At 41.3% G+C, this 262,884-nt stretch overlaps 11 protein-coding genes and 2 long non-coding RNA genes across 21 annotated transcripts; 7 read left to right on the top strand and 6 right to left on the bottom strand.

The window, feature by feature from the left end:
- Positions 1-17,577: 17,577 nt before the first annotated feature.
- Positions 17,578-40,337, bottom strand: DDX25 (DEAD-box helicase 25). Its single transcript, XM_026718082.2, has 12 exons — positions 40,141-40,337; positions 37,315-37,375; positions 35,962-36,024; positions 33,645-33,780; positions 32,609-32,701; positions 31,254-31,356; positions 29,379-29,493; positions 27,069-27,246; positions 24,700-24,937; positions 23,168-23,330; positions 19,437-19,625; positions 17,578-17,712 (listed from the first exon to the last, which is right to left on the bottom strand). The coding sequence occupies exons 1-12, from the start codon at positions 40,228-40,230 to the stop codon at positions 17,651-17,653; spliced, it is 1,491 nt and encodes a 496-aa protein (XP_026573867.2). The 5' UTR covers positions 40,231-40,337; the 3' UTR covers positions 17,578-17,650.
- An 88-nt stretch (positions 40,338-40,425) lies between these two features.
- Positions 40,426-47,602, top strand: PUS3 (pseudouridine synthase 3). 3 transcript variants are annotated; one of them, XM_026718086.2, is made up of 5 exons: positions 40,426-40,730; positions 44,412-44,802; positions 45,885-46,438; positions 46,619-46,809; positions 47,141-47,602. In XM_026718086.2, the coding sequence occupies exons 2-5, from the start codon at positions 44,422-44,424 to the stop codon at positions 47,458-47,460; spliced, it is 1,446 nt and encodes a 481-aa protein (XP_026573871.1). In that variant the 5' UTR covers positions 40,426-40,730; positions 44,412-44,421; the 3' UTR covers positions 47,461-47,602. The 3 variants fall into 3 exon arrangements, with proteins under 3 accessions (XP_026573871.1, XP_087795138.1, XP_087795139.1); XM_087939012.1 differs by having other exon boundaries at positions 40,478-40,631; XM_087939013.1 differs by having other exon boundaries at positions 40,568-40,730; positions 44,394-44,802.
- Positions 41,749-50,798, bottom strand: HYLS1 (HYLS1 centriolar and ciliogenesis associated). Of its 3 annotated transcripts, none has more exons than XM_026718089.2 (4): positions 50,666-50,798; positions 49,802-49,852; positions 44,120-44,201; positions 41,749-43,063 (listed from the first exon to the last, which is right to left on the bottom strand). In XM_026718089.2, exon 4 carries the CDS (start codon positions 43,031-43,033, stop codon positions 42,131-42,133), a length of 903 nt encoding a protein of 300 aa, XP_026573874.1. In that variant the 5' UTR covers positions 43,034-43,063; positions 44,120-44,201; positions 49,802-49,852; positions 50,666-50,798; the 3' UTR covers positions 41,749-42,130. The 3 variants fall into 3 exon arrangements, with proteins under 3 accessions (XP_026573874.1, XP_087795141.1, XP_087795142.1); XM_087939015.1 differs by having other exon boundaries at positions 50,771-50,795; XM_087939016.1 differs by having other exon boundaries at positions 50,254-50,731.
- A 220-nt stretch (positions 50,799-51,018) lies between these two features.
- Positions 51,019-60,150, top strand: RPUSD4 (RNA pseudouridine synthase D4). Its single transcript, XM_026718088.2, has 7 exons — positions 51,019-51,199; positions 52,467-52,632; positions 53,867-54,068; positions 54,274-54,367; positions 55,480-55,630; positions 58,249-58,346; positions 58,533-60,150. Exons 1-7 carry the CDS (start codon positions 51,056-51,058, stop codon positions 58,755-58,757), a joined length of 1,080 nt encoding a protein of 359 aa, XP_026573873.1. The 5' UTR covers positions 51,019-51,055; the 3' UTR covers positions 58,758-60,150.
- Positions 60,151-61,597: 1,447 nt separating this feature from the next.
- PANX3 (pannexin 3) lies at positions 61,598-66,321 on the top strand. The gene is made up of 5 exons (XM_026718087.2): positions 61,598-62,056; positions 63,519-63,661; positions 63,897-64,111; positions 64,434-65,083; positions 66,071-66,321. The coding sequence occupies exons 1-5, from the start codon at positions 61,876-61,878 to the stop codon at positions 66,103-66,105; spliced, it is 1,224 nt and encodes a 407-aa protein (XP_026573872.1). The 5' UTR covers positions 61,598-61,875; the 3' UTR covers positions 66,106-66,321.
- A 2,158-nt stretch (positions 66,322-68,479) lies between these two features.
- SIAE (sialic acid acetylesterase) lies at positions 68,480-84,789 on the bottom strand. Of its 2 annotated transcripts, none has more exons than XM_026718027.2 (11): positions 84,672-84,789; positions 82,513-82,698; positions 80,284-80,442; positions 78,447-78,622; positions 77,244-77,382; positions 76,746-76,929; positions 75,503-75,612; positions 75,291-75,424; positions 74,051-74,205; positions 72,795-72,990; positions 68,480-72,006 (listed from the first exon to the last, which is right to left on the bottom strand). In XM_026718027.2, the coding sequence occupies exons 2-11, from the start codon at positions 82,574-82,576 to the stop codon at positions 71,770-71,772; spliced, it is 1,554 nt and encodes a 517-aa protein (XP_026573812.1). In that variant the 5' UTR covers positions 82,577-82,698; positions 84,672-84,789; the 3' UTR covers positions 68,480-71,769. The 2 variants fall into 2 exon arrangements, with proteins under 2 accessions (XP_026573812.1, XP_087795137.1); XM_087939011.1 differs by lacking the exon at positions 84,672-84,789 and adding an exon at positions 84,453-84,559.
- Positions 84,584-90,595, top strand: SPA17 (sperm autoantigenic protein 17). 4 transcript variants are annotated; one of them, XM_026718029.2, is made up of 5 exons: positions 84,584-84,761; positions 86,599-86,778; positions 87,592-87,662; positions 88,290-88,352; positions 90,206-90,595. In XM_026718029.2, exons 2-5 carry the CDS (start codon positions 86,625-86,627, stop codon positions 90,416-90,418), a joined length of 501 nt encoding a protein of 166 aa, XP_026573814.1. In that variant the 5' UTR covers positions 84,584-84,761; positions 86,599-86,624; the 3' UTR covers positions 90,419-90,595. The 4 variants fall into 4 exon arrangements, with proteins under 4 accessions (XP_026573814.1, XP_026573816.1, XP_026573815.1 ...); XM_026718031.2 differs by lacking the exon at positions 84,584-84,761 and adding an exon at positions 84,989-85,120; XM_026718030.2 differs by lacking the exon at positions 84,584-84,761 and adding an exon at positions 85,165-85,302.
- Positions 90,596-107,518: 16,923 nt separating this feature from the next.
- On the top strand, positions 107,519-136,073 carry NRGN (neurogranin). The gene is made up of 3 exons (XM_087939010.1): positions 107,519-107,757; positions 122,779-122,993; positions 133,955-136,073. Exons 1-2 carry the CDS (start codon positions 107,743-107,745, stop codon positions 122,983-122,985), a joined length of 222 nt encoding a protein of 73 aa, XP_087795136.1. The 5' UTR covers positions 107,519-107,742; the 3' UTR covers positions 122,986-122,993; positions 133,955-136,073.
- VSIG2 (V-set and immunoglobulin domain containing 2) lies at positions 135,922-160,973 on the bottom strand. Its single transcript, XM_026718067.2, has 7 exons — positions 160,919-160,973; positions 159,451-159,614; positions 156,658-156,865; positions 151,192-151,350; positions 149,985-150,104; positions 139,206-139,359; positions 135,922-137,609 (listed from the first exon to the last, which is right to left on the bottom strand). Exons 1-7 carry the CDS (start codon positions 160,971-160,973, stop codon positions 137,468-137,470), a joined length of 1,002 nt encoding a protein of 333 aa, XP_026573852.2. The 3' UTR covers positions 135,922-137,467.
- A 4,884-nt stretch (positions 160,974-165,857) lies between these two features.
- ESAM (endothelial cell adhesion molecule) lies at positions 165,858-233,466 on the bottom strand. The gene is made up of 7 exons (XM_026718026.2): positions 233,310-233,466; positions 180,765-180,919; positions 174,636-174,849; positions 172,513-172,668; positions 171,738-171,860; positions 169,876-170,014; positions 165,858-169,142 (listed from the first exon to the last, which is right to left on the bottom strand). The coding sequence occupies exons 1-7, from the start codon at positions 233,350-233,352 to the stop codon at positions 168,671-168,673; spliced, it is 1,302 nt and encodes a 433-aa protein (XP_026573811.1). The 5' UTR covers positions 233,353-233,466; the 3' UTR covers positions 165,858-168,670.
- On the top strand, positions 203,875-207,687 carry LOC148125043 (uncharacterized). The gene is made up of 3 exons (XR_015744627.1): positions 203,875-204,084; positions 204,317-204,395; positions 207,393-207,687. It is a non-coding gene; the product is annotated as an uncharacterized LOC148125043 (long non-coding RNA).
- On the top strand, positions 219,567-233,367 carry LOC148125042 (uncharacterized). Its single transcript, XR_015744666.1, has 4 exons — positions 219,567-219,624; positions 227,194-227,276; positions 230,561-230,633; positions 233,232-233,367. It is a non-coding gene; the product is annotated as an uncharacterized LOC148125042 (long non-coding RNA).
- An 8,888-nt stretch (positions 233,467-242,354) lies between the features above and the next one.
- On the bottom strand, positions 242,355-256,817 carry MSANTD2 (Myb/SANT DNA binding domain containing 2). Its single transcript, XM_026718055.2, has 4 exons — positions 256,279-256,817; positions 248,453-248,711; positions 245,724-245,784; positions 242,355-244,142 (listed from the first exon to the last, which is right to left on the bottom strand). The coding sequence occupies exons 1-4, from the start codon at positions 256,786-256,788 to the stop codon at positions 243,290-243,292; spliced, it is 1,683 nt and encodes a 560-aa protein (XP_026573840.1). The 5' UTR covers positions 256,789-256,817; the 3' UTR covers positions 242,355-243,289.
- Between the last annotated feature and the right edge of the window lie 6,067 nt (positions 256,818-262,884).

Below are 262,884 nucleotides of genomic sequence, written 5' to 3'. Positions count from 1 at the left end.
TCAAGCAGGAGACCCTATACCATGCCAGACAAGTGGCTGTCCAGTCTCTTCTTAAAAACCTCCAGTGATGAAGCTCCTACAACTTCTGAAAGCCAGCCATTCCACTGATTAATTGTTCTCATTGTTAAGAAATTTCTCCCTAATTCTTGGTTGCTTCTCTCCTTGATTAGTTTCCATCCTTTGTTTCTTGTCTTGCCGTCTGTTGCTTTGAAAAATAAGTTGACACCCCCCCCCCCCCACTTTATAGCAGCCCCTTGAATACTGGGATACTGCTATCATGTTACCCCTCGCCCTTTTGTTTCTTTAGATTAGCAAACCTAAATCCTGCAACCGTTCTTCCTATGTTTTAGTCTCCGGGCCTTTCATCAGTTCTTCTTTTCATTTTCTTTGCCTCTATACATGTTTCCATTTGTCTTAGGTGCCTGTATGATACTCTCTGGGTAGTCATGGACTTTTGATATTCCTGCGACCCCTTGATATTCCTGCGACCCCTTGCACAATGTCAGGTCCTTTCCTTGAGATCCTGCAAGGCTTAATCCCTAAAAGTTTTCTCATTCAAGGGCTTAAAAGTAGCTCTTGCAGGGTTTCCACAGATCCTGTCAAACCAGATTGGTTTGTGATTTCCGCTGGCATCCCCAGACATCGTTCTATGGGATAATGGAATTGAGTTAGTTACTCCTCCATCCTTGGGGATCATTTCATAACAAGCCAGACCTTGGAAATATCTCCCAAATCCCCCTCGCCTTCCATCCTCATCCTCTTGTGTGCATGTAAATATATGTTCCTGTCCTTAGTTGCTATGTCAGTTTTAAGAGCCTCTGACCCTTTACCAATCAAATGTTTCCTGTGTTATCTGCACAGATCCTAATTTATGGTCTGCTTCTCCAGAAAGGCAATCTCTGGTTTCAACAAATTGCTGCTAGCCCTGTCAAGGGAGCATGTGCGAAAGTCATTCCCCCATAATATTGCTTCCCTGATGTCTGTTGGCCTTTCAGCAATGTAGTTCTCCTTTATCCTGGACTTGGGCTTTCTGAAGGTTATGTATTTTGTGCCTTTGAGTCAGGGTTGATTCCTGGTGATTGTTTGAACAAGTCCATGCTGTTTTCTTGTGACCAGAATTCAGAAGTGGTTTGCTATTGCTTCCCTCCTAAGGCCAAGAGAGAATGACCGGCCCAAGGTCATTCAGTTTTGTACTTAAGGTGGGTTTAACGTAGAATCCTCCAAATGCCTCAGACTTCAATCTCCCAAATCCCCCACGAGATGAGAATGCTAGGAGCTGAAGTTCACATGGTTGCAGGGTGATTAAGTTGGAAGGTGAATACAAATCCACTCCCAGCAGGAACACCACATAACATATATAGATGAGCCAGGTTGGAAGAAGGATGCTTCAGTCTACAAAGGCATATTCTAAAAATATCAGTAAATTTGCGATTCTCCAGCAATAGTTATAACTATGAGCAATAGGTCTGTCCATATTTAAAGAAACTGAGAGCAATAGGCAGAACCAGCCTGGTTAAAAAAAAAAAAAAACTAAATTAGGATAGAGGGTTTGCAGTAGTTTTCAAATATATTCAAGACCTACAATTTAAGGCAAAGATCTTAAAACTTGGCAACTGTAAGACTTGTGGACTTCAAAACTCCCAGAATTCTCCAGCCAGTATTGAATTCTGGGAGAATTCTGGGAGTTTTGAAGTTCACAAGTCTTAAAGTTGCCAAGTTTGGGGACCCCTGGTTTAAGGCATCTTTTTTTCTCCCCAATGTGGCAAGTAAGGGTTGTCAATTTGTGTCACTTGTATGCTCTTGTTTGTAATGCTGGTTGCTATCCTCAGAGAAGGCGTGATGCTACCAGGGTGGAGAAGACATGAAGTCACTTAGTGTAGAGTGTGCCAGAACTGGAGGAGCAGTTGAGAAAAACAAAATGCTGGATTTTGTGAGTCAGGAAAGGTCCTCCTCAGCCCTTGTCAACAGATTGGAGAAAAATGTTGGGAAGAAGGGGAGGCTTAGAGGATTTTCTTAGGAGACTTCAAGGAAGGCAAAAGCTACTCAGGGCGGAATCTCCTCCCACTCTCCAGATGTATGGCAGCAGGGCATTCCGTAGCACCTAACAAGGGTTACTAAACTAAGCAGTTAGAAACAATATTCCTTGAATGCTTAAGGCCGAAGCAAGGGGGGGTCACTGTTCACCCAACCAACAGTTGGAAAAGAAGGATACTTATCAGCATGAAAGAATAATGGATGACGTTCAGAGTTTTTCTGATGCCTTCAAATCAGTGTTGAACCCTGGTGACTGCATGGTCAAGTCCTTGCAGTTGTTATTAGAACTATATAATTTGGTAAACACTGCAAATATGATTATTAATATATAATTGGTAGTAAAAGGAGTCAGGTTAAGAATATAGAGATTGACACCAAAATAACATATTGTAATATTGAATAATCAAGATTGATAAATTTAACAAAATATATGTATTAATGTCAAATTTTAGAGGATTGTCAACTGTATTGAACAAGAGGAATATTGTCATATTTGTATCAAAATGTAAGACACTGTGGAACCACGCTGTTCACACAATGATATTTTTGTTAACAAAAAATAAAAAAAATATTGCAAAAAAAAAAGTCCTTGCAATTTTCTTGGCAAGATTTTGGAAGTGACTTACCATTGCCTCCTTCTCAGGGCTGATAGAGAGGGGCTGGCTGAAGGTCACGCAGCTAGCTTCATGACTAAGGCAGGACTAGAACTCCCAATCTCCTGGCTTCTAGCAGTGTGCCTGAACCGCTGCTACAAACTGCAGCATGAAGAAAGATTGAGATATAAGAAAATGATCCATTTTGACACCTGCTAAATGTAGTTGGGGTCAGTGGTGGGATTCAAAATTTTTTACTACCAGTGCTGTGGGCATGGCTTGGAGGGCATGGTGTGGTTTGGTGGGTGTGGCTTGGTGGGCATGGCAGGGCAAAGTTAATGTAAAATCTCCATTCCCTCCCCACTTTATGGGAAGGTTACTGCAAAATCCCATTTCCTCCCCACTCCACTCCACCTGCTTTCCAGCTCCATTCTCCTGTGCAGGACAACCAAAGAAGACCCAGCAGATCAGCTGGGACTCAGTGGGAGGCAGAGAATAGATGGGGGTGGGGCCAGTCAGAGGTGGGATTTGCCGGTTCTCCAAACTACTCAAAATTTCCACTACCGGTTTTCCAGAACTGGTCAGAACCTGCTGAATGCTACCTCTGGTTGGGGTGATGTTTTGATTGCCACTGTAGCAGAAGGTAAAATGGTGTCTTTTATATACTTTATTTTTTTAAAGTAAAATCGAAAGCTTTACTGCTACTAAAACAAGCAGATATTAATTATAACTCTCAGGGATTCTTTTCCATTTAGAAGAGTGCTTTTCTAAAAGCTGTCATTTCCCTTTGAAAAAGAAAAAGGAAAGAAAAATACGTCACCAGCACATCGTGGAGACTATCACACATTGTCACTTGGTTTGGAAGGTTTTTGATTGTCTGTCGTCTTAGAAACAATGTTTTGTCCACAAGCTCTGAACAGAAAAAATTAACTTCAAGACTGCAACTATTTTAGACCTGGTTGTGTAAATCCAGAAATAGAGTGGGAATGTTTTCTAATTCACGAACAATATATTTTGGATTGAAGCAAAAAATCTATATTATTACTGTGTCGTAATAATATATTCACTACCTTGAAATGAAGACAAAGACACTCTCCTATTTGTCTCTTTAGGAATTCATAAAGCTATGTCATTGTCACTGATAAATTATATTTCTATTAAAATTGTCTCTTTCCACCAATTGCAGCCAATCAGCACATTAGGGGTGATATGATAGCAGTCTTGCAGAACACGAGGGGCTGCCACAGAGGAGAAGGGTCAACTTATTCTCCAAAGCACCCAAAGGCAGGACAAAAAGCAACAGGTGGAAGATCGTTAAAGAGAGATTCAAACTAGAAAGGATACGGTGAGAACAATTAACCAGTGGAATGGCTTGCCTTCAGAAGTTGTAGGTGGTCTACATGAGACGGGCACTCTTGACGGTGTGGAACAAAATTAAGCATCAGAATTACATGGAAACTCCTGTCTGACTCTCTTCCTTAGAAGCGCTAATATACCCAAATTTGATAAATATGGGGAAAGTTGTGGTATATAAAGATATATTAAATGAGAAAGGAGAATTGAAAACCACAGTAGAATTTATAGCATCAGGAGTAGAACTGGAGTGGTGGTCATATTTACAAATACAGTTGAGATATGCACAGGATGTGAAAATAAATGGGGCATTAATAGAGAGTTAACAACAGTAGACAAACTGTTGATAGGGACTGATGATAAATTGAGCCAAGTTGTTATATAGATACTTATTATACTATAAACTGAAGGAAGAGCACGTTAAAGAGACAATGGTGTCATGGGCCAAAAATTTCAGACATAACATTGAATTGGCTAGATGGCAAAATCTGGGGGGGGGGGGGTAGAAATAGGAAATTAACATTGGCTACATTGTACAAGGAAAATTTATACAAAATATTCTGCAGGTGGCATCTTCCTCCAGCAAGGCTGGCTCAAATGTTTAGAAACTTATTACCAAAATGCTGGAAGTGTAAGAATTTACCAGGTACCTACTGCCACATGTGGTGGGCATGTAATCAAGCAAGGAAATATTGGCAACAGATTCAGACATGAATAGAGCAAATGGTGAGAGAACGTATCCAACTTAAGCCAGAACTGTCCCTCTTAGGAATAATCACAGGGGGTCACAGCAAAGGCATAACGTATTTAATAATACACGTACTATTAGCAATGAGAACGGTCTATGTACAATATCGGAAGACGGAAAATACACCACCAGAAAGAGAGATAATAAGAAAAACACTGGTTTATGCAGAACTGGATAGACTAACTCTAGAAAAATAAGGGGGAATCAGAATATTATGATACTTGGGATAAGTTTTATCAATGGTTGCAGAAGAGAGGGGAAGGTCGAAACAAAAATAGTTGGGACAAATAGACCTAGATTGTGAATATTGTACTAATAATGTGAATGTTAATGGCTTAGTAATATCTTTGTATCAATGGCAGAATGATGCCAGAACAGTCGCACAGTGTTTGATATTTATAGTTGTAAACAATAAAAATATTTTTTTTAAAAAGAAGTCGTAGGTGCTCCCTCACTGGAAGTTTTCAAGAAGAAATTGAACGGCCATTGTTTGGAAGGCAGAGGTCTTCTGCTCAAGCAGGGAGTTGGATCAGAAGTCCTCTGAGATCCTTCCAGCCCTATAATTCTAGGTCCTAAATAGATGGCTGTTTTCATAAGCACCACCCAGGGAACCCACCAGTATTTTATACAGCATCAGAAGAGTATCCTCTCTCTTTAAGCTTCTGGCTAACAATAAGGACATCCATCCAAAAGTTACTGGGGAGGATTAACGGAGGGGGCTTTAATGCCAGGGGTCTGCTTTATGTTTCTTTCAGTCCTAACTCCTCCCAGAAGAAGACGCAACTGCTTTTAGTTCTGACTAATTTGCTTAGTGACAGTCCCATCTCTCCATTCTGTGTGCCTAATCTACATGGTCACGGTGCATGTTATTAGTTTCCCTAACCAGAACAAATATGTGGAAGAAATTTTCATTTGAGGGAGAAGCACTTGCACGCCTGCAGAAAAAAAAAAAAACTTTGATCAATCAACTCTACCAATGCCTTTTCCAGCCTATACTGGTCCATTGTGCATCTTGCCCCACTTTTTAAAAAGCACGACAGCAAAAGTATGTTTTGCAACACGGAAGAGCTGGCAAATCAGTTAGATTAGCCATTCTCATAATCAGAGGCTACATTTGGCTTCAGAACAGCAGGACTTGTGGTCCCATTCGTCTGAAGGGTACCAGCTTGAGGAAAGTTGGTTAAGCCATATCCTAAAATGAGTATCCCATCTGCAATTAAAGTAGGGCAGATTTATGTTCCCCTTTTGCCTGCCTGGAGGGCTATTTTTAATCCCCTTCCTGGCGTTTGTAATTCCTCAGTTCCATCAAGAAGAAGGGTGAGCTCTCAAGGAGCGAAGCCTGGACAGCCTCCCACTACAACATGCCTCAGGTTTCCTTGGCAAGCGGAGAGGGAAAGAATTACTCTCTCAAAGCTCCCTTGTTTGAGCTTGTTGGGGAGATCTGGCAGCCTGAAACCCTCCACTGTTCCCATAGTAACAACAACTAAATAAAGACAATTAGCTGTACTCTCACAGGGAGCAGAGGCCAAAGCAAACAATACAAAATTACCTGCAAATTCTTCATCTCCAGCATTTACACATCAGCCCCCCTTCCAAACAACCAATAATTTAATTAAAATTAATTGCTTATTGCCTTAACACTCCCCCCACCCCAATTAAATAATAATCCTGAGGAATACACAGCAAAGCGTGAATCTACCTCTCAAGGATCTTATCCGGGTGAAGCAAAAGCTAAGGTAGACAGTAACTCCAGTGTCTGACAGGAGGTTCCCTCTGGCTTTTGCTTTCTCATGCCACAGCTGGAAAAACAGCTGGGAGCAGCCATTGCTTCTCCCGTGAGTCTGGCAAGACAGCTTGGACAAAAAGGAGAGTCAACCTCCAGCTTAGTTTAGTTAGCTTGATCATCTAATCAACAGGATTTGCTCCACATTGGGACAACTGTGATGAAATTGTCTTTTCTCCACCCAAGATAATCCATAGTGCCCCAGATGGCAGAAGGTCCTTGTCAAGGTCATCCTTTGCTGGTGGTCTGTCCCCAATCTGATGACCTCTGGATGGGTCAGACTACATCTTACATCATGCCTAGCAAGAATACAGCCATGTGAACATATCTGGAAGGAAGCCACTTGGGGAATCTGATATCAACCACAGACAAGCTCTTGGTCAAATTGGAACCAGAGTGGAATGAACACATCTGTAATGTCCTGGAACAAATCTTCAAACTTTGCATATTGGGCTTTACACAGAATAACCTCCAAATGTCCTAAGAGTTACACCCCAGCTTTAAAACTCTATGGTGCTTGATTCCACAAAGCAGGAAAGGCAGCAAGGTAACTCTTCACCGAGAATTTCAGAGTCAAGAGATGCTCAGATACAAGAGCTGAGATGAACCCCCTGAGGAAAAACCAAAGCTACCCAAAGATGTAGCATGAGGTGCAGACATTCTGTCTGTCAGGAGCCACATGTTCTGTGGCACATTTCATCCACACTCCAATAGGGCCAAAGCCCATTTCTTGTGGTAAATTCAGGACTTGCAGGGGGTAAAACCTTGGCTTAAGAAAACATAGACTTGGGTTAATTTGAATAAGTTATTCTGTTTAAGATTGCCAAATGTTTTCGAACTAAACCACAATGACCTTACTGGTTTATAACCAAAGCTGCCTTAGTATTTATTCCTTTTTTTTTCTTTCAATTACACAAAATAGCTATCAAGAATTCATTCAATATAGGAATTACATTTTAGGCTGGGAATTCCAGCTTAAGAAACACAGATACACACATTATAAATCTTCTGTTGGTTTGCTGACAGCAGAACTCACTCAGAAGAGAACAATGGGCACCTTTAGTGTCACAGAAGTTGACACAGCTACACACACACACACACACACACAAGTTAAGCACATCAAGGAGTCTACTCTGCTGTAGCAATGTAGATATAGATCAGGGGTGTCAAACTCGATTTCATTTGAGGGCCGCATCAGGGTTGTGTTTGACCTCGGGGCGCTAGTGTAGGCGTGGCCAGTGTGGGCGTGGCCAGCTTGACATCACTTATGTTGGGGGCGCTTGTGGTGGCCCGAGCATTCTGCCAGCAAAAATGGGCTCCTGGGTGCCATTTTTGGCTATGACAGCCTCCTGCAACCCCCTGACAGCAAAAATGGAGCTCCGTTTTCACTGGCAGAGGCACCATGGGCTGGTCCTTTGCTGTTTCTAGGGCAGCCCTGTGGGCCAGATCTAAGCACCCCATGGACCAGATCTGGCCCCCAGGCCTTGAGTTTGACACCCCTGATATAGATTTTAACTGCCCTGTAGGACATAGCCAAGAATCCCATAGCAATATCAATCAGGCCAGATATGTAACTGTGATGACCCAAAGGGGTGTGGCACAAAAGCCACAAAGTCACAAAAGTAGGTAAAGTCCCTTTAATACCTCCAACTTGGCCCCCAATGTCCAGTTATCATCAGCTGGAGAAAAAACTGTCCCAAGAACAGTTTTTAAAGGAAAGAAATTCAGTCCGAACCCAAAGTACATATAAATTATAAATAAAAACCAACACAAACCACATGCAGCAATTAACAAGACAGGGCAGGATAAGGAATTGCAAACTTTAAAAGATAATGAAACACACACAGTTGGGAGGATGCCAGAACCCAGATAAGACTTGACAAACCAAAATAATTCATGCTTTGCTTCCAGCAAGGAGCTGTGCGCAAACACCCTCTTTATCCTGTTTTCTCAGCTGCAGCCAGTTAAGGGAATCAAGGCCCTTTTCTCCCCCGTAACCCATGTAACTCATGTTGCTCCCTTCTCGGTTCCTCCCTGCATGCCCTAGGATGAAGAGAGGGTGGCCCTGGGTCTTCCTCTGAATGCCCAGCCAGCCTGTGCCCTTCCCCAGTTTTTTCCACAGCCACAGGAGCCACACTCCCACTCCTTGTCAGCTGCTCGACCTCCCCCTCGGAATCAGATCCCAACAGGGGCATGACAATAACAAGGACTTTCTTTGTACCCCCAAACTGTTCCTTAGAAATGAAGACTACCTGGGTGTTTGTGGTTTCTGGAGGAGGCTGAAATTGCAAGGCTGGTACTTTTATAAAATGCTCATCACAGTATTTCCAAATGAACACGTAGGTGATTATATTGCCCAACAAGGGAAACTATCTTTGTGCAGGATACAATACAAGGATTCAGCATTCTTCTTTCTCTTTGGAAAAAAACACAACAATCTGTGATTTTTAATTATTACTAATAACTTCTGTTTGAAATTCATAGGGAGAGAAATTCCTGCTGAGTTCTGTCACCACCTTGCCACACACCAGACTGTAATCGAGCCTGTCGAAGCATTCTTCCTCTGCTTCCCAAATCAACAGTTGTTAATTATATCTGTTTAACTGGAATGAATCCAAAGGCAGAAGAGGCTCATAACTAGCAGAATTAATTGGCAAAAAAAGAGGAGATAATTTGCCTTTCTGTCAATCGAGATGGTAGAGTTTCTGGTTGGGCTTGCAAGCACCGTCAATGTCTCCGAGAAATAATGACAGCAGTTCTCAGCTGATCGATAGGCAGGGAATTAATTAAGTTAAAGAAGGCAAGACAAGCCAGCTGTACCGCAGCCGTTGGTTCCCCTAAAGGTACGTCTGTCAGTGTGTCTGGAGACTAATGGTTGTCTTGTCTTCAGAGGGAACTTCAGTGCGATTGAACAGATAGAAAGTCTGCGGTAAGAGCAGAGCCACGCCAAGGCAGATTTGCAGTGATGACGTGCCTTCTTTCTTCACTCTTTTGGGTAAATAATACCTAGGAATTTGGAACCCAGCTTTTTTTTCCTAACAGCTCGTTCTCCTCTCCTTTTTGACTGTCTTAATCTGCTTGCTTAGAATGCAATAGAAAGCAAAGCCTCCATCCAATATATTAAAAAGTTAAAATATCATTTGCAGAGCACGGGTGTTATTTAGGTACTTGGAGTCAATAGAAGACCAGGACTGACACAAGAGCTCAGTGTGAAAACAGATTAGAGGGAAATCCACCCCCTGGATTGAAATCACAAGGGGCATTTAAAAGCACGGGGAGCTTCCTTGCCATCCACTGAAGCCTTAAAGGTTTCTCAGAAGATGAAAGGACAAAATATCATGAAGTCCAGGGACATCAATTAAAAGGCAGACATAAAAAGGAGATCACCCTCCGGGATCAAATCATCCAGACGTTGAAATAGGAGTTGGGTCTCAAATGTTCTCCTACAGATGAGAATGGGGAGGGAGAGGTAACCTGGATATTTTGCTCTGCCTGAGTTAATTTGCATGAACTGTCATTCACAAAGCATCTCTCTCTCTCTCTCCCTCCTCTCTCTCCTCCCTTCATCTCTCTCCCTCTCTCTCCTCCCTTTCTCTCCCTCCTCCCTCCCTCTCCCCACCCCCCTCCCTTTCCCCCTCCCTCCCTCTCTCTCTCTCCCCCTCCCTTCATCTTCTCTCTTCCTCTCTCTCCTCCCCTTCATCTCTTCTCTCCCTCTCTCTCTCTCTCTCTCCTTCTCTCTCTCTCTCTCCTCCCTCCCTCTCCCCACACCCCCCTCCCTCTTCCCCTCCCCCTCCCTCCTCCTCTCTCTCTCTGCTGGTGGCCAATCAGGTCATTATCCCTGTACATTATTTTTGCTTCTTTATTTGTCTTCTTGAGCTCCCTTATCTTTAATTCTTAATTCTTTATTGGCCAAGTGTGATTGGACAGACGAGGAATTTCTCTTGGCTGCATAAGCTTTCAGTGTACATTAAAAAAAAAACATTCATCAAGAATCATAAGATACAATACTTAGTAATAGTCATAGGATACGGAATAAGCAATCAAAACTATACTAGGAAACTAAATAAAACAATAGAAATCATAAAGATACAAGCAACAAGGTGATAGTAATAACAGACATTCGTCTTAATAACTGTTTTAATACTTAAGGTGCCATGCTATGCTTTGATGTTCCTTAGAAAGAATATATTCCCTTTTTATGCAGATCGTAGGTGGAGAACTGGTAGTGGAAATTTTGAGTAGTTTGGAGAACCGGCAAATACCACCTCTCTGGCCCCACGAACCCCACCTATTCTCTGCCTCCCAAGCCTCAGCTGATTGGCTGGGTCTTCTTTGGTTGCCCTGCACAGGAGAACAGAGCTGGAAAGCAGGTTAGTGGGATGGGGATTTTTCAATAACCTTCCCCCAGGAGTGGAGAGGGAATGGGGATTTTACTCATACCATGCCATACCACCAAGCCATGCCCACTATGCCACACCACGCCCACCAAGCCATGCAACACCCACCAAGCTACGCCCACGGAACTGGTAGTAAACATTTTTGAATCCTGATGCAGATGGTTTTGGGAAGGTGAGATAGGCCTTACCTGGAGCTACTTTGTCAGGTTATAGCAGCAAGATCTGTATCTGATACTTCCTCACGTATTAATAAGTCTCTTGGCTGTCCTGCTGCTCATTCCATCATCCAAAGCAAATGCGCATCCGGGACAAGCTTAGCAATATCTTGTCCATTCCAGCCGGAATTGCAGACTTGACCCTACAGCTGGTTCCAATGTTCTCCACTCACTTTATTGATTTTTTTTTTAAAAAAACACAATTTATTGTTCCTGCTCTGCCGCAGGCCTGCTGATTAGCTACATATGACACGGGCCAGTTGTGGAAATGATACTGGCAATATAAAGGCAGGAATTGTTCAAGTAATATAGCAGGGGATGGGGGGGGGTGGGAGGAAAGGAAGGAAGGGGGACGCAGGAAGAGCTTAAGCAGGACTTAAAGAGGGTGAGTTTTTGAGCATCTCTTTGCAGTATCTTTTAAGCAGTATTTAAAACTGGGCCCACTGCTTGATTTCAGGGGAGAGATGAACGAATGGAATGGAAAATAGTATAGTATAGTATAGTATAGTATAGTATAGTATAGTATAGTATAGTATAGTATAGTATAGTATAGTATAGTATAGCATCATATCGAATAGAATCAAATCAAATAGAATAGAATAGAATAGAATAACAGAGTTGGAAGGGAACTTGGAGGTCTTCTAGTCCAACCTCTTGCTTAGGCAGGAAACCCTACACCACTTCAGACAAATGGTTGTGCAATCTCTTCTTAAAAACTTTCAGTGTTGGAGCATTCACAACATCTGGAGGAATTTTGTTCCACTGATTGATTGTTCTAAATGTCAGGAAATTTCTCTTTAGTTCTAAGTTGATTCTCTCCTTGATTAGTTTCCACCCATTGCTTCTTGTCCTGCCCTCTAGTACTTTGGAGAATAGCTTGACTCCCTCTTCTTTGTGGCAGCCCCTCAGATATTGGAACACTGCTATCATGTCTCCCCTGGTCCTCCTTTTCATTAAACTAGATGTACTTCTGGATATTGTGCTTAGCTACAGAAAGCAACACTATTTGGGGACAAATAGATTCACCCAAAGTGCCTAAGCCTTAATGTTGCTGGTGAACCGTTTTAGCGAGTGTTATGTCAACCCATCTAACTGTGGTTTATTCAATCAAATATGGCTAAGCCAGCTGTGTTTAGCACAAAGGGTGCACAACTTGTGTACAACAGGCAAACTCAAAATATTTGCCATGCAGAGCGAGGAGACCTCTGAGCTGTTAGCTCCCTAGCAGCTGTTCGTTCAAGGTCAATATTCTGGTTTCATTCCAGCTGGGAAGAAACTGGTCATGTCCAGCTGGTCATATCCCTAAAAGTCTCAGCTTGCTTCCTGCCATGCTGTGTGAGACAAACCTCGTTGGATCTATGACAATTCGCCAGGGCCATCTCACCACAGCCAACTCGTTGCAGGAGAAGAGTTACACTAATATTAAATAGTGGAATAGAATCATTTAAGAAAGGATGCAAAGAGAGGGTCAGAATGAAATGTGAATGCCAAAAGTTAAAATAATTTATTTTACATAATTAAATAGAATTGTTAAATTGTCCCACAGCGAGTTGGCCGTGGTGAGTTGGCCCATTCCACCCCCAGTTAGCTCTGCTATCCCAGTGACATCACGCCCTTCTAAAGCTGGGATTGACTGGGTGCTCAGTTCTGCAAGATGCGTTGAGCGTCCTTTGTGGCTGATTAGCAAGATGAAAAGGCTTTATTTAAACAAATAAATGCAAATATTAAATAGATGATCACCACCATCAGGTCATGTTCAAGGGCTGCTTGTTTGTTTATGAAAGATTTCTATGGCCGCTCAACTTACTTTCAGAGATTCTGGGTGGCTTACAAAGAAAGCAGCTGCTAGCAGTGGAATCGCAACATCTACCGGCTCAGAAACAACCAATTTTGCCTTCACGATATTTAACTCTTTTTTCTTTATTTTGGGCACCCAGCCCCTCTTCCATTCAAACCATACCCTTAACCAGGTCACTTGCATGCATATGGTGTGCTCTGCTTGGATAGTAATAAACCCAGGTTTCTCATTGCTTACATGTGCAGCTGGGACCACGCATCTGCAAGGAAGGGGTGTTTGTCCAAAAAAACTCATTGCATTGGCCACCACTCTGCAATCAAAACTCCGCCCTTTTTACATGTGTCACAATGCACAATCAAGGGTGGAGGATTGCTTGTGTGGTGATTGCCACCATGTTAACTGTTTTGACCACTTTGTGGACACTTCGCAATGCAGGCAAGAAAGATTGGGCCTTTCAACGCATGGCCATGTTGACTATTTTACTTCCTCTCGAGACACTTGACAAATCCAGTTGTTTTATGATTCTGAAAGGGTTAAGCATGTATAGAACATGAATCAAGGTCCCACCTAATGGTAGAACTAGTTGTGAAGTTTGTTTCTTAACAGCGTTCTTCTGGCTCAGCGCTGAAGAGTAAGATGGGAGAAGGCAGATCATGAATGGTCCAAATCAGGGGTCGCCAACCTTTTGGACCTCAGGGACCACCAAACTCATAATTTTAAATCCCACAGGCCACTAATATGAATTTTGACTGACAGTGGCTTGCTGACAGCTTGCAGAAAGCAGCAGAGACCCTGGGAAAACCCCAAAAGAAGTCTGCAGGAAAAATCCCCACCCCAGTTTCCTACCATTCTTTGAGATTTCAGGAAACTGTCTCCAGCGCCATTTTCGGGGAGGAGAGACTTTGGCTTCATGCAAGGAAAGCAGCAGAAGCAGCAGAAGTCTTTCTCTCTCTCTCTCCCAAATTCTGCCAGAAATTAGTCTTTGCTGGCACAGCCTCTTGGAGCAGGATGCCTTGCAGGGTCCCAAAGACTCATTTCTGGCAGAGTTTGGGGGAGAGAAAGGAAGACTTTTGCTGCTTTCCTTACATGCAGCCAAAAGCAGAAGAAGAAAGAAGCAGAAAGAAGCAGCCTGGTGGCCAGGCCAGGCACGTGGGGCAAGTTCCCCCACTCCATCCTCTACTCCCTCACTACCTCATGTTGTTCACAATGCAAGCAACACAAGCTTTGTGTTCTCGCAGGCCATGTGGGCAGCGCAGCCTTGTGTTCCCGCATAGCCTGGATTGTTTTGGGGGTGACATTTCTCTGCGGATCACTAGTGGTACCCAGCCCACTGGTTGGCAACCACTGGTCTGAATTGTCTCCTTGACTGGTCTCAATTTCCCGCAGCTTTCCCAAACTTGGGCAGTTGAAATGGCTGCAGTGAGTTGGTGCCCAACTACACCCATTTGAACTGTCCAAATTCCCAGCAATGGGCACACCTGGCTGAGAAAAATCTGTAGGCTGAAATCCACCCAGCTGGGGCCCAGAGTGGAGAAGGTGGGTCTACGCACAACGGCCCCACTTGGTGTGTGACTTAAAAAGATGTGTGACCTCAACCAGTTGTGGCTTCTTCAAAGGCCTGACTTAGGCACAGGAGGTGAACGCAGCCCGGCAGAAGCAAAAAGCTTAGAATTATTTCATATATTAGCTACTCTTTTTCTTCTGGACGACGTCTTCCATTTTTCACACCACGGGAGATACGGTCACACCATGCCAAACTTTTTCTAGCGATTGAATTTCCTTTTATTGCCCAACATTCTTTCTGTGCAAAAAAGAACGGGTGAGGAGGAGGTGGTGGTGGGAGAATGTCCTGGGGTGTGTTTTTCAGCCTCCTGTGCCATGTTTATTCACAGGCCACCAATGTAGCAAGCAATTGGCTGTATCAACTCTGTGCCCTGGTGCCAATGATCTGATTCCCCGGGGTGTGTGTGTGGGGGGGGGTGCGTGCGTGTGGGGTTATGCAAACTTGTTCCTGCAAGACTTTCAAATTGTTCTCTTTCTTCGTGCCAGCCCCGGCTTCACTGCAATGGAACTTGCATGATGCAATGCAAGTCTCCAGCTACGCCTAAGGAAGGACCACATCATCAAGCAAAGGCAACGGAATCGTGTGTGTGTGTGTGTGTGTGTGTGTGTGTGTGTGTGTATGTGTGTGTTCGAACACCAGGATCACTTTATCTTCTGAGACACCTGAAGTGGAATGTTTTCCATGTGACAAAATACAGAGGGGGAAAGGTTTTCGGTTTTCTGCCGTTTTTATAGCCCACTGGTGATTCATCCGCCGGGGTGATTCAAAACAAGCAGGAACACAATGTTGTCCTCGTGGGGGGAAAGGCGGCTCAAAAAATCCTTTTCTAATTTTGCTTTATGACACACGCATTTCTTAAACTGAAGTGCTGACCAGAACACACCAGCAACCAGAGTCCACGTGTTTCATTTGGTGCTTGGGTTAAAATAGCAGAGAGAATGCAAGGAGTAAATAGGTATTTTTGAGTATTTAAATAACATCTTGGCTGTTTCCTAAGATCCCCAGGAAATCATCCCAGAGGCCGTGGAATATTTTAAATTTCTTTTTCAAGAAGCAAAGTGCAAGATCAAGAAATACCTTGAAGAGAAATAAAACGCCTTGCATAGAGAAGTCAATGCCAATATCTGCAAATGCAGCCTGAAAACTTCTGCATGGACATCTGGGAACCACAAATAATAAAGGTAGTCCTCAACTTGCAACCATTCATTTAGTGACCATTTGAAGTTACAACACAAAAAACAGACTTATGACCATTTTCACAACTGTTGCAGCATTCCCATGGCCATGTGAACAAAGTTCAGATGTTTGGCAACTGACTCATTTGTGATGGTTGCCGTATCCTGGAGTCATGTGGTCACCTTTTGCGACCTTCTAACCTTCCAACGCGGTGCTCAGTGGCTAAGACGCTGTGCTTGTTGATCAGAAAGGTCAGCAGTTTGGCAGTTCAAATCCCTAGCGCCATGTAACAGAATGAGCTCCCGTTACTTGTCCCAGCTTCTGCCAACCTAGCAGTTCAAAGCATGTAAAAAATGCAAGTAGAAAAACAGGGACCCCTTTGGTGGGAAGGTAACAGCGTTATGTGTGCTTTCAGCATTTAGTCATGCCGGCCACATGACCAAGGAGACGTCTTCGGATAACGCTGGCTCTTCGGCTTTGTAACGGATGAGCAGCGCCCTCTAGAGCCAAAAACGACTAGCACATATCTGCAAGGGCAATCTTTACCTTAACCTTCTAAAGTCAACGGGGAAGCCAGATTCACTTAACAACTCTGCTGCTAACTTCTAACAAGGTAGGTCATAAAATGGGGTAAAATTCACTTAACTGTCTCACTCAGCAACAGAAATTTAGGGCTCAATTATGATTGTAAGTTGAGGACTACCTAAGTACCTGCATTGACTGCGAAGCAAGAAGGACCCATGGACTGTCCATGTGTCTCTTTCTGGTTCAGTCGTTCCTCCAGGGAGGCTCTGGTTTCCCATCCAGGTGATCTGGCATCCGTTTGTTGCTACACTCTTATTTAGAACTTAGAATCCAGGGCTGGACGGGACCTCGGGGGTTGGGTGGGGTGCCTTCTAGTCCAAGACCCCCCTGCTCAAAGCAAGAGATCTCATACCAGTGGCCCCAAACCTTTTGAGCACTAGGGACCGGTTACGCGGAGAGAGGGTTTCCCACGGACCGGAGGCGGCATAGTTTCGCGTGCTGCCCACATCCTGAGGATGGGGCTTCACTTGATTGCGTGGATCAGTTTCTGGCATGCCACGTCCCACTGCCAGTCCATGGAACCGGGGCTTAGGGACCCCTGCCTTTACCATCCTGGTCAAATGGTTGTCCAGTCTATTTCAACAAGACATCAACAGGTAGGGCTCAATTATCGGACGGCAGGGTTAGAGAAAAGATGATGAGTTTGCCTATTTTTCACTTAGGAAGTGAAGTCTGTTGCTTTTTCTTACACATTATCCTGGCACACTGTGGAAAGCTATGGAAATACAGCGCTGGAAACATCTAAGATCCCTCAAATTCCCAGGCTTATGGGGGAGAACCCAAGATTGAGAGACATTGGCCATCCAAAGGAGTGAAAAGGGATTTTTTTTTAAAAAAAAACATATGTACAAACTCGCCTGTAACTCAACTTTTAATACAAGCAGCTACTGACCCCTAGAGGCAAGCAGAATAATTACCTGTTCTTATGCTCTCTTCTAACAGTCACTTTATTAACCTAAACTGTAGATCAAATGGTACAGATTTGGCGCTCTTTAAGTCAAATATCATATGCATTTGAATCTGAGGATACCCACGATTCTGGTACAACTCATTGTGGTATACTATCCAACTGTGAGATGGAAATATTGAACATGTGGAACTAAGGAATTTTAAGCACAAACAACTTTGCTGTGTGAATCGCTGAGTTCGTCCATTTTCTCAGAAAAAAAAGACCCCAAATTATTGTATAGTCGTATAGTCATATCAGTGGAAAAAATGGCCCAGTGCATAATGGGTTTTTGAGAACAATGGTTTGTTAAGTTCAGGGCTCTTCCTGAGAACGATGTGAAGAATTCTACGCACCACCATAGCAGTTTGCAGAAGAAAAATACAGGAACAATTTTCTTTTAATTTGACAAAGCAAAATAGACGTGGGCAAAGTCTCTTGTACAAAATTATAAGGCTTCAGTCTTCTATTTTTTCTAGCGCTTCCATATCCTCTGGATCAAGGCGCTGGATCAAGATCTCTGAAGAGAAGAAATAAATTTGCAGCTGACTTTTTGGAAAGGCACAATAATTGCAGTAGGTGCAGGTAGTCCTCGACTTACAACTGTCTGCTTAGTCTGCTTAGTGACCATTCAAACCATAGTCACATGATTCCCATTCGGATGCTTGACAACTGACTCACAGTTATGACGGTTGCAGTGTCCTGGGATCATGGGATCCCCTTCTGCAATCAGAAACCAGATTCACTCAACAACCGTGTTACTGCTTTAAGAACTGCAGTGATTCACTTAACCCATGTGGCAAGGAAAGTCGTAAAGCAGGACAACACTCACTCATTTCTCACTGAGCAACATAAATTTTGGATTCCATTGTGATCGATGAGGACTAACCGTACACCTTCTGAGGTTTGTGACACAGCACTGCCTACACTGCCCTCTCTGCCTGCCAGGTTCCACATTCTATTTTTACACCCTTCTGATCAGGGGTGGGATTCAATTTTTTTTACTACCGGTTCTGTGGGCGTGGCTTGGTGGGCGTGGCAGGGAAAGGATATACTGCAAAACCCAAGTGCTAAGGCAGGACTTCCCTGAGACCCTCCCATTCTTTCATTATAATCTTCCTTCCTCCCTCCCCTCTTCATCAGTGGTGGTGTTCACATTTTTTTTACCACCAGTTCTTTGGGCGTGGTTTGGTGGGTGTGGCGTGGTTTGGTGGGCGTGGCAAGGGAAGGATACCATAAAATTTCTATTTCCATCCCACTCCTGGGGGAAGGATACTGCAAAATCCCCATTCCCTCCCCACCCCACTAACTTGCTTTCCAGCTCCATTCTCCTGTGCAGGGCAACAAACGAAGACCCAGCCGATCAGCTGGGACTCAATGGGAGGCAGAGAATAGATGGGGTTGGCGGAGCCAGCCAGAGGTGGGTTTTGCAGGTTCTCCAAACTACTCAAAATTTCTGCTACCGGTTCTCCAGAACTGGTCAGAACCTGCTGAATGCCACCTCTGGTTCTGGTTAAAATAAACTGCAAAACAAACCCACCTGTGGCTAAGATAAGCTGTTTTCAAGAACGCCTCTATCCCCTGTAGACTCAGGATGGAGGTTCGTTCGTTGAGCTTGCAGGTTGGTTTCCGAACATTTTGTTACCAGGCTAGGTAAGTAACATCTTCAGGGGAGTTTAGGGGATGTCAGTGTTGGTGGTTCCTCTGGTTATGACGGCTTTGTGTGGTCAGTGGGTCTGGTAATGGGAGGGTCACATCAGGTGAGGGGCTTGTGATGGGTCAGGTTTGGGTCAGGCCAGGTGAGGGTCATGATAAGTCTTGTGATGGGTCAGATGTAGAACACATCAGGTGAGGGCCTTGTGATAGGTGAGGTGTGGGTCCTCTGTAGGCATTCTAAGAAATTCAGACGGGGCATGGATGTAGACCATGATGGGTTTGGGAGAGGACCACCTGCTCAGAGAAATGGCCATTTGATTTAAAGCGAATGACATTAAGAATTATTGCCAAATTAAAGGGAGGTGATTCTATCTCTTTGTGCCTCTGATCTTCCAAGTACTGCAGCCTTCAGAGTTTCCTACCCTACAGCTCAGGGGCAAACTAAAAGCCGACGAAGCTTCTATCTATCTATCTATCTATCTATCTATCTATCTATCTATCTATCTATCTATCTATCTATCTATCTATCTCACTCATTAGCACCACCACCCTTGTGGGGTTTTGGCCCAGGGATCTTATCACACTCACTGAAGTGATTCTGGATCTCCAGCAGGAGAGGCAAGTTCTGCCTTTCCACCATGTTGAACGCCAGACCCTTCTTTCCAAACCGGCCTGTTCGACCGATGCGGTGGAGGTAGGCCTCAAAGTCAGGGCCCCGGAACACTGTGGTAGGCAAGGTAAAGTTGACCACGATGGTGACCTGCATCACGTCAATGCCTGGGGAGAGATATAGACAAGAGAGGATCCATATGCCTGGACAGCAAAAAACAAAAAGCCCACTTCAGAGAAGGAGGAAGAGCTGGGACCACCTGACGGGGATGGCACGTCTCCCTTGGAAGGATTGGAGAGGCCAGGAGCTGAGGACGATGCTGTCCCAGGTCCCTCAGGCATTGGGGGAGGCGGTCGAGTGGACGGAGAGCTGCCTGCCCTCACAGACACAGGTAGGGATTGGCTGTAGACAGGCAGCAGATCCGCCCTGATGAAGAACAGCTGCCTCCCCCACTTGATCCGAGGGCACGGAGAGTAGAGAGGAGGCAAGGCCAAAGAAGAGCCAAGGCTACTCGGGACAAGGTTGCCCCACCTCTCCTCACAAGGAACACTTGGTGTGGGTTGACTTAAGGAGAAGCAAGGGGGAGGAGTTTGTCTTTATCAGGAACAATTGTTTGCTTTGCCTTATTCTCCGCCCCGTGTTAGAAAATGTCAGCCTTGACTTGAGTGTTTCTGCCTGTGCCTTGCCCCGTGGAATTGCACCTTCTCTTTGGGCCTCCTCTCTGCCTTTGCCAATTGGTTTTTGTTATTTACTGGTTTTTGTTTGTGTTGTGGTTCACCGGCAGCAGGTGCAGATGGCAGCAGTCTCTGAGAGCGAGGACTCAGATGAGGGGCATGCGTGTGATGCAGGGATGGGGCCAGGACTATCGGAGAGTGGGGTGCTGCCTTCAGAGGTCATGGAGTCTGGCAGCAGTGACGAAGAGGACCCCGGGGAGTCTGTGCTCAGTGCGTGTGCGTGCAGGGCCGCTCAAAGGAAAGAGCAGCTACAGCAGCACGGACGACTTGGAAGTAAGGCTGGAAGGTGATGGCCCTTCCCATAAGGGATAAAAGCTACCCTTCGGGGTTGGGTTCTTTGCAGGAAGCAAAGAAGTTCTTTACGCTCAGAGTTCTCGTCCTCCGGTTTGTTTTGGGAAACTTCTGGCTTTGGATATTTATCTGCAACTAGTCTTTTGTTTTTGGCAGCCTTTCACAACCTTGAAAGGACTGGCTCTTAACTGGGACAATTTTTTTTGTTTTTTTTGAAAATTTTATTTGGGTTTTTACAAAAACAAAATACAAATAAAACATTTTTTTTGAAAATAGCATGGTCCCAGGTTATCACTTCTTCATACAGACACAAAACTCAATTTCATGCTCATTTTTATATTCTATTCCATATCTTATTACAATTTTATATTTTCTACATAGTTTTTCCCCTCTTCTAATTTTCTCAACTTTGTTTTAATTATCTCAATTCAAATCATTATATTTATACTTTTGTCTGTCCTGTTACAATTTCACATTATCTTTTCTTATTAAGCAAATTTTTCCCTGTAGAGTATGACACCCAATTAGAGTATGACACCTTTATATCCTTTAATTTTATCCATTCAAGCTCTTATTTAAGCTTCAATGTATAGCTTTAAGACTATAGCATTCAATATAATACATAACTTCCAATTCAATTCTGCTTGGTACATTCTTAAAATAGACACTATATTCTTAAAAAGAAAAATAAATATATATATGTAAATAAAACACATTCCATTCCAATTCAATTCTATCATTAATATGCATTAAAATCTTAACATCTTTAACATTTCTTTTCAATTGAATATCATACTTCCTTGGGAACACTTATAAACTTTCCATAGTTAATTCTTTTTTTCCCCATATTTCTCACTTATATTTTTATAAATCATTACTAATAAAAATGTTCCCTTTTAATTCTCTCAATCATTTTAATTCATTTATTTATTAACATCCCACTGCATTACAATAAATATTTTATCCATCATATTTTCTAAAATTATTTCTATTTGTAATATAACAAAGCTATCTTATGTACCTTTGCAGAATCCCTTTTACAATTAAATTTTCACCCATTATCTCTAAACAATTATGGTATGATTATGGTTACAATCCTTATATCTTTCCCCCGTTTCTCCATTTCTTGTTTCTGTCTTTTACAACTTCTTTTCCTTGCCTTCTTCCCCCTCTTCTTCTCCCTCCCCTTTTTACCCCCTCGTCTCTCTACTTCTAACTCTCTCATCTGTAATCCCCTCTTCTGTTGCTTTCTAATATTATACTTATCTTTCAAATTGTTCTTCTTTTTGGTTGTTTTTTCTAATCTTAAACCTTTCACTCTCTTTCCCCCCTTTTCTCCCCCCCCCCCACTTAAAATTATTTGATCATTAAAGATGGCTTCTTCTTTGTCCCAATCTTCTTGTTCTGCAAGCGTTTCTTGTTGCTTCTCATAGTTCCAGATCTCCATTTCTAAGAATTGAAACAAGAAGCCAAAAGAACTTCTCCCTTCTTGTGCATCTTCTTTCCATTTTTTAAGTTCCGTTTTCAGTTCTTCTAAGAGTGATACCATTTTAAAGACTCTTAAACAACCACCTGGTTAATTTTAGTCATCTAGATGCAAAAAACAAAAATCACCAAGTAATCCAAATAATCCAAGGCTGTTTCTACTTTCTCTTCCGGGGGTTCTATTATTTTGTTGCCAAGTTTCCATTAAGATGTATCTTTGAGGAATCTTGTTAAAATTTCACTGTAAGTTCCTTTTAATTACAGTTCCATTCCTTAATTCCAGGCAGTCTCCTCCATTTTTCCAGATCCTACCCTATTCTTTTTTTTCCCTCCTTTCCAATGTTTAAAAACTTTTGAATGTCCAGAAATCTTTATTTATCCCTTTGACTTTTATTTTCAGCTTAGATGCCTATTAATGTCAAAATGAATTTTTTTTTTCAGTTTCTTGCTTAAGTCTCTTAGCTGTCAGTATAAGGAAGGGAAGAAAAAAAACCTAATCCTTTCTCTTCTCTCTCTCCTTCGCAGCTTCAAAATCTTCTTTGGGAACAATGTTGTTAAGTTTAATTCCAGGGTACCTTATTTGTTGCTTTTGCTGTTTGACCCGGTCAACTAAAACTTTCTCTTCTTATCTTCCTCCTGCACATTCTTTTCCAGTCGAGTTCTTCTTTGTGGTGGCCATTTCTGACCACTGCTACAACCGCCTTCGGGAAAGGGAATAATGGCCAGCTGGGGAGGAGAGATGCAGCTCTCCTCAACCCTGCAGGCAGTCTCCCCCTTCTTCACCACCTCTACGGGGTGGCTTAGCCCCGAAACCAGCTGGCTCAGGGCGCTCCAGCGGTGAGCACGGATCGAAGCCTCGGAGAGACGAGGTTTCGGTCTGTCGTCGAAGCTCAAACCGGAAGTCTGGGGACAATTTGTTTTGAATGACTCTTGGCTGTGAATGAACAGAATTCACAGCACTGTATTAAAAAGGCTTGCTTTTATACATACTTTGTGTTTGTTTGATATGAACAAGGCTTGGGTCAGAATTGGGTGGGACTGAGGGCGTCTGCCTTTAGGGAAGGGTGGGGTGGAGCCTTACCGGCTGTTGTAGGACATTTTCTTACAGCATTTATTTAACAGGGCAATAAAGGACTCTTATCGATGCCTGCCTCCACCTAGTCCTAACTCAGGGAGAGCTTCATCTACCGGAACTGTACCTCTGGCGCAGATGTTGGTTGTGATGAGAACTTTGAATTTCCCATCGCGGAATTGCTGGATCACATCTGCCCGCTGTTCAACTGTCAGCTCCCCGATCAGTAGGGACACCTGGTGCCCGTCGTTTCTTAGGGCGTGGTACAGCCATTTAGCATTGTAGCGAGTCTGTCAAAAGTACACAAGAAAGGAGTGTGGCACAAAGGGAATAAACAGTCCACCGGCTGCGCTTTTGACGCACTGTAATGTATCCCTTTACAACCCACCCAACGGAAATTAGGCTCCAGGAGGAGAAGCAATAAATAAAAACATGGAACCCAGGAAGCAGCTTACTACAGCCATCCACTCTTCTTTCTTCTTCGGTCTCTCACGGCCACTGTTAACAAGAATGGCATTTCTGCATCAACATAAACCGACTGAAAATGCTATGGGCTGCTTGGTAGGTGCTGGGTGTGTCCCAGATTCAGTGGTGAGGCATCTGCAGGAAGATACCTGAATCTAGCCAAATTCTAGCCAGGTGTAACGGGCAGAAGAAAAGGAGGGACAGGAAGAAAAACCGCTTACCAAGACAATGCTTGGATAACAGGAACCTGAGTCAGGAAATGAACTGTAATGTGCACAGGTAGTCCTCGACTAACAACAGTTAGTTCGTTTAGTGACCATTTGAAGTTACAACAGCAGTGGAAAAAGTGACTTATAAAACCATTTGTCACACTTATGACTGTTACGTCATCCCTGTGCTCACGGGATTCATATTTGGATCCTTGACAACTGACTCAGGTGTATAACAGTTGCAATGTCCCAGGTGTCAACTTATAAAACATTCCTATGCCTGTTTTAGTAGTTGCCATAAAAAAAGGGGGGGGGATCCGGAAGAGCAGTGCAGCAGTTTGAAAGCGGAAGTACATTCAACTCTTATCTTTAAAAGATTGTAACTACTGACACCCAGCCCCTGAACGTGCTCAATTGGAGAATCTGATTTATGACACACCCAGGGGGGAGTGGGGAAACAGGGTCACAGGGGACTGCAAATTCCATATGCCAGAGTTGGCTCCATACAGGGCAGTGCCAGTACGTCATCTCTAATGAATCCTTTGAAAGTTTTTGAAGTATGGCTCGAGAATCATGATTTAATTAAGGAGATTGCTGGAACCCTGACACCAGGGTCACATGATCCCCTTTTGGGACTTCCTGACAAGCAAAGTCAACGGGGGAAGCCAGATTTCACTTCACAGCCACGTGACTAACTTAGCAGTGGCTCACTTGCTACCAGAGGGCATAAAATGGTGCGAAGTTCCTTAACCAATTTCTCAGTTAGCAACATGAACTTTGACTTTCTTAAGTCAGGGACTCCCTGCTGGAAAGCCTCAGATAAAACCCTCCCTGGTTCCATGGAGGGAGGGTGGGGGGGAAGCACTTTCAGGCCTGCAAGGTTTCACCCCCGTGACTTTATGGTAAAAGCAGAACTGGGCTGTACGATTCTTTGGGCTCCTAGACTGGCTTTCACCCTGGAAGGGCCAACCACAGAGCACCTCACCTGGCAGAAAATGATGGCCTGGCCGATGGTGATGCTGCCGTAGATGTTGCACAGGGCCCTGAATTTGTCTTCCTTGTTCTCACACTCAAAGAAATACTGCCGGATGTTGCTGAGGGTCAGCTCCTCTCGGCGGAGGGAAATGATGTTGGGCTCAGGGATGATGCGCTGGGCAAACCTTAACACAGGCTGCTCAAAGGTTGCAGAGAAGAGAAGCAGCTGGCAATCGGAAGACAAAGCTCTATGGGGAAAAATTTTTAAAGAAAAAATAATTCCAACATACAGGGATCAAAGGAGACGACATTAAGTCCCCAAGGGAACTTTTCTGCATCGGCCCTTGGCCAAGATTCCCACAAAGGATGGAACGTGTTTCACAGAGCCTGCAGCCCAGTGGTTTTTCCATGCATGAGGTTTCCAGATCTGATCTTTAGTGCTTCTAACGACGGAAAATTGCTCATCAGCACAGACCTGAAGGGTAGAGTTGTTGACAACTCGCCGCAGCCAACTCACCGCAAGACAACTTAACAATTCTATTTTTTAATTACTTTTAAAATAAATAAATAAAATATTTTGATTTTTGCCCATTCCCATTTCATTGTATCCCTCCTTTCGCATCCTTTCTTCAATGGCTCTATTCCACTATTTCTTTGGTATTCGTGTGGTTCTTGTCCTAGATTGAGTTGGACGTGGTGAATTGTTATTGACATATTCAACTAATAGCATTATAGCAATAGCACTTAGACCAGGGGTCCTCTAACTTTGCAACTTTAAGACTTGTGGACTTCAACTCCCAGAATTCCTCCTCCAGTCATGTTAGCTCAGGAATTTTGGGAGTTGAAGTCCACAAGTCTTAAACTTGCCAAGTTTGAAGACCTCTGACTTAGACTTATAGCACTTAGTCTGAGACCATATATATAAAGCGTGCAGAAGCTGAGTTGGTGCAAAATGCAGCGGCCTGTATGGTTTTCTTGGGGGGCACATGTGTCACCTCTCCTGCGGGGGCTGCATCGGTTGCCGATTTGCTTCTGGGTGCAATTCAAGGTGCTGGTTGTCACCTTTAAAGCTCTTCATGGCTTAGGAGCAGGTCATCTGAGGGACCGTCTCTTGCCGGTCACATCCACCCAACCCACTAGAGCAGGCAGGTAAGGAATGTCGCAGGTCCCATTCCACAAGGAGATACATCAGAAGAAGGGCCTTCTCGGTGGTGGCTCCCTCTGAACATCATCCCTCTGGAAATTAGACTGGCCCCCACTCTGAGACTCTTTCCGAAGGCCCTGAAGACATGGTTTTGCCAGCAGGCCTGGGAAACCCAGAGCAGGGTGGAGCCCATTAAATGAATGGCTGGTATGTATGTGTGTGTGTTGTTGTTGTTGGGGATGGAATTATTATTTTATTATTTTTATCTTTTATTATTTTGTACTTCTTTTATATTGTGTTTTATTTCCTGTAAGCTGCCTTGAGTCCCCATGAGTAGTTGCAAAATATAAATTGTTCAAATAAATAAATTCCAAATTAATATACCACTTCATAGTGCCTTACAGCCTCTCTAAGCAGTTTTACGGAGTCAGAATATTGCCCCCAACAATCTGGGTCCTCATTTTACCCACCTCGGAAGGATGGAAGGTTGAGTCAACCTTCAACTGATCAGGATCGAACTCCTGGCAGTGGGCAGAGTTAGCCTGTAATATTGCATTCTAACCATTGTGCCATCACTGCTCTCGGGGGTGGTAATTTCATAGATCAAAGACGAGCAAAGGTCTATTTGGACTGCAGTATCCACGATCCCTCCTTATGGGCCATGCTGGTTCAGTTGATGGAGACCAGAACTCAGAAGTCCCTAAATTTTATGGTCCCAGGATAAACAGAGCAATGGTCCATTGACTCCGTGGGGGCAGAAGAGACAAGAACCCAGAAAGCTCTCAAATCGGAGATAGGAAGATAGTGCATGGAAAAGAAATGTGGTACAGAAATTTTAAGAGGGGCTTTGTATAATTGACCAATGACTTGAGTGATTTTGCAGCAGATACCATGACAAACAGTAGGCATCAAAAGTTGTCAATCAACCCAGCTTCTTGCAAAGCTCGTAAGCAAAAGTGCCAACACATCCATGCTTTTCTTCCATTCCACCTTTGAAGCAGCATTTGTTTAAACCTGAGATCTGCCTTTTGCCCCAGCAGAGATAAGAATCTTAATGATTTTCTCAATAATATAAATCCATAAGAGTTTTTTTTTTATTTACATCATCTGTATTTTTACAACTGTCTTTGGATGATGCATGGCATTGAGGCAACTTGGGAAAAGTTAAATATTCAGGATGTTTAGTAGTAGAAAATAAACTCTTGTTCAGAAACAAAAATAAGAACATGTTTTACCTCTGGATACGAACACTCTGATCCAAGAAATTCTGTTTATCAATCATGACATCTGCTTCATCCAGCACATACACTCTGATCTTCTTCATATTAAAAAGCTTTAGCTTAAAACACCAATCTAGCAAGGTCCCTGGTGTTCCAATTATTATTTGTTCTCTTATTGAAGTCCCCCTTGGAACTAAGAAAAACATACATTATTTGCTGCAATGAAAAAAACATAAGACTATATAGTAGCATTTTTGTGTTTTTGTCTTGTTCAGAATGAGGGAAATATGAAATTGAATAGGATGGATAATTAGGAACCTCAAATCAACAGAATAACAGATTGGAAGGATCCTTGGTGGTCATCTAGTCCAACCCCAGTGTCAAGCAGGAAACCCTATACATTTCAGACAAATGGTTGACAATCTTTTCTTTAAAAACCTCCAGTGTTGGAGCACTGACAACTTCTGGAGGCAACTCATTTCACTGACTAATTGTTCTAGCTGTCAGGAAATTTCTCCTTTAGGGTCTTCCAGGTCAATTTCATATTTAAGGAAGAAGCCGAAGAGAATGTTGGGCACCCTACAAGATTGCTATGAAGGCAAAACAAATGTGAGAATAAACATTGTTAATCTTATTGAACCCCAAAAGAGAAACAGAGCCCTACTGAGCTTGTGTGCCTTCTTTTTCACAAAGGTAGGCATGAAGGTACGTCTCTTGGTGCCATCCAGATATTTTGGACACCTAATTAGATGCAACTTGGTCTGCCGGCTGAGACTCACAGGATTGGTAATACTGTAGGGAATATATGGAGGGCACTGTATTACCTACTCTGGACAAAAAGAAGTATGAAGAGAATGAGTTTACGTCATGGCCCTCATACTATCCAAAAAGCAACAGACAAGTTCTTCTAAATATATTTGCATCTAATGGAAGCTCATTGTGACATTTCTAGGGTATGGTTAAGCCAACGTTACCAAATGCTTTGGTGGAGTACAAATAACTACATATTGCAATCTAACATAGAAGAAAGTAATTCCTAATATTTTCTGGTTGTAAGAAAAAATACAATTATTTTCCCTATTTATCCACAATGTATTAAATTAAATTTGTTAAAATGTAAGGCTGGCCATCACAACTCTAAAAACCAAATTGGGTTTGTCTAGTTTAGTGAAAAGAAGGACCAGGGGAGACATGATAGCAGTGTTCCAATATCTCAGGGGCTGCCACAAAGAAGAGGAGTCAAGCTAATCTCCAAAGCAGCTGAAGGTAGGGCAAGAAGCCATGGGTGGAAACTAATCAAGGAGAGAAGCAACCTAGAACTAAGGAGAAATTTCCTGACAATTCATTCAACCAATGAAACACCTTCAGAAGTTGTGGGTGTTTCAATAATGGAGGCCTTTAAGAAGGGGCTGGACAACCATTGTCGAAAATAGTCTCCTAATTGAGCAGGGGGTTGTACTAGATTCACTAGAAGACTCCCAAGATCCCTTCCAACTCTATTATTTGTAAATTAGAGCAATACAACACCCCCCTCCAATATTTGGACAAATTAACATGGACAGCACAGAAAATTTCCAGGTCTGAAGCAAAAATCATCTAGGAGAATAAAAAATGGAACTGTAATATTGTTCTTAGCAACTGAAAAGATTCCTACAAGTTTTTTTTAAAAAAAACTGTGGAAGAATCCCCTATATGAAGCGGAGATACTGTCCTGAGTATGCATGGGGGAGGTCGGCAACATTGTGTTTTACAAAATAAGTACAGAAGTATTAGCACAATGAAGAGCAAGTGGAAATGCATTGCAGAGAGAGAGACCCTGAACATTAGGGTGATGGATTTTTACTGGAGGAGGACCGAGGATCAAGTAGATCAGGGTGTCCAACCTTGGCAACTTTAAGACTTGTGGACTTCAACTCCCAGAATTCCTCAGCCAGCTTTGCTGGCTGAGAATTCTGGGAGTTGAAGTCCACAAGTCTTAAAGTTGCCAAGGTTGGACACCCCTGAAGTAGATCTTCAGTCATGAAAATTCACTGGGTGACTCTGGACCAATTATTCCCTTTCAGTCCAACCCACTTCAGAGGGTTATTGATTAGGAGGTAGTGCTTCTTAATCTTGGCAACTTTAAGATGCGTGGATTACAACTCCCAGAATTCCACAACTCCCAGAATTCTGGGTGTTAAAAGTCCACACATCTTAAAGTTGTCCAGGTTAAGAAACAATGGATTACGGCCAAAAACTAGAAGAGGCAGAAGATGTACCTCCAGAAGGTGATGGAGGAAAGGCAGGTTAAATATCTAGCATATACAGAATGTAAGAAATCCTTACCTCTGTTGCCTCGAACAGCATAATTAACATTTATGTTGACACAGAATCTTCCCATTTTCTCAACAACACGTCCAGTTTGAACAGCCAGTTCAAAGGTGGGAGAGAGACAGAGGCACTTCAAGGCAAGACAAGAGAAATGGATGACTTATCTATTTTAAATGTAGTTTTCAATAAGGGATGCCAATAACACCGAGTGTTTTCACATCCACTGATTCAACTTCCTGGGGTGCTTTTCAATTTTGACTTGACTGTGGAGCAATTATGACTTACAAAGTATCTACCTCTTACGAAATCGCTATCTCCTAGCAATTGTTCCCATGTTCCCTTCAAAAGGAGCTGAACTGCAGCACATTCATAAAGGTGGGTTATTTTGGTGCAACTCTTCTGTATTTTAAGACAGACAGACTCATACTGGAAGGAGCGTTATGATCACGCTGTCAGGATTCCAGAAATTCCCCCGCCCCCCAAATTTTAAGGGCAACTACTAGAACAGGCTTAGGAATGTTTTATGAGTTGACACACACATCTGAACCCCGACCCCTTTGCATGAAGTCCACTACTGACCTCACCCCATTCCTAAGAGGTCTATAAGGGGCGTGCATAAGTGTCCTAATGCTCCCTTTTATTCATACATATTTCCTGTATTCTTACTCAAGTTTATACTTAGACCCAGCGGTGGGATTCTACCGGTTTAGAACTGAAGAGCAGCAGACGTAGAACCGGTTTGCAAATCACAAAATCACCAAACCGATAGTTACACTGGTCAGATCCCACCCCTGCTTATATCTATTATCTTGTAAGCAATAAATAAATACAAAAAAATAAAGTTCTCAACTTACGACAGTTCATTTAGTGATTGTTGAAAGTTACGACATGTTGTAAATCTTGATCTGGCGACCGCAGGTTGCAGCAAAAGGGCCTAAATGTGGGCCAGTTGCCAAGCTTGCAATCATGTGACCCTGGGAGGGTAGGGGCTGCCTAACTTCAAATCCAGGTTAGAAGCTCAGGTAGTCCTCGACTTACAATAGTTCACTTAATGACCGGTTACAACGGGACTGAAAAAAGTGACTTAGGACCATTTTTCACACTTACAACCATTGCCGTATTCTCCATTGTCACATGATTTAAATTTGGATGCTTGGTAATTGACCCACGTGTATGACGGTTGCAGTGTCCCTGGGTCGTGTGATCACCTTTTGTAACCTTCTGACAAGCAAAGTCAAAGGGGAAAGCCAGATTCACTTCACAACCATGTTATTCACTTAACTGTGGCGATTCTCTGAACAATGGTGGCCCTTCAGTTCGTAAAATGGGACAATATTAACAAATGTTTCACTTAGCAACAAAAATTTTGGGCTCAACTGTGATCGTTAAGTCAAGGACTACCTGTACTTTTCTGACTAAATATGTACTTGAACTTGTAAAAGATTTTTGCTGTTTCTATATGAACAACTCTAGAGCATATTTTTAAAAAGGCAGATATTACCTCAGTTTCACACTCACTCCTTATTGTATTTTTAAGCAGGCAATTTTGGAAAATGTTTGAGATCAAGTGTCTGTATGTGTGCATGCGCTGAATTGGTCCAATAAAATAGTGTGTTTGGGTGAATTGTTTCATCGCTGCCCACATAGCTATATTGCTTAAATTACTGGTAAACATGTGCCAAAAAAGCAAGGGCATCAAAACTTGAGTGGAAAATATATTTTTTTACAAAACTTCAGATTATAAAGCTTTTGCTATCATATTTTTCAGTCAAAGGATAGGCAAGGAAACAGTCTTACTTGAGTTAAGACTAAAAACTGCGCTCCCAAAATAGCATTGTTGAACTGTCCTTGAAGAAAGCAGCAAGGTTTGAGCAAATTAGTGACTTTTACCTGTGGAAATTCCTTCTTTGGGTCTGTTCTGCTCAACATAGCCAGAACAAATGCAGCTGTTTTTCCTGTCCCTGACTGACTCTGTGCTATAAGATTTTGAGGTCTGAAATACAAAATTACTTTATTAACATTTATGCAAATAGACAGCAACTGACTAACAAGAGAAAGGGAAAGAATAAAATGATTCCAGGATTTCTTTTTTAATATAAAATGGACAAAAAATAAAGTGGACATGGCATTTAAATAAGGAGAACCAGGAGAAGAACATTACATAAAACCAAGCCTGAAAGACTAAGAAAAGATAATAACAACAACAACAATAATAATAACAATAAATGTATATAATTTTGAAGGATAATAAAACTGAGCAAGCTGAAAAGATTTCTGCAACAGGATTGTCATATGGAAAGCAAACATAAATCTGGTATCCTAAGTCTCTATATTGTTTTGGGGAAAATACCTCATCATCACTTCAGCCCCATCCAAACAAAAAGGCTGCTTTGCATTTATCTTAACTCAGGGTTTTCAAACTTGCGTCGTCACGGTAGTGTCATGTGATATATCACGACTTTTTCCCCCTTCTCTAAACGAGGCGTGGGCGTGGCCAGCACGTGACACATCCGCCTCCCGGGTCAAGAGTCTGACAGCCCTGTCTTAGCTCATAAGAACCCCAAAGTCCCGTCAGTCAGTTCAGCATTCTTTTTATACAATTACCATCTTTGACACCCCAAGTAAGAAATGCAATAGTTCAGCTTTAAGGCAGATAAACGGAGGTTCCCATACATCCAAGTCAACTAATAGAAGATATAGGGTTGTGATGGAGAACCTATGGCACGCCTGCCAACAGTGGAATGCAGAGCCCTCTCAGTGGGCACATGCACCATTGCCAGCTGCTCTTCTGGTTTCTGGCATGCACATGCCCACCGGCCAGCTGGTCTTCACAGGCACCGGAGCGCCGGAATAAGGCCCCCCAAATGGCCAAAAAACAGGCCGTTTGGGGGGCTTTTTCAGGCTGTTTTCGGGTTGTTTTCAGGCCATTTTGGGACTGAAAAATAGCCTGAAAACAGTCCAGAAAACGACCTGAAAAATGGCTCAAAACAGGCTGTTTCAGGCCATTTTTCAGGATGTTTTTGGCACAAAAAACGGCCTGGAAACAGCCCCAAAACAGCAAAAAAACAGGCATTTGCACATTGGCCAGCTGGTCTTCGGTTTTCCAGCGATCTGGCACGTGTACATGCACATACATCCCAGTTTGGGCACTCGGTGCCAAAAAGGTTGTTGATCACTGGTAGCTCAGGGTTTTCCTGAGCTACAATACAAGCAAGGTCCTTCTAATTTCTTTTAAACCAACTTACGGATCAGCAAGCATAATCGGCAATGCAGATTCCTGTATCTTGGATGGCCTGTTAAAACCCATGCCATAAACACCTTGCAACAGTTCCGGCTTTCTGTCAAAACAGCAAAGGGTTCAAATGTACTGGGGAACAATTAATACCATTGTTGTTGTTAATAATAATAAAGAACGAATGCATCAAGGTGAATGACTTGCACATTCTTTTTTTAATACTACATATTGTTTTATCATTAAAAATAAAATACAAAACAGTAAATAAACAAAATGAATCAAAAATGAACATACATTCAACCCTAACAATAACAAAAAAGAAAAATAATAGTGTACAAAAAAAAAAAGAGAAGAAAAAGTGATCAATTAAATTTAACATTCAACACGTAAGATCCACCCTGGCTGGTTGCAGAAAGAAAAGAGCGAGCAGCAAAATCTTTTATATATATTTTCAGCAACCAGCCAGGGTGGATCCTACATGTTGAGTGTTAAATTGATCACTTTTTCCTCTCTGTACACTATTTTCTTTCTTTCTTTCTTTCTTTCTTTCTTTCTTTCTTTCTTTCTTTCTTTCTTTTTCTTTTCTTTCTTTCATCTATCGTGTGTATACATACATACAGTACATATATAAAAGAAAAAGCAATAAATTCATATATACCGCATATACATACAGTATGCATGTATGTGTGTGTGTATATACATGTGTGTGTATATATTCATATATATGAACTTACTGCTTTTTTTTTCTTTTTGTTGTTAGTTGAATGTATGTTTTGTTTCATTTTGTTTTACTTTTTTTTCTTCTATACACAAACATATATATATATATGCACACACATACATACATATGTGTGTGTTTATGTATGTTTGTATATATGTATATGAAGAAAGCAGAAATAGCAATCAACAAGTTAATCTGAACAATACACTTAAAATCCCTTGGTTAACTACCTATTATATAGTATAGACAGCTTTATAAGAGACTGGAAACTGTGTGTGGATTTTCCATGTGATAAATATAATGACTTGGAAATTCTATTACTCACAAATGCAGCTTTTCAAAGGTGGTTACAGAAAACAGTGGTGATTTGGGATCTCGCTGTAGAATTTCCACGTGCTGACTCGATTCCACAAGAGACTTCCGGATCAGCTTATTCAGGAGAGACATTTCTGACAAACTCACTGGATAAAGTGAGAAAAATAAACCAGTTAAGCATTTTCCTGGAAGAAATGGACTCGGAAGCCGAGACGGTGCTGCTTATACCCTCTACCAATACAACCCTCCCGAGGGAAGACCTTTTTTTTCAAAACTGCCTGGAGAAGTGGCCTTTTCACCAGGCTATAGGCAAGATTGTACCAACTGAAATATGCTTGATATTTGCTTGATATTTCATATTTAACATCTATCCGCTTCATTGTACAGTAAGCCATATATGCAAGTACCTTAACTGCTACAGCAGAAAAGTCAGCCTGGTGAATAAAAATGGGCTTATCTGGTTGCAGAAGAATGAATTGAAACCATTTCAACTTATTTCCTAAAGTCAAGGAGTGGCTCCTTTCAAATGGAATGGGCTCACAGTTTCGTCGCCAAAATCCTACAGTTCGTAAATTGCAACTTCCCACGAGAAATCTTAAGTGTACTAAATAGATGCCCTGATCAATGAAAAACTTTGGCAGCCAGCTTTTCTCTTTAAAGGGGTGGAGTGAGGGGGTGGGAGAGAATCTACTAATCACCAGAAAATGAACTAAGCGTCAAGTAAAATTTCATTTGTATGTATTTCCATTTCATCTTTGGCAAGAAGGCAATAGGGACTGTTGGCCAGCAAGTAAGGTTTAATCTGTAAAGCTTGATTAAATTCTGCCTTGATATACGGACTCCAACATATAAATCTGCATCAACTGGGTAAGGATGAACACCTGAATACAGACAGACTTTTATGCATGACCATTCCTTTATCAACTGTTCAAACTTACAGCAGCACCAAACAAATGGTACAGTAGTTATGTCCGCTCCCTGAAGTTACGGCCATTGCGGTGCATGCCTTTGCTGTCATAGGACCAAATTTCGGATGTTCGACAGCTCACCTGCACATAGGGCCACAAGGGGCTTCAACTCCTCCCAATTTCTGCCCTGCATTCTCCCATCACCATCCTCTTCCTCACATGCCTTGTCCCCAATGGGTGGGTTGTTGTTGTTGTTTTTGCCACAAATGGGATGTAAACACTGGTTTCTGGCAAAAAATATTGTAAATCCTAATCTGGCGACCGCAGGTTGTAGCTAAAGGGCCTAACCATGAGCCAGTGGCCAGGCTCTGAAATACAATCATGTGACCCTGGGGGGCATAGGGGCTGCCTAACTTCAAATCCAGGTTGTAAGTACAGGTAGTCCTTGACTCACAACAGTTCACTTAGGGACTGAAGTTACAACAGCACTGAAAAAAGTGACTTACGAACGTTTTTCACACTTACGACCACTGCAGCATCCACAGGGTCATGTGTTCAAAATTTGAATGCCTGGCAAACTGGTTCATATTTATGACGGTTGCAGTGTCCCTGGGGTCAAGTGTGATCCCCTTTTATAACCTCCCGACAAGCAAAGTCAATGGGGAAGCCACATTCATTTAACAACCGTGTTAAGAATTCAGCAGCTGCAGTGATTCATTTAACAACCACAGCAAGAAAAGTCGTAAAAGAAGGCAAAAATCACTGAACAGCTACCTTGCTTAGAAATAGAAAATTTGGGCTTCATTGTGGTTGTAAGCCGAGGACTACCCTGTATTCTTGGGGGAGGGGGTTGATTATAAGTGACTGGTCATTAAACAAAGACTATGTCAACTAGAAAGATAGTCCTTTGGGTCTTTTTAGCAGCCAGAAAAAGGGAGTGGGGGGAAAACAAGGTATTTTTGAAATGCCTAGATAACCAACTTGGCAGCCCAAAGTTGTCGGAGCACAAGAAGGTTATTGGAGAGCATGATGGATCACTCTTGGAGACGGATGTGTCCTATTGGAGAAGTCACATCCAGGGGGGGGGTGGGGGAAGGACCAGGGTCAAGGGGGAAATGTATGATGTGATTTAGTATCAGCTGCAGGCAGCCATGCGCCAACATGGCAATTTCTAATAAACTAATTTACTTTTTCTGAGATGTGGCTAGAGACTTTTGCTTTGAATGAGGGTGGATTTGTTGGAGCCCTGACAGACTACTTGTGGCCAATTTTAACAGAAGGGGTGAGGCAATTTGGAATATGTAGGAATATTTGATTCCCAGGAAAAGTGCCCACAATCTGAAGGGGTCCAGACATCAGCATACTATTTCAACCATAGCTAGGGCTAAATACATCTTCCCATCATCCATAATTCTTTACCTCTGTCATCATCCTTCTCCTCCTGTCTCTCCATGATCACATTGTTCCTCCTTACGATGTATCCTTAAAAGGAATTTTCCAAACAGTTTTAGATTGGCCAATGTTATTTTTTAAAAAAACTTAAATACATTGATGAAACATTTCAAGTCCAATTTAGAGATTTATGGTTCTGCAGGGTTAAAAAGAAATAGTAGGAATTAACTTACAGGGGCCATTTGAAATTATACAAACATATACACACATCTTCTGGTACCCACATTAGAAAACCATCTATAATACTTGGATGGACAACCAATAGTTCCCAGACCACAGGATGAGACCCACCAATCTGGACAATGCAGATCAATAAAAATTTTTTTAATACAGTAGAGTTTCTGTTCATGGTGAAAATCAGTGGTTCTCAACATTTTCTTCACCGGAGCTCCTGTTCAAAATACCTTTTGTGGCCATTGGACCACCAAGACCCAATTCAAGATTTAAATCACAATACTTCTTCAAGCCTTTGCAGACCTCATGACCGCCTCTCTCACAAATACACTCAGGGGTCCACGGACCACAGGTTCAGAACTGCTGGTGTAAATAATAAGCAAAGAGCCCCAGATTTCATCAGATTAATTCAAATCACTTAAGATCAGTGGTCCCTAACCACTGGGCTACAGATCGGTAGCGGTCTGTGGACTGCCAGGAGCCAAGCTGCACAAGTGGCAAGCAAGCAAGTGAAACTTCATCTGCGCATGAAACCATTTTCTTTCCCCCTACCACCCTGGTTTCATGGAAGACAATTTTTCTTCCAAAACTGGTCCATGATGCCAAAAAAGGCTGGGGATTGCTATCATCATACCAATCAGTGGTGGGATTAAAAAAAATTTACTACCAGTTCTGTGGGCGTGGCTTGGTGGGCATGGCAGGGGAAGGATACTGAAAAATCTCCATTCCCACCCCACTCCAGGGGAAGGACACTGTAAAACCTGCATTTTCTCCCCACCCCCCTAACCTGCTTTCCAGCTCCATTCTCCTGTGCAGGGGAACAAAAAAAGACCCAGCTGATCAGCTGGGACTCGGGAGGCAGAGAATAGATGGGGGTGGAGCCAGTCAGAGGTGGGATTCTGAACTATTCAAAATTTCCACTACCGGTTCTCCAGAACTGGTCAGAACCTGCTGAATACCACCTCTGATACCAATATATGCAAGGGACTAATAATATTCTTTGAAAATATTGGTTTGATGATTTATCAATGTACATCTTATAACTTAGCAATTCAAATATTTCTCACATTGCATATTATGGCACACAGCTTAAGAAACAGCGCTGCTGTGGTCTTTAAACAGTAAGTACCCAAGCTCACCTCTTACCTGTCCCTGAGAAATGCTGAGGATGTTGGAGAAATGTTCCAGGGAAGCTTGGCCTGCAAAGCTGTGAGCACAAAAGGCAGACAACAAACCATCTGAGACGCAGTAGTTCTACACAACCAATCTGACACCAATGTGCTATAGTGTAATTTAATCATGGTTAGCTAATAGTTTAATTAAACTTGTATGCCAAACTATTCTCAACAAATCTGAGCGACAGATAATAGATGGGTGTAGATGGATGGTACATGGATGCTACAGAGACAAGGAACTGACATGTGTGGTCAGGGGTGGGATTCATATTTTTTAACAACTGGTTCTGTGGGTGTGGTTTAAGTGGTAGGTGGTCATGTGACTGGGTGGACATGGCTTGGTGGTCATGTTATTAGCTGGGTGTGGCCAACTCAACATCACTCACATCGAGGCACACATCTCCTCGCCTCTCATGATTGTGGGGATGCTGCAAAAGTCATAAGTGTGAAAAATGGTCATAAGTCACTTTTTTCAGTGCCATTGTAACTTTGAATGGTCACTCCACACAAGCAAAGTACCATCAAAGGAGGGGAAAAAATTCAGAGACGTTCCTGAGACAGGAAGTCTAGTCCTGCCAAGAATGTAAAAAGGGTTAATGGACAGTTTCTGTAAGCAACACCTGAATGTTTCCTTCCTTACAGGATTAGGTCAGTAATTTCTTCTAACAACCAGTTCTCCAAACTGCTTAGAATATTAATAACCAGTTCTAGCGAATAGGTACAAACTGGTAGAATCCCACCCCTGTGTGTGGTGGTTGAGGTATTGGGTAAATAAAGGAGAAAGTTCTATACGTCTAAGCCCCCCCCAAAAATGGAAACAAAGACAGGAAAACCACAAGTAAAATACAAGAAAAGTACGAATGAGACAAAGGGGTTGGAAAAGTACCAACCTGTGCATAACAGAGGAAAGAGAAAAATATCTACTTATGCCAACAGTGGAGAAACAGGCATGACACTTGGTGAGAGATGACCAGAAAGAACCAGACAAAGAAGAATTCAAATATTGAAAGACAAAAAAAATGAGCAAATTGAAGTAGAATCCTGGTAGGAAACTAATGAGTTTCGTGACCAAAAGGTTTGGGCGACTGGAAAAAAAAAGTTATGTTGGATCACATCTACTTTGGAATAGTAGAATATATATTTTCAAAAAATATATTCACAAACAAAATTGTCCACACAACAGTTAGTATAACAAAAAAAGTAGATAAACATTAGCCCATACATACATACCTATCACACAATTTCTTTGGGGGTTGGGAGAACATTATGCATAATTCAAAGACAGCAAAGTTAAAGAATTAAGGAATGAGACAAAAGAGAGAAAGAAATGCAGCCAAATCTAGTTTATTACACTATAAAGCTCTCAATGCCGTCCTACAAATCTTGCCTCACACATTGCCTTTTGTTTTTAAACTTTTCCGCTCTTTTTTGTTCAGGATTTGATCAACTCCGTCCAACTACCATTTTCTGGATGTTTATTTCAGTTCAGAGGCTACCCAATTCCAAGTAGCTCTGGGTGGCTTACACTTTAAAAAGCAGGCCAATATAATAAAGATATTGTGTATGTCAGGGAGTGTAGGAACCATATACCCAATACTCTATAGAACTTCCCATAAGGGCCCAGCGCTTACTCTACCCTCAATGCCAGAAAACTGCCAGGTTTTTCATTATTATTCACCTTAATTCCAAGATCTTTATAATATCAGAGTTGGAGCCAATTCTCTGCAGGAATATTGCTTTAGAAGACAAACATCACAACAGAGAACACCCTTTTTTTTTTATTCATTCATTCATTGTCCACTGGACTTGGGCAGCTGATAAATTTAAACAGTTAATCATCCTCCCTTCATATGTTTTGCAATTTGAGCCTCATCTTTTATAGCCAAACCGCATCCAATGACTTTTATTTTCAAACTAGATTTATTGAGCATTGTTTTTAATGCTTTTTCTTATTCTAGCACTGTATTCAATTTATGGTTTTTATGAGCAAGGATGTTGACATATTGGCCCCAGTAGAGATTTTGAAGAGCAACGCAAGAGTGACTTGCCCTAAGAGGCATCAGCCGCAGAAGAATTATAGGCAGTCTTGGTTTAGCTACCCTAATTACGACCAGCAGCTCCATTCTTAAGCAAGCAGTCACTAAATGAAACTGTAAAAACTTCTGCTTTTCTTTACAGGCCTGCACAGGTCATAAATGCAAGAATTGGTTCAAGTTACTTTTTCATCACAGTCATAACAGATGCTCAACAAAGCCGAAGCTAAACAAGGCCTACCTGTAATCAATCTGGAGAACATAATTAAAATTAATGCTATGTTTTAGAAGAATTGCTACGCACAGAGCAAGGCAGAATAAAGTAGAAGAGGCAATGACAAAAAAACCAGTAATATATAGAGTGGAAGAATCATCCTCACTGGGAATGCTTTGGTGAACAAAAGCTATACACCCATAAATGAATGAGAAAGACTTATCCATACTTTTAAGTGATTTGAACCCCCACTCCCCCCCTTGGACAGAGGCACTATACCTGCCAGCAACTGAGGCTGAGCAGCAAGCAAACTTTTTATGAAAAAAAAAACAGAATTTAGCCCTAATCCAGTCGGTTGCCTTTAACCAGCTTTCAGCCCTCTAGCAGGGAGCAGCAACAGAAGAGCCTCTGAGCATGTGCAAAGATCATCTTTCATTTCCCCCACCATTATTCAGGACGCAGATGTATGTATGTGTGTGTGAAGAGGAAACTCTCTGATCCGAGAGCGGCTCCGGGGTGCCAGAAGCCCCGTCCCTCGCCTGGCTCTTACGTTGGGTTCCACGTGCCCGGGGTGCCCCTTAGGCATCCCCCCAAGCCCCATCGCTAAGTACTTCGGCTTCGCCCACATCTTGCCCTCCATCGTGAGGGCGACCCAGCAGCTAGGCCGCAACCAGACCAACAACAACACTTAAAACACGACGAAGCCTGACTCGATGGCGCCACCGCTCAGTATTTATAACCGCTGGAATGGGGCGGAGCGACCGCGCTATTGCTATGGAAATCGCAGAGGGGCGGAGCCTCGGTGTCCTCCTCATATGCCCCGCCCCACGCGCCTAGAGATTGCAGAGGGACGCCCATTTAGGTTGGGTGAGGGAAAATGCTGGTGACGTAAAATTCTTGACGTTCTGCGGCAGGCCACGCTGGGGTCTCGAAAGACTTCACTTCCCAGAAACCTCCGCTCTGGATAGGGGCAAGACGCGTCATTTCCTGTATGGAAGTTGCCTGTGGAACGGCCCTCGGTGGTCTTCGCCTCCTACCCACGTGAGTGTGGAAAGCCCGCGGAGGAAGGAGCGGGCTCTGGCGCTTCGCGTGGGGAAAGATCGGCTTTGCAGAATTGACGGAGGGATCACTTTGCTCCTGGTATCGTGGGGGTGACACCAGAGGATCTCTTGGGAAGTGGGGAGGGGGAGTCATTTAAATCAGGGGTCTCCAACCTTGGCAACTTTAAGCCTGGAGGACTTCAACTCCCAGAATTCCTCAGCCAGCAAAGTTGGCTGGTGACCCCTGATTTAAAGCAGCTTCTTCGACCAACACCCTGAGCGTTCCCATATTTTAACGTTTCTCAAACTTGGCAATTTTTAAGGAAAGCCAGCACGTGGGCACTCAAGAGCCAGGCTTGGCAGGGGCGAAGTCAACCGAGCGCAGCTAACGGCCTTATAAAGGAATGTACCACTTGTGCGAGTTTGTTGTGCACGAAGGTGGTTATTCTATCCACGCAGAGGGGCATATGCTGCAAAGTGTACGCTTTGTAGAAAGGAGCAGTTTTGCTTACCCACGTTTTGCTAATAGTTATGTGAATTAACAAAGGAGAATATTTGTAGCAGCTCGGGGATGAAATGAAGGGCTCTTGGTGTTCTAACCTTGATCCTTTGCGTGCAAACTTTCCATTATCAAAGCTAGGTATATCATCACTAGCACTGATGGACACCTGGTTTGGGTAATGAAATGCTTGCAAGAAAACAACCAAGCTCAGAGAGCACCAAAGACCCTTCATTATCTGAATTACCTCCCCCTTTCATCTGAAGTTTGCAAAACATCCCTATTAGAAATTTTGTCGTGTCTTTTTAAACCCAGATATTTCAATTATTATTTCTAGATTCTTTGTATTTTTCAGTAAGTAAATGACATTATTTTTCATAAGATTCTGATTGATTTTGATAAAGGTCTGTGTGTGGGAAGTATATTGCTAAAAATCAGTGAAGAAAATATCCTGCATTCTGGACATGTATCTGTAAAACAGAACTTTCATATACAAGGAAGTATACCTGTTAATCTCATCACAGAGAAAAGTTTACTTCTATAGCTCCAAACAGCAACTCTAGTGCATGATGAAAAGCAGAAGAACTGAAGCTTACCCTTGGAAAGAATACAATCATCATTTCACTTCATAAATTTAATTTAATCTATACATCCAGAAGTTAAAACTTTTTAAAAGTTCAAAGAGGGAATGTTTGTGAAGTATCTTGGGGTGGGGGAAGGATCCTTTTTCTTGACTATACTTCAGTAGATTTTGATTCATTTTTTGCCTGCCTTTTATAAGGTAATATTTACATTCAAATAATATGATCTGAGACAATCGTAGCTTTTAAAAAATCTTTTGCAAGAAAATAGGCATTCAGATTCAAGATAGATCTTAAGATTAAATGGGTAGGGTTTGGAATTGGAAAGAAATAAAAGGAGCTTAGCTGCATATTTGAGGTAGCTAGCTCTTTGGGATCTACTAAGTTCTTCTGTGTATGACATTTAAAGATTCCAGGTTCTTAGGAGTAGATGTTTCTAGGCACCACACCGTTTGCCAAGTCACAGCGTATTCCCCAGCGCAGGGCAGATCTCTTCTTCTCTGTAGGCACCAGATAGGTGTTGGGGATATAAACAGGCTGAGCCTTAGGAGGCAATTCTGACTTGTAGAGCATCTGTTCCCGAATGCTCCAGCGCACCCCTTTCCTGGGGTCTTCTCCTGGAAGCCGCAGGGATTCCCAGTCGTGCTTGTGTTCCAGGTAACGGGCAACCCGATCGGTCTTCATTCTGTTCCGATTGAGCTGCTCCAACTTTGGTAATATGAAAGACTTGGGGTGGCCAGTTAGGATGAAGTCTTGCTCAAAGGACGAAGAGCTGAGGCTCTGGCTCTCTCTTCTGGAACACTGATTCTGGCTTTCCTCTGAAGGACTCCAGGAACAGACTGACCCAGGGGAACTTTGGGGCTGGTTCTCCTCATTACACTGTTCCTCCTCCTCCTGAAGATTCATTCTCTGATTTAAATTCTCACATTCAGGACTGGATTGTTGAACACTTGGATTACTGGATTCTGTCTCACTAGTGATAGATTCATCTGTCACCTGCACTTCTCCGTCAGGTGTTCGCCTCAGAACTTTCCTTTTCATCACAGGTTTCTTTGAAACTCTGGAATTCTTGAGGTTGTCTGACTGGAAGCTGGATTCAGTCTGACCTTGCCTGATCATTGCAGGAAGCATAGGTCTGGCCACTGAGGCCACTGAGGCTCTCGGGTAGGGGTCCAGTTGAGGGGCCATTTGAAGCTGTCTTGGGCTATCACCATCACCCTGTTCTGCACACATGCGAATAAAGTCCATGGCAGCTTCTTTGAGCCGTTCTTCCCTGTTCATAGAGTTCCATCTGTATCGGTTGGGTTGCATCAAGGCTTGCATTGCTTCTCTCAATTGGGGTAGTTATGAATTCTGGAAAAAAGATACCAAGCTAGGTTTGTGGTCTGCTAAGTCATAAATGCCTTACAACTCATACTTATTTATCAACTCCATCTCTATCAGGTCAACTTATTTGTTTGGAAAACTCCATCCTTTGTGCCACATTGTGAAGGCTGCCCCTCCCCAGCTCCTCTGGCCACATAGACTGAAACACATCTACTGCACATCCCAAACCCAACTTTTTCAGCAAAGGCATATTCACCCCAATCCCTTCCTCTCCTAGAGATGATTTGGGGGTTTGGTTTTTTTTTCTTTTTGAGGTGGGAGGGTAGACCTCAGGGTCACAAAGCAAGAAGTCTATGTGCCTAGACTGGGCAAGTAAGTGGGGTGTAGTAGCTCCCAACAGCTTGATAAGTGTCTGCAATTATTCTAAACAGCAAGGATGGAGTTTATTTCTGAAGGCATATGTAGGTCTAAGAAGGAATGTACAATAGTACTGTACTTGTTATTTATTTGTCAGTGCTGTTTAAGTCCTCCCCCCCCCGCTGCAAATTCAGTAATTATCGGAATTTCAGTTTTCCTTTAAAATAACTTGTGACTTTGCAATACCTACCTATTTTCTAAATAATGATAGCAAAATAATGCACTTTCAATCAATTTGGGTTTTTTTGTTTTGTTTTCCTTTTCTTTTTAAGCAACACCTCCCTTAACAACTTAGAACAGCTTTAAAAAATCTCATGCTGCCTGACTTCAATCAACTCTGGGAGTTCACAATATAATAATAACAAATATAGGAAAAGGACAACAATAACAAGATGGCAGAACTAGCCAAGAAGATAAGCATTATCATATACTCACCAGTCTAGCCCATGACTGGGAGAAGGATCAGGTCTTTAAGGCTCTCTGGAATGCCATCAGGATTGGAGCCCCTCGGACTCATTCCAGAACACCATGCCGTAGAAGGAATTCTTTTGGGAGTCCCGATAAATGGCATTGCTTAATCAAAGGCATGGTCTGGATGTCTTTGAATAAATAATACTATCTATCAGTATGCCAGGGGTTAATTTGTTCATGTATCAGTATACATACCTGGAAAAGGTTCCTTTTGCTCCTCTTTAGCCAGCTTGGAAATGGAGGATCCTAGTATAAAGGTGGTTTAAAACAGATTCTTCTGTAAGTGAACAAAAGCAGACACTCAGTTCTCAGTAATGAAATTCATGAAATCCCAACAAGCATTCTCCGCAGAAACAGTTGGCAAGCAAGCTAGTTAATTTTCTCCAGCTGAGTAGCTTCTAGTAGCAAATACAGATTGCATTTGTTTGGTTATTCCTTTTCTACTATTATTGCATTTTCATATTGCCAGATTCTTTTTTTAAAATAGCATTCTACCAATGGCCAAAGGCACAGAAGAAACAGAAAGGCTACTGAAGAGAATCCAGGAGCTGGAAGAGACGGTGCAAAGGCTAGAAGGCAGGCTCTTGGAAAACAGAAAAGGCCCAGGCGAGGGGAATGGCGTCCCAGCATCAGGAAAGGGGAAGAAACGTCCACAGCGGCCATTCAATTTCAGTGCGTATGGCCAGAGGCACGTGGCACTCAAGATTGCCTACCTAGGGTGGGAATATCAGGGCTTTGCCAGCCAGGAGAACACCAACAATACAATAGAAGAGAAACTGTTTGAAGCTCTGGGAAAAACTCGGTTGGTAGTCAACAGACAGACTTCTAACTATCATCGCTGTGGACGTACAGACAAGGGAGTCAGTGCATTTGGACAAGTAAGTCTAATATTTAATTTACACTAAAATGAGGATGGGGTGGCACAAAGAATCTGTGTTATTGCAACTAATAATCCCCCCCGAACGGTTTAAAAGGCTATGTCAGTTGATTGTGCTAAACTAATAAATATTAAGACAAGCTTTTGTGAGATACAGGTCATTTGATCATATTCACCTGATAGAAACTTACGACTGTTAATGACATTTTTAGATATTAAGCTTTCAGAATCCTGATTGATTTTTTTTTTGCCATCATAGACTAATTAGACTTACTATAACCCATATAATTTAAAGTGCTTTGTTAGATTTGGGCTGTTGCCCATCATTTAGTTTAAGCTGATATTTAGTCAATTGCACAATCAAGTTACAACTCAGTTTGCTATATAGCATGACAACTGAACAGTTAGAAAACGCTGAACATAAGAACAAAAACTACTGATTTATTATTAATGCATTACAATGGTTTAAATTATAACATTTGTAAAGAGTCAGCTAAGAGTGCATCCATTATAAAATTAGAAGATGAGCCTGAGAATCGATCTGCAACTGATGACAAGCTATTTCTGCAAAAAAAGATTTAGCTATTTAGAAAAGATCTATTACTACAAGAAACAAAAATAATTTTAATCAAAGCAAGTGAAATGAAGAATTCCCAGGAAAAACTATTCCAAAACCTTTATGCAGTAAAATGCTTTAATGGACTGTGGGAAAATGTTGTTATACATAAATGTTTGCTAAATGCAAACTAACATTTATTAAATCCAAAAGGACATTATTTGTGAAATGTCATTTCAATTACACTAATGTTTGGTTTGATCCTGAATGCCAGTGGCTGAAAAAGAAATTATAGTAATGTCATTTAGACAAAAATATATCATGACGTAAATTGTCATGGAAATGTGGTCCACTCAATGTCAGAATCTGTGGTATGAAATTAAAATTCATTCTATTGCAATCCCAACCAAAAAATTATACCAGAGCCAGTTAGCTGGAAGCTCTTCACCACTGCATTGTTAATGATAGTTCAATAGAAAATAAATGTTTGCCTAATTCTAGAATCACAACTTTTTTGCAATTTTCAGGTGATCTCTTTGGATCTCCGGTCAAACCTTTCAGACAATAAATCTGGGGTTGTCACAGAAGGTAAAAGTCATATTTCAGAGGAGATCCGCTACACCCATATTTTGAATCAGGTACTTCCTCCTGACATAAGAGTATTGGCATGGGCCCCTGTAGATCCTAGCTTCAGTGCTAGATTTAGTTGCCTGAAGAGGACCTATCGCTATTTTTTCCCTCATGCTGATCTGGATGTTGCTCTTATGAATACAGCAGCTCAAAGATTTATAGGGACCCATGATTTTCGTAATCTCTGCAAAATGGACGTAGCCAATGGTGTGACCAACTTTCAGAGGACAATCCTGACTGCAGAAGTGAAGCTTGCAGATCAAGAAAAGAAAGTGGAAGAACTAAACCCTTTCCAACTGTATGCATTTGAAGTAACAGGCCAAGCATTCCTCTATCACCAAGTCCGCTGCATGATGGCCATTCTCTTCTTGATTGGACAAAGGATGGAAAAGCCAGAGATTATTGATGAACTGTTTGATATAGAAACCAATCCTAGGAAACCACAATACAGGTAGGAATTTCCGAAAGCATGCACAATCTTACTGTATTGTCAATGGCTCTCTATATTTGAGCTTCCCTTGTTAAAATTATGTTTTATAATTTTGATCTGTTGTCAACAGCTATAACATTTTCAAAGCTATGTGCACTCTGTTGGGATTACCTGATTTATACTAATTTGATTACTTTGCAGCATGGCAGTGGAATTTCCTCTAGTTTTATATGATTGTGAGTTTGAAAACATCCAGTGGAACTATGATCATCAAGTCCAGGAATTTAATGTTACACGCTTTCAGCAGCTTTGGACAAACCACGCCATTAAAAGTCAGGTGCTTTACAGCATGTTATGGGGCCTGGATTTTGCAAAGATACCTACAGAGCCAGGTAGGAAGAATGATATTCTTAAAAATTGTATTAAAACAAACCTTCAATTTACCATGTGGTAGATTGCTGATATACTGTATAGTTTGGTCTATCTGTAAAATTCAATTTTATTATTTTATATACATGTACAACTCTCTTCATATTTAATGAGCATTTTGTTTTTAAAGAACCATTTTTTGTTTAATATACCCAGCAATATATTAAAACTATATTGTTGGATAGAGTGATTCTAACAAGTTCCAATATATTTAGAACTACTTCAAAGATCAGAAGCAATTAGGAAATTAAATGCTGGTTTTTTTTTTGTTCTGATGATAATGGTTGATTACAGCTTCAAGCAACAGCACAACAATACTCTGGAGAGAGGTATCGCCACCAGTCCACAACCATATTAGTGCTTTAATCGAGGGAGTGAAAGCCCGCAATTACAAACCATTAATGGATCGGCCCAAATGTGAAGGTCTAGAATCTCGTATCAGTCATTTTGTGCGCAGAGGACGCATTGAACAACCAAATTTGAAAAAAACAAAGCATTCTGAAAGGGAATTGGATGAGCAAATGGAAACTAAAAGCAGCCCGGTGGATTCTATTCAATTGGACAAGGAAATTCCAGAACAAACTGCAAAAAGGATATGTATTAGTACAGATTGAAGTTTCTCGATGCCAACTGCTATCTCCAAACAAATTACATTGAAATTATCTATTAGACATTTAAAGTTACAATGATAATAGATTACATATAGACTTACACACATTTCCGTTTAACTTTCAAAAAAATAATACTTCATTATATAACTCTGATGGGAAGATATTCAATTATTAAAAAAAACTGAAGTAAATCCTAATATTGGTTCTGCAATTTTGTTTACAGCTGCATACGGAAAGTATCCAATGCTTAAACAATTGTAAATAATGATTATAACAATTATATTTGCCAAAGCAGTAATTCAGGGAATATGGGGGAGGTAGATAAGTAGGTAAAATTTCCAAGGGAATTGTATTTTAATAGTTCAGTTTTCTCCAGAAAATACCATAGCTAGTTATGCAAATTTCTCAGTCCTTTACATTTATCTCATATTTTTAAAAAGCTATTTTCTGATCTACTTTAAACATTTGGTACATTCATGAGAATCAGTCTGGCATAGAAGGTATCGGGTTAGAAATCAGGAGATTATGAGTTCTAGTTCTTTTTTGGGGACAAAGCCAACTGGGTAAGTCTTTTTATCTCAGTCCTAGGAAGGACACAGTGGTAAACTATTTTGGAAAAACCTTGCTAAAACAGCAGGCTTTGTCCCAGCATCTCCAAGAATCAAATATTATTAAACAAAAGAAAATACATTGTGTGGAAACTCTGGATATGATTACATTGTCTCCCATGAAGATCCTGAGGATGCCTTCCCTAGAAATCACATATACACTTTATCAACAACATGATGTAATCTAAACAAATTGTCCAGTGGCAGCTTTAGTAGATCACCTGGTTGTCTCAGCTTTGCAGAATGCCATATGAAATATTAAAATATTCATCTGTTTTAATGTACAACAATCAATCAGTGGACAATGACATAAAAAGGCATCTACTAAATCCTCAAAACATAAGCTTAGTTCATACATTTTGCTAAGTCACGATATGGTTTCTTCTTAGTAGAGCAATGAATTCGTTCATTGTGGATTGCGAATTATGGAATACAGAGTAGTGCAGGCTCAATATGGTACTTATCCAGTGGTGGGTTTCAAAGAGGTTTACCACCGGTTCAGTGGGCTTGGTTTGGTGGGCACACTTTGCACACGCACAGGGGTTTTCCTACTCGCCTCCTGCAAACCCTGTAGCTTCAACAGCTGACGCGTGGCAATCTGTGCCACGCAAAGCAGCTGCGCTTCAAAAGCAGGGAATAAAGGTCAGTATGGGAGCCAGAGCAGACGGGTGGACCCAACAGCAGCTCATCATAGAGAAATCGGTTTGGTCTCAGTTGATCTTTGGTGCTACTTGTACGCCAGAACTGGGCTGAACTGGTAGAATAGCATTACTGTGCTTATCGCATCTGTAACCAGTTTCTATGGCTATACAATAATAACAAACTGAAAAAGTTTCCTTTAGAGATTGTACAAAATTATTGAGTTAAAAATAACCACAGGGAGGGCACATGCAGCTTATTGGGAGTGATCACATTTACAATAGCTGGAGTATTAAAAGGTTGGGTATGAACTAGGCCAACTTGGGTTGTTCAACGAAGTAGTTAAATAAGTGGGGAGCTAATGTAATTTATAAACCTAGCCCCATCAGACAGGTTTTACATGGGTGATTAGGCTCAATAACTAATTTTCCTAATACACCCCTGCACCATTACTTAGTTACACACTCACTCATTCAACACTCAAAAGTGGCTTCTGGTTTTGTGGCTTAGCATAATGCGTAAAGTAATTATTGTACCCTGATTTAGCATTTACATTTTTACCCAAGCAAGTCAATAATGGGTTATTTAATAAATCAAAGTAAACCATGATTTAGTGTGTCTATGAAAGGGTGGATAAAAATTGATGGTTTAAAAAAAATAAAAAAAAATAAAAAAATCATTTTTTAATCTAAATCAGATTATTTTTATCACATTTATTTTAATAAAATGCTTTTGGAGTAAAAATCTATCAAAATATAGTTTTCAGCATGGAATGGAGCTTAGTTATGTAACATGAGGCTATATATTCTGCTATATTGGGACTGTTGGTGAGTCAACAGCAGGTCAGAGGAGGAGTCAACGTGGGCAGGAGATTACAGTTGTTCTTCGAAAAATATTCAAATCAAGTTAATTTAAATCAAGCCTTATTAGTGATTTAAATCAAATCCACCCTAGTCTATGAATACAGGTTTCATAGAATTAGTTAAATAAATGGGGAAATTATGTATAGTAACTACACCTCTAACTGGATACAGCAATCAACCTCTTCATACCACAAAACTGATTTTGTTTACAAGAATTAAAAAGGGCTCTCATACCTTTAATATCTTCTAGCAAGTAATATTGCTTCAAAATGTTCATGAATTTACCTGGGGAAAAAATCAGCACAATACATATTAAAAACCTGCACTAAGCGGGAGCAATAACAAATGGGGAAAAAAAAGTATGTATACGGAAACAGGTTTTGCTAACATTTATAGCAAATTCAAATTCTAGCCCTCACTGAATCCATTCCGGTTTAATTCTTTGCTTAGAATAAAATTATTTTGTGGTTGCACCGTTTATTGTAAGGGTAGCATTATTTATTCACACTATAGATCAGGGTCTCCAACCTTGGCAACTTTAAGCCTGGAGGACTTCAACTCCCAGAATGCCCCAGCCAGCTTTGCTGGCTGGGGTATTCTGGGAGTTGAAGTCCTCCAGGCTTAAAGTTGCCAAGGTTGGAGACCCTGCTATATAGGTCACATATATTATTAAAATGAACATTTACTACGAAGGAACCTTCCAGGCCGTCTTCCAGCAACCGTTCTCCGCTTTATATTAACCGGGAGGCAGCGAAGCAAACCCCCATCCGAAGAGGCTTCTGAGGCGGAGAATTTGTAACTTTCCCATTCGCAGAAAGGTGTTTAAAAGCCACGTTTCTCAACCTCGGCAACTCCGTGGGGTCTTCAACACCCAGAATGCCCCCCAGTCAGCATGCTGAGGGGCTGAAGCCCACCCTTGAAAAACGCTGGTCCCGAGGCTTGAAAGCGAGGACTAAAACTCCTCAGAAAGTGGGGTGGTGTGTTTGTTTGTTTTTCTCCTCAGCCTCGTGCTTTCATGGTTTCCCCTCCTTCTAACCGGCTCCGAATCCACCAGCCTTCCTTCCTGAGCGTGTTCAACCTCGGTCCCGCCGCGAGTACCTCGCCACCGCCTCGCCCGCGCTGCCTTCCCGGCTGCCCAACAACCGTTAACGCCGCTCCTCAACTGCCGTTCTTTGAAACCCCCACAAGGAAAACAAGACCCACCTCGCCCGCCGGCACGCTGCTATTGGCTGCAAGGCCTCCGGCTCCTTTCTTTCTCATTGGCCTGCCCAGCTTTGCTCCGCCCCTCCGGGTATTTTATTGGACGGGGAGAGACGGCATAGAGCGTCGCACCGACGTCTCATTGGAAGGAGAGTGCTCCTCTCCCGAACGCCGCGATTGGTGGGCCTTCTTCGGGCAAGGCGCGAGGATAGCCCGCGAGAAAAGGGGGTGGGTCGTGGAAGTGGAGCCCAACCCCCTTCGGACCCCCTCACGTGGGCACGACAGAAAATGGCTGCCCAGAATTTCCCTTGCTCTTTCCTACGAGCGGCTGTTCGGGGGTTTGCCCACAGTCCAGCCGTGGCCACTCCGGTGACCGCCGAGCAGATGGCGGAGAAGCTGCGGGAACAGAAGAAGCCAAAAGCGGTCCCGGAGGTGAATCTGTGGGCTTGACTGGGAATTATAAAGTGGAGGCGGGGGGCGATTTTCTTAGCATGCGCCACGGAGAAACTACACTTCCCAGCGTGCATTGGTGGCCAGAACTCTGAACATAAAGCGAATTTATATGCAGTGCAGCAATGGAAGTTTTGTGAAGTGCAAAATGCTAGAAAGATTTGTTGAGATGCGGGAATAAAGACGTGTGTTATCCTCCCTGTTCGCTGGGAAGGACTCAGATAACAGATAATCAGAGTTGGAAGAGACCTTGTAGGTCATCTAATCCAGGGGTCTCCAACCTTGGCCACTTTTAAGACTTGTGGACTTCAACTCCCAGAGCTTCTCAGCCAGCTTTGCTAGCTAGGGAATTCTGGGAGCTGAAGCCCTCCAGGCTTAAAATGGCCAAGGTTGGAGACCCCTGATCTAGTCCAACCCCCTGCCCAAGCGGGAGACCCTACACCATTTCTGACAAATGGCACAACTCTTCCTGAAAGTCTCAAGTGATGACGTTCCCACAACTTCTGTGGGCAAGCTGTTCCATAACAGCTTCCATTGGGAAGACCATTGAAAGACACCGTTGGTCCAGATCTGACTAGTGATTTGGCTCTGGACAGGTAGAATAGAACAGAATAAAACTTTGGCACTTTAAACCTAGACTAATCGGCATACATTAAAAGGAAATTTCGTTGCTTTCAGCTCTCAAAAGATAACCATTATGCATAGACACACGTACACACACATAGATGTGACTATCCTTCCTATTCATAGCATTTCTTTGCCCGACATCCTGTTACCTTTCCAATAAAATCATATTTTATATTTATAGGAATATTTATATTTTAGGCTTTCCTGGACATTAAAAGTGCATCAAAGCAAACTGCAATAATCTTCAGCTTGGCTGGAGTATACATTCTCTTTAGCTGTTCAGTTTTGTTCCATCAGATTTATTTGAATCTGTCTTTGAATACCAATCAGTGGATTCTCCAAACTTGAAAAAGCAGACTTTTAAACAAATGAGATGGAAGAACTGCTATCTCTCTCTCCCTCTCTTAAACCACCCTATCATTTTGTCCTGTAGCACCTACACATCCATTTTCACCCTTCCCCAAAAAACAAAAAAAATCCCTCTAACATATGTATTTTCTATGTGCCACCTTATTTGGCACCTTGCCTTTTATTCATTTCTGCTTTGTTGTATGCTGTTGCTGCCAAAGCTGAGCAATAAAGAGACTAACTATCTGACTTGTTCTTTATTGACTATTCAAAGGTTCCAAAAGACCGAGTCTTGAGGCGGGTGCAAGAATATGTTCAGCAGACTCGATGCTTCCAGAAGCTCCATCCTAACGTCCTAGCCAAGGTTCTCAAAAAGGGAATCATCTATACGAACAAAGATATTGTAGTAATAAACAAGCCTTATGGACTTCCCGTCCATGGTAAGTGTAGTATAATGCTGATTTTCTAGTAATGTTGATAAATTATTAGACTGGTTGGGTAATAAATGTCCTGCTGAGAAGTCAAAAGATTTGGTATCTGTTACTGAGGCTGTATAGGAATTCATCCTGTGTGTCATGCCCCTGTTAGAATCTGACTCTGGGGGAGAGGAGAAACAGCTGACAGGGAGTGTGGCTCCGGAGGTTGTGAAGGAAACTGGGGAAGGGCACAGGCTGGCTGGGCATTCAGAGGAATACCCAGGCCCATCCCCTCTTCATCCTAGGGCACACAGGGAGGAGCAGATAAGGGAGAAATGTGAATTGGATGGTCTACGGGGCAGGAAAGGGCCTTGATCCCCTTCATGGGCTGCAGCTGTGAAGATTATTTAAAAGGACAAACTGCGCATGGGCCAGTGCTGGAAGCAAAGCGTGAAAATATTTATAGTCTGCCAGTTCTTATCTGAGTTCTGGCATCCCCAGTGTGTGTATTTCAATATCTGTGGACATCTTCAAGCCCTTATCCTGCCTTGTCTCATTAATTCTTCAGTGTGGTTTGTGTTGTTTTTTTTCTAGTTATATGTATTTTGAGTTTGAATGGAAGTTCTTCCTTTTTGCAACTGTTTGTGGGGGAGTTTTTACTCCAGTCAATGGTAATTGGACCTTTGAAGCCAAACTGAAGGAATTAAAGGGACTTCACCTGTTTTTGTGAGTTTGTTGCTTTTGTATCCCACCCTGGGTCATCACACTATGGAACTAGGTTTTATTTTGCTTTCAGAATGTAGCTTGAGACTTCCTAATTATATATGTGGTAGATACTTTATATTGTTGATTCTCTAAGCAAACACTGTTTTTGTTTTGGTATACTGCGTAGACTGGTATTAAAAGCAATAAAAATAACCTGAGATTCATCATCTGTCTGAGCATCTATGTTTTCATGGTAATATAGATATTGGAGTGGCAGCAAAAAACACCCAACACTCAGATTACACTGATATGTGTTTTCCCAAGTAGCTTAACATAAAAATATATATATTTTCCTGAAATTGGTTCAACTTGAGTTTGATGCACAAATTTGGAAATGCTGTAGCATAAATAAAAAACATAACTTTGAAAATTATGTTATTTGTGTTGAGTGTAAAATAGTTTGGTTTAGCTTAATGGAATAAATGAACCTAACAATTATTTGTAAGCTGAGATTTTGCATTATAGGTGAACCTAGATTATCTCTGCTTCACAGGTGGCCCTGGCGTGAAGACATGCGTTACAGATGTGCTGCCAGTACTGGCCAAGATGTTAGATGGCATGAAAGCTGAACCTCTGCACTTATGTCACCGGCTGGACAAAGAAACTACTGGAGTGATGGTCTTAGCAAAAGATGAGATGATTGCACACCGGGTCCAAGAGATGTTCAAAACCCGTCAGGTGGAAAAAAAATACTGGTAAGAGAAATCTTACAAATGACAAGTAATTTGTTATTGGGGCTTGATCATGTTGTTATTGGGACTTGATCATCAAATTTACTAAGGACCACACTTCTACAGTTTGAATTATAGTATGAGTAGAATCCAGCAGCCCTTGGTCTTCATGCAGAAAGTGTTGCTTACTATTGGAGAGAACTAAAATCCCTCCCTGTTGTTTTCACAGGGCAATTTGTATTGGAAAACCAGAGCCGGAAGAAGGGCTAGTGGACATTCCCATTATGGAGAAAGAAGTGGACAGCCACCAGTCGCATTTCAAAGTGAGTATTCCTGGCAGCAGAGACTTGCCGGTTGTAGCCATAGTATTTCGCTTGGAGACCACTGATTTAGTTATTGCTTACTGGAGAGCGTTTATGCAGGTTTAGGATTAGCACCCTTGATTCAGGGAACTCACCAGCATCTTCACCAACATGGATACCAGTTCCTGAAAGAAGTGCTGAACAACTTGTACCCCAAGTATCATTAAAGTAAAGGTAAAGGTTCCCCTTGCACGTACGTGCTAGTCATTTCCAGCTCTAGGGGGTGGTGCTGATCTCCGTTACAAAGCCAAAGATCCAGCGCTGTCCGAAGACATCTCCGTGGTCATGTAGTCGGACATGACTAAACGCCGAAGGCACACACAACCTTCCCACCAAAGGGGTCCCCATTTTTCTACTTGCATTTTTTACATGCTTTCAAACTGCTAGGTTGGCAGAATCTGGGACAAGTAACAGGAGCTCACTCCGTTACATGATGCTAGGGATTCGAACTGCCGGCCTTTCTGATCGACAAGCTTTGCGTCTTAGCCACTGAGCCACCATGTCCCCTACTAAGTATCACTACTGTACCATAATTGCACTAATTTGTGGGGTGCTTTATTTGGAGAGGGGTTAGTGCCTTCAAATCAGTCTTAATTCTTAGCAACTGGCTTGACAAGTCCTTGCAGTCTTCTAGAATCTAGATAACATTTCAAAAGTTTTTTTGCCATGGCCTTCATCCTAGGGCTGAGAGAGGACTGATCCAAGATCCCTCATTTGGCTTCATGCCTGAAGTAGGAATAGAACTCTCAGTCTCCTAGTTTCTGGACTGATGTCTTCACCACTACATCAAACTGACTTTCCTGTTATACATATAATATTTATGTATAACTGGCGGGCCCACTTCAAATTGAGAGCAAGCATTAGTCTCTAAAAGGCCCACAGTTCTTATGTTGCCTGTTCCCCTCTAGCTGCCATACCTAAATGAGGTGATTTTGGATGTTCTGGATTACCAGTGGAGCAATTCAACGGTTTTCTCCATTCTATGTAACCTATTAATCTTCTCAGCTGTTGTCCTAATGGCTTTTTGGATGTTATGAAGAATTGATTTTGAATCATGTACATTTTTAACTTAGATGACACTTGCGCCAAATTATCGTCTATCTTTAGAAGACAAAAAGTTGCGCAAAGTGCGCCGGAACAGAGATGCTCAGTTGGCAGTGACTCGGTATCGTGTGCTAAGCAGCTGGTCCACTTGTTCTGTTCTTGAATTGGAACCAATCACAGGTAAGCAATTGCATGCCCCTTTCTTTGATGCTTCCCATTGCCTATCCTGTTCTCTTACAGTTGGTGTTAAGAAACATCAAATCAATACCCATAAACCTCAAGCATCTGAGAATCTGACCTTTTTTTAATCTTGTTTTTTTTCCCACTGAAACTACCGTATATACTTGAGTATAAGCCGAGTTTTTCAGCACATTTTTTGTGCTGAAAAAAACCCCCTCGGCTTATACTTGAGTCAGATTCCCTCTGAAAAAAAAATGGTGTGGAGCTCTGGAGCTGGGCAGCCGCTTCCCTGCTTCCGGGTTTCCTTTGCAACTTGTAAGCATGGGGGTAATCGGAAGCAGAAAAGTTCTTGCATGAGGATGTATTGTTTTTTCTTTATTTAACTGTTTTTAGGGGTGGGGGGAGACCCACCGTCATGTGAGAATGCTCGGACACAAAATCTATCCGCCTGAAAATAAGTGTGTGTGTGTGTGTGGGGGAATTTTAACAGAGGGAAGACATAGGGAGAAGGCAAAAGCGACGGAAGATCCTTCAGGGGAAACTGAGGGGAGACTCACCCTTGGTCCAGATGAGCCCCTTCCCGCCCCTAAGGAAGCAGAGGCAGCCAGCAAGGGCAGGCAAGCCCGCTTTGCGGACTCCGTCCGTCCTCACTCCCACCCACCCACCCAAAGCCACGTCCCCAATCACGCAGCCCAGAATCGCCCTCCCTCAGGGGGCAGCAACGATGCCCGGTGTTTCCTGAAACAAGAAGCTCCGCCGTGCAATGAAAGTGCCCTGGCTCTAGGCTCAGAAAACAACGTGAGCCGAGGTGGCTTTGTCTCCTCAGCCCTAGCTGCTTTAAGTCCGCTCGAGAGGAGGAAGGGGAGGAGGAGGTGGTGGTAGCGACTCGCGATCTCAGAAAACAACGTGAGCCGCTGCCACCACCTCCTCCTCCCCTCCTCCTCCCGAGTGGACTGAAAGCAGCTAGGGTTGAGGAAAAGCCACCTCGGCTCGCGTTGTTTTCTGAGATCGCGAGCCGCTGCCACCACCTCCTCCTCCCCCTCCTCCTCCCGAACGGACTGAAAGCAGCTAGGGCTGAGGAAATGAAGCCACCTCGGCTCGCGTTGTTTTCTGAGATCGCGAGCCGCTGCCACCACCACCTCCTCCCCTCCTCCTCCCGAGCGGACTGAAAGCAGCTAGGGCTGAGGAAATGAAGCCACCTCGGCTCGCGTTGTTTTCTGAGATCGCGAGCCGCTGCCACCACCACCTCCCTCCCCTCCTCCTCCCGAGCGGACTGAAAGCAGCTAGGGCTGAGGAAATGAAGCCACCTCGGCTCGCGTTGTTTTCTGAGATCGCGAGCCTAGAGCTCAGAAAATAACGCGAGCTGCTGCCACCACCTCCTCCTCCCCTCCTCCTCCCGAGCGGACTGAAAGCAGTTAGGGCTGAGGAAACGAAGCCACCTCGGCTCGCATTGTTTTCTGAGCCTAGAGCCAGGGCGCTTTCATTGCACGGCGGAGCTTCTTGTTTCAGGAAACACCGGGCGTCGTTGCTGCCCCCTGAGGGGAGGGCAATTCTGAGCTGCGCGATTGGGGACTTCATGGCTTTGGGTGGTGGGAGCAAGGACGGATGGAGTCCGCGGCCGGGCTTGCCTACCCTTGCTGGCTGCCTCTGCTTCCTTAGGGGCGGGAAGGGGCTCATCTGGACCAAGGGTGAGTCTCCCCTCAGTTTCCCCTGAAGGATCTTCCATCGCTTTTGCCTTTCCCTATGTCTTCCCTCTGTTAAAATTCCCCCCACACACACACACTTATTTTCAGGCGGATAGATTTTGTGTCCGAGCATTCTCACATGACGGTGGGTCTTTCCCTCCCCCCCCTAAAAACAGTTAAATAAAGAAAAAACAATATATCCTCATGCAAGAACTTTTCTGCTTCCGATTACCCCCATGCTTACAAGTTGCAAAGGAAACCCGGAAGCAGGGAAGCGGCTGCCCAGCTCCAGAGCTCCACACCATTTTTTTTTTCAGAGGGAATCTGACTCGAGTATAAGCCGAGGGGGTTTTTTTCAGCACAAAAAATGTGCTGAAAAACTCGGCTTATACTCGAGTCAATAAGTTTTCAGTTTTTTGTGGCAAAATTAGGTGCCTCGGTTTATATTCGGGTCGACTTATACTCGAGTATATACGGTAAATGAAATGCTATCAGATTGAAGCCTTTATTATTGTTTGATGTATGCAATAATCAAAAATTTGCATCATTACAACAGTAAATAAAATGGTAGATGTTGCAAAAAGCATGGAAGAATTGAGAAAAACAGTGAAATAAGAAAATATAAAGGCTGTTATCCTAGTATAATATAACAAGGTCAAAGTTAATAGACAAAACTGCCTGGTGGAAGAGAAATATCTGTATACTTGGCATGTCCCTTAAGGGAAGACATTGTATTATTAAACTACTGATATCCCTTTCTGCCTTTTTTCTGCTAAAATTTGGATATCAAGCTGTTTGAATCAAACAAAGCTTCAATTTTCCCTCAAGATAAATTGCATATAAAAGTCATACTGTTTAACTGACCAAAACCAACCAAATATATTGAATAGTCATGCCTCTTACCTTTTTCCCCATACATTGTTCATTATGCAGGAGTGAAGCATCAAATCCGAGTCCACTTGGCTTATGGCTTAGGTTGCCCAATCCTTGGGGATCACAAGTATTCTCACTGGAGCAAGCTAGCCCCACAGGTAAGAGGGGGGCGGGTATTAAGAAGAACCCGGGGTGGATGTGGGCATGAACTAAAATCCAAAAACATGATAGAGTGAAATGGGCTTCAGGGTAGTTAGGATTGCCAAATAATATTTTGCTGGACTCATCATAATTAGAAATGCAAGTGGATCATCGTTTCTTTTCCTTTTTTTATGCACATACAGAAACTCTCTCAAGGTACACTGAAGAAACTGGGTTTGGAACAAGTCAAAGCCCGTTACCTCCCTCTCCACCTACATGCCTGCAATCTCACCCTGCCTCCGATAAACAGCAACGAGGAGCAGAAAATCCACTTACTTTGCAAGCCACCCATCTTCTTCAAGCTCTCCTTAAAACGGCTAAAGCTAGAATTACCAGCATCAGAACAAAAAGAAACGAAGACTGATTAGCTATGCTACTTTGTTAATGGGACTCCTTTCCCTGACTTTATAAAGTCCCCATGAAAGGGGAAGCACCTGGAACCAGGTGTTTTCAGCTGTAAAATCACAACATATGCTTCTCTGGAAGCTTGCAGCCTTTCAGAGGAAATCTTCCTGTCTGGCAGCTGAAAATAGAACCAAGGGACGGTCACAGATCTCCCAGGGCCTGTTTGCTGGTTTCAGTTGAAGTTGGGAGATTTGAAAGGATTAATACAGTTTATATGAGCTGCTATACCTGGAATAACAGTTAGCTGGGCACATTTTTTTCAGTATTTGAGAATCAACATATACCTGACGCTTAGTCAAACAGAGTTAGTCTACTTAAATAAAAGATGAGGCCTGTGCTGCATGAATGTGATGTAACTGGAACAGAGATATTGGGGAGAGGAGAGGAATACTCAGAGGTTCCTTATGATTGGGGTATGCAATAATCGATGGAGCTATGAATTGGGGAGTTCTTGGTTCACATCTCGCTTCTGCCTTGAGCTTATAGGATAGCGTTAGGAAAGTCAACCTCAATTTTCTCTCGCAACTGCAATAGAACACAAAACTGCTTTATCCCAAGTCTGGCTACTGATCTGCTAGTGAGAGTCAAACTGCCAAATTGCAGGCAGCTGGCAGGCAGCAGAAGTAGCCTGCAGTACTGCATTCTAACCACTGTACCACCACGGCTTTTATTGTAAAGGCATTGTAAAGATTACAGATAGCCTACACAAAATGTCTTACATATTCTCAAACATGGATGGTTTTAATGCATCACTGAAGCATCGCTGTTGCTTTGTCTCTTCAGTTGCCAGTTGCAACAAGCCAATCTTTACTTTCACTGGATTTTTTGGGTTATCGCATTCCTTAAACCTAGGTTAATAACCCAAAATTGAGTGAAAGTGGTTTATCTATAGGTAATACCACACAAACCAATTACAACTGGGACATTTAAATTGGCTAAACATGTTTTACCTACATTGAGTAAAAAGGTCTTTTTGATAAGTGGTTTTGGATAATGAAGCAAAATGTTTAGGAAGCACAACCCTAAACTAAGGGAAGACAACTTCCATTAGCATTTGGGCCCTGCTAGACTGCCTTGTTGAAAACCTATTCTGGGAAGACATTATAAGGTGCAAACAGATTTGATACTCACTGGCAAGTCTTTATAAACTTTTTTGTCTGTTAAATGCTTTGAAATTCACCCCTTCAAAAAAGTAATTTTACAGTATAATTATTCTTTTGTATTGCGTGAGTGCCAGTGAGCCACCATGTTTCCTGCTAAGGGTTTTAAAACAAAACATCAGTTGATTTGGGTGTATGTGGTATGCACATACATTGAGAATTGGAAATAACTAAGTAAAAAAATTTAGAGACTCTACTGACTCATTTCTGGTATCTTTGATTCCTGTATTTTTCCTACCATATGTATCACTTTTGGGCATAATATGTATATATGCTATCTTTTTGGGCTTAGCATTACAAAAACTGCAACCCGAGTCCACTTCCATCTTATTTGCTTTTGATTACTCTCTCTTTTTTTCTAATTAGAGTAAAACACCATGTGGTGGCATTTAGGGCTACAAATCTAAGGAAATGCCATTATTTAACTTTATGGCTGATAGTCAGTAGAACTGTAAGTGGCATTTTATTACAGTATTTCTGGAATGTGGGATAATTGCATAATATTGGGAAATACCAAATTTCAGAACTACTAACTAATCTCTGATTTTTTAAAAATTTTGAGATTTTAGGCCCATTTTTCATTCTAAAGGGTAGCCTTGCATATAGCAATAAGTAGCAATAAGAATATTCTGATCTTCTATAAAGTGATCCCACAAGTGTTATTAAAATAATTTAGAATGGTTCTTACAAAAATTAGAATAACAGACTGGGCTTGACTGTATTTACTGCAAAAAATATGTTGGTGTCCACTGACAAACTTTATTAAAGGAGTAGCACTATACAAAAATCAGAAGTAGTTCGGGGAGAAAACAGGACACTGATTTATGTGTAAAGAATATTGGAGGTCTTGGTAGCCCTAGAAAGCCACATATATGCAAATTCAGCCACTGCAGTTTACAGGAGGAGAGATACGTTAGTCTATGATCAAAGCATAAACTTTTCTGAATTACACAGCAGTTCCTCAGATGCAGGGAACGCCTAAACTAACATAGATTGTTAACTAGGATAATATGGAGGGGGAAGATGTGGTATGTGTGAGAAAAATTACCTTATCAATTATAGTGTGCTAAAAATGTGCAGAAACCCATGAAAACTCTGAGGTTGCCCGGAATCTTTCCATATGTTAAGCTTTGGAGATTTAACATGTTATTTTGCTTCTTATTTTAGCAAAGAAAATCACACAGCTGGGAATTGGGTTTGCCACCAATTCAAGCAATATGCTTTAGGAGCAGCAGTAATTTGTCTGATGGCCACATGCAAGTTGTGGATTATCTAAGTTGCAGATCCTTATAACTATGTTTTAGAACTGGGATGGGAAGGTTGAGAGAAAGAGGAAAATGCAATGAAACTTTAGAATCATCTGGTTTTATGGCAAACACAGAAAAAAGAGTTGCAGATTCACATTACTAAACCACAAAAATAAAACCCTTAGGTGTTCTGAGTGGGATTCTCTCTCCCACCTTTACCTTTTAAGATATAAACTGTTGACCAGCCATCTGATACCCACCCCTGGAAATTGCTGGATCTGAAAATCGAATACACTGGCTTACCTCTTTACCAGTGGTGGCTAGAAATAACATCTGCTTATGAAAGAGGGAGATAAAACCACACGGCCCAGCCTTGCCATGTTAAGCCTGTGGTTGGCCAGAAACAGTGGAGTCCTTTACCAATCACAGCATACCCCCAGTCAACGGCTCTATTTCTGGGCTGAGGGTAGTTGCAGAGAACAGGTTGCCCTGTAATTATCATTCTGTTTAGCAAACAGCCAAGCTGGTCATTTACAACTGCCTGATGCTTAATTCCCCATGGAGGAAACCTAAGGCATCCATCGTCAAGACATCTCCCACCTTAGATGCAGCTGAGCCCTTGGAGAAGCTGCCTCTTCTGTTGTGTGCGTGCTTGGCCCCTTTAGAACAGAACCATGTCAATTGCACACACGGCTGGCAATTACATGCTCTCGGATGCGCTGCTGCCAGAGCCAAACAGGTCCAGGGCAAAAGGGCTTCACTTGGAGCTGCCATGCGATCGCATCATGAAGTTTGTCACAGTGGGGCTCCCACTCTTCTTGGTGTCTCTCATGTTTGCCCAGGAATTTTCCACTGGTAGGTCGATTTATTATTCTTTGAAGAGGGTGGAGGGGTGACCAATGTTGTTTCTCGAGGCCTTCCGAGGGGCTGAAGGAGATGCCAGCAGGGGGGGCAAGGACAACATTTTCATTCTTTTTTTAAAAATGAGTTTACTGCAAGCCCAGTACGCTAACTTGAAACAGATTTCGATACTGAATGTAGCATTTGCAAAATCAATCCAGGAGTTTCATATCTGAAGCCTTGACTCTCTGGATTCACTGTGGACTTCAATAAATATAGGATTGAATTATGAAGCGCATTCAAACCACACCGTACAATTTTAATATATAAAATGTGACATTAGACATTTTACTTCTAGCGGACAGTGATGTGATTTTACTTTTAGCAGACAGTGATGAAGAAAATATGTCAATCATCAGCCTGACTGGTGCTTCTAATATAGGGAAAATTAGATGTTTCAAGAGACACAGTTAAAAATTATTCCATATACAGGATTTCATTGCAGTAAGTAGTAGCTGATTGCAGTTCTTATCCAATGGGCTTCTCCAACCAACAAAGGGGAAGCTCTGAGATGACAGTTCCAACAGATTTAGAGAATATCAGTCGGAGTAGCTTGGAGAAATCCAGCTTCAAATTTTCACCCAGTCATGAAGTTCATTGGGTGGCCTTCAAACAATCACTGCTATCTTTCAGTGAGATTTTTGTGATGCAAGGGCTGAATCCAAATACGTATCTTGGAAAAGAGACACTGGAATATTGATGTTTCTTTTTCAAAATAAGTCCCATTAAGTTTGGTAGCTGCAATTCCAGGTATTTTTCCTTGGAAACAAGACCCATTAAACACCACAAAAGAGATAATTCAGAAGAACCAGCACTACACCGAATAAGGGAAGACATAAAGGTACCTATTCCAGAAGCAACAGTGTCTCGTTTGATAGTATGTACCCAAAACAGGATGATCCGTGTGTGGTTTTGCACAAATCTGACATTGGTTAGATGAGGTTTCATGGCTGCAATTTCACAGCCTGCCTCAGGAATTCATTTCTGGAAAAGAATGCCTGTGTGAGGTTTAGTCGATCCAGATGGAATAAACAAAACTTATTTCTCTCTCTGGCTTGCCTCAAAGCTTGTAAAATATTTTTAGGGATTGATTTTTTTTTTTTAGCACACCCAGCCCACAGAGATGATGAACAGAAAGAGTTTACAAGAACTGCCACAGTAGGGACAGCATAATGGGCCCAATTTCTTAATTACTTTAAAAAACGGGGAGCAGTTTGATGCCAAATGTTGGCTAAGAGGGATTAAGGTTGGGCACGGATCTCATCTTGGTAGACTGCAAAGACCATCCATGCTGAAGGTGGTTCAAAACATAGCAGAGAAGCTCTCCGTTTTTACTATCGTAGAAGAAGCCGATGGATGTTGTTGCAGTGTTAGAAAGAAGGATGAAGATGAGTATGATTCTCTTTCTCTGTCATAGGATCCCAAATCAGTTGCTTCTCTCCTGGCAACTTCACAGCAGAGCAGTCTCATTTTGTTGATGCCGTGTGCTGGGATTCCTTGCTTCGCTACAATTCTGAACCTGCAAGGGACGCTGCATCCAATTCCCTCTGGGTCTTCAAGGTATCGGGGTGAAGAACGCCATCCGTTATCTCTTGGGTGCACAACAGGTGGATCCCGGGGCATAATTGGTAGTAGTCTACCCCAGTGTATCTCAATCTTGGCCACTTTAAGAGGGGTGAACTTCCAACTCCCAGGAATTCTGGAAATTGAAGTCCACCCCTCTTAAAGTGACCAAGGTTGAGAAACGCTGTTCTACCCTTCAACCGACCACACTCTTCTCGTTCTGTTTTACTAGGTCTTCCCATATTCTTTGCTGGTCATTGCAGTTGCCATGTACCTGCCTTATCTGCTGTGGAAGTATGCAGCTGCCCCCTCACTCAACTGCGATTTGTTCTTCATCATTGATGAACTAGATAAATCCTACAATCGTTCCATCCGCTTGGTGCAATACATGGTGAAGCTCCAGCAATCGGAAGAGGATCCAGAGGATTTTTGGGAGGAGCTTGACCTGTAAGTGACAGGCGGATCTGTGATCTGCATGCTAAATTTCCATTTCCATTCCCAGAATTTTCACTTACAAAACCACAGATAATAAGAAAGCATTACATTGTAAATTTCTCCCTGCGTTCGTATTAGAATTAGAATTCTTAGATTGGACACACAAGGAATTTGTCTTGGTATATAGCAGTGATTATTCTTGAGGTTATTCTTCATTAATCTCCAGGACTGTCCTTTTCTGGGTTGGTTGTTTTTAAGTCCCACACATGGAAAAAGTAGCACATCGCTAGAAGAGTGCTAGTTTATCCTTATTTTTGTTGTTTTTCCCCCCAAGGGCTCGCAGTGAGAGATACTTTGAGTTCCCTCTCCTGGAGAGATACCTGACTTGCAAGCAACGTTCCCATTACTTGATCATCATTTACGTATTGAGGAACCTCTTCCTCCTCTTTCTTCTGGCTGTCAGCTGCCTCTACTTGGGATACTGTCACTTGCAGGTCTTTTTTCATGATAAATTCAGATGTTCAATCAAGGAAGGGCTTCTCGAAGAATCTGATGTTCCAGACTGGATTCCTTGCAAGCTGGTTTTCTTCTCCATTTTCCAAGTTACCAGCATCTGCCTTGGGTCTGTGTACATCCTTCTGGGCCCAGTTGTCCTCTACCACCTGCTTCAGCTGTGTCAGTGGGACAAGCGGCTTCTGTCCATTTATGAAATGCTGCCAGCATTTGATCTCCTGAGCAAGAAAATGCTGACTTGCCCATTTAATGATCTCAACATCATCTTACTCTTCCTGCGGGCCAACATCTCCGAAGTCAAATCTTTCAGTAGACTGAGCGTACTGAGTACTCTCAAGGATATTTCACCCAACAAAGAAAGCATAGACACAGTCGTGGATTTTATGACCCTCCTTGCTGGCCTGCAGCTAGCAAAGCCAAAGCATAATTCCAATGCCAACGAGAATTTGCTCCATCTTGAGAATGAAGCTGGTAAGTAAAACCCACTGAAAACTGCTGAAATCTGCTGGTTTCTCCAGGTATTTTTTTTTTATTGTGCAAAATATATTTCTTGTTACTCTAGTTCATGGTCAAAGTGCATTCTTTTGATGAGATATCTGTACCTTCTCTTTCGTTCCAAGGGAGCAGAAGGCAACCATGTAAATTGTGGCACCAATACTCTGCAGCCCCTATTGGCTGCTGCATTCCAAATCTCCACTGGGTCTTTGTTGGAATATAACCAGATATAACCCAAACTACTGCAGTCTGAGGTTGTGCACTTTTTAAAATATAAGCCGAGGTGTTACTTTAATCAACACTTGCTATTATTGGATAGGCCTCACAAGTTCTCCTCCTTTTATGGAGAGCTCTGGGAATTTTCTTTCCTTGAAAGTGAGGAGGAGAAAGCATATGCAATATCACTTTCTGTACCTACTGGGGGAAGGATTGGGGGTGGAATCATTTATTTCCCACATGACTGACCTGGTTTTATGGTGGTTTTTGTGGTGGTTGCTAAGCAAAGCACTGCTGTCATTATGCAAATCCACTGCTTGCTATGGGGAGCTTTTGCCAAAAGTCAGAAGTAAACTCTGGTTTTCAGCAAGAATGTCGTAAATTGTAGTTGGTTGCCAAATGCCCAAAATGTGGTCATGAGACTGTAGAGGGCGGGGCCTGTTGGAACTTCAGTCATAAAGACCTTTTGGGGGGATCCTTCATAACTATGAACACTCACTAAATAGCTGGTCAAAAGTCAAAGATCAACAGTTCATACTGTTTTATTGGACTATTATATGCTACCACAGTCACTTTTCTCGAGATAGGAAGTCATATAGATTTGCTTAATAAATAATTAAATATGTTCCCCTTCAGACTCCTGGAGGAAAATAATTCAAATATCTGAATTACAATATCCAATTCCAATCTAGGAACTCATTCTAGGAATGCATCATTTTAAAGTTTTCTTTCTTTCTTTTATACCAGAAATGAAATCTATTTTGGAAACCAAAGAAAACTGACTCAGGAATGGATTCGATAGAGCAGCAAAACCGCAGAAAAAAATGGAACTAGTGAAGAGCACTGAGCGTAAAGAGAGACTTTTCTAAGGCTTTTTCCTGGGTGTATTTTGGGTCATCTTTATTTATTCTTTTTTGGAAGGCAAGCAACTGTTCGTTTTCTGGTATTACATCCATGAGTTTCACCCTTATAATAAATATAAGTGTGCAGGTTACCTAATGGAACCCTAAATTTTGCATTTTTTACAGTCTCACTTTCTTATAAAGCTAGATTTATATTTCCTCTATGACAAATTCAACACTTCTGGTCCTTTAGATCTTTTGCTGCTTTCCTTAAGCTTGTAAGATCCTTGTTTTAAAAGTAGACTTTTGTTATCTCAAGTTTTCTACTCTGAAATCACTAAGAAGTATATAAAAAATAAACCTCGTGCATTTTTAAAATACTGGATGCACACAATCCGTGATGGAAACAGTTTGAAATGCACCTTAATTCCTTTACACAAGAAAGTGAAGCTTAAAAGCTGGCTGAAACTGATAAAGCTGAATCATCTTTTCAATGTTATACAACTTTGGATGATTGATTTAAAATTATATTCTTTAAACTTGGCACTATCATCATAAAGACCAGTGATTAGGTTCACAGGTCTATTCATCCATTGTTTACTACATAAAATTATAATCAGCTTAGATAAGCCACGACCCCCTTTTTAAAAAAATAAGTGTTAAAAACATGCTGAGCCAAAGCCAAACATGGTAGTTTAAGTACAACGTATGAATGAGGCTTATGCTTCTTGTACTCACTAGTTGACTTATCAGAGCTGAGCCGCAAGTTCAACCAGAAGCAGACTATTCAGAGAAAATTCTGTGTTCTAAATAATTTATGGTTTTAAATATTAGGGGCTGGGGGCTTGGGGGAGTTTGTACGTGGTGCCTTCATGTCAGACTTGAATCTTAGGAGACTGTAGAGACTTTTTTCCTGAAGGTGTTTTCTTTGCACCATTTTTGTACGTGATTTTCTCTTGCCTTCTTCCCAGGGCTCACGAAGGACTGGTCCAAAGTCCCCACAGTTTAGTTCCTAATGTGGGACTAAGGCTAAGGCCAATTTCTAACCCTGTGCCTTTAACAATGACACCAAACTGGCTTTCTTAAAGTTTAAGACCAACCTTTTAAATTGTTCCTGGGAAGAAGGGAAGACAGAAATCCAATACAATTAAGCTAATGCTCTTCTCTTCAGCATTCAGCAGCGACATGGGTGTTGTGTTTTAGATGGATAGTTTTGATAAGCAGCCAAATTGCTGCAAAGTGATCATGAATTATAGCAGGTATAAATAACACTAACAAGGAAGATCAATTGTCTAGCAAATCCATTAACAGAATCTCACAGGTAATTGAATCAGATTGCCTTCAATGCTCAGTGGAAAGGCAACATATAAACAAGTGTGACAACATGGAGAGAAAGGTACCACCTTAGATTCTCATGTAAGATATCAAAGCATAAAGGCACTGAAATGATCTACGCAAAAGAACGTATGCATCAACTGTCAAAATTAACCATAGCTTAGTTTTCTTTTTTTTCATATAGAGAATAAGATCTTGGACTTACAAACATATAAAAGAAAACACACTATATTATTTATAGCGAGGATGGGCATATTTAGAGGAGGGCAAGGAACTGTAGAGTGGGCAATTCAGGGACAGGATTGTCACCCTTGTGTTTAACCAGAAATCTTTTTCTCTTGAAGGTTTTTTTTTTTTTTTTTTTGCAAATAGCTCTGCTTGGAAGCATCCTGAAGCTATCTGCATTTATCTAGCTCAGGGGTGTCAAACTCGCAGCCTGTGGGCTGGATGCATCATGCGCTGGCGATGCCTACGCCCATTTTAACAAAGGAGAAAGAAGTCACGATACATTATGTCACAGCAACATGACGACGCGAGTTTGACACCCCGGTCTAAACCTTGTGAGAAAAATATGCTGCAGCCCATACATTATTAGAGGGGGGGAGTGGTATGGTGGCCTAGAATGGAGCTCCTGTCTCACAATCAGGAGGCTGTGAGTTCGATCCTAGGTAGAGGCAGATATTTCTCTCTCTGGGCACAATGAGAATGTATCTGCTGAACAAAACTCTGCACTGGCGACAGGAAAGGCATCCGGCCATTAAACACTCTGCTAGCTCCATTCATTTGCCCAGACTTCTCCCCACAAAGGATTATGGGGTCATTAAAAGATGATGATGATGACACATTATTAGAGGGAAGACCTAAACTTAAATCTGTGGCATCAAATTCCTTTATACAATTCCCGCCAGGGTGAATTATTAAATAATCAAACTTTTAGGCAAGAGGGGATTATTTTAATGGAGACTACTTAAATCAGAAAGACAATTTGTAACTTTTAATCATGGGTGGAAGTCATACCACTTTGCTATTTCAGATAATTTCCTCAACAACAACAACAACAAGCATACCAATTGGCACAACAAACGCAAGTATAGCTCATTCATGTTTACATGGTACAGGATCATTATCTAAAATATTTACCTATGCAAACCACAGCAATCTAAACACCCACAGATTTCTAGAACTATGAAAGAAGAGCAATTGTAAACCAAGAATTTTTGTCTGGCTCTTTCTGTACATTTGTGAAGATTTTATCAAATGTAGGCCCTGCTCCAGTTTACTCTTAAATACGTAACAGATAGTCCTCAACTTGCAATCACAATTGAGCCTTAAAATTTTGTTGCTAAGCGAGACAGTTGTTAAATGAATGTTGCCTCATTTTATGACCTTTCTTGCCAGTTAAGTGAATCACTGCAATTGTTAAGTAATACCTTTGTTAAGTGAAGCTGGCTTCTCCAATTGACTTTATTTATTTATTTATTTAATTTTGATCATGTGACCATGGAAAGCTGCAATGGTTAAGTGTGAAAAAGAGTCTTAAGTCTTTTTTTTCAGTACCATTGTTAATGTTGAACAGTCACTAAACGAACTGTTCTAAGTCAAAGACTACCTGTACAGTGTTTGGAGTTTACTCCCAGATACAAACGCTAATTACTAGAAGGTTTGGGACAAATTACTACAATGTTCCATGTAATGTGATTCTAACTGCTAGGCAAATATCCATGCTTTTAGATAGAAAATCATCACTCCTTGCATATTAACTTACACATAAGTGTGTGCTGAATAACTGCATACTTTTGAATGAATGAATGCAAATGATGAATTTTTTTTTCCTTGGAAGTTGTTCTGCATAGAAATTTGGGGATTAATTTGAGATGCATGCCAGACGCTTACGGATTCATTTTCAAAGAATTATTCTATAGACAAACATATATCTTGCTGTGGTCTGCAGATTTCATTTTGGATATTTTTATCTAGGGTATAACTATCCATTAAATTAAGCATGACTTGGTTTTTTTTAAAAAAAGAATGGATATTACATGCAAACACTCCATATCCTTTCATTTGCAGTTAAATTGCCGTATTTGCCCTGGCTGTCTCAAACAGCCATGTAATTATAGGGAATGTTAACACTGTGCTTTTTCATTCCAACTCTTAAATTTGTTAAACAAAGAGCCATATGAGGGCTCAAAAATATAGGCACAGCACTGCAAAACATTTTAAATGAATATTCCACCCAGGGATTTTTTTTTCAGAATCACAACTGAAATTCTCAGACACACCTCCTACTTGCTCCCTAATTTAGGAAACCCGTCTAAATCATGGACCTCAGAAACCCCCTCCTATTATGGGTAATCTGAAGTATATCTCCATTTATATTCAGCCCACCCTTGTCATAGGTCAGTCTTACTCTGCTACATGAGGGACAAGATCAATCCAGGAGTGACAGCTGTTCCACAGTAAGGATGGATGGAGAAGTCACTTGGTCCATATTTAATTATAAACTTAATTCTGCATTGTCAGGTCAAGAGACAAGCTGAAACTTACTTCTACTTTGAAGTATCAACTTCTCTGAATTTTGCAAAACTCATCTATTTATAAAAAGGGGAAAGTGTACAAAAATGCCAGTATTAGTGAAAACAGCAGTTATTAGGAAAAAAACCAATTATTGCACTGAAACATACACTTTAGCTCATTGAAAAATGATTGCACAGATTTAAAAATAAAATGTCAATTTTGATTCCAGCTTTAAAAAAATACCTAATATGGAAATGGGACATTTGAAATTGTTAAATCAATGAAACGAAGAATCCACAACACACTGAAACTGATAGATTCACCCATCTATATTCCACAACCCAATGCCAGAAGTTAGTTTTCCAAGAGCGAAGTCAAATAATCTCTACCATCTGGTATCCTCTAGCTGAAATAAATCGAGCACATAAAATATCTTTCTTCTCTTGCCCTCAAGTCTTTGTTATTTAAAACAGATCAATCCATGATTATTTCTTCTTATACACTGGGAAACCTCAGGGATTTGCCTGTCTGTCTGGGAGCTGAAGTCCACAAGTCTTAAAAGTTGCCAAGCTGGAGATCTCTGGTCTAAACAGTACACCCAACAGACACCATTTTACTCTGATCCAGGGAACAGCTCTGTAAAACAATTGTTTCCCATTTTCTACTTTGGTTAACACAACCCTGTTTGCCAGATTGCTCTTCTAAAACAAACATACAACATATATATATATATAAGTGAGGAAATCTAGTTGATCCAAACCCAACATAGGGAAAACCTTCCTGGCTTTTGGCTGAAGCCAGGGATTTTGCTTGAAAAAAGAAATATACTTCTATGTTCTTATTTTTGTAAAGCGACATTGTGCTTTTAATGTAACAGTTCCTATTTGAAAGGGGTTTTTTTTTTGCTGCAAGAATTATTTCCTGCAAGTGGTAGTATCACATAATGTGGATTTGGAATACAATGAAACCCCAAACCCGGATTTTAATCTGGTCAATAATAGTTCGCTCCATGGCAGATAAGATGCAGTCTAGATATCACTTTAATGCATCTGCCAACATCACTCACCTTGGCAGGAATTGACATCTAGCAACACCTGGAAGGCCATAGCTCAGCCATTCCTTTTAGCACAAAGCTGTGGCTTGTATTAGGCTTACTCCCATTATAGTTGGCTAGGAGAGTGGAAGGGGGAAAATGTTGAGTGTTTCCTGCTTTCCTTATAACACTCCTCTGCAGATCAGCTGGAGACAAGAAGAGAGCAAATGGCTGGACCAGTATGGCATCTTACAATTGGCCCATCCAACTTGTATCTGTACTTGGGAGCTAGTCCTGCTAAATTCAGAAGGACTTAGGTTTAAATATGCACTGGAAAATCAATGTTCCCAGAGGAATCTTTTATTGATCACCCATCATGCCTTGTCATTCAGAATCCTGGCTCTCTTGGTTGTGTGCAGGTAACCAGGGATTGTTTCAGAAGTGGTTTGATTTCTAGTAAAGTACTTACAAAATAATTCCAGTTATTACGGTACCTCAGGTAGGCAGCAAGAGTAAGAACCACCCACATCTGTTCCACCCTTCCTACTATGACCTTTCTGGGAAGTAAGTAACTGGGTTGCTCGTTTTAAATTTTTTTTCTGCAGTCATCAACCTGAGTAGTTTACTACTTTAAGGAAAGTAAGCTGTAGCTGTGCTCCACACTTCTTGTTTTCGTCCGCAAAATAAGCTGCTGATTCCTCTTTCTCCTTTCAGCTTACTCACAGCAAAATCCATGCAGGGTTATTTTGGGAAAATGTAATGAAGGGAGGGGCAGGCAATTCCTGTAGATTGTAAATGGGACACTGTTTGTATTCACAAGGCCATCCAGACCAGGCGTAGCGCAAGCCCTTTATGCCATCTGAACAGGTTGGGTTCTGCAGGATTACCGAGTAGGAAGAGGATGACACAATGGAGGCAGGTTTCCAACTGCACGTTCCCTGATTCAAGCAACACACCTGCAAAAAGGCATGAGAGAGAGATTGCTTCAGTGGCAGATTCAGCATCTTTCAAAGCAACAACTGCTGAGGGCTTGGCCTTATTTTGTGAGGAAGGCTAAGGAACAAACCTTTTTGTCCTTAGTTACTACCTCTACCTGTGTCATTCCCCCCACAGTCTAAACCTCATCCTTTTAATCTTGAAGTTTCTATTAATCTCACAAAAGATACAGCAGTGACCTTCTATGTTAAGGATTAGGGGAACATGTGCAGGACAATGTATTATTGTAATTCATTAAAGCTTGCCATAGCTGAATGCCACTTAACAGGGGGACAAGTAGATAATTGTTTAGCATGTTGCTTCCTACACAACAGAAGATAATAGACAACACTTTCAGAATTTGGGAGGAAATCCCCTCTCACAACCTGTCTTTCTGGTGCTGTTTCTCCCTTCCTCTTGCCCAGTGTTTCTTAACCTCAGCAACTCTTTTAAGATTTGTGAACTTCAACTCCCAGAATATCCCTGCCACATATGCCGGCCGGGGTATTCTAGGTGTTGAAGTCCATGCTTTTTAAAGTTGCTGAGGTTAAGAAACACTGCTCTAGACCCATCTTTTCTTTCTCTAACTTTTAACAAGGCCACATATGCTGAACACATACATAGACAGGCTTAGCAGCTACATTGAAATAAATGGCAAGCGGGCTGTAATTCAAGGCATAGGGAGTCCTCCTGCATCCAGGTAGCTAACTAGAAGTATTGGACACTAACTGCTGTAATCCCAAGTCAACACCTCTTCCCCATCTTGTACCTCAAACGTCTTGTTGTCCATGTGACGCAATTGAACACATTCCTCAAAGGTGATGTTAAGAAGCCTATGGGTTTCATTCACTTCCACTTTCCGAGGATAGGGACCCTGGAAGACTATACTTTTCTCCCCATAAGCTACTGCCAATGCTCCAAGATGCAACCGATAGGCCACAGTCCGCTTATCTCGGGGGTGGATACTGAAGAACAAAGAAAAGGGATGAGAGGGCTCAATTGGAACAAAGACTCTCTTTTTGTTCCATGCTCATATTTTAAAAGGCTCTCCAGCTGGCAGCTTTCGATATTGCAAATGAAAGCTGGAAGTAAAGGTGTCATTTCACGAAGAACAAGAAATATGAATATGGATATCAAAGCTGCTTGACAGAGCGATAGATGGCATACAAATTTAATAAATGCCAGCCAAATGCTTCTAGAGCCTCTCTCATGTCGTTCTTTTATTGTCCTTTTCTGTTTACAATCTCTCTCTCTCTCTCTCTCTCTCTCTCTCCCTCCCTCCCTCCCTCTCCCTCTTCTTGATTCTGGCTCTCATTGTTGAGAGAGTCAATCTCAGGCTTCAGACATTATAAACTGCAGTGCAATTCCTTTTTCCCATGGGATAAAACCCATTTCATCAGAGAATAAGAATTTTAGTCCACAAAAGATTGTCCTCCCCAAAAAATCTGTTAAATCCTTAAGATGGCCCAAGAGCATTCAGCACTTTTATTAGAATAAGGTAACAGTCACTTTTTGGGGGAACTGGCAATCAGTACTATTTATTAGATGAGGGGTCTCCAACGTTGGCTATTTTAAGACTTGTGGACTTCAATTGCCAGAATTCCGCCACCAGCCATGATGGCCCGGAAAAAAATGGGAGTTGAAGTCCACAAGTCTTAAAAGTTGTCACCCCTGTACCAGACAGCCTGCTCTTCCAGTCTCAGCTATGCCTCTGATCAAGAGACGTGAATGCTACCCATCCTTCTTTCAACCAGCTTTGGTTCACCCTCCAAATCAATGTCACAGTCTCCCGTTTTCCCATCTACTTTTTTCTCCTCCCACATACACATCATTTGTTTCCTCACATATTCCACCTGCTTGTTTCCCTCTCTCCTTATGATGCTGTAATCTTTGACTCCCTCTACCAAGACTGATATGACCACAAGGCAGTATCAATCTTCAAAAGAAAACAGAAGCATTTTTTTAATGGGAGAAGAAAACTTCCAGGAGATTAGAGGACAGATCTCAAGCAATTTTAAAATGTACCTGCCATAAGGAGATTCATTATCACCAAGATCTATAGTAACAGCCATGAAAGTATTGGACATTCTCTTATTAGGGACATAGCCGTAGTCTGCAGTTTGATGCCACCGAATACGTGGAAATTTGCCGCTTATCTGCACGTGCTGATCTGTACATAACTAAAAGTGGGTAAAGCATGGGAATCATCAAGAAAAGGTAGCCATGGATTTCACAACTTATCTGTCATTCTAGTCAGTTCCTTCTTAAACTGAAAGTCCCCGATACAAATCATGAACAGAGCAGCTATGGAAGACTTGATCTTTACCCTTAATAACCATCATCCACTCAGTTACGATTGCAGAAACATACATATTCTGAGAATGGAAACAGTCCAAACGATCCTTCTTGGCCCGAAAGGCACAAAATCCTTGGGTTTCTGCACGGTAAGAGCAGCAAGTGGGAAAATCAAATCTTTTATATGATTTCATTGTTTCAATATTAGGCAGCCATCCTCAACATGGTATCTTTCAAATGAACTGGATCAACTCTTATAGTTCTCAGGAATAAGAATTATAGTCAGGAAGATGGGATGCTGTCTAAAGAATTATGAGAATTAAAAACCAACACATCTGGAAAACAACAAACTGGGGAATGACAAAGCAGTGGCTTCATAAAACTACATGCATTATTAAAGGCCTAATGGTTAAGATTGCTGCTTAACAGGTACAGATGCATTGTTCTCTATGGCTGAAAAAGACAGGGGCCTCTGAGGTCTGTGGTCTGAAACAGTATGCATGGATCATGCATCACAATCAGTCATAACCTGTTTAGTTTTGGCTGACTATATGTGTAAATCCAGTCATGTGCTTGGTCATCTGAACCAGTCCTCTGACTTTTTCAATAATCTATGATTAAAACTGACTACAACTTAGAGCAAAGTGCGAGTCTAGCTGACATTTGGAAGAGGAACGCGTGCATCTGGAAATATGAGCCAGTACTTATCATTGATTAAGGATTTCAGAAATAATTGGGAATAGAAGTCTAAGGCTAGATCTGACTGATTTAGCAAAATACCACTTTTCTGCATATGCCCCTTGCATTTTTATGGTGACAACCTACCATAAAACATTCATAGCAAAAGTTTGTGGGACATCTTATTTAGGAAGATTCTTCACCTTGAAAAAGGTGACATCAAAATTTGAAGGGGCAGATTTAAATGAGCCCAAATAACCTGTCCAGGAGTGCATTTCCATTGTATACTTACCTGAACAAAGCCAAAGGGAAACTGCTTGTTGGTTTGACCATCGGATCCTTCATGAAAAGCTTTTCGCCAATCGTCAATGAGTGCAGGGAAGGTGCAATTGTACATATCAGTGTTCATAAGAGTGTTGGCTTCCCCTGCAGTAAACCAAGGTCCAATACATTACCAAGGGCAGAATCAGTCCAGTCCAATCTTGCACTGATACTTAAACATACCTTGATACCATATAACTCCTTGGATGGTCATGTTGATGAAAGGGTGAATCATTGCATTCCACAGCACGGATACTTCTCGGGGACCAGCATCGAGGTACAAGGGAGGACTTCTGTAAGACAGCAAGAAAAATAATGAGTAAGGAGTTCTCACCAGGTAGAACCTGAAGGATCAGGAGCTTTCTTTGTAAAAAAAACAACAACAACAACCAGCTTGGTAGTCACAATGACTGAATTACTTTTACAAATAACTTTATTAGAGTTTTTAAACTAGAAAGATAAGAACTAATATTAGAAATAGAAATAAAAGAACTGAAAGAAAATGCTAAGCCAAAAGTGCAAAAAGAAAAAGAAAAAAAGGAAAAGAAATGCAAATGTCTTTCAAATGTCCTTTACAACAGATACAATTATAACCTGGAATTAACCTCTTACTGTAAGGTTACAACACAGACTTTCATTTTTTCCATTATCTAGTATTTTTCTAATCATCAATTTCATAATTTCATTTTTTTTCTGTTTCATGAAAAACATCCAAAACAGGCACCTGAATTTTTGACCACTAATGTCATCAAGGATCAGACCTACTTCATTATGGCAAAAAAAGAGAAGCTTTTCTTAGTAAAATAGCTTTCTTCAACTGATGTTTTTCTGGAAGGTAGCCCTTTTAACTCTTGCCATACACATAAAAGTGCAGTAGCTCATTTGCAACATAAGGAGGGTACATAATCACACACACACACTGAATGGTAGCACTCAAAGATTGTAGGGTTGGAGGAATGAGAGACATAATTAAATTATGGGTTCCTTTCATGTACTCCTCTAATTTGTTGTGAGGAAAACTGGCCCCTTTAACTGGTATGGATTAAAATGGATGATTACATATTTTCACTGCACCCAAGTTGATTTTCTATTTCATTGGACTCAACCTGAATGAAGCAATAAACTACCAGAATAGGAAAACGTCATAGTTACACAGAGAAAAGACGTTAGGAGATTGTAGTGTCATACAATTCTTTCTGAGTATTAAGCTGTAATGGTGATTCTTAGCTTAATGCAATGTGCAAACATAGGCAGGATGGTTTGCAAAGCAAGGTTTATAGCAGAGCATGTGAACAGAACCTTGGCCAATTGGAGATAAATCACAGTGAAATAAAGCCATAGCTCAGCCAATATGCAAACCCATTTTCTAGGATGGAAAGTCTCAGATTAATTAAAAAAAACAGTTAGACAAGTCAGTTTTTCTTACCTTTCAATATAGTCTAACAGACCACATTCATTCAAGGCCTTCTTGGAGGACCAGGCCTCAATTGGGGTCCCTCCCCAGGAGGTATCTATCAGCCCTATGGGGTACTTGAGTTTCTCGAACAAATACTGGCCAAACAGCCAACATACTGCAGAAAAGTAGCTGAAGTCTCCGTGGCCCAGGTTTCCTGTATAAAGGAATATTTTTCTGAAAGTTTAAAACATTTTGAGGCTTCAGAAATAATACAACTATTATCTTTATTAGAAAATATGCATTGTAAAAAAATCAAGTATGAAGGACCCATTGAAATAATTGAGCCTAACCCTCACACCATTTAGCCTTCCGATACTTGCTATTCCTCCAAATATGTTGTGCTGGCCAAGCTGCCGTTATCCCACTAAAGTGGCTAGTTCTTAGCCCACCAATCAACCATAACATGAAAAATATCTTATTGATGCTGCTGATTTCTTGCTAGAAGTTTGACTTAAGTCAGGCTCTTACTGGCCGTTGGAATGGACCACTGCAAGTTGACACCTCCAAGGTCTTGAAGTTCCACTTCTGACTGAATAAGGGCAGTGGAAAATATCCGCACAAGGGGATACTTGGATGCATCTTCCATCTCCTTGCTAGCATTGAATATCTAGGAAGCAGAGAAGATTCCATTGAAATTTCAATTAAACACAAAAGTATTATAAAGTACATTCACACTTGCAAGCAACAGAGCAAGCCAGGATCAGCTGTGATCTGCTGGTTTCTCTCCTGCCGTGTTGATATTCTAGCACATAAATGTCTCAACATTTCCTTATTAAAAAAGAAACTAAACTAGGCATAGGTATGCTTGCAGTCATAAGCTACTATGTATTGTTAGTTCTCACTTAACAACTGTTTGTTTAGTGACCAAAGTTATGATGGCAATAAAAAAAGTGACTGTGAGCATGTGATCACCATTTGTGACCAGCCAGCTTCTGATAAGCAATGTAAACCGGGAAGCTGGTAGAAGAGGTTGTCATATGATGTCTCATTTTGCAACCAAACTGGAATACCTGGAACTGCTGTTATAAGTTACCATCGTCACGTGATGTTTTGCTTAATGACCAGCACTGGAATCACCAGTCCCAATTAGGATTGTTAACTAAGGATCACCTGTATAATCCTCCCCTTTGTTTTTTTTTTAAAGATGTTCCTACATGCCCTTGGTGAATGAAAAAAGAAAATGAAGCACCTACTCCTAAATCTGCTTCATTTGTATTGGAAATTAGAACTTGTAAGATAGTTTTCAATCTAGTTTTCTATAACCCACAGAGCAGAGGTGGTGTTCAGCAGGTTCTGACCAGTTTTGGAGAACCGGTAGCAGAAATTTTGAGTAGTTCGCAGAACCGGCAAATCCCATCCCATTTTTTTTTGAATCCCACCACTGCCACAGAGTTACAGGTTACAGCAAGTAAACCAAAAACAATCAATTAGTATAGAATAGATCATGGTTAAGGCAGAATGTATGAATCACAATCTGGACTTTAGGTTGAGAGCCTAAGTATCACAGAATAGTTTATCATAAGAATAAGCCCAAAATATCCTTTTAACAAAAGTAATTCTCATCCTGTGTCTCCATAAGGCTCGATATCAGTTCTCAGAATGCTTTCTCATTTGATCCCTCTCTTGCATGGTCCTTAAACCATACCTGGAATTTATAGGAATGTGGTTCACCTGTGAAACGGTCATCTCCATGTTACTCTGTCCACTGCAAATCCAAACATCTCCAAAGTAGATATCTTTTAATGACAAATTGGACACTTCTTCCTTGATGTACTGGTGTACTTCTATAGTATAAGGGCCTCCTTGGGCCACAGGATCCAGCATAATTTTCCAAGTCTCACAGTTTTCTGATAATATTGATAGAAGAAAAAACATATTATATCCCAGGCTTCATATCAACATGAAACTATTCAAAAGTAATGAATGTATTAATATCTATTTTATTTCTTATAGATCAGGTCTTCAAATTTGGCAACTTTAAGACTTGTGGACTTCAACTCCCAGAATTCTCCAGCCAGGAGTTGCCAAGTTTGGGGACCCCTGTTATAGATGGATGTTTACCATAAAATTGGGCAGAAAACATCACTAGAGATGATGAGGAACATAAAAAGAAGATCTGTGCCAGGAAGGTGTCCTACAATTATGATTTCATCATTGCGATGAGCCAGTCATTTCTACCTGCCAATTCACAGAGACGTGAAAAGCAAAGAACAGAACTGCCAAGACTGAAATCAGGTGATTAGGGAACATTTTCTAAGCAATTTAGAATCCTGATGGGAACCTGGCTCTCCAGATGCTTCCCACAATATCTTCCAGCAACCATTAATACAGCCCTGGCTGACTGAGACTGCTGTAGGTTGTCCAGCGAAACATTTGAAGGATCTCAAATTTCTGATGTTTGATTTTGAGCAGCCTGACTGGCTTGGGCATTCTGGGAGTTGAAATCCACACATCTTAAGGTTGTCAAATTTGAGAAACACTGATTCAGAGTATTGAAAGGGCAATGCCAACTCTTTAAAACAAGCCTGGTACAAATGGCAACAAACAGAAATGAAGGACAAAGTGGATTGTTAAACAGCAGCATTTTATACTAGACTGTTTTAAAAGCAGACTGGAGCCTTCGCTGGGACATGGCTGGCTATCTTAAGGAAGAAATACAGCTGGAAAACACAATGAAGCTGGCAAAGGGCAGCTTTCCTGTCACCATCAGTTCATCCATAGTGATGGGTCAAGGGGTACTCCCAGGCCAGTCCCTTGTGGTTTTGGTTTTGAGCAGTACTACTAGAGATCAGTATCTTTCCTAAAATCAACCAAACCTCTGACAGTTTCTTTATTGTATTATAACCAAAGTTCAACTTTCTTGTAGGAAACTGACGATTTATTGCCATATTTTTTCTCCCTGGCATCCTGCTGAACATTTGGTAGAGCAGTTCTCTTCACTCAGGTGCCACAATCGTAACTTTATTTGGATTCCTGCACAGAGCAGCAGTTAAACCTGATAGCCTGAAATGTAAGAAGGAAATATACAGCCTCCCATAGAGGAGTGGAATCAAGTCCAAGATGATCCTAGATGGAAGCCTCATTTTGGCAACTAACATTCCCAACCAGGTATGTCTAGTCTAATGAAATAAGGACTAGGAATGCTATGAGAGCAGTCTTCCAGTAACTGAGGGTCACAGAAAAGGGGATTAACCTATTCTCCAAAGCACTGAGGGCAGGACAAGAAGTAGCAGATGGAGGATCATTAAAGTGATCCAACCAAGAGCTAAGGAGAAATTTCCTGACCATGAGAATAATTAATCAGTGGAACAGCTTACCTGGACGTTGTGGGTGCTCCACCACTGGAGATCTTTAAGAGACCAGACAGCTATTTGTCCAGCATTTGTCTCCTGCTACAGGCAGGAGGTTGGACTAGATCTCCAAGATCACTTCTAACTCTATTACTCTACATATGCGTGAGGCATTGGGAGAAGGAAGCTATGTACACATTGTTAATATCATGGATTACCTTCAATCTGTACCATTTTGGTCACAATGTTATGATTCTGGGAGAGTGTCAGCATCACCTTAGAACCAGGATCTCCAAAGCCCCATATGATAGCATGAGATGGTTCCTTCTGGAGCACCATGTGATCAGCATAATAGGAAGCAAAGTGAAACTTAGCACCTGAGGCAAACAAAAGGGCACAACAATCAGGTTTACAGCTTCAGCTTCTCAAAAATACTCCAGTAATGCTTGTGCTGGGCTACAACCATTCAATTCTTAAGACATTTTTGAACGGCAAAAATAGCTGCCAATTCGTTAGAGATTGTCAAGGAAGCATATTACTGAGAAAGAAAGAATACATCTCAGATGCATTAAAAAAACCTTTCAAGATTACACAACCACCTTCACTGTTGTTCTCTTTCACATGATCATGTTTTTCCTATTTTTTTTCAACTGGAGCCATTTTCTGCTGCTGTCCCCACCATACATACATTCATACAATCTCCGATTTCCCTATCCGGTATGATCTTTGGAATTCCACTGTTATAGCACTAGTTTTTAGGAAAGCGTGACATAAAAATATGTGTATCTTTATGTGTGAACAGTTTTTTTAGCCCAATTCTCTGAGAAAAGACCATTTCTGCCATGTGTCACTTTGTGAGTAGGGGGGAGATTGAATCTACAGCCTGTCCATGATTCCCTCCCCACTGCAGGAGAAAAACAGAGGCCACTTTGCCTTCTTGCCATCATTTGTATGGATTTAAATAGTGCATTGTTGTCTTCATTCAATACTGAATGAAGCTTAATCAGCTATACTGAACCCAGCTTAATCAAATACAGTTCCTGTGTACTCCTATCACAATGCCTAAGCAAATATAGCTTAATGTGATTGCTCAATTAACTAACATGTAACATGCCTAGGTTTTAATAATGTCCCGAACACAAACACCTTGTTTTAGTCTAGTCTAGCATCTTGTACAAACCCAGCTGTTAAGTCTTTAAATAACTTGGCTCAGCATATTGTATGAGCAAAGCCATAAAAAAAATTAAAAACCCTCCTTCTCTTACAGCCATGGCAACCCTATACTTATTTACTTAAAAGTCACCAATACATACATATATAGCATCCCTAACACTGAATGACTGAAGGAATCGGTCCTCTTATATTTTATTTGGGCTACCTTGGCTACTTTTTAAGAGGGCTATTAGAAATATAGATTAATAAATGCTGGAAGGTAAACATTTAAATTAATCCAACAGCCATTATATTTCTCTTGTCATTTGAACCTCTGTTAGCAAGAATTAGTTTAATATTTAAATGAGTTTGTTTCATACTCTACTATAACATTTGCAGAAGCTACAGAATATAGGCCACAGTAGACATGCAATATAAGAAACAGAAGCCGAACTAAGACAGGATGGCAAGCAAGTAGTGTTTCCTTGTACTGTTAAGTAGTAGGAACAATTGCATGCTGCTTTTCAGGATACAATGTAAAGTTGAAAATTGGAAAAGTCTATGAGAAAATTGTAAGAAAATAAACCCTTTATCAAAGGTGCAACAAACCTAAGCAACTGTTGACAAAACTCTTAAAAGATGCAATCCTGAATACACCCAGGAGTAAATTCTGTTGGGGCATCAAACACAAAGGACTTTCTTTGTAAATATGTTTAACGTCATTCCTCTACTGAGATGAGCTAATTATCTGATTTATCCTCACCAAACGCTAAACCAAACTGTGTTCAGGATTTTGCTCAAGGAAGCTTAGTATGTACAATATAAAAAGCATCTGGTGCAGAAGTGGGATTCAAATATTTTTACTACTAGTTCTGTGGGCGTGGCCTGGCTTTGTGGGCATGGCAAGGGATACTGCAAAATCTCCATTCCCTCCCCACCCCACTAACCTGCTTTCCAGCTCCCTTCTTCTTTGCAGGGCAACCAAAGAAGACCCAGACAATCAGCTGGGACTCTGGAGGCAGAGAATAGATGGGAGCGGGGCCAGTCAGAGGTGGGATTGGCCGGTTCTCTGTACTACTCAAAATTTCCGCTATTGGTTCTCCAGAACTGGTCAGAACCTGCTGAATACCACCTCTGCTCTGGTGGAAGCTTAGCATCATGGAAGAGAAACAAATTCCTACCAGCTAAATGCTGCTATTGTATTTTCAACAGGTACTGTTTTCTCCAGATTGTGTTTGCCTGGCCAGTAGTGGTCATTCAACACATAGTGGCAGGAACTGCCTCTTCTCACTCACCTGCTGTGCAAGCCAAGAGCAACATGAATAGCAAGGAAGCCTCCATCGTCTTTTTTGATAACATGAAGTCAGAAAGTCAGAGGATGCAATTCTGGGAGCAGAGAATGTCAGGAGTCTGTATCTTAAAGACATCAATCTCCTTGTGACCTCACACTGGGCTGATCCAAGCCAGGAAGTAACATAGGGCTGGTAGGGGGAAAGTAACGTAGCTGTTTATAGGTATGGCAATCTTGTCACCACCAAGAAGACATCAATCCTTAATAATGCTCCAGACAATTTCAAGTGTTAGGCTGAGATAGAAAAGGCTATTTGACTGTATCCTAAATCTGACCTACAGGGCTCTTCTGAAAATGTGCTTCCTGAATTTGAATTAAAATACCTCTGAAGCAAAAAAACAGAACGAAAAAAGGCTGTAAGGACGGCAAAACAGCTGAATGTTTCCCAGTATCTCCTGAGAAATTCTTCTGGATTCCAATTTATCTCAGTGGCACTTGTAACTCTACAACTTATTGGCACTTGTAACTCTACAAATCCAGAATTTGGGCTTAGTAAATTGAGGGGCAATTAAAAAGGTTCACTCAGCCTTGGTAATCAAGTTGCATACAATTCACATAAACCACTCAATGCTTTCGTGTGTAAACCAGCCAGCCTTTGCCTCCTGCCCCATTTCTTCTTTGCAACTTTACCTTGACACCCCTCTGGAAAGCTTTACCCTTTCTACTACCAAAGAATGGTTTGTATAGTATGCTGAAAGCTCAGCTAAGCCTTTCAAGAGAGTGCATGTGTGCAAACTCATTTGGGAACCACCAGGACACACCAGGAGTGCTGGATAGATTGGGAAGCAAAAAATACATCCCAGGCAAAAGCCATAGCAGATTATTTTTATGCTGGTGCTTAGGATAGTGAGAAAGACCATTCATTTTTGGCCAGGAAAGTACACTATTATCTGCAATGTTGGGTTTATAATGACACACATTAGCAATGGAAATTTTGGTCATATGATAGGTTCATACATAATGACAAACCGTGTGTTGTTGGAACTATTCAAAAAATAAAAATACAAACGGCAGAGGAAAAAACACTTTTTTTCCTTTGGAGTTTGCGTTTTAATTTTCATATAAAATATTTTTTTATATATAAAAAAGAGCCTCAAGCAACTAAATCCACCCAGCAGCTTAATAGGGAAATGAAAAAGGGATTCCCACAGCATGCAAGGATATGCTGTGGTGCCTTGATGGGAGAATCCAGCCTCGGGTCTGGATTCTAATATCTGCTTTTAATATCTCCTTCTGCAACATGGTGCCCCCCCCCCCTCCAGAAACATCGATTTGCTATTTATTTGAAACATTTCAATTAAAAAGGATTCTCTTATTGATTTCAAAAGAGAGAGAGAACAAAGGGGGAAAATCACATCTTCTCTTTTTATAACATTACATAAAGGGTTTTTGATTGGATAGGGAAGTCCTGTCTAGTGGTTATATCCTAAGAATTAAATCGCATGTGAGCAATTGAGATCGAAAGGAGCATTGCACTCTGGATAAAAGCAAAAGAAACACTTGCAAAGAAAAATGTCGGAATGGATATAGGTAAAGGTACATTCTCAACACTTCCCATTGCTGAGCCTCAATACTTGCTTTTCTTTTTTCTTTTTTGGTTCATGGAGGCTCAGAACAGCTGAAAATGAAACTTGTTACCTACAAAAGCAATGTAGGTAAATCTCTCTTGCCACTCCTGGTTTCTAAAAGGGAGGCTTTTCTTGAAGGTTTAAGGTTTTAGGCGGGGCAAAAAAACAACTCCACGAGCTACACATTTTGAAAAGGGCAAATTTTAAAATACAAGAAAACCCAAGATGGCCATTGTACTGCAAAAACCATATTGCAAGTATTACAAAGTCCATAATGCGTGGCCCTCGGGGCCCGCCCCCCGCCCCCGCGGCCTACCCCATCTGCAAAGCCACGGGGGGGATGGAAGACCTGCCCCAGCAGCTGAACCCCGGCGGCGTCCCTCCCATCAGACCCCGCCAGGTTGCGGAGAGGCCCGGTGTGTGACGTCACCGAGGCCTCCTCTGTGACGCCACCGCCCCGGGGCCCGTCTAAAGCGCGGCCTCAGGCCCGCCCTGCCCGCAGAGTCCCAACTCCATGGGCCCGGAGAAGACGTACTAGGAGCGCAGGCTCCCCGCTTGGACTTTAAAACCTCGGCCACGCCACCGCCTCCTTCACCGGCGCCCCAAAATCGGAACCGAGAACGCGGTGAGGCGAGGCCAGATTTTAATTGGGGGCGGGCTCAAGGGGGCTGGGGAAAGGTTTGGCCGCTGAAAGGCGGAGCTCGCAGCCAATCGGCAGGCGGAGTGGGCCGACCAAGGAGAAGCCAACCGCGCTTGAGGCACCGGGGCGGGACGAGATTTTAGTTGGAGGCGGGCTTCAAAGGGGGAGGTTTGGTCGTTGAAGGGCGGAGCTTTCAGCCAATCAACGAGCGAGATGGGCCGACCTGAGAAGCCAACTGCGCGATTTCCCGCTCTATTGGATCTCCCCGCTTGCCGTCTTAATTGGAGTTGCTAAGCAACGGGAAGGACGCTGGCCTCTGTCCGTGCGGGCAAAGGAGTAAAAGGGTAAAAGGAGGCTTGGGAAGGATCCTCCTGACGGGCCGGGGAGCTGAAGAGGACGGGGCGGCGGCGTGAAGGCTCTCAGATCCTCCCCCCCCGTGTTGATAGCTGGGAAGGGAGAGGCGCAGGCAGGCCAGGAACCTAGCTGCATCAGAACAAGAGCGCCTTTGAGCATGGGCAGAGTACAGGTAGCCCTCGACTTACAACAGTTTGTTTAGTGACCGTTCGAAGTTACAGCGGCACTGACAAAAGTGACTTATGACCATTTTTCACAGTTACTACCGTTGTAGCATCTCTATGGTCATATGGTCAACATCCTGGCTCTTAGCAACTGTCTCATACTTATGACGGTGGGTCATGTGATCCCTTTGCAAAGTCAGTGGGGAAGATTCATTTCACACTCACATTAATAACTTAACAACTGCAGTGATTCACTTAACAACTGTAGCAAGGAAGGTGGTAAAATGGGGTGAAACTCACTTCACAAAGGTCTCCCTTAGCAACAGAAATGTTGGGTTCAATTGTGGTCATAAGTCGAAGGGTGCCTGCATTTTGCCCCGTGAGGAAGAGGCTTCCATTATTGCTCCCTTCCCCGACTTTTAGAGGTACAGGAATACAGCCCCCATCGTTCCCAGCAAGCGTGGCCGGGAATTCTGGGCAAGGGCTTCTTGCTTCTGTGTCTTAAGCAGCCTCCTGTTTTGTAGCCCTGCTTTGTGTGCCACGTTTTTCACAGGAAATCTGGTGCACCTGTTCAATAGTAAATGTTGCTAAGAAGGGCGAAGTAAAATACTGTAAAGTAGGGATGTCCAATCATAGTGACTTCAATACCTGTAGATTTCAACTCCCAGAATTCCCCAGCCAGCCATTCCCCCATAGAGAATTCTGGGAGTTGAAATCCACAAGTCTTCAAATTGCCAAGGTTGGATGGACACCCCAACTGTAAAACTTAAACTTGAACAGGTGTGCAATAGCAAATACACGTTTATCTCTACGTGAGAGTCAATTTTTTAAAAAAAACTTAGTGAATTCTCTATATTCCTGAGTTTAATTATGTTTCAAATTGGATTGGGTGATATAGAGATAAGTGGACGAGTAGTCTGATTCAGAACAAAGCAATTCCTTGTTTAAAATGTTGTTACAATCAGATACTTTGCAGTAATTAAAAAAAAAGATTAAATGGCGTGAGCTTGACATCCAGATTTATTTATTCATTTTTTATTCTGCCTTTAGTAACTCAAGACGGCAAAGATACATAATACTCCTCCCTCCTCATATTTTTGCCACTACACCGCATTGTTAGGTGGATTGGGCTCATATATAGCATTTTCGGACAATGCTGGCTCCCTTAGCTTAGAAACAGAGATGAGCAACGCCCCCTAGTCAGACACATCTGGACAGGGGAAACCTTTACCATAACTTTTTTATCCAACATTTAAATGTCTTATTTAGATTATAAGTCTCACTAATTGTAAATTGAACTCTAGGTATAAAAGAAACTTTTTCAGAAATAATGGCTATTCCGTTCTCAAACACCACTCAACGCATTCCTCCAGGATTTGCCAATCTGCTTGAAGGGCTCGCCAGGGAAGTCTTAAGAAACCAGCCTGATGATATACCAACTTTTGCAGCCAAGTATTTTGAATCTCTCCTTATTCAAAGAGAAAGTAAGTTTCAATTGACTATATTAAGGTTTTTAATGTACATTTGCATTTTTGGACTTCATCTGGTTTGCAAGAAACCATTATTTACTCATTTAGGTGTCCATTTTTGGCATTTTTCTTTTTCAGGAATGTTTTTGCACCATCCAGTTTAGCCACTATGTAGGTTCTGAATGGGGCTATTCTCAAAAGCTCAGGGCCTTCTTTCTGTTATGCTCAGATTGGTAGGTTTGGGTTATCTTTTTTACAATATATATATATCACTCATTCAAGCATTTAATTTTTTTTGGGGGGGGGGTGTTTTAATTTTGACCTATGTTTGGAATGAGACAACTCTCCATGGCCGACTGGTCTTGGCTGACTTGCCACAGTCTCCTTGCCATGGCTAACTCCCTGTGGGACTATTCAACAGTGGAAAAAGTGAATTTCAGCAGACCTTGTCTTGCTTTAGGTTTGAACCTTTTCAAATTAAAAGTCCTCGAGGCTGGGGTGAGCCAGAGCTTGGAGTCCTAGAAATTTAATTGTGCGCTCTCTTGAGTTATTCTGTCTTGAATTGTCAGGTGATGTGTTGGCCACAGAGAGATGGCCAGGGCCAATTGTCCTAGGCTCTGTTTTTTCCTCTTTATTACGCATAACTGAGCTACATGTGCGTGTTTACCTTTTTTCAGTTAAGAAATCACGACTGTTCTTAAAGGAATGTCAGTGTCATTATGATTCCCAATTTGATTAAGCACCATTTGACCAGGAAGCTTTTATTTTTTTAAAGAGAAGTCAGTATTTATTTTTTCAAAAAAAAAAAAAAAACTCATGTCTTTTCAGAAACCGGATATGATCCAACTGAATGGGGAGCAAAACTAGAGGATCGATTCTACAATAACCATGCTTTCAATGTAAGTTTTACCGGTATTATATAATGAACAATTCCCCACCCCTTTGACACGCAGGCCTTTGAATGAAACTAAACAAAATATAGGAGATTAAAATCCTGATTAAAAATAATAGCCACGAGGTTAATTAGGATCATTGACATTTTCAAAGGAATGTGGATTATTTATTAAGTTTATTTGCTGCTCATCTCGCTGTCATGCAACTCTGGGCAGCTTACAATAACTAATTCATACAAAAATGATTTGTGAAAAGCTTATTTAGAAAAATGATGAGTGGGAATCTAAAATTTCCCCTACTATTGAAATTCAGATTCACTAGCTTTATCCTATGACTGCCATAGCATTAAAATCTTCCATCATGCTTACCTATACCCATAAAAAGGATTGGAATCACTTATTTCCTTATGAAGTGGCTTACTATAAACATCATTTTACATCATCATTTCAATGGATTCTATATGGAATCTAACGAGAGCTTGGTATACATTTAGCAATTTCGTCACCATGTGTTCAGTTACTACTCCAACTATTTGTCTTTAGGGTTTTGCTTGCATCAAAATTCGGTGAGGGTGGGGAATCATCTGTACCAATAATCTCTCGTGCATCAATACTACCCTCCTGCTTTTTCAGGAACTTGCACCACCAGGAGATGGAGTGAAAAGGGAAAAGAAAGAAGAAACTACTGAAAAACCAGTAAGTAATTTTTCCAGATATTAATTGCATACCTTTTCTAAACTAGCCTCTGTTGTGGATAATAGTTGCTGACTTTGGCATGCCTAAAAAGTTGCAGTGAGGTTGTCCACTCTCATAGGGGCCAACATTAACTTTATATGGGATCCAACAAGGGTCAGAACGATAAAGGCCATTCGTATTTTTTCCATTTGAAGTTAAATAATTGAAAGAGTTTATCTCACTGAAATTAGTAAATTATCTCCAAAACTGTTTATCATAAAAAAAATGCCCACATATTCCCTGAAGACTTAAATTGCCTCTTCTAAGTTACTCATACTCTAAACTTAGATTTAATAAAGAAAACATATAGCTAAAAATGCAACACCTTTTTGTATGAATTTCCAGTAAAGATATGTATGAACAAAGAATAGAGGTGCCCACTCAGAGTTTAAATTGTTTTTTAAATCCCACCAGTTTTAACTATCAAGGAACATTGCAAAATCCTGTGCATATTTTAGTAGCCTTAAGCACTGCTAAATTGACCCAGTGACGTTATCACAACTTAAAACTATTTTAACTTTGTCTCTTTTACCCTTTGCACTCATTCTGTATAAATAAAACTAAACACATAGATAGTGTGAAATTGCAGCCTGTACTTTTATTTAGTTGTAAGGTTTATATTATCTTTTATGATTTATATTAGCCTTGCTGTAGCAGTGCAGGCAATGTAAATACTGCTCCCTCTTCCCGTTTTTCACCCCAAACAACACTAAGAAGTTTTGTTGGCTATCCAGACAAGTAATGCAGCTCAGCTTCAGCAGGGAGCGTCCATGACAGTGAATGGACAAAACAGATACCAGTTAATTTGACCAGTATACCCTGGGAATCTTTATATTGGTATTTTCCTTTTTTCAAATGGGATAATTTTGTTGTTGGATAAACCATTGGTCTTATCTAAGCATTAATTTCGGCATTTATGCCAGATAAAACTTTCCTTGAAAACTGAGCAAAAATTGTCCAAGTGGTATTTGCAGAGTTTATAGGCCTAATGATTTTTTGGGAGGGAGTGGGGAGAATATATATTTTAAAACCGAACAAAAGCAAGGTGCGAGTTTTTCCATTTCTGCACATTCACAGACTTTTTGAATAATAAATTGTATTGGTGATATATTCTCACATTAAAATTAAAAGGAAAAGAGGAGGTGGAATTTTACTCGATCCGGAATAAGTGGTACGATTGGTTGGAACGTAAAAAAAACGAAAAGGGGAATCAAGGGGGGGAAACAAATTTATGAAACGGATTATGACACATACAACAACCGAGAGGAATTGATAATGTTAGTTCTGGATTCCCTTGTTCTTTACTTAACCAATAGAAGGAATTTATCAGTAAAAATAAACAAATATAATCCAACAATAAACATTAATAACAGAACATTATGTTTGATAGAATATAACAAACAGAGAACCTATAGGAAACAAGAAATAACTGCTACATAATGTAATCTAGGAAATATTTAACTGTCAAATGTATTCAAGGAAAGTTTAATTAGTTTTAGCACAGAGATTATTGTGACATTTGTTTGTATGAATCTTTGTCTTTTGAGTTTGTATATTTGTATATTTTAACTTTTTGTATTTAATAAAGTTTATTAAAAAAATTTTTTAAAAAAGCAAGATGCATCTTATTTCCCACCTAACTTCAGCATCAGTCTTCTAAAGTATGCTGATATGTACAAACTTGATTTACATTTATTGTAGCTTAATTGTTTTCCCTTCCTTTCTTCCTTCCCTCTGTATACCCCTTTTTGAAACACGGTGGGCAAAATGCAAAGGTGAGAAATGTAAACTTGATTTTCTTTTAAATCGTAAAGAAGGAAGAAGAACAACCGGTAGTGGATATTGAAGGGACCTTATCGGAAGAACAAGCTGCTATAAAAATCCAGTCCATTTTCCGAGGATACAAAGCAAGAAAAGAAGTGAAAGGCCAAGAAGGAGAAGATGAAGAAGGGAAGGAACCTGGAGAGACAGACAAAGAAGCTGGGAAGGAGGTAGCATCAAGTGAGCCTGATAAAGGACCACAGTAATCAGACTCACCAGTTCCATCAACAGTCCCATATTCAAACAGGCGTAAGGCGAAGTCCCACTGGTCTGCTAGAAACAACCTGCCAAGTTTATTAAATAAACCATACAGTTTAAAGCTGCATGCAATCTTGGTGCTCATCAGCGGATCAATAAACTGACCCTGTTTTCATGCGGAAAGATCTTTTGATGTAATGGGCATTTTCTTTTTAGTGAGTCTTAAATAAGTTGATCCTTGCCAATATAGAATAGAAATAGAATAGAATATTGGAATATGGAATGGAATGGAATGGAATGGAATGGAATGGAATAGAATAGAATAGAATAGAATAGAATAGAATAGAATAGAATAGAATAGAATAGAATAGAATAGAATAGAATAGAATATTGGAATAAAGAATAGAGCAGAACAGAATAGAATTCTTTATTGGCCAAGTGTGATTGGACACACAAGGAATTTGTCTTGGTGCAAATGCTTTCAGTGTACAAAATAGAAAAGAGACATTCATCAAGAGTCAAGAATCGTTAGGTACAACACTTAATAATAGTCATAAGGTACAATATAAAAGAAAAACTTGGTTAGGGCTCATATGCATGACACCAGGCTATCATAACATTGTCTCATCAACAGCATCATACACAGGTAGTGCTCGACTTACAACAGTCCATTTAGTGACAATTCAAAGTTACAGTGTGCACTTATGACCATTTTTCACACTTAACGACCATTGCAGTATCCCCATGGCCACATGGTCAAAATTCGGCTGCTTGGCAGCTGACTCATATTTATGACAGTTGCAGTGTCTCAGGGTCCTGTGGTCCCCTTTTGCGACCTCCTTACAAGCAAAGTAAATGGGGGAAGCCAGATTCACTTAACAACTGGGTTATTAACAAATGCTGTGATTCATTTAACAACTGTGGCATAAAAGATAATAAAATGGGGCAACATTCACTTGACAAATCATTTCACTTTAGGAACCAAATTTGGGATCGACTTGTACAGGGCTCCAACCAGGCCTTTGGGTGCTAGTTTCCACAATGCTGATAACCTCAATAGCCGAACTGGAAAACTTTTGTGTTTGATACATTGTGAGATAAACATCTGAATCTCTTTTACAGGTTTTAAAAATCTTTTATCATTTTTTGGGGGAATCTATGTACTCTGATCCCCACTCCCAAATACCACCTTCATTTACATTCAGTGGTACAGACACTAATATTCACTTTTAATGCTGCTGCTTCTGTTTCAGTTTGTAACATACACATGCATCAGGAGTTTTGAAAATGAAAAAATCTGATGAAAAAATATTTGCGCTTAAACCTCTGTACATTTTTTGTGCATGGAACTCCATGGTAATCTTGTTCTGTTCGTCCCCATTTTTGCAACCTATCTCCTTTTGTTGGCCTTATTTTACACATTTTTTACAAAGTCTCTTTAGATTTCGTTCCCTAGGGATATCTTGAAGGGGAGTCAATGTAACGTATAAGATGTACCTCTGCTTCTTTAGAAGATTACAGCTTGATTCTATGCCCATATATTTGAAAATACATTTCCTTGCTATCAGAGGAGTTTATTCCTTCACCCACCACGGCTGTTCAAGATGTTGCAACAGTCTGAATTAAAAGATCAGTATATACTGTACTTTTCTTTTCAAAACATGTCTTAATTATATTCCTCCGAGAAGTTTGATAATAACTGGAATATGGAACAAAGAAAAAGTCATTTTGAAAAGCAGATACAATTAGCTGTGAAGAAATTATGCTTCCTTATTTTGAACCTGGTTTTTTTTAAAAAAAGTTTCACTCTGCAATTGTATGCAAGATCGTATGTGGATAATTGATAGGCAGAAGCAAAAACGAGCAGATTTTGTGAGATTCTATCTTTTTTTTTTCTTGTCTGCACCATTTTCTCTCTCCAGACTCTGAAATTAGTATGTAGGTTTCAAGAGTAATAATCATTTTGCATTTTTTTTCCAGAATAATCTGTCTCTAAACCAATATTTGAGGAACAAAAGAGCTCCTTCGCTCTTGGGGCAAAAGATTGGCTCATCATGACATTTGTTTAATGAAAACTTAATAAATACCACCAATAATTAGCTATATCCCTGAGGCCTCTCTAATTATTACTCACGATTACCTGAGAGAGAGAGAAAGAGAGAGCACGTGCACGAGAGAGCGATCTTACTCAGAGCTTCATTATTTGGGGTAGGAACAGTTGTACTCTTATCTTGTCCTGCTAGGGGAAGTGCAAGAAAGATGATCTGTGTGTGCCTCTTCTCTAGATGATACTTGTAGTTCTAAATTTAGTTTCCTAGGATCCCAGGAGGCTTTCAAAGCTCTTTGTGAGGCAAAAACAAGACATCTGCTATTATCTCAAGCTTCATGAATATGTAATATGAAAGAAGTAAAATACTACAGGGGAAAGAAGTTGGAAGTTGGAGGGAAGGCTTCTGAGCATTTATAGAGAAGATGTCTTCTAAGCAGGGGTCTCCAACCTTGGCAACTTGTGGACTTTGCTGGCTGAGGAACTCTGGGAGTTGAAGTTCACAAGTCTTAAAGTTGCCAAGGTTGGAGACTCCTGTTCTAAGGTGGAAGCATAACTTTCCCCAAAGAGATGGAGGACCAGACATTCCTCTTTAATAAGCACAGAGCAAAACTCTCCAGAAGAAAAACAAACAGGCTACATGCTCCTATTAGCAGAAGCAACTTACCAGAAGTCATTTATTTTCCAAGCATCCTGCTTCCTTCTAACCCAGCACTTTCAACACGTTTTTAAAAAGATCTTGCATCAATCAGAGGCAAGGCATGGTGGTGAAAATAAACCTAGAAATAATGCAGAACGATGGAAGAATCAAGACAGTTGAATGCTTAATGAAACAAAAAAAATGGATGTAAAAAACAATCACTTTGCATATTTCAGAAGGATGATTAATTATGCAATCCTCCTGCCTCATTCATGGAATTGCATAGGGGGCTTTACACAACAGGGTCTTCTTTTTATAATGATTGTACGTTCCTACCTTGCATCTTTTTTTCATAGTGCAGGAAGTTCTTTTTGGAGGGAAAGAAGTGAGAACTTCATTATGTTTCTTCACCTGTAATGTTAGCAAACCTTAATGGATAAGATCCCCCCTAAGAATCCTCCAGCTCTTTCCTAATCATTGACCATATTTTCCCCATTTATTCTTTATTTGGGAGAGGAGAATTCATTGTTTCAGGGCAACTGTACTTGGGAACCCCCTGAACTTCACCCTTCTGTCCAGGGTTCCAGACAGGGGTGGGATTCTACCAGTTCACACCTATTCACTAGAACTGGTTGTTATCATTCTAAGCAGTTCGGAGAACCAGTTGTTAGAAGAAATTACTGGCCTAATCCTGTAAGGAAGGCAGGAAGGAAATATTCTGGTGTTGCTTACAGAAACTGCCTCTCGGTTAACCCTTATTACATTCTTGGCAGGACTAGACTTCCTGTCTCTGGAGTTTTTCCCCCCTTCTTTGCTGGTACTTTGCTTGTGTGGAGTGACCATTCAGTTACAATGGCACTGAAAAAAGTGACTTATTACCATTTTTCACACTTATTCTGTTGCAGCATCCCCACAGTCATGAGACGCCAGGCGAGGAGATGCGTGCCTCGATGTGAGTGATATTGACTTGGCCACGCCCAGCCAATGACATGACCACCAAGCCATGCCCACAGAACCGGTTGTTAAAAAATTTGAATCCCACCCCTGGTTCCAAACATATTGGACCCTCAATTCGAATTGTTCAGGCAACTCTAGCTATTAACACTGCTAGTAAAACTAATAGCCCACCAGGACCTGGTGACAGAGAAGATTGGGAGTCATCAGAAAATATCTTTTTCCAAAGCAACTAGAAATGTGGGTCCTTCTTTAGTGCCATCAAAGTGAAATATGAAGTCAGCCAGTTCTTACCTGATCTTTGATGCCATTAAACAAAGAAGATGACAGTCACACAATAGTCATGTGTTCTATGACAGGGGTAAAGACATCCCCATTTTAAGGAGCTTGGTTTATCTGGGATTAATCTAGCTGCCTTGTTGGTAGATCTTAACAAAAGGAAGCTTGTAGTTCTTTGGCAAACACAGAAAATTGGAATTAACTTAATAGTGAATCTGAAATAGTTTGGATTAAGGAGACAAAGAGGTTTCAGCAGGACTTGTACTTCCGGGGCCCCCTCCACAAACAACATAACAATAACTTGCTCAGTAGGAATTCATCTACCACATAATCACTGTGACTAATATAACAGAAAATGTACACATTGCAAAAAGCTCATGCAGAGCTTGCAAGTTAGAAGGGTTTTGATGTTGAGTTTCCGCTTTCATTGCAAAAGGCAACTCAAGGGCAAATGATTGGAGTATAGGAAAATACACACCCACACACACCCACACACATGTGTTGGGTGTGTGTAAGTGTTTCTTGATTGCTTCTGAAACATGGGTATGGGGTGTGTCTGGGGTGATTCTGAAATACACACACACAGAGACACATATGTATGTATATATGTATGTATGTATGTATGTACGTACGTACATATGTATGTGGGGGGGGGGTTATTTTATAAGCAATCAAGAAATCGAAGTTTAATGTAAATGTTTCTTACCACCTACTATAGGAGACCTACTATAGGGAGGTGGTAAGCAACCTTTCCAACTACGGCAATCCCATCTAATATGTGAGGCAGGGAAGGAGTATCATAATAGTTGAAAGATTCTGAAAAGTGGGTGATATTATCTTGCCTGAAGGTGTGGCAAGAATTTTCTGCATTTGGTTTGATTTTGTTTGTAATTAAGCCTATCTTAATTTACATTTTACATGCCAAGCTAGCAACAAACCATGTCACTGATTTTGAGCAGACATAGTCACAAGGAGCTTCTTGTTGTGGGTCTGATTTGACTAAGTAAGGCGATTGGATTGGACTGCACATGAAGTCAATGTAGAATGAGCAGAACAAAATAACTTATTAGAAAAGAATGGACAGGTAATAGCAAGAAGGAGACACAATTAAAACAATAGTATTGTCAAAGGTGGAGAGCCTTAGGGCGCTGTATGCAATGAAATTTCATTTTAATGTATGCTGATTAGTTTACATTCAAAGTGACAATAAAGTTATTCTAAATCTAAAGATTTCAGTTGCAAGATTAGTTTCTGTAGTTTTTATAAATTAGGTACTGATTATAACCACAAGGCATACCTGCTGAGAGTTCAACTCATTTCTACTAAGTTTTCTCCTTGACAGAATATCCATCACATTGTGTCTGAATGTCTATCAAGAGCTTACACCTGCCCAATGTCTGATTTTTTTCAACATAGACCAAGTACCCTGCCCTTGAATGGCTGGGTGGATTGGACATTAACCTTTGAACCACTAAAAGTCCATGTATTTGCCATATGCTAAATAAATAAACTCTAGTAAATTAGCTAATATCTAAATTAGCTAATAGCTTCCTCCTTATTCCTGGCTCAGATTTATATTGCCTCTGGCTACTACATTTGCCTAAGTCCTTCTACCTCAGATAAGAGAGTACTTGGGAAGATGATTAAGTTTCTATAGTGATGTTTTTCCAAATTGTGTTGTATATTTAAGCTAATCTTGCATCAAAGGTAGAAGGATTATGAAAGGAAATTTCAATCTTAGAAGATTCAGAAGATCAAATAATAAGGCCAGCAGGGTTTAGATTGAGTGCAATTTTAGAAATTGGTACCAAAGATTGGATGTGAAAATTCAGTCTTGGTAAATTCAAAGAAGTGCCCTGACTATATTGCTAGCAAATGATTGGGTCAAAGATCATCTATCATTCTATGGAAGTCCATATTTTGCGAAGGACACCATAGCATTATTAAGATCTTGGCTTCCAATACATTTTTCAGAGAGTTAGTGGTTGTATAATGGACATTAACAGGAATTTATTTACTGTAATTAAATAAATGTATATGGCTGTCCATCTAGCTAATGAAACTCTGGATGATGTACAGAAAATAAAAACATGATAAACAATTATCAATGAGAAGAACCAAGGTGAGGCCAATATAACAACGTTTCATTAACATTCTGATTCCAATGCTTGGGAGAATAAGCAGTACAATATTAACAGCTTTTCAAAAGGCCCACATAATTTTGGCTGCTCAAATATCTTGGGGGAGGCTATTCCATGAGGCAGATGCTATGGATAAGCCATATTTCCAAGGTCCTTCCAGATAACTCTGCTCTATCAAGGAGATCCAGATCCTTCTGATCCTGCCAGAACTTTTAGGATGGGCAGAGATCATAAGGGGTTCATAAACAATGCTTGCAGGATTTAGTCATTGCAGACCTTTACAGAACTGAGCAGATCTAAAAACTCCTTCATGGATTCTTCACGTCTTCAAATTTTGCAGTGCACTTGGCTCAAAAAAGTATGCATATTTTAAAATAGAAGAATGGATCATTTAAGATAAAGAACATTTATAACAGCATACATGAAGATTAAAAGATTAGATTTTGATTGTTTAAATACTTCATTCCACGTTTTTGTTCACCATGGATAACAGATCAAAATTAGCCAAACTCAACATCTGTGAAACTGATATGGACTAAGAACAGAATAAACCAGGAAACCTCATCTGGATCAACCCAAATGGGCTGAGGTTATACTCTGTCTCAGAATTATGGGAAATGTAGTCCCAGGTCAATAACTGCATTCTGTCCAACTGGGCATTAACCCCATTACAGTCCTTTAAAAAGAGATGGGCAGAAAGGAATTTAGTAGGAACTTTATCCGAGAATGTGGGCTGAACTAAAGGAGCTGGTACATATTCAGGGCACTTCCGCAGAGGATTCTGTGCCAGTTCAAAAGCTGTTTGTGGAATTCAGCAGCTGAGACAATTTATTTCTGTCTCAACTGCAATCCTACTCAAATAGCAAAAAAAAAAAGTTATAAAATATAATCTTGCTTTTTGTACTGATGAAGCTCAAAGGCCTTGTGAGCAGTTCATTTGCCCACTGAAGAGAATTTATTGTCTCACCTGTCCTGCTGACTCCTAAGCTTCACCTGTTCTATCAGAGAAATGATGGCTGAGATCAACGATGGGGAACTTGACAAGCATTTTGTCCAGGAGTGGGTTCTATTTATTTGAATTAAATCAACAAAATCAGTGGTGCATAGAATTGTTTTTACGATTACTTCCAGTTCCTGCAGCTTGCACAGTACACACTGTGTTTGGAACTTTTCACCCCCACTCACCCACTCGTGCCAAAACCTCCAAGAAGTATGGTGGAGGTGTTGAGAAAAGCTTTTGACTGCAAAAACGAGGACTTGATCCTTTGCCACTTTCACAATTTCAAATGGTGTTTTTCAAAACAGAAGGAATGATGGCTGGGAGTACACAGTCTCCTGAGCCTATTACAAATGTTCAGATGTTTTGTAACCGGTCAGACCAGCCCACACAAGATATAGTGAAAACATGGAGGAGAACATGCAAGTGGAGGGGAACCTCTTTTGTTGTCCCAACATGGACAATAGTTTGGACAAAGCATGGATTGAATATGTTTTATGGTTTGTTTATTTTTTGCAGACACCTATTGTCTCATCTAGAAGGAGAAAACTGACTGGCTCACTGTGTTCCTATCGGGTTCCTAGATCAATAGGAAAGAGTATGATCACATTACTCTGGAAGGATTAAGGACTAGAAGCTATGACATTTGGAAGTGCCCTCCATTTAAAGCTGAATGGACATGTGCAAAATGTTTGCTGTCTTATTCTATGTATCATCTTCTCTGAGTAGTGAGAAGGTCCAAGGCATCACCATTATCAAGATTGGCTCCATTTGAGAAGGGGCTCCATAAAAATAAATTGGCATTTCTTTTATATTTATTTAAAGCAGGGCTGCCAAACTCCCGGACTGTGGGCTGGATGCATCACACTCTGCCCATCCCCATGCCCAGTTCAACGAAGGGGGGGAAAGTCCCAATACGTCACATGACACCGCCGTGACAACATGAATTTGACACCCCTGGTTTGGAGTTATTTCCATATAATATGGATAGAGAACAGAGGTGGTATTCAGCAGGTTCTGACCAGTTCTGGAGAACCGGTAGTGGAAATTTTGAGAAATTCAGAGAACCAGCAAATACCACCTCTGACTGGCCCCGCCCCCATCTATTCTCTGCCTCCTGAGTCCCAGCTGATCAGCTGAGTCTTCTTTGATTGCCCTACACAGGAGAAGGAAGCTGGAAAGCAGGTTAGTGGGGTGGGGAGGGAATGGGGATTTTGCAGTAACCTTCCCCCAGGAGTGGGGAGGGAATGGGGATTTTACACGCCCCTGCCACACCCACCAAGCCACGCTCACCAAGCCATGCCCACAGAACTGGTAGTAAAAAAAATTAAATCCCACCACTGATAGAGAACTAAGTAGACAGGCAGATGGATGGAAGGGTGGATGGGTGGATAGAGAGACCAACTATGTGTGGTGAAATTGCGTATGTTTCAACAGGTAGTTAAACTGCTCCCAGATCACATCTCCATCAATTATTTCCTAAGAGTATGAAGTTCCCAAAAGTTTCAGAATCTCTTTCCTCGCTTCAATCTCTTTCCAAGTGCAGTTAAACACCTGCCAGTCTTACCAGATAGTTCAGACAGGAAACATGACTGGATAAGCTAATTCTACCTTATTGTAAACCTACATCAACAGAATCTTGCAATTCTGAAAGTTTCTCCTGCCATCACCTTTATAACCTGAGAAACTAGGGAGGGTCCCTTCTGAGTCTCTCACCCCACCCACTATTCAGCTGGAGGCTGTGCTCCCTCTTATCTAACCGTTCCCTAGGCAGCATCTGCTCTCCATATATTCCAAGGTCTTTTCCCACAAACCATTGCAATACCTGAATTACTTCTTTTTTAACTGAGAAGAGAAGGAAAGAAGTCTCTATCAACAGCTCAGCTCAGTTTTCACATTTACAATGTTCTCTGAGAGTATCAAAAAGCAATTGGCTAGTTATGTCGTTCTCATGGCAACATGTCACCTATAGTTCACTATTTAAAAAAGGTGGCATGGTGACAAATTTAACCCTTTCCCAGCCAATATATGTCTTCCCTCCTAAGGTTTGCTGTAGCCTCACAATGTTAAAGTGGACTAAAAAGCACAGCTAAAGGAGTGGTACTAAAAATAATATCTAAAAATAAGTCATAGAGGATCAAGGTTTGCATATAATTTTCATCTGCTAAAGAAAAATATCTAGACATAATTATTATGATTTGAATAAAAATACAACACACTCTGGTATAATTTATGATCAGTTGATATTTGAACCAGATTTGAGCTAAGGAAGGACAAATTAAGTTCCCTACTCTCTTTGGGGATGTCTGTCCTCCTTTTCAATCAACCCTGGACTGAGAAAAAAAGAGAGAGAGAGATACTTTTAAATAGAGAACTACCTACCACTAAAAAACCCTAGCTGTGATGGTACTACTGATAGAAGAGAATGTTTCTCAGGGTTGAATTGTGGGGTCAAATATTTCATTACCAAATTAGGTAACATCATCAGTGCACTGGTGATGTTACCTAATTTGGTAATGAAAGGTCTGCAAGAAAACCACCAACCTCAGAGAGCACCAAAGTTCCCACTATACTAGTACTTATCTGACCTGTCTGATCTTGAAAACCTAGGCAGGTTTAGATCTGATTAGTACTTTGAAGTAAACCAGGAGGCCAGCTAGACAGAGCTGAACAATGCATGCCATAAGATGGCAATGACCATCCATGGAAATCATGTTCATGTAGACATCAGATATTGAGTTAAGTTAGAAGATTTTATCTCTGCAAAGAAGGCAGATGGACTTTCTAATTATGAGAGACTCATAGTATCCAGCCTGCATGGTCAGTGTTGAGAGCTGCTGGAAGTTGTAGTTTAGCCCCATGACATTCCATCTTTGTATAAAGCTACAAAAGCAACAGAATTATGCAGGCTGCTGAACGACACTGAGCTTTCAAGAGGAGAGCATTTCCTTTTTCATTAACAGAACTTGTGGGTCAAGAAAACGAGAATAGCAGTCAGATTTATTTATTTATTTGATTTGTCAATCGCTTACAAGATAATAGATATAAGTATAAACATGAGTAAGAATACAAGAAATAGGTATGAATAAATGGGGACAAGAGGACAGGGATGGTAGGCACGATGGTGCGCTTATGCACGCCCCTTACAGACCTCTTAGGAATGGGGTGAGGTCAAAAGAGGTTAGTTTGAAGGTAAAGGAGTGGGGGTTTGAGCAGGTAACAACAGAGTCAGGTAGTGCATCCTAGGCATTGACCACTCCGTTGCTGAAGTTGTACTTACTGCAATCAAGTTTGAAGTGGTTTACATTGAGTTTGTATCAGTTGTGTGTTCTTGTATTGTTGTGGTTAAAGCTGAAGTAGTCATTGACAGGACATTGTAGCAGATAATTTTTATTTTTATTTATTTATTTATTTATTTTTATTTGTCAATTGCTTACAAGATAATAGGTATAAGTAAAAACATAGTTATGAATACATTGATACATATAAAAAAATAAAAAAATAAAAGAAACAATAGGACAGGGACAGTAGGCACATTGGTGCGCTTATGCACGCCCCTGACAGACCTCTTAGGAAAGGGGTGAGGTCAATAGTAGACAGTCTAAGGTTAAAGTTTTTGGGGTTTGGGGAAGAAACCACAGAGTCAGATAGAGTATTCCAGACATTGACCACTCTATTGCTGAAGTCATATTTCCTGCAATCAAGTTTGGTGCGATTAACCTTGAGTTTGTATCTATTGTTTGCTCTTGTGTTGTTATGGTTGAAGCTGAAGTATTTATTGACTGGTAGGACATTGTAATGTATGATTTTATATACTATACTTAGATCGGACCGAAGGCGGCGTAGTTCTAGGTTTTCTAGGTCTAGAATTTCGAGTCTGGTGGTATAAGGTATTCTGCAATGAGTAGAGGAGTGGAGAACTCTTCTTGTGAAATATATCCAGACTTTCTCAACTGTGTTAATATCAGATTGTGGGTTCCAGACTGATGAGCTGTATTCGAGTATTGGTCTAGAAAATATTTTGTATGCTCTAGTTATTAGTGTAATATTACCAGAGAAAAAGCTATGCAAGATTAGGTTAACAACTCTTAATGCCTTGTTGGCTATGTAGTTACAGTGGGCTCTAGACTTAAGTCTAACCATAGGCAGCATAGTTCAAGGTTGTCCACGCCCAAAATCTCAAGCCTGGTGATATAGAGTATTCTGTTGCGAGCAGAGATGTGTAGTACTCTTCTCATGAAATACTTCTGGACTCGCTCGATTGTATTAATGTCTGATATGCAGTGCGGATTCCAGACACAGATATAGGAAGATTCCAAACATAAAATTACATCTAGTCTCCTAGAAAATTTGGGATAGTCCAGTAAAATTTTCTATGAATGTATATTAATTGCACACTGATCTGTTTCCTGTTTTATGAGCATTTGGACTGAAGAGCTATATACTAATAGACAGTGGCAAAAGGACACTGTTGGTGTTGTTGGAGGATGAAAATTGCCCTCTTTTATTAAAGTCTCTTGGGCTTCCTTCGACCTAATATGAACTTGACGGTTTTTACACAAAACAAAAAACAGGGGGTAAATCTAGCTGTGAAAAAAGCTAGGTATTGAGCAATGAGGAATCTAGGAAACGTCCAAAACTGAATTGTAAAAGCATCTGCTTAAGAGCAAATAAAAAACACACTCCCTGGGGAGGATTATCAACAGAGTTTACAACACCCACTGAAAGAAAGACAAATCTCTCCTTTTTTTTGTTGGGCTTTGAGCCACAGAAATGAAAGAACCTTTATTTAGAAGCCAATTTTAATATGAATATTCTTGAAAACATTGTCAGGACAAAAATGCAGAAGGACGAATGACACCTGGAAGAGTTAGAACGATAACCTTTTGCAACCAGCGAGCTGTTGACAATGAGGATTTCAGAACGGCTGTACAAGCTTCTAACTTCAGAATCAAAATTTGCTGGCTGAATAACCAAAAAGAAGTAAAAATCACACCATGGACCTCCTTTCCAGATGAAAAGACTCTCTCTAAATTGGATGATTGGAGATTAATATTGATGGGCATCGAGAGGCAGTTTGCTCTAGTGGTGAAAGCATCAGGGTAGAAACTGGGAGTTCTAGTTCCATCTTAGGTACGAAAGCTGGCTGGGTGAATTAGGATCAATCACCAGGAGACTGCAAGTTCTAGTCCGGCCTTAGGCATGAAAGCCTTCAATATCTTTATGAATGGCTTTGACAAAGGGATAGAAAGAATGGTCAGGAAATCTGCAGATAATACAAAGTGAAACAGATTATTGGTAACTCAGAAGAAAGGTTCAGGGTTCAAAGGGATATAGCTAGATTTGATATTGTTCAACAATATCACCTTGGCCAGATGTTTAATAAATAAATATGCAGTTCAGTGGTGGGAAATGAAAGGCTCTCAACCCAGCTAGAAAAAAAGAGATTCAAGGTACAAGATAGACAGTTCTTGGCTCAGCAGTATGATTTATAAGAAGGATCTGGGTGTCCTAGTAAACCACAGATTAAGCATGAGCTAGCAATGTGCTGCAGTTGGCAGAAGTGCCAGTGTAGTGTTGGCTTGGATCAAGAGACGTATAATAATAATTCTGCTTTACATTGCACTAGTCAGACTACCTGAAATACTGTGCTGAGTTTTGATCAAAACAAAAAGGATGCTGGGGAAAAAGATAAAGAACAACAAAGATGGACGTGCACGGTAAATCCTATTATGCTTGTTTAAATCATTGTGGTATGTTGGCCTACAGAAGGCAAAAAGGGAGACATGATAGCCGTCTTCTTACACTTGAGAGGTTGTACAGGGAAGAGGGGGTGTATTTATTCTGCATAATGTCCATAGGGTAGGGCAAGGGCAAGAACAAAGGCTTCTAATTAGAACCAAGGCTAGGATAAGAACCAATGAATGGAAGCTAAGGAAGTGTTATGGAGTTAGATGTTCTCCATCCCTGGGGATTTTCAAAAGAAGTTTAAACCACCATTTACAGAATATAGAATAACAGAGTTGGAAGGGACCTTGACGGTCTTCTAGTCCAAACCCATGATTGAGCTGGCAACCCTAAGTTTGGGATGGTTTGATAATTCCTTCCCTGGACAGAGAGTTGGATTAGGAGACTTCCACGATACGCCCAGCACAATGATTCTGTTTTTCTATGCCATTCTCTTTAATCTGCTAGTCTGTCTCTGCTTCCTGGTCTACAAAAATGTTATAAATGGAACTCATCACTATAGCATTTAACTGGAGTGTAGGAAGCTGGGATAAGTCCCATTAGAAAAGAGACAGAACATTTGAAGACAGAACATTTTCATCCGCTTTGGTAGTCATGCTCCTAACACAAGTAGCCAAAACATAAGAATTTCAGACAAAGCTTCTTCTTTGGAGCAAATAGATTTAGAATATTTTGATTTCATCACTTGAATGAGATTGGTTTAATTTTGTTTTAAGTTAGGCACAATTCTTTTACCCCAGCCTTTTGCTTTCCAGATTCTGGCTTGAAAGTCTGACAGTCTTGAATATCTTGAAGGAAATCTAGCTGGGGAAAGACTGCTGTGGATTCAAATCTAGATTTACAGTAGGCTAGCCTAATCTCTTATAAATCCACCTCAGCTGGTGCAGTAACTGTTGTTCGCAACCTCTCTCTTTATTGCGATCTGCTTGTCATAGAAAAATCATCACTTACTCTTTAAACATCCTCACCACTGCAACACGCCATGCTGTTCAGCCTTATATAAATTCAAACAAAACTTGACAAGTATTGTAATCAACATGACAGTAATTGCCCCATGTTTAGAGTGGCTACAGGCCAACGTCTTTTTCTTCCAAGTAGAAGAACTAGAGAACTGTCTCAGCCATGTGCTACTGCTGAACAATCGGCACTTTTGCTCCGAAAGAAGCACAGCTTTAAATGGGTCTTGCTCTAGGAGTGGCTGATGGGATGAATGCAAATAGATCCCACTGAAATCAGAAGAAAATGAATTTGCAAAGGTGTGGACTAAATTAATGGTAGACTGCAACAGCGGAGAATATATGCAATTTAGGGTTACATTGCTGGATTCTTGGTGTTCTCTGAGCTACTGTACTTGTTTCCTGCAGATATTTGATTATCGGGTCAGATAACTAATCAGTGCATGGCAGAGTTCCCTCCCCCATTCACTGACGATGTTATCAAGTCCGGTGATGAAATGTCTGCAGCAAGAGAAGCAAGTTTTGAGAACTGAATAGACTGTGTTTATCTGAGTAGAAGCCATAAGAGAAGAGTAACTCTTCCTTTCATATCGATTTCCTGATTTTAAAGATAGACCCCACCCCTAAACACTCTGAACTAAAAAGGGGAAAAGAGAGGCGTAACTATATCTTTCTCCCTGATAGAACAAACAGGTTTTGATATGGCTGCTCTGGATCAGGTAAGCAGTGTAGGACTACAAGTTTAACCCATATCCTCCCAACTCCAGTATTCACTTGGCAGCAATCCAGTTCAAATTAATCTGTGGAGTTCTTGGTGCTGCCTGATGATGTTGCCTAGTTTGGTAATAAAACATCTGCAAGAAAAACACCAAGCTCAGAGAACACTCGGGACTTCACAATTCATGAAATTCATGATCACAAGACTGAAAGAGTGGCTTTCAGTGGAATTGGCAGAGAATTTCAATGGACAATAGATCTAGTAAGTCCTTTTTTTCTGGCATCTTACTATGTAGAAATTATTCCTTCTGCATGTCGCTTTCTGGGAAGCATTCAATAAATATTGCTTTCTTCATGCTAAGGATTTCCTATAAACATAGGATTGACATTTTGGAAAACAGAATGTCGAAGAAATTGGATCCTGATTTAATTCAACAGGTCTCTTCTGAAAAAAATACAACAGCAATCTCTCCTCTGTCTCAATGTAACCTAAAGTTTTGGACAACTAATGGCATGTGCTTAAAATATGTTCCAAAACACGATGGTCAGTTATTTGTGTGTTGTTGTTGTTTTTTAAAAAAACTTTTTTAAAGCCCTTGCTAATGAGTGCATGCATACACACAACACATTAAGACAAGCCAAGGACAAGTTGCAAGATGGAGTGGGAGAATTCTAAGGTTGCATAGCAACGTCCAATTGCTTCCATTATTTTATGGAAGCACATTTTTTTTTAATGTAGGCAGGCAACTCAGATGGGAGAAAGCAAACACACAGCTGAGCCACACTAATTCACACCCTCTCACTTTGCTCACACTCAGACAGAATTCCCTTCTTTTCTTAAAGTCTTGCACAATCTTAATGAGATTTTGGATTGCTAAGGCATGCCATCTGATCCATGCCTCATTTAAATTAGGAGAAAATAATTAGTTAAATCTATCCACAGACTGGGTGTGAACTTTTAGTTTTTGATTTATTATTATATCTATATCTCGCTTTTCTCTTAAGAGATGACAAGCCTTTTAGATCTTTAAGTGATTAATTATATATGCTGTATTAACTCGGGAGTCTCAGGAAATCATGACACACACTCAACAGCACAACAGGCAAGAAATAAATCCTAGAAGTCCTCATAGTTTTATGGTGCAGCAAAATTTACTTCTCTTATCATAAAATAATGTGCAGGCATTAAGCCTTCTCTTGATAAGCTTATGAGGCTGGTAGAGTTAAGAAAGGATGGCTGAGTTGACACAATATGAGCAGTCTGCTTAATAGGCATTGCTCCACCGAATTGGGATGAAGTCTTCAGATGAATTTACTGTGCCATCTGAATCCAGGATGGCCTTTAGTTTATGTGTACATGGTATGCTAAGCCTAAGATGAACCTGATTTATCTAGAGATAAAAATGTGAGCCTGTAGATACAAGGTAAACTAATATGAAAACAAAGACATCACTTTGTTGAAAAGGTCCATATAGTCAAAGCTATGGTTTTTCCAGTAGTAACAGACTGATGTGAGAATTGGATCATAAGGAAAGCTGAGCACCGGATAATTGATGCGTTCAAATTATGGTCCTGGAGAAGACTCTTGAGAGTCCCTTGGACTGCAAGGAGACCAAATCAATCAATCCTAAAAGAAATCAACCCCGACTCTTCTTTGAAAGGACAGATACTGAAGCTGAAGCTGAAATATTTTGGCCATCAAGTGAGAAGAAAGGACACATTGTCTATGGAGATTCTCAGTCAGCCAGGTCATGGTTGTCCTAAAGGTGCTTTTTCAAGAGGAAACTGAACTTTCTGGTTTTTCCTTGAAGACGTTTTCGCTTCTCATCCAAGAAGCTTCTTCATCTCTTGAAAAAGCACCTTTGGGACAAAGGACTCATTGGAAAAGACCTTCATGTTGGGAAAGACTGAAGGCAAAAGGAGAAGGGGACAGCAAAGATAAGTTGGTTAGATAGTGCCATTCACACAATGAACATGAATTTGGGCCAACTCCAGGAGACAATGGAGGATGGGGGTGGGGAGCATAGATACTCACTGTCCATCGTGAAGGCCATATCTACCATCATCTGCAGGTCACTTTTCCATTATGTTTGTAACATTTCATGTTGCAACCAAGCTGCTTTATTGACTCTGTGGTTTCTTCCCAAAATCCCAAAAATTTTAACCTTAGACTGTCTACTGTTGACCTCACCCCATTCCTAAGAGGTCTTTAAGGGGTGTGCATAAGCACACCAACATGCCTACCATCCCTGTTCTAGTGTTCCCTTTTACTCTTATCTATTTCATGTATTAATAATCATGTTTATACTTATATCTGTTATCTAATAAATGCTTGACAAATAAATAAATAAAATAAATTGTGTGCATTCACACCACATACCTTTTAATGTCTAAGACCTCTAAGTCCATAATGAATGAGGTTTGGTAGGGATAAACCCGCCATAAATGGGTCTCAATGAACTAATAAAAGTGACTCATTGAAGTGGCCCTAAAATGTTGGGTGTGATTTTTGCCCCACTGTCTTGTTTCTATGACAAAGAGCTCTTGATGCTAGACTGCCTGTCTCTTTAAGTATTTACGGGTGTTAGTTGGAAGCAAGGGGAGTTGCTGTAAAATAAGCTAGAGAGAGAGAGAGAAAGAGAGAGAAATTAAAAAGCACAAGAATCAGAGCTGGCTGGTTAGACTGGAGAAGCTGTCCTGGATGGCACAGGCAGGAAGCTCCACTCAAACTTAAGCACCTGCCAAAGAATAGATCCGAAGGCAACCGGAGGAGAAAATAAAGAAAGCTTTTCTTTCTTGGAAGTGGAGCAGAAAGCGGATCACAGACTTCCGAGCACCTATCAATCTCCCAGGATGGATTGCTGTAATGTATGTACAATTATATTATACTTTAAAACAAAAACCTGTACCACCAAGTTTTACACAGGAAGGTGATAAAATTGACTAGGGGGACAAACAATTAAAGTCAAGGAACAAAAGCCAGGATTTTTCAGTGCTGCTGTTGTCATTGACAAAAGATTAATGGAAACAGTCTTTGGATTTCCAGCAAAACTGTAGGGGGTATTAAGGGCTGAATCTCTTTCCTAAAAAGCAGACTTCTCCCCCTTGGCTGAGGGTCTATTATGTCCTTTATGGGACATGGGAAATTAGAGAGTGGGAGTCATAGATGGTCTTTCATTGTATTTACTTGAGTTTGCTGACATGTTGGAGAATGAATGAAAGATGTGTATCCATGAAAGGGAGGCATAGATAGATAGATAGATAGATAGATAGATAGATAGATAGATAGATAGATAGATAGATAGATAGATAGATAGATAGATAGATAGATAGATGAATGGATGGATGTTAGAACTGTTGGATTTAACCAGCTTTTTCATTTGTAGTAATTCCAAATTAATATAGGTTGACTGTTTTGCTTTAAGCTGTTGTAGCCCCTTCCCCAACCCTCTTGACAGCTTGAGAGTCAGTGTCTCTGCCTGGCATAAACATTTCTAATTACTGGAGCGCTAAACATGAAATAACAACAGGGCCAGCAGAACTCTTAGTTTATGTGTGGGAGTTGTTGCTGATTGCTGTTCCTGTGCTATAGAGGGGAAAAAGAGAGTGAGAAAGAGGAGGAAAAAGCAGCAACGTACTTTTGCAAAGGGGGGTTGAGATGGAAGCATATCTTAGCCCCTCTTCATTAGAGGACCAGGATTAAAAATCCTTTTACCGTTTTACTAAACAGGAAAGAAATTAAAACACTTTACTTTAGATGAGTGGGATGTATTCTTTTCTCTGGACAGTCTAGAGAAAAGAAGGACTGGGGGGCGGGGGCATGATAGTAGTATTCCAGTATTTGAGGGGCTGCTACAAAGAGGAAGGGGTCAATTTATTTTCCAAAACACCAGGAGGCAAGACAAGAGATAATAGTTGGAAACTAATCAAGGAGAGAAGCAACCTGTAATTAAGGAGAAACTTCCTAACCGTGAGAAAAATGACAGCTTGCCACCAGAAGTTGTGGATGCTTCATCACCGGAGGCTTTTAAGAAGAGACTGGACAGCCTCCTATCTGAAATGGTATAGGGTCTCCTGCTTGAGCAGGGGGCTGGACTAGAAGACCTCCAAGGTCCCTTCCAGCTCTATTCTGATTGATTGAATGATTGACTTTTCAATGTGCGGGTTTGCATTTTGGAAGAGCAAAAGCAACTCCAGATCAGGTGCAAATGATTGGCCCTTTCCAGATGTTTTGGACAATACTTCTCATCACTCTCCATTGGGAGGGGAAGAAATTAACCTCATACTTTTGGTGAGGTTAAGGGTTGCCAACTATTCTGGAGATGCCAACCATGCCTGTTTCCCACTTATCCAGATCATATTTGCTTTGAAGAATGTCGGGTTAAAGTTTCACACATCTGAATTGCTAGGCCAGATCCGATTTGGCGCTCATTCAAATCTCTGCTTAGTTGGACAGATTCCTTTCAGCCACCATACAGATATAAATTCATGCATGTGAGTACTGGCTTATTTGTGTAAAACATCCGGCAGCTGTTGTCATAAGTTTTAAATAGTGGATCATGGAGAGTACTGTAGGATATAGAGACTTCAGTATTATAGTTTCCTAGGCTATCTTTAACAAGGACGAAAAAATATTTAAAAAGCAGCATACAATAAATGGCTATGATGTAACCAAAAACCAAACATCCTAGCACTGAGCACACATCCAGAAACTGAATATTAGCCTGCTACTTGTGCAAATGCCCTTGGTATGCCTCATCTACTTCCCCGTGCAATTATGATTGCTTCTTTTCTGCCCCAATCTTCACTAAGGTGGCTTTTGAAATTGTCAGCCTATTCTGCAAAACACCTGAAGGCAGGACAAGAAGCAATGGATGAAAACTAATGAAGGAGAGAACAAACCTACAACTAAGGAAGAATTTCCTTACAGTGAGAGCAATTAATCAGTGGAACAACTTGCCTCCACAAATTGTAGGTGCGCCAACACCGGAGGTGTTTACAAAGAGATTGAACAATGATTTGTCTGAAATGGTATAGAGTTTCCTGCTTGAGCAGGAGGCTGGACTAGAAGACCTCCGAGGTCCCTTCCAGCTCTATTATTCTATTCTATTCTATTCTATTCTATTCTATTCTATTCTATTCTATCCTATTCCTATTCCTATTCCTATTCCCTACTTCATGAATGGAATACTTAGAGAATTTTACCACTGAAGGTTCTTCCCTTGTATTGCTCCAGTAATTTTCCAGCACTACTTCTGCCCTTTCCCTATTGGTCTGTGCCCATAAACAAATAAAAGTTCATTCATGAAGAAAAATTGGGCATGTCTGAACCACTGGCCTTTGCTCAGGAGCATCCAAGAGAGAGGGAATAGGAAAACATGCAAAGGTTGTTTGCTCCTTGGAGATGATGGTGGAACAAGCAGCAATTGGAAGGAATGCTAGAATCCCTAAAAGGTGTTTTACTCTCTTCTCCTACAGTTCCAATGAAGTGAGTTGCAGCTCACAAAAAATGAATAAAAATTATTGGCTGGAAAAGGAATGATCAGATTCCTGACATTTTTTTGCCACCTTAGACTAACACAGTGCTCCTTCTAAAATGTCCACCTTTCCTTTTGAGCTCAATCTGCATAATGACCAGAATTGCTCCATTTCATTTGTTAAAACAAATTTTATTAATTGCACATTAAAACATTGGACACAGTGTAACTGTCCTGGCATCATCTTTGCCTTACATACTAAAATATACGATAGATATCATATATACATTGTTTCCTTTGTACAATTGGTCTATCCATCATAATATTATCTATATTGATTTTTAACTTTTGAATATTATATTCTGTTATGATTATATTCATAACTTCAATTCTCCATTCTCCAAATAACAATCCTGGTTATTTTTTACTCTGGGTCTCTCCTCTCTGTTCCAACCATTGGTAAAATTTATTCCACATCTCATGATATTTTGTCTCATCTTTATTTTTCAATTCCAACATCAATCTATCCATTTCAACGCAACTCAGTATTTTCTTAATCACTTCAAAGGGAATTTCCCTATTTTTCCAGTTTGGGGCAAAAACCATTCTTGCTTCGATTATAATATGAATTATTAAATAAGTCACCCCTTTGCTATATCTCTCATTTGTGACTCCTAATAAAAAATAATCTGGTTTAAATTCTATTTTTTTGTCCGATCAGCTCTTCCAATCATGTCTGGATTTTTCGCCAATACTCATTTGCTGTTTTACATGACCACCACATATGATAGTACATGCCTGGTTCTTGATTGCACTTCCAACAATTTGGTGATAGAAATGCAATCAAGAACCAGGCATGTACTATGTGGAATTGCTCCATTTCAGGAGAGGATGTTATTCCGTGGCTGTGTTTTTCTCCTTCCAGCCATGCTTGGCCAGGACAGCATGTAAGAAGCAGGAAAGATGTTTTAGATAAGATAGATTGACCTCCCTAATATGGACTTTGGCAGATGCTTCTTTGCACCATCATTCAAATTTGCATTAATTCATATGCAACAGACTCTTAAAATAAAACTGGCTATTTCCTATCTCTCTAACAGACATGACTGCCCAGATGGCCCACCTCAAAAAAACCCATGCAGGACTGACATTGAAATGTAGATGTCAACAACCAGGAAATAGGGCAATAAGCTGTTTATTTTATGAGCTGTAGCGACTGAATGGTTAGAGTGCAGTACTGCAGACTACTTCTGCTGACTGTTGTCTGCCTGCAATTTGGCAGTTCAAATCTCACCAGGCTCAAGATTGACTCAGCCTTCCATCCTTCCTAGGTTGGTAAAATGAGGACCCAGATTTTGGGGGACAAGATGCTGACTCTGTAAACTGCTTAGAGAAGGCTATAGAGCACTGTGAAGCAGTATATAAGTCTAAGTGCTAATGCTATTGCTAATAGGTTAAACTAGAAAGTTGAAAAATGAACCATTGCAAGAAGGCAAAGATAAACCATTTTGATAGTACTTGAATATGTTCTTGATGTTCTTGGTATCCTCTGTGCTTTGGTATATTGGAAGAAATATGCAAGTTATTGTTCTATCTGTTTGAAAGTATGGGAACATCTTTCAAAAAGAGAGAGAGAAATATTTGCAAAGTCCACCCATTCTATTTAGTACCAGTTAGTGTATTTGTAATGGAATGCCATGAATCCATTCAATTAAAATCATAGTCATTAAGAGAAACTTCACCTCCCTGCTAATGCCTTGACCCAGAAATTCTTCCAAGTCCATGACATTATCATAAAGCCAGAAGTTAGCTTTCTAGGCTAGATGCAGGTGCACGTCTGGTCCAGCTCCTAGAGGTTTGGGGGTATTTCAGCTGGGAGATGGGAGAACACTGGTCATTGTATTCAGATTAAACTGGCCCACATGTTGCAGAGTTCAGAACTTTGTACGGTCTTGATATACTTTTAGGCCTTTGTAAAGTTGCAGTGGCACTCAAGTCTGAAGGTGGGTTAGGGATGTCTGGCTCTTGAGCTACTCTATCAGTGGTGGAATTCAAATTTTTTTACTACTGGTTCTGTGGGCATGGCTTAGTGGGCATGGCATTGCTTGGTGGGCATGGCAGAGAAAGGTTACTGCAAAATCCCCATTCCCTCCCCACCCCACTAACCTGCTTTCCAGCTCCATTCTCCTGTGCAGGGCAACAAAAGAAGATCCAGCCAATCAGCTGGGACTTGGGAGGCAGGGAATAGATGGGGGCAGGGCCAGTCAGAGGCGGGATTTGCCAGTTCTCCAAACTACTCATAATTTCTGCTACTGGTTTTCCAGAACTGGTCAGAACCTGCTGGATACCACCTCTGAACCCTACCTTCCCCAGCTTCCTATCAGGAGCCTATCCTATCAGGTGCAAAGCCTATTTCCTGAGGACAACAAAGACGTGAAGGCAATTCCCAGCCCTTCTTGTCAGCTGCTGCCAGTTTTTAGTGAGTTAGAAACGAACTTGATAGATAAGCTGAAGACCTGATCAAGTCGGAGAGAACAGGGAATAGGGTTAAGAAAACCTATTTTCTAATCTGGACATGCCCTTTTCTGTCTTTATGACACCCGTATTTTTTCTGCAACCTGTTATTGGAACAGAGCCAGTAAGGTGAGCTGTCCATCAGTAGGGGTGGGGTTCTATTGGCTCTGACTGGTTCGGGCGAATCCCTTGTTCCAATGTTCAGCTCGTTCTGAACTGATTTGCTGCGATGAGGAAATAGTCCCGCCTCCCTGCCCCTGCTGTTTCCTGTGCTTTATTTTCTCTGTTTAGAGCACAGCAGATTCACGCGGCAGAGCGGTTTGCCGCACCTCCACTCTTTTCTTCACAGAGGCTGCAGTTGAATGTAAATACGGGCTTGCCTTTTTTAAATGCGGAGTGCGCACAGGTGGAGCTTGCGTGCTCAAAGTGTGTGATCACTGAACCGGTTGTTATACCAGTGGAATCCCACCCCTGTCCATCAGCATTTCTCCGGAAGCCCCCAGAAGCCATACACACTGGCTGGAACCAAATTTTGGGGCCTCTTATTTGCATGCGAGGAGCAGGCTGAGAGACGTATAAGGAGTCTTACAGATATTTAACTGCCCGTTTCTCCCTTGAAACTCTGAGAAACCACACCAGAAAGGGGTTATTTCCAGTGGTGGGATTCAAAAATTTTTATTACCAGTTCTGTGGGCGTGGCTTAGTGGGTGTGGCTTGGTGGATGTGGCAGGGGAAGGATATACTGCAAAATCCCCATTCCCTCCCCACACCAGCAACCTGCTTTCCAGCTACGTTCTCCTTTTCAGGGCAACCAAAGAAGACCCAGCTGATCAGTTGGAACTCAATGGGAGGCAGAGAATAGATGGGGTTGGTGGGACCATTCAGAGGTGGCATTTACCGGTTCTCCGAACTACCCAAAATTTCCTCTACCGGTTCTCCAGAACCTGCTGAATACCGCTTCTGGTTGTTTCCCAGCCAAAGACATGCCATATGAAGTCTTCAACCAGCCGAAGTTGGTGTCCTGCTTTTCAGAGCCTCACAGCGGTTCTTCCAAAGGAAAGGAGACGTGTGTTGGAGAATGTTCCCATTAGCAGGGGCTGACAGCTATTTTCCCTTTTGAATAATGTGTGTCATTCCAAGCAATGCATTACCAGCAAACCACAGTGGGTGAAAGTTAGAAGTGAAGTTTGAATTATTGGAGGAGTCTTTCTGTTTGCTTGCAAGCAGTGATGAAAGGTGAGAAGTCCTAGGCCTTAAGGTTGGTTGCTAAAAGTCTTTTTCCCCAAGGTGGATGTCATTCACAGCTGAAGTGAGAAAACAAAGTTGCAATCCCAGTTTACCTGGAGTTCAAAAAGTCAGCATTTTTTGGTTTAAAGTGCAAGACAGAAGCATTTGGGAAATGATCAAGAATTCCAGCAGCCTGGTGTGACTTGGAAAGAAAGGCTGGGTTGCCATAAAAGTTGCTTTGTTTCACCCTGAACCCTAGTAGCACAAGTGGAGATATTCACCGAGACACAATTGATATCAGTAAATCCTCATTACAGGAGATAAATTGCTTGGGAACAGTCTACTTCTAAGCTGGCTTTCTATACAACCGGGTGCTTCCTTGCCTCAATTTTCCGACATCGTCCACAGTCATGGCAACATTCCCATGGGCTCAGTACTTCCAGAGGCAGAATCTATCTGGGACAGAACCGTCCAAGATCTTATTCTATTCTTCTTCTTCCTCTTCTACTGACAACTCACAGGCCAGAAACCTGATAGATTGTAATGCTATGTAGAGACTGACAAAGAGATGTTACCTAGGGAACGATCAGATAAAAGGAAACATAGCCTATAGCTGCATAATGGGCAGAGCAAGAAGCTCAGAAGGTTTCCTGTTAGATTCACAAGATTCTGTTCATGCAGCTTTACAATAAAATACCGTAGACTTAGCTTATCTGGTGAGTTTCCAGTGTGTCTGGGCCACCTGGTAAGGCTGACACAAAGGAAGAACCATCCTGCCCAAGGACTTCCAAACATCTAAAACTAGTATTGCAGAGGTGCCACCATAGAGAAGGATTTCCAACTGGTGATTTCCACTGTTGGTTTTTTTTGGGGGGGGGGGGGAATAAACCAAGTGAAGCTCTTACTGAGTAAAACATGGCCTTTAGCTAGCAGTAGTTGAAACTTGGGGCTTGTTGAAAGCCTTGCTACAAAGTGAGAATGGTATAAAAGTGCCTACAAAGGACTGAGCCAAGGACAAGGCAACAAGAAACGGGAGACAGCCTTCCTTTAACTCCATTGAGGGATGAAGCCCATATGTTATCATCAAACAGACTGACACGTTCGCCGAGCACATCTCGGGTATCTACTTCTTAATTATTCAGTACCGAGGCAGAAAAATGGGTCACTGATGCTGGTATTCATTATTGGTATCTCTTTAAAAGCCAGGAAGGTTTATGTGGCACCTAAAAGATAAACCGGGACATTGTGGCATCAATTTTCAAAGCCAAAGACCCATTTCTGAAGATGTTACACTCAGCTGAATAATCTGGGTCTCTTTTCCAAGCCCATGTTCTCTTCTACGACTTTTTAAATATTATCCCTTTTCACTTTTGGCCTTTTTGTTGTCTTTTTTTTTCCCCTTCTATTTTTTAATCTAATAGACGGCTGCACATTTGGGGGGGGCAAGTTTATATTTAAAATACCTATTCTAATTTACCCAAATTAGGCAAAATTGTGGATAACATATGTACATTAGTGAAAAGTAATATAGAAAATGCGGAAGGAAGGAAGGAAAAGAAAAGAATATACAAAATAGGATACAATGGGAGAAACATAAACAGAATATGCAAAACATGCCTATTTAAAAGTTTAAAAACAATACCGAACATTAAGGCCAATTTCAGGTTAGAAACATGTACAATTAACCAAAGCCAATAGTGACAAATTACACAAGCACAAAAGTTCTACTATGGATGAAGAACATGGTATGAACTGAGAATCTTCCTTTTAAATACTTGGCCCCACAAATGTAATTAACTAGTGAAAGGAAGACAATTTATCAAGGAACTCCCTTTTTGGCTTGCTGGTGAGAAAAGTCTGGAGGTTTTTATTTGTGGTAACGTCATTAAAGCCATTTTCCAAGAAGAAGGCCAGTTGGTTAGTTTACATGGTTACTATGAAGTTGGGATACATGAAGGAAACAATCAGATGATCTTGGATAAAGAGCAGAGAAATATTTCAGCATGATGATTATCAGGGGAAAGCTGACTTTTATTTGGAAGTTTTGAGCAGCAAATGCATAGAGAAGGCTGACCTTTTGCAAGGACAGATACCTGTTGAACTATCATATTTTCTAATACTCCTATTGGTGTTCTAATGGCTCTTTGGACTCATCACAGATTTCCTGTCCTTATTTTTCACTAATTTTGAACAGCTATCAAGTGAATACTTGGTATCTCTAACAGCTGGCAAATCTCAGAGTTGGTCTTTGGTCAGAAAGTCACTATATTAATCACCCATGATGCCTTCATAAATTATCACAGCAGGGCATTATGGAAAATTTAAATGATTTCCCACCTGCTTCCATAATAAATACGCCAACACAGAATAGCCTTCCGACCACATAAAGGTAAAGCTAAAGCACATACGTGCTAGTTGTTTCCGGCTCTAGGGGGTGGTGCTCATCTCTGTTACAAAGCTGAAGAGCCAGTGCTGTCCAAAGACGTCTCCATGGTCATGTGGCCAGCATGACTAAAGGCCGAAGGTGCACGGAACACTGTTACCTTCCCACCAAAGTGGACCCTATTTTTCTACTTGTACATTTTTCTAACCTGAACTTGGCCTTAACGTTCGGTATTTTTTAAAAAACTTTTAAATAGGCATGTTTTGCATATTCTGTTTATGTTTCTCCCATTTTTACATGCTTTCGAACTGCTAGGTTGAAAGAAGCTGGGACAGGTAATGGGAGCTCACTCCGTTACATGGTGCTAGGGATTTGAACCACCGAACTGCTGACCTTTCTGATTGACAAGCTCAGCATCTTAGCCACTGAGCCACCACATCCCTTATCCTACCACATAGCCCTTTGCTAAGTTTCTCTTCTAACTTGGAACCCATCCTTTAGTTATAACCTATAAGCAGGATATGCTGCCTGCTCACACGTCATAATAATTTAGAGCTAAACCAAGGCTACTAAAAAAAGATAACAAAATATTGTTTACGAATTCTGATTGCTAAGTCATGATATGGGCATACTGAGTTTTGATTTAGTATGCTGGGTGAACACAGCCTCTAGTTAAATATGCATTTATGATGGTATGTAGAATATGGAAAGATCTTATGGGATGAGGAGAAGACATGCTACCTATGGAATGATCAGATAAAAGGGAGAAAAATCCAACAGCTGCTTAACAGTCATCAAAAGAAATTTAGGAAGGATCCACCCTAAATTAATCAGGCTGTAAAAGAGACCGGGAACTTGTATTTTCAGACTTGCAAGATCTGTTTAAAGTAGAATTAGATGCTCTGGCTGTGTTTTGCATTTGGTTTACCTGGGATAGTTTATAGCATTTAAGCCCACTCCAATTTCATAGATTAAGTTAGAACAGAATATGAACTAACATATTATGTCATTAGTCCACCGCAATTTATACAAGTGTGCCTTGTACAATGTGTAAATTTCCTCCCAGTTGTAATGCCTTTCTCATTTGTCTAACAAGGTCAATCCAAGTTCTGCAGTTCCCGGACCCAGTTGTCAGGAAAGGCCGACAGTACAGACATAGTGTAGAAGCCAGGAGGACAGATATCTCATGGGCTTAAATATCATTATGAAAATAATACTACTTAATTTGTACAATTTAGTTATCTAAAGAATTTATATGGCCACCAAATGTGGACCCTGAGATTCTGAGCAGCATGCAATACATCAGAAAAACAAACAAAAATAAGCAATTTTAATTAAAATCCAAAACAGTAAGGTGACTAGGAATCACAATCCTATCCTTCTCCAATATATTATCATGACACCTCGATCCTCACCTGTGCTCTTTGGTGGATGTTCATTATTGAAACCTATAAGATGTCTGGGTTACCAATTTCTTAGACTCGTACTATCTCATTACATGCATCTGACTCCTTAAAGACACTTGAGCTATCACAGGCAACTTTTCAATCAAAATTAAGTAGCCAGTCAATTATTTTCTTTTGATCATTAACAAGCAAAATGAAAGAGTCACAATTGATTACAGTAGAACAAACGATGAAATCTTATAACAAAACAAGTGAAATGATAAGTTAATATTTAAGAAGTTGGACAGTAAAAATTATAATAAGGTATTATACAATTTACATAAGGCAATTAAATGATTGTTTGGAATAATGGAACGGTAAAATTACTGATCACACATATATACAACCACTATAATCATAAAAGTCATGGAAAAGTCATTTATTATTATTATATCTAAAAAACACAGTGATGTAATGTGTATGGAAAAATAATAGATGAGTGATTATAGTTTCAAAACTAAAAAGAGTCCAATTATAGTGACTATTTTATCTATGTTGTTAAAGTAACTCTGGCAGCTAATGAAAATTAAGACAGAAATAAAATTCAATTGATAGTAAGACATTGCTATAAATAATGACTAAATGAACAGCTGCAACAATAGGAGTTAATTTAACCTTTATTGGTTGAACCTTGAAACTTTGATTCCTGACTTATTTCCTTTTTGTATTTGTTGTGTGATCCCTTCAACAACCAAATGGACTCAGTTTTTCCAATATAATGGGAAACATTCATTGCTTCATTTATTAATCATATTTGTAAGCAGCCCACTCAGAAAAACTCTGGGCAGCAGACAGAAAAATGATAGGATTTTTTCTCACTTTTAAATCCAGTCTCTCCAAAAGACTTCTGAGTTTATCTCAAGGAATTGTGACATTGCTCTTGATTATAAAGGAGCAAAACTATGGTTCATTGAGGAAAAAGATGATCCAGATTCCAGATAAACAAGAATATTATAAAAAGTATATGTGGAAATGTATACATGTCTTCATGATTGCTTTTGCAAACAATTTGCAAGGGTATTTGCAAATTGAGGCAAATATGAATGAATTTAAGATTGAGACAGAAACTGAATGTGAAATTTGCTTAATTCCTGTCTATGAAGATTCTCAATCATCCAGATCATGGTTGTTGTCACACAGGTCCTTTTCCAAAAGGCATCTGGACCAGTAGTGGGATGCAATTTTTTTTACTATGGGTTATGTGGGCGTAGCTTGGTGGGCGTGGCATGGGAAGGATACTGTAAAATCTCCAGTCAGAGGTAGTACTCGCCGATTCTCTGAACTACTCAAAATTCTCGCTGCCAGTTCCCCAGAACTGGTCAGAACCTGCTGAATACCACCTCTGATCTGGACTTTCTTGGGTTGTTTTTTTTCATTGAAAATGTTTCGCTTCAAATCCATGAAGTTTCTTTAGTTTTTCAGATCTGAAGCTCCTAGGATGAGAAGCAAAATGTTTTCAAGGGAAAAAAAAATCCAGAAAATCCAGATGCCTTTTGGAATAGTACCTTTGGGTTAACTAATTTATTCTGGATCTTCTATTAGATGCAGTTTAAAGATCAAAAACGTTATAAATTAATGATGTGTTGTATGAAGATATCATTGTACTGTATATCTTATTGTCTGTCCTAGATGAGCTACTGGTCAGCAAGTAGAACCTTCAACCTTAGCTTATTTTTGTCGCAAACAACATCAGAAAAGCTTAGACTACTTACAAAATCTTGAATACAATATGGTAACTTTTATATTTGCCCTCTTCCTTCCCTACCAAAGATAGCGAGGTTATCCATTAAACTGTATAAGCTGCTCTCAGCTTAAAAATCACTAAATTTTGCCCACACAGAAGGTTAAAAAAAGGGAACTGCAAAATAGCAGGGAGTTACCCACCCCAAGATGGACTTATATAACCATTCCCCAGCTGTGCTGAACACACACACAAGCACACACATGGAAAATGCAATGCAGCGCAATCAGTGTGGCATTTTTCAACGTCTAAACACAACACATCTCAAAATAGCTTGCAGGGGAAGAATGTAAGCACTCTAGAGCTCTGTTCATGTATAATGAAATGATAAAATACATTTTTAGAAGGCAAGCACATTTTTCATCTGGCCAGTAAGAGGCATTTAAGCTCTGCCAGTCATTTGTAACAGTCTAGTCAACTCACAAATATTTTTCCAAACTACAGGGTTGGAGAGGGAGTTAAATAGGCTTTATTACTATTAAGCTCATGCTATGTTCCAAGGGCAAGTCTCTTCAAAAGGAGTCACCACATTATAAAAAAGGTGTTGAGACTCTGGAAAGAGTGCAAAGAAGAACAACCAGGATGGTTAGGGGGCTGGAGGCTAAACGATACAATGAACTGTTGCAGGAATTGAGCATGGCTAGTCTAGTGAACAGAATGACCAGGGGAGACAGGATAGCAGTCTTCCAATATTTGAGGGGCTGCCACAGCGATGAGGGGGTCAAGCTATTTTCCAAAGTACCCAAAGACCAGGCAAGGAATAATGGATGGAAACTGATCAGGAGAGATTCAACCTGGAAATAAGGACAAACTTTCTGATGGTGAGAACAATCAACCGATGGAACAGAAGTTGCTTTCAGAAGTTGTGGGAGATTCATCACTAAAAGCTTTCAAGAAGAGACTGAACTGCCATCTGTCAGAAATGATGTAGGGTCTTCTGCTTGGGTGGGGGGTTGGATTAGAAGTACCACAAAGTACCATCCAACTCTGTTAATCTGTTAAAGAGTCTACAGAGTTTTTAAAAAAGGAAGAATCAAAATCCAAAAGCAAAGAAAGTGAGGATTCATCTTCAGCTGGCATTTCTATTACTTCCAAATTATTCCAAACTGTTTTGCTTTTAGGATGACGATTCCATTATTGTGCAAACTGGGGGTTAGTAACCAAGAATGGATGACTGAGGGAAAATGACAATTAAAAGGTGGTTTTGTTGTAGCCATCTGGAAGGAGAGGAGTTTAGGATCCTATTCCACAGAATGAGTTGGAGTCCTTCCAAACACAGAAAAACTGTCCTGTGACATACAAAGAACTAAGCAAAATTATGCTTAATACCATCTAAAGAACTCAGACCCCATAAGATTTAGTTATGTAACTGCCCTATTTGAGCTCAGAACATGTGTTTGAATGACACACTTGTCAACACTTGGGGAAACAACACCTCTCCTCAGCTAAATTGAGCAGCAAGAGAGGTAGAACAGCAAAATCCCATTTGAAAGTGGGAAAGACAAATAGAAACTTACTCCTGGGCACTTGTATCTGACACGTGTAGTACATTTTTATAGGAATCCTTCCTTGCACCCTTTAAATAAAATCTGAATTAATGTAGAACTGAATTCCTGATGATTTCATTGATACAGCCATAACATTTTCTTGACAACAATACATATATATTCTTAGGAAAGGTAAATAAGACGGGATCAAAAAGTTAGCACCCTCCTGAGCAAACTGATGTGCTCCAAATCCATTGGTGATGTCCATTTTGCTCTCCAAATTCATGGAGACCTAACCCTAAATGGATTTGCCCCAGGGGTGGGTTTCTACTGGTTCTGGCTACGTCTGTAGAACCGGTAGCTCTGAAGAGCAGAAGACATAGAACCGGTTCTATGTCTGCTGATGTTTTTGCCCACTCACCCACCTGTGCACTTACCTGATCTTTATTTCCTGATTTTTCAACTTCAGCTGCCGAACGAGGCACAGCTGCAGTTAGAAAAGCAAGAAAAGAGGGCTGTTTCAAAGGCTGCTTCTCTGCAGGCAGCTGCTGATGACGATTTACAGGCACGTGGCTTGCAGCCTTCAGGGAAGCTCGTAAATCCTGAACCGGTTGTTAACCCTGCCATATCCCACCCCTGATTTGCCCCGATGGGATTTTCCTAAGAAGTTTACCAGGAAGTGTAGGCAAAGCAGGATCGTAAAGTCAGCACCCTCCCTAAGCATATTAACGCACTATTAATCTGTTGGCAAAGTTCATTTTGCTCTCTGAATCTCCAATGGGATTTTCCCCATGTATTTTCCCAGGAAATGTAGAAAAGATGCAATCAAAAAGTCAGTGCCATCCTAAGCATACAGACATGCTCCAAATATGTTGGCGATGTCCATTTTGCTCTCCGAATTCATGGAGACATAACCCTAACCATAAGTAGTCTTGCCCCCCCAATGGAATTTTCCCATGGCTTTTCCCAATAAACATTCATAAAGCCATATCGAAAAGTCATTACTGTCCTAAGCATACCTACACACTGGGAATTGTAGGTAAGGTGGGCTCATAAAGTCAATGCCTTCCTAAGCATACCCATGTGCTCCGAATCCATTGGCAAAATCAGTTTTGTTCTTTTAATTATTAGAGATCTAACCCTAACCCTAAGTGGATTTTCCTCCCTTCCCATGTATTTTCCCAGGAAACATAGATAAGGCAGACTCAAAAAGTCACTGTCCTTCGAAGAATATCTGTGCTCTATGTATCTGTTAGTCATGTCCATTTTTTATTCATGGAGACCTGTCCCTAACCCTAAATAGATTTGCTCCCAATGGGATTTTCCCAGCTCCTAGTCAGCCATCTCAAAGCCAATGGACAACACATGGCTTCTCAATATTTTGCTGCAACTGCCTATCCAAAAGAAGTTCTGCAAAAAAAATCCCCACTGTAACCGTATGAGATAAGTATGGTAAACATTTCTCCACCATCACCCTTTGGTCTTTCCCGGTCATGTTTTTTAACATGGCAACTGGTCTTCCTTGATGGCATTGCCCAGAAGCACACCTGTGGAAGTAAGTTGGTGCAAAGAGCAGGCAGAGTTTCACTGGTGCTGATTTTTATATTCTCATCAGGAAGGAGCTTGCACCAAACTGGATGAAGACATCTTGGATATTCCATTAGATGATCCGGATGCCAATGCAGCTGCTGCCAAGATCCAGGCCAGTTTCCGTGGCCACATGACTAGGAAGAAGATTAAGGGGGGTGAAATTGAACGCAAAAGCAAGGACCCCGAGTGTACAAGCAGCACCCGGACTGGAGACTTGCGCAATGGAGATTAAGCAGCCTGGTAAGGATTCTCCTCATCTCTTCCTGGTAACATATAATTTCAGACTATTGTGAGATGTCTTTTCCCAAGCTCCTACTATATCCTACTGTTCTTTCTGTCCCCACAAAAAAATAACCCCATGAGACCATGATAGACCGGCCAGAATGAAAAGCTCAACACCTGTGATTCATTCTTACATCTAACTGGCCCACAAGAGTAGGAAGGCAGGGGATGTTGTGGGCCCCAACTATCAACATCCAGGGGGATCTAGCAGAAGGACCTTCTCTGTGGTGGTTCCCTCTGTTAGGGATACCATTGCCCCAGAGATAAGACCAGCCCCTCCCAGGTGCTTTGCCACAAAGCCTTGAAGACGTGGTTTTGAAAGCAGGCTCAGGGACCCAATTCAGAGCCAATCAAATGACTTGGTCTACGAAGGAGAGGGGGGGGGTGAATTTTAACTGTGAAGTTTTCAATGTTGGAGTCACTATGTGAATTGGGAAGCTATATAAATGTTTTTAATAAATAAATAATACAATAAAAGAGTACCAATAATATCAATAAAAGTAGTTCAGGGTTGAACTGTGGAGTCCTTGGTGCTCTCTGAGCTTGGCTGCTTTCTTCCAAATGTTTCATTACCCAACTAGATAACATCATCAGTGTTAAAAAAACCAAGCTCAGAGAGCACTGACCTCACAAATAAAGAAATCAACAAACAAATTCTAGTTTGGTGTAATGCATACAACTGGAGAAAGATTTATATCACAGCATATTAAAACACAAGCACTATTGGATTCACAAAATCTTATTTTTCAAATTCCCCAAATTGGCTACCTGCCCATGGTATCTGTTTCCGTACACTAGAAACTTCTAGGATTTTTCCATAACAAAAATGTTCATCTTCCTTCCTGCTCAGTTCATTTTTTTCCTAACAAAAAGCAACAGTATTGAACCTTTATACACAAAAGAACATTGAGATACTGTAAAACGTACTGAGGGATGTGTTACCCACGACTCAGGTCAGCTTGAACTAAACTCATGAACCACCACAACAAAAAAAACCCCTTCGTGATTCTTACATAAAGAAGAGCAAAGAACGTACGACGAACAAGCTATGTGTGTGAGCTTGTCCGGGGTGTACGTCATCAGTTGATAATCTGGGGCAGGGGTCTCGCAGGAATTGAGATCTGGAGGGAAGCAGGCTGAAAAAAAACTCTAACTTAGAAGGCTTTGCCCTACATACTTAGCCAGAGTAAGGCTCAATTGTCCCCCCTACCTCTGGCTTCTATGGCAGGCATATGTATTTTATAGCTCCTGGGTCATATTCAACCCTTTGGCTGCCCCTGTCTGGCCCATGTAAAGTCAATCAGAAATTGGGAATAAAATGTAAATAAGATGTAGCATGCACTCCAGTGGTGGTATTCTATCGGTTCAGCCCGGTTCTGCTGAGACGGTAGTGGTGATGAGCAGCGGAGACCGAACCAATTCTCTCCACCGCTCTGTTGTTGGGCCCAACCGCCCGCCTGAGCTCCTATACTCCTCTTGATCCTCTGAATTTGAAGCGTGGCACAGCAGAGTGCTGCACGGCAGCTGCTGAAGTGACCGGGAGAGTGCAGGCTTGCAGGAGGCGAGTTGGAACACCTCTGTGCCTGTGCAAAGTGTGTGTTTGGCAGGTGCATACATGCAAAGTGTGTGCACGCGTGCAAAGCATGCCCACCAAGCCACGCCCACCAAACTGGTGGTAAAACGATTTGAATCCCACCACTGATACACTCTTACCAGTAGCCACTAATCCAAACCATATGATTTACTGCTTTTTTAAAATGAAGTGATTGAGCAGAATTAAGTTCAGCCTATTGGTTCAACCCTCCACACCAGTCCCAGTTTTTCATATGACCCCATGGAAAAATGAATTCCCCATCCCTCTTCTATGAGCAGCACGGAGACAAAAGCTATGGATTCCATACCTGGTGGAACTTTCCATAATGGTTGTCCCATTTTCCAATTTCCTCTGCTTACTTCATCTCCTGTGCTGTTCTTCAACTTTTAGGGAGCTTTACAATACCCTTGTGCAGGGGTGGGATTCAATTTTTTTAACAAACGGTTCTGTGGGTGTGGCTTAGGTGGTGGGCATGGCTTGGTGGCCATATGACTGGCTGGGCATGGCCAACTCAATATCACTCACATCGAGGGATGCATCTCCTCGCCTGGCCTCTCATGACTGTGGGGATGCTGCAACAGAATAAGTGTGAAAAATGGTCATAAGTCACTTTTTTCAGTGCCATTGTAACTTTGAATGGTCACTCCACACAAGCAAAGTACCAGCAAAGGAGGGGGAAAAAACTCCAGAGACAGGAAGTCTAGTCCTGCCAAGAATGTAAAAAGGGTTAATGGAGAGGCAGTTTCTGTCAGCAACACCAGAATGTTTCCTTCCTGCCTTCCTTACAGGATTAGGCCAGTAAGTTCTTCTAACAACCGGTTCTCCGAACTGCTTAGAATGTTAACAACCGGTTCTAGTGAATAGGTGCGAACTGGTAGAATCCCACCCCTGCCCTTGTGCACCTACCTCATTGTCTGCAATGAGGACATAGGTCAAGAGGCCAAGCTGGTAGCTACAATCGTGGGGTTGATGCCTTGCCCTTTTCACATGCTTTCTTTTTTTTTACATACCATCTTGACAGTGTTGATTTCACAACCGCTGGGGAAAAGGTTGCGAAATAGAGTTGGTCATATAAGTGGCCTGCTTTATGGATATCATCATGACTTAAAACTGTAATGGGCAGGATCCATTACAACTGTAAGTCAAGGACTGCCTGTATTCAGTTCAGTGAAAAACGGATGTTCTGCAGGCTTATTGGAAAGGTTTCTGGCAGAGCAAATGTCTCGCCTATGTTTCCCCTGCTGAGCTGAGGTGGCCAATGCAATTGTGCCCTCAGCCGTTCTTTGTCTGCTGACTTTAAATTAGTAATATCTCTCAAGCTGTGACAATGATGGATTAATGATAAGTCTGGCTGGATCTCTGTTTCTCTTCTTGGAGCAATTAATGCCTTTGAGCAGTCAACTAAGAAGAGGGGCTACTATTTTTAAAAGGCAAAACACACTTTGAATCTTTGGCCACATAGGGCTAGTGGATTACAGTCTGGGAAGCAGACAGAGCTAAGGAAAAACTTATTTGATCTGATTATAAATCTAGTTCAAAATAAAATGAATTACAGAAGCAAATACAATTACCTTCCTTTCTGTAACATTCAAGATAAAAACTTGGTCACAACTTTAGAAGGATGTTGGAGGTCTCAAAGAGGAGCACTGGAGATTCCAGTTATCCACTTCTACATTGCTACATTACAAAATTCTGTCCAATGATAAATTACCATTAATGGTTTCAGAGTGGGATATATTAATCAGATGTGGGTGACGTAGCTAGTGAAATAAGGGAGCTCAAAGTCCTCTATGTCCTTGTAAGAGAGATGGGAAATCTTGAACTATCCGCTGCATCTTCTATCTATAAAAACAAACTTTGTATGAAATTCTGAGTTCTGGAGCCTTTTCACCCAATAGTTTGTGGGATGCAACTGATCTTCAAGACATTTGATCTCCAAGATTATCCAAACCTTCCTTAGAAACAATATTTGATTATTGTGAAATAAAGGAAGACGTCACTTTCCTCCCACCCTACAAATCTGGAGGAAACTCTTTTGAAGTTTTGACATGTAATGAAAAAAATCAAGGTGCTTTTTAAACAGTCTCCTCCAGTTAGGACGAGACAATTGAAGTACTATGTCGAACTGGGCAGTAAGTAATGCAGTTTGCTGCATATATTCTATTTTTCCAGGACAATGGGGCTGAATGTCAAAATAAGGACAGTTTTAGTATGTCCGGTGGTTGCTTGCTTTCATTGGAATGACAAATGGAATGGTCAGATGTCTCACACAAGCCCTGTCCTGCAGGAAACTTTACGCCAATCCAGGAGAGAACCAACCTAGAACTAAGTAGAACTTTCCTGACAGTTAGAACAATTAATCAGTGGAGTCTTGCTTCCAGAGGTTGTAGATGTTTTTAAGAAGAGACTGGACAACCATTTGTCTGAAATGGTATGAAGGGTTGGACTAGAAGAGTTTCAAGACCCTTCTAACTCTGTTATTCCGTTATTCTCAGTGCATGAAGAAAAGATTCAGGCTTATATCAGAGTGCTAGAAGATTATTTTCATGAGTTTTGTCCCCTTATTGAAATATTCCAACCAGTGACAAATATTGTTGCCACCGGTTCGTTGAGCGTGGCTTGGTGGGCAAGCTTTGCATGCATGCACGCACTTTGCAGGTATGTGTGCGCCAAATGCACACTTTGTGCAGGCGCAGAGGCGTTCCAACTCACCTCCTGCAAGCCTGCACAATCCTGGTTGCTTCAGCAGCTGCTGCATGGCACTCTTCTGGCTGCGCAAAGCAGCTGTGCTTCCAATTCAGAGGATCAAGGTGAGTTCAGTCTCCACTGCTCATCGCTCCTACCGGCTCACCAGAACTGGGCCCAACCGGTCGAATACCACCACTGGTTCCAGCCTTTTCAAAGGCATTGTCAAAACTGCAGAGATAAAAGAGACCTCCAGATGAGGACAATATGGAGCGTTAGCTGGTATGGATGAGGAAGAAACGAGGACGTTGGAAAGGAATGAGTTATACAAACTGACATACAATATTGTCTTGGGATGTAAAAATTCATTGACTTGGAGGTTATTTTGTCCCAAAGCTTTACTGGGACAATTCTCATATCCCAAACAAATGCTCAATCATTAATACACAATAGTGAAGTGTTTTTGTGTGTGTGTGTGTGTGTGTGTGTTAGTGTGATCTTAGCTCCTTGGGACATTAAGTGTGGTTTTAAAGGAATCCTATGCCATGTGTAAATCAAGTTGTAAGTTTTTGTCTAGATGGGAATGCCTGTCCAGCATGTAATTTTTGGCACTCTCAGAACTAATTCTGCAATCTGATGGCCATATTTTTTTTTTGCATTTTTTAGAAAGGCAATATAGAGAAAGGCAATTAGAAAGGCAATATAGAGAAAAATATAGGTTGCATTTGAAAATAAGTGCATCTCTGAAAAGAACTAATATCAAGGTATCAAGCATACCTTATGTGCAAAAATAGTACTTCAGTATTATAGTGGTGAAGACATCAGACTAGAAACCAGGAGACGGTGAATTCTAGTCCTATCTTGGCCACCAAACCAGCTGGATGACCTTGGACCAGTCATTCTCTTTCAGCCCTAGGAAGGAGGCAATGGCAAACTAAGAAGCAAGCTAAAACTGAACTGTTTTTTTTTCTTTGAGAAAGAAGAAGACATTTTGCTTCTCATCCAAGAAGTTTCATCAGTTTTTTTTTATTTTTTTATTGATTTATAATACAAAATGCAAAATTATGCAAAAGAAAATAGTAGAAAAAATAAGAGAAGGAAAAGGAAAGGGAAAAGTGTAGGAAAAAGGGGAAAAAGAAAGAAAAGGCCAATTGACTTCTTACTGCAGAAGAATAAGATGATAACATTAAACCTCAACTTTTTACTTTTACATAATAGTATAAACTAGATGTTTCTATAACAACAAATCTATCTAACTGGTAAAACCCAAAGTCAAAGTTTCATTTTTGTCCACCTTGAGCACAAAGTCCAAAAGTGGTTTCCAAGTAGAAACAAAAGTAATTATGTTTATTTATTTAAAACAAGCAGCTTCATCAGTTCTGATGGCCAGTAGAAATGGAAGTATACGTTTTCTTCTTCTTCCTCAAACAAAATAACAGTCCAGTTGCCTTTTGAAACAACTATGACCAAGAGTCTCCACAGACATCAAGCAAGCTAAAAGATGCGTTGCACAATAATAAATTTTTTAAAAAAACTCTTGGATTCCTTCAATTATGGGGGGGAAATACATCCAAGTCACACAGTTTCTCCCCCCTCTGTTTTATCAAGTATGCAAATTCCTTGCCTATATCAGTGGCTCACACACTCGCCGTAATTGCATAGACTTCGAGCTTCTTACAAAACTGATGTACTCCAAATTACAGGTACCAGTTTGCAGGGGTGGAGAAGCATTTGAAGAAAACAAACCTCTTGGTCGGTAGACCAATTGAGATATTATTCAATGCAAAGAAGAAGAAGAAAAGTAGCTGTCCCTGTGTTTTTGTCTTTGAAAAAATCTAGAGACAAATTTGCTAATAAGCTGCTATATTCAAGCAAGGATAGATTGAAAGTAACTGGTTTGGATTGTTGACCAGTGAAAATATCCATTTATGAGAAGGAAGAGAAGATACCACTGACATGCTCACTTTGTCCAACTAAGGGCAAGAAATATTTTTAGAGGTGGTGAGGTGGGCACAATTCCCCCACCCTTTCTCTCCCAGTGGACCAAGGGTTCCAGAGGATGGGGAGTTGAAATTATGGGTTGGCACTTAGACCTGTTTGAGTTTTGGTAGCTGGGCTGGTAGTGGTAGCTATATTTTGCAAAGGTGCCTTAAGCTTATTGCAAACATAAACTCCTCTCTGTCTCTGTCTCTGTCTCTCTCTCTCATATTTATCTCATCTATTATCTCCATCTCTCTCTCTCCCTCTCCCTCTCTCTTTACTATATGATCTTTTGACAGATTAACAAATAAATCACTAGTCTGGAAACTCTCCCTGTCCTAGTTTTCACGTGGAAGACAAATTCTACACACTGGTAGTTAGCATGGAAACCAATAGTAACTCCCCAAGGGAGATGAAGGGACTGGGTTGCAGTTTGAATTCTTCCATAGCAACACCAGCTCAAATTCTTCTCATCAGCAGAGTCTATTTTTAAAAGCTGGAAAGAATAAAGTACATAAAGGAGTAAATCAACATTATAGGTAGAGCAAGAAATTCTAAACACAGCAAAGGATTATGCTGCCACTATTCTAAAAGAACTGCATTTTAACAAGCATGTTTGTTGTGCACATTTGCTGTGAAGAACTCACACAAGGTGCGTCCCCCCCCCCCACTTTTCCCTCCCCATCCTTTTTTTCCTTTTGTGGTCTGTTAAATTTTAAATTCAGAAGAAAGGATTTAATTTTCTTTATTTTATTTGTGCATAACAAGCTAAACCAGCACCAAACAGGGACAGGACGGTTTAGTGCAGGAGTCCCCAAATTTGGCAACTTTAAGACTTGTGAACTTCAACTCCCAGAATTCTCTAGCGAGCTGGCTGGAGAATTCTGGGAGTTGAAATCCACAAGTCTTAAAGTTGCCAAGTTTGGAGACTTCTGGTTCAGTGCGATGCATGAATTCAGTCCCAGTTGCTCACTTGTTCACTCCGTTCACACACTGCCCTGTATGAGTTGTTATTTTCAGCCTAATGTTTTTAATAAGGTTGGCGTCACATGAGCTAGAATGTATGGATCAACTACTATCTGCGGATAGCAATCCTGCTGGTGGGGAAAGTAGGCGAGAATAGAGCAGCAATAAAACATTCAAGTATTTGGAATGGAAACAAAAAACAAAAACAGCAAGACCAAAGCATCTCCCACTCACTTTAATTCTATCCCATCTGCGAGATTTGAAACTTTGGATAATTTCAGCAATTAACTAAATTATTTTAGTTATTAATATTTTAACAAATATTTAATAGCACAACTGTGAAGAGAGATAGAAAAAACAACCAACAAAATAAAGAATAATTTATATGTTGGGTATACTTGAACAAAATATTTCAAAATTAGGTTAATACTTCATATAAAATAACCATAACTGTTATTGGAATCAAATCAATGATCAATAACTGGCAAAAGTAACCAATACGTAAGATTCATCAGACTAAACAATTAAAATGTCTATCATATTTTAGAGATCCCTCCTTATAACTAAACAAATTTATTTATTTAGCACAGGGAACCCCAAACTTGGCAACTTTAAGACTTGTGGACTTCAACTACCAGAATTGCCAAATTTGGAGACCTCTGATTTAGCACATGGCATGTATTAGCCAGGGATAACCGAGGTGGCTGGTTTCCTCTGTGAAAGGATTGGGGGGCTGCGGGGGGCAGTGTTATGTTTACTCATGGGCTGCCTGAATGCCAGTAGGCTCCATTCTTGTCCCTGTGCAGTATATTCACTCGTGGGAATCGAACCACTGAGCTGCCAACCTCAGCAATGTGCAAGCCCAGCATCTTACCACATGAGCCATGGTGGCCCCTTACTAAACAAATTAAAGCTAATATTTCAAAACCTTGTATGAAGAGAACCCTGGTGTTCAGATATAGTACAACTTTAAGATGTGTGGACTTCAACTTCTAAAATCACCCAGCCTGCCGGAGGAATTCTGGAAGTTGAAGTCTACCCATCTTAAAATTGCCAAGGTTGAGAAACACTGGTTTTACCATGTTTGGTCTAGTGGTTAAGGCACCATGCTAGAAAGCATGGCATGAGTTCAAATCCTGCCTTAATCATGAAAGTCAGCTGGGTGATTTGGGACCAATCCTTCTCCCTCAGCCTATCCCAAGGAGGAAGATGGGGAAATATATTCTCCGCTTTGAGTTATTTTTAAAAATAATAAAGGCAGAATACAAAAAAAATTAATATCTCTCCAATCATCACTAAGGCTGAGTAGCTTACAGTCCTAACTCAAATAAGTAATTGACATTAACACACGCATATTAAGAGTCAAATAGTCTTGTGCTGAGGAACTATAAAAGCTAATATAATTAGCACATATACACAGGAGGCATCTCCTTCAATTTATCTCTCTCGGATTTTGATTGCTTTCCTAAGTGCCAATAACATTTGGGCAAGTTGGCTCTCCAGGCGTATGCTGTTCCAGAGAAAAGGGGGCAGCCATTGAGACTCTGGATAGGGCTGGAATTAAGGGAACAGTTTAGTTTTTTTCTATGAGATTATTATTTATGTCTTACACACTATAGTTTTCATGTGTTTCCCAAAGAAAAAAGGCAAGGAACTATGCAGTTTTCAACAATCACATTCAAAGAGCCCATTACTATTTCTGGTCTGGATGATCACTGGGAATTACAAGAAGGTACTTCTAATTCTTTGCATATACTTAGTGATCACCTGAAATTTTGCAAGTCCATTCTTGGAAGGTCTTGGAAGAGGTTTATGAAATCAGAGGTTCTTCTGGTTTAGGACAATGTGGAGGAAATGTACTTTGGATATACTCGATTATACTTCTCTAATCAAACAGTTTAAGGTGCAGGAGAACTGAACACTTTTTTTCCTGCTGTTCTGTGATGGAATTTACGTCCAAGTTTAGCTTGTTTAATGCAAAGGCTGTTCATCTTGTCTAGAATTGTTTCTCTATATTTTCCAACAAAGTCTGTTCTATGCTTGAGTTTCCTTTGCTACGTGTCAATTAAAACACTTGGTCTATGCACAAACACATATGTCTCCATCTTCCCTATCAACCTTGATGTCCAGGAATGCAAAAGGAGAAAAACATAACTCAGAATGTAAAATTTTACAAATAATGCTTTCTACTTGTCATTTTTTAAAAGTGAACACAGGCATGGCCTTTTCAGAAACAGATTATTTTTGATGACTTTCCTTGTTAAATAGACAAAGCCATTTCCTGTTGTACTTTGAAACACAAACCTCTGTTGGATTATTCTTTATTTCACCCTCTATTCATATTCCCAGGACAATTCCCCTATCCGCCCCCAATAAACAAATAAATAAAGCCAAATAAAATAATTAAATTGTAAGTGATATAATATAGTAAATGCAGCAAAATAATGTTTAAATGTTTTGAGACATCTTTTCCCATTCATCAGTGACTTAAAATAGTTTTTAAAACATGCTTGCTCATTGATCAGTGATTTGGATGAACCCAACTGTAGCACTTGGTAAACCATAATTTATGGTTTGGTGTTTGAATAAAACCTGCCGACTGTGGTTTATTCAATATAAGAAGGTTAAAGAAACTATAGCTTAGCATCCTGTATATGTCTAGCATATTAATTATGGCCATTTGATATCCAATTAATGGCCATTGGATACCCTGAAGGGAATCTTCTGTTTTTCCAGCTCAGTTGTGATATCATGGAGGTATCCACTTAGCTCTAAAGCAGGGGTCCCCAACTCCCAGTCCTTGGATCGGCACTGGGTCCCAGCATGCCAGCAACTGAGCTGCACAAACAAGCAAAGCCCCATCTGTGGAATGCAACCCGAAACCACGCCCTCTCCGACCTATGGAAAAACTTCTCTCCATGGAACCGGTTCCTGGTGCCCAAAAGATTGGGAGTCACTGCCCTAAAGGAACCCCGGTGCTAACCAGAAGATCTGGTGCAACAAGGTTTTAGTTTTTTTTTCCCCCTAAACTTCTTAGTTTATTTTGAGAATTCTACCTAAGCAACCATCAGAGAAAATGGAACTGAGATTGAGAACGATGCCCCCTCATCCCTTGATGAAAGACAGTCTGGAAGAGCTAATTTACAGGCATCCTCTCAAGGCAGTACATAATATCCTTCTTGAGTCCCATTGGATCATCCTTCATCCCAGAAAAGAGGATCAATGACCCTGCATTAAAGCTACCAGGGTTTCCTGGGCAAGCCAAAACAGCAATATCTTGAAAGCAAGGCAGAGCAGAGCAGTTGATAGTTGCCATCTGCTAGTCGGTGACAAGAGCCAAACATCCTCCAAGCCTACACTTCCTCTGCAAATGTTACGTCCCAAATCAGCTTCCACATCTTTCTTCCCTCCCCTCCCCGCCCCACAGACACCCAGTTCTTCAGAGGATGCTTCCTGCACACTCCATTTTTTCCCCTGCCTTTCTCCAAAACTAACTGTCCTTTCCAACCGACATGAACACCAAATCCGTTCCTCATGGGGAGCATCGGGTACAGTCAGTCCAAGCTTGGAGAGACAAATGATTCTTGGCCAGAAGACAAAGTCATTCTTGACTGCCCAGATTGCTATGCAAGTTGTTGTTGTTGTTATCTCAAATACCAGATTCAAGTGTATCTGTTTTTCTTTCCTTCTACAGGGACTAGAGAAGAAATGGAAGGAACCATAGCATCCAGGCGGGTTCCTGCTGGTCCCCTTGAATTCACCCTCTGCTTCCAGAAGAGCCATCCTATTGTCTGAGCACAGGACAGACACGGTCTTTTCTTTTGGACTGATTTTGCTTTCAGAACCTTTACCACTGCCCCTTCTCTTAAGAATACTGGTATCTCTTCTCCCTGCCTTTTCTTCCTGCACAGATCCCAGGATTCCTCTTGGTGCCCATGTCAGTCAAAATATCCACCCCCAAAGAGAGAGACTATATTGGTGCAATATATAATAACTACACCTTTATTTCTTGGTCGAATCCATTGCCCGTTAGGATCTCTTGCTCTTTTATACCTGCTCTTTGATTCTTTGCTATTTCCCATCTACCCAACAGTCCCTGTGAGGCAGTGGGCCTTTATGGCAGAGTCCTGAATTCTAAGCAAGATGGGCAGCGGAGAAAAGCTTTTTTAAATAGATGTGGTTCGGGCTTTTAGGTTTATTTTCATGAGCGGTCAATAGAATTTGAGATAGACGATAAGGTAGTTTAGAAGCATTCTTGCCTTGTCTAATGGGATTGAAGACAGACATAAGCCACTATCCTAGGCCCCAAAACAAGATTCCCAACCTTCATTTTAACAAATTAAATTATAGATTATTTTTACCAAAGTGTAATAGGAGAGAGAAAAATTGATTGGCAATATTATAGGCACTAGCCAATAGATGACACTTTTCTCCCTTGTTCTTCTATACACACTGGGAGAGATCATAACCAACATTCTGCCATACCATCCCTTAATTCACAAATATACGCCCATCCCTCTCCACTCCATTTAAAACATTGTGTCTGCCTTCACCATTGATGGTGGCAAGTTTTGCAAATGCCACAGAACCCTTCAGATAAAGCCTGTTTCTCAGAAATCTCTTTCCATGCTGCCTTCATCCATCGGAAAGAAAGAGAAAAAGCAAATTGTGGTCCACCTCCAGCCAGAAGAAGAATGCCATTCCTTGTGTAGTGCAGACTGGTGTTCTCCCAACCTCCCTCTTGCATGTTGCATGCTAGTTTATTCCATTGTACTCAAGACTTCTATGCCTCCTTTTAGAGATATTGTGTAGATGACTTCCCTTTGATCCATCCAGTCATTGTAGAAATATTCCCTTTCATCAGTGATTTGAAACAGAGATATTATTAATCCTTTGGGTGTCTCTGGTTGTTTTCCTAGTGCTGTGACTTCTTTTTTTCAAACCAACAGTAGCTGTAGGATGGTCACTGCTTCCCAGGACCTTTGAGCCGGGGGACATGGTGACCTCTCAGCTCATTCACTTTTACTATCTGCAATTGGCCTTCAGGCTCGCATGGATCCGAATGGACAATTAGTGGCTAAGATCTTTTTCCCCAGTGTAAACCACTTCTTACAGCCCTAAGTTTTGGGAAGTGCTATTTGTATTCAAACATTTTGACTGCCTGTTTTGCTGATATTATGTTCAGTCTCCCCGCTTCCCCCAATCACTCAAAGCCTCCTGGATCTTGCTTTGATAATTGCACTACAGCTTCAAATGATCCTGTTGGGCTTTATAGATAAGAGGGCTCTAATCTAGCAATCCAAAGAACAGCCCAGGTTCCCTGATTGGCTAGCAGCTGAGAAAAGAAAGACCACCTCAACTTTTTCTTCAGTGCCTCTAAGAGTGCATGTTCATCCATGTTAGCCCTAGGTATAGACAGTCGCTTTATTGCCAGTGGTGCTGGTGGAACTGGAACTGGAGAAAGAGTAAGGTAGAAGCGTTCATGCCAGCATTCTCCTTTGCATTCTCTGTGCCACAAGGAAGAATGGCAAACTCCATTTAGTCAAGTCACTACAAGACACAACGAAGGCCATGTAGGGAATGGCCTTTTCTCATTCAGCCTTCACTTGACTCACGCCCTGTCCTCTCCTCCCACTTGTGAATACTCTCTGCTTGTTTTCCCCTTTTTTCCCTTAGACCTTCACTCTCACCCACTGACAGTTTGGCAGAATCTGCTGCCCGTGTCCTCCTTTAGTATCTCTCTCTCTTTCTCTTTTTGCACGTGGTGTCTTCTACTAAGATGTAATGTCAATAAAGAATGTTGTTATGTAAAACAAGAGTAACGAGGTCTTTAGTAGCAAGTATATATTTTAATTAAACTCTTCCAGGCAGATGTAAAAGGATGACGCTGGGAAGAAAAATGGGGACCTTATAGCAAAAATCAGAATCCAGCAAAGGTCAACTTTCAGAGTTTTTATTTTTATGGAATTCATGGCAATTCCTGCATTAGTAGAATTTGGAACAAGAGATTTGGTGGCTACCTGTAGCAACTGTGAGCTAAAAACTGAACTTTTAATCTCCCATTCAACATTTAAGAACTTTTCCTCTTCATTTCCTGGAGATGGTTCTGAAACATCATTGATCTCCAATTCCACAAGAAGCCTCTTTTAATTGCAAATATCTTTTTTCCCATGGCAACCAAGAAGAATAAGGGACTCTAAGACGATTTAAGAATCAAACAATGTGAGATGCAGAAAAACCTGGACCTAGAGTCCACAATGGGAAGTACCTTTTCTGTTCCCCAAAAGAATCCCTATTGGGATTCTTTTATTAGGGACACAATAAGTCCACATTCTAATGCCACAGCCATTCATTATGATGGGTGAAGGGGCAACAGACTTAAATCGTTATGTTAGCTTTTGATAATGAATAGGAGTTTTGAGTGTTGATATACATCCATACTTTTGTTTTATAAAACTGCAAAGGGACATCTCATCCTATATATGAGGGGAAACGATTATTTGCACTTTTGCATTTATCCTAGATACATGTTAGAAAGTGAAAAAAATGTGTGTAACTTCCATTTCTCTACTTTGCATTTCAAGTCAAGTTCAGGCAATTGTAGTTTTCAAACCATCTCAAACGACAATTTCACATAGAGCGTTTGCAGTATGGAAAGTTGCTGCAACATTCCTCTCTTATGCCGTGTACCCCTTCCCTCACGAGTGACCATGTCCGTTAAAAAGAGCCAGAGATGCAGGTCAAAGAATAACTCCCCAGAAATGAAAGTTAAAACAGCAACTTCCATTCTGGCCCCAGGCATTCACCCCATGAAAAGTGGGGAGCAGAGGAATCTACAGTACTTCTTCTGTTGAACCACATTCTTACTAGCATAGGAGATAGAGACTGTTGCAGACTCAGTCTAGCTAAGAAATAACAAATAAAGTTGAAAATCAGATTTTTTTCCCTTTTTTATGCAGATGGTTACATTTTCTTGTCCTAACCGGTCCAAGGACACATACCAAAAGCAAACAGTACCAAGCAAACTTCACCATCAAATAAAACTTAACTTGAAGGAAAGTAACTTAACAGATACTAATGGAGCAAACGGATTAGGAGTGGTAGGTAAAGGCCACACAACACAGTTGGGATGAGTTCTTCAGATGAACCCTACTTTTGCTGCAGTAAAACAAAGCTGGCCTTTTAAGGGGAAAACAGAAATGCAAATTTAGATTATTAAGTTCTTTAGGTGGGATTTGGTTGTGCTTGCTGATCCAGGTCTAGAAGAGACATTTTCCAGGAGTTGGTTTTCTGATTTACTGTCCCTTCTCTCCTCGGGGTTGAAGATTCCAGGAGCTGTGGCGTCCTCCCTTGAGAAAGAGAGAGAAAGAGAAAGAGAGAGATTAGTTGACATCCAGTACTTTAGGTTTTAATCTTCCAAGAAACTCTGATTTTCAACCGTTTTTTAAAAGATATGGTTAGCTTTAAATATTGGTTGGCTTCCAGCTCTTTGTGAGTTGGAGAAAGCTATACAGTATTCTCTATACTTCCTACTGATCTGCTGATATCAACGTTCTTCACAGGTGCTACCACCACATATTAACTGAAGAAATAGGCAAAAAAATATTCAGAGGCAAATGATATTGTTTCAGTCCAATATGTATTCAGTCCAAATGATATTGTTGCTCAAAGAAAGCAGAAGCATGATGTTTCATCCTATGTACCAAAGATAAATTTAAAGACTGCTTTGTGCTGCTCTCTCATCAAATATTAGGAAGATGTATGATCCCAGCTCTGGTTTCCCTCATTTAGATTTATCTAAAGTTAAGTCAATTTTAGGTTTTCAATATCTATTTGTTTTTTCCCCTTTTAACCAGTTAGCTTCATCTATTGAAGGCTAGCACAAAATAATCCCCCAGGAAAGCAGACACGACATGATAGAATGATCTGAGTAGCAGCACATGAACAGATGGGAGGTTATTTTTCATGCATGCGTCTTCTCACAAATTGAAGGAACTGCCAAATGATGGGTTTCCATAGTGTCTAAATTAAAACTATCATGCAAGAGCTTCATCCTTTTTTTCTCTTTACAGACTTACTCTAGGGGGGAAACGATCGAGGAAGTGATAAGAAAAGACAGGTGATTTTCTGGCAGTTTTTGCACAACCTAATGTGGAACAAGTTTTATTTATTGTCTTATCAAAACTTCATTTGATTTTCCTTTGGCAACTCAAAGTGCCTAGGTGGGAATCTATCACGCTAGGAAGCTGAGGAAACATCTGGTAGTCACAAGCAAATCTACTTCCAAACTATTCCTAACAAAAGGTCCATGGGCATTCCATGGAGTCACCAAGAGTTGAACTTGACTCAAAAGGCATGTTGCATTTAAGACAAATGATGCTGTGTTGTTGCTTTTAATTCCTTGAGTTAAGGAGTCAGAAAACCCCCTAATGGGCTAAATACCACCAAGAGGTATGCATCAGATCCAGAACTACCTACTGCCAGATCCATGACTCATTCATTGAAAATCCCAATCAACATGGTTAATACAAATGCTTTTAGAGGTGGGAGGAACTAGGATGCAAGGGATTACTAATTGCCTTGCTTACAGGCAGCTAATCAAATTTTTCTTTCCTTTAGGAATCAATAGATGAAGTGGGTGCATTTAAAAATTGCAAAAGAGAGACTTCCTTTCATTCATTTCTGTGATGAATTCCATTTAAAGTTGCCAAAGCAAGTCTTTAAATTAAAGCTTGAACTTTTTCTGTGGAACAAGAAGGAAGAAAATTCTATTCTCTTGTCTTCTGGAATTCACACATTTCAACCCAGAGGCCATTTGGTGAATTTGGCAACATGCATTTTCCCAGCAGCCTTGGGGATTCTGTGGATCGAAAGTAGGGAACGCATAATAAAAACTGATAAACAGAAAGGAGCAAAGCCAAGATGACTTGGGCAGCAGTTCTCACCTTATTTCATTTCCACTGTACTCAGACTGCGGCTTCTTCTTAGCCAGCCTGTTTCTCCTGTAGCGCAAGATGTAGAGGACAATGGCTCCAAGCAGGAATAGGGCTAAGATGGCCCCAATAAGGGCGCCTGCAACTGCCCCAGCTTTTGAAACGCCTACTTGTCAAAACACAGGAGACAAATCACCTGTTAAGGTTAGACTCTGAAACTCCAACAATGAAATGAAAATGTCTTAGGTTGTAGAATATGCAAAAAAGTTGGTGTTTTGCAATGTTTTTTCTTTAAATGCAGTTGCATAAAAGTGGAAATTCAAAAGTTAAATAATTTTCCATAAACCATATTCTATTTCCTATGAGGGAGGGAGGGAGGGAGGGAGGAAGGAAGGAAGGAAGGAAGGAAGGAAGGAAGGAAGGAAGGAAGGAAGGAAGGAAGGAAGGAAGGAAGGAAACCTATCACATTCAGTCAAGCAAGGTTCCTAGGCCTTTACAGAAAGCTTTTCTCACCAATTTATTTTTGAAAGGAAAGAGTTGAACTGATTTTCTCCTGTATCCAAATACAGCACTAATTTTACCTGCTAAAACAAAACATTGCATCCTAGGACATGGATAAACATCACAATTCCAGAGGAAATCTTGTGGGGTTCTGCTCTAGCTACTCTTGTTACAGAGGGGAAGGGGAAGGAAGAGAAGGGAAGATGAAAGGGAAGGAAAGATGGAAAAGAAGGGAAGGGAGAAGAGAACTTCAAGAGGAGAACCAATGACGAAGATATCTGCTTTTCAATAACTTTGTGGCTCTTTTCCCATGCTTTACACTGAGATGTTGTTACAGGTGCCTGTTCTATTGTAAGAATGAGAATTTGTTATATCCAGCCTTGGTTCATGCATTTATTGTGACTCGTGAACACCGGTCAATTTTGTATTTATTTTTTATTTCATCATTTTTAATTTTTTTTAACAATGTGCTTCCCCACGCCCCCTGTTAGTGGTGTAACTTTATAAATTCCATAAACAAACAAACAGATTTCAGTGCATTGAAAGCAACCGTAGAGACTCCAATTTTGCTCTCATGTGGTTTGGAGTTAAGCTACCATTTTAAAAGAAATCCACGGAATAAGAAATGTTGGATACTTCAACCTTATTTCACTCCATCTAATATTTTATTGTATTCATTTGTTGTTGTGGTGTTGGTTGTTGTTGTTGTTGTTGTGCAGCTGTTAGCAGATATTTTGCATGGCAATTTCACCTCCACTACCCATTTTAAAATTCACTGAAGGCCCATAAACTTAATCTTATACCCCAATAGTACAGAGAAATCTGAATTTTTTAATGTTCTCACATAGTAGGTTTTATCTGTGTCTATTTTAGGGACTGTTCTCTATTTTTCCCACTTCCACTCGAACTGTCTTTCTTATATATTCCCCACCATATGATAGCGGTATAGATGCTTAAAATATTGTTTCACACCATATGGCGTTTCCAAACTGCTTTGCTTTTATAAACCATTCATCTTCAAAATGTATTTGGAAGACGAGTAAAATAAAGATCTCACTTTCTCAACTTCCCATAGCTTTTCTTCTGCCATATTCTAACAGAAATGAAATTTATTTTTATTAAGAAAATGCACACCTTGCTTTTCTGCTAATGTAAATACTCAAGGCAGCTTCCAATCAGATAGCATGCAGAGATTTGAAACATGCCAGGAAACAGAATACAGAATAACAGAGTCAGAAGGGACCTTGGAGGTCTTCTAGTCCAACCCCCTGCTCAAGCAGGAGATGTTATATCATTTCACACAAGTGGCTGTTCAGTCTTTTCTTAAAGACCTTCAGTGACGGAGCACCCACCATTTCTGAAAGCAAAGAGTTCCACTGGTTAATTGTCCTCACTGTCAGAAATTTTTCCTTAGTCCTAGGTTGGTTCTCTCCTTTTTCTTTTGTTTTGTAAATTTTATTTGAGTTTTCACAAAGAGAAAAAAAATACAAATAAAACATCTTTTTTGAAAGCAGCATAATCCCGGTTACATTTCTTCGTACAGACACAAATTCAGGTTCATGCTCATTTTTATATTCTGTTCCATACCTTATTACTATTTTACATTTTCTGCATAGCTTCTCCCCTCTTTTAATTTTCTCAGTTTTATTTTAATTATCTCACCTCAATTCAAATCATTGTATTTATATTTTTTGTCTGTCCTGTTTCCATTATCTATTATCTTTTCTCATTAAACAAAAGTTCTCCTGTAGTTACTGATTGGAGTATGACGCCTTTATATCTTTTCCCTAAAGTTGTAACATTCAATATAATACATAACTTCCATTCGGATTCTGCTTGGTACATCCTTAAAATACACACTGTATTCTTAAAAAAAGAAAAAAATTATAAATGTATATAATTAAAACAACATTCCCTTCCAATTCAATTCTATCATTAATATTAATATTCATTAAAGTCTTAACATCTTTAACATTACTTTTCAATTAAATATCATACTTCTATGGGAACAATTATAAGCTTTCCATAGTTAATTCCCCCCCCCATTCACTTATATTTTTTAAATCATTAACTAATTAAAATGTTCCCATTCCTTCCTAATTCAATTTTCTCATTTATTTTATTTCACTTATTTTATTCACAAACATTTCACTAAATTACACGATTTTATCCCTCATTTTAATCATATGTTGTTTCCAATTTTCTAAAGTTATTTCTATTACTAATATAACAATACAATCTTATGTACCTTTACAGAATCCCTTTTTCAGTTAGATTTTTACCCATTATCTCTAAGTAGGTCCTGTTTCTCTATATCTTGCTCTGGTCCTTTGTAACTTCTTTTCCTTTCCTTCTTCCCTCTCTTCTTCTCTCTCCCCTTTTTACCCCCTTGTCTCTCTACCTCTATTTCTCTCTTCTGTATTCCCCTTTTCTGTTGCTTTCCAATATTATACTTATTTTTCGAATTATTTTTCTTTTCTTTGGTTGGTTTTTTAAGTCTTAAATTCTCCATTCTCTTTCCCCACTTTCCTTGTTCTTCCCCACATAGAATTACTTGTTCATTAAAGATGCCTTCTTCTTTGTCCCAGTCTTCTTGTTTTGCAGTCTTTTCTTGTTGTTTCTCATAGTTCCAAATCTCCATTTCTAAGAATTGAAAAACGAAGCCAAAAGAACCTTCCCTTCTTGTGCATGTTCTTTGTACTTTTTAAGTTCCATTTTCAATTCATCCAGAAGTGGTGCCATTGTATAAATTTTTAAACAACCACCCAATTGATTTTAGTCATTCAAATATAATAACCAAAAATCCAAAGATCACCAAATAATCCAAATACACGCAAGCTGTTTCTTTTTTGCTCTTTTTTTCACTTTCTCTTCCTGGGGTTACTATTTAGTTGCAAAGTTTCAGTTAAAATGTATCTTTTAGAAGTCTTGTTGAAGTTTTACTTTAGATTCTTTTTAATTCCAGGCAGTCTCCTCCCTCTTCCAGATCCTGCCCTTATTCTTTTTCTCTCCCTTCCTGCTTATGAAAAAGAAAGTTTTTAATGTCCAGAAATCTTCATTATCCCTTTGGCATTTTGTTTTATTTTCAGCTTAATTGCCTATTGATGTCAAAGCAGATTTTTCCGATTTCTTATTTAAGTCTCTTAGTTGTCAGTATAGGGAAGGAGAGAGAAGGAAAAAAAAGCCAAACCTTTCCCTTTTCACTTTCCTTAGCTGCTTCCGACTCTTCTTTGGGAGCGATGTTATTTTTTGTAAGTTTAAATTCCAGGGTACCTTGGTTGTTGCTTTTACAATTTAACCTGGTCAGCCAAAACTTTCACTTCTTATCTTCCTCCTGCACATTCTTTTCCAGTCGAGTTCTCCTTTGTGGTGGCCATTTCTGACCACCGCTGCAACTGCCTTCGGGAAAGGGAGTAATGGCCAGCTGAGGAGGAAAGATGCGGCTCCCCTTGACCCTGCTGGCAGTCTCCCCCCTCTTCACCACCTCTACAGGGTGGCTTAGCCCCGAAATCATCCGGCTCGGGTCACTCCAGCGGCGAGCCCAGACAGAAACCACACACGATCGCAGATTTCTGTCTGTCGCTTAATCCCTTCAAACTGGAAGTCGGTTGGTTCTCTCCTTGATTGGTTTCCATCCATAGCTTCTTGTCCTGCTTTCAGGTGTTTGGTGAATAGGTTGACAATTTTGAAAGTCTTCTAGCCCAACCTCCTTCTCAAGCAGGAAAGCCTATACTATTTCAGACAAATGGCTGTTTAACCTCTTTTAAAAACCTCCAGAGATGGAGCAACTTCTGGAGACAAGCCGTTCCACTGATTAATTGTTCTCACTGTCAGAATGTTCTCCTTCATTCTAGATTGGATCTCTTTTTGTATATTTCAAGCCCAATGGAGTGAAGATCAAGACCCATATTAAAATCCATATCAATTAGAAACCATTAGAAACCTGGCATTTGGAATGTGTGTTTTCCTGCTACTGGAGATGTGAGGACCAAACACATCTCTCTAATTTGAACATTGCATAGTTTGGATGTAAATATAGGAGATGACCCTTCCACTCACAGTAAATCAAGTTTCTAGCAGTGTTACAAATCTACTAAAAGATTTCTCCTAATGGTTTAAATAACTGGCAGGTCCATCTTTGGAGATACAGAAGCAAACCCTCAACATGACCACTCAGGGCTTTTTAAAAATGACACCATCGACACCTTAAGTTGTGTCCACTTGGCAATTGCTAACCAGTGGAAATACTCCAGTAAAGATTTTGTGCTTTACTGAAACTTGCACATGGCGGTGGCCAGGCCAGTGCCTCTTGCACTAACACAACCTTCAGACAGTTTACAAGGATACTTCCTATCTCCTACTCTAGATAAATAGGTTGCACTTAAAGTTGTGAGAAGCAAATCTCAATCTAAAAACTTATTTTGAAATAAAGTGCACATTTACTCATTTTATCTCCAGTTTGATGTCACGGTATAAATGTATAATCAACACGTGTTTCCTTCACCTGGAATTCATTTTGCTGGATAGGTGGTTCTTCTTCTCAGTGGCTGCTTGATGATTGGAAATCACCCAGCGAGGCCTATTTTTGTACCCCATATTAGGGATGTTTCTGCTTCAAATTAAACAAGCAAGCCTATGCAAAGAAAATTAACATGTCAAAGAATAGGCTGAGCATCTTATCTCTGGCCCAGCACAGCTGGGATTTTGATATAGTAACAGCACTTAGACTTATATACCACTTCACAGTGCTTTTCAGCCCTCTCTAAGGGGTTTACAGAGTCAGCCTATTGTCCCCAATAATCTGGGTCCTCATTTTACCGACCTTGGAAGGATGGAAGGCTGAGTCAACCTTGAGCTGGTGAGACTCAAACTGCCAAACTGCTGGCAGTCAACAGTCAGCAGAATTAGCCTGCGATACTGCATTCTAACCTCTGCACCTGATATGGGATCAGTTTCAAAAATGATTGCATGTGATGAGATTCATGTCATTGTCGTTGGGATGGGAAAATGTTGGGATCAAAAATGGACTTCTTACTAGTAACACAGACTGCATATCAACTTCCAATCCGATTTTTCCCCTAGCACAACAAACTCTTTTCATTTTTATGAAATTGATCTTGAGTTGAGTCGAGCTGAATTGTGTTGAGCTGAGCTGAGTTGAGTTGCATTGAGTTGCATTGCATTGAGTATTGTATGAATATCTCATACATTCATGATGAAGCTGGGAGATCTTGGAAAGCCACTGATGTCCCATTGATTTTCATGGTTGTGCTGGTAGGTCATCTCTTGCTCCTGTGGGCCCAGAAGTTCCATTGCTAAGCAAGGCAATTGTTGTGGGTTGCACCTGAATTTACAACCTTTTTTTGCCAAGCAACAAAAGATTGTTAAGCAAATCACTGCAACTGATAAATAAATTGTGCAATTGTTAAGTAAATCCAGCTTCTCATTGACTGGCTAGCTGGGAAGGTTGCAAATGATGATCCCATGACTCCAGACATCATCCCTACATGCCAGTTGCCAAGCACTTAAATTTTGCTCCTCTGACCATGGGGATGTCATGATGGTTGTAAGTGTAAGTCACTTTTTTTCAGGGCTGTAGTAACTTTGAATAACTGCTAAATGAACAGCTGTAAATTCTTGTACATAATCCATATCTCCAGAACATGATTTAAGCCAAGACTAAAGAGATTAAGATCCATTTGGTGTGATTAAAGGGATGTGAGAATACATTCTAAACCTTGAGATACTAGCAGAAGGCAGGTTTGCTGTGTGTGTGTGTGTGTGTGTGTGTGGTGTGTGTGAACATGTGCAGATGTGTGTCTTCATCCTTTCCCTATGCTAGTTCCCAATTTAAGCTACCTCCCACCAGAGTTGTCATTACTCTACAAACTTGAAATCTTGTTGTCAGGAGCCAAGGTGAAATGCTTCTTTTCTCTCCCCGTGGAGAAAAGCTATAATTATATACGCTAATTTAACTTTATTCTCTCATATCATCCGAGACTTTTATCCCTTGAGATTCTTCCAAGTCCTAAAACACACCTTTGAAAAACAAACTGTAACACAGACCTCTGCTTTTGAAAGGAATCCTTGGTTTTCCTACGATTGCCTTCTCCTTCCCATCTCCCTCCCTTCGGCAAGCTGGAGTAGTTCCACCTCCCAGGCACTGAGCTCTGCTTCTAATTTCTCCTTCCAGTTGCTGTTCAGCGAAGAAGAAACGAGGCTTGAGAGGGGGACGGGGGCGGGGGGGGAGCTGTCCACGGAAATGAGAGCTAATTAATGAGAGGAACTGACCTGAGTGGGAGGCGAGTTAGAAGAAAAAAGGGATATGAGTCGTTCAGGCAGAATTGGAAGACTGAAATAATCCACAAATTGCTTAACGGTGATCAAGGAACGGAACTTGAATGGACAATGATTGAATTCCAGAGTATTTTTTGGCACTCGAAAAAAATCCAAATCAATAATAGTTCTCCTCCTCCTCCTTCTCTTCTTCTTCTTTTTCTTCTTCTTCCTCCTCCTTCTCCTCCTACTCCTCCTCCTTTTCTTCCTCCTCCTCTTCCTCCTCCTCCTCTTCTCTTCTTCTTTTTCTTCTTCCTCCTCCTCCTCTTCTCCTCTTCCTCCTCCTTCTCCTCCTCCACCACCTCCTCCTCCACCTCCTCCACCACCTCCTCCTCTTCTTCCCCCTCCTCTTCCTCCTCCTTCTCTTCTTCTTCTTTTTCTTCTTCTTCCTCCTTCTTTTCTTCTTCTTCTTCCTCCACATTCTCCTCCTCCTCTTCCTCCTCCTCCTCCTTCTTTTCTTCCCCCTCCTCTTCCTCCCCCCTCCTCCTTCTCTTCTTCTTCTTTTTCTTCTTCTTCCTCCTTCTTTTCTTCTTCTTCTTCCTCCACATTCTCCTCCTCCTCTTCCTCCTCCTCCTCCTTCTTTTCTTCTCCTCTTCCTCCTCCTCCTCCTTCTCTTCTTCTTCTTTTTCTTCTTCCTCCTCCTTCTTTTCTTCTTCTTCCTCCTCCTCCTCCACCTCCTCCTCCACCTCCTCCATCACCTCCTCCTCCTTTTCTTCCTCCTCCTCTTCCTCCTCCTCCTCCTCCTTCTCTTCTTCTTTTTCTTCTTCTTCCTTCTCCTTTTTTTCTTCTTCCTCCTCCTCCTCTTCCTCCTCTTCCTCCTCCTTCTCCTCCTCCACCACCTCCTCCTCCACCTCCTCCACCACCTCCTCCTCTTCTTCCCCCTCCTCTTCCTCCTCCTCCTCCTTCTCTTCTTCTTCTTTTTCTTCTTCCTCCTCCTTCTTTTCTTCTTCTCCTCCTCCTCCTCCTCCTCGAATCACTGTAGTTGTTAAGTCAGTAACATAGTTGCTAAGTGAATCTGGTTTCCCCATTGACTTTGCTTGTCAGAAGGTCCCAAACGGTGACCGTGAGACCCCTGGGACTCTGCAAACCATCCTAGATAGTAGTCAGTTGCCCAGCTTTGATCACATGACCACAGGGATGCTGCAATGGGTATGAATAGTCATGTCATTTTTTTCAGTGCCATTGTAACTTCAAACAGTCACTAAACGAACTGCTGTAAGTCAAGGGCTACCTGTACTGTGATGCCCAACCTCAAGAGTGAGAGAGATGGAGCAGAGAGGTATCCAACCCATTGAGAACACAGCAGCTCTTTCATACAAGATCTTGGAAAGGGATGGAAACTGCAAACCATCAAAGGCAAAGATATATATTAACAGATTAACAGAGTTGGAAGGGGCCTTGTAGGTCATCTAGTCCTGACCAAGCAGGAGACCCTATGCCATTTCTGACAGAGGGCAGTCCAGTCTCTTCTTGAAAGCTTCCAGTGACGAAGCTTCCTAAACTTCTGAAGGAAAGCTGTTCCATTGGTTGATTGCTCTCACTGTCAGAACATTTCTCCTTATTTCCAGGTTGAATCAGTTTCCATCCATTATTCCTTTGTCTGGCCTTCAGGTGCTTTGGAAAACAGGTTGGCCCCCTGGTGGGCAAAAGTGGGAGGAGGAAACAAATGAGCAATAAGCTTGTATGGGGAACAGATAGGAAATAGAGGCGGGGGAGGGGAGAGAACAGGGAGGAACAGTTGCAGAATTTGGATATGGCCACAGAAAAGAAGGACTAGGAATGACACGATAGCAGTATTCCAGTACTTGAGAGGCTGCCACAAAGAAGAGGGGGGTCAATTTATTTTCCAAAGCATCAGAAGGGAAGACAAGAAACAATGGATGGAAACTAATCAAGGAGAGAAGCAACCTGTAATTAAGGAGAAACTTCCAAACAGTGAGGACAATCAACCAGTGGAACAGAAGTTGCCTTCAGAAGTTGTGGGTACTTCATCGGCGAAGGTTTTTAAGAAGAGACTGGACAGTTGCTTGTCTGAAATGGTATAGTTCTCCTGGTTGAGCAGGGTGGTGGACTAGAAGACCTCCAAGGTCCCTTCCAGCTGATTGATTCTGATTGAAGCACGGAACCAGTTTGTGCCAGCTCTCAAGGCCAGGCATCCTGAGATTGGAATGTGGACTAACCTCAAACATCTCAGCGTTCTCAAAACACTGACACAGGTCTTCATCGGCTGAAGATGGACTGGCTATGTGGGGAAGGCTGGGATGAGGTTCTTGTAACCTGTAACTTGTAACCTGTTTCATGTGGGAAATTTAGTTCTAGCCTGACTTTGCTGCAACCTGCATCTTTTAGTAAAAGAACCTATCACACTTCAACGAAATGGAGTTGAGGGTTTTTTGCTTTCCTAAAGAACCTAACTGGAGCAAGTCTGACATTCTGCTACCCAATGATAAAAAAAATTACTTGTTGTGAAGGGGAAAAGGAAGAAAGATACAGGCTGGAAAACTGCTCTTTGAGATGCTAGCCTGCCAATAGAAAGCTAGCACACCAAAGATCAGTAAAATCTTAGCCTTGCTGGATTCTCTCTTGGAATATTTTAACATGTCGCTGTCTTTTTTTCAGCTTTCAAAGCAACCTGCATGGGTTGCAGTCCATGAAAAGTTTCACAGTTTATCTCTTTTGCTAGAATGTCTAACTGAGGCCAAGAAAAACTGGGGCAGGAGGGAGAGGGGCAGGTCAGGTGGTGCCCTGGAGTACTCCGAAAACCATGGATGCTGCCACAAAAGCTCACCGTGATCCCTTTCCCGCCCAACTTCATTTGATTTTCAAGATTCTTTTCCCTTAAACAAAACAAAAATAACGGGGACCTAGGATGAAGCAAGAGAGGGATGTGGTGGCTCAATGGCTAAGACGCTGCGCTTGTCGATCAGAAAGGTCAGCAGTTCGAATCCCTAGCGCCGCGTAACGGAGTGAGCTCCCGTTACTTGTCCCAGCTTCTGCCAACCTAGCAATTCGAAAGCATGTAAAAATGCAAGTAGAAAAATAGGGACCACTTTGGTAGGAAGGGAACCGCGTTCTGTGAGTCTTCAGCATTTAGTCATGCTGGCCACATGACCATGGAGATGTCTTCAGACAGCGCTGGCTCTTTGGCTTCTTAATGGAGATGAGTAGCGCCTCCTAGAGCCAGAAACAACTAGCATGTATGTGTGAGGGAAACCTTTACCTTTTTAGGATGAAGCAAAGCCAATTTCCAGTTTTTAGCATACATAAGAATGCCTCTGGACTGTCCCAAATGTCTCCAGAATATTTTTAGAAAATCAAAACAGTGAGTAATGGTCGCTCGACCTGTGGTTGGTACTGTGCCCCTCTGCCCAGAAAGCCTGAGCAAAAAATGCATATAAAGGGTGTGTCACTAGATGGCACTATAAACATGTAGAGATTTCGCTGGAACAATGAGAATCTTTGTGCAGACTGAGTAATCAACTCAAGGTTTAATGGATAGGATCAAAGGACCAGGACTTCTTTTAAAGAATGGGAAGGGGCAATCTATAAGGGCCAAGACCCAGTGAAATGCATTAAGATCTAGATCCTTATAAGCTTATAAACCTAATAGACAGAATGGCATTACTGCCCAAAATCTAGGGGAAAAAATCCAAATCTTTTATGAGAAGCTGAAGTTAGGTGTTTACTTGCTACTTCCATTCACAAATTTTTCCTAATCGAGTTACCAAATTAACCCATTTGTAATATATAGAGAACCATTCACAAAACACACCTAGTAAGCCACAAAAACAAAGCCAAGGTTAAAACTATTCTGACTTAATAAGATATGCAAATACCTGCTGTTAAGTTTCTAAAGAAGCTGGTTAAGAGTCTTGCATGAAAAGATCCTTACCGTTATCAAGTCCTCTGAAAGATTAACAAAAAGAGTTCCTTGGTGTACTGACAAGTCCTCACCTGTCACATGGAGGGAGATTTGGCAACTCTGGTGTCCAAACTCATTGGTGGCAGTGCAGCGGTAGGTACCAGACAATTGAAGTGTGAGGTTGGTCAATACGAGAGTTCCCTTTTCTTGGTCTGGGGAAAGGAAACCAAAATAGAATAAGAAAGTAACTCCCAACCGAATACCTGTTCAAAGGGTTGAACTAGGGAGTTCTTGGTGCTCTTGACCTTAGTGTTCTTGAGCTTGCTGGTGGCTTGCAGACATTTTATTACATGACTAGGTAACTTCATCAGTGCTAGTGAGTGTGGAGTTTGCTGCCTGTTCAACAGTTTGCCCTGCCAGGGCTGGATGGAGTGCCAAGCTTCTAGGAATTCCTTAGTGTTCTTGGATTTGGCTTAGTTTAGGAAAGCCAGGTTTCCAAGTTGGAACAATGGTTGAATCTGTCCGTGTGTTATGAGTATTATAAGTTTTCATTGGGGCTACTTGGTCTTTTGGTTTATTTAAGATGTTTACCTAAGACGTACTTAACAAAAGACCTAGCAGCCCTAGAAGAAAAAAACACAGCATAAGGACTCTAACAGATATTAGGTAGGACAGACGGGTAGAAAGACTAGCAGAGCACATCCAGTAACATCCACTTGCACTCAGAAGACATGATAAAAATAAGGGGGGAAAGTTGTTATTCCAATCCAGCCTTTGCTGAGAACGTCCAATAACTTGAGAAGGCCAATTTGAAAATACAACCTGAAGAACAGATTTTCCCAGCCTTATGTTGGAACTACACACCCAAAGACTACAACATTCTGAAAGAATTATCATTCCTTAATTGACCTTTCTCTTGTGGAATAATTTCCCCCTTAATAACAGTACGGGGAAGATCACTATGTTAATAAAGTTGTTATGGGGAACATTATTCCATAAAGTTCTTCCATAATTGAACACATCTAGCTCCACATCTTCCACTTGTTTTGATCAAATACCTGGAGCCTCCAAACCCATTTCCTTAAAATGGTTATCCCCAGTAACTCAGAAGAGCATTTATACTCATAGAGCAGGTCAATGTTGGTTAAACCCACAACAAGCTGACAGATAGTCCATCTGTCTCCTGTTTGCAATTATACCAGTGTGCTTGGTTTACAATCATCCATCCACCCATTCACCCATCCACCCTACTTTCTGCTTCAGCATGACCTTTACCAAGGAATACTGCCCTTCACCTACTTTGCACCATGTGGGAAGTAGGAAGTGGCTGTTTAGAATCCAGAAGAGTCCAAGAATAAATCGGGGAAGGCACACCTTCAGAGGAACTGCAGGAGAAGGTGACATCTGATCCAATATGTCCAGAGGTGGACCCTTTACAGACTGGTGTGGATGGTGGCACTGATGAGAAAGGATGAATTCAATACCAGAAACTCAAGGAAGTCAAAATATGTGGGTGATACAGATCCTTTTGCTTCTAAGGTTGAAGAGCTTGACTCAGACATCTCTTTAACATCACAGGAGTGTCAAACTCAAGGCCCACGACTGGATCCAGCCTGCGGGGTGCTTAGTTCTGGACCACGACCCCCCCGGAAACAGCAAAGGACTGGCCCACAGTGCCTCTGCCAATGAAAATGGAGCTGAGAAGGGCCATATGCGGCCATCTTGGGCTCTGTTTTAGGCCGCAACGGCCTCCTGTTGTCCTCTGCCACTGAAAACGGAGCTTGGGGAGGCTGTGCATAGCCCTCCTGGGCTCCGTTTTTGCTGGTAGAGGGTTGCAGGAGGCTATCACAGCCAAAAACGGACCCTCGAGTGACGTTAAACTGGCCATGCCCATCCTGGCCACTGCCCCCACTGCCTCCCAAGGTCAAACATAAGCCTGATGTGGCCCTCAATGAAATTGAGTTTGACGTTTGTGTTCTAGAACTAGTTACTATCTTGGTAGACATGTAAAAACACTAAATGTTTTGAATACAGTACAAATACATACACGATAGAGAAAAATTTTAAGATTACTATTCAATTGAAGCCAGAACATTTCCTTTTAGGACTGATGGATACCCAATTACAAAAGATTCATGGAAGATAATTTCAATATAGGATTGCCGTGGCAAGATTATTATATGTAGGAAGATAGAAAGATGTGACACTACCCATCAGTGATGAATGGTGGGTGAAATTGACAGAACTTGCTGAAGTAGCCAAACTGACTTCTTTAATTAGAGAAAGATTATTACTGGCATTCCTCAATGACTAGGAACTCCTTATGGACTTTTCATATTAAAAAGAAAACAATTTTGTGATTTATGGTTCTAATGATTTTATATAATATTTTATATTATATAAATAATATAAATATTATAGAAATAAGGAAAATATGATGCAATCTCAGAGACAGAGGGGTTTTATATATATACAGAAGCCTGATGATGGCAGATGAAATTCTGCCGAAACGTTGCTACAACTTTAAAAGCACAACTACAATGACGTGGGAAAATACCCGAACAAAGCTGAATACCATACATACATACATACATACATACATACATACATATTTGTTTTTGTAGATTTTCATGGGTACAGGTATGTAGGACTAGGTGTTTTCGGGTCTTTTCCCGTGTAAGATTAAGAGTATCTTGGAGACGTTTTGGTGAGGTCTAGCTGACAACGACCACCTGAGAACAGAACTACACATCCTCACTAATGTATTAATTTCCAACGGATTCCAAAGAAACACTATCACCAATCTAATCTGAAAAGAGATACCCCCCAAAAAACAAGACACAGAACAAGACAACAGCATTGCACTCCTCCCTACATCAAAGGCACCACAGACAAAATCAGCAAAAATTTCCACAAACACAATATCAGGATAGCCTTCAGCACTGACCAAAAAATAGCCAACATCCTAAGAAACCCCAAAGACAAGATCCAGCTAGAAAACCAAGGAGTTTATGAAATACCATGCAACAATTGCCCAGCCACATACATTGGACAAACCAACAGGAGAATAAATGCACGCATCGCAGAACACAAAAATGCAGTCAGAAGAGAAGAAAATACTTCCTCCCTCTTCCAGCACCTTAAAGCCACAGGACATGAAATTAATTTCAAAGGAACCAAATTAATATCCAACACTGAACACTCCAGCAAGAGAATAATCAGGGAAGCCATAGAGATAGAGAAACACCCCCATAACATGAATAAATGGGACGATACCTCCTGCCTACCAGACATCTGGAAACTAGCCCTCACCAACAAATGAGTCCTAGCCATGAAAACCAACACCAGACCCAAAACAACACAGGACACCACCGCCAATCCCCCTCATCAGATCCAGGCCCAAGCCCATCCTATAAACGAAAGACAACCACTATCCAGAAAACAGACCATGGCTGCTGCACCAGCTGTCACACCCCCTGACCCCAAAACCAAACAAGCTGACACACACCAAGAACAAAGACCCAGACCCCAAACCCAAACCCAGACAAAAACCCAGAATAATACATCACAGCCACCCACTCAGGATATCACATCAGAAAACTCAGGAAATTACACCACAAGAACTCAAGAAGTTGCAACACAGCAAATGACCCAGGATATCACAGCACAAGACCAAGGATACCACAGCAATAAATCTCACACAACCCATTGCTCAAGCCGTTATTACACAGGAGGCTAATGGAAAAAAGATCAAAAGACAAAAAACCCAGAAGATTACAACGCAGGACCCAGGATACCACAACAAAAGAACTCACAAGCCCATCACATAACCATTACCCAAGCCGTTAAAACAGGAGAGGCTAATGGAAAAAAGATCACTACAAAACAAACGACCCAGGAGATTACAGCACAAGATCCAGGATATCTCCACAACAAAACTCACAAGGCCATCACACAGCCCATTATACCAACATCAACTCCATCAACCAATCAAGGGGCAGCAGCATAGCCAACCAGCCCAGCACACCAGCCCCCACCACCAGTATTTATAAAGAGATGGCAGCTCCGATCACACACTGCTTGCACTGGCACAAAGCCGAAAGCACCAGCCTGAGGATGGCGAGTGGGACCTCACCGAAACATCACCAAGATACTCTTAATCTTACACAGGAAAAGACCCGAACACATCTAGACCTATGTATGTATGTATGTATGTATGTATGTATGTATGTATGTATGTATATATGTATGTATGGTATTCAGCTTTGTTCGGGTATTTTCCCATGTCATTATAGTTGTGCTTTTAAAGTAGTAGCAATGTTTCAGCAGAATCTCATCTGCCATCATCAGGCTTCTGTATTGTGTTCATCACCAGAAGCCTGATGATGGCAGATGACATTCTGCCGAAACGTTGCTACAACTTTAAAAGCACAACTATAATGACATGGGAAAATATCCGAACAAAGCTGAATACCATACATGTAAGTACCTTCAAAAGCTTAAGAATATATATATGTATATGTGTGTGTGTGTGTGTGTGTGTTTGTGTGTGTGTATACACACACACACACACACATATATATACATACATACATATACATATACAAAAACTTAAGAATATATATATATATTCTTAAGTTTTTGTATATGTATATGTGTTGTGGCTCCGAGTCCTGAGTCTGCATTGTTAGAAGAAGAGGACTCGGAAGTTGAGGAGGTGGAATTGGGAATGCCTTCCTCCCCAGGACCTTCCTCTTCAGCAATGCCTTCCTCCCTGATTATGCCTCAGGTTTTGGCAGATAACTGAGAGGGACAGCCTGAGGCTAATCAGGAGGAGGAGGGCATATCAGAGCCCTCCATATCTGACAGAGAATTAAGCAGACGAATGCTGGCTTGATGCTAGGCAGTGTCGCAGGAAAAAGTGTGAGCTGCTGCGTAGGAGGCGTGGACGAATGAGAGAGTGAACTGAGTCATGGAGACACACCCCACAGGGGATAAAAGTGGGTTTGTTTTCTCTGAAAACTCTGTACGGGACAAAGTGTGAATTTTTTGTCGATCTTTGGTGTATATTGAAAGGTTCCACGATTGATGTTTCTGGTTATATTGTCGGACTTGGCAGGCAACGTGTGTGATACTGCCAAGAACATTGCCTGCTTAAAGGAATTAACTCTGTAAATACTGAATCTTCTTGCCTGCCTGTATTCGGTCGGAGTTTGGGACTTCTCATCTTCCTTGGAAAGGTGAGACATAACATATATATATATGTGTATATGTATATGTATTTGTATTCATGTCTTATGTTATTTTCTGTTGAAAGGACATATTGACATGAAATCAATCTAACCTTTGCTCTTTGCTTCTGTTAAAGAAGTTGCCTGTATTATTTTGCTAAGGATGGGAATCATTTGTTTGGAATTCATTCTGTAAGAGAATTTTATTTATTCATTTTTTCATTTTTTATTTTTTAATTTGGTTTGTCAATTGCTTACAAGATAATTGGTATAAGTAAAAACCTAGTTATGAATACATGGATACATATAAGAAAAATAAAAGAGAAACAATAGGACAGGGACAGTAGGCACATTGGTGCGCTTATGCACACCCCCTATAGGCCTCTTAGGAAAGGGGTGAGGTCAATAGTAGACTTGTCTGGTTTTCTCGCCTCTGCAATTTGCTTCAGAGCTAGACACATCCTTGGAAACAATTCCCAGGAACATCCTGCTCCATAGATAGGGAGTAGGGGGGAGGCTGCCTAGGAGCACGAACACAAAAGGACCAGGGATACTGTGTAAAATAACGAAGTACGGAAAGAGCACGGACAAAGAACACTCCATGGACAAGGAAGGGGAGGATATGGGCAAGACATTGCCCACATTAATAGTGAACGTCTCCAATTGGATAAACTTTGTTTCTATCAGCGTAAAATGTATATAATACTCTGAGTCCCTCTCGCAGGGTGTGGCTATTCCTTACATGCATTTTGTCTGTATGTTTCGGACACAGTATTCACCCAGACATTTTGCTTTGGCCAAAGAATAAAAAAACTTATTTTTGCCAGCCTCGTCTCGCGTCTCACTCTTTGGCATCTCCGTGGCTAGGGGAAATTTCTGGGACCTTACACTGTTATTTTTCCTTTTTATTTCCTTTTTTTCTTTGTCTCTTTTTTCCCTTTTTTTCTTTCTCTTTTGGTTTCACATTTACTATTTTTTTCTTTGAATTTATTTCTTATTCCATATATAAAATCTTTACATTAAAAAGAAAAACTACCTAAAAATAGAACTACTGACTACCATCAATCTTTGATCAGCAAACTCCTTCAGCCTTGCCTGACCTGGTGGCCTTGTCTGGGACATAGCTGACATCTGTATCCTTCTCAGTTGCTATGTATATTCAACGTTCCCTAATAAGCAGACTTCCACATCTATTGGAAAACCATAGTCATATAGCCCTTAACTAACAAAGCCATAGAGAATTGCCTGTTCCAGAACTTTCTAGGCCTGATGGACTCTAATCCGCATCACTCACAGCCAGCAGGTGAGGGTGTCTACCTCCCACAATTAAATGCATTTGTCAAACAGCTTTGACAGATGCCTTTATTTATGAGATTCAGAATAAAACATTTTGGGTAATGATCAAGACAATTTTACCTGCTTGCAACTCAAACTGATGAGCCCTAATCTCTGTCCCTCTTATGCAATGAATAAAAGAGCTACAACTGTGTGCATGCCAACCAACTCAACATTAAAAATAATAAAATGGACTTACTTAAAACAACGAGATTCACAAGCCCAGTACCAGTGCCATCAAAATCTGGAGGGTTATTCACTTCGCAGATGTAAGTGCCAGCATCCGATGCACGGATGTTGTTCAACTGGATGGAAGCATCTCCCAGCGTGGGAGGTTTATGAAGGAGGCTTAGTCGGTCAGCCTGCCTGCTTGGTTTGTAGAGCACATCATTTGCAAAATACAGAATCTGTAATGAGATGGGACCTTTGTACCAGGACTACCTGTACGAAGACTCAGTACAGGTAGTCCTGGACTTACAATCAGAGGTGGTATTCAGCAGGTTCTGACCAGTTCTGGAGAACCAGTGGCGGAAATTTTGAGTAGTTCAGAGAACCAGCAAGTACCACCTCTGACTGGAGATTTTACAGTATCCTTCCCCTGCCATGCCCCCAAAGCCACGCTCACAGAACCAGTAGTAAAAATAATTGAATCCCACCACTGGTCCAGATGCCTTTTGGAAAAGCACCCGTGTGACAACAACCATGATCTGGATGATTGAGAATCTCCATAGACAGGAATTAGGCAAATTTCATATTCAGTTTCTGACTTCCAATCTTAAATTCATTCATTTTTGCCTCAATTTGCAAATATCCTTGCAAATTGTTTGCAAAAGCAATCATGAAGACATGTATACATTTCCACATATACTTTTTACAATATTCTTGTTTATCTGGATCAGAGGTGATATTCAGCAGGTTTTGACCAGTTCTGGAGAACTGGTAGTGGAAATTTTGAGTAGTTCAGAGAACCAGCAAATACCACCTCTGACTAAAGATTTTGCAGTATCCTTCCTCTGCCATGCCCACCAAGCCATGCCCACAGAACCAGTAGTAAAAAAAACTGAATCCCACCACTGCTTGCAACAATTCATTTTGTGACCTGATGTCTACAACAGCTACAACAAAAGCTACAACAGCACTGAAAAAAAAGTGACTGTTTTTTCACTGTTGTGACCTTTCCAGTATCCCCATGATTCTGTGATCAAAATTCAGCAACTGGTTCATATTTATGACCATCACTGTGTCCCAAAGTTTTATGATCTCCTTTTGTAACCTTCTGACAAGAAAAGTCAATGGGGAAGCCAGATTCACTTAACAATCAGGTTACTAACTTATTAAATGCAGTAATTCATTTAACCACTGTGGTGAGAAAGGTCATAAAATGAGGCAAAATCCATTTAACAAATGTCTCACTTAACAGAAATTTATTTGGAGCTCAATTGTGGCTGTAAGTTGAGGACTACCTATAATTTGAAAGACTCTCTCTGTTCCTTAAAATATCTATACTGTGCCAACATCCATTGTTCTCTTTTTATAAAATTCCTTCCACTGCAGAAGAGGGTGAATGAGGATTTGTACCTTATCTGCAAAATGTTTTGAGTATTTTTTTTTAATGTATGATGTATCAGAACAGATTTCATAATTGCAGATCTGGGAAGAACTGGCGAAGCGGTTGTTTTATTCCATATTTTTCCATCACTCTAAAGCCATCCTAGTTATTCATGTTTCCCAACCTGAAAAATTCCCATGAGACTCAGGGTGGACTGGGCTGGATGAATTTTAGATTTATGTATTTATTTTTGGCAGGAGGCATCTATAAGATAAAAATTTGGAGTGATCCACCTTCCCACATCGGCAGTTTTTTCCTCTTGAATTTCCATGGCATAATTTTGTTCCATTTTCCAGGAGTCCCGGGAAGGGTTAAGGGTGGGAACAAAAGTGTTTCCATTCCCATCCCTTCCTTTTTCAAAATTCCCAGGTCCCACTGCTGAATTTTAATTATTTTGCTATCTAATTTTGGCAGCCCAATCTGGAGGTGCCCTGAAAGCTGCAAAGACGACGATGGAGCCAGTGGTGGGATTCAAATATTTTTACTACCGGTTCTGTGGTTGTGGCTTGGTGGGTGTGGCAGGGGAAGGATACTGTAAAATCTCCAGTCAGAGGTGGTATTTGCCGGTTCTCCGAACTACTCCAAATTTCCGCCATCAGTTCTCCAGAAGTGGTCAGAACCTGGTGCATATCACCTCTGGATGGAGCTGATGAAGAAGTGACTGAGGGGGTAAGTAGACCACCCCTCCTTTAGCATGTTCCCACCATTTTTTTATGGAGAGGAACTCATGATCTTCAAGAAATCTAGAACATTTTAACCAATCAATTTAATTGGGAGTAAGTAGGGGTGAAATTCAACGGCCTCACACCTCACAGGGACGATTTGAATCGGTTGGCCCCGCCCATGCCCACCCACCTTCTCCCTTTTAGAGACTGAGTCCCACCAAGCCACACCCACCAAGCCACGCCCACAGAGCCGGTAGATGAAAAATTTGAATTTCACCCCTGGGTGAGGACAAGAAGAGTAAAATTTGGGGGTGCAGTGGTTACAATGCAGTATTCCAGTATTGCCCACTGCTGGGAGTTTGATCCTGACTGGGTAAAGGTTAACTCAGCCTCCCATCCTTCCGAGGGCCCAAATTGTTGGGGGCAACAGGCTGACTCTGTAAACCGCTTGGAGAAGGTTGTAAAGCATAGTGAAGCAGTATATAAGTCTACGTGCTATTGCTATTTCTCCTTCTCTGCTTTGCATCTTTTGCACCTCTGTCCCATCCCCCATTATTTGGAGGCCACGTGGAGTCTTGTTGGTTTTACGCTAGTGCTAATTTTAGAGCCAAAATTCAAGCGAAATGTTGTGGATTTACTTCCCTTCTTCTTCCTAACCCTCCCTATATACTTCCTTCACCCTCTGTTTCCGAGCAAATTGCCCCTGCTCTCGCTTCACCTGCGTTCCAGCATCAGGGGCCGTTGAACCAGCGGCAAACCTCCATTCCAAAACAAAGCTTTTGCCAACGGATGTTTTGTAGTGACAAGGAATTTCCACATTTGAACCTTTCTGTTGCATCACTGGATCGCGTGGCACAGTCACCTCCACACACACCCCACAGTCTGTGAGGGGAATGGAAAAGAAATGTTCAGAACACAGAACAATGGGGTTGGAAGGCATCTTGGGGCTCAAGCAGGAGATCCTACACCATTGTAGGCAAATTGCTGTCCAATCCCTTCTTAAAAACCTCCAGTGATGGATCGCCCATAACTTCTTGGAGGCAAGCTGCTCCACTGATTAATTGTTCTCCTTGACAGGAAATCTCTCCTTAATTCTAGGTTGGATCTCTCTTTAACAAGCTTCCATGATTCCTGCTCTTCCCTCAGGAGCTTTGGAGAATAAATTGACTCTTTTTTCTCTGTGACAGCCATTCAAGACTGCTGTCGTGTCACCCACTAGTCCTTCTGTTAGACTACACATATGCCTGTCCAGTTTGGGCCTTGAATTAGTGCCTCTTTCTTTCTTAAGGTGCTAGTTTTAAGAAACTGTGCAGTTTCTTAATGGCGTGATCTTATCTCCTTGTATTAGTATGCAATTTCCTTCCATTTAATAGCACAGTCCTGATTCTGAGTCATTCTAACCACAACCTTTTCATTGTTGTTGAGAGTTGATTCCATCCCTTTGGGAAATCAGATTGACCCAGTTCAACGTTTTGCTTTAATTTCATTTTTAAATCAATTTGGAGAAAACCAACCAACCAACCAACCAATTATAATTCAAATCATCAAATCTATTCAGAGACATCCAATTTGATTCAATACTGTTATTTTGTTTTCTGACTCAGACCCAGGATTTTGCTAAACAACCACATGAAAGTGATCGCAAAATCAAGTCAGGTCATGTGGTGACCCACTTAATGACCACAATGCTCTATGATGGAAACTCCATCAAGTTAACTGAAGACTATCTATACCAAGTATTCTTCTACAACTGCTATTAATGTCAATCAAAATAGAAGGATTGGTGCTTTGCTATTTCAAATGCTTTGCTATTTCATTGCAAATGTTTGATACACTTTATAAAGCAGTAGTAAGGGTTTTATTACCAGGTGAAAAACATAAATGTCAAGCTATCTTTGCCTGCAAAACTGAGGAAAAACCTTCTCAGCTTCTTCTATTGGGCCTGGGTCATCAAGGAGTACTTGAAGATTGTACAGTCAACCTCACAAGGTGAAAATTGCTTCAAGTGCAAGTCTCTCTCTCTGTCTGTCTCTCTCTCTCTCTCTGTCTGTGTGTGTGTGTGATTCTGGGCAAGAAATGATATTATCTTTTCATATTGAATTGCACATAAAATAAATTATAATAAAATCATGGTACATTTAAAGCGGACTTACAATAAATTCTAATTATGAATCTAAGGTACTTACTAAGAGACCAAATGAAGAACAGGAAGCAGGGAACTCGATATTTCCAAAAGACCATGTGGGCGTCCATTTCTCAGGAAAAATAACAGGCGATGACTTTCCTAGGCAAACTGAAACTCAACTGAGACCAAGTAGAACTGTTCTTTATCTTGTAGGTAAGCGAGAGCAAACAATTATGGCCAGGCTGAATCATGCTACAACACAGTTTCTTGTGATATGGAAGACTAACCCGGTGTGCCTTCTTGTACCTTGCACTCCCTGCTGCTCAGAACTGCTTCTCAAAACTCATAGCATTTTTCCTCTCGTGCCTTCCTTATTCGGTCTCTATATTAAAAACACAAATGCAAATAATGTTGGTTCTTGTCCTGGGGTTTTTCCAATGCTGGACGATAAGGTAGGTGGTTGCTGCTTTTTTTTTTTTTTTTTGCATTGTATGTCAGGTTTCGAAGTGTGATTTTGCCACTATCACTTTTCAGCTTGCCAGCAAACCAGGGGAGAGGGAAGGGGGTGATGGAAAGTAAGCTCCAGACATCAAAAAGCTCCAGACATCAAGCAGACAGCCATGAGAACCAAGGACACTTCAGCAGGTGTTTGCCAGAGCAAAAAGACTTTCTCATAACAATACGATGAAACTGAATTAGGCAGTGTGACTTGGACTAATAGGAGGAGGGAGAATCTATATTTTGATTATGTGGAGTTACATGGGAAATAGCCAGATCTGGTTTTGCCCTCTTTTCTACCAAAATGATGTGCTCAATAACGGTTTGAATTAAGACATTGGGTCGTCTTGGTTGTGGTTTGGTTGGGTTCATCAATCGGAACGTTGACATTAAACCAGATCTACCAAAATTAAAACAAAGTGAGACCATCACTCCCATTGGCCCAAGTGGAGATTGTACTATCCTATTCAGGGGCAAAGGGGGTCATAAAAGCCCTAATAGACTCAGGGTGCACCCTATGCTTAATCAACCTGTAGACAGTGTGGCAGTTGGGACTCCGAGTGAGAAATCTATGCCAACCCATGAAATTTGAGCAGATTGATGGCTTCAATCACAGAGGGCTTGCCTGCCTCCTTCCTAACAGAACTGGTGCCCCTAAATTTAGGAACCTACCAAGAGACCATTCGGTTCATGGTTGCCCCAAAGATGGCAAAAGCCATGATATTGGGGTTAGCCTGGCTTATCAAGTGGAAACCCATCATGCATTGGGACAAGGGATATGTAGCAATGACAGGAAAGGGACATGATTCCCCAAAAAGGAAATGGACTGAGCCAAACCAGCAGAGGACAAGAGGGGAGGACTTGAGCACACAAAAAGGCATCCAAGAGACTACATCGATAAAAACCTGGCCAGGGGCTTCATTCGCCCCACAAAGTCCTGAATAGCAGCCCCCATGCTATTCAAAGAGAAAAAGGATGGATCGTTGAGATTATGCATAGATTTTAGGTGTGTGTGCATGGAAAACATGTACCCGCTCCCTCTCATGAAAGACATGTTGCAACATTTAGCCAAAGGCAAAGTGTTCACCAAACTTGACCCCAGGGAGGGATACTACCAAGTGAGAATCAAAGAAGGTGACGATTGGAAGACCACCCTCAATTCCCCTTTAGGATGCTACCAGTTTAGGGTGATACCTTTTGGATTACAAGGAATCCCAGACATGTTCATGCAGTTGATAAATGAAGTGCTGCACGAGCACATATACAAAGGGGTCCTGGTGTGTTTGAATGACATTCTCATCTACTCTGAGATGATGGAGGAATACGTGAAACTAGTACGAAAAGTACTGGAAAAACTCCTAAAAGCTAAGTTATATGCCAGACTGACAAAATAAGAATTCCATAAGACCAGCCTAGACTATCTAGGATATAGAATGTCTTGTGAGGGGGAGAAAATGGACCCGGGGAAGGGGAAAGCCATTTTAGAATGGTAAGCCCCACGGACCCGCAAACAATTGCAAAGTTTCCTGGGCTTTGCAAATTTCTTTCAGCAATTCATCCCCTCCTTTGCAAAGATCACCTTATTGCTCATGGAACTACTGAAGACTGGGGGATGGGGCGGGGGTAGCTAGCCCAGCCAATCACTAAAGTGGACAGTGGAATGCCAAGGGGCCTTTAAAAAACTTAAGAGACTGTTTGTGACTAAGCTTCTCTTAAAACACCCCGACCCTGAGGAACCATCCATGATCCAGGCAAGTGCCAGCAGTGTGGCAGTGGGGGAAGTTCTCCTCCAAAAGAATAAAGAGGGGAAACTCTAACCATGTGCCTACACATCCCAAAAATTGAATGAGAAGGAGAGGCATTGGGCAGTATGGGAGAAAGATGCCTTCGCAGTGCGATGGGTGCTGCTGATGTGGAGACATTTCTTACGGGGAGTAAAGTCCCTTTCAAAGTATGGACTGACCACAAAAATCTAGAGGCATTAAGAAACCCAGGGGCGTTTCATGAACTCTCCTCTAAGCAGGTGTGGTGGGTGAGTACTTAATCGTACTTCAATAGACTGCCGAAACACATCATCTCAGCCAGAGGGGTTCAATTTATGGTCAAATTCTGGTAGGAATTCATAAGACTAATAGAGTCCTCCCAGGGGCTCAGTTCTGCATTCCATCTGAGCATGAACAGAGTTAAGGAATTAACTAACGCAATGGTGGAGCAGTACCTATGTTGGTATGTCAACTATCAGCCATCAAATTGGATAGAACTGCCATTTGCTGAAGTTGCATACAACAATACAGTGCATAGTTGCACTGGGCTCACCCCTTTTAAAAGAGCTACAAGGGTGGAATTCATACCTATTCCAGAGTACCCAAGAGAATCTCCCTCATCTGTATCCCTAACGGAGTGGGTAAATTCTCTCCAAAACACATGGGGAAATGTAAAAGAGGCCACAGCTAAAGTAACGGAGAGTCAGAAAAAGCAAGCCGATAAAAACTGGACTCCCCAAGGAGAGTTCCACATAGGAGACAAGATGCAACTGTCCACAAAATACTTAAAGCTATTTAGTGGGAAACCCTTCCCCACAGTGAAGGTGATCAACCCAGTCACAATAGAATTAAAATTGCCCAAGATATTGGGGAAAGTGCACCCAGTATTCCATTGCAATTTGCTGAAATCAGACCAAGGCTTTAACTTAAGGTCTGTTGAAAAAGATGCCCCAGGACTAATTATAGTGTGTGTATGGGAGTGGGGGGGTGGGATGAAAGATACTATGAGATTAAACAAATCTTAGATTCTAGGTGCTATCCAGGAAAGCTGCAATGCTTGGTACAACGGAAAGGCTATCCAATTACGGAGGCAAGGTGGCCCATCATATTAAGGCAGGCTGCTTAATAAGCAGATTCCATGCAAGTACCCTCAGGAGCTAGGGCTCTTGCAGGGGGGAGTTCAAAGTAAATGATAATATGTAATTATTGTTTACCAGGTATCTTCTTCATTTTAGGGAGGTCCGCCTGTCAAGTTTCAAAGTGCACTTTTGCTGTTCCAACTATTACTGCTTCTCAGCTTGCCAACAAACCAGAGGAGAGGGAAGGGGTTGATGGAATGTAAGCTCCAGACATCAAGAAGACAGCCATGAGAACCAGATCTGGTTTTGCCCCACCTGCGCCGAAATGATGTACTCAATAAAATTTTGAATTAAGAGATTGGATCGTCTTGGTCGTGCTTGCTTTGGTTGGGTTTGTCAATGGGAACATTGACATTGTATGTGCATTTGTGTGTTTAAAATCCTACATGACTAGGTTATCTGCGAGACCATGTTTCCCTAAAGAACATCTACCTGTCCTACAGGGGCAGATAGGGTGGGCACACACTCCTACTTTTTTCTGCTAAATACTGTCATCAGATGGGAGCTAGGATGCTTGCCTTTTCTGTGGCCTCTTCTGTGGCAGCCCCTGCCCTATGGAACATTCAGCCAGCCTCCACCCTTTTAACTTTCCATGAGGCTTTGAAGATTTGACTCCCCACCCCCCGCAAGCACCAGGAGACTAGATAATCGCACATTAGAACTTTGATTGGCAGCACATTTTTATTTATGTGTTTGGTTTTAATTTTCAACTGGGAACTGCCCAGAGTTTGTTATAAGACAGCCAACTAAATCTGTATAAAGTGCAGTAAAAAAAATCCCCTTATGCTGTATTTAATTATCACCCATCTCCATGGTTCTGAAAATAAATGTGTCAAGTCTTCATATACCAATCGATTTTCAGAAAGGCTCCAGGCTGATCTAGCTGAGCTTTAAATACAGACGTGTATGTCTACATGTATGTCAACAACATACTGAAACACAGAGTCAATGACATGGCTTTCTTCTAGAAACGAAATACAAACATCACTCTGGGAAATCATTAACTAAGCTACTGGAAGAAACAAACGCCACTGTTCTACGCCCAAGCAAACAATTTTCCAGATAAGTTCATTAGAACACTGCAACCGCCTTTGTCCAATAACCTTAGTCCATCTATTATCCTGGGTTAAATCAGTGCCTTAAGTTAGCTGTACTATATTTTGCAATGCATGGAATCCACCAATAGCAAATTTTGATTTGAGAATGCAGCATTTTTTTCCCTTGTTTAACAGAATAACAGAGTTGGAAGGGATTTTGGAGGTCTTCTAGCAGGAAAGCCATACCATTCCAGACAAATGGTTGTCCAGTTTGTTCTTAAAAGTATGCAGTGATGGAACAGCCACAACTTCTGAAGACAATCCTTATTTTAATTTATTTTTGTTTGGAGCTGGGATTTTATTTCTTTTTAACCTTGTGTTTCTATTTGCTTTTGTTCTTCTATCCTATATCGCTTATCATGTTAGTCCTTGTTGTAAAAAGAAAACAATTAAGAAACCTGGAGTTTTAGTTCAGGAAAGTTGTGATAAATGCATTTCAATGTCTTTCCCTTTCCACACACATACATAGACAAGTCCCATGCAAACTGCCTTACTTCAGTTGATTTTAGTTGATATAAAAACAAATACTTTTAATGATTGTTTATGAAAAATAATACATTTCAAAACTGTACATAAAAATACTTCAGTGTATCCCTACCTTCCCACACAACAGAAGGATCTTATTGCCATTGAAAAATAAAAATAGCTAGCATGAAAATGGTTAGAGGACTCCTGTCCAGATTCACAGACCTGTTAATATCTAGAAGTATAAATTATTTACTCCATCTACATTTATAAAAAAAGAAAAAGAAATATAGGAATTTGTCCATTGAATAAACATAATTGCACAATATATATTAAGATGCAAAAGGTGTCCTTCAAACAGTCCATTTAAGAGGCCTGGTGGAAAGTTCTTCTATAATATTGTAAGACATGTTCTTAAGCATTATGGAAGATGTAATATTTGGATAGACCTGAGGCAGTATTTGGCCTTAACCGCAAGAGAGCAGGAAGAACAATGTTTTTGAACTGACATGCTGACAATTCTGAGAATTGAAGTCCACACATTTTAAAGTTGCCAAGTTTCAAAAATACTAATGCAGAATATCTGAGTAGAGTTCCTATGTGGTTCGCTAAGAAACAGTAGGACACAAATCAGAATAAAAGCATATTTTCCAGAATCAACCCTGCAGGTGTGAAGGTCCTAACCATAGTCATAAGAGGGATTCCATTTATTCTAAGATTCTTTTTAAAAAATACTAACAGGTTTGGGAGCCAGAACAGATAGTTATTTTGCCTAGAAGAGAACAGCCTGCTCATTTAGAGCAGAGATGTCCAACCTTGGTAACTTTAATGGCTGGCTGCGGAATTCTGGGACTTGAAGTCCACACGTCTTATAGTTGCCAAGATTAGATACCTCTGACTTAGAGCAACTGGCTGGCTTTGTTTGGGTGAGGGACACCTGCAGAGAATACAAGGTAGACTTGCAGAGAAAACCACAGCTGGCTGGAGAATTCTGGGAGTTGAAGTCCACAAGTCTTAAAGTTGCCAAGTTTGAGGAGCCTAGTCCTAGACCAACCATCACCCTAGAAGAAAGCAATTCTAAATCAATCTTGTATTGCTGGTAATAAAGCTATACGGATGACTGCAACTAGTCCTTGATTTGCAACCTTTTTGTTTGGTGACTATTCAAAGTTACAATGGCACCGAAAAAAGTGACTTGCAACTGGTTCTGACACAACCATTGCAGCATCCCCATGGTCATGTGATTAAAAATGGGGTGCTTGGCAACCAGCATATATTTATGACAGCTACTGAATCTCAGGGCCATGTAATCTGCATTTGTGACTTTCCCAGGTGCCTTCCAACAAGTAAAGTCACTAGGGGAACCCAGATTTGCTTAACAATTGTGTGATTTACTTAAAAAGCAAGGTGATTCACCTTAATAACCATGGTAAAAAAGGTCATTAAATTGGATGAGATTCACCTAACAATTCCTCATTTAGCAACAGATGTTCCAGTCCCAACTGTGGTCATAAGTCAAGGACTTGCTTTCTAGCTTTCCTCAGGTTTGTGAGCACTTTCTGAAAAGCACATTCTACGCCTGTAGTTCCATGGGTTATATCCTACATTAATCAAAAGAGGACCACTACGTCAAAAAGTGGGCTTGTAGGGTTGCTATGAAACAAAAGAACCCCCTACCCCAAATTTTCAGCGCAAGAATGGTGGGATAGAAAGTCCTAGTCTAGAACCGCTACAAATCTGTGTGTTTCCAGCTTAATAAGGACTATGCCATCTGACAGTGCTGAATTATATGATTAACTTGGATTAATATGAAATGTTACCTTAGGAAAGCATTTTAGGGTCCTATAAAAATAGGAATTTTCTGTTGCAAAGCGTGGCGTCTTCTGGGGAGGTGGAAAAAGGAGACAGGAATGACAAGAAAGTCACTCTACCACCTTGGCTACACCTCTATTACCCATTGCTGAAAAACATTATCTACCCAGAGGGTGGCAGCTAGGATTCTATCACTTTTTTTATTTGTGCATATTTCTCTAATGTGTAGACCAGAGGTCTCCAAACTTGGCAACTTTATGCTGGCTGAGGAATTCTGGGCGTTGAAGTCCACAAGTCTTAAAGTTGCCAAGTTTGAAGACCTCTGGTGTAGACTTTTGACATGGAGTCAGGTAGGTTGCAATTATCTTTACTTCCCTTCCAAAGTGTCCGAAGAGTTTCCCATTATGGGCTACTTCTTGAAAAGTATTGAGGAAGATAGAATCACTCATTTTGCTTCAGATCTGCCTCCTTCTCTTATTATAAGCCAGGGGGTCTTCAAACTTGACAGCTTTAAGCCTTGTGGACTTCAACTCCCAGAATTCCTTCTCCAGTCATGTTAGCTCAGGAATTCTAGGAGTTGAAGTCCATAAGTCTTAAACTTGCCAACTTTGAAGACCCTTGTTCTAAGTCAAGACAGTATACCACAGCTTGCTTCTCTTCCTCAACATTAAGAGTCATGTTAGAGAACAAACTTTTTTTAAAAAAATCCAGTTAAACCTAATCTCTGTTAAGTAGATTCCCCGAGAAGATGGAATGGGGTTGGTGCACCAAGAAGAATAAGATGGACAGATAAACAGAAGCTCTTCTGATTACCAAAATGTTTTTTAAAGTCCTTTTCAGAAGTCCTGATAAGGTCTCACTTATGGCAAAGTCTTGATATTTGGTCACTTGAAGAACAAATCCAAGCCCCACCCACACGCAGACCCCTGGACCTCTGCAGACAGGCCGGCGAAGCAGCACAATGCATGCCTGTCTCTCGACAGTGCTTGTGAGGAGTCAAACCAATATCCACATGGAGAGCTATGGTGTTACAACCCATTTACACCAAAGATCCTGCCTGGCTTTGAGCAGGCACCATAACAGGCACTGCTCCCATGCGATTCAGAGTGGAGGCCGTTAAACCTTGAGCAGTGGGGACAGGAGGCTCCTGTTGCTGTGGGGCCTGTGGCTGAGCCCTGTTTGTCCGGTGGAGGTTATTCCTGTGGGTGGGCACGCTGGCATGATGGCACTGGACTCCGTTGATCACCGGTGGGAAGTAGAGGGGCAGCGATTGGCTGGAAAGACTGGGTGTTGGTGTGAGGGTCCCATTTCTGGGGTCAGAAAAAGGGGACTTGAAGCCCACCATGCTTCCTGCAGCAGTGGTGATGGAGGCTGTGTCTGAGGGAGCCCGGATGGGATAGGCTTTCTGATCCCGGGTTGTGTTCATGGACGACAACGTTCCATTTTTGGAGAGTCCATCAGTGCAGGAATTTTTCACCCAGGAGAGCGTCTTGGGAGCTACAGCATCTTCCCTGCAGTGGGGAAGGAAGTCATAAATGGAAGGGAAAATAGGGATCTATGAACTTATTTCCCAATATTCCATTTCCTTACTGATCTGTGATTTTTATGTTTTTAAGTCCTTTCAAAATCTTCAAAATTCAACATTTTAAACTGTTTTTTCTATCCAACAGAATATCTAAATGGGTCTTGTCTTGCAAGGATTTATACCCATACTACAAAACTAATTCAACCAGGGGCCTCCTCAGAGAAAAAGAACCCACAACCACTATAGATTAACCATTCTACTGTTGTACAGGTATCTTACCAACACAAAGTTGAAACTAGTCAGAAAGAACCAATAGAAAGGAATGTTTGTAGCTCGGGTTAAACCCTGAGGTCCTTTGTATTCTCTGAGCTTGGCTGTTTTCTTGCAGACATTTCATCACCCAAGTGGGTGATGTTATCAGTGCTACTTGGCACAGCATGGATGTTACCTAGCTGGCTGATGAAACATGTGGAAGAAAAGAGCCAAACCTAGACCACCTAGACCAAAGACCACATAGTCAACAAAAAATATTGAAGATGATCGAAACACAAAGTCTAGCTGAGACATTTCTTCCAGGTGCTCCAGGGAACAATTCCTACCATTCCTGGTCATTGGCTATAGAAAGAGTCAGGTTGATGGACTTCGAATCCAACCACACATGGTCGACACTCTTTCCTACCTCTGCTCTCATCAGTGCCAGACGTTCTACCAGTACTTACTTGATTTCATTGGCTATGTCGTCTTGGGCTTCCTTCTTTTTCTTTCGATAGATAAACATCTGAAGTGCAAAAAATATGATCAGGCCAAGTCCAATAAGGGTCCCCACAACGGCACCAGCCACCATGGCTGTATTGAATGCTGCAAAAGGAGCCACAACAGTGAAGATGTTTTGGTTTTTTTTTTTAACTGAGATGAGAAAAAAGATTTCAGCAATCCTACCTATCTCAACATTTCCCAACCTCCTGCCTCTCTAGACATTTGGGTCTACTTAATCCTAATTAAAATCTCTTTAACCTGTTCACATGGAACACAACAGATTTTGGACCCAATCTCTGTGTGAATATGTATTTATAAATCATTGATGTTAACCTTACTTCCAAAAAGGCTACACCAGTCTTTTTTTTCCCCCATGGTTATCTATATGAAATAGACTAGACTGGGAAATATTGACTGCTCAAACCATTTCATGAACAAATGAGATGGTTCTCCTTGGTTTTTCCTATCCTAAATCAGTGTTGGCTAACCAAGTGCCCAAAGCACATGTATGCATGTATATCCCCTAAATGCAATGTCCCACACATGCGTCCCATCCCCGATGCATGCTGCATGACCGTGTGTGATCCCCGCCCCTACACATGCATACACAACCCCCACATATGACCCCTGGGCCCTGTGCATGGGTGTGGCCCCAACCCCCCGCATACACTCGCAACCCCCATACACACCCTGCCTCACGCATGGGCACAGGGGTGGGATTCTACCAGTTCGCACCTATTCGCTAGAACCGGTTATTAACATTTAAGCAGTTCGGAGAACTGGTTGTTAGAAGAAATTACTGGCCTAATCCTGTAAGGAAGGCAGGAAGGAAACATTCTGGTGTTGCTTACAGAAACTGCCTCTCCATTAACCCTTATTACATTCTTGGCAGGACTAGACTTCCTGTCTCAGGAATGTCTTTGGAGGTTTTTTCCCCTCCTTTGCTGGTACTTTGCTTGTGTGGAGTGACCATTCAAAGCTACAATGGCACTGAAAAAAGTGACTTATGATCATTTTTCACACTTACGACTGTTGCAGCATCCCCACAGTCATGAGAGGCAAGGCAAGGAAATGCGTGCCTCGATGTGAGTGATATTGAGTTGGCCACGACCAGCCAATAACAGGACTACCAAGCCATGCCCACCACCTAATCCATGCCCACGAAACCGATTGTTAAAAATTTGAATCCCACCCCTGCATGTGTGGCAGAGATCCAAAGACCAGCTGGCCAGCAGGAGGCGCATACACGCATGCACAGTGGAGCTGAGCTGGGGCAACAGCTCATGTGCCCAGAGAGAGGACTCTGCATGCCACCTCTGGCACATGTGGCACAGGTGGCCATCATGGTCCTAAATGCTCTCTGTGGACCAACACTGACAGTTCTTAGCAATGCTGGCTGGGGAATTCTGGGAGTGGAAGCCCATATTTTTGTTGCAGAAACCTGGAGAGCAGGCAGGTTGAGGAAGGATGCCCTGATCACTACTTCACCTTGGCTGCGGATGCATGAACAGACTGTTAAGACGATAGACATTTCTACCAGGAATATGAACAGCATCTTTTAATCCAGATGGAATAGTCCTCACTCCAGATTCCTAGCTAGGTGGACCACCTTCAATACAGTGGCCAAAGAAACACTCCACGTTTTCCTAAAATTTGATGCCGAAGGGAGCTTTATTTCAAATGGAAGTGGGAGACTGTGTTTAAGGATACAGCTGATTGCAATGGTGATATTTTTATTTATTTCGACCTTCTCTTGCTCCTAAAAGTTCCCATGCAAATGGAAGCAGAGTAGAGGGAGATCTTGAGCTGTCAAGGAGAGACTCACGTGGATGTACTTCCAGATTGAGTGTGCAGTTGGAATAGCCAGCTATGCTGGAGGCGTTGCAGAGATACAGCCCAGACATGTCGATAGTAAGATTGGTCAACGTCAGCATCCCCTTCTTGGTATCTGGGAAAAAATGCCAAGCAAGCTTCAGACCAACAGAACTGCATTTCAAGAGGATCCCATTAGCTCTCTCTTAGTGACCTGACTGAGCACCTAAATCAAGTTTTCCCATTACACTAAGCCAGGATGTAGAATAGTACTCCTTAACTGAAGACAGGTGGACCTCAACTCCCAGAGTCCCATGCTGTCTGGAGAATGCTGGGAGTTGAAGTCCACATGTCTTCAGGTTGCCAAGGTTGAGAAACCCTAGTAGAACTTGAGTCTAAAGCAGGGGTCTCCAACCTGGCTGAGGAACTCTGGGAGTTGAAGTCCACAAGTCTTAAAGTTGCCAAGGTTGGAAACCCCTGGTCTAAAGTGTCACCCAAAAACGTGCTTCCTCCCCTGGAGCTTCATTCAGAAGTTTTCAGCAAATGGTAATTCTAAAGGTGAATGAAGAAGAATATGAAATATTCCGAGAGTGATGCAACCTTCAATTCTGGATTAAATTCAATGCACATTGAACTGAATCAAACTCCATTCTTGACTCATCTTCCCTTTTGTTTTGCAAAGCAGACCCAAAAGATACATGGGGACTTCTCCCCTCTTCACCAAAGCCACAGCCATGTCCAACCTGCCCTGTCCAAGCTGTGCTGGACTACAGAGCAAAGACTCCTACCTTGCGTGGGTGCAAAGAAAAACTGGGTGCTGGGCTCAGTCCGCTGCCAACGATAAACTGGGACCGGTTTTCCAAAAGCAGATTTGCAGGACATGGTAATGTTGCCTCCAACCTGTGCACTGCCTCGAAACTGACACTTTGGTGGAGATGGTGGGACTGCAAAAATAATGAGGTCTCTTTTTTATTAAAGAAAATACAAAAACCATTCAATGCTTTAAAAGGTAGTAAATGGCTCCATCTACTGGCTGTAAAAAAACTATTGGCGTTCCAGTGAAAGCTGGGAGGAGAAGAATCCATTCAGGGATTCCATCCACTTTCAAAGGGGAAGAGATGATGTTAGTCTGTTACAGAAGTCCCAATATAGAGGGATGTTATATATGAACGGATGCATCAAGGAGGTGGTTGTTAATGTTACCTGTAGCAAGAAACAACTTCTGATTTTGATCTTTCTTTGTGCTATTAAAATATTGGGGTTCAGATATGACCCCATTCTATCTTTGGCCCTCTTGAGGTATCTTTTTGAACTTGGATTAATATCAGCAGGAAAGGGGTTCCTGAAGTTTCAATGCTCTCTTTGGACAAAACATAAAGAAGGAGAATCACGCCTTCTAGATTCTATCCCATGGGAATTGTAGGGGAAGGAGGGGCAAAACCTGCAGGTGGAGTTAAAAGAGGAATCAGCCTAGAATCCCTACATAGTCATAAGCAAACTAAGTCCAGCCTCCTTTGAATTCCATTGACCCTTATCCAACTCTTAGCAGCTGTTAACTGTTATTTGAGAAGATTCCTGTGCCCAGGCATGAATAGCAATAAATCAGTTTAAGTGGACTTTCACGTGTGAATCTGAACTTTTGCACCCAACAGGACTATTTTGAAACAGCTCATGAGCTGAAACTTGGGTGCTCCTTGGAAACTGCTATGCAGCTCTGCAGAATTACAAGGCTGCTGAACTAAAGAACGAACTGCTAGATTGCCAAACTCAACTGTATGGTGCAGAAATCAAAAGATTTGCAACCATCTTTTCCTGATGCATCCAACTTAACTGACAACCATAATTGATGCTGCAATTATGGCCAGAAGTCATGATGGTTGTAAAACAGGTCATCATATGACTGACCCAATTTTTTGACCTTTGATGTGGGGTGGAGTCAAACTGAAGTCAATTTATCCTGCGGTCACAAATTGAACCCATTGGTGCTAAAGGATGGTTTTTGTTGGAAACCAGAAAAGCAAAAATATTATAAATCACAGTCATGGGACTGTGGGATGCTACAAACGATCATAAACTGCAGGCTGGTTGCCAAGAACCCAAAATACAGTCAGGTGACCATGGGGGAGGACATCTATCAGAACTTCATCATAAGGAGTGTGTTGTGGCCCGCCGGCAGATGATGGAGCTGGCAGCAGAGTTGGACAGTAGTGAGGAGGCTGGGGAGGAATCCAGCCATTCCTGGAGGCTGAGGAAGGCTTGGACATGGGCTCTGCATCAGAGGCAGAGATGAGGCCAGGGTAGGTGGCAGTCATCAGCTGCCTTCGGGCTCGGACAGCAGTGAGACAGGAGAGCTTCTTCTGTGCATGCTCAGAGCTGCCAAAAGGAAGGCAAAATTAAGAACTCAGGATTGACGTGAGAGTAAGGCCACAGGTGAATGATGAATGGCCCCGCCCATCAGGATTAAAAGAGAAGCAAAAGGGGAGGGGGCTTTTGCAGGAAACGACACGCTTGTTCAGTCATTTGTTTGTGGAGATTTGTCTGTATAACCCAGCCCTTCCCTGCCAGCATTGAGCGTGGAACTATTTATCGGGCAGCGTTCCAGGGTTGATAAATGTCTGAGCTCATTAGTATATCTTCACAAGACTGTTTGCCAAGCCGTTGGCTGACTGTGAATGAAATAAATTCACATTAATGTAATAAAAGAGGTTTTTGCCAGGATGCAGAATTGACTTAGTGCTTTTTGGGGAGGTCTAGGACAGAACAGAGTGGGAGGTTCATTTCAACTTTGAATGGTTGCTAAAAGTGACCCATCATAACTCAAAGGCTACCTGCATGAACATGAAGTGTTCTAAGTGATCCAAGATCACATCTCCCCATTTAACCTCTGCAAAGCAGAAGAAAGTTGATTTACCTAGAACGGTGAGGTTAACAAGTCCGATGTTTCTTCCTTTCACTGTACTGTCATCTGGAACATTCACGGTGCACATATATTGGCCGGAATCCATTTCTTTGGTATTATTAATTACAAGGGAGACGTTGTGAAAAGGCATACGGAACAAAAACCCAAGGCGCTGCTTGAGATCAGGATCTTCCACTTTGGTTGTCTCATACATAAAGGCCAAAATCTGGAATACAGATCAAAGGATTCAGTGCTTTGGCTGAAACAGCAGTGTGCTGCTATGAAACACAGCACACAACATGAAACTTGTCTGAATACACACCTATGAAGGATGCATACAACTGCATGCATAGAATAGACCAATTATTCTCTCCCATTTGGCAGCTTTACATTGTTTGGATTTCAACTCCCAGAAATCCCCAACCAGCATGGTTGGCTGAGGAATTCTGGCAGTTGAAGTCCAGATTTCTTCAAGTTGCCAAGGTTGAAGAGTACCCTACAACTTGGCCTCTTTCTCTGTATAAACTGATATTGGCCATTCTTCCACCTGTGTGGTCCACCCATCCTTAAAGCTGCTGAGTTTGAGAAACATTGGCATAAACTATCGACCTTTTTCCTACCATTTCTGAAGCAGAGACATTCTGGGCTGTAACACTCATTTTTCATCCCTTTCCTCTCGCTGATTCTTCTACTGTACCTTTGCCATCCTTTTAAAGTTTTTAATACAGCCATTTCTTTCCCCTGTTTCAATCAGTCCTACACAACCTAGGGGCCAAGAACAGCAATAGCAGTGCAGTCCAAAGACTTCATTTTGGTCTTCTGCAAGTGAGAGAAGAAGCCACATTTGCCTTCAGATGGGATGTTTCAATCTAACTCATCCTGGTCCAAAAGGTTCAAATGAATCCACTGCAGAATCTGTGTCTTGACATGCATTGTAATGAACTAAAGCCACTAGGGGAGGAAAAGTTGGCTTCGATGCTCTAGCAGAGCTTGGTTGCCATAGTAACAAAAGATGCTTCTTTCCCCTTCATCACCAGTAGGATCCCTTTCTTCATAAAGCATCTGAAAACTAACAATTACAAAGATCTGACTAAGGGTCAAAAGATTGCAGCGAAGGCAGCAAAACCTTGACAGGATTGCAGCCAGACCCTAAACCTGCTGTCAAGGTATGTAGACTCCACCCTGGGAATAAAGCAAACCTTTCTTTTTTCTTTTTAAAGGAGTGGAAAGGTTTTGTGAATAGATCACAAAGTTCTTGACCTTGTCTACCTCAATGAATTGAGACCTGCTTATTGCAAAATTTTTACTCCAGCAACAGGCAATAGGATTCTACAAATGTTTTGAACAGCCATAGCTAATGAAATTATGGAAGTTCTCGTAGAACATCTGCTGCAAAGTAGCCCCCTTTGCAAAAGAAAACTAATGGGCATTAATCAAAAGCTGGAATGAGGTGCATATGTGTGAAAAAACAGAGGTTGTCCAAGATTCTTAAAATACCCCTTCTTTAATTGCTCTAGTTATTTTGGGGTTGGAGAAAATATGCATTGATAGACTGAATTAGCTCCTTGCATGCACTTCTGTCCATCCAGAAAACAGAAATTATGGTTTACATTTCTAAACTGAGAAGAATGCAGATTGGAGGGATATCACTGACGTGCCCTTCTACCCAGACAACATGTTACAGGTGGGAAGAGTCCATCAAGGAATTGCTCAGGAGCTCGAGTTTCTAAATGGGAGAACTTCAAAACAATAGTAGTGCCCAACTTATTGTCCATTCACTGTCCCCTCCTTTGAATGCTGTATCAAATTCCAAGGAATCTCCTGCACAGTATTTTTCACCCTTGGCATTTTAAGATGAGTGGTCTTCAGCTCCCAGGATTCTAGCAATGCCGGCTGGGGAAGTCCACACAACTTGAAATCGCCACGGTTGAGAAAACTTCATGTTCCTGAACCTCTCCATATCCGTGGGAATTGAAGTCCACACATCTTAAAAGTTGCCATGGTTGAAGAACTCTGTTCCAGCATCTTCCTGAAGAAGCACTCTGTAGAAGCTTGGTTCTTCAGCCTGGCTCTCAGCGCTCCTTGCCGCCTTCCTATCTTTTTCAATGAGACACAAAGGTGTCAGTGCTACTTAGCACCTCTTCCACTTGCATGGCTCATTCCCCACACAAAGCAGTGATAAGTCTAGCACATCAAACGGATGATGCTCGGTAGGCATAGCAACGGCATCAAACAGTTCAAGATTTCAGCATGATATGAGAGGCCTCTGCCTGTACGCATAAGTGCATGAGCATCCCATATGGTAGACAAGACATCTATACCCTTCCTAATCTTTCTTTTATGCTCCCTGGGGACTTAAGCAGCCAAACTTCATGGCAAAAGTTATGAATTTTGTCTGTGTGATTTCTCCCTTTCCGTCATTTGGGGTAAAATACATGTAGTCCTTGACTTACAGCCATTTGCTTAGTGACTGCTCAAAGTTACAACAGCACTGAAAGAAGTGACTTATAATTGTTTTTCACTCTTACGACTGTTGCAACATCCCCATGGTCATGCGATCAAAATCCGGGCACTTGGCAAAAGGTTGCAGTGTCCTGGGGTCATGTGATCACCTTTTACAACCTTCTGACAAGCACAGTGAAAGGGGGGGGGCTAGATTCACTTAACAACGGAGGCAAGAGAGGTCACAAAATGGGACAAATTTCACTCAACTGTCTTGCCTAGCAAGGAGAATGTTGAGCTCAGTTGTGGCTGTAAGTCAAGGTCTTCCTTCAGTATTCCTTCATCTCCCATAAAATTGAATGCATTTACTTTGCCCCTTAAAACGAGCTTTCTCTCTTCTCCACCAAATGCCCAACCTTGCCAAAGCAGTGCTGCCATCGCTTCTGTGCCCCGACCGCCCTCATATCCCCCCCCCCAAATTTTTTTAAGATGGTTGTGCAACTCCCACTTGCATATAGAGGCTCTTAATTTCTGAATCTGTTGGCAGCATGCTTCCATTTTACCATTTTACCCACCCAGCTCTCTACCATCGGGGGATAATGCTAGCTTTCTCTGCCTTCATCAGACTTCAGGGTCCACGTGCGTTACAGGCTGCAAAGTGCTCTGAGAAACACTCAAGTGGCACAGGCAAGCCAAGCATGTAAAAATGGGGAAGCTCTCCTATCCCGAAAAGGCCCACCCAAATTTGAAGGGAAAGAGATTCACTGTTGAGCAACGAACTTCAAATCATAGTGGCATTGCTTTCCCCAATTCATCCTCCCCATAAACAGAAAACATTGGTTTCTGAAGTGTCCCCAGCTGCCAAGGTCTATATCCTTCTAAAAAGAAGACAGGTCAATTAGGAGAAGATGCCCAAGCGTGCTTTTTAGCTCTCGTGGGTGGGGTTTTTTTTTGGTTTTTTTGGTTAGAAAGATACTTTAAGCCTCTTGATTTTTTTATGTTGATTTTTTTCTCTTTCTGATTTAGATGCAGAGTCTGGAAGCTTGACAGAATTGGGATACATCCCAACTGGGAGGAAAAAAGTAAAAATAAAGTAAAAATGATTTTTTTTAAAAAAAATAAACAGCCTTAACATTAGATAGACTTAACAGTCACTGAATAACTCTAAGAATTTCAGTGAACCAAACCTAAATGTGGGGAAGACTTAAGCAGACTGACATTTTCCTATATATGTGGACTGTACTGACATCCCCATCATAATTCTGTTTATTTATCTTAGCATGGCATTAATCAATGATTGAGGAGGAGATGTCATCTATTTTTACATTTAAAAAACAGCTTGCCTTTAAGGAAGATTTCCCATCAATATTACACGTTTCCATCTGAAGTTTGCTATGTGTTTTAGTTCTGGCGTTGTTTGACTCACAAGAGTTTTTGACCCAGGGGGAGAAATTGGGCTAAGGCATCTGGGTTGCAAAAGTCCAAATGCTAGTCCTTGCTAGTCCTCCACTTACAACCACAACTGAGCTCAAAATGTCTGTTGCTAAGTGAAACATTTGTTAAGTGACTTTGCCCCATTTTACAAGTCGTTATTACGTGAATCATTGCAGTTGTTAAGTTAGTCACCCAGTTGTTAAGTGAATCTGGCTTCCCTATTGACTTTGTGTCAGGATTCCGGCAGTTACCTCAATTAAATCATGCGTCTCAAGCCAAATGTCCAAAACTTCAAAAGGAGTTAACATGTCCGGCACTGCCTGGGGCACATAATTGTCACCCTTGATCCTGGTTTTTCCCCACCTCATCCCCTGGGTGTATCATAATTCATATTCTCCAATGGGACACATCCATAGCCAAGAGTCATCAATCATGTTCTCCAGTTAGAATTTTGTGTGGCAGAAACTTCGGCCACCTAGTTACTATCTCTGAAAATCTATTTATGGAATGCACTTTCGATTTCCAAGCTGCCACACTGCTCTTTCAAACCCTTTTCCCCCCTCCCTTTCTGTTGGCAACTTTAAAAAGACCATAGAAATATTTTATGATTTGACACTTTGCTTGTCAGAAGGTTGCAAAAGGAGATCCCATGATCCCGGGACTGTGATGACCCAGGGTGGGATACAGAAAACACATAGTCACAGAAAACAGGTGAAGCCCCTTTTAATCTTTCACTTTGCTTCCAAGCTCCGAATATTCTTGACGGAAGACAAAAAAAACCCCACATAAACAGTTACAAGAAGAAGGGAAAAAGCAACACAAGCCAGGCAAGATAAGGGCTGGAGGACGTCCACAGATAACAGAACACACACTGAGAAGGACGCCAAACTCAGAGAGGAACCATAAACTAGAGATATTTCCATGCTTTGCTTCCAGTGTTCGCCTGTATTCATGTCCGTCCTCTTATTCAGTTGTCACAGCTGCAGCCCATGAAGAGGATCAAGGCCCTCTCCTCCCGAGTAGACCATGTCTCTCCCTTATCCTCTCTTCCCTGCATGCCCTAGGATGGATAGGGGATGGGCCTGGGTCCTCCTCTGACTGCTCAGCCGCCTCTGCCCTTCCCCAGCCTCCTCCACAACCCTCTGGAGCCACACTTCCACTCCCTATTGGCTGTTCCTCCTCTCCCTCAGAGTCTGACTCCACCAGGGGCATGACAGGGACAATGCAACCGACATAAATATGAGTCAGTTGCCTAGCATCTGAATTTTGAGCACGTGATCATGGGAGGGGGCTGCAATGGTCGTAAGTGTGAAAAATGGTCATAAGCCGCTTTTGTCAGTGCCGCTGTAACTTTGAACAGTCACTAAACAAACTGTTGTAAGTCGAGGACTACCTGTAACTACTAGAGAGCGCCAAAGAGATATAGAAATCCCTTGTCATCTGCTGTCCTCTAGTGGCCACTGTGATTCTTGCCACTTAGTTCTGCTAGCCCTAGTCTTCTTCCCAGTAGGATACTGATGTTCCTCAACTTATGACCACAGTTGAGATCAAGGGAGGGGGGTGTTACAAGGAGATCATCACACAGGGGTAGACTTTCTCCCTGTCCCCAGGTGGCCCAAGATCTCAGCTCACACAGAGAACCTCACCATGGGATTCATTGCTATGGCCGTTAAGGGCATGGTTTGGAGCCCCTATGGAAAGGAGGAGGTTTTTTAAATGCTTATTGTGGATTATTGCATAGAACTCAAACCAATCCATTCAAGAAATCTACAAATGTCTCCTATCTGTTCCATTACTGGTTCAGTGATTGTGCGTATGTGTGCACCTAAAACACACCCACCTAACACACGCGGCCCTAACATGCACGTGCAGCTTTCCACGCACCAGCCGAGGCCTGTAGTGCCAATCAGCTGAGAGCAGAAAGAAGAGAAAAGGGCAGGAGTGGGTGGTGGGAGGGTCGATCCTGCTCTTTTCTCTTCTTGCTCCTCTCAGCTGATGTCGTCCTCCTCTCAGCTGATCGTGGGAGGCTTTTTCTTTTACTACCGGTTCAGTCAAACCAGACCGAACCGGTCACATACCACCACTGAAATGTCTCTTTCAGTCAGATGGAGGCTTCGAATCACTGCCTTTACATCTTTTCTGTACTTTTGGGCCATTGATGAGTTGACTGGGTTGCTAAACTCTGCTCAACACTCAAACTGTTTTTAGAAGCCTATTTTAATTGCCAGTTTCTAGAAACAAGATCTTGGCAAAATGAGGCAATACCTGAAAACGCTCGCCGGGTCTCTCCCTGTGCCAGGTGACAAAGGGTATGCTTGAACTGGTGGACGTATACCAGACGGGAAGTATGGCCTGCTGTCCTTGGATCACGGTCACTGAAGTCTGTCCAACCTCCACTTCCAAGACAGCAGAAGATAGTCCTGCAGGGGCAAAAGAAATACAAGCACTGGTGATAGGAAGTCCTCAAGTTATAGCCGTTCATTTAGTGACCATTTCGAAGTTACAATAGCACTGGAAAAGGTGACTTAAGGCCATTTTTCATACTTATGACCATTGCAGTATCCCTAGGGTCATATGATTTGCATTCGGATGCTTGACAACTGGTTCATATTTATGACGGCTGCAGTTTCCAAGGATCATGTGATCACCTTTTGTGACCTTTTGACAAGCAAAGTCAGTGGGAAAGCCAGATACACTTAACAAATGCGGCAAGAAAAGTCGTAAAATGGGGCAAAAAAAACTCAACTAACAAATTTCTCACTTAGCAACATAAATTTTGGACTTAACTGTGGTCATAAGTTGAGGACTACCTGCATTTACTACAGTAATAGAGTATGACATGTTATGAGTATTGTCTGAGATCATCTGAGGAAAACAAATATCCACTGTTTTCACCAAGGAGAAAACTACATGTAACCTAAATGTGTTCAGACAAGACAAAACTGTTTAGGTAACCCAAGACAGGGATGCTGTTTAGGCTGCAGAGAATTTAGGTTATTTCCTTCAAGGAAATATTTCTATTTGGGACAATGGGCTGGCTGAGGAATTCTGGGAGCTGGAAGTCCACACTTTAGAAACCGGTCCAGGTTGAGAAACACTGAACTGGAGTGTCTATGGAGATTCTCAGTCATCCAGGTCAAGGTTGACCCACAGGTGCTTTTTCAAGGAGCACCTGGACTCTCTAGCTTTTCTTTGAAGACATTTCGCTTCTCATCCAAGAAGCTTAGTTAGTTCTTCATTCTTAGATGAGAAGCGAAACGTCTTCAAAGAAAAACCAGAAAGTCCAGTTGCCTCTTGAAAAAGCACCTTTGAGGTTGAACTAGAGTGTTTTCTTCTGGTCTACTTAAGTGGACCTTTTGATTGTTGGTTTGCCTGGGTGTTTTTATAGAACGATATCCCTTTTTGAAGTCTATTCCTGACATGGCCATCTCAGGATCTCACCAGTTCCATACATAAAGCACTAGAGCTTAGAGGAGTCATTCCAAGATGCTTTTCCACTAATTTCCAATGACACCAAACATTAAGGTGAATGATGGAGTCTAAACTGTGAAATAAAGCCTGTGAGAAGCAGATGAGTCTAAGAATCTTTCCTCAGGATATTCAACAAGGAAAAAAAAACAAACTCCAGCCCAAGAACCACACAACAATTATAGGTTTTACCTCACACTCTTGTTGCTAAGGATTTCGACACGAGCTGCATCGTGTTGCTTTATTTGAAGTGACCTCTGAACTCCTGATCATTATTTCCATCAACTCCCCAGCTCCCTCATCTAGATTTTTGCCCTATGAAAAGGTAGAGACAAATTGCCAGCATTTTTCCCTCAGTGGAATTTTACCTCTTTCTGATGGAAATATGCTGAATCTGGATCATTCTGCACATCTCTGACTTACTAGCTAGGCTTTGTGGGAAACCATTCTCAAAAGCTACGGTTAAAAACAACCCAAATAAAAACAACTAATGAATGGTTGCCATCTTAGAATGCCCACCACAAGAGACTGGCTTTAAAAAATAAAACAAACTTAATCACACTTGGAAAAGCTGCTAGCCTCCCTCATTAATATTTCTATTTTGGGAACATGATTTGTTTTTAAAGAAATGAATGCCAGAAGAGAGCCATTTCTCTCTGAATTCAGAGCACTGAAAACTTGAATTGTAAAAGCATTTTAGATCATCACTTTTTATTACAAAAATATCTGATACACACCCCCATGGCAGGTTATTCTGTACAGGTAATCCTCAACTTTTAACCACAACTGAGCCTAGAATTTTCATTGCTAAGTGAGACAGTTGTTCAGTGAGTGCTGTAATGGTCATAAGGGTGAAAAATGATTAAAAGTCCCTTTTTCCAGTACTATTGTAACTTCAAATGGTCACTAAACTTATGGTTGTAAGCCGAGGACTACCTGTAGAAAGGTGTGATGACCCAGGGCGTGGCACAAAGGCAACACAGTCAAATAAATAAGAAAAGTCCCTTTAATACCTCTAACTTTGCCCCCAATGTCCAGGTTACCTTCAGCTAGAGAAAAAAACTCTCCCAAGAACAGTCTTTAAGTGGAGGAAATTCAGTCTGAAAACAAAGTACATACAAATTGTAAATAAAAATCCACACAAACCACGCTGCAGCAATTAACTGGACAGGGCAGGATAAGGAATTGCAGACTTTAAAGGCCAACAAAACACACACAATTGGGAAGATGCCAGGAACCCAGATAAGCCTCGACAATAACAGATAACTCACGATTTACTTCCAACAACTTTGCTGAGCATAGCTTCCCTTTTTAAACATTGTGTTCCCAGCTGCAGCTAATAAAGGGAATCAGGACCTTTTCCTCCCCCCATAAGCCATGCAACTCATGTTGCTCCCTTCTCCGCTCTTCCCTGTGTGCCCTAGGATGAAGAGGGGGTGGCCCTGAGTTTTCTTCTAAATTCCCTCTGCTTTGCTCTACTCTCCCCTGCTCTGCCCAGCAGGACTTTGCCCTTCCCCAGTTTCTTCCACAGCCAATGGAGCCACACTCCCACTCCCTGTCAGCTGCTCGGTCTCCCCCTCAGAATCAGATTCTGACAGGGGCATGACAAAATGGGTGGCGGGGGGGAGGACAGGTTACCATTCAAAACTTTAAGTGTTAGAACTGCTTGTGGGCCTTCACACTGTGGATTTGCACTCCCTATGAAACTGCTTCCAAATCAGTTACAATATTGGAGAGTTCTTGATTCAGAACAACAGGATGTTCAGCTTGGAAACAGAAATGATGGAGTGGACTTCATAATGCAATGGGTGAATAAAGTTGTCCTTGTGGGATATGGCCTCCACTTCTTCTCAAGTCTTGAGCGGGGCAGAAAGCGTTTCTAATCTACTTCATTTCAGGGATGTATCCCTTGGGACACCAGGATAGTGAAGACGTCAGAAAAGATGAATAACTGGGATTCCTCCCTTTTCCTAGGAAAAGGTTTTGGGCAGATCATTCCACCAAGAAACACGAGGAGACGACAACATAGGAAGTGAGGGCCTGCTGGAAGACCAGAGTCATCAGCCTCCTTGCTTCCTGAACTATTTCTACATGGTCATTCTATGTATTTCTTTTTATATCAAGCCTTTTAGGCTGTAAACCTACTGGCAACAATTGTCCTCCTCTCTAGTTTCTCTGGAAGCTTTGTTGGATGAAGAAAAATGTTTTCAATAAATATGTCTGTGGATCAGGGATGGGCTTCAAAATTTTCAGCATCCAGCAACTGGTTCTCTGCCCAGTTGCTAGGTGGGTGTGGCCATGGTGGGCGTGGCCATGGTGGGTGTGGCCTAGTCAGCCTCCTGCACCATGGCGGGGGGGGCGGGAGAGGTGTCCGTTTTTGCCCTCCCCTGGCTCCGGAGGCTTTTCTTGAACTTCCGGGAGGGAGAAAATGGCCTTCCCCAGGCTCTGGAGGCCCTCCGGAGGCTGGAAACAGGCCCATTTCCAGCCTTCCAGAGCTTCCAGGAGGCCCACTTTCTGCACTTACCTCGCATCCAAAACAGGCTGCGTGGAGATTCCTGGGAAGGGACGTTGCGGGGTTGGCGGGGCCAGCCAGGGGTGAGATTTGGGGGTTCTACAAACCGGACATAGCGTTAGCTCCGGGTTCTCCTGAACCCAGGGGAACTCGTAGAAGCCCTCCCCTGGTGTGGACTTTCTGTGACAAGCATTGTATAGAAACTGCTTCTTGAAATTGTCCCTTTTAGGGTGACATGGTCAGCTTGACTCTTTCCTGGAGCTATCCCATTTTGTTCATCCATCCCACGATTTCCATTTCTCCCTGAGATGTTTATAGATTTCACCCACCCACCCCATTTTTTGGTTCCTTAAAAATATATGCACACAGAAACACAAAACGACCACATGCTTCTGAAGTGGAGTAAATTCCCAGGTGTGGGATGTAGGATTGGTCTCCTGATGGCCTAATAAAGCCTGAGAGGATCTTGTTATTCTTTCTTTGATGAGATCCCTGACGGTTTTCAACTTCCCTGATAGCATGTGCCAGTGTTCATCAAGGAAGGCCATAAGGAAGATGATCAGAAATTATTTTTCATTGCCATAGAAACTAGTGCTCAAAATCATGGAGATTTTGAAGCTACCAAGATTTCATTTAAATATACATTGTATTAAACACACACACACACACACACACACACACACACACACACTGACATACCCCTCTAGATCAGGGGTCCCCAACCTTGGCAACTTTAAGACTTATGGACTTCAACTCCCAGAGTTCCTCAGCCAGCAGAGTTGAAGTCTTAAAGTTGCCAAGATTGGGGACCCCTGATCTAGATGGCAATATCTATGTATCCATGGAATGGTTAACCTATAGAGGTTATGTCTATGGAGATTCTCAGTCATCCAGGTCATGGTTGTCCCAAAAGTGCTTCTTCAAAAGGCAACTGGACTTTCTTGTTTTTTTTTTTCTTTGAAAATGTTTCACTTCTCAGCCAAGAAGTTTCTTCAGTTCTTCAGTTGGTTGAGAAGCGAAATGTTTTTTTTTTCCTTTGGAAAAAAAAAAAGAAACAGAAGAAGCTTCTTGGATGAGAAGTGAAACATTTTCAAAGAAAAAAAGAACAAAGAAAGTCTAGTTGCCTTTTGGAAAAGCACCTTTGGGACTACAGAGTTTATGGATTCGTCCTCTCTCTCATGGATGGCTTAACTGGTTTTCCTGAAGGTTGGAATAGATGGTCCTTTTGAACTCCTACAATTCTAACCTCTTTGGCATCCCACTTTTCCATTCAAACCCAAACATAGACCATCTAAAATAAACTTGACCCTGGAATTTGTCCAGATTGGTGGGACACACACATATATATACACACATATATATATATACACACACACACACACAAACACACACACACACACACACACGGTATTCAGCTTTGTTCGGGTATTTTCCCGCGTCATTATAGTTGTGCTTTTAAAGTTGTAGCAAGCACAACTATAATAACTATAAAGTTGTAAAAGCACAACTATAAAGTTGTAAAAGCACAACTATAATGACGTGGGGAAAATACCCGAACAAAGCTGAATACCATACATGTAAGTACCCACGAAAACTTCTAATATATATATTAGAACAACAACAGTGGCACCGCTGTCCAACCCACAGAAAAAATAACACAGTAAAATATGTTTTAAAGAACACCCCCACCCCCCCAAAATTTCCAAAGGGCCTTGGGAATGAACGGCAGTGAGGAAAATTTAGGGAAAATTGGAAGGTGGATTTTGATACAAATTAGCTTTACTCTTCTTCCAGCTAAGAAGGGTTTGGATCTCCTTCTTTGAACTTCCTTAATTATTAAGCATCTCTGCCCCAACCAGCATTTCAGAGGAAAGTTAACAGCTCTTGAAAAGTGATGGGGTTGATTCCGACTGGTCCAAGTAGGATGCCTCAGCTGCAGGGCAAGAAAATCAAATGGAATCAGAGGCTCTGAAAATGCTCTGCATTTTCCTGACATGATAATACCCAAGATGTCAAAGAGGAAACAAAATTGCCCACCGGGTCCAGAGAATCATCATACACCCTTAAGATTTGGCCTGTGACTTGCTGCTTACCTAAACCCCCCCAAATACTAGGACGGCAACCTTGATTAGCATCAGAAATGTAGTCTGTTCAGTGAGAAGCGTCACATTCAAGAGCTAAGGACCAGAAACTGATTTCTGAATGGATTTTAATGCACCAGCTTCCTCGGAATTCCTTCCCAAAGGATGGTGGCAGCTAAAAAGACCAAAGCGGTCCACATGGCCACTTCTAATAAATCAATTTTCTTTTCTCTGGGAGATGTGGCTAGAGACTTATGATTTGAATGGGGGGTGGATTTGCTGGAGTCCTGACAGCTGGGTCATTTATTTGCATATTTGCTTTGCATCTCCACTAAATGAAACAGGATGAAATTTCTTTGCAAAAAGAATAGAAAGTATTCAAATACATTTTTTTTCTCTAAAAACACAGGTTCACGTACACATACGCACCCCCACTTTTGTCAGAAAGCAAAAAATGCTATATGTTGCTAATAGCCAAGATGTATATATATATATATATATTTTGCCCCTTTGGGCTCCTTAAAGGATGCACCACCTGCCATCAGGAGGAAGAGATTTCCTGTCTTCCAAGGCCTGACTTCAAGATGCCGGAAGCAAGAACATGGGCGATAATGGAGCCCAGCCCCCCCCAGCGCCTCCCGGTTACAGGAACTGCTCTTTGGCAACAGGTCCTGTCATTTCCACCCAGGGCTTTGGAGAAACAAAACCTAGGAAACTGCCTGGGATAACAACAGGAAACTGCCCTTCTGCCTTGCTTGATAAGGCACTAAGATTTTTCCCAGGGGCCTCCCTCTTTGCTATCGGTTCTCGGCAGTTGCAATCAGAGACCTTTTGTTAGCCATGGAAGTTGCGACCCCTCTACACGAGGCAGAGACCACCAACCCTCTCCAGGCCCAACATCCTGAGGGCATCAGTGCCACAGGTCCAAATGAATATTTTTAGAAGGATCAAGATGTTAATTTGAGAGGCAAGCAAACAGGATCTTCAGTCCACCAACTCATGGGTTGGAGTTACGGGGCTGATGAGCAAGCGCTTGCCTTCTTGTTGGGTAAAGCAGGAGCCAGCAACCTGAAGCATGAAATCCTCAAAGCCCTCTGTGCTTCATTCCAGGGCCCAAGACATTCTGCCATTAGCTAATGGAGGTCAGGAACTGCAGGTCATCAACTCATCTTGGAAGAAGGGACTTTTTACACATTACAGCAGAGGTCTCCCAACTTGGCAAATTTAAGACTTGTGGACTTCAATTGCCAGAATTCCTCAGCCAGCCATGCTGGCTGGGGAATTCTGGGAGTTGAAGTCCACAAGTCTCAAAGTTGCCAAGTTTGGAGATCCCTGGACTACTGAATGATATAATGGTTGATGTGCTGAATTAGGGCCAGGTTCAAACTCACTGTTACCCATGGAAACTGTTCGGGTCGCTTCAGGTCAGCCAGTCTTCTGCAGCCTACAAGATTATTGTTGTGAGGAAATACAGGAGGAGGAGAGAAGCTATGCAAAGAGCTTTGAGCTCTTGGAGGAAAGATGAAATTTGTATCTGACAAACAACAACAAAAAGTACCTTCCCTTTTCCTCTCCACAAAAAAAACCAAACGACACATTTCTCCATGTTAATGACAGCAAAAAAACGACCCTCAGCATTACTGGCTACCTTCACAGAATGAAGGAAAACTTTGTCTATAAAATTTTGTCTGTGCTGTGACAAGAACTGGGGACCATCCTGCTCGAAAGGTACAGATAGGGAAATGAGGTGACTTCGGGACAAGAGCAAGCACTGGTACAAAGAGCCATCTACTATTCCTATTTGGTTCTCTCTGAAGCTGATGATGTTTATCTGTATAGATTTTTTTCCAGGCAACATGTAAATGGATGGGCGAGAAGGTTCCTTCCTTCCTTCTATCCTTCTTTCCTCCCTCCCTCTCTGAATTTTAAAATCTTATTTTAGCATAAATAAAGATCTCCTACTTGTTTCCTTGGAGATAGTCCATAACATAAAGGCCTCCTGTCAATGCGATGTGCCTAGCAAGCAACAGAAAGCAGGCATTGCTACTGGCAAATCTGATGACATGAGGCAGAAGGCAGGTCTCAAGGAATGTGAACAGGTCAGAATATGAAATTCCAAAGTTGGAGGGCTTCCAAGGATGGAGACAATCCTTTGAGGTCAGTAGGGTAAAAGCTACCTGGAGTTTTCAGTGGCGATGCAGGGAGAGGACCAGCAGAGAGGAAGAATATTCTTCTGAAGGGAGACCAACAGGTCATGCCTGAAAGCCGCATGAAGAGAGCTACTAATATTAAAATCATTCCTCCCACTTCCCCCTCCCCCCAACATAACAACATAACCATTCTTAGTTTGAGATTGGGTCCTTGTATTCTCTCTTTTAAGGGGGAAGTTGCAACTGGAAGCAAAGGAAACGACCTGTGGCCCTGGAGCAGCCATGGTCACACTCACTTCATACCTGGAGTCTTCTTGGCTAAGCACAACTGGAAAGAAAAAAATGGGCGAGATAAATAAATAAACAGGCAGGCAGGCAGACAGGCAGACAGACTCTGGAAAGAGTGCAGAGAAAAATGGCAAAGATGATTGGGGTGCTGGAGGCTAAAACATATGAAGAAGGATTGCAGGAATTGACTATATCTAATCTAGTGAAATGAAGAACCAGGGTGACATCATAGCCGTGTTCCAGTATTTGAGGGGTTGCCACAAAGAATAAGGACTCAACCTATTTTCCAAAGCACCTGAAGGCAGGACAAGAAACAATGAATGGAAACTAATCAAGGAAAGAAGCAACCTAGAACTAAAGAAAAATTTCCTGACAGTAAGAACCATCAACCAGTGGAACAGCTTCAGAAGTTGTGGTGCTCCTTCTTGTAAGAAGGGACTGGACAACCATTTGTCTGAAATGGTATAAGATCTCCAATTTGAGCAGAGGGTTGGACTAGAAATCCTCCAAAGTCCCTTCAAACTCTGTTATTCTGTGAAATCTCTCCAATCTTCTTGCATTCACCAGTTCCAATTCCAGCAAAGAACTATGCCTACAATAAATGGTGGGTCATAGATAGCACCTACAAAGAGAATCTAGTTATCTACACTTCTGGGGTAAATAAAAATGTATTGCTGAATACAAGTAAAGTTCAACAGAGAGAAAGAGAAGTCACATATTTTTGTATTATTAATCTTTAAATAAAGGAACAATCTGGTTTAAAAATCCATTAAAATCACAGGCATTCATAATCAACAAGCCAGGTTCATTAATAACATTTCACAAATACATTTATCTGGCATGGTTGCCACCCACTGCACTGACCTCCCCAGCACTTACTTCTGACTGCATGAATTTGAGCTTTTTTTGAAAGATCTTCTGTTAGCTGACACGTTTAGCTTTTAATAAGACATGTGCTTAGCCTTACAGAAGAGATAACATCCTGGTAAAACATCTGACAGAAGCCGTTTCGAAACCAGTGGGGCAGAAGCCGCAGAACAGGGCCACAAGAGGAATGATGATATCACAAAGTGGATGATCTTCTACCAACTGGTTTTCCGTGGAAGGGTCCTGCAGGGGTTTTATATAGGTGAAACTCGAAAAATTAGAATATTGTGCAAAAGTTCATTTATTTCAGTAATGCAACTTAAAAGGTGAAACTAATATATGAAATAGACTCACTACATGCAAAGCAAGATAGTTCAAGCTGTGATTTGTCATAATTGTGATGATTATGGCTTACAGCTCATGAAAACCCCAAATCCACAATAGCAGAAAATTAGAATATTACATGCAATCACTAAAACAAGGATTCTACATGGAACAATATCGGACCTCTGACAAGTATATGCATGCATATGTACTCAGCACTTGGTTTGGGCCTCTTTTGCAGCAATTACTGCCTCAATACGGTATGGCATGGAAGCTATCAGCCTGTGGCACTGCTGAGGTGTTATGAAAGACCAGGATGCTTCAATAGTGGCCTTCAGCTCTTCTGCATTGTTCGGTCTCATGTCTCTCATCTTTCTCTTGGCAATGCCCCATAGATTCTCTATGGGGTTCAGGTCAGGTGAGTTTGCTGGCCAATCAAGCAGAGTAATCCCACAGTCATTGAACCAGGTTTTGGTGCTTTTGGCAGTGTGGGCAGGTGCCAAGTCCTGCTGGAAAATGAAGTCAGCATCCCCATAAAGCTTGTCTGCGGAAGGAAGCATGAAGTGCTCCAAAATCTCCTGGTAGATGGCTATGTTGACCCTGGACTTAATGCAGCACAGTGGACCAGCACCAGCAGATGACATGGCTCCCCAAATCAACACAGACTGTGGAAACTTCACATTGTACTTCAAGCATCTTGCAGTGTGTGCCTCTCCATTCTTCCTCCAGACTCTGGGTCCTTCTTTCCAAATGAGATGCAAAAGTTGCTCTCATCAGAAAAGAGGACTTTGGACCACTGAGCAACAGACCACTTCTGTTTTTCTTTAGCCCAGGTAAGACGCTTCTGACGTTGTTTGTTGTTGAGGAGCGACTTGACAAGAGGAATACAACATTTGAAGCCCATGTCCAGGATCCGTCTATGTGGTGGCTCTTGATGAACTGACTCCAACCTCAGTCCACTCCTTGTGAAAGTCCCCAACACTTTTGAATGGCCTTTTCCAGACAATCCTTACCAGGCTGCGATCATCCCTGCTGCTTGTGCACCTTTTTCTTCCACACTTTTCCCTTCCACATAACTTTCTATTAATGTGCTTTGATACAGCACTTTGGGAACATCCAACTTCTTTTGCAATTACCTTTTGAGGCTTTCCCTTCTTATGGAGGGTGTCAATGATGGTTTTCTGCACAACTGTCAGGTCAGCAGTCTTTCCCATGATTGTGATTCCTACTGAACCAGACTGAGAGACCATTTAAAGGCTCAGGAACCCTTTGCAGGTGTTATGGCTTAATTAGCTGATTCGAGTGGGACACTTTGAGCCTAGAATATTGAACCTTTTCACAATATTCTAATTTTCTGAGATTGTGGATTTGGGGTTTTCATGAGCTGTAAGCCATAATCATCTCAATTATGACACATCACAGCTTGAACTATCTTGCTTTGCATGTAATGAGTCTATCTCATATATTAGGTTCATCTTTTAAGTTGTATTACTGAAATAAATGAACTTTTGCACAATATTCTAATTTTTCGAGTTTCACCTGTACAGCTAATCCCTCATGCTGAACATTGTTGCCTTGGTAGAAATCCTTTGCATCCATGCATCCATATGAATGAGTGTCCCAAAGTTCTTTTTCAAAAGAGAACTGGGACTTTGTTTTTCCCTGAAGATGCTTCACTTCTCGTCCAAGAAGCTTCTTTGGTTCTGACTGAATAATGGAGGATGGAAGGATTTATATTCCTGGCAATCATCTGGTCATTAGCACTCTTTCTGAGACTCCTTTTTCTTGGACATTTACCTGAGCCTTCAGGGCACGGATGAACCTCCAAGAACCTTCAATGACAGAGTGCTAAATGACCAGATGATTGTAAGGAATATAAACGCTTCCATCCTCCACCATTCAGTCAGAACTGATGCAGCTTTCTGGATGAGAAGAGAAACAAAGTCTTGTTGCCTTTTGAAAAAGCCACTTGGTAACAACCCTGGCCTGGATGACTGAGAAGATCCACAGATATGAATGAATGTTTTCAATCATGGGAAATGTTGCTAACTGTTGTTTTCCTGAGAAAGAAGCTGTTTGGAAGAGACATTGTGGAGACAGAAAATGAGTTTAGGGTGTGTGAAAATGTTCAATATGGGACTTTTGACTACACTTAAACCACTTTAAGAAGTTATTTCCATTTGGCAGATGATCCCAGAATCATGAAAGAGGCAGTTCAGGTGCATCTTGGGTGGGCCATACAGAACTGGGGCTAATCTGTGCTTTGTTTTCCATTTCTCTCAAGCTGCTGAGAGCCTGTGATTTTTGTTTGCCTGTAGAACAGCTCTGGAACAAGTGGAAGCTTTCTAATTTCATATTCCTTCTTATCTGAAGGCAATGGCTGAGCTTATTAGAATGGTTGCTGAAGTTACAACTTTTCACCATCCTTGTCAGGTTTGGCTTCATGGCTACACAACTGTGTGGCAGAAGCTTTAAAAACAGCCATTGTACATGCTACTTTTCCTATCAGCCAGAAATCCAGGGCTTTTCAGATGCACAGACCATTCCTGACTAGTAAACGGAGTATTTCATACTGCGGAGATTCACTTTTATAGCTCTCCACATCAGGAGAAAATCAAGGAGATGATATACAGTGGAAAAGAAGACATTTCTGAGTTACTACATTACCTGCATTACATTACCTACTAACTGCCAGAACAATCCAGACTATTTAAGTGTTGAATCCCCCAGTACTGAGATATAGTCATTATTTTATTGAAGATAGGGAAGAGAGAGAAATTCTGAATCAAGAGCTAGTCCTGAGATCAATGGTTGGCTCTGAGATCAAGGACTGGTCCAATTAACTAAGATTTAGAATCAGAATAGTGCTAGAAGGGACCTTGGAGGTCTTCTAGTCCAGCCCCCTGGTCAAGCAGGAGATCCTATACCATTTCAGACAAGTGACTGTCCAGTCTCTTAAAAACCTCCAGTGATGAAGCATCCACAACTTCTGAAGGCCACACTTTCCCCAAAATCAGTACAGTACACAATAGTTGGATATAAGGTTAACTTCTTCAACAATAACTGGGTTGCAGATAAGAGCTTATACCAAAATACTGCTGACTTTGATCCCCAGTAAGGAATGCCCCAAACCAAAGAAAATTAAAACCAATCTTGAAACATGGTAACAATAGTTTCTATAGCAACACAGAAACAAAATCGCAGAATAGCTCCAAGATTCTTTAGCTACTCAAATTCCAAACTTGGATATCTTTAGATCAGGCTTGTCCAACCCGCGGCCCCTGGGCCGCCTCGTAATGCGGCCCAGTGCCCACCCCAACCTTCGTGCCAGAGCCAGCGAGGAGGAGGAGAGGCAGGCGCAAGGCGGGGCGAGGCGAGCGCCAGGCCAAGCAGCAACAGAAAAGGCGGGCGCCGTCAGAGCGCCACCTCCTGCTGTTCCTGCTGCCGCCTCGCTGCTGCTGCTTCTGCCCCCGCCACCGCTGCCCCCGCCGCCGCTTCTGCCCCCGCTGCCACTTCTGCCCCCACCGTTCGCCGCTTCTGCCCCGCTGCCACTTCTGCCCCAGCTGTCGCTGCCGCTTCTGCCCCGCCTCCACTGCTGCTTCTGCCTTCCAGTCCTGCCTCATACAGCTGGGCCAATTGCAGGAGGAGAGGTAGGTGCGAGGCGGGTGAGCTTTCTCCCCCCACCCGCAAAATTTGGCTGGAAAATAAACCGTGATTAAAAAAAGGGATAAAAAACAGTGATAAAAAATAAATAATGTTCTAATGTGGCCCGGGGAAGGTGAAAGGTTGGACACCCCTGCTTTAGATACTAGCAAGAGGATGCGACAATATTGGTTGTCTTCCAACTGCATTATTCCATTATTTCTGAAATGCCATAGACTTCTTGCTTCACAGGGTCTGGCCCTATTCACTATCTTAGAAGGGATGAAATATTGGGAATGACATCAGCCATTAGAACCACAAACTGGGGGACATCATTGCTCTCCTACCAAAGTAGGTACAACCGGAAAAAGCAAGTGGATGGATCCAGAATCAAAATTGCATTGGATTTAATTTTCATTTACCCTGAACTATTATTAAAATCAGTTAAATATTTATATCATTGCATTATAGTTTAATAAATGTGTTAATTAATAAACAAAGGGTGAGGATTTCTGGAAGAATTCTGGTCGCTATAACCAAAACTTCTGAGGGCTGCATGCAGACTGGGGCTCAAAGCTGTACAGTCTTGATATACTGTAGATGAATTGTTTCAACTTTCAGATTTTGAGATCTCCAGATTTGTTGGGCTATAACTTTTATTTTCCAAGATAACATCCTAATTACCTGCACGTAATATCCTAATTACCTTCACCTTTTAACTGGCTATCCTAGAATTTAGACTGGGACCTTCTGTACAGAAAGCATATGACTTCCTGCTGAATCCCAGCTCCTCCTGCTATGTACTAAGGAACAGGGATTAAATAAATGCTAAATCAGAGATCAATGCTTGAGACAACAAAAGGGTCACCCTTCCAAATCTTTATTCATCATTGTGTAACTTTGCATCCTGCAACAATTCGTACAAAGCAAGATCTCTTAGGGCAATGACCTTTCATGGAGACGCAGATATTTTTAAATTCCTTCTAAGCTGCTTGGATATGCATCCTCCCAACCACCAGATGTTCTATCCGATTTCCTGACCATGTCTTGCAACTTCTGGGCAGGAAGCTCTGCGGAAAAGCGATAAGTTGGTTTCTCAGGAAAGCACCAGATTCCAAGTGCCTCAAGAGGCAAGTAAAACAAAGGTGGGGATTAGACCTACCTTAACAGCTCATAGAACTTAGATGTTGAAGCACATACTCAAAGTCTCAGAAAGCTTTTCCTCCATGGAACAGCTATGGTACAATTCATCGTATGGCTACAAGGTAGTAGATTAACTGATACTGTTGGACACTAAGAATAGCTAACTCCATTTTAAGAGTATAAGAACTTAAGAAATCCTGGCTTGGGGAGAAATCCAGTGAGTTAACAATCCAGAGATTTGAGATGGCTGAAGAAATAGGGCAGATGGGGAAGAAATAAAAGGATCCCTATTTCAGACTTGAGGAAGAACTATGTACAATATAGGAAGTGGATTTATTTTCATCAGCAAGGGAAGGTGTCAGTTCTCCAATCTTGTCATTTTGGTCAACACTTCTGTCTAAGGATCAGTAGATCTCCTGGAGGAAAGTAAGCCTGTTTTTAGGAACGACTTCTTCAGAATACAGGAACAGTTTTCATTGTCCAGTGCTGCCATCTATAAATATCAAAACTCCACAATGTTTAACATCAGCCATTTTCAGAGCAGCCGAGTTCTTACTTAGCCTTCTTCCTGATTTATTTTCTATAAATTGTAGGCGCTATGTTATGGAACATTGTAACTGCAACTTGAAGTTTACAGTTAAGTCACAGGTTGACCAAGTACACAAGGGTGTCTAACCTTGGCCACTTTAGGACTTATTGGACTTCAACTCCCAGAATTCCCCAACCAGCATGACAGCAAGTTTTAAAGTGACCAAGGTTGGACACCCCTGAGAACTTCCTTCAGTGGCTTCTCTTTATTCTGGCAGTGCCACCAATATATCTCCCGCATTGAGGCATTCCTACTCTTACGAGAAACTTAAAATATGAGCTTCCCACACACCTGGGAGGAATTAATCTAGACCCTTGCCTGAGATTACCCAAGAGGCGGGTGGGGGGGATTTGTGAGTAAGGATTTGATTGCTTCCAAAAACAAGAATATCTTGCAAAATCTAACCTTCAATTTTCTTCCCCTCCTGCAATTTTTCTTCTTCTTTATTCTCAGGACGCTTTCAAATGTGTTTGGGTGCAAAACTTCATTGTTGTGAAATGATCAATTAGAAAGATAAATGAATTCAAATTTAGTTTTGGAATGGGCCCATCCCCTATATTTTTCAGAGTACAACCTCTGCCACACCACTCAGACAAAAGTTGCATACCATTTCTTTAAATGTGTGCACATGCATGCACATGTATGCATGCACGCACACACACACACACATTCCAGCGCACATTTTTCTCAGGCACGTGTTCTCCACAGACCAGTTCCCATCAGTTCTGCATGTTGTGTGTATTCACAGCTGCAGTTTGAGCACCAGAGAAAAATACTCAAAGAGAACTAGTCTCTTAAGAAAGCATTTTTGTAAATCACGCTGCATAGAATCAGCAGCCTGGGAAGGGAATCTTCTCTGGTTGAAGAGAATCTTGTCTGGTTGTTGTTCCCAGCTTCTTTTCCATTTGTACATTTATATTTATTCCCTCGGGAATTGAAGAATAACTGTTTCCAGTTTATTGGCTGGGATTCAAGTTAAATAACGATAGTCCGAGCAATCTGAGTCGAGAGCAAGAGATAGGATATGCGGAGAAAGTCATCCAGGGTCTGGCAATGGCCTCCTTTCCGAATGACCACTGGCCACTTATCAACAGAGGTCACTGAAAGAAGCCTTTGCCTCCTCTTTGCCATCTCTTCAGAGAGGACAAAAGGCTTTGAAGAAACTGCCCACACAGAGAAGGTCTGTGTGAGCTTCTCAACCTGGACAATTTCACACATTACCTGCAGCCCCTCCAGATTTGTTGCCTGGGTGGACTTGCCTAACAGAAAGATGCGGCCAATTCCTGGACAGCACAGTTTTGATGTACTGGTATGAAGACACATCAGACCGGCATCTCTATAATAATGTGTTCTTAGGGGGGCAAATTGTCTCTGCTGGCTTATTCATCCGCTTCATTGATGATCATGTTGATGTGAGAAACTGGTTACACTGATATATCTGATCAAGACACATTCATTCCCCATCCTACAGGATGAGGAACAGATGGGTCCGTGACTCCCCTACTTCTTTGCGTAGGGGACACACACACACACACATCTTCAAATCAGTGTTGACTTGGGGTGAATGCCTGGACAAGCCCCTAAAGTTTTCTTGGTAAGATTTCAGAAGTTGCTTGCCATTGCCTCCTTCCTGGGGCTGAGAGACTGACTGGCCCAAAGTCACCTAGCTGGCTTCATGCCTAAAGCAGGACTAGAACTCAATTTCCAGGTTTCTAGCCTGATGCCTTCACCACAATACCAAATGGGCTCTCTTACATCTTACCATGTATTTTACTAGCGTGTACATTTATTTATTCATAACAAAGAGCCACTGAGAAGTCCTCCAGAGAATCTTTGCTGCTTCCTGAAGTCAGCAAAAGTGGTTACTTGAAACTATTTCACTGAAGTATGAAGATGATGATGATGGAGATGGTCATCATCATCGTTGTCACTGTTGTTGTCATCATCATCTAAAAGTGCTCAACAACTGTGATCTGGCAATGGCATCTAGGGACTCTTGAATTAAAATCTTGCATGGCCTTCTCCATTCCAAAAAGAGAAGCATTTCAGATGAACTTGGAATGGTGGATAAGCCAAAGAGTGGATTGCATTGTTGCATGGAGTTAGTAAACTTCACCAAACAAGGTTGCTTATCAGAGAAGGTAATCCCTGAGTTCTTGAAAGACACGTTAAAGAGGTTTAACAGAATTTAAGGCTATAATAAATCTCCATGGAAATCAATCCAAAAGTATTCTCAGTGTACATCCGATGAGTCCAATCGTAGCCATTTTACAACCTGCTGGCATGCTGGTTGGGGAATTCTGGGAGTTGAAGTCCACAAGTCCTAAAGTGGCCAAGGTTGGACACCTCGTGTGTCCCTGGTCAATCTGTGACTTGACTATAAACTCCCAAGTTGTAGTTACAATCAGTGGTAAGTATTCACAATTTTTTACTAATGGTTCTGTGGGCGTGGCATGGCTTGATGTGTGTGACAGGGGAAGGATACTATAAAATCCCCATTCCCTCCCCACCCCACTAACCTGCTTTCCAGCTCCATTCTCCTGTGCAGCGCACCCTACAGTTTATAGACAATATATCAGGAAGAAAGCTAAATACAAACTCAGCTTCCCTGAAAATGGCTAATGTGTGATTTTTAGTATTCATAGCAGCATTAGACAATGAGAACCTCTCCTGTTTTAGTAGCTAAAAACAGGTTTACTTTCTATTAACATCTACTGATTCTTAGACAGAACTGTTGGCCAAAATGACAGGATTGAAATTATAGTCTTCATTGGCTTTCCAAGTCAAAATAAAGGAATACTACACAATCAGTTTTCAGGAATCATGCTTATAGGAGATTTCCAGAGTCATAAAAAGAGCAAAGCTCCTTGATTATTCCTGCATTTATCTTCTTTATCACTTTACAATGGCTCTCTTGCTAGCTAAGAATCCTGGGAATTGAAGTCCAACACATTCAGAAGGCATCATATAGGTGGGGAAAAGGCCTTTTGCACCCAAGTCAGTTCCTGACCTTTGAAAAGAGGTCAGTTAGTTTGATGCTATAGAAGGAAAAAGAGAAAGGGGTGAGAACATAGTACAAAGTTTGCCAGTTTGACCTTGTTTGGCTCCACAGACTGCATAGAATGGGTTGAATTCTCAAACTGTGCCTAGCACCATATTTGGCAGTAAACCAACGGTGCATAACCACAATCATAACTGTGCCAGCTAACATTGCCAGAAGTCAGCATCCAAAGTTGGGACATTTGCATTTCCCATTTGATGATGTCACATATACCTCCCCTAAAGACCCTGAGGACACGGGATCAATTAAAAGAAAATGAAGGCAGCAATGGTTTAAAAAGAAAGGATGGCAGAATGATTAAATTCATCATTTTCCTCATTCCGTGTATTTTCTGAAGTTTAAAAGCTTGTAAAATTGTTTTGCAAACTGTTATAACTCCAGTTTCAATCTTTAAAGCCATAGATGGTAGTGAAAATTGTTTTTGTCCGTGTTTTCCTTCCACAACATGTGTGTGTGTGTGTGTGTGTGTGTGTGTGTGTGTTTAAGATTCCAGCCAAATTCTTTATTCCATTTCCTTCTAGTGCTGCAAGACGATGGAATCTAATATTTTTTTCCCACAACAAACCTCAGCCAGAAACAACATTTCAAAAACTGGCACTGAGGACTGAGAGAGAGGCTCCAGGATCCAGCTTGGAAATGTTTTTGGAACATAGATGATGATTAGAACAGACCTAGATAATAACAATGTATGATTAATTGATTGACTGATTGGTAGATTAGCTATTCATCTTTGGAGGATAGATCCCCACCCTGCTTGACTGGCTGTCCACAGAAGTTAAGGGAATGAGGTAGGACAGTTCCAAATGATATACAGGTGGTCCTCGACTTACAACCACAAATGAGCCCAAAATTTATGTTGTTAAGTGAGACATTTCTTAAGTGAGATTTTTTGCTCCATTTTAAGACCTTTCTTACCACAGTTGTTAAGTGAATCACTGAAGTTGATAAGTGAGTAACCCAGTTGTTATGTGAATCTGGCCTCTCCGTTGACTCTGCTGGTCAGAAGGTCGCAAAAGGGGATCACATCAGTGGTGCGATTCAAATTGTTTTACTACAGGTCCTATGGGCGTGGCTTGGTGGGCGTGGCTTGATTTGGTGGGCATAGCTTGATGGTCGTGACAGGTTACTGAAAAATCTCCATTCCCTCCCCACCCCACTAACCTGCTTTCCAGCTCCGTTCTCCTGTGCTGGAGCAACAAAAGAAGACCCAGCCAATCAGCTGGGACTCGGGAGGCAGATAATAGATGGGGGCAGGGCCAGTCAGAGGTGGGATTTGCCTGTTCTCTGAACTACTCAAAATTTCTGCTACCGGTTCTCCAGAACTGGCCAGAACCTGCTGAAGACCACCTCTGCATCACATGACTTTGGGACACTGCAAACTGTCCTAAATATGAACCAATTGCCAAGCGACTGAATTGGGATCACATGACAGTGGGGATGTTGCAAAGGTCCTAACGGTGAAAAACAGTCATAAGCCCCCTTTTTTTTAGTGCCACTGTAACTTTAGGACTACCTATATAGAACAAAGAAACTGTCCTTTTCTCTTGCTTAATCACCCTCCATTGAAATCTCTTGGCTTGAAAATTGCTTCTTGCTACAGATGGGTGGATGCAACTGGTTAGATTGTCAAGAGCTGCCAGGACTCCTTTGCAGTCACTCAGAATAATAAGCACATCTATTTAAATTAATTTTAAATTGAAAACCATTATTTAATGAAATAAATCTTAAGGGTTGCAATGATTAAATTACTGGCATTTATAATTTCTTGGTTTGATGGTTGAGAGTAAGGCAATAATATATTTTATCAGCATATCATAATTATAATAAATTATAATGTAGGAATGAATTAGCATTAATTGTAAAAACTATTATAAAGACCTGGATAAATTAGTTTAAATTATCATAATGGATTGGTTTATTAGTGTTAGTTATATTAATTAATTGAGCATAATTGCCTAATTGTTGATTTTGATTTTGCTGACCCTAAGAGAGATAATAAAGCAACGGTTATGAAGCCACAGTTTCTTTATTCTATCATTTGGACTCTGTTCTGCTGTAGATGTTTGCTTTTTCAGTCACACAGCGGCAAGCTGATCTTTGCTGCCATGAGGATTAGCAACTTGTTTTTTTATTTAAAGAATAAGGTAAATGTAATGGGAATATCACATTCGAATTATGTGCTTCATGTATACAGCTGAGGATTTCGATGCTTGAAGTTCCTACTGGATTAGTCATGTGGTCGAAAGAAGAGCTACAAGTTTATAAGACAAAGTTCAGCCTTTTGCTGACAGTAAATTGCATCGGAGAATCTCATAGATACTTCTGTGTGTTTGTGCAGTGGCAGTCTGCCAAGGGATGTAGCTGGAGGATTCTCTTTTGTATAGCACTGGACAATTGTCATAAGAAATAATGTCCATTATGATTAGAATTACCTTAAAGAGCATTGTTCTGACAATCAACCAAGAGAACAGCTTGCCTTCGGAAGTTGTGGGAGCTTCTTCACTGTAGGTTTTCAAGAAGAGATTGGACCGCCATTTGTCAGAAATGGTGTAGAGTCTCCTGTTTGTGTGGGGGGTTGGACTAGATGACCTACAAGGTCCCTTCCAACTCTGATATTCTGGACCTAATCAGGTGACAGTCCTGGCTAGGAGGGCCTTTGCTCAAGTTTGTCAGTTACGTCCTTTCCTGGATACAGAGGCTCTCTGCTTGGTCAATTAATGCCCTGGATTTCCCCCATCTAGACTATTGCAATGTGTTCTAATAGGGCTACCCTTAAAAAATATCCAGGAGCTTCAGAATACAACTGCATGAGCGACTTTGGGCTCCCCGAGGACAGTGCATATAACACCTCTGCTGTGCAAGCTGCATTGGGTGCCAGTTTGCTTCCAGGTCCAATTCCAGGTGTTGGTTATGACCTTTAAAGCCGTAATCACAGGAGGCCAGGCTACCTACAGAATTGCCTTTGTCCCATTACATCAGCCCATCTCAGGGAGGGAATCTTATATGGGCCCTGTTAAAGGATTTCAACTAGTGAGATGCAGGAAGAAAATCTCTGCTGTCACCCCCACCCTCTGGAGTATCCCCCCCCAAGGAAGGCCCCCATTCTTCTCCTGACCTCTCAACAAGAGTCTGAAAGCCAAGCTCTGCCGACTTGGAGGAGGGGGTCGCAGAGAAGCACTCAACCTTGGGGCTGGTTACTGCCTTAAATTTTATTTTACCCTTGTTTTATCTGCCTTCTGCCAGAATATTTATATGATTTTTATCCTTTAATTGTACACCATCCAGAGTTGACCTGTGAGGAGATGGGTGGTCTCCAAATTTTATCCATCTATCCATTCCATTTTAGAGATAGAGAGATATAAATAGGTGTGTGTGTGTATGTATATACAGAGAGGGGGGAGGGAGAGGGAGGGGGGAGAGAATAAACGGAGAGATGATGGAGAGATAGAAAGAGGGAGTGGGAGAGAGACAGACGTAATGTCAACCTATTCTCTCACTCCAATTTGGATACAAAACATTATAACGTGATTTTCTAGTTTCTTGGAAGACAAAGAGGAAAAGAATCACCAGCTGTTTTACAGGGAAATGTAACTAGGAAGAAAGGGGAAAGGATGGAGTCTATCATATCTTAGTTAGCCAAAGAGTATGAGAATAGAATAGAGTAGAATAATAAGGATAAGAATAGAATAACAGTTGGAAGGGACCTTGGAGGTCTTCTAGTCCAACCCCCTGTGCAGGCAGGAAACCCTATTCCATTTCAGACAAAGGGTTGTCCAATCTCTTCTCAAAAACTTGCAGTGTTGGAGCATTCACAACTTCTGGAAGCAAATTGTTCCACTGGTTAATTGTTCTGTCAGGAAATTTCTTCTTCGTTCTAGGTTGCTTCTCTCCTTGATTAGTTTCCATCATTACTTCCTGTCCTTTGGAGAATAGCTTGACTGCCTCTTCTTTGTGGCAGCCCCTGAGATATTGGAACACTGCTATCATGTCACCCCTAGTCCTTCTTTTCATCAAACTAGACATACCCAATTCCAGCAACTGTTCTTTATTTTTTTAGCCTCTGCACTCTTTCTAGAGTCTCAACATCTTTTTTTACATTGTGGTGACCAAAACTGAATGCAGTATTCCAAGTGTGACCTTACTGAGGCATTATAAAGCAGTATTAACACTTCAGGTGATCTTGATTCTATCCCTCTGTTAATTCAGCCTAGAATTGTGTTGGTTTTTTTGTCAGCTGCAGCAAACGGCTGGCTCATATTTAAGTGATTGTCCACTAGGACTCCAAGATCTCTCTCACGGTTACTATAATTGAGCAAGGTACCACCTATACAGTTTCTGTGCATTTGGCTTTTGTACATCCTTTTGAGAGTCACAGTTATTTTTGCACTGAAATCTATGTCAGAAAGAATCTGAAATATTTTACAACATAGCTCTGCTTTTGGGAAAGAGGCAGAATCCCTAACTGTTGGAATCAGGAGCCAGCAGATATAAACACTAGGTAGGTACGGGACTGTATTGGAAGATGTAGCTTTCATAACAGTTCCTCTTATAATAAGAAAAAAAACCTTGTATTCTCATAAACAGGAAATGCCATTTGAGGAATACACCCATATTTCTGGCAATTCTTGATGTTGTATTAAAGATGTAAGCACTTTTGGAAAGGGCAAAACTGACACTTAATTCAAAGATGTCTTTTCAAATTTCTAAGTGTTTAATCAGCCGTTTCCTGATGCTTACACAGCCAGGAAATTCAAATCTTCTTTTTTTAAAAAAACATAGGAAAAGGTTAAGGAGGAGAGGACTTAATCAGTGCCTTCAAAACCACGGATCAGGATGGGTGGACAGAGTAGGGGAACTAAATTAAAAACACTTCAAATAATTGCAAAGAAAACTCATCTGAGAAGACAGAAGCTGACAGGTGCCCCACCCCCACAAAATAAATCCAGAATTGGAAAGTTAGCTGGCAACACCCTTCTCTAACCTGGTGCCCTTCAGATTACAACTCTGCCAATCTTCTAGGCTTCTATAAAGCCACAGGATTTTTTTTCACTTCCACATTCTTCCGATTTTTCTATCTTACCCGCTTCCTTCCTTGCCCTACTTCCTTAAAGCACGGGATAATTTTAGGATATTCGCTTCTCTGAATTCTAATTTTCTGTGATCCCCCCCAGCTCCTGATTTAGTTCTCTGAGATTCAGCTTCTCCCTGTAATTTGCAAGAAACTTTAATTCCAGGCGGACTGGTAGCAGCTACTCTTTCACTCAGCTCTGAACTTAAGAAACCAACAGAAGGAAGGGAAAAGATGGCAGCTCTGCACCATCAGCAGAGAGATGATGCTGAGCCCCAAGGAGCAGGCAACGCATGACTCAAAAGCATCCTTCATGTCAAGAGCATTAAAGGGTCAGCTAGGGTTCTCGATTCAGTTAAGGTCGGCCATCTGTTGAGCTTTGCCTGCCCAAGGTAAACCATATAAATAGAGGAGAATTTTGCTTCTGAAATTCATCTTGGAGACAGTCCACATCTCTTTCAAATGCAAACGTACAATTTTTGATCTTAACTCCAGTGAAACTTTAGCTAACACAGATTTCATGTTTTACAGATGTCTTTGGCACTGTTTTCTGGGTCTCAGATTCTGCTAATGTCACTAAATTAGTGACATCTTTCTTTCTTTCTGTCTCTCCCTTTTCTCTAGGCTTTCTCTTCTTCTACATGTTTCTTTACATTATACTGGTTCTTCCCGAACACTTGCAAAGGAGTTTAATAATGCTATGGTAAGATTAAGTGCTTTTAAATGTCATACTGTGATTTATCTTTGTTCAAAAGGCATAGAGAATAATCATAGTTTTATCGCAGAATTATTTTCTTTTGGCTTAGTATTTGCAGCTGTGGTATAAGCATTGTACAAATGGGGAAGCTTGTTTGTTTCCAGTTTCCCAGAACATTCCTGATTTATTTTGGGATCCAACTGAAATCTTTGATAGTCCACTTAGGCATAAACCAAAAAAGAACTAAGCATACTATGGTTACATTAGTCACTGACAAGTATAGCTTTTTGTCCAATAAACATAGCTACATCAAACCAGGGACAGGATCCTTATGACTTAGCTATGTTTTGGAATTTCACAAAGTCCCATTTTTCAAGTGCTTTGTCTTTTTAACTCAATAATATTGCTTTGGGGAGCCAGGTTAATGTAGTGATGAAAGGCACTAGACTAAAATCAAGAGATCATGAATTCTAATTTAGGCATGAAGCCAGCCAGGTTGATGACTTTGGAATACCATTTGCAAAGATATTGTCAGGAAAAGTGCTTGGATCTGTCTAGGGAGGGAGGGAGGGAGGAAGGAAGGAAGGAAGGAAGGAAGGAAGGAAGGAAGGAAGGAAGGAAGATTGGAATAAAGAGAAACCGAAGGGAGACAGAAGAAGGGAGAAAGGAGAGGAATCTTAACATACCTGAACAGTTGAACTTTGCTCTACTTAGTATATTTGATAATATATAAGTATAAACATGATTATGAATACAAGAAATGGATATGAATAAAAAGAAACAATAGGACAGGGACGGTAGGCACATTGGTGCACTTACGCCTACAGACCTCTTAGAAAAGGGATTCATCATACTGTTACTCTCTCTGTTCATTTTTAGGATGGATGAACCTAGTAAAACTCAGTGCAACTGGCTGGAAAATGTATTGTGCTATCCCACCACAACAGCTCTAGTAGCTTTCCCCTGGCTCCTTCCTGCTTATATGGCAGCTGCTCCCATTGGAGACTTCATGCTCCTCTCCAGAGAGAAGAATGGGTTGAGCATTACCTAATAGTTTTAACGTGCCACTTAATTCAATGTGATTAACGCCAGCCCTTGCTAATTTAATGTGTTCTGCGAATAAACAAGCATCCAGAAGGAGGCTCGTTCAATGACTGCACCCGCTAAACTAACTCAAGAGGATTTAATCTTTCAGCAGCATGAAACAGTTTCTTCCGCTGTAGCTCCTAAACTTATTTTTTCCTAAGGGTGGGGTGGGGTGGGGTGGTTACCTTCATCTTGTGAACCTCTAAAAGTGGCAGGTTTTCAGGGTATGGGGAGAATAGCTTTTCTGGGCGGGGGCTGTTCTGCTACACCCCAGGATGTTTTCATGACCATGCAGTGTTGAAAAAGAAACAGTGACTCAGGGGGTTTGCTCTGGTTCCACCTTCCAGCCAATCAGCAGGGCCATACGCAGGGAGGGACGGGGAGGGGGGAAACAGGACGATGATGCAACACTTGCCAGTCCTCAACTTATGACCACAATTGAGTCCAAGATGCATGTCGTTAAGTGAAAAATTTGTAAAGTGAGTTTTGCCCCATTTTAAATATTTTCTTGCCATATTTATTAGTTGGTTTACTTTACTGACCCTTGGGCCATATCAAAGTGCAACGTTCTAGACACAAATTATTACTAAAATCTGATAAAAACAATTTAAAATGGAATTGGATAAAATATGATTTAAAATGAAATTGGAATAAAATACACTTTAATATATGATAAAATTATATTTCGGTGTCACCCCTGCAATCTACCCCAATCAGTCTCATGTATGCCGATCTCAACCAAACCATTTTGCTTAAGTACTGTGCTGGGTTAAATGTTGTTTTCAGATTCTGGCTGCACATAAGGTAAGTTGTTTTGACATGGGGATCCCAATGGGTCATTCGTTTGGTATATAGACCGAGGTACACCTGTCTCTCACCCTCTTATACAGACAACAATCAAATAGGATGCGAACCAGGTCTTCTACTTATGCCACTCCGCAAATGCAGGGACGTCCATTGTAGGGTATGGAATGGAATCTCTCATACCTACCATTGTATCAAGCCGTTTGTATCTTGCTCACATAAATATCTCCCTGGCATGTTTTGACAGATTGTGACTTTAAATAGCTGTCTATTTGAAAAGTATATTTGTATTTGCTCAGCCATTTCAAGTTACCCACCTCACTAAGGATAGCTATATATTTTTGTGCTTGTATATAATTCTTTGGCCAGCTGTGCTGGCAATTGAAATCCATAAGTCTTAAAGTTGCCAAATTTGTGGACCTCTGTCCTAGATAGTATACATTCTGAGATTTCCCACCTACCCTTGTTTTTCTCTCTCCATTCAAATTATTCTGTTTTGAAACAGAGGCACGCTTGGTCATAAAATGATCTAAGGGTTGCCCTCTCTTCCTTCAAAATGTTCCTGTCCTATTTCTGCTTCCTGTTCAATGTGCCTTGTTAAAGAACGGTTTGCTTTCTAATTATTCAACTCATATGTTTACTCTTGGGGTATGAAGTATCTCCAATTCATCATACTGGAAGATGTTTTTTGCCTTTGCAATGCTGAATTGCCCTAATATGGAAGCTTCCAAAAATGGATGCTTCTTGTCTAAGGATATGTAAAGAAATATACATACCCATCAACATAACTATGATCACAGCATATGGCGTCATCTTTGGCTGGTCTCCAAAAGAGCAGACGTCAGGAGCTGTGCTTTCTGCCTGAACTAAAATAGCTCTTCTCTAAGCAGGAATCTCCTGGAATCTTGTGTACAAGATTTGTCGAGAAGAAAATGATGCTAGCCACAGATTATTTCCCATCTAAAACTCAATATATCTGAAACAATATTGTGAGGTAATCTTCTCCCTTAATTGACTTCTTGCAAACCAGCAAAAATCTACACTAAGACCGCAGAGCCTGAAAATGTTTGTTTCCTAAATATTTCTCATTTCAGAACTAAAACTCCCCACCAGCAATCAACATCAAGATGAACACAGATTACTACTGAGATGACAACACAATCAAGAAGTAAACAGTACCCAAATTGATGAACTGCCAAACAAGCCAGCAGTGAACAGCCCAACCAAGGAGCCCTCAAGACCACTCCCATCAACAGTGAGAGGGCAAACCCCTTTCCTTATTAACTCTGATGATGTTACCTAGTTTGAGTAATGAATGTCTGCAAGAAAGCAACCAAGCTCAGAGAGCACCACTGATCCCTAATGAGAACTATCAGGATTGGACCTGGTTAGTACTTGAAGACCACATGAAATCCGAGAGCTATAGGATAGACCAAGGGTCTTCAAACTCAGAAAGTTTAAGATGTGGACTTCAACTCCCAGAAATCCTGAGCTAACATGACTGGAGGAGGAACTCTGGGAGTTGAAGTCCACAAGTCTTAAAGCTGTTAAGTTTGAAGACTCCTGGGATAGACCATTGAAGTAAAAAAAAACTTTTCAAAGAACAAAGGCAGATCTACCCAAATGGGCTGAAGGCGGGTAGTTTTTTAAACTCTTAAATTATATGTCAGCGTATACAAAACTGTGGTATAATATAGTCAAGGGTTGCAAGAGGGTGGGGCTCTTTCCCAGATGGCCAAGAGTCAGCAGAGCTTGGAATGTCTGAAAGGCAGGAAGAGAGGAAGGTCGGCTCTTCTCTAGCAATTCACAAAGGACCTCTATGGTAGGAAATTGCTTTAGTCAGGCAAGATTCTGTCTGTGGGAGAACAACAATAAGGGAATTACTCAGAAGTAGCTCCAGGTGTCGTTCCTGGTTGTTTGGGCCTAACAACAAAAGCTGAGGATTTGGCAGTACAAGGAAACAACAGCCAATTGCCAGCCATCAACATACCAATCAGCCAATAGGAAGGCACCACATAAATTCGACACACATAATAGCCCAAAGCACAAAAACATTCCGTAAAGATGGGCTCCAGCATGAGCCCGAAAGCTCAGAAGACTAAACCTCTGATTCTGGTGACTGACCCATGTTGGATCTTGCAACATTAAGCTCGGTCACATATATTTGCATTCATTCCTGATAAAAACTCCCCAATCTGGTAATGAAATGTCCCACCCTATTTGGAGAATTTACTTCCAGAAACTACCAAAGTGTTCCCAAAATAGCATGGTCTGGAGAGGATTCCCCATGGACTGGAGGTAGGAGAAAACGTTCTGGAATTATCTGGGATTCTTCATTCCTAAATCAAAGAATTTTGCACACTTCTAATCATATAGCTATTACATTATTATTTAGGGTTTTTTTAAAATATCATCTCTGGATCAAACCATTATGTTAAATTATGTATTTATCGAGCATGTATGGCTGCCCATTTCATATAATGATTCTAGGCAGCTCGCAGCATTTATTATGTGAAGGACAATTAAAAAAATATGCTCTCCGCTGAACTTATAGAAGCCAAACAAGGTTGAATTTGAGTTCTATAATACTGACAAGTATGTCTCGTCTTTCACACTTGAAAGATCACTCTAGTTTACAGAGTGGAGAAATGTCGAGGCTTTATCATGTGGCATTAAAAAAATCTCTTTTAATGGTGGGGGTGGTATAATTCAAGGGCAGTTGAATCCCTCATATGCTCTAATGCAGGGCTGTCAAACTCAAGGGCTGCGGCAGTGGTAGGATTCAAAAAAAAATTTACTACCGGTTTTGTGGGCATAGCTTGGTGGATGTGACAGGGGAAGGTTATTGCAAAATCCCCATTCCCTCTCCACCCCACTAACCTGCTTTCCAGCTCCGTTCTCCTGTGCAGGGCAACCAAAGAAGACCCAGCCAATCAGCTGGGACTCGGGAGGCCGAGAATAGATGGGGGTGATGTGGTGTTTGCCAGTTCTCTAAACTACTCAAAATTTCCACTACTGGTTCTCCAGAACTGGTCAGAACCTGCTGAATATACCACCTCTGGTCTGCTGGCCGGATTTGGCCCACGAGGTGCTTAAATCTGTCCCACAGGGCTGCCCTGGAAACAGTGAAGGACCAGCCCGCGGTTCCTCTGCCAGCAAAAAGAAAGGAAGGAAGGAAGGAAAGAAGGGAGGGAGGGAGGGAGATTATAATGAGAGGGAAGGTCTGAGGGAAGTCCTATCTTAGCACTTGGCCACCACAGGTGCTCCTGACACAAGTGACATTGAGATGGCCATGCCCCCCCACCCCCCAAGGTCAAACACAACCCTGATGCGGCCCTCAGTGAAATTGAGTTTGAACACCCCTGTTTTAATGGCAGGTTGGTCTAGTCATCCATTTCAGGCAATGGAGTTCATGGTGCCAATCTTGAACTTCAGAGGTGATCAAGCTATGAGATGCTTCACTATTTAGCTGCTTCTGCCCCTCCCTGCCCAAATAACACCTTTTTTAAAAATTAGCACAGGGGCAGGTACCAAACTAGAAACCAGGGAACCATGAGTTTTAGTCCCACCTTAGGCAACAAAGACAGGTAGGCGACCTTAGGCCAGTCCCTCTCTCTCAGCCATGGGAAGATAAGGGCCAGTCACTTCTGAAAATGTTGCCAAGAAATCTGCAAAGACTTGTCCAGGCAGTTTCTGGAAATCAGGGCTGACAGAAAGGCACAAATAAAAAATAAATCAAATATCACAGTTAGAAAAGATCTTTGAATATGTATTGGGGTGTGTGTGTCTGTGTAACTGTGTTCCTTGCTTTAATCTCCCAGGAGAGGTCTTACCAGAAAATTCCTGTTTCAGTTTTCACCTGTGATCTATTGCAGGTGAACAGGAGCAAATCTTGGTTTTTTGTTTTTTTTTTGCAAGAGAAACGAATTGTTACAACTTACTTCTAAGCCAAAACGCAACTAGGGAAACTGCTCCTCTTCTACAACCCAAAAGAAGCAAAGTTAGCAAACCCTTTTATGTGCCCATCAAGCAGCCCTTTTGACCATGCAGACAAAAGTTGACAGCATAGCTTCCTGCCAGGAGACAAAAAAATGAAAAACACAATGCAAACATAAAAGAGGCTTAAACATCTAAAAATAACAAACAAGAACTCCGTCATACCTCCAGATATAAAACACAAGCTGAAACTGCCATGGGTGCAACCCAGCCCCGCCCATTGTGCATAATTCTCTCCCCCCCACCCCCCAGTTAATGAGAAGGCTGCCTGTCTCTTCTAAAATGATGGGTGGGTTGGCTAAGGCATTGAGTCTGAATTCATGCAAAACTCCAAATTCTTCAAACCCTACAGCCACCTTTCTTGTCACCCCTCACTTCTCCCCACACTTAGAGAGGGAGGTGGGGGAGGAGAGATCCAGGTAAAAAGAAAAATCAGAAACAATTATGCAAAATAAGGAGACCTTGGTGCCCTCTGAGCTTGCTTGTTTTCTTGCAGACGTTTCACGACCCAACAAGGTAACATCATCAGTTCTAGTAAAGAGTGCTGTTTGCTGTCAGTTTATATTCTGCTGACTTGCTCGTCTGTCTGGGTGGAGGTGGTCTTAGAGATGCTTTGGGCTCTTTGGGCCGAAGAGCCATCAGTAAACAGCCCAACCAAAGAGTCTCTAAGACCATCCCCACAAGTCAGCAGAATATAAACTGAGAGCAAACAGCATTCCTTACTAGCATTGGTGATGTTACCTAGTTAGGGTCATGAAATGTCTGCAGGACAACAAACAAGCTCCGAGAGCACCAAGGGCCTCTCCTTTCACCTTTGAGCTACCAATATTCTCCTTTATTAATTATGCAAAATTTCAAAAATCACATTTAATTGGCGCATTTATTCAGGACTCTGCTCACACCTATGCAAATGTGTACATGCACACACAAACAAAATCCATGCTCTCATCCCAATACACAAGAAGTAGGTCCTTCCAGTCTTCCACCTGAAGGAAACCCACATCAGCTTCCAAACTTGAAAAAGCCAGCAAGCTAGGTGTAATTAAAAAATATTATTTGCTTTTGCACTCAGTCTTGGATACCTGGCGTGACATGAATATCTTGTTCCAATGTCAGATGAGGTTTGTGGATCTGGTTTTCAAGGAGGAAGTGAAAATGATTCATACTGAAGCACCTTGTTCTGGGTCAGGTATAATGTAACATCTCATCTTCAAAAGAGAGGGGAAGAAATCTGAATCTTCCTTTTCCATTATATTTTGGCATGGGGGCGGGGGGGTGTCAAAATAACATGCACTTCCCCAAATATCTACTGCCTTAAGATTGGTGTATTTTCCAGATTTACTTCCAGATTTATATCACCACTCTAAATGGATGGCAAAGTATTGTTGAAACCAACAGAATAAATCAAAAGCATAATGTAAAAACCCAAATCCTTACACTGGTCCATTTTATAAAATCAACTAAACCATCATCATCAACCGTAAGACACGACCGTATCACCACTTTCTGGCTGCCCTCGCCAAGGGTCTGTCAAGACCTCAACAAGGCACAATCAAGGAAACAAGGATTATACAGATTTCATTAAGGTTTCAGTGAAGATTCTCAGGAATCCAGGTAAAGTTGCCTGGAAGTTGAATCATGGTAACTGGACTTTTTTTTTCTTTTTTGGTTTGAAATGTTTTACTGCCTAGACCAAAGAAACTACTTATAATAACAAGCCAAACATTTCAAACAAAAAAAGAAGTCCAATTACTATGATTCCACTTCCAGACACTTCAGTAAGGTGTTTTCATCAAGTACTAGAGAGAAAGCATGGAATCTAGAAACAGCTATAATTCTCATTCATTGGTGGGTTCATTATGGTTGCTTCTATTTGAATATTCTGATTCCCTGAATCCCCAAGATTTTTATAGCTCAGACGTAGCTGTTAATTATGAGATATAAGCTCTTAACAAAGTCTTCCCGTCTATACTGGTTTACATCTAATATTCCTACCATCACTCTCCCAGCCTCACCATCAATCTTTCCCAAGGTTTGCTGTGGAATGCTGAATACAGAATACAGGTAAGCTTTAACTTATGACAATCAGGACCAGTGTCTCTGCTGTAAGTTGATCTGGTCATAAACCAAGTCATTATGTGACCAGACCTGATTTTAGAATCATTGTAACCACTGTTGTTAAGCGGATCACAACATCGTCTAGTGAATCTGACTTTGCTGATTGGAAGTGAACTGGGAAGGTCATAAATTATGATCACGTGGCAAGTTTGTGACAACCATCACAAATGCAAGCCGGTTGCCAAGTACCTCGTGTAATTACAGGGATGTTGCATGGTCATATCTTCAAGAATGGATAACTTCAAACTGTTGTAACTTCAAACCTTCATTAAACAAATGGTTGTAAATTGAGAACTACCTGTATTTTCAGTTCAATGTTCCCACAGAGAAAATTCTTCCCTGATCACCTACAGTGGCCACCAAGTCTTGTACGAGTTTAGAGGTTACTGAAGACAAAGTTGGTCACTTAGGGTGGTCATTAACTTTGGGTTCTCTCATGTAACTTGTTTTATAACTGATGTCCCGTTCATCCATTATGGATGTATTCAAGATCTCACCTCTTAGAGACTGAGCACGGTCTGACTGAGCACCCATCCCAAATGAGATCAAAGAAGCTAACTAAACTGGTTTGACTTGGAAGAGATGGCCCTTTAAGTACCTGGGAGCCAAGCCCATTAGGGCTTTTAAGGTCAAACTCAATACTCTGTATTAAACCAGGAAACTTAGAAGGAGCCAATGCAGTGCTGCGGTGGAAGTTCCACATGGGTGCAGCAATTCTCACCTCTTATTATGTGTACACAATGTGCTTGCAAAGAAGCCCTTGGTTACATTTTGATGACCAGAAACAGGCTGATACTGCTCCAAAGGCATTGGTTCTAGTTTGTTCTCCTGTAAATAGCACTTAGCACTAACTTAGACTTACAGAATATACAGTTTCACAGTGCTTCACAGCCCTCTCTGAGCAGTTTACAGAGTCAGCTTCTTGCCCCCAACAATTTGGGCCCTCATTTTACCAACCTCGGAAGGATGGAAGGCTGAGTCAACCATGAGCCGGTCAGGATCTAACTCCTGGCAGTCAGCAGAGTTAGCCTGTAATGCTGCACTCTAATCACTGTGCCACAACGGTTCTTAAACAGCATTTATTAAATGGTGCCTTGCAATGATGCAAACTCCAAGGAATTGGGAATGATAACATCACTGCTTTAACCCTCTCAAACTACAGAAAGAGTAAAGGATACCACGAAAGCTAGTTTGGAGAAGAGGTTAAATCACCAACCTGGTATTCTAGTTCTGCCTTAGACATGAAACTGTCTGGAAGGCTTTGGGCCAGTCACTCTCTCCCAGCCTTAGGAAAAAGATGGGCTAACCACTTCTAAAAATTGAACCAGGACAATTGCAGGGATCTTGGGTCAGCAGTTGTCAGGAATCAACACTGACTCAGAAGCACAAATACCATCTTCTTTTCATCCGAATCTCCTTAAAATGAAATGCAAACACAGACGCCATCCAAACACCTGAGGATGTTGAATTGCACTGAGCTATACAGGTGGGTCCTTGACTTACAACCGTTTAGTAACCGTTTGAAGTTACAAGAGCATTGAAAAAAGTAACTTACTATGACCGTTTTTCATACTTACGACCATTGCGGCATCCCCATGGTCACGTGATCAAAATTCGGGCACTTGGCCACTGGCATGCATTTATGGCAGTTGCAATGTTCCTGGGTCATGTGATCACCATTTGCAACTTTCACAACTGGCTTTCGATAAGCAAAGTCAATGGGGGAAGCCAGGTTGATTCTCTTAACTTCAACAGAAATCATTACTGTGTTCTCAGTGAGGGCAGTGCATCCCCCACTCCAGTTTAAAAGTAAAATTTGGGGAGAACAATTATAATTTCTTCAGTTAAATCACTGGTTAGTTCTTCGCTTACTGTGATGCCCCAGTTGGAATCTGATTCCTAGGGAGAGGTGGAGCAGCTGACAGGGAGTGGGAGTGTGGCTGGGGAAGGGCACAGGCCAGCTGGGCATTCAGGGGAAGACCCAGGCCCATCCCCTCTTCATCCTAGGGCATGCAGGGAGGAACAGATAAGGAAGCAACATGGTTTCTGGGGGAGGAAAGGGCCCCGATCCCCTTCATGGGCTGCAGCTGGGAAGACTGTTTAAAAGGGAAAACTGTGTATGGCAAAGTTGCTGGAAGCAAAGCATGCATTATCTTTGTCAAGGCTTATCTGGGTTTTGGAGTCCTCTCAACTATGTGTACTTCGTTATCTTTTGGAAGTCTGCAAGTTATTAGCCTGGTCTATCATGTTAATTACTTCAGCGTGGTTTATGTTGTTGTTTTTTATTTCTACTTTATCTGTATTTTGAGTTCGGACTGCATTTCTTCCCTTTGTAGACTGTTTTTGGAAGAGTTTGATCTCTCGATGAGGATAATTGGACAATGGGGGCCAAGTTGGAGGCATTAAAGGGAATTTTTGTACTTTTGTGACTTTGTTATTTTTGTGCCATGCTCTGGGTTATCACACTTCCATTGATGGTCATAGGGAGCTGTCAGCTATCTATTATTTTATTCATTTTTATATGTAATAAACTAGCTCTGGGCTTTTTAGGACACTCATTTAGCATAGTTTGACTCGAGGTTCCCGCCACTTTGTACCAAAAATCAGTCTCCATACACAATTCATTATATTAAGTACATTAAATGTTTAAATTGCTTGACATTTTCTTCTAAATGTTTCCTTACTCGCTTGACGCATGACCTTTAAAAATACCTAAGTGCAGTAAAGTAGTCTTTTTTTGGATGGGGGAAATAATCAATAAAACATATCGTAATTGGCTGACATTTGGCACATCCTGTCTATTGGTGCAATTAATATGTGCAGTTCTTTACAAAATGCGGGAGAGCCAATTCTCTACTTTTCCAGCAAAAGTTTAGTGTGGGGGGCTTAGTTACAAGCTCAGCTGTAACTGACCAGGAGGACTAAGCAGTGATGATATAAAAAGTAGGATCTGAAGAAAAAACCAAGAGACAGTAATTATCAAGCAGTTTTCTTTCCCCAGCCACTCTACCTGCAAACCCCTTTTTTTAATAGGAACTCTGGAAACTAAATTTGGAATTCTTCATATTCAAATCAATTGTTTAGTCACTGAGCAATGGCTCCACTCCCTTAAAAGTATTCCACAAATAGTTTAGACCAGCCTTTGCTTCAGATGAACTAAGCTTCTTTATCCTCACTGAATAAATACTGCTTTGCTAGCTTCTGAGTAGTTATGGTGTGCAAGCAAAACTAGTGGTGGGATTCAAAATTTTTTACTACCAGTTCTGTGGGTGTGGCTTGGTGGGTGTGGCAGGGGAAGGGTACTGTAAAATCTCCAGTCAGAGGTAGTATATGCCGTTTCTCCAAACTACTCAAAATTTCCGCGACCAGTTCTCCAGAACTGGTCAGAACCTGCTGAATACCACCTCTGATCTGAATGCCAAAGATTTATGCTGCTAGATCCTTTCCTTTCTTTTTACTTACAGGTAGACATCCTATTTTATTCTCCATAACTTTTAACTTTTCCTTACTCTTGATTTAAATTGCTAGACTTTAGGAAAAGAACATTCTTCTATTACAGTGAAACATGAATAAAAATCCTCATATTAGGAAAATTATGCACAGGGAAATGGTACACCATATACTTGCAGGCAGTGGGTGGGATTCAATTTTTTTTACTACTGGTTCTGTGGGCGTGGCTTGGTGGGTGTGGCAGGGGAAGGATACTGTAAAGTCTTCAGTCAGAGGTGGTATTTGCTGGTTCTCAGAACTACTCAAAATTTCGGCTACCAGTTCTCCAGAACTGGTCAGAACCTGCTGAATACCACCTCTGATGCAAACCCACAGATCAGGGTTAATCGGATAGTCATGTTTTGTTCTTGAACTTTGTTCAAGTTGCAGTTGGCACAAAACTCAAATAGAGCAAAGTCTTCGAAATGCCACTGAGCATGATAGATCCCTTCAGTTTCCCCATGCCAAAGATCTCTATGGTGCAAAATACAGAATAGAGCTGGAATGGAAAGGACATTGGAGGTCTTCTAGACCAACTCCTGGCCCAAGCAGGAAACCCGATACCATTTCAGGCAAATGGCTGTCCAATCTCTTCTTTAAAATCTACAGTGATGGAGCACCTGCAACTTCTGGAGACAAGTGAGATGAAGGCATGATGATGATGAATGTACATTCATTGGGCGTATCCCATGTCATGTATCATAAAATTAGAGGACGGTGAAATCATCCGGGAAGTAAAAGCTCACATTCTTCAGACTTGATACTTGGTTACTGTATTTAAATAGAAAATACAGCTCCTGTTTTAGGAAGTTCCATGCACCTGAGTGTATATAACAGGAAGTGTGAGCTGGCAGTGCAAAATCAACACCATTGAGGGATCTCAAAGTTTTCAGCATCGATTGTATGGATGTGTCATTTCTTACACATGAACATCTCTTGATGTTGCCCTGAGTGAACAAGGAGACAGCGAGTATCCATCTATTAGTGCTGTAAGTCTACATGTAAGTGATGTCATGTGAACTTTAGCCAAAAATCTTTTCTGACACTTACGGTTATTGATCAATTGCTCTTTTATTAGAAAGGTTGATAGTTAATATTTCAAGATACTTTGTTGATATTTCACCAATGAGAAATAAAAAAATAAGAAGTGGTTCTCTCAAAAGGGGGAATAACTTTCAATTTTGCAATGAGATGCTCATAAGAACTTGAAGCCGATCTCATTGCATTATAATAAAAGCATCCTGGAGGAGACAAAAGAATGTATCATAGGAAATTGTGTAGAAGAATCAAATCATGAATATATTGTCAGCCAGCAATGAGCATCACTGAAAGGATGACAATATACAAATAAAAACAAGACACTCGTGATCTGCAACCACCTTGAAACCAGAAGTTAGTGCAAGCCCCATATTCCATCCATGAATTTCACTGAAATGTTGGAGAGAGAAAAAAATTGCAAGTCACCTTCTCCCATCAAACTGAATTAGAATAGATTTTTTTTTAAATGCAGAAGAAAATTTCAGCCCAGCAGGCTCTAGTATTAGCGGGAACAAAAGTAAATTGCTTGCTATTTAGCAAATAGCAGATAATGGGTTTCCTACTGCTGGCGATCCGAACAGCAGCAACAAAACTGAAATCAGCTTATTTGAAGTGCTAAAGAAGGACATGGATCAAAATTGGATGCAGCAGAAACAGAAAGAAAAATCTTGCTAGTGGAGTAAAGGCCAGTCATAAACCTTTCTCATAAGTCATAAGCCCAGTTTTCACCTGTACATAAACATAAAGACGGTAACTTTTCCTCTACCCCTCTAAGTCAGCAAATTCTGGGAGTTGAAGCCCACAAGTCTTAAAGTTGCCAAGGTTGGAGACCCCTGCTCTAAGTGATGCTGCAAATTGTTCTGTCTACCTACATAGCTGCCTAATGGATAGTTTATTTGTTCTAGAAGCCTGCCTGCTTTTATTTTAAATTTCAAAACTGGGCTAAACTATCATACTTTTCTAGAAATATGATGAGATCCTGCTTGTGCATTTCAAAAGCAGGATCAAGAAACAATGGATGGAAACTAATCAAGGAGAGAAGCAACCTAGAACTAAGGAGAAATTCCCTGACAATCAGGACAATTAATCAGTGGAATCAGTTGCCTCCAGAAGTTATGGGTGCTTCAACACTGGAGGTTTTTAAGAAGAGGTTGGACAACCATTTGTCTTAAATTGTATAGGGTCTCCTGTTTGAGGAGGCTGGACTAGAAGTCCTCCAAGATCCCTCCCAACTCTTCTGTTCTGTTATTCTGGGGGTTTTGTTTCAAGAACTTCTACTGTATTGAAGTTTAGGGTTGACCATACATTTCTACTCGAATATAAAGGGAGGAGTCACAAGATTTTACTTAGCACTTAGACTTATATACCACTTGTTTACAGCCTTGTTTTATACACCACAGTGTTTTACACTTGTTTTATATACCACAATGTTTTACAGCCCTCTCTAAGCGGTTTACAGAGTCAGCCTGTTGCCCCCAACAATCTGGGTCCTCATTTTACCCACCTCGGAAGGAGGGAAAGCTGAGTCAAGTTGGAGCCGGTATACAGAATATCAAATGACAGAAAGTCTCCAGCCCTAGACCAGGGGTCTCCAAACTTGGCAACTTTAAGACTTGTGAACTTCAACTCCCAGAATTCCTCAGCCAGCTGGCTGAGGAATTCTGGGAGTTGAAGTCCACAAGTCTTAAAGTCGGCAAGTTTGGGGACCTCTGCCCTATACCATGGGTCAACAACCCATGGTTCTGGAGCCACATGCTGCTCTTTCCTCCCTCTGCTGTGGCTCCCTGTTGCCAGTCAGCACCATAATTTTGAGAGGAGCTTCTGGTTGGGAGGGAGCACGGAGTTCCAGGAGGAGACTCTATGGCAAGAGGTGGGTTCTCCAGTCAGCTCCACAACTGATAGGGCTTTCATGTAGGACAGGTAGAGGAAAAAGGCCGCCATCGCACAAGGAGGAGACTCTATGGTGAGGGAATCAGACTTCTGGTCAGCTCCAGACTTGAACCAGGGGCTTCTGCTGAGGATCTTTGTGGCTCTTTCGAGTGTTTAAGGTTGCTCACCCCTGCCCTATATCATTCCACACAAAACTCTCCTTGAAAGCCTCCAGTGATGAAGCATCCATAATTTTTGGAGGCAAATGATTCCATTAATCGTCCTCACTGACAGGAAGTTTCATCTGAAATCTCGGTTGGATCTCCCTTTGATAAGCTCCTATCCATTACTTCTTCCTCTGCCCTCAGGCATTCTTGTTCTCCTTGAAGATAGGAATTCTACAAATGGTTGTCAGATGCTGAGCCTAGACAGTAGGCAAGATGGTAGGCAGGTCAATGGCTATTAAAACAACACACAGCAAAAAAGAAAAAGAAACCTGCTTCCTTAATCCTTATACCAATTACTGTCTCAGTGGATTTTCCTTTTGTGCCATGTATGTAATTAACAGCTTGTTATGGCACCATCTTATGTTTATTGCTCTGTTGTCTTGGACACATGCCATGTTTTTATATAAACCCATCCACAGATTAATTTTTATAGCCAATTAAGGCATTAGCCACCTAACTGTTTAAAAGCCATTAAATCTTTACCCTGTGCCAAGGCACGAAGGCTCTCATAAGGCATACCAGAAGATGGGTAAAGAAGCCAGCATAATGGAAAAGACAAGAGACTGTAAACAACATCCCTAGAAGAGTCAGAGGATTATTGGAGCAAGGTACAAAGATTTCTTGTCTAGGAAAAAAAAATCCTGAATATTAGCAGAATATTATTTTTTGTGAAGATAAGTGGTATTTATTTCTGTGAGACTGATTCACCTCCTTACCTTATTTTCCAAAATGCAATTTAAATGGGGGTATCAGGTCTGAGAAAGGAACCAAGAGTATTGAAGAAGGGAAAAAGTTGGTCTATTCTACCCATTAACATGCAGTAAAGAGCATATTTTAAAGGACATACAATAATCCCATCAGATAATAAAACAGATTACTTGCACAGAAATTCAATTCTATGCTTACAGTGCACATTTACTCAAAGACATTTAAAATGATATCACTGCAATCTGGAACGATATGACCGTGATCAAAATCAAACTTTTCCCAGAAGTAGCCTTGTTGTGCATATCTTAAGTATCTCTGCTACAGGAAAGGTGAATGATGCTTTATTCTGCCGGAAGTGGTATGAGTGAATCCCACAAGAGACTAAAATTTAATCTTGCTGAACAAATCAAACCTATTATTGTATGTAGTTGTTGGGTAGTCGGGGGAGGGATGGAATACAAATCCCTGGATTTAGGTCATTGAATCCAGCCTGCAGAAGGTACCAGGATTTGCAAAGCTGTCATCTACAAGGGTGACAGTGCAGTTTAGCCTCAGTGCCGAAGACTCAGCTGGGCCGAAGGAGCTTAAGTCTTCACCCAAATGATCAGAATCTAGCTCCAAATATTTCAGATAAAGTTTTTAATTGTCACACACCACCAAAACTGTCTTTGTATCAGGAACACTTGAGTTTTTAACTTTAGAACAAGGGTCTCCAAACTTGGCAAGTTTAAGACTTGTGGGCTTCAACTCCCACAATTCCCTGAACTAACATGACTGGAGGAGGAATTCTGGGAGTTGAAGTCCACAAGTCTTAAAGCTGCCAAGTTTGAAGACCCCTGCTCTAGAATGTACAAGGTATACTCATGAGTCAATGAAAAGCCAAGGGAGACATATTACTAATAAAAACGAACCTCACTCTAGTGGCACTTACTGCAGTTTCTAAGCATAAAATCTGTGTATTGTTCTTTCAGGTTTTTGAACTTTGCAATAATTTTGCTATGAATGAGAGTTCATAGAAACAAACTGTAGGCAAAGAGGTCAAAGCAGGGCACTCTGAATGAATGTCCAGCTTCTATTTGAAGACACCAGCAACCAACCTGCCTTTGCCATCAGTCCCCATTAATCTGATCCAAGGATGACTGACTTTCAAAATGATTTGTCTAACCTGCTACCTGAACCCAGCCTCTTGAATCTTAAGCCTGATTGTCCTAGCCACTTTCTGGGACAGCGGAGCTATGCAAGAGATCTTCATGATCAAAAGAACACAGTCATCACCATCCCATCCTGATCACAGATAATAAGGCTATTCTGCTTTTCCTACAAAGCAAAGAAAATTGAAAGCAGCAGACAGACTTTTATCCATGGGTAATGGTTAGGTCAGTAATGTCAGCTGCATGGATTTCAGTCAGGGGTGGGATTCTACCAGTTTGCACCTATTCTCTAGAACCAGTTGTTAACATTCTAAGCAGTTTGGAGAACCAGTTGTTAGAAGAAATTACTGGCCTAATCCTGTAAGGAAGGCAGGAAGGAAACATTCTGGTGTTGCTTACAGGAACTGCCTCTCCGTTAACCCTTATTACATTCTTGGCAGGACTAGACTTCCTGTCTCAGGAACGTCTCTGGAGTTTTCTTTCCCTCCTTTGCTGGTACTTTGCTTGTGTGGAGTGACCATTCAAAGTTACAACGGCACTGAAAAAGGTGACTTATGACTGTTTTTCACACTTATGACTGTTGCAGCATCCCCACAGTCATGAGAGGCCAGGCGAGGGGAAGTGTGCCTTGATGTGAGTGATGTTGAGTTGGCCACGCCCAGCCAATAACATGACCACCAAGCCACGCCCACCACCTAAGCCACGCCCACAAAATCGGTTGTTAAAAAATTTGAATCCCACCCCTGATTTCAATTCACAGGATTCCCCAGCCACCTCTGAGGAATTCTGGGAGTTGAAGCCCACACCTCTTAAAGTTGCAGAGGTTGAAAAACATATTATTAGCTGGTAGTCAGGAGAAGGTGGAGAGATGAACCCAAGAAGGGAAATAATTTATACATGCATGTTCTGATGTCCAGTCCTTGAATAGTTGGAGGAGCTTTATCTCCAATTTAGGGAGGCAACTTACTTAACATTGTCGAAATGTGATCCAAGAAAAAAAATGGTCCTCCTTCCATTGAGTCTTAAAGGAAACCCAAGGCAGGTTGCCAGGGTCTCTTTCACTGTTGCATCCAGATGTGTGGCTATAAGCACCTCATGTAGATAGAAGCTTCTGTTTAGTTCTGGCCATTTGTCACCTGAACAGGCACACGCTGTCGTTTTGCAGTTTTTTTTATCTCATTTAAGGGCACGGCAAGCATTCAGAATTAAAAGAAGCTGCTCGCTTTTAGCAACTTGCCTGACACATCCATGTCAGGGGGAACCGGATCCTGGAGGATACCTAATTACCAGATGTGGTGGCAATTAAACATGAAGCGAGTGCCTTCCATTTTCAAAGTCACACCTGGTTTCTTTTTTTAGTTTTGGGGGTTCTAGTCCAAGACCACACACTGCTTTTAATTGCATTATCACACTCCAGCAAATACGCTCCTGAAGAAATGCCAGATTGCATCACATTAACAATCACAGGCTTATCCTTTGATAATAATTTAGTATCTCTGCCACTAATAAAGCTGCTAGCTAGGATTAGGGATTTGGGTACAATCTCAGCAACCCAACATAGAAAACTATCTGTGCAAATAGATGAACTTATAACATGTTCTCCAAGAGTATTGGACCATTTTGTGTTGTAGCTCTGAATTCTGATGGGCCACCTGTGAACCAGTTTCTTTTCTGGTCCCTTCCTTGGCTAATTCCAGAGGCATGCTGAATTCTTGTTATTGTTGCTGCTTTTCAGGAGCTGACACATTGGAAGCTTTTCTTCCCGTCTATTTATTGAATCTCATTTTTGTTTAATGTTATTTTGTTTTTAAATGTTCAGCGGTGTTTTATGATGCAGTTTGGTTGCTTGGGGCTTTTGCCTTGAAAACACAAGGTAATCAGGAATGTAGTTAGAAAATCTCATTAAAAACTGAAAGGAGATCATCTGCGCAGTCCTGCGCCCATCAAGAGGTGAATTCCAGTTCACAGAGATTTGATACATCGTGTACATTTAGAATAAGCTTTAATTCCTTCTTCTTCCATCCTAGTTAAAAATCTTGGATAAATCTTCTGAAGGGCACAAAATCTTCAGTCTTTGCTGCATAAGACAAAGGCAGTGGGAGAAGTACAAGGACACTTTCAAAATCAAAGGCAGCTCTGTCAATTATGCATCATCAACACTCAAGCACCATACAAGGTCTCCAAATGCTACTTCAGCAGGCATGCCCGGGAGCAGTTCCTGTGGGCATCCCTTGTGCAAAACACTCCACCTGATCAGTCACAGCTCTTCTTATCTCCTTGACCTTGAGCTAGGCACCAGAGAGGAGCATGCATCTCGGTGGCAGGGTGCTGAATTAGAATTGGGAGTTATAGTATGGAGCCAGGTGCTATCCCTCACTTAATCTTATTCCTAGAGAACCTTCTTGCAAGAAACAAGAATGTGTTGCAAGAACAAAATCAAGAGGAGCTTGAGCTCCCCTTGAGCTCCTGGAGGAAAGGTTGAAAAATACAAAGCCTCCTGAGTTGAGGTCAGCTTCAGGGGACTTCCTGGCAAGTATTCAGACGTGATTAATCTTTGATTTCTCCCAGGATAACAGAACAACAGAGTTGGAAGGGACCTTGGAGATCTGCTAGTCCAACCCCCTGCTCAAGCAAGAAACCTCATACAATTTCCAACAAATGGTTGTCCATTCTCTTCTTAAAAATCTCCAGGGTTGGAGCATCTACAACTTCTGGAGGCAAAAATTAATCCATTGATTAGTTGTTCAAACTGTCAGGAATTTTTTTCCTTTTCAAACTTCTGTGAAAAGAAGCTTTTCAAACTTCTCATTCTAGCCTATTGCCCTGGGATTTCTTACTGATCTCCATCTACATACCAACTAGACCCAACCCTGGAATAGTAATGTACTAAATAAACAACTTCTTATCCTTTCATACAACTCTGAAGACAGGAGTAATTTAAGGACCCCTTGTCAGGATTCCGGCAGTTACCCCAATGTCAACTCATAAAATATTTCTATGGTCTGTTTAGAGTTGCCACCCTTCCTGATGATACAAGAGGCCTAGTTCACACATCAATTCCATGTGTTGGGTCTCCCCTGAACCCTTTTAAAAAAGCTTATGGGAAAGATACCTTGAATTCAACCTCCCACTCCCATTAATTGTAAGAAGAAAATAGACCAAGGTAGTTATCAAATGAGATTCACCATCCTCTCTTCTCCTACACATTCCTTTTATTTTAAAATATATACACTGCCCTTCACATTTCAGTTTATAGGAACATCTAGTTCTCAAAAAAATGAAATTAGTAAATTTAGAAAAAAGATGGGGAGGAAGAAAAAGACAGAGAAACATCAGCAGGAATTAAAGTCCACTATGCAAGAACATTTTCGAGCTTCCATGATCTAAACAGCAGCCACTAGACATTAATCATTCAAAGAAAAAAGATAATTAAACAACAGCAGCCACTAGACATTAATCATTCAAAAAAAGATAATTAAACAACAGCAGCCACTAGACATTAATCATTTAAACATATGAAAATCTAAAACACAAATCTCCAGAATAGGATTTGGGGCATTTCACGTAATTCCTGAGCATAGGTCTCCAGCCAGATGCCCCCTCCCCCACTAAGCTATTAAACGTTTTGGAATTAAAGGATGGAGATGGATTTCATTTGGTGCTCTCACTCTGTGGAAATAAGATGCTTATACAATATGAAACCAAGACGAAATTAAAGTGAGAGTCCTGTGTGCTTCCCCCTTGGCTGTGACATCCATTTGATGGATTTCTGCTGGTGCATGAACGTTAATAAGTTGCAAATTTCACCGGTCAGGGTAAGAAGCAGCAGCAAGCAGCACATTGTAACTTACTTTTTCTTTCCATCCTTCTAAGCTGATAAATCTGTTATTAGCTCTCCTAGGCCAAAATAGGAATTTCCTATTCTGCTTCAATACAAAGTAAGTGGGTGGGGAGAACAGGACCAGAACATTTGTTTGTGAGTAGTAGGGACTATTTATAAAATTAACAGATATGAGTTGGCCTTAAGCAGAATGCTTGTTGAGAAAGTCCCTTGTTATATTTCTCACGACCCTGGGGCAGGAGGAACTTTTAAAACTCAAGAGAATTTAAAAAAGGGAAAAAAAGAAAAGTGACTTTTCCGTTCATACCCAGAAGGAGGCTTTTAACTCTTACTGTGCCAAAAGGGAGATACATTTGCCTTAATACGACATAATAAGCTGGCTCACAGGAATATGGGAAATACCCCCACTTCTCTCCTCTTTGGCTAATAGCCAATGTTTCCCTCCAGAGGCACTGAAGGTTCAAAATCTATACTAGAGTAGAGGAGCACAAAGCAGTCTAGATGGTTAGCTGCTCCTAAAGTTTTGTTAATATGGATCTTCTTTGCTTTTCATAACGAAGAAGATTTCAGGTCCATCCTTCTCATCTCCAGGTTAGCAAAACTTTGGGATCAGCAAAGCATCTAGACAAGATCACCTGTGTTGTGGCCATCAAAATTGAGCATGCAAACACAAGGCAGATTGGAGGGGCAATTCCAAACAAGTCAACTTCCTCTGCACGTAGTATTTGATTTCCATCTTTGGCTTCAAAGGGACCCAGGATGATGTCTGACACTAGCTGATTTCTCTCATTACACCAACCTTTGGTTTGCTGAGTTAATCATGGTGGGTTCATACATCACCCTAAACTAGGGGTCTCCAAACTTGGCAATTTTAAGACTTGTGGACTTCAATTCTGGGAATTGAAGTCCACAAGTCTTAAAGTTGCCAAGTTTGGAGACCTCTGCACTAAACCATCAACCATGATTTATAACCAAGTGGAAACATGATTTCTATAACAACCAAATCCCATATTGTAGTTTACTGGGTACGTGAACTCATCCTCTTGATTAAACGTGGCACAAAACATTACTATTGCAGCAAGGATTAATTGGGACCTAAAAGATTGAAGGGCAAGCAGGAATGCCATCAGATGATCCTCAAGGGCTGGGATAAATTCCGACACAGTTCTGAAGCTGATCTGATGATATTTTGGATAGACAGAACCTAGCGGAAGCTTTTCCTTCTTCCATTGTGGAGTTACATGATGAGATAGTATATGGGAATGAGATGGAGCAAATGGTCACAAAGGAACAGTCAAATCAAAGGGGGCTTAGCCCATAACAGAAAGGTGGATGCAGCAAAAGACCCAGAAGAAGAGACCCTCTCTAGTTTTTGGGCTATAAAGGGGACAGGGGGAGAAAAGTACTTTCAGACTTACAAGATTCCATTAATACAGGAGTCTTCAAACTTGACAGCTTTAAGACTTGTAGACTTCAACTTCCAGAATTCCTCCTCCAGTCAGGTTAGCTAAGGAATTCTGGGAGTTGAAGTCCCCAAGTCTTAAACATGCCAAGTTTGAAGACCCTTGTATTAATATAACCTAACAACAAAATAGGATTATCTCGCCTGGTTGTAAAAAATGATAATATGTGTAGCTCAGTGTTAAAATGAGTGTCTTTGGGCCTCTCTGAGCTTGATTGTTTTCTTGGTGACATTTCATTACCAAACTAGGTAACCTCATTACTACATAGCACCTAACTAGTTACCTAACGAAATGTCAACAAGAAACCAACCAAGCTCAGAGAGGCCCAAAGACGCCTAGTCTGATGGTTTTCCCCATCTGCTCTTACCTTGTAAGGCTGCAACCTAGAGCCAGAATATTTTATTCTGAGATGACACTTCCATGTGACAGGTGGAATCTTTCTCATTCCCAGAAAATAGTCTGAGTTCTTCTGAAAGTAGAACAGAAGTGAGATGGAACGGTTCCATCCAGACCAGTGACTAAGAAGAAACTTTAAATTTCATTCTCAGGATAAAAGAAATCAATGTAATTAATTAATTAATAATGAATAATTAATGTAATAATTATTAAATGTAATTAGCTTAATGTAAGAAGAAACCTAGAGCAATTCTTTTGCGTATACTATTAGTACTGTTATTATTGCTATTAGTTTGCATGTTGAGATTTATTACCAACGTATGTCAGCTGTGTTTTATTTGTAAATAATGCTTTGCCAATGCACTGTTATTCAAAAATGTTTATGAATGTTATTCAAAAAAAAATTATGAATGAAAATTCATAAAAATAAATTAAAAAAAGAAGTCAATGTAGTATTTCCATATATTTATTTATTGCGTTAAGACCTTAATAGACCTTTTCTATTGTGGTCCGACTCTTCCCATTTTGTCCTTTTTTCATTTTTAAGGATAATGGGGGACTCTTGTTCCTCCCCTGCCCTCTCCAGAAGCAGCTGATTAGCATTAATTGTTCTTTCAGATACACACGAAATGAGAAAAAGAACCCAACTTCTGGGTCAGAAAATGAACCATCATTATACAATACCAGTTACTTTACTGAAGGTATCTCGTTACTGCAATGCCCGTTTTGTCAAGAACTTTGTTTTTACGAAGAAACCTAATATGCAACTGTATTTATCACTTGTCAGTTAGTTTTTCTTGATGCTGCTCCTTGTTCTTCCTGCTGCCCGGTTGAGAGTATTACTGTAGGATTCTGGGTATGCAAGCCGGAAGTTAAAACATGGGCCCACCCGATCTAGTCTCTTGGGAGAAACAGAACATGTTCCCAGCCTCATGTCTGAGCGTCATTGCGTTTGTTTCCTTTCAAAGCTATCACAAAAGATGGACTTCCTTTACAGGGAAGCAGTTAGACCAAGTTTCAGAACTCTGACTTGTAATATCCTCGATCACATAGGACTTGAGGAGTGGGGAAGAGAGAGAAGTCCAGATGTTAGGATATTACAGCAGCAAGCAAAGGCAGATGACTTCATTCAAATTACTTAGGAAATTGCCCCAAATCCTCCTAGGTTAATATTTATGAGAACAGGGTTCTGGGACTCAAATAAGCCCCTGCCCATTAAGGCATCATTTCCATCCTTGTCATTCTTCTTCAGATCTTGACAGACGTTTTGTCAAACTATAGGCCTGCTTTTTATAAGTTGAAGCCTTAGATGCAAGTCCATTTCACTTTTCACATTTCCCTTCAGCAAAGCATCACAGACTGATTCAGAAAGACAAGTGAGAAAATATTGGCAGCAAACAGGTTATGATTAGCGCTCTAGCACATTAGAAATTATCATTCTGTACGGAAGTGGCCTCCATAGGGGCCAAGTTGAATCTCAAACTGGGGACTGAGTTGAGACACTGTGATCTAGTTGACTCCAGTGACGTAAAAAAATATATATCAAAAACAGCGCACAACTTTGATCTTTTCTAATCTAAAGTCTGAGAGAGATTATTTGGATATAAACAGTAAAAGTGAACTCTCACCTGGTAGCTTGAAAGAATTTTTTTTTCGTCCAATTCAACAGACTCTTAAAAAAGAGATGCTGCTTTACAAAAACCTCACTATCAACAATGCAAAAACCAACCAGGGAAGACAGGAAACAGAAATAATCTTGGTTTTAATTCTGTTTCTCCTAGACGCAGGGGTCCCCAAACTTGGTGACTTTAAGACTTGTGGAATTCAACTCCCAGAATTCTCCAGCCAGCTCTAACCCAAGACCATAAGACTCTTCTTCTCTGCTGGCTGGGGAATTCTGGGAGTTGAAGTTGTCAAGTTTGGAAACTTCTGTCCTAGAGCTTCTGACCTTTATAGGGTACATCCAGATGCTTTCTCAGTGTGTTACCCACATCCCTATGGAGACCCCCTTAGATGGTCATCAATTGTCACAATTTTATTTTTTAAATACTGTATTTTTGTTACCAAAAATAATAATAGGATTCTAGAAAGCAGGGACTTTGACACTCCAAATGAGTCCAGAACCCCAGGGCCAACTCCAGGGCCATATAGTGCGTCAATTACAGCCCTTTCTATTCTATTCTCACCATTATGCATAAGCTACAAAAACCACCATGTCTTCCTACTCATTGGCTTTTTCCAGGCAACCAGGGCTGGTGGGCCAATTGTTAGTCCTACAGATCTGACTACAGGAATATCTTGTTTAAGAAAAACTCCTGGTTTCACAGAAAATTTTCATGATACTTTTGGCTCGAGGATTTCTGGCATTTGAACAATGTTTGACAGAGATTACCAGTTGTGCTGGAATGAAGAGTTTACAGTCCAAGTTCTAACAGAACAAACAAACAAAGGCGCAGGAAAAAGCCCTGGTTCACAAAGTCAAAAAGCCAAGCCAGTTTTAAAGTGGGTGCCCTGGTTTCACTCTCTGAAACAAGGAAGCTTGTAAAGAGGTGAACGCAGGAGGAAGCAGTATCTGCAGTCCAGATACTCTGGACCAGGGGTCTCCAACCTTGGCAACTTTAAGACTTGTAGACTTCAACTCCCAGAATTCCTCAGCCAGAACATCTAGAGCAAAGCTGGCTGAAGAATTCTGGGAGTCAAAGTCTACAAGTCTTAAAGTTGCCATGGTTGAAGACCCCTGCTCTGGACTACAGCTCCCATATCGCTCACCGCTTGGCCCTGCCAACTGAAGGTTAGGAAATTGATAATCCAAGGATCTGGGTGAAGAGCAAGAGCTACTGTGACTTTCACAAGAGTTTGCCTCAATGTTGAAGGCATTTCTTTTCTTGTCCCTCTAACCCTCACCAAACTGAAAACTTTGATGCTGGAATATGAGTTAAAAAGAATTCCTGGAAACTGGTGTTCAGTTTGCAACATCCTTTCTATTTAAAGGACAGAATGAGACTCTGAGCACACCTGGAAGAACAAGTATCACCTGTTGGAATGTCTTAAAGCAGCTGTGGCTTTTCTGAGTTCTTGCCTCTTTTCTCAAGGATGAGGGTCAAAGGTTTTGAACCTGATTTATTGTTGCCTGTAAGTTTTGTTTTTAACTCTATTTTAAGACATGCTTTTTTATTCATATATTTATATGGTTTAATGATGCTGCTATAAAAGACACTTAGGTGAGATGGATAGTGCACACATTAAAGAAAAAAAAATATTCCCAACAGGTTCTCTCACTCAGGCAGGTGCCTAAAGTCGTGTTTGACCTTCAACTCCAGATCTATGCGCAGCCCCACTGCTTAGTGAATAGAAAACTCAACGGAATGCTAAGGAAATTACAGGAATGAGAAACAGAAGCTACTGCTAGAAGTAGGATTCTGCAGAGAGGAAGAAAAGGCCAAGATGGAAACAGGCAGGCTGCACCAGCAACAGGCAGGGGAAAGTTCTTGGCTTTTAGCCAGCTGGAATGGTGGACCAGGACTAAATTATTTCATTGCACGGAAGTGCCTTGAACAGCTTAGAATAACACAGGGGTCCCCAAACTTGCCTAAGTTTAAGACTTGTGGACTTCAACTCCCAGAATAATCCAGCCAGCCCTAACCGAGGACCATAAGACCCTTCTTCTCTGCTGGCTGGAGAATTCTGGGAGTTGAAGTCCACAAGTCTTAAAATTGGGCAAGTTTGGGGACCTCTGGAATAACACCTAGAGCAAGCTACTATTTAAAACAAGTGCTTCCTTGCTTCAGAGGGATGCATAAGTCCAGTTTGCCTTCTGGAAGGTAGAATACAAGATTCACATTTTAGCTGCAGTGAAAATAACATTCAGCTTTTTGACTATGGAATTGCTGAAGTCAGTGCTGGCTGATCTGACATGGTTTTATATTTTTATTTCTATTGATGAAGAATGGGGTTTCCCCCCTTCATCTCTCTTCCTTTATGTCAGTCTCAGAAAAATCAAAAGCTGATGGATCCACTAAGGCAGAAGAATCCACTAGGGTGCATCACAATGACTGAAGGTGAGTCTGATGTCTACTCCCAAGAGATCCGAGATATCAAAGGACAGACTCATACACTATTATTATAAGCTGACACATGGACAATGGGCTGCTAAGGAAGTGATGGTATTTGTAACTGCAGATCCTCTCTCGTTTCAACCCATCTATTTGAAAAGCACTATCAGAAGCTGTGCCTGTTCTCCCAGTATTTAGGTGCTAGCTAAGTATATATGGAAGCCTTAACCCTTAGAATCCATAAATGACTCAAACCTTATTATCTATTGCATGTTCTCATCATCATTTTAGCCATTGTCTATCCTCTGCAGGTTGAAAGCCTCTTCTGCATGTTTTCAACCTATACAGTCCTGAACCTATTGCATTTATTTTCCATAATCCTTCTGAGAATTCCAGGCAATCTACTTGGTGATCGAGTTTCTTTAATTCCCAAAATTGGTTAGGTAACTTGGATTGAAACAGAGTGACTGGCCAAAAGTTACTAAGAGCGTTCCACAATGTAGCAGTGGAGGGCTTGAAAGTAGGTTTCCAAAGTCCAAAATTTTAAGCATTACACTTGTCACCACATTTTACTTTCCTACAAGATCACCATTCAGAGAAGCAGATTATCCCATTAATTTATGGAATCTGCAGAACCTGATATAATGTCTCCAAGGATCTCAGCTGACTTCCATGACAATCACTGTGCTCTCAACCTTTTCTTCCACATTACTCGTAGACATCACTTTCTTCCATCAACAATCCTACCAAACAATCTTTCCCTTGGTACAGCCAACAAAGTGAGGAGACCCTGTGGCTTAGAGGTTTACATCTACCTAATATCCAAGAAGCCAGGGTTTGAATCCCAGAAGAATATGGCTAGCTGATGAGAGCTAAATAGCTTGAAATAGATCTCTACTAGTCTCACTTTATTTCTTTGTCAGTAAAACATAAATTTAACACAAAAATAGTTTGTCGTGAAAGTGACTGCCTGTAAAGGCTCTTGGATTGGGGCTGAAAGGTAGAAGCAGTATGCTTCGTCCCATAGTTGGATAGACCAGGTTGCCCTGATTAAAAAACACTTAATCCTACCAAAAAAAAATCTGTGTTAAAAAAAGAAACAAATGAAATAACTTCACAATAACTGGAATTTTGGAGACCTTCCATATGAAAGGTCTATTACTAATGTATGCATTTTTTTGTTAATATTAAAAGGCAACTAACTAGATTAAAACATTCTTCTTCATTGTTATGCAGAATCTGGGGCCATCACAGAAAAGAGCCCATGATGCAAGAAGTGGTCTTTAGTGGTTTCTCAATGTAAGGCAGGAAGGGAAAAACAAAGGAATCAGCCTTTCATTCCAGATGAATTATCATCTAAGTTAGCAGGAAACTAGATAATTTTAAAACCCAGGTTTCATAGACTGATGAACCACATGATTTAAATTGGGAAGAAACACTACATGGTTTTTTTTTTAGAGAAGGGAAAACAAATCTCTGAAAAACACAATAATAAATTTAGCACCTGTAACTATGAGTATATTTAGCCAACTGCTTACTGAAATAGATACCTGAATGAGACCTCTTTCAGTTCATGGGAATGCTCACATCACTTTGGCTACTCAAGAGCTCACTGATCAATCGCCCAGGGGATAAGGTGGGTACCCTTCCACCCCTCCCCAAACTGAATGGCCTTGTATGCTTGCCCTGAGGTCCAACTCTAGAAGTGCCAGAGAAGGTGACATCTTCCTTAAGGATCTTACTACCCCAGAGGCGTTTCTCTTTTTGCGAAGTAGCCACTCTCAACTCCTCTGTTAAGACTATTCCTAGCTGATGCGCTTATGATAACTCCGCGGGTGCTGATGAAAAGCAAAACAATAATTTAAAAAAGGCACTAGCAAAGCGAGGCGGAGAACCTACGCGGGACTACGGGGGATCTAAGCGGCTTCCAGAGAAACCAAAGCTAGTTGCCAAATTAGCTCTGAGGAAGAAGGGATGGTCCACAAAGTTAGCTTTCCTCTGTAAACCGTGTCGCCCATATCTAGGGGGTGGGGGCCCTCGGGCGCTGTGTGATTATAATGACATACACCTACTCGCCCCCCCACCCCAAGGCAGGCAAACGCTGCGCCCCTAAGTTAGGAACGTCGAAGGACCGGCGCGAGCGTCCCAGGGCAAATCCAGCTGCTGCTTCTCACGCGTTGCTAATCCGGAGTCCTTGGCCCGGGCTGACAGTCGCTAACCAGGATTCCGGAGGGGCCTTTTCCTCAATCAACCAGGGGGAGGACGCCCCCATCCAGCTCCCCCCCTTTTCCAGCATCCCCCCTCCTCCTAAATTGCACTGATCCGATCACCCCTCCCTTGTTCAGGGGCAGCGTCTCTAAACCCCGCGCATATCCCCGCGCCTGCCCTTCCCAGCTGCCTCCTCCTCTCCCCACCGGGGTCTTTGCAGACTGCTCCTAGGTTACTCCTAGGTTACTCCCAACGGGACTTGCTCCCAAGACGGCGCCGACCTGCAAAGTTTGCAAGAAACCTGAAGAAACTCCCGCGGGAGAAACCTTCGAGCATCGCAAGGGAGCCCCCCTTCTACCCGCCCCCCTCCTCCTCCTCCTCCGACTGAATATTCAGGATCGCAACCAGCGACGAGTACAGGATCGGCGCTTTACTCCCCAGCACAGCCCCCCCGCCCCTCAGCCCCGCACTCACCCAGCAGAGCCGCTATCCCGAGCACCAACGCCAACGGCTCCATTGCGCCGGCTCCCCCGGAGGAAGACCCGAGGCGCAGCGCTCGTCCCGCTCGCCCGGAGGAGAAGAGCCGGAGTAGCAGGTGCAGCTGCCGGAGCCCGCGAGCGCGAAGGAAGGGGGAGGAGCTCCCCAGGTGGGGCGTGTCCAGCAGGTGGCGTAGGGGAAGGCGCCCCGGAGCGAGGAGTAGGGGCGGAGCTATCAGGTAGAAAAGGGGCGGGGCGTACCTACAGGAGCAAATAAAGGGCATTGGGGCTGGGGGAAGAGAGGATGAAGCAGGACTGGGGTGCACGGTTGCTTTTGATTTTACGTGCTTATTTATTCTCAACATCTAAGGGGTGTCCAACCTTGGCAACATTAAGACTTGTGAACTTCAACTCCCAGAATTCCCCTGCCAGTGTGTCTGGCTGGGGAATTCTGGGAGTTGAAGTCCACAGGTCCTCAAGAAATCCCCTAATCTAACTCAACACAAAATCTGATTCTGCTGCAGGAGAAATTGACTTGGGCAATGACAGTGAAGCCCAGACAGGGGAAATGACACTGGAAGAGACACACAGACCTGTTAAAAAGCTTTGTGGCTCTTTAGAATTCTTTAGCCAGAAAAAAATAAACAAAAATGGATAATAAGAAAAAAAAAATCCATTAAAGAAGAGAAAGGAATTATTGGTGGTTTCCTGGCTAAGCCACACTTGGTGGGATTCTTTTGGTAAACAAAAAAGTATGGCTTCGAAACCGTGCTGGTTGGGTCATACAACCGTTTGTTTTAAATTTGGGGCTGGCCTACTGCTGTAGGCTACTGCTGTGAAGTATGGAACAGTCTGGCACAGTAGTAGGCTAGCCCCAAATTTAAAACAGAAAGGCTGTGGAAGTCTGACTCGCAGACAAACACAGTACAGAAGCCTAATGATGGCAGATGAGATTCTGCCGAAACATTGCTACAACTTTAAAAGCACAACTATAATGACGTGGGAAAATATCCGAACAAAGCTGAATGCCATATATATATATATATATATATATATATATATATATATATATATATATATATATATGTGTGTGTGTGTGTGTGTGTGTGTGTGTGTGTGTGTGTGTATATATATATATACATATACATACACACATACATACATACACACACACACACACACACACACACACACACACACACACACTTTAGAGCTATTTAGGAGCTGCGGTAACACAGTGGTTAGAGTGCAGTACTGCAGGCTACTTCTGCTGACTGCTGGCTGCCCGCAATTTGGCAGATCAAATCTCACCAAGATTGACTTCCATCCTTCTGAGGTGGGTAAAATGAGGACCCAAATTGTTGGGGGCAATATGATGACCTTGTAAACAGCGGGCTGTAAAGCACTGTAAAGCCAGTGGTGGGATTCAAAAATTTTTACTACCAGTTCTGTGGGCGTGGCTTGGCGGGCTTGGCAGGGGAAGGTTCTGCAAAATCCCCATTTCTTCCCCACCCCACTAACCTCTTTCCAGCTCCATTCTCCTGTGCAAGGCAACCAAAGAAGACCCAGCCGATCAGCTGGGACTCGGGAGGTAGAGAAGAGATGGGGGGGGGCAGTCAGAGGTGGGATTTGCCGATTCTTCAAACTACTCAAAATTTCTGCTACCAGTTCTCCAGAATTGGTCAGAACCTGCTGAATACCACCTCTGTGTAAAGCAGTATATAAGTCTAAGAGCTACTGCTATTCTTATTGCTATTTTGAAACTCAGTTTGTAGCTAGTTCTCCCCCACCCCACCCCACCCCCCGCACCCAGAAAAATCCTAATTCAGCAAAATCTCAGCAAGATTTGAAAACCAACCAACCAGCATTCCTTGCCCTCTGGGACACCATCCCTCACCCATGGGTTCATTTAAATAGGCCTTCCTTGCCCCCATGCCCCTATTTAAATGAATTCTTAAACCTGCCTCTGTCCAGGCTTGGATCAGAGTAGGAGGGTAGATTCTTATGCAATGTTTTGGGTTTTTTTCAATGATGGTTTTTGATGACATAATTCTTTATTTTTACTGTATCTTATACTGTTGCATCAATGCATATAAGCCACTCAGAATGGTAAGAAGTTGGAACAGTCTGTAAATCTCAGAAATACATACACCTTGCAGAAAAGGCAGCTACTTGTTGTGGTTCACCAGCAGCAGGAGAGGATGGCTGAGGTCTCGGAGAGCGAGGACTCAGATGAGGGGCCTGTGTGTGATGCAGGGATGGGGCCAGGACCATCAGGGAGTGGAGTGCTGCCTTCGGAGATTGTGGAGCCTGGCAGCAGTGACCAAGAGGCCCCCGAGGAGCCTGTGCCCAGTGTGCGTGTGTTCAGGGCTGCTCGAAGGAAAGAGCAGCTGCAGCAGCACAGGTGACTCGGGAGTAAGGTTGCAAGGTAATGGCCACTCCCTTAAGGGATAAAAGCCAGCCCTCAGAGGTGGTATTCTTTGCAGGAAGCAAAGAAGTTCTTGCACTTCAAGTCTTGTGGAAGTCCAGACTCTCCTGGTTTGTGTTTGGAGACTCTTTGTGTTTGAAATATTTCTTGGCAACTTTATCTAGTGTTCTTGGCAGCCTTGCACAACCTTGGCAAGGCTCATTCTTATCAGAGACAATTAGTTTGAAACAGCCTTTTAACCGTGAAGGAATGGAATTCATAAAGAATCATTGCTGTTACCTCTGTTTCATGTTTGTTTCCTTGGAACAAGGTTTGGGTCAGAACACCACTTCAGAATGGTTCCAAGATACATCATCCATAGATCTGTTGCATGGTCACCTAGAGTTGAATTCAACAATAAGAAGTTTGCATTATCTATGTGAATCCAGCTATTGAGAAACCTGCATGGGATACAACTCAAGCTGGTGCTTATCTACCCCTTTTTCTGGTATCAAGAATGTCTCTTGGATTTGTGTAAAAAAGGTAACCACTATTGGTTGTATTTTAAAGACTATATTTTTGAAACTATTCTAAGTTCATCCAATTGCCCCCCAAAATCTTTCAAATTGCAGCTCCCATTAGCATTGGCAGAGTCTTACCGCTCCTTTCCTTATGGACAGTTCAATACCCATTGCCCCCAACTGCTCGTTATTATTGGGTTATGGGGGTTTGTAGTCCAAATCACCTGGAAAAAGAATTAGAAAAGCTAATCTATTCATTTGGAATAATGACAAACCCACCAAGAAATGCACCCCAAGAAGAAACAAAAGAAAAATTGGACTTTCTTTTGATGCACATATCCGTGGAAATCCTCATGTGACTTAATTTAATTCCGCCCTCCCTACTTAGAAAAGTAACAGCTTTAGTACCCGTTCACTATTCTGCTGAGATAAATAGTAGATGGAGAAGTTAACCTCGGAATGAAAACAGCCAATGTCTGCTTCCAGCTTCCGGACTAATCAGATTTGGACAGCAGAGTAACAAATTTAACATGTTCTTAAATCAGGATTTAACAAAATCTCCAAATATGGACAGATTAGAACTGCAGGGACCCAGCTCTCATTAATCTACAAGTGTGTCATTTTCAATCCTCGCTGTCAAGAGTGCTCCATCTTGAAGACCATGATTCCGAAGGAAAACTGTGGTGCTGATGTGTTCCCAGCTCAACCGTATTCTGTTTAGCATGCTGTGCTCCACACATGCAGAAAAACTGCCTTCAAACAAACCAGGTCACCTGCAGCTTTTATCTTGGGAGTGGGTGGGTAGGGTTTGTTTTTTGGTAGCCGGGGTGGTACTTTTTCTATAGAGAGAAGTTACCAAGCCAGTGAGGCAGTGATGCTAACATGCCCTTGAAAGGATGGGATTTATATAGGGCTTCAAAATCATTCTCTTTCAAAGGCATTATAGCAATACTGCCCCACTGACTGATATAGATAGATAGATAGATAGATAGATAGATAGATAGATAGATAGATAGATAGATAGATAGATAGAGAGTGATGATAGACAAACAGTCAGTCAGTCAAACAGACAGACAGACAGATGATAGACAGGTAGATATCCCAGCTAGTGGGGCAGTGATGTACATATTACATATACATGTATGCGGGTTTGTTTGTGTGTGTAAAATAATTAACATTTCTAATGTTACTTCCAGCTCCAAATGTTTATATATACATATACATTTCCATACACACACATGCACACACAAACACACTTACATACATATATAAAAATTTGGAAACTGCTCATCTCATTTACAAAGCAACTTGTTTAATAATGGTCCAAGGCCAATTATTAAAGGAACAGTAAAACAGGTACAATAAATAAATGAGTACAATTACACAAAAATTTTGAAATGTTCACTTTTCACGATTATTTGTGAAAATGGGCACTTTACAGTTTCTGAATTCTTACAGTTTCTATTGATAACAGAACCAATTTGGTGTATTGGCGAAGGCTCCAGGCTAGAAACTAAGAAGCTGCCTGAGGCCTAAAGCCAGCTGAGTGGCCCTTAGCCAGTCCTTCTCTCTCAGCCCCAAGAAGGAAAAACCTTGCCAAGAAAACTACAGTTCAGGCAGTCACCTGGAGACAGCAAACCTGATAGCACACACACAAAAAGCACTATTGATAGGATTTATTATTATTTTTTTGCAACATTTGTAGGTTTCTGACAATTAGTCACATCAAAGGAGAGAGAAGAGGACATGTCACAAGCCATGGATGCCCACTATTCTGTAGCTCCCAATTTCCTATGACCAACCTTCAAAGTGCTAATGACCAGAGGACTGCAAAGAATATACAGTCCTTCTATGCCTCACCATTCGGTCAAAACTGAAGAAGCTTCTTGAATGAGAAGCGAAACATTTTCAAAGAACATTCAAAAGGCAACTGGACTTTCTTGGGTTGTTTCCCCCCACCCCCCCCCCCACACCTTTGGAACATTATCAGATAAAATGCTTCAAAGAAAAAAAAAATCAAGAAAGATGAGTTGCTTTTTGAAAAGAGGTTTTGGGAGAACCATGACCTGGGTGATTGAGAATCTCTCTAGCCATCCTGATTTCCTAACTATATACCTGGGGGGGTGATCTTGGTCACAAACCCTGGGGCAGAAGCTTCCTGCCTCCTGAAATCACAGGAAAGCACAACTGCCACAAATGGAGGCAGTACCCTTTTTTTTTTTCAAAAATTGGGGTGTGGGGAGAGAAATTCCACCAGTTTACTGTACGCAGCATTGCCTGTTACTTCTGAAGGATGCTTCTGGGCTTTGACTCATGTGCTACAAAGACATCACTTCCAATTCTATCAAGAATGTTGCAAAGGAGCACCATACAGTTGTTCAGAGTTTAACCAACCATGCCCTTTTCTAGAAAACTCCATTCCACTCACTCCAACTTATTCTAGTCAGCGTGGTTGGTCTTCATGTTTGGTGTGTCTCTCTCTGTGTGTGAATAAATAGAATCTTGGAAATCTTGATCAATAATGATTATGTGCCATCCTGTTGTTGTCTCTTAGTAACCACATAAATTTTCTCCCTGACCTGTTTTTTCATGTCTTCCAATAAAACACTCATCTTCACTGTAACCAAGTCCCTCTTCCTTTTCTCTTTCCTTTTGCCAAACCTTGGTAAATTTGCAAATACCACCTTCATATTTTCAACATTTTCTTCTTTTAATATTTCTTTGGATCAGCTTAGGGAAAATCCTGCCTTTTTTCTTCTCTGGAGACAGCCCCCATTTGGCTTTCCAGAGTGAAAGCTGTTCAGCTGTTAGTATTATTAAGGGAATAAGTAGTGTGGATTCTTTAAAAAGTTGGCATTTTGGAAGGAAATTGCATTCTTTGCAGCACGTCACCCCCTGCTGGCAGAAACTGAAAAGAGCTTTCTGTGAAGAGTTTTGAAAGCTAGAATACAGATAATTCTCAATTTATAACCATTGGTGACTGCTTAATTATGGCACTGAAAAAAGTGAATGATAACCATTTTTCACACTTACAACCATGGTATCATTCCATTGCATGGAGCCATGGTGGCACAGTGGTTAGAGTGCAGTACTGCAGGCTACTTCTCAGTGGTGGGATTCAAATTTTTTTACTACAGGTTCTGTGGGTGTGGCTTGGTGGGCGTGGCAGGGGGAAGGATACTGTAAAATCTCCAGTCAAGAGGTGGTATTTGCCAGTTCTCCAAACTACTCAAAATTTCGGCTACCAGTTCTCCAGAACTGGTCAGAACCTGCTGAATACCACCTCTGCTGACTGCCTGCAATTTGGCAGTTCAAATCCCACCAGGCTCAAGGTTGACTCAGCCTTCCATCCTTCCGAGGTTGGTAAAATGAGCCAGATTGTTGGGGGCAATAGGCTGACTCTGTAAACCACTTACAATGGGCTGTAAAGCACTGTGAAGCGGTATATACATCTATTGTTATTGTATATACGTCTAGTGCTATTGCTATTCCGTGGTTACATGATCAACATTTGGATGCTTGGCATGTATTTATGATGGTTTCCATGTACTGGGGTTGTGTGATCCACTTTTTGCGACTTTCTAACAAGCAAAGGCAATGGGAACTCCAGTTTCACTTAACATGTTACTAACATAACCACTGCAGTGATTCACTTAATAACTGTGGCAAGGAAGGTTGTAAAATGGGATAAAACTCACTTAACAATTGTCTCACTCAGCCACATTACAACAGTTGTGGTTGTAAGTCGAGGATCGTTTGCCCAGTCGAAGTTTACAACTGGCAAACTTTCACTAGGAAGCCTTGCCCTTGGAAGGAGGCAGGCGAGATAGAGATGAGATTCTGAATACTCTCTTATTGTGCCCATTTGTTATAATGAGGAATCCTGCCCCCTTCTGGATTTTATTGGGTAGAGAATAAAATAAAAGACAAATCAAAAATGGGCTTTTATTTTCAGTCATTCTCTCCATCCAGGTGGGCTCAGGTAGAGTTAGTCATGCAAAACCTGAGCAAGCTAGACTGATCACATCCTGTTAGTGAAAAAGTGATGCAATTACACACAAGCTCAGATTGCAACTCTTCAACCCCCACCCCAGAACCTATTTTCAGGTAAGTTGCTAGGGTGGAATTCTACAAAATACTATGTACACATATGCGCTTTTTGGTATTTCATAGCATTTTGGCAAATTCTCTTCTGACTGAAGAATATATGGTGATTCGGAACCGATGTCTGGTAGAGCTAAGTGACCTTTATTTTTGCATTTTCGTTGTCAAAATAATGATCATCTGCCAAAGGGAAATACATTACCTCTTTTGAGTATGCGCAAGTACTTAATTTAGACAGCGACTTGCTTCCAACCTTATAGGAGCACAAGCCAAAAGCTGCCCGTTGAGAAATAAAATAGTGGAAGAGGATTCAAATTCCTTGATGCGTTATGTTCTTTGGCCCTCCTGAGACTTTTTTTTTACATTTCCTGAAAAGCAGGTACATCAGAATAAATAAGGCTCCCTTAACTTATATTTAAAGCAAAGATAACAATCTTCTCAAGCAGAATTTGATTCTGTGTGATTTATGAACATTGCCATCTAATTTTCTTGACAATAATATATAAACTATTTGCTATTGTCCCTATTTAATATTTCATTTAAGCGTTAATATGGTAACTTCCCCAAGTACAGGTAGTCCTCAACTTACAACCACAATTGGGATACAGTTCTTAAACAAGGCAGTTAAGTGAGCTGTACACAATTTCACAAACTTTTTTTTGCTAGAGTTAAGTGAATCCTTCCGGTTATTAAGCGAATCATGTAGTCATTAAGGGAATCCAGCTTTTCCCATTGACTTTGCTTGTGGGAAATTAGCTAGAATATCGCAATTGGTGATCATGAGATCCTGGGACATTTCAGCTCTCATAAACAGGTCAGTTGCCCACCACCTGAATTTTGATTATGTAATTATGGGGGTGCTATGAGGATTGTAAGTGTCAGGATCAGTGGCAAGTCACTTTTGTCAGTGCTGTTGTAACTTTGAACAGTCACTAAATGAATGTTTTATGTTGAGGATTACTTGTAGTTCATTATTCCGCCCCTCCTATCACATTAAATATGACAATTGGATACACATTTCTGGAGTTAGAGGAACTTTTGGTGAGACTGAAAATTATATACATCTCTTATTTAGTGTCCAACCTTGGCCACTTTAAGACCTGTGGACTTGAACTCCCAGAATTCACCATCCATGCTGGGGAATTCTGGGAGTTGAAGTCCATAGGTCTTAAAGTGGTTAAGATGGGCCCCTGAAGTACATGGTCAATTTGTGACTTGACTATAAACTCCAGGTTGGAGTTACAGGTTGCCATGATGGAGCAACTATTGTTTATAGAAAATAAGTAAGTCAGGAAGGAAGCTTTCCTGAAATGGCTGGCTGGGGAATTCTGGGAGATGAAGTCCACAGTATTAAAGCTGCCAAGATTGGACACCCCTGCTTTAGAGCATTTCAGCATTTGGCTCCTGCCAAACCCTTGCCTGGGTCTTTGTGTGGATCCTGTACTACTTTCCAGTATCAGGTCCCTGATAGTCAACTCGACTTTATTGGCAGTCACCAAGCAGGAATCTGGTTCGGAAAGTAAGCTAAAACTTTTTCCTGCAAGCAAAAGAACCAACTTGGCCAGCTTCAACCATTTTGATGGTGAACAAGCAATTTTTTTTTTAATTTGGGGTTATTTTGCACAAATGTGACCATTTTGGGGCAGCTGGAATAAGCAGGCTGAAGGAGATCACAGATTGATAATGATGGTGGGTTTTTTTTAACATTGAAGCATCAGCAAACTGGCAAAATTATGAGGATCCTTCAACAAGCAGATGGAACATAATCTTTTATACAGAATGTTGCATTTTTATTAGGAAATGTTATATCTGCTATTATTTATTCATATAATACTGTATGGATTTTGCAAGATGAGCCATCCTGAGGGCTTCTTTTTCCCGTCTGAAGACAGTGCTAATATATGAATATACATTCAAAATAATTAAAAAATATGTATAATAAATAAAAACATTTTTTTAAAAAAATTGCCAGTACACATCTTCATAAAGATACAATCAGGCAAGAAACACATTTCTGAAAATCCACATTTGTTTGTTTTTATTTGGACTGACACATTCATTATATGTCACAACTTCCACTGATCAATGAGGTTCGTAAAAAAAGAAATTAAAAAAAAAACCTGGCACTTGCCAGCAGCGCAATGGGATTTATATCGGAACATTATAATGAGGCATTAAAAATGCTTACTCCCCTGGTCCATAACTCCCCAGTTCCCACCCGAGCCCACCCCTCTCACAGCTTTGATTGTATTTGATAAAAGCATGATTTGATAAAATGCTTCTCAGCGGCTGAGTTACTTTCACTGCCACACAGAGGTTAACTAAATATTTCTTAAAAGGCCCATGGATGATTTTTAAATGTAAACAAAACATAAACCAAAATTAAAAAAAGGTGATATGGCAACACTACTAGTAAAGTGGGGTACATCACAGAAAGAGAAGTTTTTGCAGGCAACACTGGTTGAAAATTGTAAGAACACTTGATGGGTGAAGAAACTGAAATGCTAAATTATATACAAGAGGTGCTAATGGTGGCACTGAAAAACAGTCTTGTGTGACTGGGTTTAAACTCATTATCTATTGCTTATTTATTACATAACCGTAATCACACTTGAGACATGTGTGTAAAAATGAGACATCGTGGAAAACAGTTTTTTTGTATGAAATTTAACATGTACGTTCATCCAACATGGAATGTACCAATAGTATCATATTTACAATGCTCCCTTTGAAAGTCCTTTTCTTTATAAAACCAGTTGGCTGGCCCAAGGAAGTAAACAGCATATTTTACTGACTTGAGAAACTTTTTTGTAAAATCCCCTATAAGTGTCCTCCTCATTTCAGTTTGGTTAGAGCAGCTGATTTTGCCTAGTCTTGTACTTAATCAGATGTCCCAAATGCCACAGGTGATACTTACAATGTCCTGATCCTTATGAAGGATAAGAATCAGTTGTTAAATTTCAAAGGGTATCCAATGGCTTTTTCCAGGCACTCTACCAAAGAGCCAGCAGAAAGGAAGTCCCTCTCCACTTCTACAAATTTAATATAAATAGACTTAGGAGAAATTCCCGGGTCCACAATACAGTTTTGTGATAAAAATCCATTGATTCCAACCCACTCTTTGCTAAAGGTTTTGGTGTTGGCCTGAAAGTGTAAAAACAAGCACTGTTGGAGAGTCCTGACCTCGGCGATGCCAAGGTAACAGTAGATGATTCTGGTGGGCTCCATCTCCACTTTGAGGGAAGCTTGCGACAATGGCATTTCGGTTTCTCCCAGAGTCTCGCTTTCAGGTTCTTGGCTGATGCTCTCATGATCAGGAGATGGTGGCTTCTCGTGACAATCTTCATAGCCGATGGCATACAAACCAGGGCTCTTTGGAATGCCTCCAGGTAACAAATACTGGACAATATTTCCGCCCGTTGGCTTGGAGTGAGCAATAGGTATCCAGTCAATTTCCATGTGTAACTCTAGGCATCTGGCTTCACTGATAGTAATCTCTAAGAATTTGTAATACACGTTCTTCCAGTTCATTTTCTGAACTCTGGTCATGATGATCCTGCCCTCGGGCTTCTCAGAGTTGAAATATTCCCGGAGTCGCTTGCCAAGGGGAACTTGGGAACTGATCTCAGCATAATGGTAACGGATATCCTCCTTCCACCGTGTATTATAGCCAATCCCGAATATAGCCAGTTTGTTAGAAAGGTGTAGCCTAGAAAAGTCCGCCCAACTTTGAAAGAGTTCCCATTTTAACTGGACGGATTCCAAGATCTGTACAATATTCTGCATTAGGTCGCGCTTCCTTTAAATAAAAAAAGAACACAATAGGACTAAGTTTTAAGGCGGGTGATTAAGAAGAAGAATAAAAGGATGCAAACATAAAATGCCAATGGATGTAAACAGGCCTGCATTATGCTAAGGACAAATAGCTGCTAGAGAAATTCACGATAGTGTCTTAAACCCTTATAGTACGAAGCAAAGGCTTCACTTAATAGTGTTTGTTTAACAACTGCAGTGTTTAACAAACATGAGCCATGTGAAGTCCATTCTTTGCCTGAAAAATGGAACCAATTCCATTTATGACCTCTCTGGTTTAGGACAGGAAAGACTGCTGCCTGCAAACTGGAGAGAAACTAATTGTCCATAGGGATGATGCAGAGCAAACTGGACCAGTAGTCTAATTTTTTTTTTTTTTTCATATAAATTTTATTGAATTTACAATCAGTAGTCTAATTTTTTAAGGCACTGTCATCATGAATCCTGTGTGGCAAATACAAGTAGTCCTTGACTTATGGCTGTAATGGAGCCTGCCTATTATAGTAACAGCACTTAGACTTATATACCGCTTTAAAGTGCTCTACAACCCTCTCTAAGTGGTTTAGAGTGTCAGCATATTGCCTGCAACAATCTGGGTCCTCATTTTACCCACCTCAGAAGGACGGAAGGCTGAGTCGACCTTGAGCCTGGTGAGATTCAAGCTGCCAAATTGCAGGCAGCTGGCAGTCAGCAGAAGTAGCCTGCAGTACTACATTCCCACCACTACACCACCATGGCTCATTATGGCCATAAGTTGCAACTGTCAATCTAATTTCACCACTTTTGCGGTGGTTCTTAAGCAAACATTGCAGCTGTTAAGCAAATGCCATGGTCGTTAAACAAATCCCGCTGTTCACTATGGTACAGTTTTGCTACTGTAAAATGGTCAAGTGGATAGCTGGATGCTGCAAACAGCCTTAAATGTATCCATGTTGCCAAGCAACCAATGTACAGTCATGTGACCACGGGAGGAGGTACCATTGGAACTTCGGATCCAGGTTATGGGAGTTTTTTGATCCATCAAAATTTTGAATGATCCCTAAGCAACCAAGTCATAAAAATTGAAGACTATCTACAGTATATTCTGAGAAACGAAGGGAATTTCTAGATTGCTGTATCTAATGCAACTCCTAACAAAGCACAATCTTATAAAGAGAACCATTGTAGTGTAGTGATTAAGGAGCTGAATTAAGACCAGCAAAATCCAGGCTGAAGTCTCAGCTAGGGAAACGGGGAGCTATGGAAACTTAATTCTCAGCTCAACCTATCTCAGAGATATGGGAAGGCTCCTCCTGACCCATTCTGATTATTCACTGAGACATCTCGATAGGCTTTCATTCAGTTCCTGCATTCCAAAAACTGCTGATATAAAACAGTCAACATTTGCATAGCCATTCATAATATGCATGCAATTATTAGACACTGCAACTTCCCAAGGATATTTCAACAGCACAAGTTTGTATTTTATCTGGTTCAGCTTGAAAAAACTGAGACTCTTCTATTACCCTTGAAAAGTGCAGATACTTTCAGAATCTTAATTCCCAGGTAGATCATTCAAGATACTTACTGAGAATCTTCTGAAGATTCCTGTTTTATCTTCAATGTTTTCTTCACTGCAGGCATTTCATCTAAAAAGTAAAGCAGAGGTTAAAATAAATCATAATAACTGAGCCTTGTTACTTTAAAATGCAATTATAGCGCAAATATAACTGTGTCCAATTTTAGTATGAATACAGGCATCACTGTAGTTTATTTATTATTTATTTATGTATTAAATTTTATTGACTGGATAACTCCAGTGGGCTCTGGGCAGCATATAAAACTAGGAAAACTTTAAAAAAACAGCTAAAATATTGAATCACCCGACAGTCCAGGCTAAAATAGCAATAGCACTTAGACTTATATACTGCTTTACAGTGCTTTATAGCTCTCTTTAGGCAGTTTACAGTCAGCCTATTTCCCCCAACAATCAGGGTCCTCGTTTTACCCACCTCGGAAGATGGAAGGCTGAGTCAACCTGAGACAAAAGAATCTAATACATGGCAAAACAACACAAAACAGGGGCTGTTGGAGGGGGTGCAACAAAGTAAGCAGGCTTCCTGGACCTCATAACATGGCAACATTTAGCAAAGGGACCTAGAGTGCGCCCACTCTGCTGGAACTTATTTGGGCAGGTAGAAACGACTGGAGAAAAGCGATCTCTCAGATACCTATGCCGTGGCCTATGCCATACTGGGCTTTATAAACAACCCATGTCCTGTTAGATCATCGTTTCAGAGATATTCCCTTACCTAAACAGAGAAATATAATGACCAAGGATGAGCAAAAAAAAACAGGGAGAACAGAAGCGACTTCTAACTTCCTGCCAGCTCCCCACTGAGTTTCCTAGTATTGGAAATCTGCTGGAGGGGAGGGGAGAGGAAGGAGAATGAGGCATTGCAAGATTGGCTGGGAAACTGTAGCTGAAAATGAAGATTACATCACCACAGCAGTCCATCCACAACCAATAGCCCTCAAGCAGCAACAATTTCCCCAAAAATTGTTTTCAGGAGTCACAGGTCCTGGATTTTGCACCCATTCTGTAAGTTAACCCATTTGAGGTACCTTGGTCCAAAGGTTATTGCCCTATGATCCACTGTTTCACCCTGTTAAAGGTCATGACGAGTGTTTTAGGTGGTATATCGATAGATAACCAGCACCTTGAAGTGCACTCAGAAGCCAACTGGCAGCCAATGCAATTGGTGTAGCTGTGGTGACACGTGAGCACATGCAGTGATGCCTGTTAGTGCTCATGCCACTACATTTTCATGCAGCTATATAGGTTCTGGTTGGTCTTCAAGATCAGCCCCATGTACAGCGCACTGCAGTAATGCATTTGTGAAGTGACCATGGCATGAATGACTGTCTAAATCAGGGGTCTCCAACCTTGGCAACTTTAAAACTTGTGGACTTCAACTCCCAGAATTCCTCAGCCAGCTTTCAATTCTGGGAGCTGAAGTCCATAAGTCTTAAAAGTTGCCAAGGTTGGAGACCCCTGATCTAAATGGCCTCCTTCTAGGATAGCCAGAAGCCAAAAGCCATTTTAATATCAAATATCACTTTGCAGATTTCTAGCATACATCAATTAACACCAACTGATACTAAAGACAAAAAAGTATGACAATATGCATATGGTAGCTGTTAATTGGAGCAATAAGCAAAAGACTATAAAACGGTGAAGACATATTTTATTGTGTTGTACTGGAAAGGACTTTTGATATTATGGACAAGATTGCAATGCAAATGACAAATCTCTGTAATGCCATGCTTTCTTTCAGTTCAAATAATAGAATCCCCTGCCCTTAATTAATGTATTAACATGAGGTTTCACTATATACGGGTAGCCCTCAATTTATCGGTGTTCGTTTCATGATGATTCAAACCTACGATGGTCTTAAAAACGTGACTTACAACCCATCCTCCAAGTTATGACTATTGTACCACTCTTGTGATTGCAATTTGGTGTTTGACAACTAGCTCAAATTTAAAACATTTATAGCATCTTCAGTCATATGATTATGATTTGCAACCATCCCAGCTGCCTTCTGACAAACAAAATCAATTGGGGAAGCTGGATATGCTTGATGGCCACAGTAATTTGCTTAAAAGTCTGATCTAATCAGAGATGACTCGCTTAGGACCCCATTGCTTAGCAACTAAAAATTCTGGTCTCAACTGTGGTCATAAGTCAATGAATAACTATAAAGCAAAATTCTCAATATTTAACTGCGTTTTCTGAAATCTGATTTGAAAGCAATGATTCTTGAGAGCTTTTACTGTATCAAAATATGAATTGTGCTATTGATGTTGGGAATATATAACTAAACTATACAAATAGAGTCCCATACTGATTAGTGCTTTGGGCCTGGATTTGTTTGAGTCCAATTCAACCTCTCTCAACCTTGGAAGCTGACTTAGATCAGTCGTTATTGTTCAGACAATCTCACAGAATTGTCTATGTGAGTAAAAATTGGAGGAAAGAATATATGACACGTAGAACTCTTGGACAAGAGATGTAATGCAATGAATAAATAAATACACAAGCAGGTGGAGTGTCAAATCGTCTACAAAAATGAAGAGTTGGTACTGCCCCATTTCCTTACTTAAAATGAGATATCTCAGCCTCATGTTCAAGGCATGCAACAGGAAGATGTACAAAGCAGAAACGCTAGGCCCATGGTTGCAACAAAAGTTGCAGTGGCACCAATTCAAGTATTAGCAGTCACCGGTGTTTCGGTAAAATTTGCCACATCTTACCTAACTCTTGCTCGCCTGGTTGGTAACAGTAAAGATCCTGACTATGGTTCCCCCATTCGTCCTGCGAATATTCCTCCATTGTGCTACCATCAGACTCCAGCTCTTGATACAAGCCACTGCTATTGATGAGCACCGGTTGGCAGAGTTGAGAGTCCCATCCTCCTTGACCAAAGACCTGCTCCAACTGTTCAAATGTGTAACTGCTTTTTCTTTTGCCCACACCATGTTCCTTCACTCGGCTGTAACACCTGCGAAGGGTCTAAGACAGAAAACATGCCTGTTAGTTTATAGTGGCCCACCTTCTACACCTCTTGTGCCATTTTTATTCTTCTTTAACTTTGTTCTAAACTCTGCCACATTTATTAGATTCTTTTAACCAAACAGGAATTTACGAAGAAGTTTTAAAGCCAAGTTGAATCTTCACAGCCATTTAAACTTCACAGCAAAGAGCACTTGTATTTTTATTTTTGCCATAAGAGGACAACACATTTAATAATTTTAATATATCAGCTCCATTTATTTGTCCTTTATTGCCAAAACATTCCCTTCTTAATCCCCAAGCTTGCTATATTATGCATATTAAAAACCACAGGGAGATACCAACAAGCCCGTAAGATATACACATTTACGAAGGGAAGAGAAAGAACAGCTACTGTGCTACCCATAGTTTGAAACTTAAGGAAAAGTAAGGGGGAATGGGGAAGAGAGAGGGATAGGGAGAAAGAAAGTGAAAGAGAGAGAGAGAGAGAGAGAGAGAGAAAGAAAGAAGTCACCAAAAGCAGACAGCTGGATTGTCCCTTATTCCAAAAAGAAAACAATTAAGAAGTTATTTATAAAATGTTGGCCTAAACTCTTTAGCTAGTAAAATATATTACTTACATAGTTTGCATCCTTACTAACTCACTCTGTTTCTTGGGAAGCTGCTGAAATTTAAAAGAAGTGAAATCAATAATGCTCTGTATTCCCATGATCAAATATTAAACACACAATATACTAAGATGGCCAGGTCTAATAATAAAACATTAAACCCAACACTAGATTTTAGGCATCTTTTATACCCTAGCCTAGCTCAACCAGATATTACCCACTTTCACTGCACCTTAAATCATTCACTTGTCAGTAAGAAGCCAAATTATATATAAAGGCAAGTGTGAATAAAACACTGCTGAAAATGCTTATCTAGGTTTCCCCTCTTTCTAACTCCACCCCACTTCTGTTCTTAGGGGGAAATGCTTAAATTATGTTTCTTAATGTAGTTCACTGCAAAGGGTGGGGTACAGATGAAAATTGACTAAAAATGGGCAAAGCTTTTCCAGTTCAAACTGTTGGAGCTCAAAACACTTCCAAAATGGTTGAAATAATCAATTTTGAGAGCAAAGCAACACCACTAAGATTGACAACATAACATGACACTTTATGGAGAATCCAATGCCTTGAGAATGGTGAGCCATTCATTGGGTACCAATGCTTTCTTTCCCTCTCATGCAATCCTGCCCAGATCTCCAAATTTATTCCAATTCTCAAAGGAGCAGATTATGAAGCAAAGAGAAGAACTAGCCTGTTTCCACTTACACTGATGGAACTATTTTAATGTGACTCTATCTCACCTACTCTTCGATAAAGAGCAAATATAATTCACTGATAGAAAAGGGATGACAATACCTTGGAAATGTTAAAAAAGAATAAAGTAGAGTAAGAATAGTCTTGCTTTTCAGCACAATTCTAAGAAAGTGAAATAATCTGGTCACCTCAGCACCTCAGCACAAAACCTTACTGTTTCCAGAAAGCTTATACGCTGAGAGTGGATTTCCCTTATAACTCTGTTGCATCTTATTTCTTCACTATGAAGTCAGGTAAAAGTTATTGTAATCAGCCTTTTTTAATCTTAGATTTCCCTGAAATTTGAATGAAAGTTATCAAAAATGAAATTACTTTCGAGATGCAGAAGAAGCAAGAGGACTAAAAATCATTTGCTTGTGTAAAGTAACAGCGTGTTTTACCACTCTTGTAGTATAGGCTCCTTCATCCTATTCCATCCTAGGTATAACAAAGGACTTTGGAGTGCATGGCAAAGCCTTTATTGTTATTGTTTACTTCTAATGACATGAGCAAAAAACTGGGAATCCCACAATAAATCACTAACCTTATGGGATAGATCTTGAATTTCAAAGGATTATTGTCAATCCTTAAGTTTCTTAGACAGATTGATACAGATAACAACTACAATAAACAAATTGGATTTTCCCAATTTATTTTTTAAACCCAAGGGTGGTTTAAAAACTAGCTTAAAGACTTGCAGTGAGTCAATCTGAGAAGGATGGAAAATGTGACATGCCATGAATTTGCTATCACCTTCTGAAGTTATTGCAGGCAAGGACATTGGCCAAAAAGCCTCCATGTACTTTTCAAACCAATGGAGTCAGATTAGCCTTTCAAATAACCAATTCCTGATTTCTTAGCATTTTTTGGAAATTTGCTTTACAGCTTCCTGTCATTTTGCACATAGGATCTGATATTCATCACTCTCTAAATCAGGGGTGGGCAACTATGGCCCTTTTATGACTTGTGGACTTCAACTCCCAGAATTCCTGAGCAAGCCATGCTAGCTCAGGAATTTTGGGAGTTGAAGTCCACAAGTCATAAAGGGGCCATAGTTGCCCACCTCTGCTCTAAATCCTACTTAGCTTTATGTTTTGCAATACTTTACCCCCTTTTCCCATTTAGAAAAAAAACATTTTAAACAATTCTAAATATCTTTCAGAGAAATATGTACACATTTCTTACTCCTTAAAGTGCTATACTATCTTTAGAAAGAAAGAAAAATACAAACACAGGTCAACTCTGGTTACAATTCAAGATATTCTATACAAAAATTAGCATATTGTTTGTCCCCTTTCCCCACCAGACCTTACGGATATATGTTTTTCTCTAAATTTGGGGGCAAGAAAGGGATAATAAATACATCAGAAATGTTGCTAGCTATCAATGTTAAAATAGATTTTAAGTCATTGCTTATGTTTTGACATTTTTCAGCAAGCTGCATAATCCATTTATAACAAACGATTTGGCTTAGTTCTATAAAAGGGCAAAAGAATGTTGCCTAGAGTCACATCACATAAATAAAACTGAATCTCCCGAAATCAAGACACTTTTGCTTAGTTGTGTGATAAAGCTGATCATCTAACCAGGGTGCAGTCTAAACAGAAGTCACTAATAAAAGTTTCTAAAAATTGTATTAACAACCCAGCTTAAAAAAAAACCCAACCAGTCCCTCCCAGAAAATTAACCAGGATGTTTTCTCATGCTCTAATAAGATCATGGTAAGCTCCACCATCCACACAGTTTGAAACCTTAAATTAAGCCCAAATGTGTAAGAAAGTCCCTTTTAGTGGCCTCTTTCAGTATGACAGAAGCAACCTGGCCCAGCAGTAATCCTATCCAGTATTCAGAACAATTGTAAGAATCCAAATGAATTGCAGAAACCTGCCTGCTGAGACGGAGCAGGGGAATTAGAGACAAAGTAATAGAAAAACTCATGGATATAGTTGTAACTCCATGGAAAAAAACATCTGCTGTGACAGCTTCATTCAGCAAAACAAATCATCCATGCTGTATTTCAAATGAACAAAGCTGTTTTTCTACTCGCTGGTAGAAAAAAAATGCCTTATTATTTTACGTATTTTACAGTTACTATTCTTTATGCTATAAAATATCCAGCTTGCATTCTAACCTTATGCCATAATATGGCCCGTTTTCCATCCACCCCCATTGCGTTTTGTACGGATGCATCATAAAGCAGAAAGCAGAATTTACACTAGATAGGTTTCTACATCATGCTAAGCTAAACAAATCTAAAATAAAAATAAACACAGCAACACTAGCAACAATGCTACAATTTCTTTCTCTATGTTAAAGCGACATCCCATTTTTCTTCCCAGAATTCAAGGAGTCATACATTTTTTCTCACAATAGTCCAATGGGAAAATGAGCTTAAGTTCCCCAATTTAATCTGGTGAACTTCCGTGGCTGAGAGAGAACTTGGACCTCCCTAATTTTCTTTAGTTTAATTAGTTAAGTGTAAGCAGATATGCACTTACATGTTGAAATTTCAAATAGTTTTGCAGCACTAGCAGTTCCTAAATCTATCGATGGAAAATAAATATCAGCAAGCACATAGGTAAACATGCAAAGCCAAAAGATCAGATCCCATTAAAAAGGATCCCATACAACACAATGGGAAAAGAGCCTGGTTATATGGGAGTAATCAACCCTGACTGTTCTTTGGAAGAACAGGTACCAAAGTTGAAACTCAAATATTTGGCCGCTTAATAAGAAGAGAGAAACTCACTGGAAAATATCCTGATGGCGGGAAAGATTGAAGGCAAAAGAAGAAGGGGAGGGCCGAGGATGAGAAAGTTAGATATGCAATAAACGCAATAAAACATAAACTTGGGCAAACTTTGGGAGGACAAGGGCCTGGTGTGCTATAGTTCATGGGGTTGCAAAGAATTGGACACAACTTAGAGACTGAAGGACTAAATTTGGAAATTAGAAGAAAGCAGTGCTAAGAGGCAAGAAGTGTGGATATGTTGTTTATGCAAGAGTGCATTTATGATGGGATCTAACACTTTCAGAGGATGAATCTTCATAATCTCTAAAGCACATTCTAGTAGATTTAGAGGATGAATCTTCATAATCTCTAAAGCACATTCTAGTAGATAAAACAGATTCTGAGAAACTATCTGTGTACCTAAGCAACTGCTGGCCTTTTAAAAATAAGATTGCTTTAGTTCTACAGAATGAAAGAAAAGCAAACTGTATACATTAAATTGTTGGTACTAAAAAAATGGCATTATAGATACATTATTGTGCCACCTTGTAGAGCAACCTAATTTTACCTTTGTCATTTTCAAAGTCCACACAAGGCCTGCTTTATTTGTGCTGAATATTTAATACATAATGTATTGAAAATTTCTCAGAATGCAAAATTTCACTAGGTGATGCTGAATTTAAAAATAACACAATGCTTGTGGACTTCAAATTACACATATTATAAACAAATGTAACTGCTGACATTTCTGTGAAGCCTAGATCACCACAATGTCATTATTAGCATATTGCAGCTTTTTAAAATATAGAAATTGATGAAGAGAAAACATAGTTTAGAAAAGAAAGACAATTTTTATTCTTCATCATTGTTAGTACTGCCCTAGGTACCTGTAATTCTATTGTAATTCACTCGGTGTATTAAATAACATAGAACTTCTATTAGTTTGAAGAAAAACTTAATAAGAAGTTTCTTCTCCATGGTTAAGTGTAGCTTTACCTTTTTGATTTGATTATGCCATCTTTCAATGTAGAAAAATGTACTTCAGAACACATAGCCTTTGTTATACTTACAGATCCATCCAAATACAAGATTTATCTCATATTTGTGGTTTGTTAAGTGACTTTTTAATTTAAAGCATCAATTTGTTTTTGTTAGTCTTGTACTTTTTCATGAAAACCTCCCAGAATCATAGTCTTAAAGAATAAGTAGGTGTGAAATTGTTTTCCTAGATTTTCCTAGTCTTTCTACATATTTCTGTCAAGAAGGGCAATTCCCTTTCAAAATGTTGGCTAACCTTTCAAGCTTCTTTAGGAATGACTCTCATACAGCTGAAAACTATATAACACTGATTAAACACACACACATACACAATCTTATGGATTTCTACCCAAAGGTAAATTTCACAATATTTACTCTTGGCTAGCTAAAACAAGGACCACTTTTCATAATGCATGTACAGTAAATATTTAATCTTCATTATAGTTGCATACTTTAAATACAATCTTTTAAATTACTATTCTGTTAAAGCAGAAATATCAAGCAAATATCATACCTATAAATTCATAGCTGAGCAACAGATCTGCAGACAGAAAAGATGTTGTTGTGGGAAGACAGTACATTTTTTTGTTTTCCAAACACCAGAACCAGCAACAGTTTTGTCTTCCCTACAAAACACAGCCTTCAGTTGTCTAATGTTATTATTTGACTCATAACTATGGCCAGTAACAAAATCACACAAAATATCAGAATTCTATATTCCAAACATCTGACGATTGATAGACTAATAAAAATCACAGTGTCCATGCATTGAGAAATCTATTTCTCAACTCCTGAAGAAACCATGGAACATCTTATTTAAAAGCAGCATTCATTAAAATAAAAATGTAATGCAATCAGAAAAGTTCACGATCATAATAGATTAAGATACATGTGGACCATATAGGATTCATGTCAGCCACATTTGCAGCACCTTCTTTATGGACTACACCCAGAAGTTTCACATTCTAGTGCACAAAATCAGAACTTCATCATCATGAAGACTAAAAACAACACCTAAATTTTAAAACTTCATTTTAGCAGAAACAATTTTACAAGGTGTCTGCTTGTCCTTAGATCTACCATAAGAAGCCATGGACTACCCGAGGCACTGCTACTTTAAAGATGGAAGCATTCATTCAGCTCACAAAAGTCCACCTTAATCAACCCACATGTGCATCCTTTTGTAACTACCCCCATCCTTGTCATTTGGCAGAAGATCAAAGCGGATTACTTGCATGAGATCTCTCTGAAGTTTACTACATTAAAGTTATTTATGTAGCAGGAAGGTCTAGCCACATTCCACATGACGCCCCTCACTCATTTCCTATAGTGTTTCCCACATAAATGTCAGCATTTCTCTTTCCTAATCTAACTTAATATTTAAGCTTAAAGTCCGCAAACAGAGCTAACCAAGTTCTCATCACTGAATTTTTTAATGAATTATTTTGCATTACAGAGGGCTAAAACAAACCCTTCTTCATCATCATGAGGACTTACAATTACAGGTAGTCCCCGACTTACAACAGTTTGTTTAGTGGCCGCTCATCGTTACAACAGCATTAGAAAAAGTGACTTACACCCGTTTTTCACATCCCAACCTTTGCCGCATCTCCATAGTCACACGCTATACATTTGGATGCTTTATAAGTGATTCCTATTTATGACGATTGCAATGTCCTGGGATCCCCTTTTGCGACCTTCTGACAAGCAAAGCCAATGGGGAAGCCAGATTCACTTCACAACCGTATTAGTAATTTAACAACTGCAGGGGTTCACTTAACAACTGTGATTTTAAAAAGTTGTAAAAACTCACTGAGCAACATAAATTCCAGGCTCATTCGTGGTCCTAAGTCGAGGACCGCTCTGTATTGACAACACCCCTCAAGCCAGCCCCCAAGGAAATTCAAAGCCAACCAACCTCCCCTGAGCACAGGTTTTTATGCCCCGACAAACCCCAAGCCCTTGATTCTCACCTCCAAACTCTCCCACATTCACCCCCTGTCGTCTTTCCCGCTTTGAATTGCGCGGTTCTTTGTGCGGGTGTGGTTTTTTTTTTAAAGCGCACCGTTCCCTTTTGAACAGGCAGGAGTCGCCGCTCCCGATCTTAAGACAACCTCCCGCCTTCCAAAAATAATAATAATAATAATCTTAAATATAAGCAAGACCCACTGGGGGTGGGGTGGGGGTGGTGGAAAAGGGTTGTTTTGAGGGGAGGGGGGTTGAGAGAGAGCATGTGGCTCCTTAAAGCTAACGAGGCAACCTAGATCGGCAGCCCTTCTCACCGGCCGCCAAGGGCCTCACGGGACGAGGTTCAAGGAAAGGGGCGCGCATCCTCGGAGAAATACCCCCAGCCCCGACGGGGGATGGCCGGGCTGGAGGGAGGGACGGAAGGGCTTGGCTTGCCCTGGGGAGAGCGCCGCTTCCTCAGCATCCCCGGCTCGTCGGCGGCGCTGCCTACCTTGATGCGCTCTCGGCACTGCGAGGGGGTCCGTTCGTAGCCCAGCTCGGCCAGGGCTCGGGAGACGCGCTCGTACATGGCGGGCCCGGGAGCCTTGCTGCCGAAGACGGTGCCGGCGCCCTCCAACTGCTGGTACCGCGCCTCCACCAGCCGCTCGTTGCCCCACACGGCGATCAGCGCGTTGGTTTCCGCCGGCGTCCACGACATGCCCCGGCAAGCCGCCGCCGCCGCCGCCGCGGCGCTGCCGCCCGGGGAGAAGGAGACGGAAGGAGAGGCCCCGACGCCGCCGCCTCCCCCCGCACCGGCCCCCGCTGAGGTAGCCGCCGCCGTCCCCGACCCCGCTCCGGCGGGGCCTAATGGGGAGGCGCCGCTGGGCGTGGAAGGGTCGGAGAGGCTGGGGTTGCCGTCGCTCAGCGCCCCGGGGGAGCCGGGAGACAGCACCTCCATCTTGGGGATCTTGAGCGGCGACTCGGCGGCGGAGAGCTGTGAGGAGCCACAGGGCGCCGCCATATTGGGACTGCGGGGCTCAGCGGGCGGAAGTGACGGGGGGAATCCAGGGGGCGGGGCTTCCGCCAGGCGGCGGCAACTGGAGGTCCAAGCGCGGGGAATGCAAAGAGGAAAAGGGAAGGTTCGCTCGCGCGCCGGGAGGGGGCGGGGCCGCACGTGGCGAGCTGGGAGGAGCTTTCGGCGGCTGAGGGGCAGATCGCGTCAATGGAACGAAAGGCCGCGTATTGGCTTGTCTCTTCGCCCTGTTTTTTTTTTTTTTAGCCTAGCGATATCTGTGCAAATCGCAGTCATAAGTCGAGGATTATCTGTGTGGCATGCCGCGCGGACGTGGTTTTATAACAGGGGCTGGTAATGACCTATGAAGCCCTATGGCAGGGGTCCCCAAACTTGGCAACTTTAAGACTTGTGGACTTCAACTCCCAGAAATTCCTCTGCAAGCTATGCTGCCTGAGGAATTCTGGGAGTTGAAGTCCACAAGTCTTAAAGTTGCCAAGTTTGGGGACCCCTGCCCTATGGGACCAGGCCACAGGTAGTCTTCTACATAGGACCACAACTGAGCCCAAAATTTCTGTTGTTAAGTGAGACATTTGAAGTTGCCCCATTTACGACCTTTCTTGCCTCTGTTGTTAAGTGAATCACTGCAGTTGATAAGTTAATAAAGGGGTCTCCAACCTTGGCAACTTTTAAGACTTGTGGACTTCAACTCCCAGAGCTCTTCAGCCAAAGTTTCTCAGCTTTGCTGTCTGAAGAACTCTGGGAGTTGAAGTCCACAAGTCTTAAAAGTTACCAAGGTTGGAGAGTCCTGAGTTAGTAAACCAGTTGTGAAGTAAATCTGGCTTCCCTATTGACTTTGCTTGTCAGAAGATCAGCAAAAGGGGATCACATGACCTCAAGACACAGCAGTGGTCATACATATGAACCAGTTGCCAAGCATCTGAATTTTGATCACATGACCATGGGGATGCTGCAAAGGTGGTAACTGAAAAACAGTCGTAAATCACATTTTTTCAATGCCATTGTAACTTTGAACTGTCACTAAACAAACTGTTGTAAGTCGGGGACTACCTCTAGGTGGCAGGTTGTCCATGTAGTTTTTGATCAACTGTAGTCCCTGTGTTCTTCTACCAATTGTTCTGCTCTCTTAGTGACTTACACCAGAATTTGAATTTGCAGCAATAAAACGCCACGGAGCATCTTCACCTCACAATCCCTAACTGTTTAGAGTTTAGCATCAGCCCCGTTGCAGGTGAAATATAGAAGGTGATTTTCAGCAATCTAGTTCTGGGTGTCAGCTCTGCACTCACCAGTCTGTATCATATTAATAAAATATAAATTTTTAAAAGATCTATGTTCAAATGCTAATGTCTAGGCCATCTAACCACTGAAGCGCAGCATCACTTCTATTAAAAAACATCAGACACAGGATCGGTGTATGCCCTCCGTTTACAGCCGGCCATGAGGTGATCTACAGTCAGTATCATATTTCAAGCTTTACATTCCTATATAGCAGTTGTAAGAGTAAAGAACCAAACTATTCATTTATGATTCATTTATCATTTTTTTAAAAAACGTTTTCTATTTTAACTGACAGCCAATGTTCCATCATTTTCAGTGCTTTGAAGAAGAAGAGGAAGGGGTGTTTTCTTCCCATAGAGTTGTGCAGCTTTGTTTAAAAGGAAAAAAAATCTGGAAACCTCAAGCTTTTCCTGAAAATACTGGTAGCCTTTGTTTCCCTCTAGTTCTGTTTGACGTCTTTCTAACCTCCACAGGTATTCCAGACATTTGGATGGGATTATTTTTCCCCCTTTTCTTTCTTCTGTTAGAATTCCTACTTCACTCCTTACAGAATCTGAAGTGTACGTTATTAGCCAAGGTTTTCCCAGTTACGATTAGATCAGATTGCAAGTTACATTCGAGATTTGCTTTTCAGCAAGAGTGTGCTTGTTTGTGTTTGTTGTGGCTTTTCAATCTTTTTGCAGCTGCTGCTTCTCGCCATCTGTCTGATATTACACGTTTCCTAATTACGCTGATTTAAATATTCCACTTTGTAAATATTCTGTAGGAGTTGTGATTGAAACTCTGTACATAAGTTGGAGGTATATGCATCTCCAATATATGATACACAATTTGGGTTTATTTAGTTGGCAGTCTAAATTTTGTCAATTATTTAACCAGCAAAGTAGTTCTATTGAGGCCCAGCATCATATACATGCAGATAGTCCTCGACTTACAGTCACAATTGGGATCAGAACTTCCACTGCTAAGCAACAGGGTTGTTAAATGACTTTACAACCTTTTTCTTGCCATTGCCATTAAGCAAATCACTGCAGTTGTTAAATGAATCGTATAGTTGGTAAGCAACTCTAGCTCCCTCCGTTGATTTTGTAGTCAGCAGCGAGCTGGAAAGCTCTTAAATGACGATCACATGACCCCAGAATGCTGCAACCATCGTAAATACATGCCTGTTGCCAAGCACCCAAATTTGATCACATTCACTGGGGGAATGCTGCAACAGCCATAAGTGTGAGGACTGTCGGTCTTAAGTTGCTTTTTCTACTGCTGTTGTAATTTCAAATGGTTGCTAAACAAAGCATTGTAAATTGAGGACTCCATGTATTACATTTTCTATATGTTCCTGATACTGCTGCTGTATGAAATAACCCATTTAGCTTTAGGAAAAGGGAGCATGGGTTTTCATAAAATCTTGTAGCATTTCTTCCTGTTGATGCTTACCTAGGGTAGACCACTTCGAGTGTCATCTCATATCTGAACACTAAAGGGAGCTCTTATTCCCTATAAAACGCAGCAGCTTTCTAACATGCTGGTATTGGACTTTTGGCATGGTATAATCCTTCAGAGTTGACGTGACTAAAATATCAGAACATTTTAATAAAATGCTTTCTGTTAAGATTCTTGTCTTTCTTTGATTCACCCTTCATTTAGGTTTACAAGCTCCTCTGTGATGTAATCCTTGCCTTCTTTTCTATCGTTTTCTCACACTATCAGAATTGATTATCCATGGGATGGGATGGGAAGCGTTCCAGATTTCTGTTGGATTGGATGCTATTAATGGAAATAACATGTAAAATAATTTTTTTTAACTGTGAATGAGATCACAAAGTTTGATTATATAATTGTTTTACAAAAAATGTTTTATTTTAAGGTTGACAGCTAGAATTTTTTTTATAAAAACCCATGCTAATAATCTGTATAGGGATATCTGGTTAGGCTGATTCTCCTATCCCCAAGCACTGCAGTTCTCAATGCAGTATGCAGAATATTTCACCTCTGCAACCAAGTACTGGATAGGCTTTCTTCCTTCCTTCCTTTTTTTCTTCTCCTCCCTCCCTCCCTCCCTTCCTCTTTCTTTCTTTCTTTCTTTCTTTCTTTCTTTCTTTCTTTCTTTCTTTCTTTCTTTCTTTCTTTCTTTCTTTCTTTCTTTCTTTCTTTCTTTCCTTCCTTCCTTCCTTCCTTCCTTCCTTCCTTCCTTCCTTCCCTCCCTCCCTCCCTCCCTTTCTATTTTTATATCCTACAACCAACTCACTATTGTAACTGTTTTTCTTCTCTTGGGGCATATAGTTGAGGGATTACACCTCTGCACTGCAGTGCTTTGAATGATACTATTGAAATGATAAGTTACTGGGTAGTCCCAGAGCTCAGCGTTGCAGCATTTTAAAGTGCAGTCTTACTACCACAGGAACTGCACAACACAGTGCATATAATATACCTATAATATGTGCTGCATTTACAAGGTGCCCTGACTTCAGATTAAATTATGAGCTCCCAGGTCTGCCTTGTAAATTTCTTTAGTGTTATTTTTTTTTCTCCACAAACAAAGCATTCTCAGTGTTGAAATGAAATGCCATATGAAAACAGGGCAAGATTCTAATTTCTTTAGAGTCCCGTCTAGAACAGCAGTTTGGATTCCATGCCGTGCATAAATAAGTGGAGAGGCTGTAAAAGATTTGGGAGAAGTCCAGTTTACAATGGAATCTGGCCTCTCAAAAAGTTTAGGGAATGATCTGAAAATATAAAACAGAAATAATTAATGTGTGCTAAGGGTGATTTGTTTATTTTACTTGACTGTTTTGGTCAAGGCTATTCTAGCAGCATATAAAAGCAGCTGTTACAACTAATGCAATACAGTAATTTACAATGGGTGTATAATATAACATTACAGTAAATATTGATTTAGTTCTGTATTCAGCTTTCACAGAAAGGAGGTCAAAAGGATTGTACAGTTTTCTTACTGACAGCTAAAGTTTCTATTCACAATGCTCTTGTTCAGTTGCTATAATACTGTTTGATTTGGGTGTATTAAATTATTAGGGCTGCTGATCTATGAAATATGGCCTTATGTGATGTGTAAACCCAACTAACTTGGTTTTAAAGAGTGAAGCTAAAGTAATACACCACAGACAGACCATAATGCTCTAGTCCAGTGATGGCAAACCTATTACATGTGTATCAAAGGTGACATGCCACAATGTTTTGGGTGATACACCAGCATTTACCAGCACCCAACAAGTATTCTGGAATGGATGCCCCATTTTTGTGTGATTTTTTTTGGAGTCCAAGGAGCCTCATGAAAATGAGATGTGCACTTCTGTAGCCTCCAGAAGTTGCTCAAGAGGGCCATGCTCTTGTGTGACTTCAGAAACCTCTGAAAATGTAGGGAAAAAATGAGGCAGAGCTAGAGGACAGAGTTAAATGAATCATCAGCCTGGAGTCATTTCATTCCCACAAATGGTCTATGTTCTATCGCCAGAACAAAGCAGACTCGAGACCGGAGTTGAATTCAGCTCTTTATTAACTGTTAGTAACTTCAACTAAAGTCGAGCTGCGGCAGCCCCTTTTATAGCGGCTGCTCACGGCTCGCAACCAATGGCATTTATTTAAAACTCCCGCCGCTTAGGCGGCCAATCATAACTGTTATTATCTACCAATCGCTGGGCGGCAGTATTTGTCCAATAGGAATGCAGTATTACGAGTATGCATAGCAAGTATACAACACCCCTCCCCTCTTGGTTTGATCCAACATTATGTGACTTAGTCGCGTAAGTAGGCGGGGCTTTTGTGGGTCCTAGTTGACCTGCGCAGTTCAGTCTCTGCGTTGATCTTGGTCGGTTCGGACAGGATCGCCGTCTCTCCTGTTCTTCTCTCTGGAACCTCCTGGAAGGGTGAGCCAGTCCTGCCGCTCCCACCGTGCCTTGTTAGGTTGGTTGGGTTGTCACTCCCTCCTGGCAAATTCAGGCAGGTAGAGTCGGCTCGGCTGCTTCTTTCCTGGTTCTCCTCCAGCTCTCTTCTTTCAAACTTGCATAATGGTAAGTAGTTTTTATTTGTTCTTGGGTTTTCTGTTGCTGGTTGGTGACCTGTTTTTAATTGGGTTAAGAGAGGGTCTTCCTTTTCTTTATTATTTAAGGGTTCCCCCCCCCTCTGGTTTTATTATTAATTATTGACTGTTTTGTGTTACTTTGCTCTATGTTTCGGTTTGTGTCAGTGTTGCGTTCGTGGTATCGAGATCGTAGTTGGTCTATGTGCCTTTTCCAAGTTCGGCCGTCCGTCATTTCTAATCGGTACAACCGGGGGCCTGTTATTTGTGTTATCGTGGCCGGTAACCACAATGGGTCTCCAGTAAGATTTTTTGCGTATACCAGGTCACCTGGTATAAACATGCGGTACTTACTGGAGGAGTCTGGTGGCTTCTCGAGGTTGTAGGTGGGGTGTAGTCTGTCCAAATAGGTGCAATTTTCTCTCCATTAAAAATTCAGCTGGGGTCTTGTTTGTTGATATGCACAGCGTTATATGTTGAATGGTGAGCATGGTATTGATTTTGTCTTGCATGTCGCCTCCTTCGAGTTTTTCTAATGCTTCTTTCGTGTATCGAACCATGCGTTCCACCCTTCCGTTCACCGCCAGATAAGCTGGCCCTGTCAGAACATGTCATATGCCTTGTTCTGCGAGGAATTGTTCAAAAGCTAAAGCTGTGAACTGTGGGCCATGGTCCGATACTAATACATCTGGTAGACCATGAGTGGCGAAGAGTTTCTTGAGTTGTTTAGTGACGGCTTCAGTCATTGTTGAACTCATGATGCTGAC

The sequence above is a fragment of the Pseudonaja textilis genome, chromosome 9 (genome assembly GCF_049901715.1).
Source record: "Pseudonaja textilis isolate UNSWEBS1 chromosome 9, rPseTex1.2, whole genome shotgun sequence".
In the NCBI taxonomy this organism is placed as follows: Eukaryota; Metazoa; Chordata; class Lepidosauria; order Squamata; family Elapidae; genus Pseudonaja; species Pseudonaja textilis.
The sequence above is the reverse complement of the archived record's forward strand: the minus strand, read 5'-3'. Positions and strand labels throughout refer to the sequence as shown.

Coding starts and splice junctions, on each gene's coding strand:
- DDX25 (XM_026718082.2), bottom strand. CDS start 40,230: ATGGAGGGCAAGATGTGGGCGAAGCCGAAGTACTTAGCGATGGGGCTT. Junction 27,247..29,378: donor TGCTGTTCGAGGCAACAGAG/GTAAGGATTTCT, acceptor TGTTTTTCTTAG/TTCCAAGGGGGACTTCAATA. Junction 23,331..24,699: donor AGGCCATCATTTTCTGCCAG/GTGAGGTGCTCT, acceptor TACTTTTGACAG/ACTCGCTACAATGCTAAATG.
- PUS3 (XM_087939012.1), top strand. CDS start 40,582: ATGGAAGTTGCCTGTGGAACGGCCCTCGGTGGTCTTCGCCTCCTACCC. Junction 46,439..46,618: donor CCTAGGAAACCACAATACAG/GTAGGAATTTCC, acceptor ATTACTTTGCAG/CATGGCAGTGGAATTTCCTC. Junction 46,810..47,140: donor AAAGATACCTACAGAGCCAG/GTAGGAAGAATG, acceptor GGTTGATTACAG/CTTCAAGCAACAGCACAACA.
- HYLS1 (XM_026718089.2), bottom strand. CDS start 43,033: ATGCAAGCCTTGATGCAACCCAACCGATACAGATGGAACTCTATGAAC.
- RPUSD4 (XM_026718088.2), top strand. CDS start 51,056: ATGGCTGCCCAGAATTTCCCTTGCTCTTTCCTACGAGCGGCTGTTCGG. Junction 54,069..54,273: donor CAGGTGGAAAAAAAATACTG/GTAAGAGAAATC, acceptor TTGTTTTCACAG/GGCAATTTGTATTGGAAAAC. Junction 54,368..55,479: donor GCCACCAGTCGCATTTCAAA/GTGAGTATTCCT, acceptor TTTTTAACTTAG/ATGACACTTGCGCCAAATTA.
- PANX3 (XM_026718087.2), top strand. CDS start 61,876: ATGTCAATTGCACACACGGCTGGCAATTACATGCTCTCGGATGCGCTG. Junction 64,112..64,433: donor TTTTGGGAGGAGCTTGACCT/GTAAGTGACAGG, acceptor TTTCCCCCCAAG/GGCTCGCAGTGAGAGATACT. Junction 65,084..66,070: donor CCATCTTGAGAATGAAGCTG/GTAAGTAAAACC, acceptor CTTTTATACCAG/AAATGAAATCTATTTTGGAA.
- SIAE (XM_026718027.2), bottom strand. CDS start 82,576: ATGTTATCAAAAAAGACGATGGAGGCTTCCTTGCTATTCATGTTGCTC. Junction 78,623..80,283: donor CAAAATGGTACAGATTGAAG/GTAATCCATGAT, acceptor CAATATTATCAG/AAAACTGTGAGACTTGGAAA. Junction 75,425..75,502: donor AGGAGTTATATGGTATCAAG/GTATGTTTAAGT, acceptor GGTTTACTGCAG/GGGAAGCCAACACTCTTATG.
- SPA17 (XM_026718029.2), top strand. CDS start 86,625: ATGGCTATTCCGTTCTCAAACACCACTCAACGCATTCCTCCAGGATTT. Junction 87,663..88,289: donor ACAATAACCATGCTTTCAAT/GTAAGTTTTACC, acceptor CTGCTTTTTCAG/GAACTTGCACCACCAGGAGA. Junction 88,353..90,205: donor AAGAAACTACTGAAAAACCA/GTAAGTAATTTT, acceptor TAAATCGTAAAG/AAGGAAGAAGAACAACCGGT.
- VSIG2 (XM_026718067.2), bottom strand. CDS start 160,973: ATGGTCTTTTGGAAATATCGAGTTCCCTGCTTCCTGTTCTTCATTTGG. Junction 159,615..160,918: donor GTTCTTCATTTGGTCTCTTA/GTAAGTACCTTA, acceptor TTCCCCTCACAG/ACTGTGGGGTGTGTGTGGAG. Junction 139,360..149,984: donor AATCTCCCTCCATGTGACAG/GTGAGGACTTGT, acceptor TTTGACAAGTAG/GCGTTTCAAAAGCTGGGGCA.
- ESAM (XM_026718026.2), bottom strand. CDS start 233,352: ATGGAGCCGTTGGCGTTGGTGCTCGGGATAGCGGCTCTGCTGG. Junction 180,920..233,309: donor CGGGATAGCGGCTCTGCTGG/GTGAGTGCGGGG, acceptor TTGCCCCTGCAG/GACTATCTTCTGCTGTCTTG. Junction 169,143..169,875: donor GACATAGCCAATGAAATCAA/GTAAGTACTGGT, acceptor TCCCCACTGCAG/GGAAGATGCTGTAGCTCCCA.
- MSANTD2 (XM_026718055.2), bottom strand. CDS start 256,788: ATGGCGGCGCCCTGTGGCTCCTCACAGCTCTCCGCCGCCGAGTCGCCG. Junction 248,712..256,278: donor AGTGCCGAGAGCGCATCAAG/GTAGGCAGCGCC, acceptor TTTCTGTCTTAG/ACCCTTCGCAGGTGTTACAG. Junction 245,785..248,452: donor ACCAGGCGAGCAAGAGTTAG/GTAAGATGTGGC, acceptor TTTACTTTTTAG/ATGAAATGCCTGCAGTGAAG.